Raw genomic sequence first — 243,793 nt, 5'->3', positions numbered from 1 at the left:
GCGACGATCCGGAAGAAGATGAAGGCTGGAGGGAAAAAATCTGTTTGGCATACAAGAAAGAAACTATCTTGTATCCTGATAAAACCAGTTCACAGACCCACTGGTTGGAAAGTAGGGAGGTCCACCGGGTTGCAAACTCCCGAAGGCAATCCCCCTACCCGAGAGTCGAGCGGGGGCAAAACTTCATGCGGTAACAGATGTGCTTCTGAACAGAAAAGGAGGGCCCTTGCCAACAGCAACTGTGGGAGCAACGTACTCTTACCCCCAGTAACATTCTTAATAATGTCATCCAGCAAGGCTCCAAATAGCCTCTCTCCCTGGAAGGGCAAGTCCGCCAGTGCTTTCTTAGATGCCTGGTCCGCAGACCTGCATTTTAGCCAAATCAGGCGACGTAGCACTACTGCTGATACAGAGGCTCTAGAGAGCAAGGGGGCCGTATCTAAGGCCGCATCACAGAGATACTTAAGGCCCTGCACCAACTGGTCCACCAGCTCCACTCAGACCGGGAAGCCTGTGGCTTCTCCAACTCACAGTGCAACAATTTTGCCCATTCAGTAAGGGTCTGTGACACCAGGGCCATGGCTAACACTGACAGCAATGCTAACCCCACCACTGTAAACATAGAACTGGCAACCACCTCTGCCCTTCTGTCGGCAGGGTCCTTGAAAGCAGGAGTCCCTTCCACCAGAATCGTGGTTAACTTATTTAACCTGGATACCGGGGAGGGTCAACAATTGGAGGAGATGTCCATTTCATCAGGAAACTCTACTAAAGGGGTAACACACCGCCATGCGCTTCAGGACTGAAAAGGCCCGCTGCGGTTTTCCCCACTCCTTGTAAATAAACTTATCAAAATAAGTTGGGTAAGGAAACACCTTAGCTGTACGGGCCGGCTTGTGGGACCCGAAAGGGACCGACACCTCTGTAGATGCCCCCGCCGCAGCCTCCATCTTTAGGGTATCCCACACCGCTGTAATAAGTGCTCCTACCAGCACCTTTTTCCTGCGCTGACCCAGACACAGAGTCATCCTCACTGTCTGAACGGTCCTGGTCCGCATCCTCCAATACATCAGAACAGGGGCCGCCTGTCACAGCAGGGCCCGAGTCTGAATCAGAGCTTTCCCCAGAAGACAGTGGGGGGAGGGGGCATTTTTTTACCTCCAGAAATGTATAATTTAAATAGAAAAAAGCACTGCGCTATCTAAACCAAACCAGCCGCAAACGCACTAAAAGTGGAAGTTTCTAGTATTATCAATATATTAAAGAAAAGTGTTGCGCTAATAAGTGAAAAATAAATGAATAAATGTGAGGAAAAAGAACTCTTTTCTAAGTGTATACACTTATGCTTATTTACCCTATTATACAAATGATAATTACATTAATTGTGCATATATATGCAAAATATACATAAAAATTGTGCCAAAACAGATTTACAGTCCTCAAGTGAATATCAATGTAATATCTGCATAGGGGGCCATCAAATAGTCTCCGTTGTTGTGAAGAATAGTGACAATATATCTTCAAAAAGTATCCAACCATGTGCAAAATACACCTTTGTGTGAGCACCACCACCCAGTATAGATTTAGGCTTACCGAACGCCTATGACCCAAACGAACATATGTCCGGAGGGTCTATAGAGCTTTGATTTGCAACGGCTATGGGGCCCTCAAGGAAACCATGAAGCGTGGAACTGGTTGGTGTGAAAAGTCATCCAAGGTCAAATCATCTGAAACTGGTATCTTCCAATCAAAGAACGGATGACGCTCCACGAGAAGAGCATACAGGACAAAGGAATGGAACCGAAAATAGCATAATTCCGTAACAAACTATAAACTTATTAAAAAGTATCAAACTTACATTTGATCTTTAGATAAAGTGCTTTCTCATAAAAATGGCAGCAGTGAGGTACTCCCGACGCGTTTCGTCTCCAAGGACATTGGGGTGTTTTTATGCATTTTTTTACCTCCCCCTGTGCCCGCATGCTGCTTCCACTCTGGCAACAAAGGCCTCCAGGACCGCCGACAGAGCGTCCATAGGCACCACAGGTGCAGGGGAACCAGTTGCAATACAGGGATGTCTGGGGAAGAAGCACCAGCTTCCTATGTCATGCTGACAAACACTCGCTTGTCGCCACTTAGGGACCTAAGGCAAGTCACACAAAATGTCCACCCTCCTAGCTGCCACAGACTGAGGGGCCCCCCCCGCAGGACTCACCTCCCTGACTCAGGTACCATGCTGTGCTGCTGCTGCCTGCTCTCCCTGTGTCATCCACAAGGTGTCTGTGTGAAAAGCGCACCATTCTAGAAGGTAACAAGCAGCCAGCACTAGAGGAAAAACTACCTGAGGTTACTAGAAAATGGCCGCCTCATCAAAAGAATCTGAGGGTGCAGAGAAAATGGCCACCGAACTTTTAGAAATTGGCTGAAAGGCAAAAAACTGGCTGTGGCTACAAAAAAATGGCCGCGGCCCCAGGAAAATGGCCGTGGAGCATGCGGCGACCTCCCCACATGTCAAACGCAGCACAAACACCCCACCATGGCCCAGAAACAGGGGAGAGGATGAGCAGACCCTCAACATCCAGCGCAGCCCCCTGCCAGGACCCAGAACCCCCTCAGAGGACCTCCGGCCAGGTACGTGCACCACACCCCCATGTGCCCAGTCTCACAGCGGCCCATAGCATGGGGAGGAGGGAATGGACAGGGAGAGAAGAAAGGGAGAGTGAGAGACCCCTTAGTCGACCTCCCAGGAAATGCCCAGCTGTTCCATCCTGCCGAGACAGGTGGAATCATAGTTCCCCTTCCTGCAGGGACTGCTGGATGCATTCCAAGCACAGACCCATCACCCGAGCAGTACAGGCTGGCTATCGGCCATGGCACACTGTGACACAGACAGCAGTAGCCCGGTCATATGTGTGCCCCAGCGCATATAGCTCATCGTCCGCCCCTGGATTAGATCTGGCATGTCGTGGCTGACCCAGCGCGTAGCTAGGGCCTGCTCACGCTCAATGGCCAAGCTGGGGAGACTACCAGATCTATCTTATCCAGCCTGTCACCCAACCCGGCTGTTGATTGTAGATCACCGGACTCAAAAATGCAGAAAAAAATAATAAAATTCCCGAGAACCAGGTCCATTTCCTACACTAGGCAGAAAAAAAACTAAGCTTCTGGATGCAGTGTGAGGGGTTATAGGCAGTAGGACCACCCCCTGGACTGTACTGTGCAAGTGTTGCTGTTTTTAACACTTTCTGCCTAGTCCTCTCCTAAAGGGGCGATATAACCCTAAGGTCAAGAAGAGCTGCTGTGTGCGTTGAATGAAAGAGAAATAAAGGTGGCCACACAAAATATGGACACTTTGGGCCCAATTTTGAAATTTTTCACTTAGGGTTTTAATCACTTTTCTTGCCAGTGGTTTAGACATTAATGGGTGTGTGTTGGACTTGCCCAGGCAGATGTGGCATATTGACTTTGTAAGACTCCTGGTGGACACTGTGTGGGATCTACTAGATTATCAGGGTCTTTTTTTGTTTGAGTAGAATTCCAGGCAAAACCCAACTACTCCTAAAAACATTGCCCCCCGAACACCTATTCTAACTAACCTGTGTAAGAAAGATCTGTAAACTTAACTGTTTTCAGTCCTGTCCGGTCACATCTTTGAAGGGATCGCCGACAATGGATGAGCAAGAGGAGCTTTTGGGTGACATTAAAGCTTTCGGGCATTACCAACTATTATTGAGCACTCTCTCCTTTCCTCTGCAGGTGCTGACTGACTTGGAAGAGATCAATCAGCCCAAATATAGGTAAGTATACAGACCTTTCTTACACAGGTTAGTCAGAATAGGTGTTAAGGGGTGGCTGCTCTAGTTTTCTTTTTTATGCTCCCCCCCTCTCTGTTTTCATCTAAGGATCAGAACAGTAAAATACTTCAACATTGTTAATCTGGGGGAGGGTAGTATTAGATGCATTAGCAGATTTAAGATACACTAACAAATTGAAGCCAAGCTGCAGATCACACTTTTTAAGTAGTTACAGCAACAGGTTTTTTTTTTCCTCTTTTGGATTTAAGGTTTTACATCAATGAAACAAAGCTGAGCATTGTAAGCACCCCTTTCAGCAGTAAATGGTTTGTCTTACTGGCTGGATTACTAGGTGAAAATAAAGGAAGGAAAGCCTAAAATAGAAAACAAATGCAGCCCCGCATCTAAGAATTGGTAATTCGCACCTTAACCCTAACCTTATAAAACAACCCATTCAGTTTAAAATAGAAATGCAAGGCAAAACGTACGTGAGTGTGTGGCACTAACTACACAATATGTACAGGCCCTAACTACCAGGCTGAGCAAGCCTACAGCTTGTCAGCTTCCACAGACACAGCTTTTTACCAACCTTTTGCTCTCACAGACCAGTGTTGTCACAGGTGATTTTAAATTGACCTGGGGAGAAGACCAAGATCCAAACTGGATCCTGGATCAGAGATCCTGGAACGTGTATGAGAAGAGCCTGGGAGACGTATAAACCCCCGAACAGGACTTCTTCTGGCTCTCTCTGGGATGCTCTGCTACTATATTATATACCGTATTTATCGGCGTATAACACGCACACTTTTTTCCCCTTAAAATCGGGGAAATCACGGGTGCGTGTTATACGCCGATCCCCTGCCTTTGTGAGACTCTGGGCGGCTTTCAGCCCCCTTCGGCCATTCTCAGCAGCTTTCGGCCACCTTCGGCCATTCTCGCCAGCTTGCAGCTTCCGGCCGATCTCGGCACCTTGTGAGCCTCTGGGTGGCTTTCTGCCGCCTTTGGCCCTTCTCGGCGGCTTTCGGCCACCTTCGGCTATTCTCACCAGCTTTCGGCCATTCTCACCAGCTTTTGGCCATTCTCACCAGCTTTCGGGCGCCTTCGGCTGATCTTGGCAGCTTTCGGCGGCATTCAGCAATCCATACAATAGACAAACAAGATATTTGGGGGCACACCCTAAAAAAATGCATAAAGATGGTGCTGCCATAAGACTATACAACAGAACAAAAATATTACAGCGCACACATGCAAAACTAACATTTATCTCCAGCAAGGCTATTTTTGTTCTACATCTATCTGTCCTGGCACCAGGGCCGCTGATAGGGGGGGACCACCAGCCCTCCTGTACTGGGCCCTGCCCTGTAGGGGGGCCCAGAGGCAGAGGGGGGGACTCCCACATTATAGGGACTATACTAATCCTGAGCTAGGGTCCCATGTAGTGTGCGTGGGAGGAAGCAGAAAGCTAATTATTTAAACACTTTTGGGAGTAATCTGCAGCCGTATGTCCAGACTATTACATACAGTACATTACACAAGTCCCAGTCTCTTCTATATCAATACGCTGGCCGGGACTTGTGTAATGTAATTGTCTGGACATACGGCTGCAGATTACTCCCGAAAGTGTTTAAATACTTTGCTTTCTGCTTCCGGCTGTCCAACTTCGTGCCCAGGTGGAAGGAGCAGAGGTTTTAGAGGAGCTCAGCTTCTGGCCGGTCCCCACGCTCCCAGATCCAGAGGATCCAATCCCCCCACCCCAAGAGAAGCACTGCATGAGGACCCCAGATAAAAGAAGCCAGCAGGACCAGGTACTTGTGAAGTCGGGGGATGTTAGGTGGAGGTAGAGACTGGGCCCGGGCTCTGAGCATAAAGTTGGCCATACTGCATACTGCTCTCCCACATATCTAAAATATTGTGGGTATTCACCGTGCCCAGAGTGAAAGTCTTTTCCCTGCTGTGTGGGGGGCCCCGCCAGGTAGACTGTACGGGGCCCCATGATTTTTAACAGCGGCCCTGCCTGGCACACTCATCCTGCAGATCCAACTCTCGCATCCATTTCATGTGCTTGTATGTGATGTCACATACAAACATCTGGAATGGATGCGCAATGATGAGCTCAAGTCAGGAGCATTTTCTGAAAGCAGGGGGCCTGTGTGAAGGATCATAAGATGAGGCCGAGGGCCCCCCCCCCCCCCCCACAGCTGAGAAAAAGTTGGGTGTGGTTTTCATTGTGCTGAATACTGGCCCTGGCTTAAAAGGGACACAGAGAGCACGGGCTTCAGTAGTAAGTGATGCAAAGGTTCAGGAATAATTTCAACAAAGTTCCCAGAAGCTCAACAGTAATTCCACAAACTGTCACCTGATTGTGGTTCTCTCAATCACTGTGAAATCCCTTCTTTCTGAGACTGGTAGTGGCAACCAAGCGAATAGTCTTCCTCCAGATAGTGGACGGGGCTGGCAGGATTGTGATTTGTGATTGGCTTTAGCAGTTTCCAGTGACAATCCTCCTCCTGAAAAAAGGGACCCCCCCCCCACCAAAACTGCGCCCAATCTCTTCCCCATTATAAAAGCTGGCAATTGCAGGTACAGTAAAGTTAGAGAACCAAACAATGTTTTAAAATATTTTACAATTTGTGGGGGCACAGTGTCTCCCCCTCAGTGCAGGTGCGGTGTGGGGAATTCTGAAATTGGAATGCATTAGTGTCTCACTGACACTTCCCTGCACTGCTCTGCTGATGGGGAGGGAGCCGAGTGCCGGCAAAAGAGGCTTTGAGTGCCGCTTGTGCCACTGGTGTTGGGGGTTGCCTACCCCTATAATAGACCAACACAAAGTGGCACATAATTGTGAAGTGGAAGGAAAATGATAAATAGTTTCCACTATTTTTTACAAATAAATATGTGAAAAGTGTGGTATGCATTTGTATTCAGCCCCCTTTACTCTATTATGCCTAACTAAAATATAGTGGAACCAATTGCCTTTAGAAGTCACCTAATTCATAAATAGAGCCCACCTGTGTGTAATTTAATCTCAGTATAAATACAGCTGTTCTGCGAAGCCCTGAGAGGTTTGTTAGAGAACCTTAGCAAACAAACAGCATCATGAAGGCCAGGGAACACACCAGACAGGTCAGGGATAAGGTTGTGGAGAAGTTTAAAACAGGGTTAGGTTATAAAAAAAATATCCCAAGCTTTAAACATCTCACGGAGCACTGTTCAATCCATTATCTGAAAATGGAAAGAGTATGGTACAACTGCAAACTTCAAGGAGATTATTAATTAGAGGCCCATGGTTACTCTGGAGGAGCTGGAGAGATCCACAGCTCAGGTGGGAGAATCTCTCCACAGGACAACTATTAGTGGTGAGATCCACAAATCTGACCTTTATAGAAGAGTGGCAAGAAGAAAGCTATTGTGTAAAGAAAGCCATAAGAAGTCCTGTTTTCAGTATGTGAGAAGCCATTTGGGGAACACAGCAAACATGTGGAAGAAGGTACTCTTGTTAAATGAGACCAAAATGTTACTTTTTGTCCTAAAAGAAAACGCTATGTGCGGTGGAAAACGAACACTGCATATCACCCATAACACAACATCCCCACCTAGAAACATAGTGGTATCAGCATCATGTTGTGGGGATGGTTATCTTCAGCAGGGACAGGGAAGCTGGTCAGAGTTGATAGGAAGATGGATTGAGCCAAATACAGGGCAATCTTATGCCACGTACACACGACCAGACTTTCCAGCAGACTAGGTCTGAAGGGATTAGTCTGTCGGAGAATCGGATTGTGTGTGGGCTAAACTGATCATTTTTCGGGAAAAAAATCCAAACAACCCAGAAATAGAACATGTTTCAAATCTATCCGACGGACTCAAATCGGGAAAACCGTTTGTCTGTGTGCTGGTCCGATGGACTAAATACAAAGCAAGGGAAGCTATTGGTTACTGGCTATTAAACATCCTTGTTTAGTCCCATTTATGTCATCACGTTCAAAAACAAACAAACTTAGGAACGGACTTAGTCCGTTTGTGTGTGGGCAACTCCGTTCGTTTGGAAAATCTGATGGACCTAGTCTGCCGGAAAGTCCGGTCGTGTGTACGTGGCATTAGAAGAAAACCTGTTAGAGTCTGCAAAAGACTTGAGACTGGGGTGGAGGTTCACCTTCCAGCAGGACAACAACTCTAAACCTACAGCCAGAGCTACAATGGAATGGTTTAGATCAAAGTGTGTCATTGTGTTATAATGGCCCAATCCAGACCTAAATCCAATTAAGAATATGTGGTGTGACGCTATGATACACGTTAATAGGTACATTTCACCTCGCATTCGTTCCATTGTAAGGGACTAAACCGGAATCCGGCCTGGTTTTTCCAGCCTCTGTGGCAGGCTGGGTTCCGGTCCGGATGTTCGGGTCCACTGGAGTCCACAGTTAGCTGGACCTATAGTTTTGAGACTCAGGAAGGAACGTGAGTGAAAGGAGCTCTGGCTGTTGGACTAAAAAAAGGTTTGTGTATGTTTTGTAGGTGACAGGGACCAGCCCCGCACTGTATAGAGAGGAGACTATTTGTTTAGTTAGCGCCGGACGGCAAGGATTTCATTTACTGTTTGTTTCTCGTTACTTTGCAAACCTCCTGCAAATAAACCTGGCATCTGCCAGATTTTTAAGAAAGTGCCTGTTTGCTTACTGTCATTCAGAAAAGGAGATTCCCATGAGCTAATCTCCCCACAGTGGCAAGACTTGAAAATTGCTGTTCACAGATGCTCTCCATCCAATTTGACAGAGCTTGAGCTATTTTGCAAAGAATGGGCAAAAATGTCACTCTCTAGATGTGCAAAGCTGGTAGAGACATCCCCAAAAATAGCTGTAATTGCAGCGAAAGTTGGTTCTACAAAGTATTGACTTAGGGGGACTGAATACAAATGCATGCCACACTTTTCACGTATTTATTTGTAAAATATTTTGAAAGCCATTTATCATTTTGCCTCCACTTCACAATTATGTGCCACTTTGTGTTGGTCTATCACATAAAATCCCAATAAAATACATTTACATTTTTGGTTGTAACATGATAAAATGTGGAACATTTTAAGGGTTATGAATACTTTTTCAAGGCACTGTATAACACAGGACCAGTGGGTCGGACCTAAAGATAACCCGCCGAAACCAAAGAATCTGGAAATGCATTAACCTAGAAACCCTAAAAATAGGGTTTATGTACCCAACCATAAAAACATTTTTTTTCTTGAAGTCCTTTGAGAAAAACAGGTCTCAAACCTCTACGTTTATGATTATGTCTTGGTACTGATTTGCTACAAAACTGAAGCATGCTGGTAGCTGGATCGGTTACCCTGGGCTTGTCTAAAGTTTTTTTGTTTGCCTGTTACCTCAGTGGACCTGAAGAAAATAATTTTTTGGTGAGTACAAAATTCCTATTATGCAATATTTCCTTTTTTACCAGACTAAAATGAAATACTATATATATATATATATATATATATATATATATATATATATATATATATATACACATACACAGTGCCTTGTGAACTTTTCAACCTTTTGACACATTTCAGGCTTCAAACACAAAGATATACATTTTTTATTTTTTGTGAAGAATCCCCAACAAGTGGGACACAATTGTGAAGTGGAACGAAATCTATTGGATATTTTAAACTTTTTAGCAAATAAAAAACTGAAAAGTGGCGCGTGTAAAATTATTCGGCCCCTTTACTTTCAGTGCAGCAAACTCACTCCAGAAGTTCAGTGAGGATCTCTGAATGATCCAATGTTGTCCTAAATGACTGATGGTGATAAATAGAATCCACCAGTGTGTAATCAAGTCTCTGTATAAATGCACCTGCTCTGTGATAGTCTCAGGGTTCTGTTGAAAGCACAGAGAGCATCATGAAGACCAAGGAACACACCAGGCAGGTCCGTAAATACTGTTGTGGAGAATTTTAAAGCCGGATTTGGATACAAAAAGATTTCCCAAGCTTTAAACATCCCAAGGAGCCCTGTGCAAGCGATCATTTTGAAATGGAAGGAGTATCAGACCACTGCAAATCTACCAAGACCTGGCTGTCCCTCTAAACTTTCAGCTCAGACAAGGAGAAGACTGATCAGAGATGCAGCCAAGAGGCCCATGATCACTCTGGATGAACTGCAGAGAACTACAGCTGAGGTGGGAGAGCCTGTCCATAGGACAACAATCAGTCGTACACTGCACAAATCTGGCCTTTATGGAAGAGTGGCAAGAAGAAAGCCATTTCTCAAAGATATCCATAAAAAGTCTCGTCTAAAGTTTGCCACAAGCCACCTGGGAGACACACCAAAACATGTGGAAGAAGGTGCTCTGGTCAGATGAAACCAAAATCTAACTTTTTGCCCACAATGCAAAACGATATGTTTGGCATAAAAGCAACACAGCTCATCACCCTCAACACACCATCCCCACTGTCAAACATGGTGGTGGCAGCATCATGGTTTGGGCCTGCTTTTCTTCAGCAGGGACAGGGAAGATGGTTAAAATTGAGGGGAAGATGGCTGCAGCCAAATACAGGACCATTCTGGGTGAAAACCTGTTGGAGTCTGCAAAAGACCTGAGACCTGGGACGGAGATTTATCTTCCAACAAGACAATGATCCCAAACATGCAGCAAAATCTACAAAGGAATGGTTCACAAATAAACGTATCCAGGTGTTAGAATGGCCAAGTCAAAGTCCAGACCTGAATCCAATCGAGAATCTGTGGAAAGAGCTGAAAACTGCTGTTCACAAACGCTCTCCATCCAACCTCACTGAGCTCGAGCTGTTTTGCAAGGAAGAATGGGCAAGAATTTCAGTCTCTCGACGTGCAAAACTGATAGAGACATACCCCAAGCGACTTGCAGCTGTAATCGCAGCAAAAGGTGGCTCTACAAAGTATTAACGCAACGGGGCCGAATAATTTTGCACGCCCCACTTTTCATTTTTTTAGTAGTTAAACAAGTTTCAAAAATCCAATAGATTTCGTTCCACTTCACAATTGTGTCCCACTTGTTGGTGATTCTTCACAAAAAATAAAAATGTTATATTTTTATGTTTGAAGCCTGAAATGTGGCAAAAGGTTGATATACACATATACTGTAGACTTTCCTTATTACTGAACATAAAGAACATTTACTGAATATAAAATATATTAAACGTCTCTCATTGCACAAAAGTCCAACTCCACTTTCAGTTTTAGATAGGATGTACAGTGGAGCCTTGGTTAACGAGTAATGCGGTTAACGAGCGTTTTTGAAAGACGAGCAATTTTTTTAATTCCGACTCAGTTTGCGAAGGTTGTTTCGCAAAATGGACATAATTCAAACGAATGGGGTGTGCAGTACCGCATTTGGCCAGAGGTGTGAGGTGTGGGGGCACCAGTGACACTCGGAACGGTTTGGGGCCGTTCGGAAATACTCTGAATCACTCGGAAATACCCTGCTCCCAAGTGTTTTCGAGGCTTTCCAAGTTCAGCCGAGCTGTCCCCAAGTATTTACGAGGCTCTCCAGCACCCCCCACCTGCGGCCACATGTGGCATTGCATGCAATAGAAGTCAATGCGGAACAAATTATCTTTGTTTCCATTGACTTCTATGGGGAAACTCGCTTTGATATGCTTTAGATTACAAAAATGCTCCTGGGACGGATTATGCTCGTAAACCAAGGTTTCTCTGTAGTCAGGTTTGAACTGAAGTTTTATTGCTGTCTGTTTTCTTCTGGGGAGATTTCCCCTCAATTCATGTCATTATGCCACAGGCATGGGAAACAAAGGGAATATTCTTTATGAAATTATAAAACAACAAAAAAGTAAAGACAAGTTTAGAAAAGAGTTTGTTTTCTTGAGATGAAGGCACTAACATTTAGTGTACAGAAGAACATTTTCGTAGTTCAGCTGGTTAACAAAGAAACTTGGACAAAACCTCCTGTGGGTCAGAACCACTGGGCATCTATTGAAAGGTTGTACCAATATGAAGTCTGGAGCCACGTTAGTCATTACTTATTTGCACATAAATACTATTACAAGTAGTGGTAAAATAATTAGATGTTTATCAAAGAGATAGAAACATATAACATCTCCAAAAACAGCACAGAGCAGCAACCAAAAGCCATAAAGCAACTCTTTTCTATATGCATTGCTCTTCTATCAAACACACAAATTGGATACTATTTCAAGGCACAGCAGTAATCTAAATCTTACAGCCTTGTTAAAACTCCAGACACACACATCTGACAGGTACAACAGAGATTAATGAGCCATGACCAGAAGTTTGATTTTTCTGTCAAGTGCTCCCATCCGTTTTTAATAAACAGAAGGACAACATAAACGCTGAATGCTAGGTGCTCTTTGCCTTTCCAACTAAGCTAGCTGCTTTTTGGTGATATATGTCTTTTTGCTGAGTTATTACGAGGAACCACTGACAAATACTTTACTAGACCCTTCAGCTAGACCTCCAGTAAAAGCCTCTTTAATGTGACTTGCACAGGAATCACCAATGAGCTAGGGTTAACAGCATCGCTGCCAGACCAGAATAACAGCAGATAAAAAACTGGTGTTATAATCTGACCATCATATAAACGCAAGTGGAGTAGTGACTGGGCTTTTAGCTTATTATTTAAAAGTAGTCCTACTGTTACATGGCCGATCAATGGCCATATAAATTGGCCCTCCTGGGCAACTCTTCTAGTTTTATTTATATATATATATATATATATATATATATATATATATATATATATATATATTAAAATAAGTATTGAACATGTCACAATTTTTCTAGGTAAATATATTTTGAAAGGTGCTATTGACATGACATGTCGGAGGCAACCCATGCAATCCATACATTCAAATAAACCAAAACAAATACGTTCAGAAATTAAGTTGTGTAATAAAATGGAATGACACAGGAAAAAAAATTATGAAAAAGTACTGAAATGTATTTAATAATTCGTACAAAATCCTTTGTTGGTAATGACAGCTTCAAGACGCCTCCTGTATGGAGAAACTAGTGGCATGCATTGCTCAGGTGTGATTTTGGTCCATTCTTCCACACAGTCTTCAAATCATGAAGGTTCCGTGGGCCTCTTCTATCAACTCTGATCTTTAGTTCTTTCCATAGATTTTCTGTTGGAATAATGTCAGGTGATTGGCTGGTCCATTTTAGCAGCTTTATTTTCTTTCTTTGAACCCAATTGAGAGTTTTCTTGGCTTTGTGTTTGGGGTCATTGTCTTGCTGAAATGTCCACCCTCATTTCATGTACATCATCCTGGTAGATGGTAGCAGATTTTTATGAAGAATGTCTTGGTACATTTTTCCATTCACCTTTCCTTCAACGATATGAAATTTGGCAGTACCATATGCCGAAAAATAGCCCCACACCATGATGTTCCTACCTCCAAACTTCACTGTTGGTATGGTGTTCTTGGGTTAATGTGCAGAATCATTTGACCTCTAAACGTGGTGGCATCCACAGAGTTCAATTTTGGTCTCATCTGACCAGACTGTATTCTCCCAGTATTTCACAAGCTTGTCTAAATGTTGTGCAGCAAACTTTGAGCTAGCTTCAACATGCTTTTTTCTTCAGTAATGGAGTCTTGCGTGGTGAACTTGCATACAGGCCATGGTGGTTGAGATTACTTATTGTTTTCTTTGAAACAATTGTACCTGCTAATTCCAGGTATTTGTGAAGCTCTCCACGTGGTCCTTGGCTCTTGGCCAACGCTTCAGATTATTTTTTTCACTGCTCTGTCAGAAATCTGGTAATGGCTAGTTTATGGTGAAATTATGTTCATTTCATTTTTGGATTATGGCCCCAACAGTGCTCACTGGAACATTCAGAAGTTTAGAAATCCTTCTGTAACCAATGCCCTCAGTTTGTTTTGCAACAATAAGGTCACGAAAGGTCTTGAGAGAGCTCTTTGCTTTTACCCATCATGAGATGTTTTTTGTGTGACACCTTGGTAATGAGACCCCTTTTTGTAGGCCCTTAGTTGCGACTTAACCAGCTGATATTAATTTTCACTGACAAGCGGCAAGATTGCTTTCTAATTACTGATAGACTTCAGCTGCTGTCTTGGCTTTCAATGCCTTTTTGCACCTCCCTTTCCTCATGTGTTCAAGTTCTTTGTTTTGGTTTCTTTGTATGTATGGATTGCATGGGCTGTTACCGACATGTGGTGGAAATTTCATGTCAGTAGCACCTTTAGGCCCATTTCACACTGGGGCGGTGTGGGCGCTATTTTTAGCGGCGCTTTACCGCCATTTTAGCGGCGGTCTGCAGATGCTAGCAAGGCGGTTTTAACTCCTGATAGTGGCCGAAAAAGGGTTAAAACTGCCCACAAAGCACCGCTGCAGCGGCACTGCCAGCGGTATAGCCGCGCTGCCCCATTGATTTCAATTGGTAGGAGCGGTGAATACACCGCTCCTTTCACCTCTCCAAAGATGGGGCTAGCAGGACTTTTTTCACCATCCTGCTAGCGCACTGCTCCAGTGTCAAAGCCCTCCGGCTTTGACACTGGAGTGAAAGGGGCTGTTTTTTTCAGGCGTTACAAAGGCGCTATTTTTATCGCTGTAGCGCCTGAAAACCCCCCCAGTGTGAAAGGGGCCTTAGAAATATATTTACCTAGAAAAATGGTAACTTGATCAATATAAGCCCCAGGCTGCACCCTGTGTATATAAATCAAAAGTACAGACTTCAACTGCAGTCCTCACCCATTCCACCCCGACACATTTAACCCAGATTGGGCGTAAGTGTAGAGGTGAAATGCATTAGAACGGAGTTACCAATGGGCAGGGACTGTAGCTGAAGCCTGTTCTTTCACTTTGCTTTGAGACATGGTAGATATATAGAAGCCTGGGGCTTTGTATTACTAGGGATGAGCTTAGGACCTTAGCCATTTGTTTACAAACAGAACAAAGCTGCTGGGATTTGTCATTTTGCCAGCAATTTAAAGCACACGTGTTGCTGTAGTAGGTTGTAGATATTGCACAGTCAGGGTCATTATTTTTTCAATCTTTCACTTTAAGCAGGACTACAATCTCTGCTCCAGGCAATCTTTTATTTATTTTTTGCTTTATTTCATGTCCCCCCAGGGCAGTGTCCAGTCCCCATCCCATTTATTTGATAATCTCTTGCCTATTAGCCTAGAAAATGGTCATTACTGTTTTTTTTTTAAACAATAAACTGTTATTAAACCCTGCATTCACTATATTTGCTCTCCCACAGAACATGAAAATTCAGTTATAGGGAAATTTTATGGGATTTTTAAAGGTGCAAAATAAAGTACAGTGATCTCAAAAGATGATGTAAAAAGTTGTATTTAAAGACAAATAAAAAATAGTTTAAAATGTTTTAAACTATTTTTTATTTGTCTTTAAATACAACGTTTTACATTATCTTTTGAGATCACTTTACCTTCTTTTGCACCTTAAAAATACCATAAAATTTCCCTATACCTATTCAATTAAGGGATGTGGTCCTAATAATAGTGGTTTGCCCGTGGTTATAAAATCCATTTTGTATGGAAATGCAGTTACTTCAGTAAATATAAGCCTTTCTCATCAGCAGTATATAACAGTCTTGTGACTTCTATCAGTGTCCAGCCAAGCACTGGTTAAAGCTTGTAGGAGGAGTTTTCTTTCTCCTCTGACTGTCCTATGAAGCTGCATGACCCCTGACCCTTTGCCTGGACAGTGCCGATTGGCCCTGTGCTGATCACATGCACCCTCCCCCCCAAAAATATACATCTTTAGCAATATACACCAAACAGAGCAGGTGCAGAGTACCCCCAAGTCTCTGTACTATCAGCAGATGGATTGGGTACAGTGGAACAAGGGGAGGATCAGAGAAGACTGTATCAAACAGCCTTTTTACACAATGCATATAAGGAAATGTCCCAGCTGAGATGTATGTTGAGCATAAGAACAGTTCACTGACATGGAGATCAAACGGTGACCAAATTTGTTGCCACGGGCAACAATAACACGGTCCTCACTGACAACAGTAGGTTCCCAGATGCAATTGGGGCAACAGGTTGTAGCAACGGTAATACACTGGGTTTGCATGGAGCTCTGCTTTAGTAATTATTGGCAGCTTCCTTAAGAGCCGGTTCACACAGGGGCGACTCAGATCTGACTTCGGGTCACCCCTAGTCACGCTACATGTAAAAATCAATGTAAGTGAATGAGAGACGTCTTAATGCACACTACTGAAGTCGCTACGACTTCAGAAAAGGTTCCTGTACTACTTCTATCTGACTTCTAGGCGACTGGTACCCATTGATTTCAATGGAGGTCGCCTCCAAGTCAGATCTCCGTCTATACGGAGGCGACTCTCACAGAATTATTAGCTCTCAAGGGGGAACTCCACGCCAAATTTATTTTAAAAATTTGGCGTGGGTTCCCCCTCCGAGAGCATAACAGGCCCTTAGGTCTGGTATGGATTTTAAGGGGAACCCCCTACGCCAAAAAAAACGGCGTGGGGGCCCCCCCCAGATCCATACCAAACCCTTATCCGAGCACGCTACCCGGTCGGCCAGGAAAGGGGGTGGGGATGAGCGAGCGCCCCCCCCCCCCTGAGCCGTACCAGGCCGCGTGCCCTCAACATGGGGGGGTGCTTTGGGGAAGGGTTGTCGGGAAGAGGCCCTTGTCCTCATCAACATGGGGACACGGTGCTTTGGGGTGGGGGGGCCGTGCGGCCCCCCTTCCCCAAGGCACCCCCCCATTTTGAGGGCACGCGGCCTGGTACGGCTCAGAGGGGGGGGGGCGCTTGATCGTCCCCACCCCCTTTCCTGGCCGGCTGGGTAGCGCGCTCGGATAAGGGTCCGGTATGGATCTGGGGGGACCCCCACGCCGTTTTTTCGACGTAGGGGGTTCCCCTTAAAATCTATACCAGACCTAAGGGCCTGTTATGCTCTCCGAGGGGGAGCCCACGCCAATTTTATTTTATAAATTTGGCGTGGAGACAGCACGGCAGGACAGGAAACAGCGGGACAGGAAACAGCATAGACTCCCGTGAGAGTCTATGCCCAGAAGTGGGTGAAAATACCTGTCTTGGACAGGTATCTGCACCCCCCTGAAAGGTGCCAACTGTGACACCGGAGGGGGGGAGGGTTCTGATGAGCGGAAGTTCCACTTTAGGGTGGAAACCCGCTTTAAATGAACCTGTGTACACGTACACATAAGCCAAAACTGGATGAGTTGAGGGGCAGCTGAAAAAAGAATTCAGCTGCAATAGCAGGAGATTGTGACCGGCTCTCTATGGAGCTGGTTCGCATATCTCTGCAGTGGCACAGTGTGTCTTTTGGTCCATTTCAGGTCTGAATTTGGGCTGAAAAGACCTGAAACGGTGAACGAGGACACATCGGACTCCCGCTGTGTGTATGCTCATATGTGAATCCAGCCTAAGGCTCTGTTTCCACTACAGTTAGTAGTTATGCGACTTGACACATGTGAAGTTACATGACAAGTCAAAACCCATGTATTTCAATGGTCCTCGTTCTTATTGGTGCGACTCAAGTTGCAGCGACGCAAAAAATGTTTTTTGCACTACTTTGTTCTAACTTCGGTGTGACGTGTTCTCACTGGTCAAATGACATTGCATCAAAAATCGCATTGCAAAGATGCACTGTAAATCGCGTGACTTTGGGGTTGCAATAGTGGACATGGAGCCTAAAGGTCTGTTCACACTGGTGCGTTGCTTTTGTTTTTCAAGCATTGCGTTACACACCACAGTGCACAGATTGTGCACATCTATGTGCTGTGGTGTGTTACAATTGAAGTGCCCTAAAAAACTGTGCATTGGGATATTATTCAAAGTGAATGGCAAAGCAACACACTGCACTACAGCAAATATGTTGCCTTGCGATTTCAGTAAAGCACTGAGTGCAATAAGGCAAAGTACAGGTGTGAAATGTCTCTAAAACAAGCCCTCATTCATCTCTCTATCTATAAGCATTTTGGAGAAAATTCCTTTTCAATGCTACAACACATGCAATAAAATCTTAGAGCCCTTTCACACTGTGCCTCCTAGGGCGTAACCGTTGTTTTAGCGGCGCTACTCGGCTGTTAGCGGGGCAGTTTTACCCCCCCGCTGGTCGCCGAAAAGGGGTTAAATCTGCCCGCAAAACGCCGCCGGTATAGCAGCGCTGCCCCATTGATTTCAATGGAGAGGAGCGGTGGAGGAGCTGTGAGTTGACCGCCCCTTCACCGCTCCAAAGAAGCTGCTGGCAGGCCTTTTTCTGACATCCTGCCAGCGCACAGCTCCAGTGTGAAAGCCCCCGGGCTTTCACACTGGAGTGAATGGAGCAGCGGTTTGCAGGCGCTATTGTTAACGCTATAGCGCCTGCAAAATGCCTCCGGTGTGAAAGGGGTCTTAAAGAAAACAACACAAACAGGTGTTTCTAATGGTGGCCACACATGCTTCAATTTTTTGTTTTGTTTTATTATCCGCTGTGAGATTTGATCAAAACTATCAAATCTGCAGACAATAGCCATAGCTCAGTTCCATCAAACTGCGTTGATCAGTCAGGGCAGAAAATGATTGATTGTTTCGATAGGCATCACTAATATAATTTGTTCATGAATATGATCATATTTCGATCAGATTATGAGATTACATGGTGTAAACAGAGATGCAATTAATATATTACGATCGTAAGATAAGTTGTATAATTGTATTTTAATTATTGTTGAAAATTCACTTCCCTCCTGTGTGGCATATCAATGTAATGGGTTGTCGACTATAAATCGATTATTTCTATAGGGACAGATTTCTCAATTATCAAAGCGTGTATGGCCATCATAAGCTTTTAGGCCCCTTTCACACAAGACAGATCACCTACTGAATCAGAGCAGAACAGATCAGATGTCTCTGTTCAGTTTTTTGCTGCAAGAGCTTCCAGGCCCTTAGCCCCTGTACACACGGTCGGACATTCCGACGGAAAATGTCCATTCGGACCGTGTTGTCGGATAATCCGACCATGTGTGGGCTCCATCTGACTTTTTCTGTCGGTATGTCCGACCAACAACGTTTGAGAGCTGGATATAAAATTTTCCGACAACATGATCTGATCGGACTTACAAGACCAAAGCTATTGGCTACTAGCTTGAACGTAGTCCTGTCGTAACGAACGAACGTCATCGTGTTCCGAACTATCGGATTTTCCATCAACTTTGTCCGACCATGTGTATGCAACACCAGTTTCGGACAAAATGCATCGGAAAAAATCAGACGGATTTTGCGGTCGGAATGTCCGACTGTGTGTACAAGGGCTAAGAGGCCTTTCACACTGTGCCGCCCCGTGCGTCATTGTTAAGTGTTTTTCGGTGTGTTAATGCACACATGTTAATGCACGATATGGCACAAGTTAAAGCGGTGCTCCGCCCTAAAGTGGAACTTCCACTCATCTGAACCCTCCCCCCTCCGGTGCCATAATTGGCACCTTTCAGGGGGGAGGGGGGTGCAGATACCTGTATACCTGTATAATGCAGGTATTTGCACCCACTTCCAGGCATAGATAGCCGCAGAATCTGAATTTTATGCCACTTCCTGTCTCTTCCCCAGGGACCGTCCGTATTGCGCAGTGCAACTTGCGCATGCGCAGTAGGGAACCTGTAAGTGAAGCTGCAAGGCTTCACTTCCTGGTTCCCATAGCGAAGATGGGGGTGGCAGCACCCGAGAGCCGAGCAACAGATTGGCTTTTGGGTGCCGACATCGTGTGTGCGCTGGGCAGGTGAGTGTCTATATTTTGAAAGTCAGCAGCTGCAGTATTTGTAGCTGCTGACTTTAAAAAAACAACAACAAAAAAAAACCGCTGAAACTCCCGCTTTAATGTATGCTACATTAAAGCAGCCCATTATGGGCTGCCAATGCACCACAATGGATGAAAAAAGTGCACATTCATATATGAATTTTTGTTTACTGCGATGCATTGGGCTCTACTGTACATCTACAATGAATGGCACCGCAACTCACAGGTGTGCTGCCATGTGTTGTAGTAATGCACATTAATGCATGCTTTGCCACAAAGCACAAGTATGAATGGGCCCTAAGGGACCAACAAATTGCAAGTTTTATAAGGAAATTCTACAGGATAATGCCAGGGGTTCTAAATATTAATTAAACTGTTAACTATTTGGAAATTATATGTAACATAATAACAAAGCAAAACACAGTAGTAAATCAACATTAATTCAGAAAAAAAAGCAAAACTGTTTTATTTATGCAATGGTGCTAAAACACCTGCTGGTCTGATTAGCAGCTACAGAAAGTATTTAATTGAGGTTATTGTCAATAAAGGAGGTCCCACTCCTTACTAAATATAGGCCTTTACATACTTTTTTCCATCAGTTACCTTTTCTGTTTACTACCTTCTGCTCCCACCAGCTTAACCCTATAAAAATCGAAGATTTCTCAGATCTCAGACAGCAACAGTCCATTCACTTCAGTTCAGTAAACAATCTAGGGATATCTTTTTAGTATTTATTGCAGACAGAAACTTGAAACAGGAAAGGACAGTGGGATACTCCAAAATGCTAAAATTGTTGTAAACTGCTGCAGAATAAAAAAAAACAACCTGTAAGACAATGGCATAATGTGCTAGTATGCATTGCATACTAGCACATTATGAAACACTTACCTTTAGAATGAAGCCCTTCCAGCGGCACACAGTCACTTCTGAGAGGGCTGACATCATCCCCCGGCCTTTCTTCTGGGTTCGGGGGCCCCATCGCTGGGAGTGGCTGGATCAGCGCTGACGTCACTCTCACCCAAGAAGCTCTGGAGGGCCCACCTTCAAAGTGCTGACGCCAGTGGCATCAGCGGCTGCATGCAGGGAATATCTCCTAAACGTTTCATGTTAAGGAGATAATTATTTAACCTACAGGTATGCAGGTTGGCGGCACAGTGGTGTAGTGGTTAGCACTCTCACCTCACAGTAAAAAGGGTCACTGGTTCGTATCCCGACACTACCTGCCTGGAGTTTGCATGTTCTCCCTGTGCCTGCATGGGTTTCCTTCAGGTACTCTGGTTTCCTCCCACACTCCAAAGACATGCTGGTAGGTCAAATGGCTTCTGTCCAAAATTGTCCCTAGTATATGAATGGGGACCTTGGATTGTGGGCTCCTTGAGGGTAGGGACCAATGTGAGTGTACAATGTACAGGGATAAGGACAGGTTGAACTGGATGGATTGGTGTCTATATGTAACTATGTATGCCTTATTATAGGCGTATCTGTAGGTAAAAATAACAAAGCAGGCTTTACTACTGCTTTAATTACAGTTAGCAGAGGACACTTCCCACTCAGCAACAGCAGCCTAGATCTCACAGCTGGGGGCCATGAGATTTTTAACCCAAGCAGCAGCAGACTGGTACAGTCTGAATCCATACTGCTGGAGGCCACAAGGTATCACAGGTAATGCCTGACTGGAACAGTATGTATATTCATGGCTGGATGAATTAAATTGCAGCATAGAATAGAGGCTGTACTTGCAAAATTCTGGAACAGGATTAGGTGTAGCCCCTTGGAGAGTAGTCCAGCATCCAGTCCACAAGTGTTCCAAGGGCAGGCAGGCCCTTGATGCTCACCCATCCATTCCCTCACAGGGGAAGACAATCGCTTCAGCCTATTTATCAGCTCCCCAGCCACCATCTGGGCACACCTCCCCAGGGATTGGCTAAACCCTGATCAATATTCAGGCTGGTCATCTCCCTCCCTAAGGTAGAAACTTTTTCTAGAGGCAGGGGGAGAAATCTAACTCCCATTCTGTGAAACCCTGAACAGACCAAAACAAACAATCTCTTTTCCACTGATTACAGAAGGAGCCAAAAAAAATAATAATTACCTAGCAGCCTAATTGAGAGGGTGCTATATGTACATTGTTTTTGTGACAACTTAGGCCCCTTTCACACATGCGGACCATTCAGGCCTGCCTGTCAGTTTTTCAGGCAGACCTGAACGGATGCTCCATGCAGTTCTATGGAGTGACGGATGTCAACGGTGACATGTCTGCTGACATGCGCTCAGCTAAATTCAGACTGATGGAAGCCCTATTTTCCATTCATAAAACAGAAAACCGATGCTTGAGTGATAAATAAAACAAAATAAAAAGCAAAATATCCACACAACAGAAATAAAGTGAAATAAAAATAATTTGCAGCTGCTGTAAAAAAAAGTGCTAAAACTTCAGAAAATGCTATACCAATGAGAACAGCTAGCAATAGTGACAAAATAAATATGCTCAAAAGTGAAAAGAATGAATATCCATCATAATTGTGCCTAAAGTATCATCATATATACAAATAATGATGATATAGTGTCCATCAAAATTGAATAAATAAAGTGTCCAGCATACTAAACGTGCAACACAATATGTCCCTTTTTTGAGCTGAACTCACCAAACAGGCAACCGGAGCTGATTAGGCAAATGCATAGAAAATAAGATCACTCTATATCCTGCATCATCATGATGCAGTATATAGATTGATCTTATTTACTCTGATCATGATTGGCGTTTTGCCTCACCTTTTTAGGAGGAGTCTCTCATTGTAACTTGTATAAATGTCACTCTCTATTGACAGTAAGTGAGGTCTGTGATGACGCCATGGAGAAGGGGCGAAACGCGTCAACGTAAATTACGGTCTACAGTCTAATCACTGATGCCATTTCCTGCCTCCGTGAAATGCACACCAGCTGAGTGGCGATCGCGGGAAGTTTTTTCTGAATATTCGTTTTTCCATTGTATCCTGTAAGTAGCGCTTAATGCGCAGCTCTTTGAATGAAGTCTCACAATATTTCACCATATTTAGTTTCTTTTCTTATCGGTGGAACATTTATATGAGAATCCCCCTGTAATCCAGTGTGTACCTGTTGCTTTTTGGAATCCCTCTATACCATCAGTCTATGCATTTGCCTAATCAGCTCCGGTTGCCAACAATGTGTGAAAGGGGCTTTATAGTAGTTTTGTCCTCCAAGAATAATTAAATTCTTTATTTATTTGAAATACAAACAGAAGCAAATAAAAATTTTGAAAAATGCTACTGCCAGTCTGTGATTGTTTTAAGGCTGCATTCATACCTGATCATTTTGTTTTCAGGCAGAAAGTTGCACGTTTTTACAGCGACCTTTACCATGTTTTTTTCTGCGATTTTGCACAGGTCAAAAGGTCACCAATGTAAAAAGCAGAAAACCGCCTGTAATCTACCCAAAAAAGAAGCTCATGTACTTTTTTGAGCTTCGGACATTTTGCTTTAGGCTACAAAAAGCCCAGATTCGAACATTGGCCATTTACTGTAAATTAATGGGATTTTGCTTGTGTAGCCAAGTCCCTTTGGTTTAATGAGAACCTCCAGAGATAGGGATAGCTGACATCCTTCTATGTAGAGTGGGTTACAAGGCATGCTGGGTGTTGTGTAAGGTAGATTCATGGGTGCCAGTTACTTCTTGAATGCAAAGAGATTCATTTTCTCTTGAACAGAACTGTGTGAGAGGGGGTTTAGAGCTAGGACACCATTTAGTAGTTGCAATGTTAATTAGCAGACTCCAAGACTTCTATAGGTAGATAGAGATGGCCGTACAGTTTGCCCAGCAGTTGGTTCGCGGCAAATTTTGCTCGTTAGCGATTCGTCAAACTGACGGACTTCTTCCGTTGTTCGCGCGGCGGACATATGCGTTTACATTGTGAAGAACTTGGACCCATGACACATCCATCATGGGGTACAGGACAACCAATTGAGACATTTCAGCACATGGACAATTGGACATACCCCCTACCTTATAAATAGACCTGATCTGGTGGCCATTTTACATTCTGTCTTTTGTCAGTGTAGGGAAAGGACGCTGTGTGGAGCAGGGACAGTCAGTTTAATCACTAGCTAATAACTATTACTATTAGGTCCACAAAAGTCCTTTTAAGGACTGGTATAGGTGTACAGTATATAGGGTTGTAATACACCTATAATATACTTTCTTTCAAATATAGAAAGTATATTATGGTGCACAGCTGACTGCTGTGCTGCTGAGTGCTCACCTCAATTCTGCAGCTGTCTTTTATCAGTGTAGGGACTGAGGGACAGTTTGGTGTTTGGAGCAGGGACAGTCTGCAAATCACTAGCTACTAGGTCCACAAAGGTCCTTTTAAGGACTGGTATATGTGTACAGTATATAGGGTTGTAATACACGTATAATATACTTTGTTTCAAATATAGAAATCATATTATAGTGCACTGCACTGCTGTGCTGCTGACTGATTCTGCAGCTGTCGTTTCTCAGCGTAGGGAGGGACAGTTTGGTGTTTGGAGCAGGAACAGTATGCAATTCACTAGCTACTAGGTAGCTACTATTAGGTCCACAAAGGTCCTTTTAAGGACTGGTATAGGTGTACTATTTGGTGTGCAGTATATAGGGGAGTAATACACGTATAAAATACTTGAGAATATAGAAAGCATAGTGCATTTCCACTGTACAGCATTGTGACTGCTGAGCGGCTCTGCAGCAATACTACAAAGAGTTACAAATGCAATTAAAAAAAAAAGTATTATAACTCGTGTGATAGACCAGTGGCCTCCAAAAATGTTATATACCTTCTTCCACATACATACTGCACAGTGCTGGTGTCAGTGCTCTCTATCTCAGTGCTCGTGTGGTCTCAGTGCTCTCTATCACGGTGCTGGTGTCAGTGCTCTCTATCACGGTGCTGGTGTCAGTGCTCTCACGGTGCTGGTGTCAGTGCTCTTTATCACGGTGCTTGTGTCAGTGCTCTCTATCTCGGTGCTGGTGTCGGTGCTCTCTATCTCAGTGCTGGTGTCAGTGCTCTCTATCACGGTGCTGGTGTCAGTGCTCTCACGGTGCTGGTGTCAGTGCTCTCACGGTGCTGGTGTCAGTGCTCTCTATCACGGTGTTGGTGTCAGTGCTCTCTATCTCGGTGCTGGTGTCAGTGCTCTCTAGCTCGGTGCTGGTGTCAGTGCTCTCTAGCTCGGTGCTGGTGTCAGTGCTCTCTATCTCGTGTTGGTGTCAGTGCTCAGTCTCTATCGTGGTGCTGGTTTCAGACAGTGAGGGAGATAGCAGCAGAGAAGCCAATCAGCAGGCAGTGCCAGCACCATGGCTGAGGATCAGCACTGGACTGGCACCTCCGGATCACCGCAGTGGAGCCCTGCATAGGTGGGAGTAAGGGCCGGGCAGAGGGAGGGGGCTCAAGCACAGGTTGGCACACTGGGACACTGGCACAGGACTGCACTGCCCTGACTGTGGCACTGATCACCTCCTGCACCCCCTTCATAGCCTGGCCTGACCTTGCCTCTCCTCCATGGCCTTCATGCGCTCTTGAATTGTCAAAATTTCACAGATAAAAAAAGAATGTTTGTCGTTGTCGATTCCAGATTCACTTAATACTTTTGTTATGTTAGTGTCCATGTTGTGGGACTATGTGTGCACAGCTAGTAAGTATTTTGTGGCTGAAAATATGACCTGGAGGTTTTTAAGGTTCGCCTGCCATTAAAGTCAATGGGGTCTGCCGCAAACCTTGCGGTTCGCGAACTTTTGGCCGCGTTCGTGGTTCGCGTTCGTAAAACGTCCCGTCGGAAGTTCGTCCATCACTATAGGTAGACAGCCATGCAGGGAAAACCACCCAGCCAAGCGCCACATCTGCATATGTCGACACGTTATCTCCTTTGGCAACAATCTTGAACAGTTTCTAACAAAGGTTGAAATTTACTCTTTCACTTCCTCCACAATCTCCTCTATAGATCTTCACTCAATTGAGCTTCCGGTCTATCACATTCCCCCTGCTGAGTATCTTCCTCAAGGTCACTCCTATGTCCCAGTTGGGTCCCTAGCTTGGCACTCACAGATACTCCTCAAGCGTCACTCTACTGGCCTGCTCGGTCCCGGGCTTGGCACACAAGGCTATTCTGAAAGCGTCACCTCCGGTGGCTGGGTCCTTGGCTTGATACCTGCTGATGTTTCCCAATTCTTCAATGTCCCCGGTTGGTGAGAATAAAACTCTGGTACTTGGTTCAGCTACTACCTGTGGTCCCTGGTAATAAGGTGAATGGCCCCTTAATTAGCGACAGCTTCCCTTCTACCTCCGACCACGACAGGTTCTCCGGCTGGCAGAACCGTCACTTCTGGTTGGACTGCAAGCTGCAGTCCCAGCCCTACGTTGCTCTCTTGCTTCTGGATAGGCCCAAAGACAATCTAGCAGCCAGATGTCCCCAGGATAGGCCTCAGACTTTGGCCTAGCAGCTCAGGGCAGCACAACACACGTCCACTCAGGCAGCCATCCAGGTGGTACCTAGCCCCGATCACTTGACCTCACCCAAATAAATGGTCTCTCCCAGCAGGCCAAGGGACCCAAGAAGATCTCTGCCCATTTGCTGAGATACCCTATCGATTCCTTATCTGTCCTTGCAATGCCCTTATCTAATGCCACCAGATACCCGGCCATCTGGTGACAGAAAAGAGAAGTGCAGCAATTCCAGAATTAGGGTGGAATAAATTGATCTTCTATCAATTAGCCAAAGTAATTATGCCTGGTGGGTAAATTTACTAGCAACCCTGCCTAAACATCAGGTTGCTACACTTTTTTTTCTGCCGTTTTACGAGCTGAAAATGCTCAGGTGTGATTAAACAGCTACTTCGCTGTAGATAAGTGTGTTGTATGGTGACGTTATGAAAAAATATATATATATTTTTGTGACTTTTAAAGCTAACATTCCAAGAAAAGCTAATAAAAAACAAAAAGCAAATGTTTTACTTGCAAAAGTAAAAAAAAAAAAGAAAAAAAAAAGAAAGTTTATTAGGGCTAGTTATGGTTAACAAGGGGTTAATCCGGGGCAGAAGGGGGAGGGGGGGAGTAAAATACAATGTAAAAATTATTACCCTGTAATAATTAACTGCTTTTGACAGTTGCAGGTACCTAAGATGTAACACAACTTTTTTTCCTGTATAATTATAATTACTGTAGTAATTATTCTAACATACTGTTGAAGTATATAATAACCCAAAATCTTTTTCAGTGTGTTTGGCATTATGCTTCACTGTAAAAAGTCTTCTTCAGCTAATCATGTTTTGTAAATCTATTGCAGCTTCATAACTATAGATTCTGCCGGTAACAGCACTTCCTGTTGTAGGCTGACAACTAGGGATGAGCTTCGTGTTCGAGTCGAACGTACGTTCGACTCGAACATTGGTCGTTCGGGCGTTCGGCGAATTCCGAACGTTTGGGCCGTTCGCGGCAAAATTCGTGTGGCCCACAATGCACTGCGATGGCGCAGTGCATTGCTGGCTCATGATTGGCCAAGCATGCACTGTGACCCCGCATGCTTGGCCAATCGCAGCACCAGCAGCGAGGAGAGCCATGATTGGCCACGGGCGTCCTGCCTGTGGCCAATCATAGCTCAGGCTGTGTAGTGCACGCCCCACACTATATAAGGCCGCCTTTGAGGCGGCCTCGTGTAGTGTGTTGGCATCTGAAGCAGTGGGTGTTCTGTGTACCTTCAACACAGTTACACACCAATCGTTTTTGGCTGATTTCCTATCTTGCTCTTGTGTAGTGGTTATTGTCTGTGCCCTGACCGCAGTATACACCACTATATTCACCTCACCTATATAGCTAGTGATCTAGCTTTAATAATAGAGCTTGCAGTCAGTAGTGTTAGAGAGTGCGTGCTGTCTGCGTGCTCTGTACCCAGTACATACCGCTATAATCCACCTACATAGCTGTTCTCTATTTGGGCCCAATTGTCATCTGCAGGAGTTATTGGAAGTTGTGTGTGCTTCCAGCACAGCACAGTATACATCTGTATATACCCCTTTAACTCTGCTGTTTTCTGGTTATTGTCTGCGTGCCCTGAACGCAGTATACACCATGATATTCACCTCACCTATATAGCTAGTGGTCCATCTTTAATAATAGAGCTTGCAGTCAGTAGTGTCAGGAGATAGTGCGTGCTGTCTGCGTGCTCTGTACCCAGTACATACCGCTATAATCCACCTACATAGCTGTTCTCTATTTGGGCCCAATTGTCATCTGCAGGAGTTATTGGAAGTTGTGTGTGCTTCCAGCACAGCACAGTATACATCTGTATATACCCCTTTAACTCTGCTGTTTTCTGGTTATTGTCTGCGTGCCCTGAACGCAGTATACACCGTGATATTCACCTCACCTATATAGCTAGTGGTCCATCTTTAATAATAGAGCTTGCAGTCAGTAGTGTCAGGAGATAGTGCGTGCTGTCTGCGTGCTCTGTACCCAGTACATACCGCTATAATCCACCTACATAGCTGTTCTCTATTTGGGCCCAATTGTCATCTGCAGGAGTTATTGGAAGTTGTGTGTGCTTCCAGCACAGCACAGTATACATCTGTATATACCCCTTTATCTCTGCTGTTTTCTGCTTATTGTCTGCGTGCCCTGAACGCAGTATACACCGTGATATTCACCTCACCTATATAGCTAGTGGTCCATCTTTAATAATAGAGCTTGCAGTCAGTAGTGTCAGGAGATAGTGCGTGCTGTCTGCGTGCTCTGTACCCAGTACATACCGCTATAATCCACCTACATAGCTGTTCTCTATTTGGGCCCAATTGTCATCTGCAGGAGTTATTGGAAGTTGTGTGTGCTTCCAGCACAGCACAGTATACATCTGTATATACCCCTTTATCTCTGCTGTTATATAAAAAAGGCATCTGCAGGAGTTAGTGGGTGTTGTGTGCCTCCAGCACAATATAAACTACCCAACTACTGTTTTACCCAACTCCCTTCAGGCCATTACCATGTCTGGAAGGCCAGCAAGGAGAGGCAGACAGGCGCGAGCCGATAAAAGAGGGCAAGCAGGCTCTGTGTCTAGAGACAACAGTGCTGGTCGTGGACGCGGTGCATTGTCATCAGCACGTGGCCATGGGACATGCTTGTCCTTTTTTTCTGCAGCTGGACATGTTGAGCCGCAACATGCCAACGACTTGGTAGAGTGGATGACCAAGCCCTCTTCATCCTCCTCATCCTCTCTCACCCAGTCTCAGGGTAGTAGCAAAGCAGCTGCCAACACATCGTCTTCCCTCCTCTCAATGTCATCATCAGTGACTCCTTCCCTAGACCCACCACGTCCTCCTGAGGAGTCTCCTGAACTCTTTGAGCACAGTGTTGGGTACATGCTCCAGGAGGATGCCCAGTGTTTGGTGGGCTCTGATGATGACACTCAGCTAGAGGAAGGCAGTAGCATGAGCGCAGAGAGAGGGGATGCTCAAGAAGGACAGCAATCTGGCAGTCATGTTCCACAAGCTGCAGCATACTGCCAGGTTTGCTACAGCGATGAAGAGGGAGGGGATGATGAGGGCACTGACTCCACGTGGGTGCCTGGAAGGAGGGAGGAGGAGGAGGAGGAGGAGGCACATGTGCAACGAGGCAGGATGCCCTCCGGGGGTCAGCTTAGGGGCAGCACACCAACTGAATCACACCGCAGAGCTCCGCCTGCGCAGAGCGCTTCCTCTGCGCGTTATTATAAAAGTTCTTTGGTGTGGGCCTTTTTTGAGACGAGTGCATCAGATCGCACCGCTGCTATTTGCAACATATGTCTCAAGCGTATCTCACGTGGCCAAAACATCAGCCGCTTGGGCACCACATGCTTGACCAGACATATGTTGACCTGCCATGCAGCTCGTTGGCAAGCGTACCTCAAAGACCCACACCAAAGAACAAAGCGGACCTCTCCTTGCTCCTCATCAGCTGGCATCTCCAACCCCACTAGACCTTCAGTCCTCTCTGAAACCTGCTCTGAGAGGAATGAAGGTGTAGAATTAGGTGTGTCACAGCCAAGTGCTTCCGGGAACTCTGCTAGTGGTACATCCACATCCGATTATAACAGGCAAATGTACCTGCCCCAGCTGCTGGACCGGCGGAAGAAGTTTACTCCCAGCCAGCCACATGCCCAGCGGTTGAATGCTAGCTTGGCTAAATTGCTAGCACTTCAACTGCTGCCTTTTCAGTTGGTAGACTCGGCCCCCTTCCGTGAGTTTGTACAATGTGCGGTTCCTCAGTGGCAGGTCCCCAAACGCCACTTTTTCTCACGGAAGGCGATTCCGGCTCTCTACCGGCATGTGGAAGGCAATGTCCTTGCCTCGCTGGACAGGGCGGTCAGCGGTAAGGTGCATATTACCGCTGACTCATGGTCCAGCAGGCATGGACAGGGACGTTACCTGTCTTTCACGGCCCATTGGGTCACTCTTCTGGCTGCTGGGAAGGATGCAGGACAAGGTGCAGTAGTGTTGGAGGTTGTTCCGCCACCACGCCTCCAAAATGCTACTATTGGTTGTGACACACCTCTCTCCTCCACCCCCTCCTCTTCTTCTTCCTCCATGGCCTCTTCCAGTGCTCTGTCCTCAGAACCAGCGGTGCTCCGTAGGCGTTCCAGGGGCTACGCAAGTACGCAGGCAAAACGATGCCATGCCGTGCTTGCGCTGGTTTGTTTGGGGGACAGGAGCCACACTGGGGCGGATGTTTTGTCAGCTCTGCAGGGGCAGGCCCGAGAGGTGGTTGACGCCACGCCAGCTTAAGCCAGGAATGGTGGTTTGCGACAATGGCACCAACCTCCTCTCCGCCCTCCGACAGGGACAACTGACCCATGTGCCCTGTGTAGCTCACGTCCTTAACCTGGTGGTGCAGTGGTTCTTGGGCAGGTACCCCGGCTTACATGATGTCCTGAAGCAGGCCAGGAAAGTCTGTGTGCATTTCCGCCGATCATTTAATGCCTGTGCTTGGCTGGCTGAGCTCCAAAGGAGTTGAATCTGCCCAAGAACCGCCTTATATGTGACATGCCCACCAGATGGAACTCAACATTGGCCATGCTGCAGCGGCTGCACACGCAGCAGAGGGCCATCAATGAGTACCTGTGTGACTACGGCACCAGGACAGGGTCAGGGGAGCTTGGTTTTTTCTCACCACGCCAGTGGGGCATGATCAGGGATGCATGCACTGTCCTGTCACCGTTTGAGGAGGCCACAAGGATGGTGAGCAGTGACAGTGCATGCATCAGTGACACTGTACCTCTTGTCCACCTCTTGGAGCATACGTTGCGTGGAATAATGGACAGGGCACTTGAGGCAGAACAGAGGCAGGAAGAGGAGGACTTCCTTGCCTCTCAAGGCCCCCTTTATCCAGACAGTGTTCCTGCTGTGCCACCCATCACACAGGAAGAGGAGGAGGAGGAGGATGATTGTGTCAGCATGGAGGTGGAGGCTGGCACTCAGCATCAGCATCAGCAGCAGCAGTCTTATAGGGATGATTTACAGTCCCAAGAAACACGTGGACTTGTACGTGGCTGGGAGGAGGTAGCTGCGGATCATGTTGTCCTTAGTGACCCAGAGGACTCCGGACCGAATGCCTCAGCTAACCTACGCTGCATGGCCTCCCTGATCCTGCAAAGCCTGCGGAAGGATCCTCGTATTCTTCGGATCAAGGAGAGGGACCATTACTGGCTGGCCACTCTCCTTGATCCACGGTACAAGGGTAAGGTTGCCGACCTTATCTGGCCATCGCAGAGGGAGCAGAGGATGAGACATCTCCGGGAGGCCTTGCAGAAAGCTCTGTGCAAAGCGTTCCCAGAGACTGGGAGGTCACAAACTCCTGGTCCTGGACAACGTGTTGCTGAGGCATCAGTCAGAAGGAGCGGTGGAGAAGGTGGCCGTCTGACTGATGCTTTCAGACAATTTTTTAGTCCGCAGCCCCAAGGTATGATTGGTTCCAGCACCCATCGCCAGCGTCTAATTTACATGGTGCAGGAATACCTAGGGGCAAGGTCAGACTTGGACACCTTTCCCACTGAAAATCCTCTGGCTTACTGGGTCTTGAGGATGGATCACTGGCCAGAGCTTGCACAGTATGCAATTGAGCTACTGGCCTGTCCTGCATCCAGCGTTCTTTCGGAACGCACCTTCAGTGCTGCTGGTGGCTTCGTTACCGATCACAGGGTGCGCCTGTCCACCGAATCAGTTGATCGACTGACCTTCATCAAGATGAATCAGTCTTGGATCACCCACAGCTACCAAGCACCTGAAGCTGATGTAACCGAATAATTTTTTTTGAAATACCACATCCCTTCAAGACTGCCTATGCTGATGCTGAGTGACTGTCCTGTTATGTTGATTGTCTATCCTCTTCCTCCTCCGCTGATATGTTGGAAGAACATTTTTGGTTCTGGGTGATGCCAGCAGCCCAATTTTTCTGCCCCTGATTAACAGGGGCGTTTAAGTACAATTTTTGATGCAATGCTTTGCAGCAGGGCTAATTCCTGCTATAAAACTAGAGTATATGGCAGAGGTTGCAGTGTGATGGCACCAGCACCAGTGCCTAAGGCCCAATTTTTCTGCCCCTGTTTAACAGGGGCGTTTAAGTACAATTTTTGATGCAATGCTTTGCAGCAGGGCTAATTCCTGCAATAAAACTAGAATATATGGCAGAGGTTGCAGTGTGATGGCACCAGTGCCTAAGGCCCAATTTTTCTGCCCCTGTTTAACAGGGACATGTAATTACAATTCTTGATATAATATTTCACAGGAGGGCCCCTTCCTGTGCCCACCCAGAGTAACGGTGAGGACTTATAGTGTTGTGGCACCAGCACCACAACCACCAAAGGTCAATTTTTCTACCACTGTTCAACAATGGCATGTAATTACAATTCTTGATATAATCGTTCACAGCAGGGCGCTCCAGCGCCCACCAAGAGTCACTTTCAGGGCTTACAATGTTGTGGCAAAACCAACACCTTGTTCCGCCATTTCTGCAGAGCATATAGGGCAGGCCCCTACTTACTAACATCCAACTTACAAACATCAGACAGCAGCAAGTGAGATGAAAAAAGATGGACGACAAAACAAATTATACAGGGGTGATAACCCTTCCCTATGTTTTCCAAAAAGCTTAAAAATAGTTTTTTTTGACTGGAGCTACACTTTAAAAATGTACCAGTTGAAAATTACAAACAGATTCAACTTAACACAACAAACCTACACAGTCCCTGTCTTGTTTGCACCGCCTGTATACTGCTGTTCTGAGTATATAGGGCCTGGGGGCCACACGCATTTCCTTTTTTTAATATGGGTACGGGGTTCCCCTTAATATGCGTACAAGACCCAAATAGGCTGGTAATGGGCAGGGAGGGCTACCCATGCCATTTTTCTGAATGATTTTCAACCATATTGCAGGAACCAGATATAACATTAAAACCGCAAGCAGTTTTAAATGGTGTTATTTCCGTTTAATGTCATTTTGTGCAGGGACTGTTCTAAACACGGGAAACACGTGGCACTTCACAGGCATACTACAGACACCCCCCAGGCACCATATTTAAAGGAATATTTCACTTTTTTTTTTCACTTTAATCGTCATTAAAATCAGTGCTCCTGCCAAAACGGCCGTTTTTAAAACCTTTTTTTGCATTGACCCATGTCCCCTGAGGCAGGAGTCAGGTCCCCAAACCCTTTTTAGGATAGTATCTTGCATATTAGCCGTTAAAATTAGCACTTTCCATTTCGAACGTTCGAGTCCCATAGACTTCAATGGGGTTCTAACGTTCGTTTCGAACGCGGGGTCCGTTCGAAAGTTCTGGTGCGAACCGAACCGGGGGGTGTTCGGCTCATCCCTACTGACAACACTTATGCCACGTACACACGATCAGACTTTCCGACGGGAAATGTTTAATGTGAGTTTGTTGTCGGAAAGTCCAACCGTTTGTGCTCCATCGAACGTTTGCTGTTGGAATTTCCACAAATGTTTGCAAGCAGGTTCTCAAATTTTCTGGCAACAAAACTTGTTGTTGGAAAGTCCAATCGTGTGTACACAAGTACATCACACAAAAGTTCACGCATGCTCTGAATCAAGCAGAAGTAGCTGCACTGGCTATTGAACTTCCTTTTTTTTCGGGTTGTCGTACGTGTTGTACATCACCGCGTTCTCAGGTTCGGAACATTTGTGTGACCGTGTGTATGCAAGACAAGTTTGAGCCTACATCCTTCGGAAAAAAATCCATGGTTTTGTTGTCGGAAAATCTGATCGTGTGTATGGGGCATAAGCCGCCGCCTGACAGTTAACAGCAGCAATTTCAGTCTGTTGTACAGGCTCTGCAAGCTCCTTCAGTTGGTCACTGCGCTGTCTATCTGATAGACCTGATAGGTAGCCCAAAGGCAAACTGAAAGAGCTTGCACAGCAGGCTGTTAACCCTACTGTGAATTGGGAGGCCGTGACTTAGCAGCACAGGAAATGCAGTTACTGGCAGGATCTATAGGTAAAAAGCTTTGCAACAAATTTACAAAAAACGATTTGCTTAACCGGTTCCTGCACGTCCTATTGTACAATGACGGCTGGGTGGGACATATGACGTCTTATGACATCATCCCATTCTTGGGCGTGCAGCATGGCGATTGATGGTGAGCTGTGTCCCTTGGACACAGTACATCATCGATCAGGGTAAAGATGGAATTGGCTCTTAAATATGTGATCAGCTGTGTCCAATCACAGCTGATTGCGTGTAAACAAATGTCGGTTATCAGCATATCCTTACCTCAGCGCTGTCACTGTCTGCTTGGCCTGGGCAAACCCTCTATGGGAGAAAGAGAAAAACCTGTTGTCTTGGAACAATCAGGCCCTCGTGGCTGCTTTTTATCATGGTCACTCGGTTACCATCAAGGATGTGATAGCAGCCCAAGATATACCCACTGAGCTGGAGAGGTTGATCATGTTTGCCGTCCTCATTGACTCCAGACTCCTGTACATTTTGCAGTCCCACCCTTGCCTCCCTCACCTCCCATGCCTCCTGGTACCGAGTCAGTCTGTGAAGATGAACCCATGCACTTGGGCTTCACGTGTCTCTCTGTGGATGAGAGATCCTTTAGGAGGAGGGACAGATTGTGCCTTTATTTACCGGGAGGTCACTTTTTGAAGTCTTGTCCTACCCTTCCAGGCAATGCCCGAACCCTGAGGTCCTGTCACGGACAGACCGTAGGCGGCGTTGTTTCATCCCCCATTATCCAGAAGGATATGCCTCCGGTTTAAGTTACCTTTTCTTGGGCTGAGTCGTCCATCGAGATACAGGCTCTAATCGACTCTGGGGCTGCAAGCCTGTTCATTGCTGCCTTTGTATAGAAGCACTCGATTCCACTGCAGCTACGCGACACTCCACTTGCCATTAAGGCTCTTGACGGAAGATCTCTACAGCCTACCCATGTGACTCATGAGATTGTTCCATTGTCCATGGCCGTAGGGGCTCTTTAACATGAGATAATCCAATTCCAAGTTATTTCCTCACCTAGGTTTCCACTGGTTATTGGTTATCCTTAGTTACAGAGGCACAACCCCTCTTTTGATTGGCTCCATGCTGACATTCTCTCCTGGTCACCACAATGCAGTAAGACATGCTTCCAGAAGGTAGCCAAGGTCCTGTGCACCTCTTCAATCTCCTCCCTGCCTGAGGAATACAGCGATTTTAGCGATGTTTTTGACAATGGTCAAGCCGGTAGTTTGCCTCCACACCGGTCGTATGATTGCGTAATTGACCTTCAAGCTGGTGCCATATCCCTTCATGGTTGGGTTTACCCTTTGTCAGTCTTGAAGGATAAGGCCATGAAGGAGTATGTTGCGGGTACACTTTCTTGAGGTTTCATCCACAAATCCTTGTCTCCTGCTGGTGCTGGTTTATTCTTTGTGAAGAAGAGGAGTGGTGAACTGAGACCTTGTATTAATTATAGGGGTCTCAATTGCTTCACGATTAAGAATGCCTATCCGATTCCACTGATTATGTAGTTATTTGACCGCCACAAGGGAGCAATGGTTTTCACAAAGCTTGATTTGAGAGAGTCATACAATCTCGTGAGAGTTAAGGAGGGTGAGGAGTGGAAACTGTGTTTAATGCCAGAACAGGCCACCATGAGTACCTCGTAAGGCCTTTTTAACGTCCCGGCAGTTTTCCAGCAATTTATTAATGTCCTCTGAGATTTGTTGCAGTTATATGTGGTGGTGTCAGGGAAATAGGCGTAACCTTGCGAGGTACGATCGTGTTAACGCGCGTCAGCGCTCACGGAGGCGCAATGTGGTTCCCAGACGAACGCCTGATGTTGCGTCCGATCGAGTGCGAGTACGCGGGGCAGGACGAACGCATAACGTTACACGTCGTAGGCGTACGAACGCGATGGCGCGCTCACGACGTAACCCAAGCACCGTGCCTATTTAAACGTTCACCTGACAGTGCCGCATCGCTGGATTATCGTCAGCTTCTCCTGTGTACCTGTGCCTGTTATCCCTGCTGTTTGATCTCCTGTTTACCGACCCGGCTTGTTTGACCTGCTTCTGCTACTCTCCTGGCTCCGACCTCTGGCTTGTACCCGACATTCCTTGTCTGCTCCCGGCACCCGACCTCGGCTTGGCTTGGCTTCTGCTTTTGGACTTCCTTGCACAGTTGCCTCCAGAGACTGGTCTTCTCAGCTTTTCCATCTACTGCTGCTACCCGGCAACCTGTGCTACTGTGGGAACTGCATCCCTGTGTCATCTTCAGGGTTGTACTGCACTCGGCCGCAAGGGGAGCCCTCTCAGCATCTCGGCCTCCTTACCCCGTTATTGACAGGTGGTTTATCTCGACAATATCCTCATATTTTCCAAGTCCCTGGAGAGCCACCACACAGATGTCTGTCGTGTGCTTCAGAAACTAAGAGAGAACAATCTCTATTGTAAATCGTAGAAGTACGAATTCCCTCATGAACAGATTAAATTCCTGGGTTATGTCATTTCCACTGCTGGTTTTTCGAAGGACCCAGAGAAACTTTCAGCAGTCCTACAGTGGCCTCGACCCATGCAGCACTTTCTTAGCTTTGCCAACTATTATCGGAAGTTTATTTGTAAGTTCTTGTCTCTGGTCAAGCCCCTGACTGATATGACCAGAAAGGGCGGTAACCCATAGAGTTGGTCTCCAGAGTCCATTAAGGCCTTCGAGAGTCTCAAGGCTGCCTTATTTTCTGCTCCTTCGTTGGCACATCCTGATCCTACGTTACCTTTTATTCTTGAGGTTGATGCATCTGAGACTGGAGTTGGTGTCCTTTCTGTCTCAACATCCTACCTCTGAGAGCGCTTTGCATCTTTGTGGCTACTTTTCCAAGAAATTTTCCAAGAGATTGGTGAAAGACAGCTGTTAGCGATCATTTTAGCCCTGAAAGAATGGAGACATTTTTTTGAAGGTACCACTGTGTCGGTTCTCATTCTTACTGACCATAAGAATCTCACATTATTGTCCGAGGCTAAAGCCTCTCTCCCAGAAGGGCGCGATGGGCTCTTTTCTTGTCTAGTGTCAATTACATTGTCTCATTCTTATCCAGTACTAAGAATGAATGCTTTGTTGTGACAATTTTCCTCCACTTCTAAGATGGAGTCGGTTCCGGTTTCTGTGATTCCACCTGATCATATTCTGGCTACAGTTCGCACCAGTCTCACTTCTCCTTTGGGTGACAAAATTCTTGCTGCTCAGGTCTATGCTCCTCCTGAGAAACATTGTGACTGCTGCTTTGTCCCAGAGAGTCTCTGTACTGCCGTGACTTACCATTCTCCCAAGGCTGCTGGCCACCCTGGGAAGAATCAACTATTTTGGGCCCTTTCCCAACAATTCTGGCGACCTAGTCTACATGCTGATGTAATTGCCTTTGTAGCTGCCTGTTCCGTGTGTGCTCAGAGTAAGACTCCACAACGCCTTCCAGTGGGCCTCCTACAACCCATACACAATGGAGAGAGGCCCTGGACCCACCTGTCTATTGATTTCATTGTGGAGTTACCCAACTCCCAGGGCAAAACAGTTATCCTTATGATGGTTGATCGGTTATCGAAAATGTTCCACTTAAGAAGTTGCCCACTTCTAAGGAACTGGCTTCCATTTTTGCTCAGGAGATCTTTTGCTTACATGGGCTACCCAAGGTGATTGTCTCAGACAGGGGTAGTCAGTTTGTGTCCCGGTTCTGGCAAACCTTTGTGCACAGTTGAAAATTCAGCTTGTTTTCTCCTCTGCGTATCATTCGCAGTCTAATGGTGCAGCAGAACAAGCAAATCAGTCCTTGGAGCAATTCCTACGTTTCTATATTTCTGACCATCATAACAACTGGTCAGATCTCTTACCATGGGCAGAGTTTGCTCTCAATAGTGCCATGAATTATGCTTCCCTATTGTCCCCGTTTATGGCGAACTATGGTTTCCAACCATCCATGTTGCCTGACTCAGTATTCTTGCATTAGAGGAGCATCTCTGTGGTCTTCGTTCCACTTGGGCACAAGTCGAGGAGGCTTTGCAACACACTAATGAAAGGTACAGACTCCATGCTTTTTGCAGACGCCTGCCTGCGCCTTCCTACCAGGTTGGGGACAGGGTCTGGCTGTCATCTCGCATCCTCCGACTTTGTGTTCCCTCTCTGAAGTTTGCATCTCGGTTTATTGGGCCTTTCCTTATTCTTCGCAGGATTAACCCAGTGCCTTACACATTAGACCTTCCTTCTAATATGCATATTTCAAATGCATATCATATCTCCTCATTAAAACCTTTAGTCTGCAACCACTTTACCACCTCAGTGCCTCATCCTCACCCTGTACAGGTTGAGAACCATGAGAAGTATGAAGGGCAGTCCATTGTTGACTCCCATAGGATCCATGGGAGCATACAGTACCCCTGTGCATTGGAAAGGGTATGGTCTGGAGGAACGCTCTTGGGTCTCATCCTTGGACGTACATGCCCCTGTCCTCCTCCGTGATTTCCATAGATGATTTCCCCTCAAGTCTAGTGGTCCTCCGAGGGGGAGGGGTCATTGAGGAGGGGGTACTGTCGGGGCTGGGCTCAGCCCTTCCTTCTCAAAGCTAGCCACTTAGCTTTCGGCTTATTGCCAGCTCCTGTCTCTCCACAGTGACTCACCTGTTGATGATATCCTGCTCATCAGTCCTTTGCCTTGGTCACATCTCTAGAGAGGATCTCCTGTGTTCCTGTTAAAGACTTGCTTGGCTGACATTTCTTCTGGCTCCAGATCCTGCTTGCTGTTCTACTACATTCATCTCTGGCTCCCTGACATTTTGGCTTGTCTGACTATCCGTTCCGGTTCCTGAACTCTGGCTATGTTTTGACTACGTTTTACTCTGTTTACCTTTTTTTATTCTTATTAAAGAAGTTTGAATTAACTGTACTCCTGTCTCAGTCTGATTCATGGTTTCTGTCAAGCATTTTTTGTATCATGATCTTATACATGTAGCCAACAAAGAATTTTCTTTGCAAGCTCACTCCGAGTCACTGGCTTTAATCTTATTTTTAACTACTACCTTGGAAGTTTAACGTGTTAGCAGGGTATTGATATAATGTGCTGGAAGCTTCTTGTACACAGCAATATGCTTTACTTTCATGGAGGAATATCAGAACATGTCTTACAGCATCAAGACAGGATCAACAGACAAGTGAATTGAATATAGATAGACAAAACATCCTGTTATATCATAGAATACATACTATAACACTGTAATACTACAGTGCCACCTGCTGCATAGATAAGTATAATGCATACAGTATATAGTTCACAGTACTTACATTACATGCTACTGTCCTTCCAACACCCCTTCTCAACAGCATGTGCTTTGTCAAATTATTTTCAGCTTCTTCTGGAAATAACTATGACGTTCTTCAACAATGGTTTGGTGAGTGCATCGGCAGTCTCCTCTGATGGGCAATATGGAATTTCAATAACACCTTGCTCTTGATTGTCCCCCAGTAGGTGATACTTGACATCAATGTATTTGGTCCTAGGATTGACCTTTCTGATTGCGGAAGCTTTACACATCCCTGGTTGTCTTCAAAAATGGTAATTGGTGTTGACATGTCTATCCCAATGTCCACAAAATGTTGACAAATCCATATCGCTTCTTGACAAGCGTGTGCTGCTGCAATGTACTCTGCTTCAGTTGAAGAGAGAGCGACAGTTGCTTGCTTTCGACTAGACCGACTTATGGTTCCTTCACCATACTGTAAGATGAATACACTTGTTTGTACAGTCCCCGGCCCAATCGGCATTCACATATCCAATCAGTTTTGGATTGGATGTTGTTGGTAATCGTAACTTAATCTGAATTGTTCCTTTGAGGTATTGCATCAATCTTTTTTTTTGCTTTCCAGTCACGCTGACAGAGAGAGATCTGTGTATGATGTCATAAGCCTAGGCTTTTTACCAGACAAGAAACAGGAAGTGGGCTGTATAAGGTATTTACTGGCATAAAAATGTTTTAGTATCCAAAGTTGAAACAACAAGGGCAGAAGATTTAATAGAAGGAAAGTTGAAAAAATTACTGAAGTTCCGTTTTAAAATTACATGCTGTTGTCCTTTCAACAGAACACCCTAGCCAGCACCAGAATGCAGCTCCTGGATATAAAATATAGCAGTTGAGCTTGGGTAAAACTTTTATATTTTTACTTTTCACCTTTATCTAAAAATGCTAGTTGCCTGGCAACCTTTGCTTTTAATAAGTTACTGACCTGGAACAAGTATGTTGCAAGTTTTGGATCAGTGACTCAGAAAGTGTTGAAGTCATTGGATCGGTGTGCCAATCATCCAACTAGCATTTTTATAAGGATATGGCACATTCCCTCCGTTCAGGTATCCTTTCAGATTACAATCTTCAAGACTAAGCCCAAAGGTACTGGTAATTGTGCTGCAGAGATTTGGGGCTTATAGAAAAAAGCATAATAAAACTGGGTTACCCCTGGAGTATTCATTCCAGGCTACATTAACCACTTCAGCTCCGGACCAATAAACACCTTAAGGACCAGAGGTCTTTTTGCAATTTCGCACTGCGCTGCTTTAACTGGTAATTGCGCGGTCATGCAATATTGCACCCAAACGAAATTTGCGTCCTTTTCTTCCCACAAATAGAGCTTTCTTTTGATGGTATTTGATTGCCTCTGCGATTTTTTTTTTTTGCGATATAAATGGAAAAAGAGCGAAAATTTTGAAAAAAAAAGATATTTTCTTCTTTTTGTTATAAGAAAAATCGAATAAACTAAATTTTAGTCATACATTGAGGGCAAAATTTATTCAGCCACATGTCTTTAGTAAAAAAAATGTCAATAAGCGTATATTTTTTGGTTTGCGCAAAAGTTATAGCGTCTACAAACTAGAGTACATTTTCTGGAATTTACACAGCTTTTAATTTATGACTGCCGATCTCATTTCTTGAGGTGCTAAAATGGCAGGGCAGTACAAATCCCCCCCAAATGACCCCATTTTGGAAAGTAGACACCCCAAGGAAATTGCTGATGGGTATGTTGAGCCCATTGAATATTTATTTTTTTTGTCCTAAGGGATTGAATAATGACAAAAAAAAAATAAAAAATTTTTTTTTACAAAAAGTTGTCACTAAATGATATATTGCTCACACATGCCATGGTTATATGTGAAATGACACCCCAAAATACATTCTGCTGCTTCTCCCGAGTACGGGGATACCACATGTGTGGGACTTTTTGGGAGTCTAGTCGCGCACGGCACCCCGAAAACCAATCACCACCTTCAGGATTTCTAAGGGTGCAAATTTTTGATTTAACTCCTCACTACCTATCACAGTTTCGAAGGCCATAAAATGCCAAAATAGCACAAAACCCCCCCAAATGACCCCATTTTGGAAAGTAGACACCCCAAGCTATTTACTGAGAGGCATGTTGAGTCCATGGAATATTTTATATTTTGCCAAAAGTTGCGGGAATATTACAAACTTTTTTTTTTTTGCACAAAGTTGTCACTAAATGATATATTGCTCACACATGCTATGGGCAGAAGTCAAATTACACCCCAAAATAAATTCTGCTGCTTCTCCCGAGTACGGGGATACCACATGTGGGGGACTTTTTGGGAGCCTAGTTAACTAGCTACCTAGCGACACTAGCGACACTGATGCAGCGTTCAGAAAAATTATCGCTTAGTGACACTGGCAAAAGGGGGTGAAAGGGTTAACTAGCGGAAATCAGGGGGTTAAAACCATTATTGGGTAGTATATCGGGGTACCTAGCGCTATAAAAACCTGGCGGTGAACCTAAAAAAATAACTAGCTACCTAGCGACTGTAGCGACACTAATGCAGCGATCAGAAAAACGATCGCTTAGTGACACTGGCAAAAGGGGGTGAAAGGGTTAACTAGCGGCAATCAGGGGGTTAAAAACATTATTGGGTAGTATATCGGGGTACCTAGCGATATAAAAACCTGGCGGTGAACCTAAAAAAATAACTAGCTACCTAGCGACACATGCAGCGATCAGAAAAATGATCGCTTAGTGACACTGGCAAAAGGGGGTGAAAGGGTTAACTAGCGGCAATCAGGGGGTTAAAAACATTATTGGGTAGTATATCGGGGTACCTAGCGCTATAAAAACCTGGCGGTGAACCTAAAAAAATAACTAGCTACCTAGCGACACACTAATGCAGCGATCAGAAAAACGATCGCTTAGTGACACTGGCAAAAGGGGGTGAAAGGGTTAACTAGCGGCAATCAGGAGGTTAAAAACATTATTGGGTAGTATATCGGGGTACCTAGCGATATAAAAACCTGGCGGTGAACCTAAAAAAATAACTAGCTACCTAGCGACACTAGCGACACATGCAGCGATCAGAAAAATGATCGCTTAGTGACACTGGCAAAAGGGGGTGAAAGGGTTAACTCTAGGGGCAATCAGGGGGTTACATCTTTATTGGGGGGTGATAGGGGGCTACCCTGGACCTAACACTAACTGTCCTGACAGTTTTTACTGTCACAACTGACACTGAATGCATTGATCAGTAAAGAAATGATCAATGCAATCAGTGACACTGTGACTGGGGGGGGAGGGGGGGCGGGGGGGGGATCGGGGGGCGATCGGGGGGGGGATCGGGGGGGGTTTGTGTGCCTGTGTGTACCTACATGTCAGTGTAGTGTTCGTGCAGACTTACTTTTACTCTTCTCCTCGTAGTCCGGTCAAAAAGACCGCCCCGAGGAGAATGACATCACTTCCTCCTTCCTGTGTAAACAATACACAGGGGAGGAAGCTTCTCATTGGCCAGGAGCGATCCAGAGGGGGTGGCCGAAAACCAACGGCCATCCCCTCATCACGGAGCGCTCCTGGACCGAATCGGACCGCCGTAACCAGCGGGAGGGGGTCCGATCGGACCCCCCACCCGCTGGAAGGCAATCACGTAGATGTACGTGATTATGCCTGCCTGTGCCATTGTGCTGACGTACAATGGCAATACGGCGGTCCTCAAGTGGTTAATGAGGACTTAAACCTTTAGTTTTTTAAAAATATTTTGCAAAATATCTGGCTAAACTCATTACATGTTTAAAATGATTTGTTTTTCTATTTCTTGGCTTTGTAAATCAGATATTGGAATGCAGCACCCCTCAGTCAATACATTTAGTTTCTGTGCTCTCTTGGGTGTGCTGTATATTTTGTATATATTTTTTCCATCACAAATAACTTGTTTTTTTTGCAGATCTTTAAAAATGATATCATATACTTTTAATAAATTTTTGGAACATGTGTTTGATCATGCTGATTGATTTCATATTTTCTTTCCTGTATGCACAACATAAATAATTTAATGCCTTTCAGTTGGCATTTGAAAAATGACTAGGTCTTGTAACGTTGGATCTCGCTGTCTACGAACAAATTTTATATTGATTTGAAATTCAGTAACAATTAAATTTTCTTGAGGAATAATGCAGACTATTAAATAATGCATAACCTACTAATATTAGAAGAGTCAAATGTGAAGGAATTTGTGATTTTTCCTTGTAGGAATTCACCCCTCAGTTATGTGGGTTATGTGTAAAACTAATTAGCTGTCCATAGAGTATTCATTGTCGTGCTATGCGGCCATTGATTTTCATGTGCCAGAACTAATATGTGCTATTGTTTTCTTGTGGCTGGAGATCAGCCAAGCCCTTTATCAAGAATATGAAGCTACATAGCTTGCTTTGAGGCAGCCAACTTGCCAATAGGTATTACTTTGACTTCTGTTTGCCAAAAAGTTAAAACTCAAATGGGGCTAAATGTAGCTTTACACTGTCTGGGGAATGGGTTTGTCAGTTTGTACAGGGGTGATTGGAGGTGGTGTTGGCTTCTGAATTTCCCTGTGCTCTCAGACATAGGCATTTTCCTATATGATTTAATGAACCCTGCAGAAATGCTCCAGATAACTGTTTTCAACCAATATGGTTCACATATCAGTACACGATCTGTCCATTCTGGGGGAAGTGTAGGAACCTAAAATGTAGTTTACTGTTTTTTAAACTCATACCTTTTTTCATGCTAACATCGACAATTTGAAAATGCAGTTTGCTGCAAAAAAAGATACAAAAAAATGAAAAATGAAAACATTGCTAGTAAGAGCAGAGAAAGGGCAGGGGAGAATGCAGTAGGGGTAGGAAACTTGTAAGAAAAGTGTTGCAACTGTATTAGCATGAGCTGAAAGCATGAGTTTACAGGTAGCTGTGTATTGATTTAGATATGTTGAAGCACCCCAAGAGTCCTAGATCATGGGACATGCGGTTAATTGCAAAGGAAGTTATGAGCCTGGCTGTTAACTCCACTTCTCAGTATCGCTACTGGTCTTTGAGTGTGCTCATAGCACCAAGGGGCTAATGGTATGGTTTGGAAGGTGATATGCAGAAGTCAGTATTTGTGCAAAGCTTGACGCTTGGTTGACATACATCAGAAAACACATGTTTAATTGCCTAGGTGTCTCCTTCGCTTATGTGGGTATGTACATATTTTTTTCTGTTGGCAGGTTTACATAACATTTAGGTCTTACCCATATCTTCTATACCTGCTTGTTTAGATATGGCAGTCTAGAAACTGCCTACTAGGGATGAGCTTCGTGTTCGAGTCGAAACATACGTTCGTCTCGAACATCCGCTGTTCGCCCGTTCGGCGAATTCCGAACGTTATGGGCCGTTCGCACCAAATTCGTGTGGCTCTCACGGCCCACAATGCACTGCGATGGCGCAGTGCATTGCTGGCTCATGGTTGGCCAAGCATGCACTGTGACCCCTCATGCTTGGCCAATCACAGTGCCAGCAGCGAGGAGAGCCATGATTGGCCACACACAGGATGCCTGTGGCCAATCATAGCTCAGGCTGTGTAGTACACGCCCCACACTATATAAGGCCGCCAGCGCGGCGGCCTTGTGTAGTGTGTTGGCATCTGTAGCAGTTAATGGGTGTTCTGTGTACCTTCAACACAGTATACACCGATCGTTATCGGACGATTTTTCGTTCTTGCTCTTCTGTAGTGGTTGTTGTCTGCGTGCCCTGACTGCAGTATACACCGCTATATTCACCTATATATCTAGCGATATATCTATCTTTTATAATAGAGCTGTCAGTCAGTGTTAGGAGATTGTGCGTGCTGTCTGCGTGCTCTGAACGCAGTATACACCGCCATAGCCACCTATATAGCTAAATATCTTGCTCGTTTTAAATAGAGCTTTCAGTCAGTGTTAGGAGATTGTGCGTGCTGTCTGCGTGCTCTGAAAAAGACGGACGGCAAAACAAATTATACAGGGGTGATAACCCTTCCCTATGTTTTCCAAAAAGCTTAAAAATAGTTTTTTTGACTGGAGCTACACTTTAAAATTGTACCAGTTGAAAATTACAAACCGATTCAACTTAACACAACAAACCTACACAGTCCCTGTCTTGTTTGCACCGCCTCTATACTGCTGTTCTGAGTATATAGGGCCTGGGGGCCACACGCATTTCCTTTTTTTAATATGGGTACGGGGTTCCCCTTAATATGCGTACAAGACCCAAAGGGGCTGGTAATGGGCAGGGAGGGCTACCCATGCCATTTTTCTCAAGGATTTTCAACCATATTGCAGGAACCAGATATAACATTAAAACCGCAAGCAGCTTTAAATGACGTTATTTCCGTTAAATGTCATTTTGTGCAGGGACTGTTCTAAACACGGGAAACACGTGGCACTTCACAGGCATGCTACAGACACCCCCCCAGGCACTATATTTAAAGGAATATTTCACTTTTTTTTTCATTTTAATCGTCATTAAAATCAGTGCTCCCGCCAAAACGGCCGTTTTTAAAAGTTTTTTTTGCATTGACCCATGTCTCCTGGGGCAGGAGCCAGGTCCCCAAACCGTTTTTAGGACAGTATCTTGCATATTAGCCGTTAAAATTAACACTTTTAATTTCGAACGTTCGAGTCCCATAGACTTCAATAGGGTTCTAACGTTCGTTTCGAACGCGGGGTCCGTTCGAAAGTTCTGGTGCGAACCGAACCGGGGGGTGTTCGGCTCATCCCTACTGACAACACTTATGCCACGTACACACGATCAGACTTTCCGACGGGAAATGTTTAATGTGAGTTTGTTGTCGGAAAGTCCAACCGTGTGTGCTCCATCGAACATTTGCTGTTGGAATTTCCGAAAACGTTCGTACGAATTTGGGGTCCGTTCGAAAGTTCTGGTGCGAACCGAACAGGGGGGTGTTCGGCTCATCCCTACTGCCTACTAACGATGAGCTAACCGTGCACAGTTCAGAACTTTTTCAAAGCTAATTTGCAAGGGCATGGGTACCTGGGTATTGTCTTGGGAATTTGTTCCAAAGCTAAATAAAAATATTGTTCAGTAGGGAGTGTGCCTTTTAGGCCCCTTTCACATGAGCAGACCGTTCGGGACCACCTGTTCATTTTTCATGCGGACACCCATTGTTCTCTATGGGGAGGTGGATGTAAATGGACATGTGTCCATTTACATCTGCCTTGCATCCGATCCAATCTGCCAAAAACATCTGTCTTGCGGATCAGATCAAATGAAAATGGGAAGGAAACGTGCCCACTCTGCATCAGTGGAGCGGACATGGACCTGTCATCCGCCTGCTCAGCGGGGATCAGTGGGCAGATCTCCAGAGCTTAGTAAATTGAAGTGAAGTTTCAGTTTGCAAAGAATATCCAATGACAAAGAAGTAAAATTAAAAAAAATGCATTTTTGCTTGCACATGATTGTATGATGAAAATCAGCAGAGCTTTCCCTCATTTACTAAGCTTTGAAGCAATTGCTGTTGTACAGTGGAATTGCACTTGCAAAGAGCACAGTATACTTGCCTTTGAAGGAATGAGTGGGTGATATTTCTTACTGCCAACATCCCTAAAGCCACGTACACACGGGCGGACTGTCTGGCCAACTTAGTCCGTCAGACAATCCGACGGACAGTCCGTCATACTTTCGAATGAACGGACTTGACCACACACACCACTTTTTGAGCGGACTAATACGGCGTACTAAGTCCGCCATACTATCCGCCCTACTTTTGAAATGAACGGACTCGCCCACACACACGGAGGAAAGTCCGCTCATTTCGAGCGCGTCTCCAGGTAGGCGGGGCCCGCGAAGGAGACGTCGCTGACCCCGCCGCCTGGTATGGACTTAAAGGGGAACCCCAACGCCGAAAAAAATCGGCGTGGGGGTCCCCCCCAAGTCCACAACAGACCCTTGTCCGAGCACGCTACCCCCTCTCAGCCGTACCAGGCCGCGTGCCCTCAACATGGGGGGTGCCTTGGGGAAGGGGGGGCCGCGCGGCCCCCCCACCCCAAAACACCTTGTCCCCATGTTGATGAGGACAAGGGCCTCTTCCCGACAACCCTGGCCGTTGGTTGTCGGGGTCTGCGGGCGGGGGGCTTATCGGAATCAGGAGTCCCCTTTAATAAGGGGGCCCCCGGATACCGGCCCCCCACCCTATGTGAATGAGTATGGGGTACAATGTACCCCTACCCATTCACCTGTAAAATAAAAGTACCAAAAAAAACACAACACACGAGATAAAATACTTTATTGCACAGCTCCGGGGGTCTTCGGGGGTCTTCTCGCCGGACTTCTCCGCTATCTTCTTGTAGCTCTTTTGCTAGCGGAGGAGTCTGGCTTTCTTCCTCGCCGCCGGCCTCTTCTCCCGACTTCGGGGGTCTTGTCCCCCTCTTCGGTTCTTCTGCCGGGCCACCGCGCCTTCTTATAGCTCTTTTACAGGCGGTGGCCCGGTCTTCTGTCGCCGCCGCCGCCTTCCGTTCTTCTTCTTCTTCTCCAGGAGATGTTGCCTCGACGATCTCTCCGGCCGGAATGCCAGGGACGCACTGCACGGCCACTTATATAGGGACAAGGGGCGGCCCCCCCTTCCCCAAGGCACCCCCCATGTTGAGGGCACGCGGCCTGGTACGGCTAAGGAGGGGGGGGGCGCTCGCTCGCCCCCCTTTCCTGGCCGGCCAGGTAGCATGCTCGGACAAGGGTCTGTTGTGGACTTGGGGGGGACCCCCACGCCGATTTTTTTCGGCGTTGGGGTTCCCCTTTAAGTCCATACCAGGCGGCGGGGCCAGCGACGTCTCCTTCGCGGGCCCCGCCTACCTGGATACCCGCTCGAAATGAGCAGACTTTTCTCCGGGCGGGAAAAGTCCGCTCATTTCAAAAGTACGGCGGACTGGCATACACACGGGCGGATTGTCCGCCGAAATGCGAGTCCGACGGACAGTATTACGGAAATTCCGAAATACTTAGTCCGCCAGACTGCACGCTGAAAAAGTCCGCTGAAGCCCACACACGAGCGGACTGTCCGCTGAAATGTGTTTCGGCGGACTAAGTTGGCCAGACAGTCCGCCCGTGTGTACGCGGCTTTACTTAACTTAACTGAAACAATCATATAGAACCCTCTATATGGGATTAAGGCAGATAGACAATTGTGTGCATTTCATTAAAAGGCTAGTATGCACCCCATACTCAAAATCCTGGGGGGACCTAGATACCTAGGGTCCAAAAGAACAATTTGTACCAGATACTTATCCGGGTATGCAGCCTGGGTGACCATGAAATGACCCTTCCTCAAATCATGATTGCCAAACGTACTGCATATAGGGTCACTGCCTTCCACATGGGGTACCTTAACTTGAGCCATGCTCACGACCCTGTACATGACAAACATGAAGGAACTCTCTTGATTTAGTATGCATCACCCCGGTCACTTGTACATTTCAGAGGGACATGCAAAGCCAATGTGTTCAGCGTATCACTGCAACCTGACTCCCAGTAACAGTATGGGGTCCCGCTGTGCACCTAATGCTTACTCCATGCGTGCACTTGACTTAACTCTCTTACTTCCGTACCAGTGCAGATATGATTTTGTTGCTATGGGAGATTGATCATGGCCAAAGGAGTACTGGCAACATCTCCCTCACTGCAAGAAGCTATCTCAGCTGCCACATGTACATGATTAAAAACAGGCTGATAGATAAACCTTTGTTACCCTTGCTAACCACTGTATCGCCACTCTGTATGAGATTGATGTACTGAGGTTTTCATATCCCAATGTGTTTAGTGACCCGAGCTATAGACTATATAAAGGAAAAGTTTCAAAAAGCTTTACTGAAGAAAAAAATTAACGTGATGACAATTACAGGCAACAGTTTGGAATAAAGTGCACACATTCCCATAGCATTCCTACTGTAACTTCAGGCTTGTAACTGCCCCAGCATACCTGCTTAAGTCCATATATGGATGAGCCCCCAGTGGGTTAAACTCTGATTCCACCAATTCTCTGGTCCTCCAGACTCTGATGACAGCGTGGTACCACTCCATTTCCCACATCTCCAGGCCCCATATAACTCTAGCTGTCCCTTATTCTTTTTTAGGCTCAGACATTACCCCTCAGGTGTGGACCCCCTGTTCCTTTTATATCACATAGAACCATTGGCCAGACCCAGCAAAGCCTGCCAAACAGAAAACCCAGGAACAAGTTTAACTCTTAACTTTCCTACTGGGCAGTGTAAACAGGCAACTGAAAATTCTATCTGGAAGAAAAAAAATGTAAAAACTTAAAGATCTGGCGCATAGAGTTTTGTGTCCAGTTATAAAAATAGTCTCTGGGGAATATGATATAATTAGGAAGGAAACTTAGTCCAATGAGTCCATAAAAAAGGAGTCACATTAAAAATTCATGTCTGAAAAGACATGAAAAAAGGAAGGGGTGATGGTACAGCCACGACTGCCGATCCTCCAGTGATGTCACTTCTGCCTGAGCGTTCCATGCTGTTCAGTGTGAGTTTCCTGAAGCTGGAGAAAGCTGCGGTCTCCTACCATCCACTGCTAGTGTCCAGGACCCAGCTGGAGGAGCCTGCAGGATGGCATTACATCATGGGCAGACCACCTTACCATGAGCACCTTTTTCAACCGTTCATCCTGTAAGTGTTTCTTCACCTTGTGCTACTAAAATCTACTTTAATACTACACTCAGTTGGCACCTCCCCCCCTTCCTTTTTTCATGCAACTTCTATCTGCCTACGTAGGTAAAAATATTGGCGGCTGTAAAGAATGCTGCAAGGGGGCAACATTTGGATTTTGTTGGGCCACCACATTTATTGAGTGACTCATCCGATTCACACTCAGTCCTCACTGACATCTTCCTTTGAGTCTTTCTCAAGGAACAAGAGAAGAAGAGAAGCAGCAGCAGAAGTTAAGCATACTATTCTAAGGCCATTTAGTGCCCATCCTTCACCAAATTGGATAAAAATAGCAAGCAAGCAAGCCTAAAGGAGATGTAGAGGTGCTGCCACATTGAGATAGTAGGTGGCAAGCCTTGCTTATGTGACCTCTTCCGTATCCTTTATGCAAATTCACCAGCACACCAAGGATCCTCAAATGTCATCCAAAAGTTTTTATTGCAGAAAGATCACATCACAAGAACAAGTGCAACGTGCACATCAGAGAGGACATTTATTTGTGGTGCACCTAAGTGAGGGTGTAATAAAAACAGCCAGCTCTAGAACGGACTGTCAGCAAAAACTGCCTGAGTGAGCAGTCTTTAGCCCTTGGTCATAAGCTGGCTAGCATTGGGGCCCAGTCTTTATGATGGTGCACATGAGTACAGTCCAATTAAGTCTGCATGCAGTAAATAATGCAGCTAGATAGATGGCCAGTAGACATTTATGGTTCATTTCAATTAAAATTCAGACAAATTTTCGTTATTCTGAAATTTGTATGTATCTGAATTTCCAAATTAGGATAGTACCGAATTGAAACGAATCTGAAATGACGAATGAACAAATTTATGTAAATAACAAATCAAAACGAAACAAAACACCTGCAAGCCAAGCCTTCTCGTCCAACATCAGTGCCTGACCTCACCAATGCGTTTCTGTAAGAATGGTCATACGTTCCAATAGACACACTCCTAAACCTTGTGGACAGCCTTCTCAGAGGAGTTGAAGCTGTTATAGCTGAAAAGGGTGGGCCAATTCAACATTGAACCCTATGGGCTAAGATTGGGATGCCATTAAAATTCATGTGTGTGTAAAGGCATGCACCCCAATACTTTTGACAATATAGTGTATGTTCCAAGTCCATGACACAAAAAGTATTGACACCATGGGATGTACATCATAAATGTTTCCAAGGCTTCCTTTAATGTAAAGGATACTGATACACAAGGCAATATTTACAGCTGTGACTGCATTCAACTTTTAGTGCCATTCTTGCTTTTTTTATAGGTCAAAGATTTGGATTTAAGAGTACATACTGTAGGATGTAGGTACCATATATAGGTCAGGTACCTTTTGTAGAGCCATATCTTTTTTTCGTTTTAGAGTGGGGAAATATTCAGACCCCCATCAGTTGGATTTTTTGCTGTCTATGTCCCATTGAGGAAATGAAAACAGTACAAAGTGAAAGTGTTTACTGCCCTTTCACCAGCACATGCCCTTTTTGGAAGATTTTCTCACACCTTCTGTCTCGATGACAATGATCAAGAGGACAAATAAAGTGAATTTCCCCCGAGGGCACACAGGCAGAACCTAAAACCTATTGGGTGTTCTAATCCTTCTCCACTCTATCCAAATGCACACACTATGCTATGCACGCACTTCTACGTTTCTAATTTGAGGCATATTCATCTCAATGGCTTATCAAGTATCTCTCCTAACATGGTAGGTACTGACCTAGTTCACTGCTAGTTATGTAGATGCTTCAGTGTCCCCTTAAAGCGGGAGTCCGCGTTTTTTTTTTTTTAAAAGCCAGCAGCTACAAATACTGCAGCTGCTGACTTTTAAAATAGTGACACTTACCTGTCCAGCACGCCCGCGATGTCGGCACCCGAAGCCGATCTCTCGATCGTCTCTCGGGTGCTGCCTTGGCCATCTTGGGTATGGGAATCAGGAAGTGGAGCCTTTCGGCTTCATTTCCCGGTATCCTACTGCACATGCGCGAGTCGCGCTGCGCAATAAGGATGGACCCGCTGCCTCTGGGATCTGTGTGTGTACGCCCCTTTCCGCAGAGAGCTATCCCGGAAGTGGGTGCAGATACCTGTACTGTACAGGTACCTGCACCCCCCTCCCCCCTGAAAGGTGCCAATTGTGGCACCGGAGGGGGGGAGGATTCCAATGAGTGGAAGGTCCACTTTAGGGTGTACCTCCGCTTTAAGGGAATCTTATTTTACATTGTTAATTTATGGAATCAAATGTTTATACTGATTTGATAGTCCCTTGAGAGCGTTTCTTAACATTATTTTGTGTAAAGATGTTAGTTTGGGGTACAGTGCAATTTGTTAACACGGTGATATTGGACAAGAGCAGAAACTATTTGCAGATCAGTTGTAAAGGATTATCAATTCAGCATGCAATGGCTATTTAACTTCAAGCTCATAACTTCCATATTTGCGGCTTTTTCCCTGGTCATTTTGGATATGTTTTTCATCAATAGCATATGATGCGTTACATGTCACTGATGTAATATGTATTTCAGAGACAATGTATTCCTTTCTCTATACAGCTTAACGCATGACATTTCAAATTATCATATCCTTTTTAAGTACATGTCCTCCTTAGTTAACCGATACGTATGACTTCTTACAGTAGGCATCTATTTGGCTGCAAGAGTTTCCTTGCTGCCAACATGTCTGCCTCATACTGCAGGTGTATATGTTGATGCCTTAGGCAACAATATCTATACCTTCCCCAAAGATCTTATAAGGTCCTTAACCGCATATGGTTTCAATTTGAGGCCAACACTCAGAAGTGAAGCTGTATTGAGTTTCTACCCTGAAACCAACACACCCCTCCTGAACATTGTACTTGAATTAAAAAAGATTTGTCCCCTTCTTCACAGGGCAGAGGAGGGGTACTTGAAGGCACCGAAGGAAGGAAATCATTATTGGACTTTACAGAAGTAGGTCATGTGCTACAGCTGCTGATAGTTTAAGAGGAAGAAACAAGGGACCTCAGACATGGAACCTGACTCCCAGAAAATGTTTGAGATCGACCCAAGAAAAACTTCCTCAGAGGCTTGTTTAATAAGCATTATCTGTAATAGCCTCAATGTGTGCTTACGTTTCCTGACGAGTTTGCACCTTCTTCCCACAGCTAACAAGGCCCCCGTAATGGAAGACAGAACAATTTAATGAAGGAGATTTAATAGTTTGTGTTTAAGCTAATGTGGTCCATTAAGATCTGTCATTTCAGTAAACAGTGAAGATATATCACATAATGCAGAAGCATCCAAGATTTTGTTATTTTCCGTAATATTATTTAGGATGTGCTTGAAAGCCATTGAAAGCTCTGGGAGTTAATTTAAGTTTTTACATTTGCAAACAGGCTGTTATGTTTTTAGACAGTAAATAATGTCAAAATTCAGAGAAATTAAGGTATGTGTATTAAAAAATAGGAAGCTGTCCCAAACCGTGAACCAAATGAGGACTGACTTTTTAAAAAAAAAAATGCAGATTTGTTTTTAGAAACCTCAGGCTTTTTGAGTCATTAGCTGCCGAGAAGGCCAGTATTTGATTGCATCACTGTGCATTACAGCAGAATAAAACATCAGAGAAAACAGAGTGACAGACAGGTGAGCTTAATACTGCGCTGCTTCTCCTTTCATTGTCCATTTACAGGCTGGGGTAGGTCCAGGACAAGCTGGCCATCAGACTGAGAAATTAAAAGTATTGTGGGGGAAATCTCTAGATTAAGGGTGAATATTGTAGCAAAGGCTGGTTTTCTTATGTTATCTTTTAATGCATTCTTATCTTGTCATCTTGTTATTTTTGCCTGGACTTCTGCTTTAATTAGATGGCTGGGTAGCAGTTCTAATAAACTTAAATGCACCAGCAATAAAGACAAAACTAAAATATACACTATATTGTCAAAAGTATTGGGACACCTGCCGTTAAACGCACATGAACTTCAATGGCATCCCAGTCTTAGTCCATAGGTTTCAATATTGAGTTAACCCACAAAGCAAGTTCCATAAAAAAAAAAAAACATGGATGAGCGAGTTTGGGGTGGAGGAACTTGACTGGCCTGCACAGAGTCCCGACCTCAACCTGACAGAACACCTTTGGGATGAATTAAAGTGGAGACTGTGAGCCAGACCTTTTTGTCCAACATCAGTGCCTGGCCTCACAAATGTGCTCCTGGAAGAATGGTCAAACATTACCATAGACACACTCCTAAACCTTGTGGACAGCCTTCCTAGAAGAGTTGAAGCTGTTATAGCTGCAAAGGGTGGCTAAATTCAATATTGAACCCCACGGACTAAGACTGGGATGCCTTTAAAGCTCATGTGCATGTAAAAAGAAATAAGCCAAAGCGCCAAATATAAAAAATAAAATATAAAAAATAATAAAACTTAACCTTAATATACAGCTACAGTGAAAGATTTGCTGTGCAAATGAACAATATGTAAATTACTACACCAAACTATATGCTAAATAAATAAATCAATATACAAATGATGTAGTAATAATGATTGACACTACATTTATATTAGTAACAGTCCCAATCTTGTGATATTCAGTGCTCATGCTCAAAAATAATAGATTCCGTGCTCCTTAGTAGTGATGGACGAACTAACGTCAGGACGTTTCGTGAACGTGGGCAAAAGTTTGCGAACCGCAAAGTTTGCGGCGGACCCCATTGACTTTAATGGCAGGCGAATCTTAAAAACCTCCAGGTCATATTTTCAGCCACAAAATACTTACTAGCTGTGCACACATAGTCCCACAACATGGACACTGACATAACAAAAATATTAAGTGAATCTGGGATCGACAATGACAAGCATTCTTTTATTATCTGTGAAATTTTGACAATTCAGGAGCGCATGAAGGTCATGGAGGAGAGGCAAGGTCAGGCCAGGCTATGAAGGGGGTGCAGGAGATGATCAGTGCTACAGTCAGGGCAGCGCAGTCCTGTGCCAGTGTCCCAGTGTGCCAGCCTGTGCTTGAGCCCCTCCCTCTGCCCGGCCCTTACCCCCACCTATGCAGGGCTCCACTGCAGTGGTCCGAAGGTGCCAGTCCAGTGCTGATCCTCAGCCATGGTGCTGGGACTGCCTGCTGATTGGCTTCTCCGCTGCTATCTCCCTCACTGCCTGAAACCAGCACCGCGATAAAGACTGAGCACTGACACCAGCACCGTGATAGAGAGCACTGACACCAGCACCATGATAGAGAGCGCTGACACCAGCACCGTGATAGAGAGCACTGACACCAGCACCGTGATAGAGAGCACTGACACCAGCACCGAGATAGAGAGCACTGACACCAGCACCGAGATAGAGAGCACTGACACCAGCACCGTGATAGAGAGCACTGACACCAGCACCGTGATAGAGAGCACTGACACCAGCACCGTGATAGAGAGCACTGACACCAGCACCGAGATAGAGAGCACTGACACCACATCAGCACCGAGATAGAGAGCACTGACACCAGCACCGTGATAGAGAGCACTGACACCAGCACCGTGATAGAGAGCACTGATACCAGCACCGTGATAGAGAGCACTGAGACCACACCAGCACCGAGATAGAGAGCACTACCACCACACCAGTACCGAGATAGAGGGCACTGAGACCACACCAGCACGGTGATAGAGAGCACTGACACCAGCACCGTAATAGAGAGAACTGACACCACACAAGCACCAAGATAGAGAGCACTGACACCACACCAGCACCGTGATAGAGAGCACTGACTGACACCAGCACTGTGATAGAGAGCACTGAGACCACACCAGCACCAAGATAGAGGGCACTGAGATCACACCAGCACTGAGATAGAGAGCACTGAGACCACACCAGCACAGAGATAGAGAGCACTGAGACCACACTAGCACTGAGATAGAGAGCACTGAGACCACACTAGCACTGAGATAGAGAGCACTGACACCACATCAGCACCGTGATAGAGAGCACTGAGACCACACCAGCACCAAGATAGAGGGCACTGAGATCACACCAGCACTGAGATAGAGAGCACTGAGACCACACCAGCACAGAGATAGAGAGCACTGAGACCACACTAGCACTGAGATAGAGAGCACTGAGACCACACTAGCACTGAGATAGAGAGCACTGACACCACATCAGCACCGTGATAGAGAGCACTGACACCAGCACCATGATAGAGAGCACTGAGACCACACTAGCACTGAGATAGAGAGCACTGACACCACATCAGCACCGTGATAGAGAGCACTGAGACCACACCAGCACCAAGATAGAGGGCACTGAGATCACACCAGCACTGAGATAGAGAGCACTGAGACCACACCAGCACAGAGATAGAGAGCACTGAGACCACACTAGCACTGAGATAGAGAGCACTGAGACCACACTAGCACTGAGATAGAGAGCACTGACACCACATCAGCACCGTGATAGAGAGCACTGACACCAGCACCATGATAGAGAGCACTGAGACCACACCAGTACTGCGATAGAGAGCACTGAGACCACACCAGCACCGAGATAGAGAGCACTGAGACCACACCAGCACCGAGATAGAGAGCACTGAGACCACACCAGCACCGTGATAGAGAGCACTGACCCCACACCAGCACTGTGATAGAGAGCACTGACACCAGCACCGAGAGAGAGAGAGCACTGACACCAGCACCAAGATAGAGAGCACTGACAGCAGTACTGATACCAGCAACTCACTGCGGGACCCAAAAATATGTCACCGCTCAACCTCTTCAAACAGGAGGGTACGGGCATATAGTACGGTGTGCTTTTTTGTACAAGGAAGTGAGCCAAAAGGTAGAAAAAAGGTCAGTGTGCTTGATTAAATAAATTGTTTAGAGAGTTATGCATATACATGGTCTACTGGTCACATGTGTTGAATTCTTACGAGATCCATGCCTCATTCATGTTTATAAATGTCAGGTAGTCAACACTGTCGTGAGCTAGGTGAGTGCATTTATCGGTCACGACCCCCCCTGCTCCACTGAACGTCCTTTCGGACAGGACACTGGACGAGGAGCAAGCCAACAGTTCCATTGCAAATTGGGCAAGCTCTGGCCAGAGGTCAAGCCTGCCCACCCAATAGTCCAGGGGTTCATCACTCCTCAGAGCGTCCACATTGGCTGTTAATCCAATGTAGTCGGACACCTGTCGGCCTAGGCGTTCCCTGATGCTGGATCCGGATGAGACCTGTCTGGGTCGGCTGAAAGAATGAGCTCATATCAGAAGTCACCAACACATCTTCAAACTGCCCTCTTCTTGCAGGCGCTGTTGGATTGGTACCCGCAACTCTTTCTCTGGGAGTGGGAATTCCTCCTCTGTCAGCGCATGCAAAAGCAGAATGCAGCATTTCTCCAAGCAAGGCCGGGAAGTGCTCCATTCTGACAGTCCTCTGTGACAGCGGTAACATTTCCTCCATTTTGTGTTTGTACTGGGGGATTAAGTACTTTGCCACCCAGTACTGGTCCTTGACCCTTATGCTTTTTATACGGGGGTCCCTGTTAAAACACTGGAGCATGAAGGCCCCCATTTGCACTAAACTGGAAGCAGTGTGGGGGCCTGGCTCCTGCTCATCATCCAGGATAATGTAGTCCTCCTCGTTCTCCTCTCCCCATCCACGCACAACAGGGATCCCAGAAAGGTTTAAAGCATGCTCTTCTTGCTCCTCATCCGCCCTGACACCCTCCTCCTCTGACTCCTCTTCAGACTCCTGTTGTTGACTTGTCTCAGATAGAGTAGCCCCCCCCGGGAATTCATCCAGCATTGCGACTTCCTCATCTTCCTGCTCCTCCATGGCTTGATCAATGACACGATGGAATGCACGCTCCATAAAGAAGGCATAAGGTACAATGTCACTGATGGCGCCATGGCTGCGACTGACCAGTTTGGTGATCTCATCAAATGGCCGCAGAAGTCTGCATGCGTCGCGCATGAGCAGCCACTGGCGCGGTGAAAAAAAAACCAAGCTCCCAGAACCTGTTCTGCTGCAGAGTTCGTACAGGTAGTCGTTAACGGCACGTTTCTAATGGAGCAAATAAGCAAATAAGACGTCTGACCGGCAGATTGTGTCCCCGCTGAATATCAGCAAGGCGAGCCATGGCCATGTAAGGTCTTCTGAAATGGGCCGAGATTTTGCTTGCCTGCCGCAAGATGTCCTGGACCCCAGGGTATTGGATCACTGCACGACCAAGTTTAAGACGTGTTCCATGCATGGCGCATGTTTAATTTTGCCCTGTCCATGGATGTGCACTCACCCCTCGGTATGGACCAACTATCTCTAGTTTCCGTGGTTCTAACACGAATTCCGTTTGAAAATGGTGGGCAGACACAATGTATTTGTGCATTATCGCTGATGCGTTTCAGCAAATCAATGAGCCATCATCAGGAAGCTTCCTGATGATGGCCCATTGATTGGCTGAAACACTTCGAGGCTTGATTGCATCATCGTGACCCACTTCCGCCCACCAGTTTCAAACGGAATTCGAGTTAGAGCTGTGGCAGTGGTCCACTATTGTCTATGGGTGGATTTCCCTTATAAATCACCTGCTATTCACACTGGGTGGTGGGCTACAGGCACCCTTACATGGGAGTTTGATTATTTTTTATAGTTTTAAAATAAACTTTTTAAATAGTATTGCGCAATGAAGCCCTTTTTCTCATATCTATCTGCATGAGGCAGTTCCATCCCATGAGCCATCAGCAAAAGAATCTTCAGGGGTCCCCCCACACGCTTATTTGACCAAACTAGAGATTGTTGGTCCATACCGAGTGGTGAGTGCACATCCATGTGGGGACACCTTGTCTGAGCACTAAGGAGCATGGAATCTATTATTTTTGAGCACGAGCACTAAATATCACAGGATTGGGACTGTTACTAATATGAATGTAGTGTCAATTATTATTGCTACATCATTTGAATATTGACTTAATTATTTAGCATATAGCGCGGTGTAGTAACTCACATGTGCGTGTAAAGGCAGGCGCTCCAATACTTTTTACAATATAGTGTATTTGATCAGCGCTAATGCACAAATACAGTTGTGTGAAAGAATATTTGCCCCCTTTCTGATTTTTTTTTTGCATATTTGTCACACTTAAATGACTCAGATCATCAAACTAATTTTATTATTAAACAAAGATAACCCGAGTAAATCCAAAATGCAGTTTTTAAATGATGGTTTCATTTATTACAGCAAAAAATCTGTCCAAACCTGCCTGGCTTTACGTGAAAAAGTAATTGCCCCTTGAACCTAATAACTGGTTGAGCCACTCTTGGTGGCAACAACTGCAATCAAGTGTTTGCAATAACTGGCAATGAGCCTTTCACATTGCTGTGGAGCAATTTTGGCCCATTCTTCTCTGCAGAATTGTTTTAATTCAGCCACATTGGAGGGTTTTCCAGCATTAACGGCCTGTGTAAGGTCATGATACAGCATCTCAATTGTATTTAAGTCCGGCCTTTGACTAGGCCACTCCAAAACTGAAATTTTGCTTTGTTTGAACCATTTGGAGGTGGACTTGCTATTGTGTTTTAGATCTTTATCCTGCTGTATAACCCAAGTGCACTTGAGCTTGAGGTCACGAACTGATGGCTGAACATTCTCTTTTAGGATTTTCTGGTAGAGCTCAGAATTCATGGTTCCATAAATTATGGTAAGTCATCCAGATCTTGAAGCTGAAAAGCAGCCCCAGACCATCATGCTACCAACACCATGTCGGACTGTCTGTGGGTATGATGTTCTTGTTATGAAATGTTGTATTAGTTTTATGCCAGATGTAATGGGACGCACACCTTCCAAAAAGTGAAATTTTTGTCTTATCAGACCCCAGAATATTACAGGATAAAAGTCTTGGGGATAATCAAGATGTTTTTTGGTAAATGTGAGATAAGCCTTTGTGTTCTTTATGGTCAGCAGTAGCTTTGGCCTTGGAACTCTCCCATGGATGCCATTTTCTTTATCTTACATCACAGGACACAGAGCCATAGTAATAACTATATGGGTATATAGGGCACCTTCAGGTAATGGACCCTATATAACCCCTTCCAATACTGGGAGTACCTCAGTTTTTTTGCCAGTGCCTAAGTTGTTGGTCACGTTGGAAGATGTGCTCTAAGGAGCTCTGTTGGAAAGATCCTTTCAGATTAAAAACAGCTTCTACTGCCCATATCCATCCAAAGTGCCACTGAGGCCAAAGTGGATGCTACCCAGACCTTGTATAAAGAAGAACAAGGTTTTGACTGTAAAGCCGCGTACACACGGGCGGACTGTAGGGCCTACTTAGTCCATCATACAATCCGACGGACAGTCCGTCATACTTTCGAATGAACGGACTTGACCACACACACCACTTTTTGAGCGGACTAATACGGCGTACTAAGTCCGCCATACTATCCGCCCTACTTTTGAAATGAACGGACTCGCCCACACACGCAGAGGAAAGTCCGCTCATTTCGAGCGCGTCTCCAGGTAGGCGGGGCCCGCGAAGGAGACGTCGCTGACCCCGCCGCCTGGTATGGACTTAAAGGGGAACCCCAACGCCGAAAAAAATCGGCGTGGGGGTCCCCCCCAAGTCCACAACAGACCCTTGTCCGAGCACGCTACCCGGCCGGCCAGGAAAGGGGGGCGAGCCTCCCCACCCCAAAGCACCTTGTCCCCATGTTGATGAGGACAAGGGCCTCTTCCCGACAACCCTGGCCGTTGGTTGTCGGGGTCTGTGGGCGGGGGGCTTATCGGAATCCGGGAGCCCCCTTTAATAAGGGGGCCCCCGGATACCGGCCCCCCACCCTATGTGAATGAGTATGGGGTACAATGTACCCCTACCCATTCACCTGTAAAATAAAAGTACAAAAAAAAACACAACACACAAGATAAAATACTTTATTGCACAGCTCCGGGGGTCTTCCGTCTTCGGGGGTCTTCTCGCCGGACTCCTCCGCTATCTTCTTGTAGCTCTTTTGCTAGCGGAGGAGTCCGGCTTTCTTCCTCGCCGCCGGCCTCTTCTCCCGAATGGGTAGGGGTACATTGTACCCCATACTCATTCACATAGGGTGGGGGGCCGGTATCCGGGGACCCCTTATTAAAGGGGGCTCCCGGATTCCGATAAGCCCCCCGCCCGCAGACCCCGACAACCAACGGCCAGGGTTGTCGGGAAGAGGCCCTTGTCCTCATCAACATGGGGACAAGGTGCTTTGGGGTGGGGGGGCGCGCGGCCCCCCCTTCCCCAAGGCACCCCCCCGTGTTGAGGGCACGCGGCCTGGTACGGTTTAGGAGGGGGGCGCTCGCTCGCCCCCCTTTCCTGGCCGGCCGGGTAGCGTGCTCGGACAAGGGTCTGTTGTGGACTTGGGGGGGACCCCCACGCCGATTTTTTTCAGCGTTGGGGTTCCCCTTTAAGTCCATACCAGGCGGCGGGGCCAGCGACGTCTCCTTCGCGGGCCCCGCCTACCTGGATACCCGCTCGAAATGAGCGGACTTTTCTCCGGGCGGGAAAAGTCCGCTCATTTCAAAAGTACGGCGGACTGGCATACACACGGGCGGATTGTCTGCCGAAATGCGAGTACGACGGACAGTATTTCGAAATATCCGAAATACTTAGTACGCCGGACTGCAGGCTGAAAAAGTCCGCTGAAGCCCACACACGAGCGGACTGTCCGCTGAAATGTGTTTCGGCGGACTAAGTAGGCCATACAGTCCGCCCGTGTGTACGTGGCATAACACCTCTCCTTGCAGGGCTAGACCTTGGGACCCAGTGGTTTGGTCATGCTCACATTGCCATAAAGTTTTCCTGGAGGGGTGCTATATAGGTCCAAGGGAGTGGAAACCCCAATACAAAAAGGGACCCAGGCCTTGAAGGTTTTTTTTAAACACAGCCCGCTGTGATGGGTGAAGGTTGGATCTGTCTGATATCAGCAGAATCCTGGGGCGGGGATAAAGTAAGTGAAGAAGCCTAGGAACTGTAAAAAGTCCACCTAGGATTTTCTTCTATGAGTGAGTGGAAAGTTGTCATGCCTAAAATCCCCACTAGAGGGTGTAAAAGCATACCTTATTATGTTGCTTCTCTAGCTCTGTGTCATCAGACAGTATGTTGGGTCCAGCCAATCAGGAACATATTCAAGGGGGGAGTCCTGAATTACGGGGGAAGTTAGCATGTGTGTAACCTAAATGCTGCAGCTTCTCCATCCAGAGAAAGAAGGGGATGGAGACTACAAACAGCCTGGCTTGCTCCCCCACCCCCCTTTTCGGGGGATGCCCGAGGCTTTCCATATGGTTGTTTTCTGAGGATCCCCCTTCTGTTTCTGTTGATCCGAACAGCCCCCATGTGCGCGGGAATCATTTGAATTTAAATTAATGAGAGGGGGCGGAGGGGGGCGTGGCTTGCACGGCACCGTGTACGGGACACTGCATCCTCATGGATTTCACGAAGCAGGTGCGGAACTCACAGAGCTCAGAAAAACGGATCCCTGTCAGTTCCAAGCTGAAAGCCGGGCACTATAGACACAGGAGCGGTGGGGGCACGTAAGAGGGAGGATGCAGGCATTCCCAAAGGGAGCACTTTTCACTCAGCATCACTGCTGAACTTTATTAGTGGCATTGTTATTTGCTAGACTATTGTTCAGCAAGTGGTGCATTTATTTAGTACCTCTGCTTTGTGCTTAGGACTATGCCTACCAAAAAGGCCAGTGCAAACACCTCAAAAATGGTACCTAAAGCATGACCCCCAGGCGCTGAGGAGTCTAGTCATGCCTCCACATTGTCATCTTCTCCTGAAATACCAGAAGTGGCTAGTCAGGGTGAGCCATTGGGACCAGTGGGTGTTGCAGCTGCTGCTGACATCTCAGCCCCTGTATACGTTACTGAAGATGCCTTTTCCTTCCTCCCTGCTGGGGCTAGAGGAAAGACTAGTGGCTTTAATTGCATCTTCCATCCAAAGGGATAAGAAGAGTGGTAGATCCCCCTCCCCCACCTCAGACCCTTTATCAAGGGAGCAGTGGGTGCACAATGATGTATTACCCTCAGAGGATCAGGAGGAAAGGCAATCCAATGACTCCTCTTCTGAGGGATCAACTGTGGATGAACCCTTTTCAGCCTCGATGCATAGTAGCCCATTATGCTTTGCCTTTGCAGGGAAACAAAGAGGAAGTAAATCCATCAGGGTTTATTTCCTCTTTAAAACCTCTGCAGAGTGTGCATGCGTTACTGGAACAGCTTATTTACGCTGAATGGGATCATCCGGATAAGTTTAACTTGTACTCAGAGTCACTCTGTGGATGGTGAGGAAAGGAACAAAGAGTAACAAGGAAACAAAGACCTGAAGTGTGCCAAAGGTCACGTGGTCAGTATGCCTAAAAGGGGGCATACCCAAGTATGAAATGTAAAGAATGAAATTAAAAGAAAAAGGGAATGGGTGGGTGGGACACGAGACCCGACGTCCAACGAGAAGGAGGCAGAGGAGGGCAGGCTTTATGCAGCCTGACTCCTCCTACAAATACAGGCTTACCCTGCGGTCAGCCTTTACACTTGTACTCAGAGTCACTCTGTGGATGGTGAGGAAAGGAACAAAGAGTAACAAGGAAACAAAGACCTGAAGTGTGCCAAAGGTCACGTGGTCAGTATGCCTAAAAGGGGGCAAAAAATAACACAGTAGGAAGAAAGCTCAACAACCTGATGACCCAGTGAATAACGTCTAACCTGAAGTGGCGGCAAATGAGTTATGCCTTTGCCGCAGAGAAGGAAACGCTAAGAAAGGCAGTAGCCCCTCCCCCGGCTTCAGGAACCACAAGGCCAGCTATAGCACCCCCTTGAGCCCAACCCAGCGACCAACGCAAGATAAACCTGAGAGTACGTGAACGTCATAAAATGAAACCCACAATGGAAAGTCAGCTAAGCACAGCAGGGAGTCCCCACCGCTGGAGACCTGGATGGCCTCAAACGGAAAAGCAGAAAATAAAACAACCTGACCGATCATTCAGCATGAAATGCTGGGACTTAACTGGATACGCCCAGAAAGCTGAAGGCTGATACAAGCTGGAGGAGGCAAAAAAGGAAAACTAAACAAAACAGAAAAGCAAAAGGAACTAGATGTTTCATCATCAGGACTGGAAACCTAACCTGGAAACATGCCAAGCAGTGTCATGGGCCTTCCTAGAATTTAAAACAAAACCCAATGATCAAGGCTGCAGTGCCAACCAAATGGAAAACCAATCTACCACAACTGGAACTGAAAAGAAAGTGCGTAACTGGAACCCGCTTCTGAGACCCGAGCCTACAGATACTGGCCCGGGCCCCGTGGTCCACGAAAGTCCCTGAGCCAGTAGAAACTGTGGATCAGTGAAAAACTGACTAACCAAACTTCCATGCCCCAGGGCAACTCCTGGCTGGAGGCAGCTAGGAAATTAAAATAAATAGGGAGGAATGGCACCCAACTGATCAGGAACACAACTAGCGAGAGAATCGTGATCAGACAAAAAATACCTGCGACAAGAACGAAACCAGCGATAAGGAAACGTGACTGAACGAAAACATGAGTAGCGTGATCTGATCACCGTGAGCGGCTTAAGAACCGTGGCTGCTGGAAAACACGACCTGCCTAGGAAATGCAGGTTGCACAAGAAACGCAAATCGATGGAAAACACAAGAGAAAACCCTGGGCGGTACCCAAGAGAAAACCCTGGGCGGTACCCAAGAGAAAACCCTGGGCGGTACCCAAGAGAAAACCCTGGGCGGTACCCAAGAGAAAACCCTGGGCGGTACCCAAGAGAAAACCCTGGGGGGTACCCAAGAGAAAAGAAAAGCATAAGACACGAAACGTGCGGCATATAGGAATATGTAAGAAACACGAGAAAAGGCAAGGAAAACACGAGAAACAAAAGAAACATGGGAAACGCGAGAAGATGCATGAGACACGTAAATAGCGTCAGACGCGTACAATACATCCGACACTAACAAGCATGAGGAACGTAAAAAAGCCTGAGAATCATGAAATAACATGGGAAATACGGAAGGAAAACATGTGAAAACGTCAAAACCATGGAAATACGTCAGAAAATGCTAGAAAAACATGGGGAAACGTCAGAAACAAGGGAAACACAAGAAGTTGCATTACGTAAATAACAGCCACGAACATTACATCCGACAACACGTAAGGAAACATGATAAATTCATGAGAACCATAAAAGCATAAGAACTGTAAGTCGTTTAAAAACCATCAACTGCCAGCAAAACACAGGAGAACGCAATTGTATGAGAAACCGTAAAATTGCATGGAAAACCATCAAATGTATGAGAAACACCAATTTCATATGTAAATCACATGAGAGACCTAAATTGCATGAAAAAACAAAATTGCGTAAGAACCGTAACTTCATGAAACACCAACTGCATGGAAACCGTGAATTGCATAAACTGAATTGCATGAGAAACGGCAATTGCATGTAAAACCGTAAAACGAGTGAGAACCGTGCGTGAAAACAAAGCATAAGAACGTCAAATCGAATGAGAACATAATCGCATGAGAACGTAAAACGAAACGAGAACATGAGTGCATGAGAACGTTGAAACGAAACGAGAACATGAGTGCATGAGAACGTTGAAACGAAAACGAGAACATGAGTGCATGAGAACGTTGAAACGAAAACGAGAACATGAGTGCATGAGAACGTAAACTGAAACGAGGACATGAGTGCATGAGAACGTAAACTGAAACGAGGACATGAGTGCATGAGAACGTAAACTGAAACGAGGACATGAGTGCATGAGAACGTAAACTGAAACGAGGACATGAGTGCATGAGAACGTAAACTGAAATGAGGAGAACGCAAAACATGAAATGTAAAACGCATGAAATGCAAAACGCTGGAACACGATAGAGAAACCTGGAAAGCGAGAGAAAACCTGAAAAGCGAGAGAAAACATAAAAAAGCATGAGAAACCGTGGTTATAAGGATTAACAAGTCTCCATTTTGTTATACTGTCATCCATTTTAAAACTTTGTAAAACTAAGACATAGATGCTTGCTATTTGGAGAATATGCCGTTTTCTTAGAATGCCCTTGGCCGCGAGAGTTTGTACAGAGAAAGCCAAGATATGCAACTATCATATTCTCTTAACTGCGTCTATGACCTAGAACGTCTGGACCACAGACTTTTAGCACAATATTGTTGAATATTGTTGAATATCGTAGTCTTATTCTTATCTCGTGTGAAGGTTAATGACGTGCGTTGCCGTGAAGACAATTTCTGCTTATTTTGCTTGTTCTGTCAATAAACCTGTTACTAGGAAAAGCTTGGTGTATAGCTACGAGCGGATCCCTGATTGGCTACTCCACAGGGCGCCACCCCAACTGTTTCAGCATATAACCTGTTGTATTCAAAACAATAAATCGTAATCATTATTCACGTACATCTCGTGTATGTGCCTTGATTATCTCACCGGTGAACGGGACTCCCAAGTTTATCCAGACCACGGCCTAGGCGAGATAGGAAGAGGGAAATCGAGCACCTAACAGAGCAAGGACCTACCTTTACAGCTGGTACCAGGAGTGGGGTCATCGATTCGGCAGGTGAGTGACTACTGATTTATTTACCTTATTGGTGAGGATCTTTTGGTGTCACTCATACTGCCGCGGTGACCGCCACGTGCGGGACCTGTATTGCTGCTGTGCCTCCGCGGTGGGCTAGGCTGGCCCATCGGGAGAAGTAGAGGGCTCGTACCTGAAAAGAGAGTCCGGCTAGGTTGGCCTGACTTAAAACTATTAAGTAAAATAGATTAAAAGAGAGTCCGGCTAGGTTGGCCTGACTTAAAACTATTAAGTAAAATAGATTAAAGAGAAACATTACAGGGAAGGGAAGCAATAGATTGCGCCCTCCCCAAATAAGGTCGGATGTTGAAGGGACGCCCGAAGGGTAATTTGATCAAATCAAACACAGTGCACATTTTATCTAGTCATGTAAAACGATTGTATGTGATTTAGTTGTTCATATTTTTCTTTCCATGTTACGTAAGTATTTCAAACTTGCCTTTTCAATAGTTTTTTTGTATTTTGCTGTTCTTTCAATGTCTTTACCTTGGGATCCAGATTGCTGTGAAATTGTTAACCCTTGCCCTCACTGTACTGTTGGTTTATTGTTTCTTAAACAAATTGATATCCTGATATTGATAGCCACTCGCCCAGGGGGATATTCCACTAGACTAGGAGAACGCCCTGTGTACCCCCAGGACGAAACATCTCCCGTTGTCACGCTAGTCAGAATAAACCTGCATAGCCCAGTCAGTGAAACCCACCTCCTTGCTGAATCTTCCCTGGAAGAAGTTCAACAACAGGTGATTCGTGCCACTGGCTGCTATCACCTCTGCCCCCTTACCAAGCATCTCCTAACACCCCCCCATAATGGGGAATACTGTAGGCAAAGACGGGACCCCTTATGAACAACCTACTCCCTATCAGTATGTGCAGACTATAGTGCCCGGTCCCTATGTAGAACCATTTTGGAGTCAGGTTAGGGAAAGGTGCCAGCAATTAGGGATCCATGATATAGGTCCCGCGGGCCCCTGCAACACAGAAGATTGGCATGTAGTAAAAAAGATTTGTCAGTTACATAAGCACTCATACCCCCCCGGGAAGTGGGATGTAGATTACATGAAAAAATCTTGCAAGATATGGGAAGCCCCTCTAAAAATTTATAAAAAAAAGCATGCCAAAAATCATGCCCTCACAGAAGGAAAACCAATACCCTCGGCACCTATAACTACACCCCTGAACGCCCCAGAAATAATCCCTTTTATAGTGGGTCCCTTTTTACCACTACTGTAATGGCCGGAGGGGAGCCAAAAGTAGTACAGCTGCTAAAATTAATTAACCCCAAATGGGCTACCCAACCCCCAGAGGATTTCATGTCAGACACCCGCTCCAGGGAAACTTCCGGGGTTTTTGAACAAAAAGGGGGGTTATTTTATAACACATTTGAACCCCCAACCCCTTTAATGGCACTCCAACCATATGCCCCCACTCGAAGACCAGAATATGCCCGCCAACCACCAGACCAGGGTTGTTTCAACTGTGGTCAAATGGGACATTGGAAGTCCAATTGTCCCTACCGTAGGGGCCAAACGGGACCTTGGGGGAAGGGAAATGGACGAAGGCGTTACCCTAACGCCTTTCCTTCAACTCCACAACATCAACGTCCCCCAACTTACCAAGGACCAGTGTCAGGCCCCAGATATCACCAGCCCTATCAAGGACCCCAAGGACCCCCTCCACCTAACAATGCCGCCCTTCGTGTTCCACCACCCCCACCAGCCCCTATTCCCATGCAATGGCCTGCCACCCAACCCTCAAGCAGGACATAGGGCTGCCTGGAGTATGTCCCTTCCCTCAGCCTGGTATGTTACAATGTGTCCTGGAGGAGCCTACCCCAGGGGATCCTGGGTGTAGATGGAAAACGCATTTGTTTTCTCATTGACACTGGTGCCACCTCTAGCTCCATCAATGATGTGACCTTTGACACGCCACAATGTTCTGAGGGAAGCTCCATAGGTATTAATGGGACTCCTGTTACCCACCCTATCACCCCACCCTTATCAGTAACCACCCCGGAGGGGGTGCTACTTTGCCAACAACGGTTTGCCATCCTGCCCCAATGCCCAGTCTCCCTGATGGGAAGGGACTTAATGTCCAAACTGGGAGTGGTGATCAAATTTGATCCACAGGGAGCAGTAACTGCCAGCTCCGCACTCTGTGACTTACAAGGCCCAAAGAGACAATCCAAAAAAGGGTATTTTGTACTCTTACCTGCCTCCCTGGAAATCCTTGCTATTTGGGCAGAGAATAACGCGAGTGTAGGTTTCATCCCATGTACCCCTTACACCCCCCAAATGCGCCCAGACTCAGTACCTTTTTTTCAAAAACAATATGCACTACATTCTGACAAAATTGAGGGGATTACACCCCTCATCAATAGGTATGTAGCCATGGGCATCCTGACACCCGTCATCAGCTCATGGAACACCCCCATATACCCAGTGAGAAAGGCAAGCGGGGAATGGCGCTTGGTACAGGACCTCAGGGCAGTCAACAAAATGGTGGTTCCCCTCCCCCCTCTGGTCTCAGACATTGCCTTTATTTTTTCTTGCATACCGGCAAACTCAGTGGCCTACACGGTAATTGACTTAGCTAACGCTTTTTTTAGCATCCCTGTGGATCCACTGGCCCAGCCCATGTTTGCTTTTTCTTGGAGGGGGGGGGGGGGCAACTGACCTGGACCCGCCTACCGCAGGGCTATGTGGACAACCCGGCAGCCTTCTCTATGGTATTGAACTCAGTGGCCTACACGGTAATTGACTTAGCTAACGCTTTTTTTAGCATCCCTGTGGATCCACTGGCCCAGCCCATGTTTGCTTTTTCTTGGGGGGGGGGAGGGGGCAACTGACCTGGACCCGCCTACCGCAGGGCTATGTGGACAACCCGGCAGCCTTCTCTATGGTATTGAATGAGACAGTCAAATCCTGGCAATCGAGCGCCGGGTCGGTACTCATCCAATATGTGGATGACCTCCTTCTCTGCAGCCCCACCCCAGAAGCTTGTGAAGAAGACTCAAAAAACTTGCTGGATCACCTAGCCAAGGCAGGTCACTTGGCCTCACGGAAAAAGATACAGTGGGTGACCCCTACTGTAGAGTACTTGGGGTGCATCCTCAACAAGGGAGAGAGAAGTGTTTCCCCCCACCGTGCCGCAGCCCTTAACGCTCTGCAGCCACCCAGGGACAAGGCCGCCCTCTTGTCTTTCCTGGGAGCAATCGTCTATTGCCGGCAATGGATCCCTGACTGCTCATTTCATGACTCCATTCTGAGGAGGGCCACGCTCTCCACTGCGCCAAAAGTGGTGGAATGGACGGAGGAAATGTTACACTCATTTAACACCCTCCTCTCCTCCCTTGCCTCCGCCCCGGCCTTAGGACTAGTGGACTACAGGAAAACTTTTTATCTATATTGTGTAGTTAATGGATCTGCCTTTGCAGCAGTTCTTGCCCAAGAGCACGGTAATTCTTACCGACCGGTGGCTTTCCTTTCAAAGAAACTCCCACTCCAGGTCCAGGGCATGCCTGCTTGCCTCCAGAACATGGCCGCATGTGCCATGGCCATCCAAGAGGCCAACAAGTTAGTTCTGGGACACCCCCTAACTGTATACACTACCCACTCAGTCACCCACCTTATCCAAAACCTCAATACACAACATAAGACCACCCAAAGAGCCAGCGGGTATGAAATCATTCTTCTAAACACCTCCAATCTGACCATCAAACACACCTCTGACACCTCCCCCATCCTCAGGCTATTACATTCTCTGCTCGAACTCATGAATTATGGTGAACCATCCAAAATGCATGACTGCACAAAAGTGTTGGACCAAGTCACCTCCCCACGTAAGGACTTAACAGACGTACCTCTGGCCGGTGCAGAGGAAGTTTTTGTGGACGGCAGTTGCTCACGCCCTTCGGATTCCACTTTTCTGACAGGATACGCGGTAGTACAACTCCCAGATCTGGTTCTGGAGGCTAAGCCACTTCCGCCTTCCTCGGCACAGGTCGCGGAACTGGTAGCCCTCACCAGAGCATGTATCCTGTTCACAAATAGGGATGTCAATATTTACACTGATAGTCGATACGCCTTCGGCGTGGTTCACGATTTCGGGGTGATCTGGGCTAACAGGGGGTTTAGAACAGCTGACAACAAAATTATAGCCAACAAGGAGCATATCCTGGCCCTTCTCCAGGCTATACTACTGCCCAAACATTTGGCGATTATTAAAGTCAAGGCTCAAACCACCACTGGTAGCTACATTGCCCGAGGCAACGCCCTTGCGGATAGATGCGCTCGAGCGGCGTCAAATTCCTCCACACATCCACCCGCCCCTACCACGATATTTTTCCAACAAGATTTTTCAGCGCCAGATTTCCCCTCAGTTGCAGCCCAAATCCAATCCATGGCCACAGACGCTGATGTCCTTTTCTGGGTCCAGCAAGGATTGTCCAAAGACCAAAGAGGCCTTTGGACAAATGGAGGGGTCATTGGGATCCCCGAAGCCAGCTCGGCCCTCATCCTTTCCTACCTGCATGGTCCCGGACATATAGGGTCCCAACCCCTGCAACAGCTGTATGAAAAAACTTTCTGCACAGTTAATCTAAAGAACCATGCAAAGACCCTAACAAAGTCATGCCTCACATGCGCTCAAAACAACACGCAGGGTAAGCGACATGGTATACACGGCCAGTTGCCCCCACCCCTAGGCCCACTACAGGACCTACAAATAGACTTCACCCACATGCCCAAACAAAAGGGAAGTATCAAATGCCTGTGCCAGGAATATTGTTCCAAATCAGAACCACCCCCCACTCTAGGACACGTTTTTCACCATTCGAAATCCTAATGGGTGTCCCAGCACAAACACAACTAAAAGCATTAGATGCACAGACTGACATTAGCCTATATTCTTTACAGGAAGACTACGTGAAACATCTGGTAAGTACAATAGAAGAACATAATGAACAAGTTGCTGTCACCTTTTCTCCTCTTCCAACAGAACCTACTCACCCCTTCATCCCGGGGGATAAAGTGTTGATCAAGCAGCTTGCCCAACGGAAGCACGTGGGTCCCTTTTTACCACTACTGTAATGGCCGGAGGGGAGCCAAAAGTAGTACAGCTGCTAAAATTAATTAACCCCAAATGGGCTACCCAACCCCCAGAGGATTTCATGTCAGACACCCGCTCCAGGGAAACTTCCGGGGTTTTTGAACAAAAAGGGGGGTTATTTTATAACACATTTGAACCCCCAACCCCTTTAATGGCACTCCAACCATATGCCCCCACTCGAAGACCAGAATATGCCCGCCAACCACCAGACCAGGGTTGTTTCAACTGTGGTCAAATGGGACATTGGAAGTCCAATTGTCCCTACCGTAGGGGCCAAACGGGACCTTGGGGGAAGGGAAATGGACGAAGGCGTTACCCTAACGCCTTTCCTTCAACTCCACAACATCAACGTCCCCCAACTTACCAAGGACCAGTGTCAGGCCCCAGATATCACCAGCCCTATCAAGGACCCCAAGGACCCCCTCCACCTAACAATGCCGCCCTTCGTGTTCCACCACCCCCACCAGCCCCTATTCCCATGCAATGGCCTGCCACCCAACCCTCAAGCAGGACATAGGGCTGCCTGGAGTATGTCCCTTCCCTCAGCCTGGTATGTTACAATGTGTCCTGGAGGAGCCTACCCCAGGTGATCCTGGGTGTAGATGGAAAACACATTTGTTTTCTCATTGACACTGGTGCCCCCTCTAGCTCCATCAATGATGTGACCTTTGACACGCCACAATGTTCTGAGGGAAGCTCCATAGGTATTAATGGGACTCCTGTTACCCACCCTATCACCCCACCCTTATCAGTAACCACCCCGGAGGGGGTGCTACTTTGCCAACAACGGTTTGCCATCCTGCCCCAATGCCCAGTCTCCCTGATGGGAAGGGACTTAATGTCCAAACTGGGAGTGGTGATCAAATTTGATCCACAGGGAGCAGTAACTGCCAGCTCCGCACTCTGCGACTTACAAGGCCCAAAGAGACAATCCAAAAAAGGGTATTTTGTACTCTTACCTGCCTCCATGGAAACCCTTGCTATTTGGGCAGAGAATAACGCGAGTGTAGGTTTCATCCCATGTACCCCTTACACCCCCCAAATGCGCCCAGACTCAGTACCTGTTTTTCAAAAACAATATGCACTACATTCTGACAAAATTGAGGGGATTACACCCCTCATCAATAGGTATGTAGCCATGGGCATCCTGACACCCGTCATCAGCTCATGGAACACCCCCATATACCCAGTGAGAAAGGCAAGCGGGGAATGGCGCTTGGTACAGGACCTCAGGGCAGTCAACAAAATGGTGGTTCCCCTCCCCCCTCTGGTCTCAGACATTGCCTTTATTTTTTCTTGCATACCGGCAAACTCAGTGGCCTACACGGTAATTGACTTAGCTAACGCTTTTTTTAGCATCCCTGTGGATCCACTGGCCCAGCCCATGTTTGCTTTTTCTTGGGGGGGGGGGAGGGGGCAACTGACCTGGACCCGCCTACCGCAGGGCTATGTGGACAACCCGGCAGCCTTCTCTATGGTATTGAATGAGACAGTCAAATCCTGGCAATCGAGCGCCGGGTCGGTACTCATCCAATATGTGGATGACCTCCTTCTCTGCAGCCCCACCCCAGAAGCTTGTGAAGAAGACTCAAAAAACTTGCTGGATCACCTAGCCAAGGCAGGTCACTTGGCCTCACGGAAAAAGATACAGTGGGTGACCCCTACTGTAGAGTACTTGGGGTGCATCCTCAACAAGGGAGAGAGAAGTGTTTCCCCCCACCGTGCCGCAGCCCTTAACGCTCTGCAGCCACCCAGGGACAAGGCCGCCCTCTTGTCTTTCCTGGGAGCAATCGTCTATTGCCGGAAATGGATCCCTGACTGCTCATTTCATGACTCCATTCTGAGGAGGGCCACGCTCTCCACTGCGCCAAAAGTGGTGGAATGGACGGAGGAAATGTTACACTCATTTAACACCCTCCTCTCCTCCCTTGCCTCCGCCCCGGCCTTAGGACTAGTGGACTACAGGAAAACTTTTTATCTATATTGTGTAGTTAATGGATCTGCCTTTGCAGCAGTTCTTGCCCAAGAGCACGGTAATTCTTACCGACCGGTGGCTTTCCTTTCAAAGAAACTCCCACTCCAGGTCCAGGGCATGCCTGCTTGCCTCCAGAACATGGCCGCATGTGCCATGGCCATCCAAGAGGCCAACAAGTTAGTTCTGGGACACCCCCTAACTGTATACACTACCCACTCAGTCACCCACCTTATCCAAAACCTCAATACACAACATAAGACCACCCAAAGAGCCAGCGGGTATGAAATCATTCTTCTAAACACCTCCAATCTGACCATCAAACACACCTCTGACACCTCCCCCATCCTCAGGCTATTACATTCTCTGCTCGAACTCATGAATTATGGTGAACCATCCAAAATGCATGACTGCACAAAAGTGTTGGACCAAGTCACCTCCCCACGTAAGGACTTAACAGATGTACCTCTGGCCGGTGCAGAGGAAGTTTTTGTGAACGGCAGTTGCTCACGCCCTTTGGATTCCACTTTTCTGACAGGATACGCGGTAGTACAACTCCCAGATCTGGTTCTGGAGGCTAAGCCACTTCCGCCTTCCTCGGCACAGGTCGCGGAACTGGTAGCCCTCACCAGAGCATGTATCCTGTTCACAAATAGGGATGTCAATATTTACACTGATAGTCGATACGCCTTCGGCGTGGTTCACGATTTCGGGGTGATCTGGGCTAACAGGGGGTTTAGAACGGCTGACAACAAAATTATAGCCAACAAGGAGCATATCCTGGCCCTTCTCCAGGCTATACTACTGCCCAAACATTTGGCGATTATTAAAGTCAAGGCTCAAACCACCACTGGTAGCTACATTGCCCGAGGCAACGCCCTTGCGGATAGATGCGCTCGAGCGGCGGCAAATTCCTCCACACATCCACCCGCCCCTACCACGATATTTTTCCAACAAGATTTTTCAGCGCCAGATTTCCCCTCAGTTGCAGCCCAAATCCAATCCATGGCCACAGACGCTGATGTCCTTTTCTGGGTCCAGCAAGGATTGTCCAAAGACCAAAGAGGCCTTTGGACAAATGGAGGGGTCATTGGGATCCCCGAAGCCAGCTCGGCCCTCATCCTTTCCTACCTGCATGGTCCCGGACATATAGGGTCCCAACCCCTGCAACAGCTGTATGAAAAAACTTTCTGCACAGTTAATCTAAAGAACCATGCAAAGACCCTAACAAAGTCATGCCTCACATGCGCTCAAAACAACACGCAGGGTAAGCGACATGGTATACACGGCCAGTTGCCCCCACCCCTAGGCCCACTACAGGACCTACAAATAGACTTCACCCACATGCCCAAACAAAAGGGAAGTATCAAATGCCTGTGCCAGGAATATTGTTCCAAATCAGAACCACCCCCCACTCTAGGACACGTTTGTCACCATTCGAAATCCTAATGGGTGTCCCAGCACAAACACAACTAAAAGCATTAGATGCACAGACTGACATTAGCCTATATTCTTTACAGGAAGACTACGTGAAACATCTGGTAAGTACAATAGAAGAACATAATGAACAAGTTGCTGTCACCTTTTCTCCTCTTCCAACAGAACCTACTCACCCCTTCATCCCGGGGGATAAAGTGTTGATCAAGCAGCTTGCCCAACGGAAGCACGTGGGGCCCATCTACTCCGGTCCATGGAACGTGGAGAAGGTCTCCAGGACTGCTGTCCTCACAGACTACACCCCTCAGTGGATCCATGCCAGCAGACAAAAAAAAAATGCCCCGAACCTCCACCGACTCCAGAACACCCCCAGAGGACACTTGCCCAAGACCAACAGGAGGACGCCACCACCAAAGGGACCCCAGAGACGAACCTACAGACCCTCCAGGAACAGTTCGGCAGAATCTCCCTGGACTTTCCTCCTCCTCCCACCAGCTCGGACTGAAGTCTTTGAAAAAAGAAAGAGACAGGGGCTTAGAAGATCAGTATGTACTACACACCATTTTGCTCTGGTCGATAATATTGACTTTTGTGGTTTTTTCTATAGTCATGATGACATGTACCATGACAGGGTCGTGTGGGTTTACAAGAAGCTCAAAAGGTACTGAGAACCGATCACTAGACAGAAGAGCATTAGTTCCAAGGCCCAGTAATCATAATAATAATAATAACAAAGGTTTAGGAGTAATGGTAGCACGGAACGAACTACCCCCCCAGGACAGTAAAACGTTTTCTTTAGCCCCAACAATACTGGGATTTTTCAAGAAAATATTTCTCGTATTAGTGATGATAGTGTTGTTGATAGTAATGTTCTATGTGATCGCCAAGTGCTGCTGCATAGCAGCCTCCAAGGTTTCCCATCCAACAATAGCAACCAAGCCCAATGACGAAGAGAAAGCACTTATGGCTTTTTCCAAGAATGTCTGTTATAGAGGATGATCGATAACTTCGTGCCAAAGTTATGATCACAGGAGGGATTATAAGGATTAACAAGTCTCCATTTTGTTATACTGTCATCCATTTTAAAACTTTGTAAAACTAAGACATAATTAAAAAAGAGTCCTGCGCAAATAATACCACAAAAAATGAATAATGTATAAAAATGTGAAAAAAACAAGAGTCAATGTAAATATTTCAAAATAAACACACCAATAGTGTAAGTGTGTAGTGAAAAAGCACTGGAGAAAGAACAGGACCAAGTGTTCCAAAAGATCAGGCTCCCAGAACTCTCACCTCAGAGATGGAATAATAAGGCAAAAAAAAAGTAATTCCAATGGACTTCTCCTTCACTTCTCTGTGCACAATCATCAAATGGTATAAACTTCTACCACTAGAGGGCCGATTCAATCTCTTATGAGTAATGCTGCAGCATATGTGTCCTCGTGGTATGAAACTTAAAGAAAACACAGAGGGGAAGGGGGAAGGGAGAGAGAAAGGGGACTCCAATAGTGTAGTGGTTTCCAAAACTGAATAAATTTATTTAAGAGAAAGCAAATGGACTCTCACATTTAAAAAGAAAATATCAAACAGAAAGAGATCTGGCGTGTACAGCCAGTCTTACGCTTGTTCCGGTATTCCTACGGCCACTCCCTCACTAGGGAGTGGCTGTAGGAATACCGGAACAAGCGTAAGACTGGCTGTACACGCCAGATCTCTTTCTGTTTGATATTTTCTTTTTAAATGTGAGAGTCCATTTGCTTTCTCTTAAATAAATTTATTCAGTTTTGGAAACCACTACACTATTGGAGTCCCCTTTCTCTCTCCCTTCCCCCTTCCCCTCTGTGTTTTCTTTAAGTTTCATACCACGAGGACACATATGCTGCAGCATTACTCATAAGAGATTGAATCGGCCCTCTAGTGGTAGAAGTTTATACCATTTGATGATTGTGCACAGAGAAGTGAAGGAGAAGTCCATTGGAATTACTTTTTTTTTGCCTTATTATTCCATCTCTGAGGTGAGAGTTCTGGGAGCCTGATCTTTTGGAACACTTGGTCCTGTTCTTTCTCCAGTGCTTTTTCACTACACACTTACACTATTGGTGTGTTTATTTTGAAATATTTACATTGACTCTTGTTTTTTTCACATTTTTATACATTATTCATTTTTTGTGGTATTATTTGCGCAGGACTCTTTTTTAATTATTTAAGTGATAGTTTGTGTTTACTATTTTGTCCCGCTGCATTTTTTGTTTCATTTAGTAGCACTTGCACTTTTGTTATTCCACAGATTGTTACATTATACTTTGTTTTGCACGTAGATTTATTTCACGTCTAGCACATAGTGGCGCGAGGGTCCATTTTACACAAAACTAAGACATAGATGCTTGCTATTTGGAGAATATGCCGTTTTCTTAGAATGCCCTTGGCCGCGAGAGTTTGTACAGAGAAAGCCAAGATATGCAACTATCATATTCTCTTAACTGCGTCTATGACCTAGAACGTCTGGACCACAGACTATTAGCACAATATTGTTGAATATTGTTGAATATCGTAGTCTTATTCTTATCTCGTGTGAAGGTTAATGACGTGCGTTGCCGTGAAGACAATTTCTGCTTATTTTGCTTGTTCTGTCAATAAACCTGTTACTAGGAAAAGCTTGGTGTATAGCTACGAGCGGATCCCTGATTGGCTACTCCACAGGGCGCCACCCCAACTGTTTCAGCATATAACCTGTTGTATTCAAAACATTAAATCGTAATCATTATTCACGTACATCTCGTGTATGTGCCTTGATTATCTCACCGGTGAACGGGACTCCCAAGTTTATCCAGACCACGGCCTAGGCGAGATAGGAAGAGGGAAATCGAGCACCTAACAGAGCAAGGACCTACCTTTACAGTGGTTGCATGAACCGTCAACTGTACCACGGGAATACGTCAGAAAACGCCATGAAAACATGGGGAAACGTCAGAAACATAGGAAACGCAAGAAGTTGCGTGAGTCACGTAAATTACATATGATACGTAAATTGCATGAAAAATTTAACATGCCTGAGAACCATAAATTCATGAGAACCATAAATGCGAAAGAACTGTACATCGTTTAAATACGCCAACTGCCTGCGAAACGCCCGAGAAACGCAATTGCATGAGAAACCGTAAAATTGCATGGAAAATCATCAATGTATGAGAAACAACAACTTCATAAGAAAAGTAAATCACGTGAGAGACCCAAATCGCATGAAAACAAAATTGCGTGAGAACCGTAAGCAACGTGCTTGAAACCAACAAGCATGAGAATGTCAAATTGAATGAGAACGAAAAACGAAATGAGAACATACCTGCATGAGAATGTAAATGAACGAGAACATAACTGCATGAAAACGCAAATGCAAGAAACGCAACTGCCTGAGAAACGCAACTGCCTGAGAAATGCAACTGCTCGAGAAAACGCAACTGCAAGATGCAAATGCATGAAAAACGCAACTGCAAGAAGATGCAAATGCATGAAACGCAAATGCATGACAACGAAACTGCTTTGAGAACGTGACCGCTATGAGAACGTGAATGGCCTGAGACCGGAAAGGCATGGGACCGAATCGCATGGAAAAACCATGAAATGCACCAGAACGTAAAACTGCATGAGAAAACCGTGAATAGCCCGAGAACATGAATGGCACGAGAATATTGAATAGCACCAGAACGCAAATAAATTGCCCAAGAATGTAAATAGCACAAGAACGCAAATAGCACATGGTACGTGGAGCTCAGGCAGATGGGGTGGGGGCGCCACGTGGAGCTCAGGCGGGGGGGAGGCACGCCACGTGGAGCTCAGGCGGGGGGGAGGCATGCCACGTGGAGCTCAGGCGGGGGGAGGCACGCCACGTGGAGCTCAGGCGGGGGGGGGGAGGCACGCCACGTGGAGCTCAGGCGGGGGTTGGGCACGCCACGTGGAGCTCAGGCGGGGGTTGGGCACGCCACGTGGAGCTCAGGCGGGGGTTGGGCACGCCACGTGGAGCTCAGGCGGGGGTTGGGCACGCCACGTGGAGCTCAGGCGGGAATAGAAGCCAGAATACCATTTTGAATTTAACTAATTTATCCAAATGTGGCAGCACTATGCAATAGTGTCAATTTGCGTATATTAAATTTGCCATGCTGTACCTCTAAAAATAATTACAAACATGCATATAACAAGTAATAAAAGAAATTTAAAATAAAGGCATTTTTTTTTTCCAGGACAACAAAACATGAAGTAAAGTTCTGTGGTGACAGGTTCCCTTTAATCCATGTGGATAATATTTGCATAACGATATGAGCTTCATTAAAATTGATTTCCTCAGTTAAGGTGGCTTCAAATCCATGTCCAGGATTTTCCTCCCCTGCACCCCCCCACCTCCCAGAAGAACCATACCATGCATTAAAAATGTATTTACTTTTTTTTTTTTTTCATACTTCCAGAACTCCCCCTTTTAAGCACAGCGGCCGATCCCTCCCCCCCACCAGGAGAACCGGCCGTTACACTGCCCATGTGAGGGGGGGGGGGGGAAAGGGAGCCGGCGACGGCCGCCCACCTTCCCCCCACCAGGAGAACCGGCCGGCACTCCGCACATGTGGGGGGGGGGGGAGCCGGCGACGGCCGAATACCTCCCCCTCCCCCAGGAGAAACGGCGGGTGCACTGCATATGCGGGGGGGGGGGGGAAGGGGAGCCGGCGACGGCCGAATACCTCCCCCTCCCCCCACCAGGAGAATCGGCGGTTGCAAGCCCCCCCCAGTGGATAAGCGCTACTGCAGAATCACACGGGGGAAGCCTGGGACAAAAAACCTCCCTCCCCTCCAGCCGAGGCGGGCGGGAGAAAGCCTCCCCCGTGCAGACAGCCGTCGGCGGGTGAAGCGCCCCCCCCCCCCGCAGCACCACACGGGGGAAACCTGTGGCTGGCACAGCGGGAGAAGGAGGCGGGTGGGTGGCAGCCGGAGAAAGAGGCGGGCAGAAATAAGGCTCCCCCGTGCAGACAGAAGCTGCCGGCGGGAGAACCCCCCCCCACCCACAGATGCCCATAAACGGAGCCGGCGGGGGCCACAAGCACCCCCGTCCATGAACGACAGAGCAGCATCATCTCCTCCTCCTCCTCCGACCCGCCGGAAGTGACGTCAGCCACACGAGACCCGACGTCCAACGAGAAGGAGGCAGAGGAGGGCAGGCTTTATGCAGCCTGACTCCTCCTACAAATACAGGCTTACCCTGCGGTCAGCCTTTACACTTGTCCAGTAGACAATGCTCAAATGCTTAGAGATTCAACATATGAAAGATTGGAATTTTTATTAAAATCCTCTTTTTCCTTGGCAGGTGCAATTACTCAGCCTGCAGTCGCTGCAATAGGCACCTGTCAATCCCTGAAGGACCAGTTTAAACAGGCCCTTAAGTAGATTCCTGTGCAACAGGCCCAGGACTTGGCCGAACTGCCAAGGGCATTGTGTTTTGCCATTGATGCCATTAAGGATTCTATTCACCAGGCGTCGCGCCTTGCGCTTGTTCTAGTGCACATGCGTGGGATCCTGTGGTTGAAAAATTGGTCAGCTGAAGCGCCATGCAAAAGGCTCCTGACTGGTTTGCCTTTTCATGGGCATCAGCTATTTGGGGATGATTTGGACAAATACATCCAAAAAATTTCAAGTGGGAAAAGTACCCCTTTGCCAGTAAAAAGAGAGTAAACGTCCTTCTTTTAAACAAGCCTCTTCTCCAGGCCCCTTTAGGCAGTTGCGATGGCCTCCGCCGTCAGGGTCTACAGGAAAGCCTCAGGGTCAGCCCCAGGGACAAAAGAAGTCCTGGGGACAGAAACCTTCACAACAGAATTCTAAACACTCATTATGAAGGGGAGCCCCGCACGTCAGGGTGGGGGGAAGACTTCTGCAGTTTTCAGAGGTCTGGCAGGAGGAAATTCAGGACAGATGGGTCATCTCCACTATAGCTCTAGGTTACAAAGTGGAGTTTCGAGAGTTTCCACTGCCTCGTTTTCTGAGGTCAAATGTTCCCAAAGATCTAGGGAAAAGGCAATCCCTGTTTCAGGCATTAGACCGGTTTCTGGCTTACGGGGTGATTGTGGAAATACCCACAGAAGAGCAAGGTTTGGGGTTCTATTCAAACCTCTTCATGGTACCAAAACCAAAAGGAGATGTCGGACCCATTCTAGATCTCAAAAATCTGAATCAATTCCTGAAGGTCTGCTCTTTTTGCATGGCGTCGATCAGGTCAGTGGTTTCAATCCTACAAGGAGGGGAACTTCTAGCATCTATCAACATCAGGGATGCATATCTGCATGTTCCTATATTTCCTGCGCACCAAAGATTTCTGTGGTTCAGGTTCAAGGTAGAAAAGTACCATTTTCAGTTTGTAGCCTTGCCCTTCGGACTGGTTGCAGCACCCCGGGTATTCACAAAGGTTCTGGCTCCACCTCTAGCCAGGCTAAGGGCGCAGGGCATAACGTTCTTGGCATACATGAACAATCTATTGATAATAGACCGGTCAGTTGCCCATTTGGATCAAAGCATGCGCAGTACAACTTCCTTAAAATCACTAAAAAGGCTGGAGTACTTAGTTCTGATCATAGACACAGTCCAGAAAAAAGTGTTTTTGCCTCTGGCAAAGATCAGCGCCTTAAGAGAGCTGGTGTAGATGGTCAGGTCAAAGAAAGATCCCTCCATTCGCCTTTGCATGAGGTTGTTAGGAAAGATGGTGGCTTCATTCAAAGCAGTTTCCTATGCCCAGTTCCATTCGAGACTGTTACTAAACAGTTTCCTGCCTGCTTGGAACAAAAGAGTCCAAGCTCTAGATTTGCCAATGCGGCTGTCCCCAAAGGTATCCCAGAGCCTCAGTTGGGGGTTGATGACCCAGAATCTGCTGAAGGGAAAATCCTTCATATCACTTATCTGGAAAGTGGTAACGACAGACGCCAGCCTATCCGGCTGGGGCGCGGTGCTAGAAAAGACAACTGTCCAGGGACAGTGGTCAAGAACCTGAAATAACCTTGCCCATCAATATCCTAGAGATTAGGGCAGTGTGTATTGCTCTGAAGGCCTGGACATTCAGGTTACGTGGTTGTCCTGTCAGGATTCAGTCTGACAATGCCACAGCTGTGGCCTATATCAATCACAAAGAGGGTACCAAGAGTCTCACAGCTCAGAAGGAAGTGAACCATATTCTAACTTGGGCAGAAAGGAATGTTCCTTGCCTATCGGCAGTCTTCATTCTGGGAATAGAGAATTGGCAGGCAGACTACTTGAGTAACCAGCAATTGTTCCCAGGGAAATGGTCCCTTCACTCCGACATTTTTCTGGCTATTTACCAAAGATGGGGGAACCCGGGATGTAGATCTTTTGGCGTCCAGGTTCAACATGAAGTTGGTCGACTTTGTGTCTAGGACAAGGGATCCACTCACATGCGGAACCGATGCGTTTGTGACCCCGTGGGATCAGTTCTCACTGATTTATGCATTTCCCCCTATTCAGCTGCTGCCATGACTTCTTTGCAGAATCAAGCTGGAAAGAAAGCCAGTGATTCTTGTAGCCCCAGCATGGCCCAGAAGGTCCTGGTATGCAGAAATTGTAAAGATGGCAGTGGGGGACCCATAGTCCCTTCCACTGCGTCCAGACCTACTCGTGCAGGGGGCAATATTCCATCCTATCTTACAAACTCTAAATTTAATGGTTTGGCTATTGAGACCTACATTCTGAAGAAACGTGGGCTATCTGGGTCGGTTGTCTCTATCTTGATTAGTGCAAGTAAGCCAGCTTCCAGAATCATATATTATGGAGTCTAGAGGGCTTATGTTTCCTGGTGTGAGTCCAAGGGTTGGCACCCTCAGAAGTATAGCATAGGCAGAATTCTTTCCTTTCTACAATTAGGGGTAGAGATGAAGCTGGCCTTGAGTACTATTAAGGGCCAAATCTCGGCTTTATCTGTCTTATTTCAAAGACCGCTTGCTTCGCAGTCTTTGATTCGGGTTTTTATGCAAGGGGTGATGCGGATTAATCTGCCAGTTAGATCACCTTTGAACCCTTGGGACTTGAACTTAGTTTTGTCAGCATTGCAAAAACATCCCTTTGAACCGATACAGCATACTCCTTTAGTTCTTCTGACAAAGAAATTAGTGTTCTTGGTTGCTATATCCTCAGGAAGGAGGGTTTTGCAATTGGCTGCTCTTTCCTGTAAAGAGCCATTTTTAATTATTCATGAGGACAGGGCTGTGTTGCGTCTATGTTTTCTACCTAAGGTGGTCTCAGGCTTTCACCTGAACCAAGATATTGTCCTACCATTGTTTTTTCCAAAACCATGTTCTAAGGAAGAGAAGTCACTACATTGTCTTGATGTGGTGTGAGCGGTCAAGGTCTATTTAGAGGCTTATTTGTGCTGCCAGAAGGTCCTAGGAAAGGACAGGCAAGTCAAAGCACACTCTACCAGAGTGGTTAGTGCTTCTTGGGCAGTGCATCACCAGGCCTCCATGGCTCAGTTCATAGATTCACCAGATTTTATCAGGTGGAGGTAAAAAGGCATGAGGATATCGCCTTTGGGCACAGTGTGCTGCAGGCAGCGGTATAGGTCCTCAAATCTGTTGGCACCCTGCTGGTTGTGTCTCCCTCCCCTCAAATAGCATTGCTATGGGACATCCCATATAGTTATTACTATGGCTTTGTGTACCATGATGTATGATAACTAAAATAGGATTTTCATAACAGCTTACCTGTAAAAATCTTTTCTTGGAGTACATCACGGGACACAGAGGTCACTCCTCTCTTTCTGGGGTTTAGGTGTATTGCTTTGCTACAAAACTGAGGTACTCCTAGTAATGGGTGGGGTTATATAGGGAGTAAACTTCCTGTCTTGAGTGTGCCAGTGTCCATCACCTGAAGGTGCCCTATATACCCATATAGTTATTACTATGGCTCTGTGTCCCATGATGTACTCCAAGAAAAGGATTTTACAGGTAAGCTGTTATAAAAATCCTATTTTTGCTCAGTCTCTTACTTGAGGCAAGTGAGGCCTGCAGTTCTTTAAATGTTGTTCTGGGTTCTTTTTTGACCTCCTGGATGAGTCGTCGTCATGCTCTTGGAGTAATTTTTGTAGGCCGGCCACTCCTGGGATGGTTCACACTGTTTCAAGTTATCTCAGTTTGTGGATAATGATTCTCCCCGTGGTTCACTGGAGTTCCAAAGCCTTGGAAATGGCTTTGAAACCTTTCCTAGACCGATACATGCACAATACTTTGTTTCTAATCTGTTCTTGATTTATTTTTATTTTTTTAGATTGTGGTATGATTATTGGCTTTTTGTGATCTGTTAGCATGCTTCACTTTTGTCATAGAGCTTCTATTTATGTGATTTTCTGATTCAACAGGTCTGGCAGTAATCAGGCCTGGCTGTGGTAAGTGAAATTTAACTCAGCTTTCCAAAAAATTGTGGTTAATCACAGTTCATTCAGGATTCAGCATGGGAGGGGACAACTACTTTTTCACATAGGGCCAGGCAGGTTTGAACAGTTTTTTCACCTTAATAAATTAAATAATAATTTAAAAACTGCTTCTTGGATTTACTCGGGTTATCATTGTGTAATATTAAAATTTGTTTGATGATCTGAATCATTTAAGTGTGAGAAATATGCAAAAAAATAAAAAATCAGGAAAGGGGCAAATACTTTTTCACACAACTGTATGATTTATGTTGTTTGTTTTATAGGCTTTTTTTATCTTGCTATTCTAAGCTGGGGTCCTGCTTTATACCCCACTCCAGCCAAAGCTTTTTTTTTATTTTTGGACAGAGCAGGAAAGGGTTATAACAGTGAGAAATGAGACAACGTACTTTAGTTTGAGTTCGCCGAACACTGCTGAAGTTCTGAACATTAACCTGAATGTTTTTGTTTTTTTTTCTAAAATGTCACATCCTACAGCAAGAAGGCCAAATACTGTGGGGTTCCCCCTCCCAAAATGCATGCTAGAACCCTTATCATTGATGAGGGTCTATTGGATGTGGATTTCCCCCAAAATCCATACCCAACCCTCATCTGAGCATGCAGCCTGGCTGGACAGGAAAGGTGGGGGACAAGCGTGTGCTGAACCATACAAGTCCACATGCCCTCAACATGGGGAGGGTACCTTGCAAGGGAGGACTTCTCTGTCAAAGTACCTCGTCCTTTGTTGATAAGGGTAAAGGTCCCTTATTCCCTCAACCCTGGACCAGTGGTCCTGAGGGCATGAAAAAGTTGCTTATCAAAATTTGAAAGCCCATTAAAAATAAATGGGGCCCTATATACTGGCCTCCTTCCCATGTGAATGACTAAGGGTTGCATAGTAAAAAAGTGTAAACAGTAAATAAAAAAATCACACACTTTAACCACTTAAGGACCGCCTCACACCGATGTACGTCGGCAGAATGGCATGGCTGGGCACAAGCACGTACCTGTACATTGGTTTTTAAGTGCCCAGTGCCCAGCGTGGGTTGGGAGCGCTCCGCAGGCGGCGCGCTCCCGACCCGGTCCTGTGCTCCGTGACCGTGGCCGCAGGACCAGCAGACCCAATCGAGTCACAGAGCTGAAGAACGAGGAGAGGTCTGTGTAAACAAACCTCTCCCCGTGCTTTCCTGTGTGGCTGTCACCGATCGTTTCTTCCCTTTTTATAGGGAAGGATGATCAGTCACGTCACATACCAGGCCATGCCCCCTACAATAAAAAAACACATAATGTCATACATAACACCTACACTGCCCCCTAGTGGCTAACTCCTTCACTGCACAGTGTCATTTACACAGGAATCGGTGCATTTAAATAGCACTGATTGCTGTATAAATTACAATGGTTCCAAAAATGTGTCAAAAATGGCCGATGTGTCCGCCATAATGTCGCAGTCACAATAAAAATCACTGATTGCCGCCATTACTAGTAAAAAAAATAATATTAATAAAATTGCTATAAAACTATCCCCTATTTTGTAAATGCTATAACTTTTGCGCAAACCAATCAATAATCGCTAATTGCGTTTTTTTTACCAAAAATATGTAGAAGAATATGTATCGGCCTAAACTGAGGAAAAAAATATGTTTTTTTTATATATTTTTGGGATAGTTATAGCAAAAAGTAAAAAATATTGCATTTTTTTCAAAATTGTCGCTCTATTTTTGTTTATAGCGCAAAAAATAAAAACCGCAGAGGTGATCAAATACCACCAAAAGAAAACTATGTTTGTGGGGAAAAAAAAAGATGCCAATTTTGTTTGGGAGCCACGTTGAACGACGGTGCAATTGTCAGTTAAAGCGACGCAGTGCTGAATCGCAAAAAGGGGCCTGGTCCTTTGGCTTCAAATTTCCTTTATGGAAAAAACAAAAAAAAAAAAATGTCCCACAATTTAAATCCATCATCAATTACAATGATCAGAGATGCAGATCCTTGACAATGATGATGAACAGCAGACATGTAAAAGGTGATGGTCAGAGACTGCGAATATGCTATGGAAGCTGTTGGAAACCAGGGACAAATTACATGAGAGAGACTACTAGAGATCACTGTTACTAAAGCCCTTTTACAAATCAATACTTCCATATTTTTTCTCTTTCTGCAGCCTAAGGTCTTTTTTCAACCTAGTGGTCAGCACAGAAAGCGTAAGATATTGTGACAAAATAAACCAAACCATTTAAGTATTAGAAGCCAGTCTGAGGCCTATTTTTCCATGAATGGTCTGAGTAAATTCCTAGGTAAGAAAAACACTGACCGCATGTTGCCCCTGGTCGCAGGTTGTGCGATAGGAGGTGTCACCTCTGTCAGGATTTAATTGCCGTTTTTGTGTCTTTGTGAAGAAAATTTTTCTGTCAAATGTTAAATGCTATATGTGTCCTCATTAGTGTAATTTTATTTCTGTTTCTGTTCTCACACCTGTAATTTGGAGAGAAAGTGAGAGGAATTCTCCATCACGAGTACACAAACAGTAATAAAATCCTGACAGATCAGATAAATCTATCATTTATAGTTCTCTCTGACATGTGTCAAAAAGACGGGACATGGGGAGATTTTTCTGCACTTGATATTTGACATGAGTCAATTAGACAGAAGATGGGAAGATTTTCCCTCATTTATTGTTTTGTCTGAAATGTGTCAAATAGACAGAATGTGGGGAGTTTTTCCTTTGTAGAGGATGGTCAGTTTACATAGCATGCTCAGATTAGGGTTTCACCAGGATTCACCTGGACAGTACAGGTTTTGAATCTTGTGTTTTAGACTGTCTGAAACATTATTCAGACCGCACTGTGGCTCCCAAGAAAATGGGAGACCGCAGAGTGAAAATTTGAACCCAGCAACTAGCAGATACATCATGGATGAAAGGCACCGATGTCTGAGCCTCCATCCTCTGGTGAGTAAGCTCACTGTCCACTGTCCCCCTTCTTCTCTCTCCTGCCTCTGAGCGAGTGAATACACTAAGGTAAGGGAGACTCAGATGTAAGGGGTGCTCTGCGGACTTAGATAAAAGGGGGGCTTTGGGAACTCTGATTTATAGGAGAATGCTGGGAACTCTGATGTAAGAGGGGCTTTACATCAGAGCCCAGAGTGTTCCCTTTAAAAAAAAGTATGCCGCTAAAGTGTTCCTGTTTAGCTTAACCACTCAAGGACTGCCCACCGCATATATGCCGTGGCAGGACAGCTCTATTGCACGAAACAATGTACCTGCATGGAGGAGGAGCCAATGCATGTGCCAATGCGTGTGTCCGGCCAACCCAATGTCTGCCGGCCACCCGCGATCACTTCACAGAGAGGCAGAACTGAGATCTGCTGTTCATATCTGCTGTTCATCATCATATGTAAACAAGGCAGATCCCCGTTCTGACAGGGAGAACATGAAGAGGTCTGTTCCTAGTAATCAGGAACAGAAATCTTTGTGTTCTTCCTGTCAGTACTTCCCCCACACAGTTAGAAACACATTGAAGGAAAACATTTAACCCTTTTATCGCCCCTGTAGTTAACTCCTTCCTTGCCAGAGTCATTTATACAGTGATTAGTGCATTTTCTTTACTACTGATTACTGTGTATTGGTGTCACAGGTCCCCAAAAAGTGTCTCTTAGGCCGCGTACACACGCGGGGACTGTTCGCCCAACTTTGTCCGCTGAACAGTGTTTCGGCGGACAGTCCGCTCGTGTGTGGGCTTTCAGCGGACAGTTTCAGCGAACAGTCCGCTGAACAAGGTTTTTCGGAAATTCCGTAAAACTGTCCGCTGAAACTTTGTTTCAGCGAACAGTCCCCTCGTGTGTAGGCTTGTTCGTCAAACTAAGTTCCGCGCATGCTCAGAAAGGATTTACACGCCGAAAGTTATAATGCAGTGTATAGGACGTTGTATTTTCCGTCCCGTCGTACGTGCCATTCACGTCATCGCGCACGGTTTCAGCAAACTGTTCGTTCGTCATGTGTGGGCAAGTCCGTCCATGCTAATTTTGAGCGGACTGTTTGCTGAAACTGTTTGACGGACAAAGTTGGGCGAACAGTCCCCGCGTTTGTACGCGGCCTTAGGGTCAGATTTGTCATCTGCAATGTCGCAGTCCTGCTAAAAATCGCTGATCGCTGCCATTACCGGTAAAAACAATAAGAGTCCATAAATCTATCCCGTAGTTTGTATACCTTTTGCACAAACCAATCAATATATGCTTATTGCTAAAAAAATTTCCCAAAAATATGTAGCAGAATACATAGTGGCTTAAATTGATGAAGGATTTTTTTTTTTTGGATATGTATTATAGCAAAAAGTAAAAAATATATATATTTTTTAAAATGACGGTCTTCTTTTGTTTATAGCGTAAAAAAAAAAAAGTGATCAAATACCACCAAAAGAAAGCTCTATTTGTGGGAAAAAGTACATCAGTTTTATTTGGGTACAGTGTTACACAAATTGTCAGTTAAAATAACGCAATCCTGTATCACAAAAAATGGCTTGATCATGCTGGGAACTCTGAGGTAAGTGGGGGCTTTGGTGAGCAGAAACCATCTTACATCCACAGTTCAGAGTCCACAGTGTTCCCTTTAACTACTTAACCACTTGCCGACCGCCGCACGACGATATACGTCGGCAGAATGGCACGGGCAGGCATATGGGCGTATATATAAGTCCCTGCCTGCCCGCGGGTGGGGGGCCCGATCGGGCCCCCCCCCGGTGCCTGCGGCGGTCGGCATTCCTTCGAGAGCGATCCGGGATGAGGGGGCGGCCATTCATTCATGGCCACCCCCTCGCGATCGCTCTCGACGAATGGAAATCCCCGGTGACATCACTTCCTCTCCTGTAATGTAAACACAGGAGAGGAAGTGATGTATTCTCTCCTCCGTGTCGGTATTTTTCGTTCCGACACGGAGGAGAGCGGATCGGTGAGTTGCACCAACACTCTACACACACAGTAGAACATGCCAGGCACACTCACACCCCCCCTTTACCCCCCGATCACCCCCCCAATTACCCCTGCCCCCCAGTCACAGTGACACCAATGTCATTTTTTTTTTTTTTTTTTTTTTTTTTTGCATTGGTGTCATTTGTGACTGTAATAACTGTTAGGGCAGTTAGAGTTAGCCCCCTTTAGTTCTAATGTGCCCCCCTAACCCCCCCCAATAAAGGTTTAACCCCGTGATCACCCCCCGTCGCCAGTGTCACTAAGGCTGGGTTCACATTGCAGCGGTTTATGAGAACGAATGTGATTCGCACCGCACTGCAGTGCAAATCACATCCGATCTCTGTGCGATTCGAGTTCAGCCATTCGCCGCACCCGCCACACCCGCCGCACCCGCCACAAATTTGCACGGGACCCTTTTTTTGGCCCGCAGCAGAATCGGATCGCATGGGTGTTCACACCATGCGATCCGAGTTTGCAGATCGCACTGTGATATGCGAACTGATCTGGGGGTGTCAGTAACATTTCACTGACACTCCCAGCAGTTCGCATAGGGCAGTGTGAACTGCCGCCGGGAGGCATGCGATGCGGGAACCCGCCGCGGATTCGCGGCGTTTCCGCATCGCTCCAGTGTGAACCCAGCCTAATAAGCGATCATTTTTCTGATCGCCGTATTAGTGTCACAGGTGACGCTAGTTAGGCAGGTAGGTATTTAGGTTCGCCGCAGCTTTTTATAGCGCCAGGGACCCCCATATACTACCGCATAAAGCCCCCTGATTGCCCCCTAGTTAACCCTTTCACCTGTGATCACCATATAACTGTTACAGGTGACGCTGGTTGGTTAGTTATTTTTTTATAGTTTCAGGGCACCCGCCATTTATTACCTAATAAAGGTTTAACCCCCTGATCACCCGGCAGGTGTCATTTGTGACTAATAACTGTTAGGGCAGTTAGGGTTAGCCCCCTTTAGTTCTAAGGTACCCCCCTAACCCCCCCAATAAAGGTTTAACCCCGTGATCACCCCCCGTCGCCAGTGTCACTAAGGCTGGGTTCACATTGCAGCGGTTTGAGAACGGATGTGATTCGCACCGCACTGCAGTGCAAATCACATCCGATCTCTGTGCGATTCGAGTTCAGCCATTCGCCGCACCCGCCACACCCGCCGCACCCGCCGCAAATTCGCACGGGACCCTTTTTTTGGCCCGCAGCAGAATCGGATCGCATGGGTGTTCACACCATGCGATCCGAGTTTGCAGATCGCACTGCGATATGCGAACTGATCTGGGGGTGTCAGTAACATTTCACTGACACTCCCAGCAGTTCGCATAGGGCAGTGTGAACTGCCGCCGGGAGGCATGCGATGCGGGAACCCGCCGCGCATTCGTGGCGTTCCCGCATCGCTCCAGTGTGAACCCAGCCTAATAAGCGATCGTTTTTCTGATCGCTGTATTAGTGTCACAGGTGACGCTAGTTAGGCAGGTAGGTATTTAGGTTCGCCGCAGCTTTTTATAGCGCCAGGGACCCCCATATACTACCGCATAAAGCCCCCTGATTGCCCCCTAGTTAACCCTTTCACCAGTGATCACCATATAACTGTTACAGGTGACGCTGGTTGGTTAGTTATTTTTTTATAGTTTCAGGGCACCCGCCATTTATTACCTAGTCTCACTAGTGTACCCCTAAATTTAGGGGTGTCTACTTTCCAAAATGGGGTCATTTGGGGGGGGTTTGTGCCATCTTGGCATTTTATGGCCTTCAAAACTGTAACGCCCTTAGAAAGCCTGAAGGCGGTGCTTGGTTTTCGGGGCCCCGTACGCGGCTAGGCTCCCAAAAAGTCCCACATATGTGGTATCCCCGTACTCAGGAGAAGCAGCAGAATTTATTTTGGGGTGTCATTTCACATATGCCCATGGCATGCGTGAGCAATATATCATTTAGTGACAACTTTGTGAAAAAAAAAAAAAAAAAAAAAAGTTTGTAATTTTCCCGCAACTTGTGGCAAAATATAAAATATTCCATGGACTCAACATGCCTCTCAGCAAATAGCTTGGGGTGTCTACTTTCTAAAATGGGGTCATTTGTGGGGGTTTTGTGCCATCTTGGCATTTTATGGCCTTCAAAACTGTAATAGGTAGTGAGAAGTGAACTCAAAAATTTACGCCCTTAGAAAGCCTGAAGGCGGTGCTTGGTTTTCGGGGCCCCGTACGCGGCTAGGCTCCCAAAAAGTCCCACATATGTGGTATCCCCGTACTCAGGAGAAGCAGCAGAATTTATTTTGGGGTGTCATTTCACATATGCCCATGGCATGTGTGAGCAATATATCATTTAGTGACAACTTTGTGAAAAAAAAAAAAAAAGTTTGTAATTTTCCCGCAACTTGTGGCAAAATATAAAATATTCCATGAACTCAACATGCCTCTCAGCAAATAGCTTGGGGTGTCTACTTTCTAAAATGGGGTCATTTGTGGGGGTTTTGTGCCATCTTGGCATTTTATGGCCTTCAAAACTGTAATAGGTAGTGAGAAGTGAACTCAAAAATTTACGCCCTTAGAAAGCCTGAAGGCGGTGCTTGGTTTTCGGGGCCCCGTACGCGGCTAGGCTCCCAAAAAGTCCCACATATGTGGTATCCCCGTACTCAGGAGAAGCAGCAGAATTTATTTTGGGGTGTCATTTCACATACGCCCATAGCATGTGTGAGCAATATATCATTTAGTGACAACTTTGTGTAAAAAAAAAAAAAAATTTTTTTTTTGTCATTATTCAATCGCTTGAGGCAAAAAAATAAAATATTCAATGGGCTCAACATGCCTCTTATCAATTTCCTTAGGGGGTCTACTTTCCAAAATGGGGTCATTTGGGGGGGTTTTGTACTGCCCTGCCATTTTAGCACCTCAAGAAATGAGATAGGCAGTCGTAAACTAAAAGCTGCGTAAATTCCAGAAAACGTACCTTAGTTTGTAGATGTGACAACTTTTGCGCAAACCAATAAATATACAATTATTGACTTTTTTTTTACCAAAGACATGTGGCTGAATACATTTTGGCCTAAATGTATGACTAAAATTGAGTTTATTGGATTTTTCTAATAACAAAAAGTAGAAAATATCATTTTTTTTCAAAATTTGCGGTCTTTTTACGTTTATATCGCAAAAAATAAAAATCGCAGAGGCAATCAAATACCATCAAAAGAAAGCTCTATTTGTGGGAAGAAAAGGACGCAAATTTTGTTTGGGTACAACATTGCATGACCGCGCAATTACCAGTTAAAGCAGCGCAGTGCCAAAGTGTAAAAAGACCTCTGGTCATTTACCAGCAAAATGGTCCGGTCTGAAAGTGGTTAAGGACCAGGCCTATTTTTCAAACTTGGTGTTTACAAGTTAAAATTATTTTTTTGCTAGAAAATTACTTAGAACCTCCAAAAATTATATATATATTTTTTCAGACACCCAAGAGAATAAAATGGCAGTCATTGCAATACTTTATGTCACACCATAATTGTGCAGCTGTCTTACAAGCGCAATTTTTTTTGGAAAAAATACACTTTTTAAATTAAAAAATAAGACCGTAAAGTTAACCCAATTTTTTTATATTGTGAAAGATAATGTTATGCAGACTAAATTGATACACAACATGTCATGTCTTGCGCCTGTTCGTGGAATGGCGACAAACTTTGACCATTAAAAATCTCCATAGCAATGTTTAAAAATTTGTACAGGTTACCAGTTTTGAGTTACAGAGTAGGTCTTTTGCTAGAAGTATTGCTCTCATAGTTACATAGTTACATAGTAGGTGAGGTTGAAAAAAGACACACGCCCATCAAGTCCAATCTATGTGTGTGATTATATGTCAGTATTACATTGTATATCCCTGTATGTTGCGGTTGTTCAGGTGCTTATCTAATAGTTTTTTTTAACTATCGATGCTGCCCACTGAGACCAACGCCTATGGAAGGGAATTCCACATCCTTGCGCTCTTACAGTAAAGAACCCTCTACGTAGTTTAAGGTTAAACCTCTTTTATTCTATTTTAATGAGAATAAAAAGCTTTATCCCTATTGTGGGGGTCACCAGTACAGTATTTATAAATTTAAATCATATCCCCTCTCAAGCGTCTCTTCTAAGTTCAGTACTCGCAAACTTTTTTCATAACTAATATTCTCCAGACCCTTTATTAGCTTAGTTGCTCTTCTTTGTACTCGTTCCATTTCCAGTACATCCTTCCTGAGGACTGGCACTCAGAAGTGGACAGCATACTCTAGGTGCGGCCAGACCAGAGTCTTGTAGAGCGGGAGAATTATCGTTTTATCTCTGGAGTTGATCCTCTTTTTAATGCATGCCAATATTCTGTTTGCTTTGTTAGCAGCAGCTTGGCATTGCGTGCCATTGCTGAGCCTGTCATCTACTAGGAACCCCAGGTCCTTTTCCATCCTAGATTCCCCCAGAAGTTCTCCCCCCAGTGTATAGATTGAATTCATATTTTGCCACCCAAATGCATTATTTTACATTTTTCTACATTAAACCTCAATTGCCATGTAGTTGTCCACCCCATTAATTTGTTCAGATCTTTTTCCAAGGTTTCCACATCTTACGGAGAAGTTATTGCCCTGCTTATCTTAGTTTCGTCCACAAATACAGAGATTGAACTGTTTACCCCATCCTCCAGGTCATTTATGAACAAAATAAATAGGATTGGTCCCAGCACAGAACCCTGGGGGACCTCACTACCCACCTCTGACCATTCCGAGTACTTCCCATTTATCACCACCCTCTGAACTCGCCCTTGTAGCCAGTTTTCAATCTATGTACTCACCCTATGGTCCATGCCAATGGACCTTATTTTGTACAGTAAAAGTTTATAGGGAACTGTGTCAAATGCTTTTGCAAAATCCAGGTACACCACATCTACGGGCCTTCCTTTATCTAGATGGCAGCTCACCTCCTCATAGAAGGTTAAAAGATTGGTTTGGCAAGAACGATTCTCCATGAATCCATGCTGGTGACTGCTAATGATACCGCTCTCATTACTAAAATCTTGTATATCGTCCCTTATCATCCCCTCCAAGAGCTTGCATACTATTGATGTTAGGCTAACTGGTCTGTAATTCCCAGGGACGTATTTTGGGCCCTTTTTAAATATTGGTGCTACATTGGCTTCTCTCCAACCACCTGGTACCATTCCAGTCAGTAGACTGTCAGTAAAAATTAGGAACAATGGTCTGGCAATTACTTGACTGAGTTCCCTAAGTACCCTCGGGTGCATGCCATCTCCCAGTGATTTATTAATGAAGTTTCCCAAGTCTAATATTAATTCTGCCTTCTGTTAACCATGGAGGTGCATCCTGTGATGTGTCATAAGGATAAACACTGCAGTTTTGGTTACCGAAGCCCCCCGATTTCCTTGTGAAGACTGAGGAGAATAATAAATTCAATACCTTTGCCACCTCCCCATCCTTTGTAACCAGATGTCCTTCCTCATTCTTTATGGGGCCAATATGATCTGTCCTCCTTTTTTACGGTTTACATACTTAAAGAATTTCTTTTGATATTTTTTGCTCTCCTCCGCTATGTGTCTTTTGTGTTCTATCTTAGCTGCCCTAATTGCACCCTTACATTTCTTGTTGCATTCTTTATAATGTCTGAATGCTGATGATGATCCCTCAACCTTGTATTTTTTAAAGGCCTTCTCCTTTGCTTTTATGTGCATTTTTATATTGGAGTTAAGCCATCCAGGACTTTTGTTCACTCTTTTAAATGTATTACCCAATGGGATACTTTGGCTAATGCCCTTATTTACAGTAATATGCTCTTAAAGAAAATCCATTTCTCCTCTGTGTTCTTTGTTCCTAAGATTTTATCCCAATTCATGCCGTCTAACAAGGTTCGTAGTTTAGGGAAGTTGGCTCTTTTGAAATTCAGTTTCTTTGTATTTCCCTTATGTTTTCTATTTGTGTGATTTATACTGAAGCCAATTGACCTGTGACTGCTGTTTCCTAAGTTGCCCTGTATTTCTGTATCAGGTCTGTATTGTCGGTAATCAGTAGATCTAGTAATGCTTTATTTCTAGTTGGTGCGTTTACCATTTGAACCATGAAATTGTCCTGCAAGACATCGATCGCGATGATACCTCACATGTGTGGTTTGAACACCATTTTCATATGCGGGTACGACTTACGTATGCGTTTGCTTCTGCTTGCAAGCTCGGCGGGATGGGGCACTTTCAATTATTATTTTTTTTATTATTTATTTTACTTTTTATTTTAATGTAAACATCCCTTGTAATAGAAAAAAAGCATGACGGGACCACTTCATTGTGAGATCTGGGGTCAAAAAGACCTCATATCTCACATTTACACTTAAATACAATAAAAATAAATAAATGTCTTTAAAAAAAAAAAACCCTTTAAGAACATTGGGCGGAAGTGACGTTTGATGTTGCTTCCGTCATCCAATGTTATGAAGCCCAATGTGGGCCATCTTTCCCTCACTCGGCTCCATGTCGCTAAAGTGTTCGTGTTTGGCTTAAAGAAAAGGTGTCAGCCCTAGCTCAGATGCAGGCGCAGGCCCTTTTATCTCCTTTTCTCAAAGCTCTCTGGGTTCCTGGAAGATAAGTCTCTCTGCATCCTACCTGCCATCCACCAGCAGCTCAAAGAGACCGCACCTGATAAGGCAGAGGGAGCTGGGTAAGTAATCTTCAGTCAGGTGGGAGGTCTTTCACTGTCAGAATCAGCATGCAGGCTGAAGCCTACTTACAGGCAGATTTTCCAAAAGTCCCAGCTACAGTGGTGAAATACTCCCTGATTGCTACCAGAGTACTCAAGTTGCAGTGGGGTGGCACTTTGTCCTCGGAGTTTGGATTCCTGTTCCTGTGTTACCAGAGCTACCTTGGACTTCTCTGTGAGAGCTGCACTCTATGATGACAATCACAAGTCGTTGTCTGTGTTCTGGATTGTTTTCCTGAACAAATACTGACTAATGACGAACTGACTAGAGTCTTGTAGAGTAGGGTTGCCACCTGTCCGGGATTCACCCGGACAGTACGGGTTTTGAATCATTTTGAACCATGTGTCCGGTTTTCAGTTTGCCTGGAACCCGGACAGATGATTCACTTAGATTGGACAGTGGCAGCGCTGGGGATCGGGGAAGGAGCAGAAGAACTAGTGCTAATCGGACAGCAGCTGGGGGCAGAGAAAGGAACATAACTAACTAATCCTTAACTGGCAGCAGTGCAGTAAAACTCCCGACAATTAAACCAAAGTCCCGGTCCCCTTATCTATATCAATCCGCCGGGGGATGTAATTGCAGTGAACCGCCAGGACTATTTCATCATTTTCGGGCTTGCTGTGGCTTCCAGGAATTCCTTGCCCCGCGGAATTGATAGAGAAGTGAAGGAGGTCTGGAGCGCGGTATAAGGATTACTGCTGCCAGATAAGGATTAACTCCTTCTGTTCCTCCCCTGATCAAAATGCTTGTGGCTGATGAAAGGTACCCTATTCACATGCTGCTCTTTTTAATCATTTTGGTAAGACAGAAAACTCTGAGTTGAGATGATCAGTTGATGGACTACTAGGGTAGGTAGTTCAGGTAGGGTAGGCAGACATTCATTGTTTTAGGACATGCAAAATATTTAGAAGCGTTCTTGCAATAATCAGGAGGTTTATGCACTGAAAAGCAATGAGCACAGGCAATTGAATTCAGCAAATACTGTTGTTTTGTTTCCAGAAATATTCAGGCATGCTGGCCAGTATATGAACAGTCCATTCAGAAACAGAACCATATGGCTCAGGACTGGAACTTACTGCTTTGTAATTGTGACTTCAGGGCTATCAAGGGCCAAGAGCAATGATAACTGTGTATTTGTATCCCAGCAGACATTTGTGTCAAGAGTCCATATTATACGGATACTGTATGTTCTTTATATTGTACATTCACAACAGTCCCTGTTCTCAAGGAACTTCTAAAGTTACAATCTAAAGCTGGCTGTACATGGATCGCTATTCAATCCATTTATGGGCAGGCTGATTGTACCAAAGTAGATTCATTGATAGACTTGGGTACAACCAGCCTGTCAGATTTTTTACATTAACCGCTAGCAGTAATCATTCTGCTGGCCAGTAAGGCCCCCCTGCCACCCCACTGACAGAACACAATAGTGCTGCGGGAGGCATTACCCCATCAACGCTGACTGTGATGATGGGGGATTCAAGTGATTTTCTTTCCTTCCGCCCAAGAAAATCGAAACCATTTGCTTAAACACCCTACCTCACATGTATTCACACACATACTACAGCCAATTTAAAGTGGAGCTCCACCCAAATTCTACTTTAAGGTCTCCTCCCCGACTCCTTTTTGTGAAATGGAGCTTTTGGGTAGGAGGGGGAAAGGGTACTCGATTTTGACAGGTACCCATCCCCACTTCTGTTCCAACCACCTAGGCGATCGGAAGTGGAAGTTCTCCTCCCCCCCCCCCCCCCCTCCTGAAAGCGGAGTTACACCCAAAAGTGGAACTTCCACTTTAAGCACTCCTTGCCCCCTTACATGCCACATTTTGGCATGTAATTTTTTGGATGGGAAGTGGGTACCTCATTTTGTCAGGTACTTCCTGTCCCACTGCCTTCCTCTGTCGCCAAGCGACTCCTCCTCTCCCCTCCCTCTCTGCAATCTTCTGGGACACATCACAGGTCCCAGAAGATTGCCTGGCCATTAAGAGCACAGCACAACTCACGCATGCGCAGCGTGTTGAAGCCACAAGCTGTCACAGCCGGGTGCCCACACTTACAATGCTGGCACCGCAGAGAGGAGGGGGAGAGAAGTGAGGGTTTGGGTGGCCGCATCGCTGGACTGTGGGACAAGTGAGTGTCTGTTTATTAAAAGTCAGCAACTGCTGACTTTTAATAAACTTACCAATGAGTGAAACTCCACTTGAAGTCTTCTGGGACACATGACAGGTTCCAGAAGACTGCGAGACCAGTCAGAATGTGCAGCACCGCTTACACATGCACAGTGGGCACCCAGCTGTGAAGCGGCAAGCTGTCAAGGCCAGGTGCCCATAGCAAAGGTGCTGACGAGAGGGGAAGCAGGGAGAAAACAGCTGGGGTGAGCACACCGCTAGATCGTGGGACAGGCGAGTGGCTCTTTATTAACAGTCAGCAGCTACAGTTTTTGCAGCTGCTGACTTTTACTTTTCACTTACGAGACTGGAGCTCCGGTGCAAAGTGCACAGTCTATTTGCCTTTAGTAATTCAACCCCTTAGGGTCATATTTACATGGTTGCATTGTAGTGTGCTGTGGTTCCCAATGTCCAACCTGGTGTTTGGAAAATGCAGCATGTCTGGTTTTTTTTCCTGCTCTTAGTGTGATAACAGTAGGGTTCCCACCTGTCCGGTATTTACCTGGACAGTCTGTGTTTTGAATTATATGTCCAGGTTTCAGACTGTCTGAAGCCCGGGAACATTATTCATATGGGACTGCAAACCCCCCCCCCCCATCCAATTTAGGTGTGTCTGGGCACATCCTATTCACCCAGTGTGGTGCAGAGTCCCCTTGTTGCCTGGGTTGCACACGCCTATACTCCCCATTAACCAAGTACCACAACCACCCAGTGTATAGGCCCCCTCCCTCCCTTCTCTGTTGTTCCCCTGAGCAAATGAGTACAGGTATACCCCACTTCCCACTTTTAAGTACACAATGGGGTTTATTTACTAAAGCTTGAAAGTGCAAAATCAGACTCACTTCTGCATAGAAACCAATGAGCTTCCAGGTTTTATTACCAAAGTGTAATTGAAGAAGCTGGGGTTAGAAGCTCATTGGTTTCTATGCAGAAGTGAGTCTGATTTTGCATTTTCAAGCTTTAGTAAATAAACCCCATTGTGTACTTAAAAGTGGGGTATGCCTGTACACTAAGGTAAGGGGGACTCAGATGTAAGGGGGAGCTTAGGGAAACCTGATTTAATGGGGAATGGGGAAATCTGGGAATTCTGATGTAAATGGTGGCTTTGGTAAGCAGAAACCCTTACATCAGAGTTTCATTTTATACCACAGTCCATAGTGTTCCCCCGTAAAAAAAAAAAAAAAAAAAAATTGCTGTGTGGCGCTAAAGTGTTCGGGTTTGGCTTGAAGAAAAGGTGGCAACCCTATTGTAGAGACTATGCTATATAGCTACAAATTAGCCTCATTGAGCTTCAGGGACATTGTTGTGAAGATTCCAAGTTTGAGCAATTTTCATAATCTATTTTGTATTATTCTGCAGTGTATGCATGCTCTTTTGCATCCTGAATCTGTTCTGCATTATTGCTTCTAAAGCCCCATACACACTATCAGATTTTCTGCTGATTTTTTTCATTGAGATTTACCAAAACCATATAATATGAGGTCAAATCTTAGTAGTTGCAATTTGTATGCAATCAGGCAAGCCCTTACAATACATGGTTTTGGTAAATCTTAAGGAAAAAATCAGCAGAAAATCTGATAGTGTGTATGGGGCTTAAGGCCACATGCACACTAAGGGTTGCCATACATGGACCATCTGAATTTCGATCCATGTACGTGCAAGTTGGTTGTTTATAGGGATGAGCCGAACACCCCCCGGTTCGGTTCGCACCAGAACTTTCGAACGGACCCCAAATTCGTACGAACATTAGAACCCCATTGAAGTCTATGGGACTCGAACGTTCGAAATTAAAAGTGCTAATTTTAACGGCTAATATGCAAGTTACTGTTCTAAAAAGGGTTTGGGGACCTGGCTCCTGCCCCAGGGGACATGGGTCAATGCCTAAAATGTTTTTAAAAATGGCCCTTTTGGCGGGAGAACTGATTTTAATGACGATTAAAGTGAAAAAAAAAGTGCAATATTCCTTTAAATATGGTACCTGGGGGGTGTCTGTAGGATGCCTGTGAAGTGCCACGTGTTTCCCATGTTTAGAACAGTCCCTGCACAAAATGACATTAAACGTAAATATCACCATTTAAAACTGCTTGCGGTTTTAATGTTATATCTGGTTCCTGCAATATGATTGAAAATCATTGAGAAAAATGGCATGGGTAGCCCTCCCTGCCCATTACCAGCCTATTTGGGTCTTGTACGCATATTAAGGGGAACCCTGTACCCATATTTAAAAAAAGGAAATGCGTGTGGCCCCCAGGCCCTATATACTCAGAACAGCAGTATACAGGCGGTGCAAACAAGACAGGGACTGTGTAGGTTTGTTGTGTTAAGTTGAATCTGTTTGTAATTTTCAACTGGTACATTTTTAAAGTGTAGCTCCAGTCAAAAAAACTATTTTTAAGCTTTTTGGAAAACATAGGGAAGGGTTATCACCCCTGTATAATTTGTTTTGTCGTCCATCTTTTTTCATCTCACTTGCTGTTGTCTCCTTCCGTTTGCAAGTAGGAGATGTTTGTAAGTTGGATGTTTGAAAGTAGGGGCCTGCCCTATATGCTCTGCAGAAATGGCGGAACAAGGTGTTGGTTTTGCCACAACATTGTAAGCCCTCAAAGTGACTCTTGGTGGGCGCTGGAGCGCCCTGCTGTGAACGATTATATCAAGAATTGTAATTACAAGCCATTGTTGAACAGTGGTAGAAAAATTGACCTTTGGTGGTTGTGGTGCTGGTGCCACAACACTATAAGTCCTCACCGTTACTCTGGGTGGGCACAGGAAGGGGCCCTCCTGTGAAATATGATATCAAGAATTGTAATTACATGTCCCTGTTAAACAGGGGCAGAAAAATTTGGCCTTAGGCACTGCTGCTGGTGCCACCACACTGCAACCTCTTCCATATACTCTAGTTTTATTGCAGGAATTAGCCCTGCTGCAAAGCATTGCATCAAAAATTGTACTTTAACGCCCCTGTTAAACAGGGGCAGAAAAATTGGGCCTTAGGCACTGGTGCTGGTGCCACGACACTGCAACTTCTCCCGTATACTCTTGTTTGATTGCAGGAATTAGCCTTGCTGCAAAGCATTGCATCAAAAATTGTAATTAAACACCCCTGTTAAACAGGGGCAGAAAAATTGGGCTTTAGGCACTGGTGCTGGTGCCACGACACTGCAACCTGCAACGTACAACACGTACAACGTGACTAGAAAAAGGAAGTTCAATAGCCAGTAGCCAACAGCTTCTGTCTCGTAGTTGAATCTGAGCAAGCGTGATTTTTGGCATGTCGGAATTGCATACACACGATCGGTATAACCGATAGAAAGTTATTACATTGGGAAAATTGAGAACCTGCTATCAATTTTTGGCTGGCGGAAATTCGGACAGCTAAATTTAGACGGAGCAATACACTAGCTATATAGGTGAGTTGAATATAGCGGTGTATACTGCGGTCAGGGCACGCAGACAACAACCACTACACAACAGCAAGATCGAAAATCGTCCGAAAACGATCAGTGTGTACTGTGTTGAAGGTACACAGAACACCCAGTAACTCCTGCAGATGCCTTTATTATAGAACACCAGAGATAAAGGGGCATATACAGATGTATACTGTGCTGTGCTGGAGGCATACACAACTTCCAATAACTCAGATGGCAAGTGGGTTCAAATAGAGAACAGCTATGTAGGTGGATATAGCGGTATGTACTGGGTACAGAGCACGCAGACAGCACGCACTAGCTCCTGATATATATAGGAAAAAACTAGTGCGCTCCACCTAAAATCTCATAAGGAAAGAAATAATGTATCAAGGAAGCAGCCAGCATAAAAAAGTGTGATCTCTACACCAAAAATGAATATAAATAAGTAAAAAATGCGGCGCTACCAAAAAAGTGCTAAAACCAATCCGTGAATAATACTCTTAAAAAAATATATATAAATCAACTAATTTCCACTGAGTGTAACATAAATACCATAAAATAAATCAATATCGATAATTCAAAAATTCTCGTGTATATAATACATGTGCAACAATTAGTGAGCAAAAATCCGTGAAGAAAAAATTTAAACACCTAAAATGATCCACATAAATAATCCAAAACATGTAAAATTACTAATTAAGTGTAAAAATGGTGAAGAGAAAATACGTGAAAAAATAAAAAATTGATCAAACAATCAATATATACACGTGATAGTCCATAATTAACGTGCACTAATAACTGATGCCATTGCAAAATATATAAATAAAGTTCATGCAAAAAGATGTGCAAAGATGATTCCCACGGGTGACAAATCACTGCAAACTTCAGTGCATTAAATGGGTGCACCACCTATTTCCCCCAGCCTCTCACCTCCAATAACTGGTAAACAGGCACTGTGTATAGGGATAACTGCAGGCTTCTACTTCGTTCACACTGCTCCACCGCTGATTGTTTTTCACTGTGATATTGAATATTACATGCCCTCCCAATAGCTCCAGGATATCCAGATCATACAAGGTGGAAAAACACAGAGGGCTCTCATGTGCAGTAAATTTAAAACTACAGCAGAGTGTGCAGCAGACGCGGACTTCCGGTTTCGGCCGTAAACCGGAAGTAATGGGTCCGACACCGAATTCCTTCCCTGTGCTGGAGGCACACACAACTTCCAATAACTCAGATGGCAAGTGGGCTCAAATAGAGAACAGCTATGTAGGTGGATATAGCGGTATGTACTGGGTACAGAGCACGCAGACAGCACGCACTAGCTCCTAACACTACTGACTGCAAGCTCTATTATAAAAGATAGATCACTAGCTATATAGGTGAGGTGAATATAGCGGTGTATACTGCGGTCAGGGCACGCAGACAACAACCACTACACAACAGCAAGATCGAAAATCGTCCGAAAACGATCAGTGTGTACTGTGTTGAAGGTACACAGAACACCCACTAACTCCTGCAGATGCCTTTATTATAGAACACCAGAGATAAAGGGGCATATACAGATGTATACTGTGCTGTGCTGGAGGCACACACAACTTCCAATAACTCAGATGGCAAGTGGGCTCAAATAGAGAACAGCTATGTAGGTGGATATAGCGGTATGTACTGGGTACAGAGCACGCAGACAGCACGCACTAGCTCCTAACACTACTGACTGCAAGCTCTATTATAAATGATAGATCACTAGCTATATAGGTGAGGTGAATATAGCGGTGTATACTGCGGTCAGGGCACGCAGACAACAACCACTACACAACAGCAAGATCGAAAATCGGCCGAAAACGATCGATGTGTACTGTGTTGAAGGTACACAGAACACCCACTGCTTCAGATGCCAACACACTACACAAGGCCGCCGCGCTGGCGGCCTTATATAGTGTGTGGCGTGCACTACACAGCCTGAGCTATGATTGGCCACAGGCATCCTGCCTGTGGCCAATCATGGCTCTCCTCGCTGCTGGCGCTGCGATTGGCCAAGCATGCGGGGTCACAGTGCATGCTTGGCCAATCATGAGCCAGCAATGCACTGCGCCATCGCAGTGCATTGTGGGCCGTGAGCGCCACACGAATTTGGTGCGAACGGAACAAAATGTTCAGACTTCGCCGAACGGACGAACAGCCGATGTTCGAGTCGAACGTATGTTCGACTCGAACACGAAGCTCATCCCTAGTTGTTTAGAAGTCTCCCCACTGTCCGAATACAATGGTACAACAGTAGTGAATCACCTCTAATGTATGGACAGGGCAATTGGGTAAGTTTTTATCGTCTGACCCGCTGGTTGAATGAAAAAAAAAAGGATGGCCAGCTTAATGCTTAGGCATGGGTGTATCATATTCTATTGTTTTTAGGCACCCAGGAGCACCGTCCAGCCCCGCTGTCAGTTACCTGTCAAAATCTATGACCCATTGAAATACACAGCAGCTGGATGCTGTACCACTTGGTACTCACTTTTAGGGCTGTATGTATTCAGTATGCCTTGAATGCAGTTATTCATTCTGGGGGTAACCTAACCGCACGTATTGTGGAGTACAAGGCGGTAGTAATAAGGACAGCAGGTAAATGTTTGGGGATGGGGGAGGGGGATAGCATAACCACCAGAATGTTTTTATCTTAATGCAGTGAATGCATTAAGGCAACCAATCTTAACCAGGGTTCCATGGAACCCTAATGTTCCTCCAGAGGTTGCTAGGGGTTCTTTGGCTAACTGACTTCCGATCTGATGATACCTGCATAGTTCCAGAGCTAGCAGCATGACTGCAAGGATGTAATTCTGGTCACCCATATAAGGGGGACATTCTTCCCACTTACCACCACCAATGTAAGGGGCATTTTTTTAATGACACCCAATGGACTAATCTTGTTAGGTCTTCCCTGAGACCTGTAAATTATGTCAAGTGTTCCTCTGGGTTAAGGTTAAAAAAAAAAAAACACTGAGCCTTTTGTACTATCTTAATGGGTGAATGATGTTAGATCTGCATGTATGTTAACATGGGGGCAGTGCTCATGATGGGGATGGAAGGAGTGCTTGCTTGTGCCCCTAGAAGCTAACAAAGACACATGCCTATATGCAGGTATGACATTAAGTCAGTGCTCTTTCCATAGAAGCGGCACTCTCTATACAGACATTGATTAATTCCTTGCAATCCTCGGCACAGTTCTGTTTTTTTTCACACACTATGGACTCAATCCTATTATACTTCCCTCTCTCTCTCTTCCTTGCAGCATTTCTGAGCCGGTGCGGTGGAGCATATCCTAGATTCCACCATACGTCAGCTCATCCCAATGACACTGATCTGCATGTTAACTTGAATCCTACAAAGCTTTACTCTGTACATAACCTGTGCTTATTCTCCTTGAGGCCTCACTCTATTTTCCATGACATATAGGCTGGGTCCCTAGGATGCCAGGTACTGTGAATCAGACCAAATACTGGGGTATCAATCACTAGGGCAGGAACCTAAGCATGCAAGCTCCTTCACTACTGGGACCTTCCATCACCTATACCAAGTCACATCTGCTTCCCAACCGACTGGCTACTTCATGCACTTAGACACCAGTAGTGTAGTCATTACCAACATCAATATAGCCTTTCCCATTTAGCTCCACTACATGTTAGACATATGTATGGTATCTTATCTATTTCTGTCTTGTCGCCAGGAGTGAACCATATTTTTGATACACCATGCATGCATGCACCCCTTTAACTAATATTGGTATGTGTCTTCAGACCAGGCAGAGATGTATACCAACAAAGGTTCTTTATTAAATCACAGCTTCTTCACATTCATTCCTAACACAAAGGTGTCCGTTTATGAAGCAGTGATCAGCAGAGATCCAGAGGATCGCTGCTGATCACGGCCCATAAACAGTTTATGAACCAGAGATAATTGGGGGAGAAGTGTTTGAACTTGTTCTCCCGCCGATTATCTCTGCACATGGAGAATTCTCATAGACTGACACAGTAACGGCCAGTTTATGAAGCTGCGATCTGAGTGCTTCACTGGCGATCTGTGTCAGAATTCACACTCCCCGATTCACCAGCTCAGAGTTGGAGAATTGGGGAGTGAAGAAAGAATCTGGGGGGATCTGAGGAGGAAAGAGGAAGATAATTAACTTCCTTATGCCTCGTTCAGACCCCCCAAGACAGTAACCATGTCCCCCTGTCATATGTATGTTTATACATATATATATATATATATATATATACATATCTATATATATATATATATATATATATATATATATTTATTTATTTATGGTCGGAGCCCTCCGCTGTAAGAGATATGAAAGAACACATAAACACGTCACAAGACTAACAACATAAAATAGACCTGAATTGTGCCCTTGGTCTGCTGTAAGGTAAGCCCTGGTGAGCTGGGCGGTGAGCCCTGGTCTGCTGGGCGATATGCCAAGAGAAGGCCGCAAAAGACTTGGTTTAGGGAGGTAATTATTAATTTATGTACAACAAGACACTACGGGGCAAATATGCTGAAGGCTCAGGACATTTCCACTTGTGGATTGGAGATGTATTGAGTAAAGCAGGTGGATTCCCGCCTGCCCATCTTTGATTGCGTGGACTGGGACCCTGTTTCGGGAGGCTGCTGATGCTGCTCCAATGCGAAAGAATGTCCAAGAAAATGACCAAGGTCCTGGCCTAATTTGCTCAAAAGGAACCTGACGTGACTAATGAACTGGTTGCTGCCTGGGGTACTAATCGGGAACGGTAGTAATGGGCTGTCCTGCGAGGGATCAAACATATTGTCCAAAAATTGATCTAGGATGGACACGGGGCACCAGACTTTGAGAGTTTGGAAAGGTTTGATGTCAACCCCTGGACCGGACTATTGTGTTTTGGACACCCTGAGGAGCAAGATGAAGTAAGTCTGATGGCGTGTGAGGTGGCGTCTACGTAACACTTTACAACTGGGATGGTGACAGTATTCACTGGGGCGTAAGAAGCTGTAGAAAGCCAGGTAGATGGCTGCTTGAATGACCAGGCTGAATTTAGCCAAAGGGGAATGTGACCGGATGAAAGACAGGTCTCGGAATATGGCGCTGGTGACGGGTAGCCGTTTGATACTGATTTGGGGTCATTGCCTGTGAATACCACACAACATGATCTTGACCGTATGGGCGGCAAACAAGACGGTTTGTTAGGATCTCATAAGGGGATGAAATACTGGATGTCAGCTGAGTGGGGTCTAAGGTATTGTGTGACAATGCCAACTGTGTGTGGTGGCATAATATGAAGACCAGGATGTGATGGAGAACTCTTGGTATTGCTCTGGGGTTTGAGGCTAGTAACCTGACATAGAACCTCTAGGCTGCACGGTAGGCCTTCAGGGTGTTGTGAGATAGTGAAAGATTAATAAGGCAGGTAGCGTCGTGAAAGTGTTGTTTGAATCCGAGGTTAGCTACGACCAGTGTGGGATAAGAGACATGGTCAGGTCGGTTCCAGGCTCCTGCAAAATAACGAAGCAAAGTTAACGGGTAGTGCGTCGGCCAGATTATTGCGTTTGTCTGGGATGTGGACACATAGGACGTTAGATTGGTGCTGTGGGGATAGTGGCACCAGCCTGCGCAGGAAGGCCACGATGGCAGGCTACTAGGACCTCCTTTATTCATAATACTGGCTGTGGCTTGGTTGTCTGTGGCGAACGTCACTGTTTGTCCTGCCCAGTTGTTGCACCAGACTTGAGCTGCTGCGACAATGGGGTAGAGGTCGAACAAAGAGGAGGACTAACTGAACCCAGGAATCAAGAGGATTTCTGACGGCCATGGCCCTATAAACCCAATTTGGCCAAAATTGAGGCGAGGACCTGTGGAGGCTGTGGTGACCATGACTACCTGAGATGAAGAGAGAGATGCTGAGGGAATACACATTGGCATGCCATTCCAATTTGTGAGAAATTCGACTCCCATGGACAGATCTGCTATAGCTGGCACATCTTAATTTAAGGATTTAGTCAGGGTCTTTACCTGGAAGAGAAACACTAAAAGATGGGAGGTAAAGGATCCCCTTGAGTTTGGCTGCTGCCTTGGCTGAAAATGAGCGGTGATAGTCAAAGGATAGGCACCCTGCGTACTTGTGACCTGCTGCATGCAGATACGGGTCCAATTCTACCCTCCTGTTGGGGTTGCTCTGCCTAGCATGTCTCTGACTGTCCCCAAGGCCAGCACAAACTCTGTGACAGTGAGCTTGCGATTAATTAAAGGGTCTCTGGCCTTCAGGATGACGGAGACATCTCCCCGCGAATATGATTTGTTCTAGGCCAAGTTGTGTACTGCTATGAGGAGGGATGCTAAGTTAACGTCGTTGTCATCCAAGATGTCCTCCTAGATGCCCTGCTAGGACAAGGTGTGCAGGGAAGACGATGGTGCAGAAGTTGGGTGTATCTGTAAGTGAAGGTACGGGAATGACGGTGGTGACTGGAGCTGGTAGGGGCAAGGCTGGGCGTACCTCCAGGGCTGTCACTCTGCTTGGACTTCGGCGACTGCTGTTGACAGTGTGGTTACCCAGGAGTGCAGCTGAGTAGTCGCAAAGAAGATAGACTGAAGTGGTGCCTGGAAGGGCTGCCACTGGCGGTGGAAACAGTAGCCTAAAGGCTTGGTTTCCTGGCTGCGGCAGGGTAGGATTTACTCCTGCGACACCGTTCTGCTATGAGTTGTGTTTTTTTTTTTTATTGGTCCAAGCTCTTCTGAGACTGTAAACCGCCGCTTGCTGAGCCCGTAAAGGGTGATGGCAGGGCGGAGGCAAAGTCCTCACTGTCTGCCTGCGACATGGCGTCAACTAAAAGCAAGGGGGGGGGGTGCGTATATTTGAGGTAAGTTGCAAAGGTAGGAGGGGATAGTTGCGTTGGGTAGATAAGATGAAAGGCGGAAGGAAACAAGAAGAATAGGAAAAGGAACGACAGCCATAGTGACAGTTGGTTTGCGCTCGAGCGCTGTTGAGTGTGACTTTAGAAAACTCAAAAGAATGCGTGACAACCGAGGTGAGCCAGGAGGTGACTGGCTAGGTAACCGATAGCTCGGGTGTCAGTCTGTGCTCGGCACAGACTAATGAACCAGAGCGCCCCAGGGCGGACTGGGGTGGGTAGCTGAAGTCTGGTATACTAAGTAGGAATTTTGCGATCTGTAGTTAATTGACGTGGGTTCGGTCTACTAATGCTTGTCTGCGTATTGAAGGCTTGTGCTTCGAAAACAGAGTGAAGTGCACAGAAGTATGTGACAGTTGCTAATGCCTCAGGAGCAGGTCAAATTCTGTATGTCAAGTAAAAATATGTAGTGAAAGAGTGTTTAAGAGAAAGGGGGAATCCCCTTGAACTAAACACCTGACTTTATGCACTAGTTGTGAAGTCGACTGGATGGGGTCGAGAACTGAGTTGACCGGGAGCCTGTAGTAAGGTGACATGAGAATTTCGTTTTGACAAGGGGGATTGCAAAGAGCTCTTTGGGGCAAAGCTGGCCCCCTGGTGAAGATGCAAGCCCTCGACAATGGGTTTTTTTTTTTTTTTTGGGAGATACTGTCCAAACCTGGTGCAGGGTGGACTAACTGGTGTTCTAACTAGCCTAAAAAGGGGAAGGCAACAGAGAAAATGATGAGCAGCCGTGTTGCTACTGGAGACGATGAGTGGCAGTTTGAGCCATTTGCTGAAATGCTTGCAGCGATTGCAAGGAAGCGGCCTTATTTGAATTATGAGGTGAGAATGAATGAATGGATGAATGAGGTGAGCAGCTGTGTTGCTACTGGAGATGAGTGGCTGTATTAAGCTATTGCAGAGATGATTGCAGCGATTGCAAGAAAGCAGCTTTTTTTGAATCTATAAATTAAATGATAAGTGTGTAGGAATGAGGAGAGCAGCCGTGTTGCTACTGGAGATGAGTGGCCGTATTGAGCCATTGCATTGATGCTTGCAGCGATTGCAAGGAGCTTTGTTGAAAGGCGAAAGAAAAGGTTATAGAGGAAATGTGATTATGTAGGAATGACCGTGCGCAACACTGAGCAAATTGGTGGAGAGAATTGTGTATGATCATGTATGGATAGACTGAGAAAGTCAAACGTAAGTACTGCTGAATTCGTACAGTCGATGTGACTAGTTTGAACTGGGTTATAGCTATGGAATAGAAAAAAAGGGGGAAACAAACTGCGCTAAGGTGAAAGATTGTGAAGTGTGTGAAATAATTGTGAATTTCTTAAATAATGAAAAGTATCAAAAGTGTTCAGCTGCGGCTTCACTGTATCACATACAAGCAAAATAGATAAACGAAAAAACATAAGCCGCGCTTAAACAAAGAAAAATGTGATCAGCTACTTGTACAGTAGTATTAAGATATACACTATATAGGGTACAACAACCCTTTAAAAATATGTGCGTAATATAGAACACATATGTATTAATGTTCTAGATTCAAAACCTCACTGCTGTGATTCGCTATATATAATAAGAATACATAACATAACTTATAAATACGAAAAATATATAAAACATCAACACCCAGTGTATAAACAATAAGTCCGTGTATAGAACGCCAAAATGATTGACGTAAGGCTGTAAATATAAGACCTCTAAAAATAAAACATAATGTTCATGTAATCCAAACTGAGAAAAGTCGTGTTCAATCCACCACCAACATGTGTTGAGATTTGCTGCTTACCAGACGAATATGACCCCCCACTACAGAGGGTCACACAGAGCTCTATGAAATTGTGCACCACTTCCAGCCACGGGGGAGGGGATTCCACGATGTCCTCCTGACCTTGCTGCTTCAGAAGCTCTTGGGAAGAAAAGCTCGCTCCCGTATACTTGGCTCAAGGTCCAAAAGAAGGACTCAAAGGCAGGGGCATCAAAATCATAAAGGGAGATAAAACTCAAAATAGTATAAAACCCTTTTATTTTGGGATAAAAAATATAAAAATACACTTACAGATGTGTAAAAGATAAGACGAGGTGATAAGTAGCGTACCGCTCAGCCCTACGCGTTTCGCAACAAAATTGCGTCATCCGTGCCCCTGGATGACGCAATTTTGTTGCGAAACGCGTAGGGCTGAGCGGTACGCTACTTATCACCTCGTGTTTGTGACGGGTTCCAGGAGAACGGGTCTGTCCGTGTGCGTCCGGCCGGCGCCACGGACTTAAGGCGTATTTTCTTTTACACATCTGTAAGTGTATTTTTATATTTTTTATCCCAAAATAAAAGGGTTTTATACTATTTTGAGTTTTATCTCCCTTTATGATTTTGATGCCCCTGCCTTTGAGTCCTTCTTTTGGACCTTGAGCCAAGTATACGGGAGCAAGCTTTTCTTCCCAAGAGCTTCTGAAGCAGCAAGGTCAGGAGGACATCGTGGAATCCCCTCCCCCGTGGCTGGAAGTGGTGCACAATTTCATAGAGCTCTGTGTGACCCTCTGTAGTGGGGGGTCATATTCGTCTGGTAAGCAGCAAATCTCAACACATGTTGGTGGTGGATTGAACACGACTTTTCTCAGTTTGGATTACATGAACATTATGTTTTATTTTTAGAGGTCTTATATTTACAGCCTTACGTCAATCATTTTGGCGTTCTATACACGGACTTATTGTTTATACACTGGGTGTTGATGTTTTATATATTTTTCGTATTTATAAGTTATGTTATGTATTCTTATTATATATAGCGAATCACAGCAGTGAGGTTTTGAATCTAGAACATTAATACATATGTGTTCTATATTACGCACATATTTTTAAAGGGTTGTTGTACCCTATATATAGTGTATATCCTAATATTACTGTACCCTATATAGTGTATATCTTAATACTACTGTACAAGTAGCTGATCACATTTTTCTTTGTTTAAGCGCGGCTTATGTTTTTTCGTATAGCTATGGAATAGTCTGCAAAAGATTTGACTCATTTGAGTCGGAGATGCAACAGGATTCAGCTTGGTTGTTAGAGTTGCGTTTGGCAAGGACTGGAATCATTGCGCTGATGCTGCGACTAGACTCGAATCCTCCGTAGATGCGACTGAGAGGCTCATATATGGGATCCGACCGTATCGCTGAGGATATGGCTGGGTTCAGATTGATTGAATTGTGATGGTGGTTGAAGGGGCTGGTGATTGCCAATGATCCGAAACATAGAAGCGAAGTTGCGACTAGATTCGAATCGGCCGTAGATGCGAGGTGACTACAGGGCTCGTATGACAGATCTGCCCGTATTGCCGATGATATGGCTGGGTTTGAATCGACTAAATGGTGATGGTGGTTTGAAGGGGCTTGTATTTGCCGAGGATCCGAAACATAGAAGCGAAGTTGCGACTAGATTCGAATCGGCCATAGATGTGAGGTGACTACGGGGCTCGTATGACAGATCTGACCGCATTGCCGATGATATGGCTGGGTTTGAATCAACTAAATGGTGATGGCGGTTGAAGGGGCTTTGTGATTGCCAAGGATCCGAAACATAGAAGCAAAGTTGCGACTAGATTCGAATCGGCCGTAGACGCGAGGTGAGTAAGGGGCTTGAATGTCGGATTTGACCGCATCGCCGTGAAGTGAACGGCTCGAGTAAACCCGCGTTGGGTAGAAAGCATGAAATACATGAAAGATGACATAGAAAGACTTACGGTGGCGTAAGTGCGACTTTTGCAAAACGAACATGATAGCGAACATGATAACGTAACTACTAGAGTTTAGAGGAGCGGTAACAACAAAGTCCTACCTACAACAGCGAGTGTGTAGCGGTCCGAGCGTGGGACAATCGATGAAGATATACGACCAATCTCAAAGGTACAACTGCGTGGACACGCAGTGAGTTGGCAGAGTCAGCCTGTGCAATGCATTTGACACGAATCAGCTTAAAAAATGTATGAGATGAATCTGATATAAATTGGCAGTAAGGAGTATCTGATACGAATTGGTTGTAGAGTGTATGCCATTCCTTACTGTGAAACCAAACACCTATCAACCACCCATCCCCCCAGGCTAGTCAAGTGCAGGAAAGACATCAAGGTGGGTTTAATTACACCCCAATTAGCCACAGAAACCCATACAAACAATACCTGTTTAGCTCAAAAAAGGATGAGAACAGTGAATCTTATAACTAGTGAAGCCTATGGCGAGTGATATTGGAGAACGACCGACAGCGACTCGGAAGCTTGGATCTATGAATGAATCGTATGTTTGGTAGAAGGAATTTACGAATGTACTATGCCTGTGCCGAAAGATGTCAGGACATGAGTGTCAACAACTCAGAGGTAGGTTTTGCGAAAGGGGTGCAGGATAGTAAGCATAATAAGCCGCAAGTTTGCACATGATATGAAAAGATTCGGATACTACTTATCTGCGACCATGAGCGGGAACCGCCGACGAAGACCACGAATGAAGAAGCCGAAGTGCACCTGCGATTGAACGCACAGATAGTCGACCGTGAGGGAGCTGAGAAGAGTCAACCCCTTGATGTGCAGTACCTTGCACTGGAACCGACACAGACCGTTGTGGGTGGTCTGATTATATACCCTCCGGGCTCCTCCCATAATTACGGGCCACCATACTGGCCCTCTTATATATATATATATATAATGTGTATAGGTATATATATATATAACGTGTATAGGTATATATATATATATAACGTGTATAGGTATATATATAATGTGTGTGTATATACATGTTTATATAATGTGTGTGTGTGTGTATATATTATGTAGGGGGACTCTTTATTTTACTAACACGCCGTCTGTCAGTGTACTGAGTGGTGATAATTTATCACTGCTTAATAAACTGACATCTCTGTGTATTGTTGAATTTCTAGTTCTGTAATCTCGTAAAGTCTCACGAGATTGCAGTATCAGGGGCCGTTCTTCAGTGTTAGAAGCGTTTGTAGATCGCTTCACTCCTCCAAGGGTGAAGCGATCTACTCCGCTTCATAAACTGGCACATAGAGGAGAAAGATCTCCTCTGTAAATGCCGGAGAATGAGGCAGTGAATAGATTTCACTGCTTCATAAAAGGACACCAAAGTACCTTCTGAGTGCACCTTCCCATTGAGGTAGTCATATCTTGTAAATCGTAGGAAGTCTTAGAGTCCTTTAAGCAAAGCTCCCAACAGTCCCTGATTTTGGAACAAAGTCCCTCTGTCCCTCTTTCCACCTCATTTGTCTCTTATTTTGATCTGATCTATATAGTTGTACAGTAAAACTGTTTGAGAGCAATTTGCAAGACAAGCTAAATTTTTAAATAGATTTTGACTTGATATACAAGCAATGTCTTATTATACAAGTAGAGTCATGCCACGGCTGACTATAAAAGAGAAGAGAGGTACCTCTAAGTGTAGCAATATGGTTACATTTAGTGAAGGTACAACGTTTAGCAACATATTGCTACACTTAGAGGAGCCTCTCTTCTCTTTTATACTCTGTAGCTCCTGCTGGATTTTGCTTCTAATCCCCTTGAGGAGACTTCTATTTGTGGATGGACATTTTATGGTTACACAACCTGGTCATATTTCTATTTTATATGGACTATAAACTGAAGGACTTATGAATAAATGGTTATGGAACGAATCATTTGAGTTTCCACTATTTCTTATGGGGAAATTTGCTTTGATGTTCTGTACAAGTGCTTTGGATTACAAGCATGTTTCTGGAACTAATTATGCTTTCAATCCAAGGTTCTATTGTATATATAATGCACGTTTTATCTTTCAAAAAGGGTTTCCTAGTGCTAATCATTTCATCCATTTTCTAAACTGTGGCATTTGTAAATTTCAAAGGCCAGTATAAAGGAATAGTAGTGGTAAAAAAAGCACTTGTGGTTTTAAATAAACATTTTCTTTTATAAATATTCTTTAGGGGGTGTGGCAGGGGGCGTATCCTTTGGCCCCATACTTTGCTCGTTCCCATCTCAAAAGGTTGGGAGGTATGCTTTAAGTCCTTAGATGAAGTCCATGTCAAGGGTGGTATCAAGCATAACATACTAGCACTACCAACAAACCAGTAGGATTTAGAAGGTGTAGTAATATCTTTGAAGGTATTTTCAGTTATATGATTAGAAATGTTCATATGGCTGTTTAGGTGGGAAATGGCAGTGCGCTTCATTGGGAAACATACTATAGTGACATTAGCTAGTGAGTCCCACTGGGGGTCTCTGACTGATGTTCATGGGTCTGTATACTCTAGAAAACACTGCATAATGTTTAGGTAGGGTATAGATGCATAGAAATAGGTAAATTTAGTAAATATATCTCACCACCTCTCAGTACAAATAAATGTGATCAAATGGAACAATTAATACCATCAAGATTTTAAGAAAACCGCAACCTAGTGAGTCCAAACACAAGGCTCAATAAAATAAAACGGATGAACTGGTGCACTCCTCTAATCATCCAAACCATGTGTGAATCAACCAAAATAACAAATGAATTCAAAGCAATATAGTAAATGTGATCCAAAAATAAAATAATTAATGCATAACTATAGTCCTTTAAATTGAAAAAAAAGTTGATTGTCGACACTTCTTGTGTAAACATCCAAACAGGAAGACTTAATCATATGAAAAATATCTAGTGCGTATCGGTGTCATAACAGGACATGACAGATGGTGCTCAGATGGATGCCTTCAACCACATATAATGCACGCCTCTTACCAGACATGTATGATCTCAACTTATAGAGATCACACTTGCTTGAGGTGTATCCAAAAGGATTCAGTAGCAGCATTAATGCATTCATTATTTTATTTTTGAAACACGTTTACTATATTGCTTTGAATTCATTTGTTATTTTGGTTGTTTCACATATGGTTTGGAGCATTCCGGTTTATCTGTGTTATACAAATAATGTAATAAACCTAATACAATAAAAGCAGATCTGTAGTTAAAAAAAAAAAGAAAGAAAAGAAAAATGAATGTACTGTCAGGTACCACTGTTATGTACCACAAAGACTTTAAACAACAGAAGAACAATATGTCAAATAAATAGTCCACTAACAATCGGTAAGATATTTAACATAGACTGTTAGTTATTCCATTTTGATTTCCAATAACTGCTTTGCACTGCAGGATCTTTGCTGTGTCGCTTTTCTGTTTGCAGTTCCCTACTATAAAAACATTGTTCTTTGGCATATTAGTGAAAAATGATCTTGGTTGCTCAGATACAGATTATTAAGTAATTTAATGATAAAACAATTACAAACATAATTAGGTCATCTTTAAGCCTTGCATGCCACTCTACTCACATTTTCTGTGTCCTTGTTTAATAATTGGAGCTGATACACTGCTGTAGCAAGCTGCATTAGCGCATATTGCATTAAAACAGAGCAATGTCAAGTGATATTATTATAAAAAACAATTCAACCTGATTCATTAAGAGGGAAATATTTCTGGCATTTACCACCTGAACTATTTTCTTTTTGTATTTACAACTGTAAAAAAAAATATATATATAACATTTTTAATGGATTTTAGATCAGTTTTATTTGCTTAAGTGTTAAGTTGTAAAACTTGTGTTTCTATCATTTTTTATTTTATACTGTATGTCAGGGATCCTCAAACTACGGCCCTCCAGCTGTTGCAGAACTACACATCCCATGAGGCATTGTAAAACTCTGACATTCACAGACATGGCTAGGCATGATGGGAATTGTAGTTTCCGAACAACTGGAGGGCCGTAGTTTGAAGACCCTTGCTGTATGTTATAAATAAATATTGAACACATAAAACATTTACAAAGTCCTTTGGGTTATCTAATGAGAATATACAGCACCAGCAGCCTACATTTTGGCTGCATACCTCCTAACTCTCCCTGATTTCGAGGGTCTGTCCCTGATTTGGAATGAGGTCCCTCGGTCCCTCTTTCCTCCTCATTTGTCCCTCATTTTGGTCTGATCTATAGAGTTGTATATAAAATACACTATTTACCTTTCAAAAATTGTTTCCCAGAGCTAAACCTTTCATCCAGATTCCAGTAAAAACATGCAGCTCAGCTGCATTTTTACCACCCCCGAACCACTCCTCTTTAAGAACCTTTTACCCAAGCTTTTCAATTAGGTCCTAATTGAAAGCTCCACGTAGGTCTAGAGAGTCTGGATGTAAATGGACTTGTCTCCGTTTAAACCTGACTATCCCTGTGTCTATTCAGGTCCACAAGGAAAATTTAAAAGGACTGCATCCTTTTCTATTTTTCCAGGCCTAAATGTGACAGATCAGAAGTAGCCTGATGTATATGTCCATTTACATCTGGCCACCCATAAAGCCACCACACACCAGACAGTCTGTGGTGTATGCAGACATAAACTGAATGGGCCTGGACATCAAAACACTGACACCTGTCCCATTCAACTCCAATTATGATTGGTGGGGTGCTGTGACAGCTTCCTGGAGGGATAGTTAAGGTCGGTTCAGTCTAAGGTCCGAATATGCCTGAGCTCATCCTTGCTTATTAGTTGTTGTGAAAAAAATTCTAAAATAAGACATCTCTGCTGCTTTACAATATGTGTAATAAGTTAAGAATATGAATGCTTATTAATGGTTGTACTGCGGCAACATGGCTCGGCTGTGCAGAGCGCTGTCATGCTACGCCACTTCTTCTTGTGGCCACTAGGGGCGCACATGCTGTGTACCCCCGGAGCCGATGCAAGTGCCCGGCGGTCTCAATAACCGTCGTGCTCCCACAATCACTCGTGACACAGCAAGAACTGTTATCTATGTGTGTAAACACAGAGTTCCCGGTTCTCTGAGGGGAGCAGAGACAGATCGTCTGTTCATACAAAGTATGGACACCAATCTATCTCTTCCTCTAGAAAGCCCCATCCCCCCTTCAGTCAGAACACATAGCAGGGAACACAGTTAACCCCTTGATCGCCCCCTAGTGTTACGCCCTTCACTGCCAGTGAAATTTTTACAGTAATCAATGCATTTTTATAGCACTGATCACTTTATAAATGCCAATGGTCCCAAAATTGTGTCAGAATTGTCTAATGTGTCTGCCATAATGTTGCAGTCATGATATAAATTGCAGATTGCCGCCTTTACTAGTTAAAAAAAAAAATAATAATAAAAATGCAATAATAAAAATATAACTTTTGCCCAAACCAATCAATATATGCTTATTGGGATTTTTATTGCCAAAAGTATGTAGAAGAATACATATCAGCCTAAACTGAGAAAAAAATTGCTTTAAAAAAAAAAAAATGGGGATATTTATTATAGCAAAATATTGTGTTTTTTTTTAAATTGTTGCTCTTTTTTTGTTTATAGCGCAAAAAATAAAAACCGCAGAGGTGATCAAATACCACCAAAAGAAAGCTCTCTTTGTGAGAAAAAAAGAATGTCAATTTTGTTTGGGTACAACATCGTACGACCACACAATTGTCAGTTAAAGCGACGCAGTGCCGAATAACAAAAAATGGCCCGGTCATTCAGCAGCCAAATCTTCCAGGGCTGAAGAGGTTAAAGTTCACCTTTTGGAACATGTTACATGATGTACCTGTTTTTAGGGGGCAACAGGTAACATGTTCCAGCTCCTGACACCTGTTTTCCCAGTCCCGCCCTCCCTGTCGCAGCATGGGGTCAGAGGTGAGGTCGAGTGCAGAATTGATGGGAGCCCTGCCAGGTAGGCTATACAGGACCCCATAATTTCTAACAGCTGCCCTGCTGTGATCTGTGGGTACAAAGAGAGGGGGGCAGGAACCCCAGCCCCAAACCTCCTCAGACCCCCTCCTAGCCTCCTCCCTCTCTTAAGTTCACATTTGGGCATTGCTGTAATGTCACAAAATTGCCTGTCTTCCTGCAATGCACAAAAACACACAGCCCTATGGCACCCTCATACACCAAGGTAACGCGTGTGCTTTCGCCCGAAGCAAAATGCATTGGTAGCAAGGTACTATGCCTTTTGGTGTGATATGATTTTTGAAAAGGGCAATGCACTTCTCTTGTGTGTTTCCCTTGCATTGGAAAGCCTGTGAAATAATTGAATGGGCTTCCCTAAATGTGTGAAGCAAAAATTAGCTCACTCCTTCACACCTGCATGCTGGCAGAGAGGAGGCGACATATTGACACCTGACCACCTATCAAATGCCCTGTGAAAAGTGATCGGCCACAAATCTTTGTTCAGAGGGGCAGCAATGATAACCAAACATCTGAATGAGCCTTTTCAACCCCACTTCCTATCTTAGAGCCCTTCTAGATCCATTTAGTTCCCCCTCGGGGCCCATCTTCCCTTCCCTCCTTCATCTCACTGGTAGTCTACCTCAGACTGACACTATTGAGGTCACTTTTTTTCCAATGACACTGATGCAGCTACACTGAAGCAGGGATTTTTTTTTCACCACTGTTAGCCCCATATTTGCGTACAAATTTTAACCTCTTTAGTTTTCTGCAGTAAACCACAACTATTTCCCTATCCCCTCCTCCACCTGGAAAGGGGGGCTCACTTTACCATCTTCACCCTGGTCATTTAATGACCTTGTCCCAGCACTACCATTATCCACGGGGATTCCAGACACAATGGATCTTTAGACAACATGAAATCAGGGTAGTGAACAGGCCATCAAATATCAGTGTTTATCCATTCCAGCCCTCTCTTACATTTTGTGAAATAATGTCCATTAGGAATAGCCTTCTGCTATTTTTTCATTGCATTCATCATGTTTCTAGTTCAAAATTCAGGACTATTGTACCATATTGAGCATGAAAGAAAATGTTTTTGTTGCCCTTATCTATATTTCTTTGTTATAAGCAGAAACACAAATAACAGCTGAAATTCAATTGCAATTGATCAGGTATATCTGAGTGCTAGTAAAATGCACTATTCAGGTTTACTAGTACTGCTATTCAACCATCTGATTAAAAACAAGAATTAGTTATGTGATGCTGCTTACCTGTCATTAGATGTAGTGACTGCATTTTGGTTTCATTTTGAGACTTTTTTCCTTTACTTTAACCTGGAAATCCTTCAGGAATATGAGGTTTTTTTTTTGCGTTCAGCCCGGTGTGAACGAAACTCATGGTATGTACAGTGTATACCCAGCTTAAATCTCAAGAATAATTACATTTCAAAGATACATCCAATAATGCTGTCAGAAAATTCTCATCTTCAAAATGTAGCCATATAAAAAGCCTCACAGATTATTAAATGGGTAAATTAAATTTATTACATTTTTTACAACATTTTCCTGTGGTTTTAATTCTGAAATAATTTCTAGTATATGCATGGCTTCATAAACATTTCAAGTCTATGCACTTTATATAAACAGAGTCGTGAAGCAAGTATCGAAATTGACACCAGGTTGGTGTTGAAGCCCTCAATTGACCTTGCTGTGTTCCCTATTGACCTTACTCAGGTCTATAAATTTCCTTTTTCATTTTCTAACATATTATTTCACAGATATTTATCCGAGACATGGAAACATGGAAATGCATTTATAAAAAATAATATACCACTCTCATTTTCTTTACCCTGGGGGTATTTTAACAATTGCGTGAGTTCATCAAAGATGCAATTAAATGTGCCAGAATCTGCCTCAGGGAATATGCCCCTTTCAGAATTACCAATAAGCATATGCGCACAGCACACCAAACAAACCCTGGTGTCTTTGATCCCAAGTAACTCAAGAACATGACTGCCCACTGCTAAGGGCATACTTCCTGGCTGGGTCTCTATGAATGGTGAAAAGTCATTTCATAAAGACTCTCCCATGTCTAAATATCAACCTTTTAACTACATAGGATATTTCAGTTTTAACTCCCTATAAAATCTAAAAACCTATTCTGCTAAAAAAAAAAAGATCCAATCAATTATTGCACAGGCACAGTCTACAATTTATTAAAACTGAACCCTAAGTAAAAATTAAAGGCACAAATTATTTCAGCTTTGCAATCCTTCATACATAATTAAATGCATATTTTACATGCTAGCAGTGTAAGTATCTATTACCCTTTTACAATGGCATCACATTGTGTAGGAAGAAGCAATACATACTTATAGAAGGAGAGAGCAGGGTGACAAATGTAGCGGTACCCCTGTAGGGGCTGCTAAGTGATGTGGCCCACCTGTCACCCTGCCCAGCCCGGCATTCACTTCCCAGTAACTTTTGAGACCATGAACAGTCCATATGATTGTTTTGTATTTTTATTGAGGGATTTGAACTTGGATAGGGATGGGAATATGTGGGATGCCCAGTAGAATAAGCAATTGGTTGATTGTATATCAATCATTTGGGACAACTATATACAATTGGCTTACTCCAGTCTCCTCCAGCACATCACTTGCTTGCAGACTGTTACTCTCACTCTTTCTCTCTCCAGCACTTCACTTAACTCCAGGCAAAGCTAGCACATGGTAAGGCCTAACTCTAACTAAGTCAGGCCTCAGCAACCACTTTTTGCAGGCAGGGATGGCTGGTCCCTTTAATGTAGAAAAAATACAAATAGGAAGTCTTTTAGTGCTAGCTGTCCTATGATGGTCTACTGCCCTCAGTAAGTCCTCTTCAGGCCCTACCAGCTCTCCTGGCTGTAGCTGCCCAACCTCACTGCCCTTGACATTGCAATCTCCACTGACTCCACACCCAGCTATGACTGTTTCCTCTCAGTCCTTTATGGCATGCCTCTCCAGTCCTCCCAACTGCCCATATCATTCACCAGCCCTCCTGGCTGCAAACCGGTGGTTCCCTTCTGAACACTTGCCCGACAGTACAAGCTCCCGCTGTCCTCTCTGACTCCTCGTGCCACCTGTTCAGATCCTCCATGCGTTCTTGAAGGGATCCATCCTGCACCAGAGTCCCAGGCCCAAGGTCAACCCCCCCAGACTGGGGAGCTCCCTCAAAGGCCCGACAGCCTAGTACTCCATCCTCAGTTCTTCTATGCGACATCTCTTCCCCAGCTGGACTGACCTTAGGTATTTCAAGGAGGCCTGCTCCCTGCATATACTAGTTGGGGATTTCATAGGGCTCCCTGAGACACTCCAGACGGCTCCTCCCCACTTCCCCTCCTCCTCTTCTAGAATCCTCTGGAAGCAAGAAGGAGGTAACTGGGGCTTGACGCTAGGCCACTCGCAGCCCACACAGATCAAAACAAACAGGCCTAGCTTCTAGCTAGGCCTGCTTAAATTTACCTGCTCTCACAAAAATCCTAAGTCTAGCACCTACCTATTACAACAGGGTGCTACACATTGAATTAAGCTTCCCACTGTGCTGCTTCTACTTTAAATGTCCAGTCACAGGCAGGAGTTGGTCTCATACAGCTTGGCCTCAGAGGATGGATTGAATGATGCTGAATGTCAGCTTGAGGATATTTAATGGTGGAAAACGACTGTGTACTGTGGAGAGAGCTCTAGATTGAAGGAAAATATTGCTGGAAAACCTTCTTTATTTTATATTTTACTTCTCTACTTACATAGTTACATAGTTAGTCAGGTTGAAAAAAAACACTAGTTCACCCAGTTCAACCATAAAAATAAATAAATAAAAAATAATATCAAACAATCCCATATACCCAATCCCATACCCACAGTTGATCCAGAGAAAGGCGAAAAACCCCAGCAAAGCATGATCCAATTTGCTACAGCAGGGGAAAAAAAATTCCTGACCCTCAAGAGGGAATCGGATTTTCCCTGGATCGACTTTACCTATAAGGCCGCGTACACACGGGCGGACTGTTCGCCCAACTTTGTCCGCTGAACAGTGTTTCAGCGGACAGTCCGCCCGTGTGTGGGCTTTCAGCGGACAGTTTCAGCGGACAGTTTGACGGACAAAGTCTTTCGGAAATTCCGAAAAACTGTCCGCTGAAACTTGGTTTGAGCGAACAGTCCGCCCGTGTGTAGGCTACTTTCGAAATGAGCGGACTGTTCCCGCTCGGAGGAAAGTCTGCTCATTTCGAGCGCGTGTGAAGGTAGGCGGGGCCCGCGACGGAGACTTCGCGGGCTCCGCCGCCTGGAATGGACTTAAAGGGGAACCCCAACGCCGAAAAAAATCGGCGTGGGGGTCCCCCCAAAGTCCACAACAGACCCTTGTCCGAGCACGCTACCCGGCCGGCCAGGAAAGGGGGGCGAGCGAGCGCGCCCCCCCTCCTGAGCCGTACCAGGCCGCGTGCCCTCAACATGGGGGGTGCCTTGGGGAAGGGGGGGCCGCGCGGCCCCCCCACCCCAAAGCACCTTGTCCCCATGTTGATGAGGACAAGGGCCTCTTCCCGACAACCCTGGCCGTTGGTTGTCGGGGTCTGCAGGCGGGGGGCTTATCGGAATCCGGGAGCCCCCTTTAAGAAGGGAGCCCCCGGATACCGGCCCCCCACCCTATGTGAATGAGTATGGGGTACAATGTACCCCTACCCATTCACCTGTAAAATAAAAGTACCCAAAAAAAAAACACAACACACGAGAAAAAATATTTTATTGCACAGCTCCGGGGGTCTTCCGTCTTCGGGGGTCTTCTCGCCGGACTCCTCCGCTATCTTCGTGTAGCTCTTTTGCTAGCGGAGGAGTCCGGCTTTCTTCCTCCCCGCTGCCGGCCTCTTCTCCCGACTTCGGGGGTCTTGTCCCCCTCTTCGGTTCTTCTGCCGGGCCACCGCGCCTTCTTGTAGCTCTTTTGCAGGCGGTGGCCCGGTCTTCTGTCGCCGCCGCCTTCCGTTCTTCTGCCGGGCCACCGCGCCTTCTTATAGCTCTTTTGCAGGCGGTGGCCCGGTCTTCTGTCGCCGCTGTCGCCGTCGCCGCCTTCCGTTCTTCTTCTTCTTCTTGTTCTTCTTCTTCTTCTCCAGGAGATGTTGACACGACGCTCTCTCCGGCCGGAATGCCAGAGCCGCCCTGCGCTGCCACTTATATAGTGACAATGGGGCGGTGTCACATGGTATATGTCACATGGGTTGGTCACATGGGTTGATGTCACATGGTGACCCCGCCCCTTACGATGTCTTAGTCCCCATGTGACATCAACCCATGTGACCAACCCATGTGACATATACCATGTGACACCGCCCCATTGTCACTATATAAGTGGCAGCGCAGGGCGGCTCTGGCATTCCGGCTGGAGAGAGCGTCGTGTCAACATCTCCTGGAGAAGAAGAAGAAGAACAAGAAGAAGAACAAGAACGGAAGGCGGCGACGGCGACAGCGGCGACAGAAGACCGGGCCACCGCCTGCAAAAGAGCTATAAGAAGGCGCGGTGGCCCGGCAGAAGAACGGAAGGCGGCGGCGACAGAAGACCGGGCCACCGCCTGCAAAAGAGCTACAAGAAGGCGCGGTGGCCCGGCAGAAGAACCGAAGAGGGGGACAAGACCCCCGAAGTCGGGAGAAGAGGCCGGCGGCGGGGAGGAAGAAAGCCGGACTCCTCCGCTAGCAAAAGAGCTACATGAAGATAGCGGAGGAGTCCGGCGAGAAGACCCCCGAAGACGGAAGACCCCCGGAGCTGTGCAATAAAATATTTTTTCTCGTGTGTTGTGTTTTTTTTTTGGGTACTTTTATTTTACAGGTGAATGGGTAGGGGTACATTGTACCCCATACTCATTCACATAGGGTGGGGGGCCGGTATCCGGGGGCCCCCTTCTTAAAGGGGGCTCCCGGATTCCGATAAGCCCCCCGCCCGCAGACCCCGACAACCAACGGCCAGGGTTGTCGGGAAGAGGCCCTTGTCCTCATCAACATGGGGACAAGGTGCTTTGGGGTGGGGGGGCCGCGCGGCCCCCCCCTTCCCCAAGGCACCCCCCATGTTGAGGGCACGCTCGCTCGCCCCCCCTTTCCTGGCCGGCCGGGTAGCGTGCTCGGACAAGGGTCTGTTGTGGACTTTGGGGGAACCCCCACGCCGATTTTTTTCGGCTTTGGGTGTCCCTTTAAGTCCATTCCAGGCGGCGGTGCCCGCGACGTCTCCTTCGCGGGCCCCGCCTACCTGTACACGTGCTCGAAATGGGCGGACTTGCCTCCGCCTTACGTGGGCGAGTCCGTTCATTTCAAAAGTTGAGCGAACTGTTTGCCAAACAGTTCGCTGAAACAGTCCGCTCGTGTGTGGGCAAGTCCGCTCATGCAAATTTTGAGCGGACTGTTGCGGCAACTGTTTGACGAACAAAGTTTCAGCGAACAGTCCCCCGCGTGTGTACGCGGCCTAAGTGTTAGTACCCAGTTATATTGTGTGCATTTAGGAAAGAATCCAGGCCTTTCTTGAAGCAATCTATTGAGCTGGCCAGAGCAACCTCTGGAGGGAGTCTATTCCACATTTTCAAATCTCTTACTGTTATCCTTAGTCCCTGTGCACACAATACTTTTTTTATTAGGCTCTATCCAAATATAAAAATATAGTACTTCCTTATTAGAGCAGTTATGTCACACAAGGCTTTTTGGTTTGGGGGAAAGAGACCCTTATACCAGTCTGCATTAGGAAAATGAACTGGAAAGAGGTTCTGTAGACCACTTAACCTGTTTAGTGTGGGAAGCATGGATCTGCAAGAATTGAATAAGTGCAATCTGCCACAAGATCTTGCTGGCTTCTCTCTAATCACAGATGTCGTTTTGTGAAAGTTGATTTCTCTAGAGCAGGGGTCTCCACACTTTCTAAACAAAGGACTACATTATTGTCCTTCAGACTTTATGGAGGCTGGACTATGGCCAGTGGGAGTGAACATTTTCCTGGCATCAGTGAGCGTAAACATCGCCACATTTGATATTGGGGGGAGGAATAGTGACCTCGTCATTGGTATTTTTGGGAGAAACAGTGTCCCATTATTGCTTTCAGTGGGAGAAATGGTGCCCCATCATTGGTGTCAGTTGACAGAATAGTATCAGTAAAAGGAATAGTTCCCTAAGGGCTGGATAAAGATAAGTGAAGGGCCACAGTTTGGAGACCACTGTTCTAGAGCTATGTGTAATGCATACTTTAAAAATATGAACTAAGTGATAGATAACAGCTTTAGATGCCACCATAGCTCAGAGTATACACTGGAGATGGAAGTCACTGGTGACATCATCATCTTTCCATCTCTTCTTCTGTCTGGAGAGGCTATATGACAGCATATCATCTCCCCATGCTATGGCTGTTGAGTGTTTTGCACCTCACGTGTCAAGTGTCTACCTCATATTACCATCTTGAGCCTGGGCAGCAATCCTTCTGAAGCTACACTTTTCAAACAGAAAACACACAGCCAGATAATAGAAACTGATTTACTAGACTATTTTAAGGAGCTTTCACAATTTATTTCAGTCAACTTTTTGAATGTATATGCCAAGGATATCTCTACTCTTATTATTTTACTGCTTTGACTTCTGCTTTCATTTTACAGTATACACGTAAAGAAAGCTGTTACACAACATTCTCCGTGCAGAAAAAAAGGGTCAGTTTCAAGACACACAGGTCATGTACACATGTCTAAAGGTCACATCAGCCTGAAAGGAGGTTGTTCTTTCTGACAGGGAAAGTGAGAGACTAAGAAAATAATAATTCCAGTGAGTTAGAAAGGGAAAATTTGCATCAAAGTCTAAACTAAAAAGATGTTTAGAAATAGATGTTATGGCAATTTTTTTTTTCAAACATTCATAACAGTTTCTTTGACAGAGGTAACTAAAGCCTAGATGCCCAGATGAAACTTAACAGCGTCATTATGTCTTGGTTAATTTGGCAATAATTCTAAGACGAATTTCCCTACCTAAATCATATTTACAATTTTTGGAAGGACATACGGTAATTGTTGATATACTGCACTCTCCAGTTTTAGTAAATCAATATTTATATGTCCTTTTATTTGGCACACTGTATTTAACAATGACAATTCAAATGGACAACATATAAACTTTTTACGTTTCTAAATGAATTTTTCTCTAAATGCTGTAATGTTATCTGTTTTTAATGAAAAAATAGTTCTCAAGACGCCAAGACTCTGGGGTTGATTTACTAAAGGAAAATTGACTGTGCACTCTGCAAATACAGTTGCTCCAGAGCTTAGTAAATTAAGTAAAGCTTCACTTTCCAAAGAATATCCAATCACATTCAAGGACAATTAAAAAACAGCATTTTTGCTTGCACATGATTGGATGATGGAAGTCAGCAGGGACAATGCTTGATATGGTGTTAGGATGATTGAGGTGCATTATTTCTATTATTACATTGTAATATAAATGAAATAGTTCAACTCACCATAATACAGAATCACTGGGAGCCCCGAGTGTGTCACTTGCCACCGTCTCCTGCCACCAGATGCAGTTTGTCACTTGCCACATCGCCTGCCTTCAGATGCAGCTTGTCACATGCCACATTATCCCATTGTTACATTGTAATATAAATGTAGCGCTGACCTCCTTGCAGATTGATGTGATTATGCATGCTTTAATGTAAGGTATATGGACATTACCGTGGTTTCATACCAGAGCCATCTAGTGACCAGATATGGGTAACGCACCTGTCTATTATTACCTCGGAACAATCTAAAGACTTGTACAGGAAGTGACTGTTTTGTTTGGATTCTGAAGGTTGACCTTGTTACCGAGGAGTCCGTGTGACCTACCCATGAACACTCTCTTACGCAGTGCATGCTGGGTAGGGAATAAAAGGGACCGAGTGGCCATTTTAGGTCTCTTGGGGCTATGCTGCCTGCCTGTGCGGATCTGTGGAGAGGTTTCCCGAGAGACAGTGGCCGAGAGCTATCGCAGAGCGTGAGCCTGTTTGTTTTTGTGAGGTGACCTGATGAAGCCTGAAAGACGGTAGCCAGATTGAGAAGGCCCAAAGACACTCAGTGGAGAATCGGAGAACCGGATCGATTCAGCGGAGCGATACAGAGCATCTAGCTCAGCTGATGGAAAGGCAAGCTACAGTCACCGGACCAAAGTGATCACGTGGAACTCTGATCCAGTTGGTGAGCGGGTTGCGGCCCACCGTTTGTTAACTTTTGCACGCAGTTAGACTCATCCTGGCGGTGCTCCCACTCTTGACTCCTCTCCAGACTCCCTCATAGACTGCAGATGATACAGGAGATGGTCAGAGACTGCAGACTTGATACAGAAGATGGTCAGAGACTGCAGATATGATACAAGAGCTCAATGCAGCCTCACCAGTGCCCATCAAATGCAGCCTCACTGTGCCCATCAAATGCAGCCTCACTGTGCCCATCAATGCAGCCTCACTGTGCCCATCCATGCAGCCTCACTGTGCTCATCAAATGCAGCTTTACTCTGCCCATGAATGCAGTCTCACTGTGCCCATAAATGCGGCCTCACTGTGCCCACCATTGCAGCCTCGCTGTGCCCACCATTGCAGCCTCACTGTGCCCACCATTGCAGCCTCACTGTGCCCACCATTGCAGCCTCACTGTGCCCATCATTGCAGCCTCACTGTGCCCATCAGTGCAGCCTCACTGTGCCCATCAATGCCGCCTCACTGTGCCCATCAAATGCAGCTTTACTGTGCCGTGAATGCAGTCTCACTGTGCCCATGAATACAGCCTCACTGTGCCCATGAATGCAGCCTCACTGTGCCCATCATTGCAGCCCCTCCTGTGCCCCATGTCCCAGTCTGCAGCCCCTCCTGTGCCCCATGTCCCAGTCTGCAGTCCCTATCTGTGGGAATGTGTGTTGTTGATGCTCGGTATGGTACCTTGCATGTCAGCAGGATATCCATGACGGCCAGCAGCAGGCAGGGTCTGTTCTCGTTTTGGATGGGGATGGTGCTCCTTCCAGTTGATCTGTTTGCTGTGAGATGAAGTGGTCCCTGGCCACCTGCATCTTCAGCCGTCCTCATTTTCTGTCCCCAGTCAGCCTGTCCTCTGGTACTGGGGAAGTGGAGAGCACTTGGTGGGAGCTGGAGAGAACGGAGATCAGAGAGTACTGGTGGGGTGGGAGAGCACATGGGTGGGGGCAAAGAGAAGGGGGAGTGGAGATCATAGGGGTGGGGAGTGGAGAGCGCTGGGGGGGAACTTGAAAGCAGTGGTGGGGGCCAAAAAGAACAGGGGTGGAGAGCACGGGAGGCTGAGAGCACTGGGGGGGCTTGAGAGTACTGGGGGGGCAGAAATACAGGGCTGGAGAGCACTGGGGGTACAAAAAGAAGGGGGAGTGGAGAGCAATGGGGGGTAGCTTGAGAGCGCTAGTGGGGGCCAGAAAGAACAGGGGTGGAAAGCACGGGGGACTGGAGAACACTATGGGGGGTGGAGAGCACCGGCGGGGTTGGACAACATATGGGTGGGGGCAAAATGCAGTGGAGAGTACAGGGGTGGGGAGTGGCGATTTCTGGGGGGGGAGCTTGAGAGAGCACTGGAGGGGGAGCCAAAAAGAACAGGGGTTGAGAGCATGGGGGGCAGAGAGCACTGGGGGGGCTGGAGAGCAATGGGTGGAGCTTGAGAGCACCGGGAGGCATAAAGAACAGGGGTGGAGAGCATGGGTGGCCTGGAGAGCACTGCGGGGGGGTGGAGAGCACTGGGGTGGGGGCTGGAGAGTGATGGGGAGAGCTGGCGAGCACTGGGGGGAGAAAGAATAGGGGTGGAGAGCACTGGAAGGAGTGGAAAGCACTGGGATGGTGGCTAGAGAAAGGATGGGGAGAGCTGGAGAGTGGGGGGGGGCAGAAAGAACAGGGGTTAAGATAACTGTGGAGGGGGTCTGGAGATTGTGGGGGGGAGGAGAGCACTGGGGGGGGGGGCAGGGAGCACAAGGAGAACTGGGGGGGAGTAAAAGAAGTTGGATTGGATAGGAGGAGGAAATTAGCTTTCTATATTCCTCCATGCAGCCGATGAATGCTTGATTCTCCTCCTCTCCCTCCTGCAAGCATTCAGTGGCTGCATGGAGGAATATAGAAAGCTAATTTCCTCTATATGCCGTCCCCTTATCTAGGCACACACGGCGGCATCTCCTCCTGTGGATCACGGAGCTGGGTCTGTGTTCGGAAGCAGCCCTGTAACATGGTCCCGCCCCCACTAGACCGGCTTGTGTGATGTGATAGGTGGAACACTGATTCTATCTACTATCACACGAGCCGGTCTAGGGGGGGCGGAACCTTGTTTCAGCACAGCAGCCGAACACAGATCCAGCTCCGTGACACAGAGGAGCAGGAGAGAGGGGAGCACTGCAGCTGCAAAGGGGCCCCAGGGCAGGAGGCCTACCGGGAAATCTCCTGGTATCCCGGTAGGCCAGTGCGGCCCTGCCCCTGATCTATGACATACTTCTCTCACAATCCCTTGTATATCGGGGATTGGGAGCGAGAATTCTTTCTTTTTTTTTAAATATATAAATCAAGCCTTTCAGTTTAGATAGAGGAGAGGAACTATAAAATCGTATTTAGGTGGTATTGATGCCCTGACACTACAAAATATGTTTTCTAACTACTCCTCTAGTTGCTGGTGCTGTGGCAAGGAACTTTGCACGATGTTGCATCTGTGGTGGTCGTATCCTTATTGGAGACCATGCTGGAAGGCTGTATTTCATCTTACAGCACATTTCTTGATCATACATCACGGGACACAGGAGCTTCATTACATTGTGGGTTATATAGGCACCTCTGGTGATTGGACACTGGTTAACCCCAATTAAGGAGAATTCCTCCCCTATATAACCCCTCCCATATGGGAGGCACCTCAGTTTTTTTCGCCAGTGTCTATGGTGGTTGGTCACGTAAAACTTTAGCTCTGTGCAGGTCCCTGCGGGGGCCTAAGGGCTACAACAAACCGGATCCATATCTCGGGCCGATATTTGACTCCCAAGATGGTATGGTACCTGGGCCTCGTCAGCCGAAGAAACGAGGTTTAGCCTGTAAGTCTTCTCCATTGGAAGACTGGGCTCTGGGAAAACCAGACTTGGTGTACTGTTTACACAGAGCGCACGAAAGTTTCTGGCAGAGTCTTTTACATGGTCCAGGTAGGAGGCTCTTCCGAGAAAGAGCCCCAGATAAACCTGAAGGTTGGCTAACACTGCCCACCGTGATGGGTGAAGGCTGGAATTTGTTTGTTTCAGCAATTCCTGTGGCGAGGACAGGTAAGGGAAGTTAATCCTATATATTTAATTATATGATGGATTTCTTCATTTTGAGTAGTTGTATGTCTTACCTGGTTTCCACCACTAGAGGGAGTAAGAGCAACATGATGCATACTTACATGCCTTTTCAGTACATATGCTCAGTGAAGCCTGGTTCTCCAGCTGTCTCACGTCTCCACTGCAATCCCCGCCACAATAGAGGTATACAGGGGTCCCACGTAGTCTGGGGGTCCCACGCAGCTCCGATGGAGTTTTTTCCTTCCCCCCTGGATTCTGCGGTCCTTGTGCACGCGCGCCAGGTGCCCTCCCGGCCCAGTGGAGGAGGGGGGAGTGTGCTTGTGAGCTGTGCACGTCAGTGTGCACAGCGCTGTACTGCGCAGACGCCAGGCCGCAGTTTTAAAAAGCTCAGAGCGTCAGGGGGCTGTAAGTGGAGACACAGGAGCTGTGGGCAGTAAGCATCCGAGGGGATTGGATCCAGGCAAACCTTAGACACCTACTCAACATCAGGTTGTGCAGTTTAAGCATATATATTTATTGTGAGACTAACAAGAGCACTGGTAAATCACCGCCTAGGTCCAGGGGTTCTAAAAGTGCCTGTAAGTTACCATCCCCCCCCTGCAAGACTGGAGCCAGCCTCTCAGGACGAGTCAGTGCCCCTGTCAGGTTTTGCAGCCTCTCCTAATGTGTCAGCCCCGGTATATGTCACTGAGGACTCCCTTAGGGCTACATTGGAGGGTTTTGAAGGGAGAATCATGAATTTTATTTCTGCTTCCCTGAAAGATAGCAGGAAAAGGGGTAGATCCCCTCCCTCTGGTGAAATTCCTCTCTCAGATAATTCTTCTGACAATGAGGAGAGATCCCTATCTTGGTACAGGGATCGTGAGCAGTCGGATGAATCAGAGGAAGAGGAGAGAGTCCCCTCCTCCCAGGCACTCAGAAAACAGGTGCAGTATTATACTGAATTGGTGCGTACCACATTCAGAATGTCTGCTGCTGAAGTCGCTATGACCTCTGTTTCTTCCCTGGGAGTCAGGAAAGCCCCACAGACTGCCTATTTCTTCCCAATTCATCCATTAATGGATGAATTGTTGTATGAGGATTGGGGACATCCTGATAAACTGTTTGCTCTTCCTAAAAGGTTTTCTATGCATTATCCTCTGGAGGAAAGTTTCACCAAGAAGTGGGGGGTCCCATCTGTTAATGCGGCTGTTTCTTGCGTGAATAAAAACCTGACTTGTCCCTTGGATAATGCGCAGGTATTTAAAGATCCAACTGATAAGAAGCTGGAAACCTTATTAAAAGCCTCCTTTTCCATGGCTGGCGCTGTGGTGCAACCTACAGTCGCAGCCGTGGGGTTGTGTCAGTTCCTCAAGGAACAGGTTAAGCAGATGCTTGGGCTCCTTCCCAGTGAGGAAGTAGAAAATTATACAGAAATACCTCATATCCTGTGTTTCATGATTGATGCGATTTTGGATTCTGTCCAACAAGCATCACGTTTGTCTCTCATGTTGGTACACATGCGAAGGGCCCTATGGCTAAAGAATTGGGCAGCTGAGCTGTCATGCAAGAAGCATTTGATTGGGTTCCCGTTCAAAGGGGAACGTTTGTTTGGAGAAGAATTAGACAAATTCGTCCAAAAAATTTCAGGAGGTAAATCTAATCTCCTTCCAGTCAAAAAGAGCAAACGTCCTTCATTTAGGCGTTCTCTCTCTCCCGGAGCATTAAGCTCTAAGCAGTGGCGACGGCCTTCTGAACCCTCCTCTACAGGAAAGGCTCAGGGCTGGGCCCAGGGGCAGAAAAAGACTTGGGGGCGAAAGCCTGCCAAGCAAAGCCCAAAAGCTTCCTTGTGAAGGGGCGCCCCCGCTCGGCCGAGTGGGGGGAAGGCTCCTGCAGTTTGCAGGAGCCTGGCGGGAAGAGATCCGGGACAAGTGGGTGATCTCTTCAGTATCTCTGGGCTACAGGCTAGAGTTTCAGGAGATTCCACCTTCTCGCTTTCTAAGGTCAAGGATCCCCAGGGATCCAGTAAAGCAAAAACCGCTATTTCGGGCCTTAGATCACTTACTATCCCAAGGGGTGATAGTAGAAGTGGACCCAAAAGAACAGGGTTCAGGGTTTTACTCGAATCTCTTCACCGTTCCGAAGCCAAATGGAAGTGTCAGACCTATCTTGGATCTGAAGGATCTGAACCGGTTTTTACACATCCGGTCCTTCTGAATGCAGTCAATTCGCACTGTGGTCTCCTCCCTGCAAGAGGGAGAGTTTATGGCATCAATAGACATCAAGGATGCATATCTCCATGTGCCAATTTTTCCCGCACACCAAAAATATCCAAGGTTCGCGGTAGAGAGACGCCATTTTCAATTTGTGGCCTTGCCGTTCGGGCTTGCTACGGCCCCTAGAGTCTTCACAAAGATTCTGGACCCTCTCTTGGCAAACCTAAGCGCTCAGGGTATAGCCCTCATGGCTTATCTAGATGACTTGCTTCTCATGGAGAAAACAGTAGCGTTCCTGAACCACAGCGTTACCAAAACGCTAGAACACCTGGAACGCCTAGGTTGGATTATAAACCTAGAAAAGTCGTCCCTACAGCCTGCCACCAGGTTGGAATACCTGGGTATGGTCATCGACACCGCTCAGGGCAAGGTGTTTCTTCCAAGGCCAAAAGCCTTGGCCATTGGGGATCTGGTGCACCTAATTCTGGGCAGGAGATCTTCCCCCATTCGATTGTGCATGAGACTGTTAGGGAAAATGGTCGCCTCCTTCGAGGCCGTCCCATTCGCCCAGTTCCACTCAAGGCCGCTGCAAAGATGCATCCTTGCGGCTTGGAACAGGAAGCCCCAATCCTTGGATCTTCCTATGCGTCTATCCCCAGGGACGCGCAAGAGTCTCGCCTGGTGGTTACGAACCAAGAATTTGCTGAAGGGCAAAACTTTTCTTCCTCTTCCATGGAAGATTATCACGACAGATGCCAGCCTGACAGGCTGGGGAGCAGTATTGGAGGAGACGTGCTCGCAGGGGAAATGGTCTGCGATCGAGAAGCTATTGCCCATAAATGTCTTGGAGATCAGGGCAGTTTATATGGCTCTCATAAGGTGGTCTTACAGATTACGGGGTCTCCCTGTTCGGGTTCAGTCCGACAATGCCACAGCAGTGGCCTATATCAATCACCAGGGTGGTACCAGGAGTCTGGTTGCGCAAAAAGAGGTGAATCGCATACTTGTCTGGGGAGAAAAGTATGTTCCGTGTCTTTCTGCAGTCTTCATTCCAGGAGTGGAAAATTGGCAGGCGGATTTTCTGAGCCGCCAGCAGTTGTGCCCAGGAGAATGGGCTCTGCACCCCGACGTGTTTTCAGAACATTTGTCGCAGGTGGGGTACTCCAGACGTAGATCTATTTGCATCCAGGTTCAACAGGAAACTGGACAATTTTGTGTCAAGGACAAGAGATGCACTTGCTCAGGGGTCAGATGCTCTGACAGTTCCCTGGGATCAGTACAATCTGATTTATGCCTTCCCCCCATGCCCGCTTCTGTCGTGGTTCCTGGGAAGAGTCAAGAGGGAGAAAAAAACGGTCCTTTTGGTAGCCCCGGCTTGGCCCAGGCGACCGTGGTACGCAGAGATCATGAAGTTGGCAGTAGGCAGGCCATGGATCCTCCCTCTCCGGCCAGATCTGCTCTCACAGGGTCCAATTTACCATCCTGCTTTACACAGTCTGAATTTGACGGTTTGGCTGCTGAGACCCACATTCTGAGAGACTGTGGCTTTTCGGGGCCAGTCCTTTCTACTCTGGTCAATGCCAGAAAGCCGGCCTCCAGGCTTATTTATTACAAAATCTGGAGGACATATGTTTCCTGGTGTGAACTCAGGGAATGGCATCCTAGAAAGTATGTCATTAGCAGGATCTTGGCCTTTCTCCAGTCAGGCCTAGAATTGAATTTGGCCGTAAGCACTATCAAGGTGCAGATTTCGGCCTTGTCAGTGTTTTTTTCAGAAGCCACTTGCATCGCATTCCCTGGTATGGGCTTTCATCCAGGGGGCCATGCGGATAAGACCGCCAGTCAAACCTCCGGTATGCCCATGGGATCTGAATTTGGTTCTCTCGGCTTTGCAGGGGCAACCATTTGAACCTTTGCATCTGGCTCCATTAGTTCTCCTGACTAAAAAATAGTTTTTCTTGGTAGCCATATCCACGGTTAGAAGAGTATCAGAGCTAGCAGCTCTTTCCACCAAGGAGCCGTATCTAATTATTCATAAGGACCGGGTAGTCATGCGTCCCAACAGGTCCTTTCTACCTAAGGTGGTTTCGGGATTCCATTTGAATCAAGACATAATCCTACCATCCTTTTTTCCGGACCCACAGTTCGCAGAAGAAGAATATTTGCACACTTTGGATGTGGTTAGAGCAATCAGTATATATCTTCAAGCAACTGCTCGGATAAGGAAAACTGATTGCTTGTTTATTTTGCCAGAAGGCTCTAGGAAGGGCCAGGCGGTGTCAAAATCCACTCTCTCAAGGTGGATTAGACAGGTTATTTCTCAAGCCTACAGTGTTAAAGGGAAAATCCCTCCTTTTCGAGTGAAAGAGCACTCTACTAGGGCTGTAAGTGCTTCTTGGGCAGTGCATCACCAGGCCTCCCTGGCTCAGATCTGTGAGGCTGCAACTTGGTCATCAGTCCACACATTCACCAGATTCTATCAGGTGGATGTCAAAGGGCAAGAGGATATCACCTTCGGGCGCAGTGTACTGCAGGCTGCAGTTTAGGTCCTCCGGTCCCGGGCGGTCTATAATTATGATCTGTGTCTCCCTCCCCTCAATCTGAGCATTGCTTTGGGACATCCCACTATGTAATGAAGCTCCTGTGTCCCGTGATGTATGATCAAGAAAATGGGATTTTTATATACAGCTTACCTGTAAAATCCTTTTCTTGAGAGTACATCACGGGACACAGGGCTCCCGCTCCTCTCGGGTTTTACGTGGTTTCTTATTGCTTTGCTACAAAACTGAGGTGCCTCCCATATGGGAGGGGTTATATAGGGGAGGAATTCTCCTTAATTGGGGTTAACCAGTGTCCAATCACCAGAGGTGCCTATATAACCCACTATGTAATGAAGCTCCTGTGTCCCGTGATGTACTCTCAAGAAAAGGATTTTACAGGTAAGCTGTATATAAAAATCCCATTATTACATGCAATAGGCTACCTGAACTACTAGAATTGGCCTTACTCTCCATCTTTTCAGGATCACCACAGATGGCTAAGAAGGGTCTAACATGTTTTATCTTTGCTTAAGCCAGGGCTATTATACCTTGACATTGGAATTCTAGTGTTATTCCCAGTATTAAAGAATGGGTGTCTGAACTAAATTATATTATGCGTATAGAGGAATTGACAGTGAGCCTATAGGAGAAATACTCAAAATTCATAGCTTGGAAAAACTTCAGCACCTCAGATATCTGGAGACTGTACCTGTAATCTAGTTTATCACCACATATAAATATAGGGAACCGTGAAGGAAGCCCCCCTTTTTTTTCTTTTTCTTTTTCTTCATCTTTCTTTTTTTTTCTTTTCTTTCTATTTTCTCTTTATTGATCTTTGCTATTTATTTTAATGGTTGATGGTATGAGGATGCAATGGTCTATGCACAGATATAAAATTGAATGACAAACAGGCTCAAATTGAGTTTTTGTGTTTGCTTATGAAACCGAATGAGAATTTGAGAAGTTAGAATTTTATATGTGACCAAGTGTATTGTAAAAAAAAGGCTCAATAAAGCTTTGAAAACCAAATAAAACAATGTATCTGACAATTGCTCTATTAAATAGAGACACAATATAATCTTCAGTCTGCAGTGCCATGTACAGACTAGAAAGGATTATTTGCATACTTTGTATGCTAACAATCCACTGTGCATGTAACTAATTACCATGCTTGCCTGTCATTGCCCATGATCAGTAACCAGGCTGATTGGTTCTCGTTTGCTTGAGGAAGATGTGGAGCTGTTAGAAGATCAGGAACATTGCATAGATGGAATATCATTTAACATATTGATAGCAGAGGGACATTCACAGCCACATTGCCCAGGAATGGTTGGGAGGAGGGGCTTGGGTTACTGCATCATGGCAGGCTAACTGCTATTTACTTCTGTACTTGTAACTGTAGCTTGTGGTCATATAGGCTGTAATATTATTGTACAATCTCCTTTACGGCTGGTTTCACACGGACGTTCTGTAAAAAAAACAGATAAAAAACAGATACGGATGTAAAATGCTACATCAGTTTTTTACAAAAAAAAAAAAGTGACTGAACTCAACTTCAAATGCTATATATCAGTGGTCATCAACCCTGTCCTCATGGCCCACTAACAGGCCAGGTTTTATGTATTACCTTGGGGAGATGCAGACTAGAATACTGCAATCACTGAGCAGCAAATGATATAACCTGTGATGTATTTCAGTTATCTTGCAAACCTGGCCTGTTAGTGGGCCCTGGGTTGATGGCTAGTGCTATATATAGCTGGTTACTAAGGAGGGGCCGGGAAGCCAGCTGCCATGTCCTTAACAGCCGATGAGTCATCAGCTGTCAGCTGATTATCTGAGCATGCAGCCCGGCAGGTCAGGAAAAAGAGAGGACGAGCGAGCGCCCCCTCCTCCTCAACCATACCCTGCCACATGCCGTCAACATGGGGGGTGGGTGCTTTGGGGCAGGGGGGCTCTGTGCTCATTTTGATGGGGACAAGGGCCTCTTCCTGAAAACCCTGGCCGGTGGTTGTCGGGGTCTGCGGGCAGGGGGCTTATTGGAATATGGGGGCCCCCCTTTAACAACCATTTTTTTAACGGGTAACCGGCAGCGAGGAAGAAGATGATGGAGGAAGAGAAGGCTTTTGTGAAGATGACGACGGGAGGAGAAGATGGTGGCAGAAGGAGAAGGCAGGAAATGAACTGCAGCGGGAGAGACGGTAGGAGAAGACAGTGTCCGGAAGAGATGGCGGCAGGAAGAGATGGAGGTGGAGGGGACGGCACCTGGAGAAGACAGAGCTATTAATAAAGGAATTATCAAAAACTGGCTCTTGTTTTTTTTTTTTACATTTCACTGCCTTTTTGATGAATGGGTAGGGGTACAATGTATCCGACACCCATTCACATAGGATGGGGCAAGATCATGGGGGCTGTCCCCTTCCCATCAACATGGGGGCAAGGTGCTTTTGGGTCGGGGGCAGAGCCCGCCTGACCCCAAAACACCCACCCCCTCCTGTTTTGACTGGCATGCAGGCTGGTATGGTTTAGAAGGGGGGTGCTCACTTTCTTGCTGTCCCCTTCCTTTCCTGACCTGCCAGGCTGCATGCTCTGATAAGGGTCTGGTATGGATAAACTCCATTTAAAAAAAAAAATATGGTGTGTGGGGTCCCCTCCGAATCCATACTAGACCTGAAGGGCCTGGTATGGACCTGGGGGGAACGCCATGCCATTTTTTTTGCAATTCTTTTTTTTGCCGCCAACTGTTTTTTTTTTTACATTCAGCTGTCAGTGGGGAAACCTGCTGACAGCTGAAGACTCATCAATTGTTAAGGACGCAGTGGCCGGCTTCCCGGCCCCCTCCTTAGCAACCAGCTATATACAGTGTGTTTAACCACTTCAGCCGTGGAAGGATTTGCCCCCTTAATGACCAGGCCATTTATTGCAATATGCCCCTGCGTTGCTTTAACTGCCAATTGTGTGGTTGTGTGACACTGTACCCAAACAAGATTGACGTCCTTTTTTCCCACAAATACAGCTTTCTTTTGGTGGTGTTTGATCACCTCTGGGGTTTTTTTTTTGCACTACAAACAAACAGCGATAATTTAAAAAAATGCTATAATACACATACAAAAAAAATTGTATTCATCAGTTTAGGTTGATATATATTATTCTATAAAATTTTGCAATAGGCGTATATTGATTGGTTTGCGCAAAAGTTATAGTGTCTACAAAATAAGCGGAAAAATTATGGCATTTTTATTTTTTCAATTTTTTTACTAGTAATGGTGCCGATCTGCGATTTTTAGCAGGACTGCGACATTGCGGCAGAGAAATTTGACACCTTTGACACTTTTTTGGGACCATTGACATTTATACAGCGATCAGTGCTATAAATAGCCACTGATTACTGTATAAATGTCACTGGCAAGGAAGTGGGTTAACACTAGGGGGCGATCAAGAGGTTAAATGTGTTTCCTCAGAGTGTTCTAACTGTAGGGGGGATGGGCTCGCAGGTAGACAAGTTCATGACAAGAAAAATTTGTTTTGTTTCATTTTGATTCATTAATCTAGTTATTTTGTATAGTTCAATTTGGTTGATTTGTTCATTTTGTATTCAAATTTTCTTTGAATTTACCAATTATATAAATTTTTAATTGGTCAAAACAAAATAGTTGTATTCTTTTTGATTTGAATGCAACAAAGCAAACAAACAAAAGAAAAATCTTCATCAAACGATTACAATGACTCTTTAAATCACCTTTGGCTTAACAAAAACAGCATTCTTTCGAAATGGTACTCTGTTAACACAATGTGGTTTCAGCAACATGTGTAGTTAGAATTTGACTGTTTCAATGTAAAATTCGATTTGAATTTCAGTCCGAATTTCGTTACATTATTCGTAGCATGGAAATTTTGTTTATATTGTAATTTGGGTATTCGGATATATCCGAATCTCTGAATAACGAAATATGTGTTCAAATATTAATTCAGAATGCAACGAACTGCACATGTTTACTGGCAGGGACATGACAGGGATCACTTTTCCCGATTACTGGGAACAGTAGATCTCTGTCATGACTCCTGACTCCTGTCAGAATGGGGATCTGCCTTGTTTTCAAAGGCAGATCCCCATTCTGCCTCTGTATACCACCATCGCAAGTCACCAGGGGACATTGAGTCCTCCCTACCTGCGGGCACACTCCACCCACTATCGTGCCTGCGTGAGCTGCCATACAGCTACAGGGGGCAAGGCTTACCTTATAAATAGTCATGAACCATGCCAACAGGGCAGTCAAATGGCAGATGGAGATATAGTGCTGTGGAGGCTGTCAGTGGCCCTCAATAGTGCCCCCTAGTCTGGGGAAGGTGATCTTGGGCTGGGGCTCAGGTGCTGGAAGGATCCTGCTACATCATACAGAGGAGTCCCTTCCTGGAGGCACAAGAGCAAGGAGCAAGTGTGAGGACAGTGTGAGTACACCAGCACTACTTGGAGATCTCCTGCAGAGTCAGCCGGGTGGGGTGGAGAGAGAGTCTGGATGACAGCTATTTGGAGTTAGCCTGGAGGACTGGTGAAAGGGACAGCTGCAGCTGGGTGGGTTGGCAGTGCCTGAAGAGATGGTGCTGGGACCAGTAGCCCCAGGAGGGAGATTACAAGCTGATCACTGTGTTCTGCTACACAACAAGGGGCTTCAAATGGGGGTTATTGCTAAATCTGACTGTGCCTGTCAGATCCATTTCATTGATTTATCTGGAGTCTGCAAGCAAGTAAAGTGCAGGAGGAGTGTCGAGGAGGCTATATATACTGTAGGCTGTATATAGACCACGCATAGGAAGATGTCCTTGAAGATGTTGCTAAAATGTTGTTACTGAAGTCAAGTGGTCATCCCGTAATTTCCCATCCCCATCCAAGTTATCAACCACAAAAACAAAGTCGCAAACTGTTCTGTCTCTGGAGTGCCTGTGAAAATTCAGTGTGCCGGGCTGTGCAGGGTGGGGTATCCCAGAATAACTGCGGCTCCTTAGGGGGTGCGCTACACTTAGAACATTGTTTTCTGTACTGTTTTTCTTACGAAATGTAGCCTTTTCACAAATTTTCTGTCATATTGGGACACCAGCTCATCTTTTTTTAATTGAAGCTCCAGGCTTGCTTATCTTGGAATGGATTTAAAAGGTGTACTGTGTGAGAACTGTGATGTAATAGCAAACAGCAAACATTGAGGAAGGTGGCAACGTAGAGAATCAGGGTGAGAATAACTAGTTGTTGATACATTTTCAACAGAACATATTCAGAGCGTTTTATCTAAGTACATAACCTTTCAACCAAGTACAAACAGCCGTGTGCTTATATAACCTTACAGGTAAGCTATTAGGTAACTGCCAGTGACATGGAGGTTTTACAGCATCAGAAGCTTGAAGGTATGTGTTCATTTTTAGGTATTTCAATAAATGATTTCATGGCAAAAAGGTGGTATTTATTAAATAAGGGAAAAAGGATCAGAAGGGTTAGAATGTATAACTGTTTTAGCTCCACTAGTTGCATATAAAAGAGATTCTGTCACTTTGCCCATTCAGGACAAAGTGACATTGACTACCCACCAGAATTATGTACTCACCGATCCACTCTTAACATCAGCAAGAGCCCGCCCTGGGTTATCTATGTTATAGGACGGGGACAGGGTTCACTCAGGATGATGACATCACTGCTTCTCCCCACATCATAGTTTTAGTGCTTCTCGATTGGTCGCTCAGGTCTAAGCCCTACCCATATCTGGAAGTTCTGCTCCAACAGAGAAATGGAGTGAAGGCCCTAATAAAGTGGGGAGGCATTGAGAGAGTATGAAGTGGTAAATAAAACTTGCTGGTGGCCTAGTAGTCTATTAGCAGGCACTGTCACTTTCCCCTGTATTGGCAACATGACTGTCTGTTTAAGCTAGGGTTAAAAGGTTAATTTTATTCTCCTGCTTTTGAGATATTTAACCAGCTGCTAATGATCATCTTATTAGCAGCACATTATTTCATAATGCACATTGTGCTGCAAATTAAGTGACTACTTTGAAGTGTTTAAATTTCTCAGTAACAGAGATTAAAATTGACTGTATGTTTGACCTCCATCTATTGTGTCTTATAGTGTTGATTCTTCTACTTCTGCTTCATGTGTTATTTTAACACTCTACAGTAAGTGTACATACAGTCATAATTATATTACTTGTGTTTCTTCCAGTTCTGTCAGCTGTATTATTTGCTTGGTGTACTGCCAGGTGTCAGAATATCCCCTCACACTTAAACAGGAACTGTGGTCATTAGAAAAAATAAAATAAAAATCAGCAGGTACAAATATTGTAGCTGCTGGCTGTAAATAAATAGACACCAGCCCAGGAGTCCAGCGCTGTCTTCACCCAGGCTGGTTTATCACCAGGTCCTCAGATCCCTGGCACTGCCATCTTGGCTGCGAGAAGCTGGCTTTGACTTCCTGCTGTGCTGTTCCCCAAGGCGCATGTGCGGGTTATGACTAAGGCCTTATAAGCTGAAACACGTCAATTGTTTTTATCTATGTTTGGGCACTATGGCTTTTCAATAAAATTAAGATTTTTAAGAGCAACAACCAGAGTGCGGATCATCTTTCCTGCATGCATGAGACACACTATACTTTAAAACTGGTCCCACAGCCTCCTGGGACATGTGACGTGTCCCAGGAGTTTGCGGGTGGGAAAAGGGGGGCGATTCAACACCCACAATTTTAAGCACAAAACCATATACAGGTACTTCTCACTTAATGACCAGGTTCCATTCCAAGGACCAAGTCTTAAACAAATTGGTCGTTAAATAAGGAGCCACAAGTAATCAACATTTTAAGCATTCTGAACTACTGTACTGTATTGTGAAAAAAAAAAGGTTTAACCACAAAACTGCAGCTCAATAACGTTGTTTTCAATTTGCATAAGTACAGAACACAAACAAAAATTTTGTACTGTACAACACAATGTTGTATAGTGCGTCGTCCAGCTGGGAAGAGCTGGTCGTAAGCCCGAGTGGTAGTTAAACAGGTAAGTCATTAACCAGTAGAGATCGGCACTATAGCCAAATGACGGCTACAGCGCGGACCTCCTTTGCCGGGACTACGTCTATTGACGTCGTCCCGTGCACGAGCGGCCTGCGTGCCCCCTGAGGGGCGCGCGCGGCGCGCTCTGTGATTGGCGAGTCTATGAGACTCGCCTGATCACAGATCCGAGCAAGGGGTCGATCCCGACCCCTTACCACGTGATCAGCTGTCAGCCAATGACAGCTGATCATGGGATACAACGGAGCCGGTAATCGGCTATTATTCCTCCTCGCGTTGACAGCGCGAGGAGAAAAAAAAAGAGCCAATCACCGGCGGCCGTGATCGGGACATCAGTCCCGATCACGGCCAGCCCTGCCAGTGCCCACTTGCCCCCTGCCAGTGCCACCTCATTAATAAATAAGTGCCCCCCGTCAGTGCCACCCAGCAGTGCCCATAGTTCCACCCAGCAGTGCCCACAGTGCCACCCAGCAGTGCCCACAGTGCCACCCATCAGTACCCACAATATGCCTCAACAACGGTGCTGCACCCCAGTGCCACATATCCATGCCCATCAGTGTCATCTACCAGTGCCCATCAGTGGCGCCCAGCAGTGCCACCTATCAGAGCCACATATCAGTGCCACCTATCAGTGCCCATCAGTCCCATCTATCAGTGGTACCCATCAGTGCCCCTTAGTGCCACTCATCCATGCCACCCATCCGTGCCATCTTATCTGTGCCCATCTTTGCCCATCAGTGCCATCTTATCTGTGCCCATCAGTACCGCCTTATCTGTGCCTATCGGTGCCACCTTATCTGTGCCTACTAGTGCCGCCTTAACTATGCCTATCAGTGCCCACCAGTGCAGCCTATCAGTGCCCACCAATGCAGCCTATCAGTGCCCACCAGTGCAGCCTATCAGTACCGCCTCATCAGCGCACTTCAATGAAGGAGAAAAATGACCTGTTTGCAAAATTTTATAACAAACTATTAAACATGATTTTTTATTTATTTTGCATCTTTTTTTGTTTGTTTAGCAAAAAATAAAACTCCCAGCTGTAATTAAATACCACCAAAAGAAAGCTCTATTTGTGGGAAAAAAAATGATAAAAATTTCATTTGGGTACAGTGTTGTATGCCCGTGCAATTGTCATTCAAAGTGCATCAGCGCTGAAAGCTGAAAATTAGTCTGGGCAGGAGGGGGGTTTAAGTGCCCAGTAAGCAAGTGGTTAAAGGAGGAGTATCTGTAATTTGACATTGCTTGCATCAGTTGCCCTATTATTTTTGAATAGTAATCAATGCACAAATGGCTTAATTTAAAAAGAATATATATAAATATAAACCCTAATATTCCCTAGATACATTAGTCAGACGGCCATGATCATAGCAATTACACCTGAACACTATAAAAAGAATACCCCCCTGAAGACACAACAGGATCTCATGCTTTCCATATTCTTATATTATGAGTATGTGATGTTTGGGAAATTGAAGTTATGCTTCGTTTATTGTATTCCTTATGAATGAGAGTACAGGAGTGATTACTGCTTAATGTTCTATCTGCCTTAGCAATCAAGACAATGTTTCCAGATTATCATTCTAAACTCCATGTGTGTGCCAGAATGATTTTATATCTCCATCATCAGGGCAATTTACAAGGCTGTAGTGTAAATATAAAATAGCAGAAACATTTTAAAGTGTCACATAAACAGTGTTGCATAAGTGTGAGATTCATTGTGGTGTGTGATTATTATTCATCCTAGGTATGAGAGTTTACTAACACGCACTATCTCACCCTGCAAAACATACAGAGCTGTGAAACATAAGGATGAGAAGAAAAAAAAAGAAACTAAAAAAGATAAATATAATCTATGCATTTTCCCTTTGCATATTGTTATGCAGTCAGAAATAAATGACTGACATAATTGTGTGGGTCTGTGTTCTTGACTATATACAGACAGATGTCTCCAATAGATAAACGATCCTTACAAAACAACATCTACTCAAAAACAGGTTTTATAATATAATAATTGAAATTCTTTTTTATACCAATATACCCACAAATTTAAACAAATTCTCTTGTCAAAAAACCCAAAAACAAACTCTGTACAGTTGTGAATAGTACATAGTAAATAAAGTGAGACCTGAAACAAGTGTAAAGGGAAAGTATAGATAGCCAGACGCTATACACCCTGAGGGATCTGAGGAAAAAGTGAAAGCTTTGAAACGCGTCATCTAACTCGCCCCAACGTCACTTCCGCTTCCAGACTGCATCAAGTGCGTTCCAGGCTGACACGCATGCTGCTGCCGTGTTACACACAGACTTGCAGGGTCCATCGCAGACCGCAATACTCGCTTGTCCTCGCTCAGAATAATCCAGCTTGATGGGCAACACTCTCTGGATCCCCTCATTCCACCAAGGATCATCTCAGCGCACTGAGACCACACTCAGGATGCACCCCCGGATAACAGAGTGACTGCACAGCCCATACTGAAGTAAACCAATCGCAAGAGAAGATAAAAAACGCGCTACAGTAATATAATAAGGCTAAAAGAAAAATCAATTTACATGAAGGCTGCAGTTCTATTATATACCAAAGATATAATCAAATAGAATAAATTAAAACAAAAGAACCGCGCTCTTCTCAAAAGACCCAATGTAAATGGTCATAAACCTTCCCCTTGAGACTACAATCCCAACCAAGAAGCTATATCAAATGAAAAAGATGTGAAATCTAGCCCATTCAACATTTGTGATAAATGCAAATTTCAATAACCTCCTATACTAAACATATTCTGTCGTGAATTAAAGTTATAAATAATTTACATAAAAAGTGAAGAAAACCTGTGAAAAAAACACATAAAAACAAATATTCAAATAATTCATATGTAACAGTCCTCAAAAAGAGTCCATCTGTGAAAGAGAATTCAAAGATGCGTGACAATTAAGGTGTTCAAAGGAAATAATTCTTTACTTCATATCCCAGTTCGTGAGGCGTGCCAAATTTCACCACCACCACAAGCCAAAGTGGCTCCTTACCGCATATTATGAATTGATTCGCATATCAAAAATCAAGGAAGGCTGTATACACTCCTCAATCATCCAATAGCAACAGATCTTTCAAATCACGGTTCAATATCATAGACCCCGATTCATATTTAGTCAATGATCCACCATAAAAGAGGAAAAAACGCTCGAATAGTGTAAAATCACTTATTTAATAATTTTTTTTTTAGATCACACTTACAAACATGCAGCAAGGTATGGCTTTTCAAGTGGGAAGCATCGGCCGTACGCACATCTCCACATGCCTATCCTTCTCCAAATAGTACAGATGACAATTAACCAGGCAATATCAGCGTGTCACACCTCCCTACGCGTTTCGTGATATTTCACGTCGTCTCGGGGCACGTGAATAGGCTAGGCGTGTGGAGATGTGCGTACGGCCAACGATTCCCACTTGAAAAGCCATACCTTGCTGCATGTTTGTAAGTGTGATCTTAAAAACTATTTTTATTAAATAAGTGATTTTACACTATTGGAACGTTTTTTCCTCTTTTATGGAAAATCTTTTATAGAAAATCTTGAAAAAAAAACATGTTTTTTTTTGTTTCAGTTACAAAACTTAGTAAATAAGTAAGTTTTCTCCTTCACTGATGGGCACTGACGGGGCTGCAGTGACGGGCACTGATAAGGTGGCACTGATGGGCACCGATGAGGTGGCACCAATGAAGTGGCACTGATAGGCGGCACTGATAGGTGGCACTGATATGCGACACAGACACTGATAGGTGGCACAAATAGGCACTGATAGGTGGCACGGATTGTCATGGATAGGCGGCATGGATAGGTGGCATGGATGGGCATGGATAGATGGCACGGATGGGCATGGATAGGCAGCATGGATGGGCATGGATGGGCACTGATAGGCGGCTAGGATGGGCACTGATAGGCGGCATGGGTGGGCACTGATAGGCGGCATTGTAATTTAAAGTTTTGTAGGGATGGATGCCAATCAGTGCCAAACAATAATGCATGCCAATCAGTGATGCCCATTGTGGGCACTGATTGGCATCCATTATGGGCACTGATTGGCGTTCATTATGGGCACTGGCTGGCATCCCTGGTGGTCTAGGGGGCATACCTGGTGCTGGGCATCTCCTGGTGGTCTGGTGGCGTCTCTGGTGGTCCAGTGTGGGCATCCTCTGGGGGGGGGGGCTGCGCTGATAATCGATCAGCACAGACCCTCCCTGTCAGAGGAGCAGTCGATTGGCTCTCCTCTACTCACGTCTGACAGAGGCAAGTGAGGAAAAGCCGATCACCGGCTCTTCCTATTTACACTGTGATCAGCCGTGATTGGACACGGCTGATCACGTGGTAAAGAGTCTCTGTTGGAGACTCTTTACCGAGATCGTAGTTGCAGGGTGTCAGACTGACACCCCGCAACAACGATGGCCGCAATGCGCACCCCAGTGGGCGCACAGTGGCTTAATATCCTGATCACGTCATATGACGTCCGGTCAGGATATTAAAACCACTTTGCCATCGTCATTTTGCTATATGGTGGGTGGCAAGTGGTTAAAGTGGATGTAAACCCCAAAAAAACATTTTTTTCAATCATCATGTAGAGTAAAAGATTTCCTATCATTTGAGTCCAGTCTTGCCACAAAGAGTTAATACAGCTCTGAGCAATCCTCTTTTATTGCTCAGTGAGATAAATCTTGACAGAGAAGAATTTTGTCAAATCCTCCCCCGTGCTGTGAGTTACAGGTGATTTACATATCTCGTGCACTAGCCTAAGAGACATGCATTATTTTTTAATTCCCTCCCACTCCTTTCTTCTGCTGCTCTGCAAGGATTGGCTATTCCACAACTCAGCATGATTTGGCATGCTGAAGTCATGTGGGGACTTTTTGGGGTTTTGACTGGATGTTAGTGATCATAGCAGAAGCTCAGTGTAAGAAATACACAGGAGAAAATGCATGTTGATAAGGGGAGTGTAGAGGTGGGTGGGGAGTCTACTGACATCACGACTCCACCCACTGAGCCCTGGAAAACAGACCCACCCACAAAATCTGCAGTTTTTTGGGTCTCATAGCAGATAGAGGGGAGACATTTGACAGATAAGTATACATGCACGAGGCATGTATATCCTTGTAGATAACAAATATTGCAGTAGTTTAGAAAGGATGAGAGTGGGTTTACATCCACTTTAAGGCTCGATAGCCACACTAGGCTAGAGCCAGGTTAGGTATCCGACCATCACTGACAATTAAAGGTCCATTTGCATGATAGAGTAAACGCTACTAGGGACTAGAGTTGGGCGAACAATTCAAGCCGAGCAAAAGTTTAGCCAAAACACCACCTGTTTGATGAACACCCGATTTAGTGGGGTTGCTCAGCAGGATGTTCACCCGCGGCGCAATGCACTACACGATAAACAGTGCATTGCAAAGCTTTTCCCAATCAGGGCACAGTGAACATCTGGGTGTAAAGGAGCTAGACGGGAAGCTGGCCGCGGCATCCATAACAATGGATGAGTCATCCGCTGTCAACAGGCTTCCCCGCTGACAGCTGTCAAATTCTCCAACCCATCAAAAACTACAACCATTTAATTTCCTGAAGGAGCTTTTGACGAGATTGCTGTATTACTCATGCGTGCGCATGTGCACCAGAAAACCCTATCACATGTTCATGCCTGCGCAGCACAGACTAAAAAGAAAGCAATCAAATATTCCAACTACAATTGCAGCAGCAAGCCTGTGCGGCCGATTGCCGCAGCTCGCCTGCGCAGCACAGACTAAAAAAGAAAGCCATCAAATACTCCAACTGCAATCGCCACAGCGCGCCTGCACGAGAAAAGACTGACAGAAACCCCCCGTCAGACCTTCCGATCACCGCAGCATCTCTTTCACCCATAAAACAAAGCAGATACTTGGAGAGTGGGCAAAAGATACTGTGTGGATCTGTATGCGAGCCATCTGTACACAATTACAGATGGCTGTGCCTGGGTGAATGTATTATAATAGGACCAGCAGATCACATTACCAATCTTGTAGTTTACACTGAGAGTAAGGCTAGGAGTCAATCACTGTTATACAAAAACCTATACAGGATCTAGCATCTCAAATATACAGTGTCCATCAGAACCTAAAATTACCACATCCAGGGGACCCATACCTCCAACATTGTGACCTAGCATTCCCAAATATACAGTACCCATTAGGTCTGTCAAATTAGCCAATTCATCATAAACTCCAACCAAGTTATTTCCAGAGGGAGATTTTGATGAGTTGTGTGTACTGCCCATGCACACGCACATACACCCAGCAGAAACATAAACCCCATCTGATCTTCGTGCCTGCACAGGACAGAATGACTCAAACCCGTCAGATATTCCAATTGCCGCACTGCTCCGAATTTCTGATTCTGCACCCATCTAAGACTGCAAGCACCCAGTCCTCTCAGACGTGCCGCCCCAGTCCTCCTGACTGTGCCTCACTCACCGGCCCTCCTGGCTGCGACCAGTTGTCTTCTCTGGAGTCTCTTAGCAGTGCTCTCTCCTGCTGTCCTCTCTTTGCTCTCTCTTGTGCCTCCGATCCAGGGCCTCTTTATGCATTCCTAAAGGTGGTCTCGACTGCACAAGAGCCCTGGCACAAGGTCACCACCCCCCAGACTGGGGAGCTCCCTCAAAGGCCCCAACAGCCTCCACACTCTCTCACTCCTGCTCTTCCACCCACCAACTCCTCTCCAGCTGGGCTGAGCCTGGGTAGTTAAGGAGGTCTTCCCCCTGCCAATCAAGGTTGGGGATTGGTCAGGGCTCCCTAAAACACCCCAGGTAGCTCCACCTCTCCTCCCTCCGCTCTTTCCTGAACTTTCCAGCAAATGCTAGAAAGAAGAGTTAGGTCTCAGTAATGCTGCCTGTGAGTCACCATCTGCTACCCTGAGCCACTCCCAGCCCAGACCAGATTAAAACAAACAGCCTAAATGTACCTATCCTATACAAAAAATCCTACCTCTAGCACCTACTTAGAGGGTGCTACCCTTTTATGTATGAATGTGAGTTAGGGACCTTAGATTGTAATCTCCTTGAGGGCAGGGACTCATGTGACTGAACAATATATATGCAAAGCACTGCGTAAATTAACAGCACTATATAAGTACTTTAAATAAATAATGTGTAACAGATATGTGTTAGGCACAGTGTAGCAGTGCATGTAACAGAGGAACCCAGAAGAAGATTGGCAAAGCACAAGTTTACTGAGACCGAGTTCCATTACTTCAATGAAATCTATAATTTTTAAAATGTTTGTGTAAACCTTTTGTTGAAGCCTGTAATGCAGGTAGTATATAAAGCTCATATAAGTATGGTTCTCCCAAACAAATCATGAAAGCATACATTGTAATACTTCACCGTAAATGTGCAGTAATTTTCTCCATAAGGAAATCTGAAGGAAAATTGTTTCTAGATAGGAAAGTCCCCTGTTAAGTGCTCGGTGCCTGCTATGTGAAGAAAGCTATAGTAAATCAACATTTACATGCACAATACTTTGGTGTATAATTAGCACAGCATGCAGTGATTATATGGCTATGGAGATGTTGTGGATGTATAAATTATCTATATTTCTTAATAATCTGTATTTGTAACATGTTGTGTATGTATGATATACATCCCTCTGTTTGGCATATGCAAGTACTTTACTGCAGCGACCAGATTTAGTAAGAAAAGGGAACGAGTAGCTCTTTTATCCCTACTACTGTATACTGTTTTTCAGTTGTAATTATGTTATTTTATAGTCCCATTTTTACACAACCCTTTCAGAAAAATAATACACATTTTTACTAGCCTGTTTCAATTAGCATTTGTTTTATTTGATGTGGAAGGATGACAGTTTGTGTAATAGAACCTGTAAACATCATTTTTGCGGAGATGTAACAGACACACCAGTTACAGAGCTCTCTGCTAATCTGAATGAGGTTTTGCACTGAATAAGCTGCTTGTACCAGGGAAGTTAAAACAAAGGAGACTTTTTCAGGAAATACGTTTGGCTTAGAACATGGTGACGTTCCCTACTAGCAGCTCTAAAATAAAGAGGCAGTGTTGCTGGATATTTGTATGGACATGGGTTGATTGTCACATGGTGACTTTTTATAGATGAAGTGTGAATCGCAGCTAGATAAGATTGTTTAGTGTCTTTTAAAGGCTAAGTTCACCTAAGAAAATGAATAAAATAATAATAATAATAATAATAAATGCACATGATTTCGCAGGTGGCTGCAAAGTAACATGTTATATCTTACGTTACATACATATGGGTGTAATATAAAGCTTGTTACAAAAGATTAATTTTTCCTTTAATATTGTGGATTTAAAAATAATTGGCCTATTTATAAAGCGGTGAAATCTCATCACCATTTATTTTGATTTCACAATTTTTTCCCTATTTATAAAACTTCCCCAGAATTAAATGGCAAAGTCTAAAAGGTTTAGCCATTTCATAAGGAGATGAACTTCAGTTTAGTCCAGTGGCGGCCCATTCCATAAAGGGCGCAGGGGCGTCGCCCCCCTAATCCAAGTCACCGGCCCCTAATCTACATGCAGGGTGCTAGACGCATGGATTTCAATTTTTTTTTTAAGGGCATGATTACAGCCTGAGGCTCTGACCAGCTTAAAAAAAGGGTGGGCTCACAGCGCAGAGCACTGCACCCTGAGCCCATCCAGTTGTATGAAATTAGGGAATTAATATTCGCTAATCTTCCCGTTTTTTCCTCCCAGACAATCAGGAAGTGAGACTTAAGACCCCATTGGCCGAGAGCCGATTGAACAGCGACCGCCGGGACACAGAGGAGACAGAGGCAGAAGCCACAGCCGCAGCCATGACCTAGATAGGGTAAGTGCTGATTGATTGATGGCCGATTGAGCTGACAACCAGGGGGGAGGTTGGTGTGGAGTGGTGGGCTGGAGCGACCGGGGGGGTGAGATGTCTCACCCACCCCCGCCCCCCCGACCGATGGCGCACCAGCCACCACTGGTTTAGTCCTGTATAGATTATCCATGTGATATTATTTAGGAAAGAAATCTAAAAAAATAAGTTTAATCAGGGTCAGACATCATTATTTATGGAATGATTGTATGTCATGAAACAAGCACTTCTATCTTACATTGACAGGGTTAGTAGTGTCAGTCAAGGATATGGCCTTTGATTTTAGGCAATAAAATTTAATGCATGCATGAAGCGACATAACTGAAATCTGAAATCCCCTGCCTCTTTGCCCCCATCACTGACCAAGCTAAAGCAGGTCAACACTAACAGGAGATTAGATATAGCGAATTCAGATGTCTTTAATTTTTTTTAGTGAATATTCTTCAAGAAATGTGACTGAAACCCAAACCCCAATATTCTGCACCTGCAGCCTTCAAAAGAGAAGACTGTACAAACTTCAGAGTGGGAGAAAGGACTGGAAAGAGCTCCTGCTGCCTCATCAAAACTTTCTTTAATTGGGGGTTGGCTTTTAAAAGCATTACATAGGTCATTGATGGGGGTACACAGGGGATTCAAAAAAATATTTCTCCCCGTAGTTTGTAAAGGGGAGGACAGTCGGTAAGTGCACCATACTGGGGATGCTAGGCACATTTTCACAGGAACTCAGGCACAGGTAAGCCTTCTTTGAGAAAACAGTCATGCATGCTGATATGGTTATTAATTACAGCTGTATGCAAAAGTTTATGAACCCCTGACAATTTCCATGATTGTCATTTATAAATATTTGGATGTTTGGATCAGCAATTTAATTTTGATCTATCAAATAACTGAATGACACAGTAATATTTCAGTAGTGAAATGAGGTTTATTGGATTAACAGAAAATGCGCAATATGCGTCAAAACAAAATTAGACAGGTGCCTAAATTTGGGCATCCTTGTCATTTTGTTGATTTGAATACCTGTAACTACTTAGCACTGATTAATTGGAACACATAATTGGTTTGGTGAGCTCATTAAGTCAAATAATAAAAACATATGTCCCACTAAAATCACATGTCCCAATGATTATCTGCACACATATGTCCGTGATCACCTGCACACATCTGTACATGATCATTTGCCTACATATGTCCGTGATCACACAAACCAATTATTATACACTTAATAGAATTTTTTTTTACCAAAAACATGTAGCAGAATACATTTTGGCTTAAATTTATGACCAAATTTGATTTATTGGATTTCTTTTAAAACAGAAAGAAGAAAATATAGTTTTTTTCTCCAAATTTCTGCTCTTTTTTCGTTTATATCGCAAAAAATAAAAAACTGATTCATGAATAAATACCACCAAAATAAAGCTCTATTTGTGCAAACAAAATGCTAAAAATTTAATTTGGGTACAGCGTAGCATGACCGCGCAATTGTCATTGAAAATGCGAGAGCGCTGAAAGCTGAAAAATGGTCTGGGAAGGAAGGGGGCAAAAGTGCCCAGTATTGATGTGGTTAAAAAAAAAATCACAACCTTTACAATAACTTTAAGTTTAAAGCATATCAAAATCCAAGACCAACAATGTAATATATTGCAGCTCACCGATTGTTAAATATGGTGGTTGCTTTATTTTATTTTTTATTTTTTTTTAGGGCTGTTACTGATTAAAATTTTTGTGTTTGATTAATTGATTTTTTTTTAAATTTATTAATCGACTAATTTCAATTAATTATAATGCACATACAGATCCAACTACTTTTAGCTGATCTCCTTGCATTGCAACTCTGCATTAGCCAGTGGTAAATATGGTATACACTATATACAATCAGCCGACACTAGTTAGTTTCCACAATCCATGACTTAACTTCACAGTTCACACAAATATGTTTTAAATTCAAACTGTAGCACTGACGTAAGTCATTTTTTTTCCACAGTAGCGTGACAATCCCTCCACCCTCGGTCTAACTAATCACTCTCACCTTATGGCATGGACCCCTGTGCAAACAGGTGGTCATGCAAGCGGATATCAAAAGGGTTAACATGGACCATAAACTTCTCTCATGTCTCCTTAGATCTCAGAAAGGACGCCAGGTCATGGGTAGAAAGAAAAGATCTAAGTGCTCACCGCTTAACCACCTGCCTACTGGGCACTTAAACACCCCTCCTGTTCAGACCAATTTTCAGCTTTCGGTGCTCTCATACTTTGAATGACAATTACTCAGTCATGCAACACTGTACCCAAATTAATTTTTTGTACTTTTTTCCCCACAAATAGAGCTTTCTTTTGGTGGTATTTGATCACCTCTGGGTTGTTGTTTTTTGCGCTATAAATGAAAAAATAACGAAAATTTTGAGAAAAAATGCATTTTTCTTTGTTTCTGTGATAAAAGTTTGCAAATTATTAATTTTTCTTCATAAATGTTGGCCACAATTTATACTGCTACATATCTTTGGTAAAAATAACCCAAATTAGTGAATATTATTTGGTCTTTGTGAAAGTTAAGCCGCGTACACACGGGCGGACTGTCTGGCCAACTAAGTCCGTCAGACAATCCGACAGACAGTCCGTCCTACTTTTGAATGAACGGACTTGACCACACACGATGAACAGACAGTCCGTTGAAAGCTTGCGCGATGACGTGTACAGCACGTACGACGGGACTAGAAATACGACGTCCAATACACTGCAATGCAACCTTCGGCCGTGTAAATCCTTTCTGAGCATGCGCCATACTTAGTCCGTCCAACTTGCCTACTCACGAGCGGACTGTCCGCTGAAACTAAAGTTAGACGGACAATATTACGGAAATTCCGAAAGACTTAGTCCGCCAGACTGTCCGCTGAAAAAGTCCACTGAAGCCCACACACGAGCGGACTGTCCGCTGAAACACGTTTCAGTGGACTAAGTTGGACAGACAGTCCGCCCGTGTGTACGCGGCCTTAGAGAGTCTACAAGCTGTGGTGCGAATCACACAAAATTTATCACATCTGGTGAACTGGTGGCCTATCTCATTTCTTGTGACCCGAACAAGCGAGGAAAGTACAAATACCCCCCAAATGACCCCTTTTTTGAAAGTAGACATTTCAAGGTTTTTAGTAAGAGGAATGGTGAGCTTTTTGATGTTGTAGTTTTTTACCACAATTCTTTGAAAATTAAGATTTATTTATTTTATTTTAATTTTTTCCACAAAATTGTCATTGTAATAGGTTATTTCTCTCACGTGGCATGTGTATACCACAAATAATGCCCCAAAATAAATTCTGCTACTCCTCCGGAGTATTGCAATACCACATGTGTGGGACTTTTTCCCAGCCTGGCCACATAGAGAGGCCCAACATGCAGGGAGTGCCATCACGTGTTCTAGGAGCATAAATTACACATCTAACTTGTTGACTACCTATTACACTTTTGAAGGCCCTGGAGCACCAGGACAATGACACGTGACACCGACGTGGCACTGATGACAGATGGCACTGATAGGTGGCACTGATGACAGCTGTCACTAATACGTGGCACTGATGACACGTGACACTGACAGATGGCACTAATATGTGGCACTGATGACAGATGGAACTTATACGTGGCACTGATGACACGTGGCACTGATGACACATGGCACTAATACGTGCCACTGATGACAGATGGAACTAATACGTGGCACTGATGAAACGTGACACTGATGACAGATGGCACTGATACCTGGCATTGATGACACGTGACACTGATAACAAATGGCACGTGACACTGACAGGTGGCACTGATGACAGATGGCACTGATATGTGGCACTGATTACTGATGGCACTAATATGTTGCACTGATGACACGTGACACTGATATGGCACTGATGACAGATGGCACTATGTGGCACCGATGACACGTGGCACTGATGTGGCACTGATGACAGATGGCACTATGTGGCACCGATGACACGTGGCACTGATGTGGCACTGATGACAGGTGGCACTGATGACAGATGGCACTGGGGACAGGTGGCACTGATGACAGATGGCACTGATGACAGGTGGCACTATGGACAGGTGGCACTGATGACAGGTGGCACTGGGGACAGATGCACTGATGACAGGTGGCACTGGGGGCAGATGGCAGTGGGGGCAGTGGGGACAGGTGGCAGTGGGGGCAGATGGGCACTGTATTTATTTTTTATTTTTTATTTTTTACACTGACCGCTGCAGAGATGCAGCGGTTCATCTCTCCCTCCTCACACACTGTCTGTGTGAGGAGGGAAAGCTGGTGATGAGAGATGATCTCATATGATCATCTCTCATTGGGCAGGCCAATCACGCTGTAAACAACCGCTGTGATTGGCCGTTTACAGCGATCTGTGACTGACTGTGTCCAGGGGACACGGCCAGCACAGAACTAAAGTGAGGACTTCCAGGGACGGCCTCCCGGAAGATAGCGTCTGCGCTGCAGCCGTCTTTTGGCTATAGCGTGGGTGCAAAGTGGTTAAGTATAAGATTTAATTTTTAAATACAGCATGTAAAGCCGACAATCGTGTTAGTTCCATAGGGCAGCAGTGGGTGACTTCATTCGTAGCTCCTCCCCCTTATGCATTACGTTCAATCAGAACTTCAATGTCACTGGACTCCTCCCCTCTTCCCTTTGTTAGAAGACGGAGGCACTTGGGGAAGGGGTCCGGTGACGTCGATGTCCACAACGTCATTAGATCTCCGACGGAACTCTCTGAAGACCCGGAAGCCGGCAGAGAGCTATTTTGATTGCTCCAAAAAATTTTGATCAATCAAAAAAATTAATTAATTGAGGAATTAATCTTTAATTTCCACAGCCCTAATTTTTTCCCTTTATTTTCACCTGTTGATCCTGTTAGCATCTAAATGTACTACTAAATGCTACTACTTTGCTTCAATTTCTTTACTACTCCAGACCCTCTTCATTTTAGGTATCAAAAGTCTTGAATTCCCTTGGTTCCCCTCTTATCTTTATGGATGGCTTTTCGGTATGTCTCATTTCCACACTTCTCTGCATTTATTCTAGATGTGCTACAAGATATTGTTCTTTTTGTTAATTTTTTCATGCCCATGATCTTGGGTAGCTAAAAAGGAGATTACTTTTGTGTTGAGAGGCCAGGGCATGTTCGAGCTAAACATAACTTCTCTGGGGTATCAAAAATTATTTTTCAAATTTGAAGTAGATTTGGAAGATATACTTAAAGGGATTGTAAGCCCCCGTGTTTTTTCACCTTAATGCATCCTATGCATTAAGATGAAAAAACACCTGGCAGTCACCTTCCCCCCCTGCCCTCCCCCCCCTGTTTTACTTACCTGAGCCCTGGAATTTCACCTGGTGGAGACCCTCTTCCTTTGCCTGGGATTCTCGACTCTTGATTGGATAGATTGATAGCAGCGTAGCCATTGGCTTCAGCTGCTGTCAATCAAATCCATTGACGGGGGCGCCAGGGGGCGGGGCTGAGTCTGGCATTGGTGTCTATGGACGCAAATGCTGGACTCGGGAGCACACATGTAAGGTAACCCCCCGGGAGAGCACTTCTCCTAGGGGGTTATCTGACAAGAAGAGGAGCCGCGAGAGCTGCCGAGGGACCCCAGAAGTCAGTGTTCGAGGCCACTCTGTGCAAAATGAACTGCACAGTTGAGGTAAGTCTGACTTGTTTGTTATTTAAAAAAAAAAAAAGTAAACCTTTACAATCACTTTGATGTCTGTTTTCAGCCACCCAAATCTCTCCAGTTTCTGAACATTAAAGTTTTAGCTGGACCATAGTGCGGCATATCTATTATAGGCATTGTACTGTAGGATTGATTTTATTGTGCTTCATAAACTCTGTTGAAAGGAAAGTGTAATAGGCGAAAGTATAAAAAGCATCCATCTCCAAGGTTAGTCAAAGGAACCAACTAAAGGTAGCTATCATGCCAGGCCACATGTCTTCAATACTGAGAGGGTACTTTGCATGGGGGTTACCACACCTTGTTACCAGAGAGGACAAGAGCCTCATCCCCACATTCTGTCCCTCAAAAGGGGGACTGCAAGGTCTGTGGGAGGGACTTATCAGAATCTGGAACCTCCCTTTAGAATAAGGGGGCCCCCAGATATCTGACTTCCCCCTGTCTGAATGAGTAGGGGTACATGATATTCAAGGTCAATCATGTCATCTAGCAATGTATATTAATGTCAATCATGATGAGTGCTGTACGATGATGCTGCTCCACCACCACAATGCCCTACTGAAGAACGAACATGCTCTCTCACTACTCCTATCACAACAGAAAGATCTCCACTTGCTTCTATATGTAAACAAGTTGGCTGGGATCCTTGGCAATGTCATTGACTAGGTATCATCATGATCATAATTGGGTAATGACGCCATCCAGGATCCCGACTGACTTGTTACAAACAGTAGCTGCCAGAGATTTGTTATGTAATTTAGCACTGGTAGTGCTACCGCTAACTAAATGACAGGCTTCTGACTGATGTTTGTTTACAGGTTAAGAGGACGAACTGATCCATTAAGACCAGTTTTTGCACTCATTCATCTAACTGTGAACAGGCTGCATCTGGGTCAAATACATGTTAGACCCAAATGTGAAGCTCATTCATACTCTTCAGCATTCTTGTGCTCTTCAGTGCTGATTCACATTAGAATGTAGTGCGGGAAATGCTACTCCTTTCTTTCCATTCTTTACTACTCCAGTCCCTCTGCATTTTAGGTACTAAAAGTCTTGAATTCACTTGGTTCCCCTTTTGGATAGCTTGCATGTAAACAAATTGGTTGGGATCCTTGGCAACATCATTAACTAGATATCTTCATGATCATATTTGGGTAATGGTACCACCCAGGATCCCCAGGAGGCTGGGTTAGGGTCGAATACATGTAAGCCCTTGTACATACGGTCGGAGATTCCGACGGAATGTGTCCTATCGGACCGTTTTGTCGGATATTCCGACTGTGTGTGGTCTCCATCGGACTGTTTCCATCGGAATATCCAACGGACCAACTTTTCCAACTTGCTGGTAAAATTTTCCGACAAAATGCTCCGATCGGACATACTCCGATCATGTGTAGCCTACTCCGACGGACAAAGTGCCACGCATGCTCAGATCAAATTCCTAGACCAAAGCTATTGGCTACTAGCCTGAACGTAGTTCCATCGTAATGAAATAACGTCATCACGTTATGTACAATCGGATTTTCCGACAACTTTGTCCGACCGTGTGTATGCAACAGTTTCGGACAAAATCCAACGGATTTGGTTGTCAGAATGTCTGACCGTGTGTACAAGGGCTTAGACCTAAATCTGAAGCTCATTCATACTTTTCTGTATTCTTCTGCTCTTCAGAGCCAGCTCAGATCAGAATGTGGTGCTGGAAAGGTGCATTCCGTGTGCATTTTCCGCACCGTGTTCAAAGCGCACAGCTTTTGCAATCTCTTGCAGGTGCCAATACATTGTTAACGGCGGCACCCCAAACTAAGTTTGTGGGCACCAGATCGCATAGTACTGCAGTACCATGAAATTTGGTGTGGTGCATTTTTTCAAATGCAGTGCATGCACTTCTTTTTTGTGCATTCCAATGCAATTTGCAGCCCGTTCAGGTGAATAGGCTGTAAAAATGCACTACAGGGGAACGGGCAGAAATCACACAGGAACGCGGACTATGTTCCTGTGCGATTCTTGTGTGAACCTGCCCTCATTGTTTAGTGAAGAGCTGGAGACAGAGAGGTTGCCAAGCTATATTGCTCAACTGCAGTGGAGAAAAGTCAGGTCACCAGCTGTCTGTGCTGTCTGCCAGGGCTGTGTAAATATCAGGATTGGCTGGACAAAATGACAACTCCTTTGGCAAGTAAAATGGCTCACATATACAGTATGTATTTTAATAGTGTATTTAGATGTTTAAATAAATACAGACAACACATAGCTCCCGACTGTGCCTGATTTCGAGGTACTGTCCCTGATTTGGAGCAATGTCCCTCTTTCCTCCTCATTTATCCCTAATTTTGGTTTGATGGTTTGAAAAGCACTTTTTATCTTTCAAAAAGTGTTTCCCAGTGCTAAACCTTTCATTCAAATTCTAAATTGCTGCATTTGTAAATTTTAAAAGCCAATATAAAGGAATAGTAGTGGTAAAAAAAAGCCCTTGTGTATTTATTTAATGAACATTTTTTTGGTTATATCTCCTTTTAAGGGGGTGGGACGGGTCGTGTCCTGTGCCTACATACATTTGCTAGTAGGTGTCCCTCATTCCCATCTAGAAATGTTGGGAGATATGGACAACACAGTTTACAAATGAATGAATTTTTAATAAGCATATTGTATATAGACTAAATGTTTACATGAAGTCTAGCTTTAAGTATGTGTGTTTCATTTATTAAAACAAATTAAAGACAAACAGCAAGCATGTTTTAAGCAGTAGCAGCACTTTTGTATTCAAACAACTGTTATTCTGCTGCACAAATTCTTACATCCCACCTCATCTGTCTTAATTCATACTCAGATACTGTATATATGCCAGTAATGACATCTTGGCTTAACAGATAATTGATCCTCCGCTATATGAGTCAGCAATCAGAGGAACACAAACACACATTTAGAAATGCCACTTTCCTGCTTAGGAGGACTTCAGGAAAACAAAAACAAAATAACTGCGTCTGGAGCGTGTTTTTATGCCAGATATTGACAAAGCCACATGCCTCTGCAATGTACGTTGTCTGAAATTAGCCCTAAGGTTTAATAAGAAACCCGAAATCTATTTATGAGTAATGTATTTGGCTGCCAGATAAATGATTTTTAATGCCGGAAGCCAGCTCTGTTTCCTTTTTCGCAAGTGTCTAGTTAATGCAACACCAAAAAAAGACCATTTCGTTTTTCCCATGGCTTGAAAAACAGGCTCCTTGTTACTGCCTACTCATGCTTTCTGTCTGACCACTGCTTAGCCTCCTCATGTATGCAGCTGCACACATCCTTCAAAACAATTAAATCACCCCAATGTGCTCTGGGACGCCACACCAGCCAGCATTATGTGAGCAGTTTGCCTCTCCTGCTAAATGTTATTGACAAATCCATCAAAGGCAGTGATGCATTGGCTTCCACCTTCCCTAGAAGGACACTAGGGCAACAGTGACATGCTGTCACCGTGGTAACTGCAGCCAAAGTGAGCAGCCTGCTGGGATAGGTGACCTCTCTTGGCAGGATGCCTAGTGAAGGTAGCCGCGTTGTGGCAGCCACAGAGCAGAGACCCAGAGGAATAGCCTCGTGCCCTCCCATTGATTCATTAGGCTTTAAAACTATTGATTGCTCCAATTTGCAAGGAATTTATATATTGATTCCAGACTGATTAACATTTCGTAACGGACCGGCTCGATACATGCTTGTAACAGCCTTTAATGATTAATTGACTTTTATTATTTCATCCCTCTGTTGTCAGAATTCTTCTGAACTGTGGACAGGCTCATTCCCAAGATACCTCTCAAGTGGCCCAGGCCAGTGATTGAACACCTAGGAAATTAGTGCCCTCGCTGTTCTGGTTTATGAGAGATAAATGCTATGACATTTAATTTAGGCCAGATTCTAGAAGATCATTTTGCAATTTAATCATAAACTGGTAAATATTCCTGGGTGTTATGCACGTTTGAAAGTGCTGGGCAGCTTTTTCGAAAATAGATGAACATCTGAAAAGGAAGGGAATTAATATTGCTTCTAAAATAATCTTATTAAACTGCTTTGCTGTATTTTATTATAATCCATGCATTATTGAACTCTGCAGGCACAAATAATCACATCTATTTATATTAGTGTGGTTTACTTAGAAAAGAATATCTACCTGCCACATCATGATGTGGTTTGCGGCAATGTGCACCTTCCATATGAATGATTGGGAAAGCATATAAGACACATATGATATGCAAAACACTGCAGCTGAAACGCAAGAAAAGGCAGAGCTGTGAGTATAATGTTATCCTATGGGCCATATTGATCAAAGTAAGAATTACTATTCTTCTGGTATTCCACAACTTTGTCCTGGGATTCTGCTTGTTTCTTAGCACATACGATCTCTAAATATTATTGGTACTGGTACAATTCACAAAAGTGAAATCAATATCGCAATCTTTTTTAAATATTAAAATTACGTTCCAGCCATTTTTGTTACTGTATACAGTGATACCTCAGTTTACGAACTTAAAGAGGGAGTCCACCCGAAAAAAAAAATATTAAAAGCCAGCAGCTACAAATACTGCAGCTGCTGACTTTTAATAAATTAACACTTACCTTTCCTGGAGTCCAGTGATGTCGGCAGCCGAGGTCAAGCAATTGCTTGGCTCTCGGCTGCTGCCGGCACCATTCTCGGTGTGGGAATCAGGAAGTGAAGCGATGCGGCTTCACTTCCCGATTCCCTACTGGGCATCGCAGCCCAATGGGAATGGTCTGCACTGTCTCTGGGACCCGTGTGTGTCCCAGCAGACAGTGTGCCGGGACAGGAAGAGGCATAGACTCATGTGGGAGTCTATGCCCGGAAGTGGGTGCAAATAGCTGTCTTAGACAGGTATCTGCACCCCCCTGAAAGATGCCAACTGTTGCACCGGAGGGGGGGAGGGTTCCGATGAGCGGAAGTTCCGCTTTAGGGTGGAACTTCGCTTTAATAAAATGATTCTGGTCGTGAACCAAATTGATTGCGAACTGATGCAAATTTTCCCATAGGGTTCAATGTAAATCAGGTTAATCCGTTATGAACTTTTTTTGTTTATATATAAAATTATGCAATGTACAGTATGTACAAAAAAAAAGATTTTAAACACACAGTATATTACATACTTTTTTTTTACATTAAGCTGACCTCTTTCATGTGTACATCTAAAAAATTTAAATAAAATAAAAATTACAGCTCCTCTTTAATCCCTGTTTGAAACAATCCCAAACCCCAATTTAAATGACTAATGTAGGGGCGAGAAAACAGCACTGGGTATCCAGGAATAGATCATCTGAGGGCATGATAAAGTTGCAGAATTTATATGAACTGACTTTCCATAGTCAGGGGGCAGAAACCCCTATCTGAGTCGATTGGTTCACCTAAGACTCATCTTGCACTGCTCTTCTCAATATGAACATGTTGCCGCAGGGAAGATGGCCGCGGCTTGTGTTCGTGAACTGAAGCAGAGTTCGCGTACCGAAGCAAATTTTTGCAAACTCTTCTGTTAGCGAACCGAGTTGTTCTTGAACCGAAGCGTTTGTGAACCGAGATATTACTGTGTTAAACACAAATACTTTGGTGCAATGCACATATCCTGAAGACAGGTACAATTTTTGAGATGTAAAGTCAATGCTTATATGTTTTATATATCATGAGTTTCTCCTCCGAATGTTTGTAATTTTGCGCAATAAAAGCGATTTTTTTCTGATAAAAAACAAAACAAAAACTCCTATACAATTTCTGCACGGAAAACTTGCATCCATGGCAATTGTTCCAATTGTTGAGGTAGGTTGTACTTGCACACTTGACCTGCCTCTAAAGTATAGCCAGCCTTAGATAAGCAAAGCAATAACTGTTGTTCAAGAGAGCTGCCTAAACAATCCATTGCATTAATAATATTCGATCAAGCAGACCATGTCACTACATCATTATTGGTAAATTTTGCTTATGCTTATCTAAAAGGCCCAGTGTGAGAAACATCACACTGATGTGTGGACAGGTTTAGAGTTATAAGATATTAATGCTAGGGATGAGGTTAGGATTTGGCACCAAAATGGATTAGCAGTGAATCCTGTGAGTTATTAGATATATGCAAATCCACGTGACCAAATTGTTTTTAACGAAAATGAACTACAAGGCCGTTACACTATATACAGCATATTTAGAAGTGCCAGTAAGATGGTTTTTGTATGACCAATCCACCTCACTTACACCACAATAAAAGGATGCTCAGAGCAAACATTATGTCAGTATATTATAAAGCTTTTGTAGGGAAAGGATAGGGAAATCTGATTACATAAACTACATAGGAAGATTAGGGTAACTGATTCTGAACGTTAGCTCTTTGGGCAACCACCCCCTTTGTTGCCTTCTTTTTTTATTTATTTTGTTCTTATTATTGAGTTTTTTTTTGTTTTTAGTTTGTGGTGCTAATTTTAGCTGCTAATAGTCTTATTCATAGGAAACTGTTTTTTTTTTTTTTTGCTGGAAGGCTTCTTTTTAAGGGAAAGCAACTGGGTTTTTGCTTCCATTTGGTGGAATTTTTTTTCCATTGTATAAGGAATTCGACTTTATACAAGGCTTGAGATTTTCTAAGTGCAGCATTCTCTTGCTGTTGACCATCTGTACTTGGAGTTGACTTTTGTTTGCAGCACACAACTTCACTATTTAAAAAAAAGAAACGTGCTAGTACAGTGTGCACCAAAACAACCTTGCATAACAGTACAGTATTCCCATTTACTGCACCCCTCCCCCAATCCTCATTGTAAAGTTAAAAGTTAGGCCTATTCTCGTTAATTAAAGCCATCCTGCAAATCGCCAAGTTTACACTGTTTTTTCATCTGCAATTTCCTAATTCTTTAATCAAAACACCTGCCTGTGCCCTGTGTCTCCAGCACATTTTGGCCTAGTCTTGCTCAATAATACTCTCCTGCTACTGGCAAATTTTACTTTGCTTTATCATCAGCTGTGTAAGGGAAGGCTTGCCAATAGATGAGATGACTCCACTGGACAGACTTCTGTGCACAGGCTAATACAGGTTCCCTTTTGGGGTCACAGGAATGGGTGCACCTGTGATAGATGTTGGCGCCAAACAGGCTATTTAAACTTGGCCAGTGCTGACCTCTGCTTCTGTCTGCTTCATTGGCTCCTGCTTTACTGATCAGTTCCAGACCTGGCTTGTTTGCTGACCACATTTCTGTCTGTGCTCTGTATCTGATCTATTGTGTCTGTGTTTGAACTGGCCTCCCCGACTCTGCTACTCTGCCTGCTGTTGCCAGTATCAGCTGCCCACTGGAGCCATCTGACAATTTCTCCTGCCCAGCGTGGACATTTGTCATGCTGCTAACAAGACTTACAGACACTCGTGCCACTCTGTACTCCTGCACCTCCTGTCTACACTAACATGGGCCCTGAGCTAGAGGTGTAAGAGAGGCCTACCTCATTATATCAGGCTCACTACAAGGTACGTGATATGTCGTCTCTTAGTTCTTGTAGTAAAACATCTGTCTTTGCCTTGTGTGCTTAGTAAATTGTTAATTAGCATTGCTCATCAATGCTAGCCTTATGCTGGCTAATTTTTCACTCTTGCGTAGCAGCATTGCAGTTGGAGGAAGTCAAGAGGAACATGCTTCTTCTATGGATTCTTGGGTCACTTGGGAAGCTATCTAATTGGATGCTGCTGCCCCATGGGACTCTAACAGCCATCTTGGGTCAGCCAGAGCCTATTTAAAGCCCTGGCTCCCAGTCTTGGCATGCATTTTGCGAATGGTTAGGGTAGGGACAGGTACCCCACCTGGTAAGGACAGAACTTGCAGAAGAGAAAGGTTCCTGACAAGTTGGGAAAGCATAGGTTTTGTGTATTTAAAATGAATTTGAAGCATAGACATGGACAGGCATTCACAAGACTTTTTTACCTAATCACACACAGGAATACAGGAACCATAGATGCTAAAGAAATACATACAAGTGAACATCTTTTCAGTGCTTCCCCCTACTGGATGAAGAGCAGTATAACACACTAATACATAACACTCCTTCCCCCTAGACCTCAAATCTTTGAGATAACTAGGAGGGTGAATATTTATCCTTGCATGCCTAAGGACCACTGTTTGTGATAGTTCCCTAGGACCCTCAGGTGCAATTCTTCTTCTTGTGCTGTCAGAGGGACTGAGACAAACTGGCTCTGCAATAACATTTCCTGGAGAAATAGAACCTGTATCAACCAATGGTTCACCATGATCTGGCATCACTGGAATCATCCCAGTACCACTAGAACCAGCAGCAGGTTGTCAGAAACCACGAATCAGACTGATAAAGAAGTACAGTTAAATCACACTTGTTTAATAATAATAAAAAAGGTAAACAGAGTCAACGTAGTCAAAACATAGCCAGAGTTCAGGAACCAGAATGGATAGTCAGACAAGCCAAAACATCAGGGAGCCAGAGATGAGTGCAGTAGAACAGCAAGCAGCATCAAGAGCCAGAAGGAATGTCAGCCAAGCAAGTCTTTAACAGGAACACAGGAGAGCGTCTCCAGAGATGTGACGAAGGCGAAGACAGAGATCATCTGGACTGGACGGATTAAGTAGGCAGGACTGACGAGCAGGATGTGTGGTTGCTCTCCAGAGACTTGGAAAATATGAGGATATCGTTGAAATAAACCACCACACATAACTGCAACAAATCTCAGAGGACATTGTTAATAAATTCCTGGAAAACTGCCGGCACGTTACAAAGGCCAAAATAATGGTCTGTTCTGGTATTAAACTCAGTTTTCCACTCGTCGCCCTCCTTAATCCTCATGAGATTGTATGCCCCACTCAAATCAAGCTTTGTGAAAAGCGTTGCTCCATGGAGGCGCTCAAATAACTCCTTAATCAACGGAATTGGATAGGCATTCTTAATCGTAAAATGATTGAGACCCCTATATTCAATACAAGGTCTCAGTTAACCACTCTTCTTCACAAAGATGAAACCAGCACCAGCAGGAGACGAGGATTTGCTGAGGAAACCTCGAGAACGTGCATCTGCAACATACTTCTCCATGGCCTTATCCTCCAAGACCGACAAAGGGTAAACACGGCCACGAGAGGGTATGGCACCAGGTTAAAGGTCAATTGCACAATCATACGACCGGTGTGGAGGCAAACTACTGGCTTGGCCTTTGTCAAAGACATCACTAAAATCGCAGTACTCCTCCGGCAGAGAGGAGAGTGAAGTGGTACACAGGACCTTGGCTACTTTTTGGAAGCATGTCTTACTGCATTGTGGCGACCAGAAGAGAACCTCAGCATGGAGCCAATCAAAAGAGGGGTTGTGCCTCTGTAACCAAGGATAACCAATAATCAGTGGAAACTTAGGTCAGGAAATAACTTGGAATTCAATTATCTCATTGTGAAGAGCCCCTACGGCCATGGACAATGGAACAGTCTCATGAGTCACATGGGCAGGCTGTAGAGGTCTTCCGTCAAGAGTCTCAATGGCAAGTGGAGTGTCATACAGCTGCAGCAGAATCGAGTGCTTTGATACAAAGGCAGCATCAATGAACAGACCAGCAGCCCCAGAGTCGATTAGGGTTCTCTCATCCACAGAGAGATGTGTGAAGCCCAAGTGCATGGGTTAATTTTCACAGACTGAATCAGTACCAAGGGGCATGGGAGGTGAGGAAGGCAAGGGTGGGACTGCAAAGTTCGGAGACAAATGTACAGAAGGCTTCCACAAGTGCTCCTTAAAAGGGAGTCGTTCTCTGAGTCTGGAGTCAATGAGGATGGCAAACGTGATCAATCTCTCCAGCTCAGTGGGTATATCTCAGGCTGCTATCTCATCCTTGATAGTATCCGAGAGACGATGAGAAAAAGCAACCATGAGGGCCTCATTGTTCCAAGCAACCTCTGTTTGCCAGAGTACGGAATTCAATGGCATAATCAGCAACACTTCTCGTACTCTGTTTGATGGACATGAGGCGCTTGACAGCAGAAGCCGAGCGTGCGGGATCGTCAAATACCCTTTTAAAAGAAGTCACAAACTCAGGGTAACTCAAGAAAACAGGTTTTTGCGTCTCCCATAGAGGGTTTGCCCAGGCCAAGGCTCTCTCAGATATCACGAAACCTACTTTGCTTCTGTCCGTGGGTAATGCCTGGGGCAGCAGCTCAAAGTATATCTCAACCTGGTTGAGAAACCTTCAGCATTGTACTGGATCACCCTCAAAATAGAAAAAAAAAGTGGAGGGGAACCAGACATACCTCTTCTAGAGGTAATACTCGAGGCGGGTGCCTGCACAGAGACTGGAGCAGCAGCAGGGACAGCCTGCAACACAGGTTGTACCAGAGCAGCCACAGTGGGAGATCCCAAGTGAGCCGTGCAACTCAGGATGCTATGAATGCCATGACAAACTGATCCATGCAGTGATCCTGCTCATCCAATCTGAAAAAAATATTACCAACAAGTGGATTGACTGCATCTTCTGAATTCATGGCTTTCGCCTACTGTCAGAAACCATGAACCAGACTGAGACAGAAGTGCAGTTAAATTACACTTGTATAATAATAATAATAATAATAAAAAAAAAAAGCTAAACAGAGTAAGCTTAGTCAAAACATAGCCAGGGTTAAGGAACCGTAATGGATAGTCAGACAAGGCAAAACATCAGGGAGCCAGAGATGAGCGTAGTAGAACAGCAAGCAGATTCAAGAGCCAAAAGGAATGTCAGCCAAGCAAGTCAGGAACACAGGAGAGCATCTCTAGAGATGTGACCAAGGTGAAGGCAGAGATTATCTGGACTGAACGGTTTAACTAGGTAGGACTGACGAGCAGGATATTATCAACAGGTGAGTCACTGTGGAGAGATAGGAGCTGGCAATTAGCTGACAGCTGAGTGGCCAGTTTTGAGAAGGAAGAGCTGAGCCCAGCCCTAACACAGGTACGATTTCACCACTTCTTTCTCGGATCTGATCAACATGCCTTCATAATATTCTACCAGCAGCAATTTGTACTTTGTATCACAAAGGTCCTGTAGCTTCCATTTTTTTTGTCCCCTTTTCTCCTCCTTCCCTGCATTGCATTATATATTCCTTTTATGTGTATATTTCCCACAACCTCTTAGTTCATGTTTTTAGTTTTCTTTTTGTTTCCCCCTTGACCTCGGGTCTTGATGTGGGATCACCCGGCACACTAAGCCACCAGGCTCTGATTACCTATGGCGGCTTATGTGGAGATGCAACCGGCGCATTCTACGCCGACCTCTCTCCATCTTGCAACTCCAGCGGACATGCGCTGTCTGCTCCAGAAGCTTGGTGTGTCGGTGGGTGGAGTGGGTGGGGCCCCGCTTCGGCGCTGGTGTTTTGGGCATGCGCGCTGGGACGGGACACCACTCTCACCGCTCCGGGGGTGTGCCGGCAGCTGACCCTCTGTTTCCTCACCCCTCCATCAGCTGCTGCAATTAGCTTTGTGCCAGCTGATTGGAGGGGCGTGCCTTTTTAAACTTTCGGCTGGCACTCTACAGCTGATTACTGTGGGACGCCAAGCGGACAGTCCTGTGGTCTCTGACTCCCTATCTCTCCAGGTAACTGCCCTCAGTATTCCTTTCCTTCACTACTCCCTGTCAGCTGTCTGTGCCCATTGGTGTGTATCAAATCCCATTATTTGGACGCACAGGATCTTCTTTTTTTCTCTCTTTCTTTGTCACTGCCTTTCTCTATCTCTCTTTTCCCTCAGGGTCTTTTGCCACTTACGCCTCAGTGGTCCCCTCGATTTATACCCTGCTGCCATTCCCATTCCATCAGACAGGGGATTGGGGATCTTTTGGTCCCCCTTATTATTTTGGAGCATTTCTACATCATTGTATATCCACCTGGGTAGGCGAGCCCTGGATACTGGAAGACCACATATGAGATTCGCTTGACCTGTGTTGTTCTTAACCACCAACATACTATTTCTGTAACCTGATATGTAAGTACAACAATGCTTCAATGTACTCCCATTTCCTATTGGCTGTCTTTATATCTTAACGTTTTGTTATTTGTGCTCTCTATTAGAAATACGTCTTTTGTCCCATACTCACCCCTGATGAAGGAGACCAGAATATCTCCGAAACGCGTAGGTATTGAGTACCTCAGTCCACCTTACTCTATATGGGTGACATGTTCCATTCATTATCTATATCACACTACGGACATCGCTGCATGTATTTTAATTGTTCTGTGATATTTACTTTTTTTGTTGTTATATATTTTTTATAATTTGTTATAATAAAATATAATATAATTTCTTACTTTATTTGATTACTGTACGTGCCTTTAAAGTCCAAACAATAGGGGGTTCTCTCCCTTTTTTCCAATGGTCAAGCTGAATGTATGGTTCAGACCACCAAAGGCTCATTGAAGAGAGTTGTTCAAGGAGAATGGAGTCAGAGACTTGCAAATTTCCTTCTCCAACAACATGTGACACCATGCTCAAGCACCAGTTGTAGCTTAGGAGAGCTTCTAATGAACTGTCATCTAAAAACACGTTAGGATCGTTTACACCCTGATCTGACATTGAAGTTACAAGAAAAGCAAGAACTGCATTTTAAAAAAGGATGCTAATGTTTCTGTGAGAGCGTTTGAGCCTGACAGTGCTGTCTATGTCAGAAACTATGCTGTTGGGTCTCGTTGGATACTGGAAAAGGTGCCTATAATAAAAATGTCTTACTTTATTTTATTACTGTATGTGCCTTTAAAGTCCAAACAATAGGGGGTTCTCTCCTTTTTTTCTGCTGATATAGGATGTGGCACAACATTTTTGCACAGCAATGCAGAGCTAGACCCTTGTTCTTCAGCTTGACCATTTAATGACGGGTGGCATGGTGCAATCGTAAAATGTTGAATAAGATTGCTTGCCATAAAGGTTTTGAATTCTGAGGAGGTAAATTATGTTCCATTATCAAACACGATTGTATCTGGTAACCGATGTGTAGCAAACAACCTCCTTAAAATTCACATGACAGTGACTGGGGGATGTAACTGATACAACTTCCAGCCATTTTAAGAAGGAATCAACAACAAAAAAAAAATCTGTCCTTGAAAAGGTCCCGCAAAATCTATATGCAACCATGACCAAGGTGACATCAAGGTGACCTAGTCACTTACCAGGGATGTACTGAGGCTTTAGGTGGAGTATGATGGCTAGATTGACATGGTACACAGTTCTGTACCCAATTCTCAATGACTTCATCCATTTTAGGCCACCAAACATAACTTCTGGCTAACGCTTTCATGCGGGCTATTCCAGGATGTCCTTTGTGGAGAGCATGTAGTACTTGAGCTTGTTCTTACTGCTCTGTTTCCCCATAATATTCAACCTTTATAGGCAGACTTTTCTTTCTTAAGTTTGAGACCAGCATTAAGAAAACGTATCAAAACAAGTTGTAGTTTCGAAACCAAAGACTGAATGCAATCCGCTCCAATGAGAACATCATCAAAATAATGTTCTATACCTGGAAGTCCAGATAAGAGGTCCTCTATTAATTTCTGAAATATGCCGGGAGCAGTGGAAACTTCAAACTGCAAATGTTTTGCTTGGAAAGCTCCTTTGTGTGTTATTATTGTTTGTGCATCTGCAACGTCGTCATCCACAAGTAATTGTTGTTAAGCTTGTGCCATATCCATTTTGGCAAATACCTTCCCTTTTGCTAATGTAGTCAGAATTTCATGTACAGCTGGAATTTGATAGGGATGTTCCTCCAGTGCTTTGTTGATTGTACCAAATTCTAACGTCACTATTTGGCTTCAATACTGGAACTATTGGGGTACACCACTTAGGGTGTGTTGCACGTTCAAGTATACCTTGCTCCACAAAACATGTAATCTCAGCATACATATTTGGTCTGAGAGCTAATGCAACTTTGCACGGTTTCATACGAATTGAGGTTACTGTAGGGTCTAACTTGAAAGTAACAGGAGGGCCTTTATACATGCTAAGGCCGTCTTCAAAAACTACACTAAAGCCCTCTAACACATTCTGTAGAGTAACTTGAGATACATTATGAACTCCCGATAATGAAATTCCAAGGGCTTCAAACCACTCTCTACCCAGCAAACTTGCTCTTTGTCCCTTAGTAATTATTAGGCACAAGCATCCTCTGAAATTTCCATATTTCACTGGTACAAAGCAAGCACCCTTAACTTCCACAACTTGTTTGTTGTAGTCTACCAACAGATTGCTATTGAAGGAGCATTGTGAAGCCATAATGTGGTAAACGTTTCTTCTGAAATCAAGCAATATGCACACCTTGCATCTACTTCCATTTTGCATGAAACATCTTATAACACAATCTCGGTGTAAATCTTCAGTCCTGATGAAGAGTTTTCCACTTTATACACATAGTCATTTGTATAAACACCTGTAGGGGTTTCATAATTCATAACAACAATTGGCACATTAATGGAGTGTGCTGCCGTTGGTATTGTATTCACATTTGTAGACTGATCTTTAGTCTGATAGACTGTATGTGACCTCTATGTTTGCACTTGTGAAAAAAAACTGCATTTCTAAAACAACATGTATTACGCCTGTGTTTCCCGGCCACAGCTGTAACACTTCCCTGTAAATGGAACTGCGACATCAGTGTGTGGTGCAAAGTCCTTTGATTAACATTTACCTTTTACCTTTGCCACTTGATTTATATCCGATGAATTAACTTTGCTGGGGTAAGATTTGAATGAAGTTATGCAGCCTCATATGCAAGCAGTCTTGTGCAGTAATAAAAATTAAGTTCTGTTTGACAAGAAGTCTCCTCTGCAGTGCTTCATCTTGTACTCCACACACTAGCCTCTCCCTTAGCAAGGATTCTAAACTGGCACCAAGATTGCAATTTTCGGATAGCTTGCGCAGTTCTGCAATATATACTGCAATGCTCTCACCCGTTTGCTGGTTTCGTCTGTTGAAATGGAAATGCCTCACTGTTTCAGATGCAGTGGGTGAAAAAAATTTTTTTTAACAGTGCCAGTATTTCCTCATATGAGCAGTCTTTTGGTTTAGCAGGAGATATCAGTGAGTGGACAATATCAAAAGTCTTAGATCACATAACACTCAGTAACACAGCTCTTTTCTTCAACACATTGGCCACCTTATTAGCTTCCAGGAAAAACTCTAACCTGTCAGCACAAGAGTCCCATAAGGATTAGCCACATCAAACTCCTCCATGTGTCCCAGAGAAGCCAACCTGGAGATATTTATAGATGTGTCTCTAAAACACAAATACTGGATTGAGAGCAGTATAACAGACTAATACATAACAATAGGACTTGCACCTGTTCTGGACATTTTCCCACTTGGGCGCAAGATGGCAAGGCCTCATTCTACCCCTCCTAACAGGCGCTGTCAGTTTGCCTGCTCTCTACACTCTGTTGGACCTGTGAGTTCTTGGTTGGGCTGTCTTCCCACAGGGTTTATTATGAACCGTCTTTGCATTATTTCAGTACAAGTTCTTCCATTGCGCCTGGACAGCGTGTGTTATTGCCGCCACACTGCACCTACAATTATTTTTTTTTACGTTTGGCTTGGGTGCATGGCTTAGCCATGATTTTTATCGACTAATATGCTTATTAAGCCTAACCATAACCAATAATTACCAATAAAATTCACTCCCCCATAGATTTCAGTGGGATTCACTGCTAAGCTTGTATTTGGTGAATTTCAAACAGGATTCACCTAGCCCTTTACAAATCAAAACCAAATATTTTTTTTTAATCTATATACAACTCATTACTTTTTGCTATGTGATCTTTTTTTATTAAGCTTTGCCCCACTTTTTTTATTATAACAGAGCAAATAATACAGAATGTAACAGATCAATGTTGTGAAAAAAATGCCTACACTTGGATCTATATCCAGTGATAAAACGTCTTTCCTTAGATACTGATGCATTAATCATAGCTGTCTAATGCATGTCTTTCCTTATGATATCTGTTTCTTGATTACCCCATAATAATTTCCCACTAACCCTACTTACATAGTGTCAATGGTTTTTCTTGTATCTTTCCTGATAAAATCTGATGTGTTTATATTCATTAGTGATGTGTTTGTACTGTAAAGTATATAATGTTGTAGGAAATTTAAGATAGAATATGGGAAAAATCAAATATTACAATACAGTTGGTTCAATCCAGTGGCGGCCCGTCCATAAGGGGCACCCCCCAATCGTTTCCCACGGCACCTAGTCTACATGCAGGTGTCCAGTCCTGGTGGAGCAGATGGTGAATGACACGCTGGTGTTGACCCTGAGCTGAGGGCAAAAGTCGTACAGCGGGATCCTCCTGGACTACCGGAAGAAGTGAATACATACACCATACAATCTCATTGATCACCAAATTCCCATCTGTCTCCTATGGGTGGAGGGGGGTGGCGATTTGTCGTTAGTTTGCACCCCTCAAAATATTGAGCACCGGCCACCCCTGGTTCAATTAACACTAACACTTCATTAACACAGCAGTTTTAGCTTTATTTCCTCTGTAGCATAGCTTTATTACCTGTCGGTCCAGCCCATAAATTAGTTTTCACTGTCTGTAACAGGGTAACTGCGCTATTAGTTCTGCAGAAATTATGCAGCAGCGTTGCCATGTGCCTTTCTCTTGGAAGAAAAGGTTTATACTGTAATAAATAAACCATAAATAAAATCTGATCATTGTGTTGGTTTTTAGTTTATCTCCAGTGTTACCTTTTTGTAGCCATCTTGGCCTGCATGTAAAGACTGATAAAAATATAACTAAAGGCATGTGAAAAAATAAAATCATTTCATTACTTATCATTAAAGATATCCACGGGCACATTAAACTTGACCAGGTCCATTCTAATGCTGATATTTTAGTTATTTTAAAAGCATGAGTGATTTTGTGGAAGTGATGCACATTTTAAGGATATGGGCATCATACTTCAGGGGGTATTTTGTAAGTAGGGAACATACTATACTAAGGTTGAGATACACTTCTCTAACACTGCTCCAAACACCAGGTTTGGCAGTTTACTCTTTGTTTTATTACTTAACCTTTTTCATGCAAACCTGAAACAAAAAATGATTTATTTTATATGAGGTAGACAAATCTGTGGTCACAGGGGAGAAAACAATGAAAGTGCCATGGAATTACAATTAAACCTTGGCCATTTTTTCCATGAAGAGAGAATATTGCCTCAGGTGGCACCTTCCAAAGGTTGGCCGACACAAGGTTCTCCCTTAACGCACAGCCGGGTGCCCAATTAATAGCAGCTGAAAAATCTGCCCTTTGTTCTTCAGCCATATATTTCAATCCATCATTTTTAATCACTACTTAAAATGAATGATTAACTAAAATGACAAGGACCTGTATTGCTTCTACTTTGCAGAATAGTAATGAACTACACATAGACAGACAACCTTCATCTTTACAATGACTATGGAAACTAAAAAATGTTAAGATTTCAAATGTAAACACAAACTGTGCTGCTGCATCTCAAACCGTAGTCTTTATTTTTGTAGGATACATGTTTAAACATGTGCAAAATGTGCAATGCTATGAACTCCCCAGAGGACAAATCATGTCCACTAAACATTTGCATCATTGTAATTGTAATATTTTATGACAGAATATTTGCCTTGCTCAGTGTTATAACTTGAAACAAATATTTAATCTTCTTGAACTCCAGGGACAACTTTCCCTACTGGAGATAAACTTGTCTACCTCCTGTGTTATTCTATGACGTCTCCCTTTCATACTGATTCAATTTGAGTACTTTATGGTCTCCCGATAAGAGTCTGATACTAGCTGTGCACATTTTAGCAGTTTTATTGTTTTATGGAATTTAAAAGAACAGATTAAATAATATTACTGTTTTTAAGGTGCAAATCCTGAAACGTTTTCCTCTGTACCAAGTCTTCCGCCTAATCTAAGGGCATTTGCTTTTACAAAATTGCTCTGTGGTCAGTATTCTTTATGTATCAAATGCTAAATCTTGATCCTTAAAGCGGTAGTAAAGCCCTCTTGGTGATTTGTACCTACAGGTAAGCGTATAATAAGGCTTATCTGTAGGTAAAATAAATATCTCCTAAACTTTAGGAGATATTCACTTTGAATGCAGCCAGTTACATCACCAGTGCATGCGCTCTGAAGGCCTGGCATACCTTGCCAGACCTTCAGAGCTACGTGCCAGAACCAATGGCTCCTGCACGCATGTGTGGTAATGATGTCAGCGAATCACATAGCCAGAGCGCTGAAACCCATAAGTAGGACCAGGGAAGATTTCAACCCTCTCAGCGATGACACCGGCTGTTTACTACTACTTTAACATGGTCTATATGCTGTAGTGTTGACACCACAACAAAACCATGGCTTAGATTGTGATATAGAGTTAGAATCCTTAAGTAGAAGAGATCAACCTCCTTGTGTGATTCCCAGTCGATGTTTTGTGACTATGTAATCATACCAACTAATGCAGCAATCCCTTCTCCAGGTGGCATCTTTTGAAACAGCACAGAACAATTGATTTTAGGAGACACATTTTTGGTATTTTCACAGTCTCTTTTTAGGTACATGTGCTTTTAAGCCTTTTGCTGACAGAGCCATTTTTGCGTTTTTTGCATATATGTATAAAAAATCATTTTAAGATTACATAAATACCGCACACAAGAAATACACTAAAGGAAATTTTAGGGAAAACAAGTGCAATATTTTCCAATATTTTGGTAAAATATAAAAGATGAGGTTGTGCAGAGTAAACAGATACCCAACATGTTAAATATTGAAATGGCAACAAACTTTGGTGCCCTATATTTTCCATAAGCAACACTTTAATTGTGATTCCTGTACTGACTCTGCCTCCTAAAACTCTTTGTCTCAGCACCTTTGTAGTGCAAAAGGCAGTCTCTGTGAAATGTGTGACACAGCTGTGCCTACTCACTGGGCATAGTGTATCACAGAATCCAGGGAAGTAAATGTGTGGGAATCTTCACAAAGTAAGTTTACAAACTTGAAGACATTTAGATTAATAGGAGTAGGCTAGAAATAGGTGAAATACAATGTGGAAATAGATATACGATTTTCTTTTTTGGCCATAGATACAATTTAACTGGTTAAAGTAAGAAAAACATAACATGGCATTCACTAAGGGCTAGGCGACCTGTCACTCATTGCTCAGTTACTTACCTCTTGGAAAAAATTGGAGGTTGCAAACATTTCTTGATGCCAGCTATTTCTCTTCTTGCTTCAATACCATCTGTTTTTCCTGTTCGGCAGGCAATTTCCACCCAGCACAGCTGATTTAATGAGCCACCAATAGTTTCCAAATTGTCTGAATCAGCAGGATTTGGTCAAATTTTTAGCTGTCTATGACTATCTTTGGTGTGTTACTGCAGTTACACCATCTGAACTGTTTTGAGGTCAGTGTTGGCGAACCTTGGCACCCCAGATGTTTTGGAACTACATTTCCCATGATGCTCATGCACACTGCAGTGTAGTGGAGCATCATGGGTAATGTAGTTCCAAAACATCTGGGGTGCCAAGGTTTGCCATCACTGTCCTAGATCAAGCTGTATTGCTTCATCTTCTATAGAGAAAAGTTGTTTCAGAACTGGGCAGCTTTATAATCTTTAGATTACAAAACTTGTAAGACAGTATTACACAATTTAGACACGTGAGTTCACAGCATGTTTAACCACTTGCCGACCAGCGCACGACGATGTACGTCGACAGAATGGCACGGGCAGGCAAATGGGCGTACATGTACGTCCCTTTAAATTTGCCGCCCTGCCATCGGGAGCGCGCTGGTCGGGACCCCCGTGAGTCCGGTCGCGGGACCCGTGGACTCGATCGCCGCGGGCATCCCCGCGATCGTGTCACGGAGCGGCCGAATGGAGAAGTGCCGTTGTAAACAACATTTCTCCATTCTGCCTAGCAACTAGTGACGCTGATCTCTGCTCCATGTGATTGGAGCAGAGATCAGTGTTCACTAATGGAAAGCCCAACCCCCCACAGTTAGTAACACGCCCCTAGGAACACTTAACCCCTACACTGCCACCCACTGGTTAACCCCTTCACTGCCAGTGTCACGATCGTCCTGGCGTCTCGTTTGCGCACGAGAGACTTACCCATAGAAGTTTGTTGTCAAGGACCCGTCGTGCTCCGTTAACGCGCGCTAGAGCGATCGGACGCACTCGCGTCGCCTTGAACGAACGCACGCGTGCACGTGGGGGCATGAACGGGCGCACGTCCACTCGCGCACGCTGACTCGTCGTGCGACCGTTTGGCGCCCTACAGTCTTCTTAAGGCACTTGCTCCCTTCCACTCGTGCTGACCAGTCTACAGCGCGTTCGGAGATCCTACTACCCTATACCTGTATCTGCTACCTTAGTTCCTGTTACCCGGCTTGACCTTGACCCTGATCCGTTGCTGCCTGCCTACGACCTCCTGCTTGTCTGACTACGCCTCTGCCTCATCCCTCTTGTACCACGTTGACCGCTACCTGCTGACCCGGCCTGAACCCGACTCTGCTGTTCCTACCTACCTGGTTGGATATCCTGTGACTGCTGTACCCGCTGACGTCCGTCTGCCAGCCAGTCTACCACTTGTGCCTGCCTACACCAGTCTCTTGTCTTCAGCTTCATCTGCTCGCTGTTGGTGTCCTGCTGCCCATCCGGACCAGCATCTACCCGCCAGGCACTTGTGCCCCCTGAACTGTTGAGCTTCTGTTACCATCTCCAGGGGTTCTTTAGCCAGGGGCTACGAGGGGCCGCTTCCTGCATTCCGGGCTCGCCTACTAGGTACGTGACAGTACTGGTCAGCCATGTCCGAGCCTGCGCAGGGAGCCTCCCCCATGGACGAACTGTGCCGCCATTTGGCCGGCCTTACCCAGGCAGTAAAGAGCCTACAGGAAGGCTACGGCAGACTGGAAGAGCAAGTCCAAGCACTATCTGCTTCTCCGCCCGTTGTTCCAGGGGGCCACACCCCGCCTTCAGTGGTGATGATGCCATCTGAGCCCAGAGTACCAACCCCCGAGCGGTTCACTGGCGACCGGAACAAGTTTAGAGCCTTCCGTAACTCTTGTGAGCTCTACTTCGCCCTGCAACCGAGGACCTTCTCCCTCGAGGCGACCAAGGTGGGGTTCGTTATCTCCCTCCTAACGAGCGAACCCCAAGCCTGGGCACATCGCCTACTGGAACGCAAGGATCCATCCTTAGACACCTTAGACACCTTCTTTATGGCCATGTCAAGACTCTATGAGGATCCCCAACTTGCAGCAACTGCAGAGGCAGCCCTACACGTTCTGCAGCAAGGTCGCAGGCCTGTGGAGGACTACGTGTCGGAGTTCCGTCGATGGAGCGCTGACACGGACTGGAATAACGCCGCCCTGCGATATCAGTTCCGCATGGGCCTGTCCGAGCCTTTGAAGGATGAGTTGGCACGTGTTGGCATCCCCGAAACCCTGGAGGGCCTGATAGACATTTCCGTTCAAATTGATAGGCGCTTGAGGGAACGCCGCCAAGAACGTTCCTCTTCAGCCGCACGCCCTGTCTGGATGTTGCCACGGGTACCTAGTTCCGCTCACCCAGCTCCTTCAGTTCCTGCCACAGCCACGCTGGATCCCCCAGAACCGATGCAGCTAGGGCTACTCCGTCCATCACTGACCCCAGAGGAACGCCAACGACGCCGGGTCAACAACCTCTGTATGTACTGTGGAGAATCAGGACACTTTGTTCGCTCCTGCCCAGCCAAGATACGTAAGTGCCTACCTGTTCCACCTGTTCCTTCGTCAGTGCTGTCTGAAAACTCCTCTCACCTGGCTGTTCCTGTTCTTTTGCAGCTTCCAGGAAGGACTATTTCAACCCACGCAGTTATTGATTCGGGGGCATGCAGTGGGTTTATGGACATATCCTTTGCCCTGAAGAACAAGATTCCCCTTAGACCGAGAGAGAAGGGACTCTCGGTATACCTGGCCGATGGGTCCGCTCTAGAATCAGGACCGGTGACTCAGGAGACTAGTCCCCTCTCTGCTGTCATCGCCGGGACTCACCAAGAATTTCTGTGCCTAGACGTCATCAAATCTCCCCTGTTCCCCATCATTCTAGGCATGCCTTGGTTGAAGGCACATAATCCACGTATCAACTGGGCCACCGGAAAGATTGAATTCCCTTCGGACTACTGCCTCCAGCATTGCTACCCAGCAATTAACGGGGACTCTCCGGCCCTCCTCTGTTTGGAAGCAGATGATGACACCCGGCAAGCCGTGCCTAGAGAATATCACGACTTCCTAGACGTGTTCAGTAAAAAAGGGGCTGAAACCCTACCACCTCATAGGACCTATGACTGCCCTATCGAACTACTCCCGGGGGCCGAGATTCCCTTTGGAAGAATTTTCCCTCTGTCTGAATCGGAACTTAGCACTCTGAAAACCTACCTGGATGAAAATCTTGAAAAGGGATTTATCCGGCCCTCTACTTCCCCAGCTGGAGCGGGGATTTTCTTTGTGGAAAAAAAAGACCACTCTCTACGCCCATGTGTGGACTATCGGGCGTTGAACAAAATCACGATCAAGAATCGCTACCCTTTGCCATTGGTTCCCGAACTGTTTCAGAGACTAGGTTCCGCTAAAATATTCTCTAAGCTGGATCTTCGGGGGGCTTACAACCTCGTCCGCATTAGGAAAGGGGACGAGTGGAAGACTGCCTTTCGTACCCGTTTCGGGCACTTTGAATACCGAGTGATGCCGTTCGGGCTGTGTAACGCTCCTGCCACGTTCCAGCACTTTGTCAATGACATTTTTAGAGATTACCTTGACCTGTTTGTAATTGTCTACCTTGATGACATTCTGATTTTCTCCCCCTCTCTAACAGATCACCGGGTACACGTTAAAAAGGTCCTGACCCGTCTCCGTCTTCACGGTCTATACGCTAAGCCCGAGAAATGTGTTTTCGAACAATCGAGCATCCAGTTCCTCGGCCTGATTATCTCGGTGAAGGAAATTGAGATGGATCCCCAGAAAATCTCCGCAATTCAGGACTGGCCTGCCCCCTCCGATAAGAAAGGAGTTCAGCGATTTGTGGGGTTTGCGAACTTCTACCGCAAGTTCATTAAGGGCTTCTCTGCAATTATCGCCCCCATCACCGGACTAACGAAGCAGTCTCGGAAGTTCCATTGGACTCCCGAAGCACAAGAGGCCTTTAAAACCTTAAAAGATTTGTTCATATCCGCTTCTGTCCTGAAACATCCCAATCCTGCTCTTCCATACATCCTCGAGGTCGACGCTTCAGAGATTGCAGTAGGAGCGATACTTTCCCAGAGGCAGGGGGCCAAGTCCTTACTCCACCCAGTTGCCTTTTTTTCCCGTAAGTTGTCGGAGGCGGAGAGATACTACGACGTCGGGGATCGTGAGTTACTGGCGATAAAATCCGCACTCGAAGAGTGGCGCTACCTGCTGGAGGGAGCCACCCACCCGATCCTGGTCTATACGGACCACAAAAATTTGGAGTACCTGAAAACCGCAAAGAGATTGAGGCCCCGTCAAGCCAGGTGGGCACTCTTCTTCTCCAGATTTTCATTTCACATTACCTACCGTCCCGGATCCAAGAATACCAAACCAGATGCTCTCTCCCGCATGTACAACCAATCGGAGAGCTCGCCATCCACAGATACTATCCTCTTTACGGGGAACTTCCTTCTGCTCCAGGGGGATGTGCTTTCCCAAATTAAGCAGGCTTCCGTAGGCCTAACACCTCCACCCGTTGTCCTCCAGCGATGACCTTTTGTGGCATGGGAATCAGATCTTTGTTCCTCAAGAAGTTCGGACCCCAGTCCTGGCCGCCTGTCACGATCACCCACTGGCCGGCCACTTTGGGGTATTCAAGACTCTGGAACTACTCCAACGCACATTCTGGTGGCCTCGCATGAAGGACGACTGTAAGAGGTACGTGGAAACCTGTGTCATCTGCACCCGAAGCAAAGGCAGCAAGTCAAGAGCCTGGGGCCTGCTAAGACCGCTGCCTGTTCCTGATAGACCATGGAGGATGATCTCCATGGATTTCATCGTTGAACTCCCCCCGTCAGAGAACTATTCTACGATTTTCGTTATAGTCGATAGACTTACCAAAATGGCTCACTTCCTGCCCATGAAGGGCACTCCCTCAGCTACAGAGACAGCCAACACCTTTATCAAAGAAATCGTAAGACTCCACGGCATTCCCGTTAACATCACATCAGACAGGGGGGTGCAATTCACCTCGAGATTTTGGAGAGCACTCTGCGGAGCCTTAAAGATCGATCTTTGTCTGTCCTCAGCCTACCATCCACAGACCAACGGCCAGACTGAGAGGACGAACCAGACCCTGGAGCAGTACCTCCGTTGTTTCTCCTCCTTCTCCCAGGACGACTGGGCCTCTCTCCTGCCTATGGCCGAATTCGCCTACAACAACACGGTCCACTCTGCCACCAAACAGTCCCCCTTCTACGCGAACTTCGGCTTCCACCCAGTATTCTTGCCTGGCACCTTCCCTGAATGTTCGGTACCAGCAGTACAGGATCGTCTTAACTTCCTTGAATCAAACAACAAGCTTCTACAAGAGACCCTGACCAAGTCCCAAGAGCACAACAAGGAAGTTTTTGACAGGAAAAGGAGGGGGGAGCTGGATCTCAAGATTGGGGACCAGGTCTGGTTGTCTACCTTGAACCTCAGATTGTCCTGCCCCTCTAAGAAGTTGGGTCCGAAATTTGTGGGCCCCTTTCCGATCAAAAGGAAACTGAATAACGTGGCTTTCGAACTTAAGCTTCCCGAGTCCTTCCGGATCCATCCAGTTTTTCACGTGTCACTACTCAAACCCGCAGTCCCGGACCCCTTCGTTGACAGGATGACCGGCCCTCCAGAACCCGTGATGATCAATGGAGAAATTGAATTTGAGATCGAATCCATACTGGATTGCAGGAAAAGGCGAAACCAGACCCAATTTCTGGTCAAGTGGAAAGGGTACGGCCCGGAGGAGAATTCTTGGGAGCCAGAATCTAATATTCATGCTAAAAGACTCATCCGTGCTTTTAAGAACTCCCATCCGAGTAAGATGGCTCGGTTGGGCATCCGGAGGCTGCCCTTTGGGGGGGGGGGCAGTGTCACGATCGTCCTGGCGTCTCGTTTGCGCACGAGAGACTTACCCATAGAAGTTTGTTGTCAAGGACCCGTCGTGCTCCGTTAACGCGCGCTAGAGCGATCGGACGCACTCGCGTCGCCTTGAACGAACGCACGCGTGCACGTGGGGGCATGAACGGGCGCACGTCCACTCGCGCACGCTGACTCGTCGTGCGACCGTTTGGCGCCCTACAGTCTTCTTAAGGCACTTGCTCCCTTCCACTCGTGCTGACCAGTCTACAGCGCGTTCGGAGATCCTACTACCCTATACCTGTATCTGCTACCTTAGTTCCTGTTACCCGGCTTGACCTTGACCCTGATCCGTTGCTGCCTGCCTACGACCTCCTGCTTGTCTGACTACGCCTCTGCCTCATCCCTCTTGTACCACGTTGACCGCTACCTGCTGACCCGGCCTGAACCCGACTCTGCTGTTCCTACCTACCTGGTTGGATATCCTGTGACTGCTGTACCCGCTGACGTCCGTCTGCCAGCCAGTCTACCACTTGTGCCTGCCTACACCAGTCTCTTGTCTTCAGCTTCATCTGCTCGCTGTTGGTGTCCTGCTGCCCATCCGGACCAGCATCTACCCGCCAGGCACTTGTGCCCCCTGAACTGTTGAGCTTCTGTTACCATCTCCAGGGGTTCTTTAGCCAGGGGCTACGAGGGGCCGCTTCCTGCATTCCGGGCTCGCCTACTAGGTACGTGACAGCCAGTGTCATTTACACAGGAATCACTGCATTTATATAGCAGTGATTACTGTATAAATGACAATGGTCCCAAAAATGTGTCAAAAATGTCCGGTGGGTCCCCCACAATGTCACAGTCACAATAAAAATCGCTGATCGCCGCCATTACTAGTAAAAAAAAAAATAATAAAAAATTATTAATAAAAATGCTATAAAACTATCCCTATTTTGTAAACGCTATAACTTTTGTGCAAACCAATCAATAATCGCTTATTGCGATTTTTTTTTACCAAAAATATGTAGAAGAATACGTATCGGCCTAAACTGAGGGAAAAAATGTTTTTTTAAATATTTTTGGGGGATATATATTATAACAAAAAGTAAAAAATAATGCGTTTTTTTCAAAATTGTCGCTCTATTTTTGTTTATAGCAAAAAATAAAAACCGCAGGGGTGATCAAATACCACCAAAAGAAAGCTCTATTTGTGGGAAAAAAAGGACGTCAATTTTGTTTGGGAGCCACGTCGCACGACCGCGCAAATGTCAGTTAAAGTGACGCAGTGCCGATTCGCAAAAAGTGGTCTGGTCTTTGACCAGCAAATTGGTCCGGTCTGAAAGTGGTTAAAATGTCATACTGTTTGCCAACATTTGGACTTTAAATTAGTTAAATAGGTATGTGTGGGATTGTTGTCTTGAAAACAATTGAAAAGATGAGTTTGTATGTTTTATACTGAATAATGTACAGTGCCTTGCAAAATTATTCATCCCATTGGCTTTTTACCTATTTTGTTACATTAGAATAATAGTTAAAATTCGAAAAATATATACATAAAACTATTTTTCAGAAATAAAAACCAGACAATTGGCATGTTCGTATGTATTCACCCCCTTTGTTATGAAGCCCATAAAAAGCTCTTTCGCAACCAATTACCTTCAGAAGTCACATAATTAGTGAAATGATGTCCACCTGTGTGCAATCTAAGTGTCTTGAACCGACATTACATATATACATCTTTTTGAAAGGCACCAGAGGCTGCAACACCTGAGCAACAGGCACCACTAACCAAACACTGCCATGAAGACCAATGAACTCTCCAAACAAGTAAGGGACAATGTTATTGAGAAGTACAAGTCAGGGTTAGGTTATAAAAAAATATCCAAATCTTTGATGATACCTAGGAGCACTATCAAATCTATCATAAAAAAATGGAAAGAAGGGGGGCGTGGCATGGCGATGCACTAGAGCGGACGTGTGCTCTGTGAGCTCCGGGGCCGACACCGCTAAAATCATCTAAAATCATCCAATATTACCTTCTCTCCCCTACCTGACGATGGGCCGGCGGACGGGCAAGTCTCTCCCCAAGAAAGGTGCCTCGACGGGGTCGTTTAAGCGGTTCCTCTCCGTGGAACCGGACGATGCTGTGGAGCAGGATGACCTAGGCTGCAAGCCGCGTGGTGGAGTAGATCTCGCCTCCCGCGAGGGGCCGGACCGGAGATCGCTCTCGCCTGAGTCTTCGGCGGGCTCGGGCGATGAAGTGGACCTGCATCCCTCCGCCGGAGCGGCGTCGAAGGTGAGCGGCCTGCCTACTACCTCTGACCTGGCCTTTATGTTGCTGAACCTCGAGCGGGTCATTAAGAAGGAGGTCTCCGCAGTTCGATCGGATCTCTCTCAAGTGTTGTTACGAGTCGAAGAATCGGAACAACGCCTAGATCGACATGCAAATGCTATTCGGTCGTTGCAGGCGACTACACGTCAACTTGCCATTGCTCATCGTACGACCGTTTACAAGCTCGAAGACCAAGAGAATCGTAACAGACGTAATAACGTTCGGATCCGGGGTCTACCCGAAGCGACTGGGGACGACGACCTTTTACCGTCCGTCAGAGGCATTTTCAACAGCCTTCTGGGCCGAGCAGCTGATGCCCCCTTAAAGATTGATCGGGTGCATAGGGCGCTTCGTCCTCGCAACATTACTACGGACCTCCCACGGGACGTCATCTGCCGGGTCCATCATTACCCCGACAAGGAGCTGATTATGCAGAAGGCTAGGGGCGCTACACCTTTTGACTTTGATGGGGCGATGTTATCCTTCTTTCCGGATCTGGCGAAGGAAACCTTGGATCGACGCAGGGCTCTGCGCCCCCTCACGGAACTACTTCGGGCGGCGTCCATTAAATATAAATGGGGCTTCCCGGCAGCCCTGATTGCTTCTAGGGATGGCAAGACCGCGATACTCCGCTTCCCGGAACTGCCTGGCTGGCAGGATGGCATCCCGCCCATGCCCACTGGGGCCGACCAGGGTTGGCAGAAGGTGGGCTGTGCCCGCCGCACTTCAGCACCGGATTACCGCCCTTGACCCAGCACACTGCCCTACCGCTTACTTCCCTGTTCTGGATGATGAGCTGTTCTCGCGGGGAATACCGCCTACGCAAGGTTGTGAGGTTTTCCCTACCTTGGTTGTACATGGCCGCGAACTGTTTCTGGTGGCTTCTGATCCTTACGGGGCCATGGGTGGGACGTTCTTAGCTGTTTGGCCCACACCTTGGTGCCTCAATGGGGGCTCCTACCCGACAGTGGACATTACTAGTTGTTCTTTAGTTCTGGGTCAACTGTTTGTGTTGTCTGTGTTTTACATATGTTTTATTTAATGGCGATTTATTTTTCCCTCTCCCTTCCCTTGCTTTTTGCATCTGAATGGATTGCGGTATCCCCCCTATACGCTTTACCGCCCTAGTTGGGTATTCTTTTATATAGATGTTTTACTGTACTGCGTACTGGATGATGTGATTTCTCTGTTTTTATGTTTTTGGTATCGGCACCGGGCTGCTGGGTGCTGCTTCGGACCTTTAAGGTGTGGTTTGCGCCCAGTTGCCCGAGTCCCGTCTCCCCCTTTTTGAGCGGGGGCTGCCCGGCGCGGGGCCCCGGTGTCCGTGCCCCGGTTGGGGTGGGGGGCGCGGGGGCCCTGTGGCGGACATGCGGCCCGCTCGCGCACGGCATGGCAATGCGTGCACTACTAGCTGTTGTCAGACAGCATTTTTCCTGGTTTATTTTGTTTTCCCCACTACGGTGGGGCCTTTTCTTCTCTTGCTTCTCTATCCTTTCCTTTTCTTCTCCCTTTCCCCCCTCTGGTCTACTTCCTTCTCCTTCTCCGTCCCCCTCCCCCCCCTTTGGCGGCGGTCTGCCTCTGTGTGGCAATTATAGTGTTTTGGTGTTCGCGGTTCCTCCTCCTGGGACCTAATGGCCACTGTAAATCTTGTATCTTTTAATGTGCGGGGCCTTCACGCCCCGGGGAAGAGACACAATTTATATAGAGAGCTGGGTCGCTTGCGGGGGGATGTGGTCTTCCTTCAGGAGACCCACCTCACACATACGACCCTAGTTAGGCTACACTCACCGAAGTACCCCACATGGTACTACAGCCTCTCCGACATTCCTAAAGCAAAGGGTGTGGCCATTGGGATTCGTGGGGGAACCGCGTTCACACTTGATGATATGCTAAGCGACCCTGCGGGACGTTTTCTGTTTCTCCGGGGCACCCTGGGCAGCATGCCGTGTACTCTAGCCACCTTGTATTCCCCTAATAAGAATCAGGCGAGTTTTCTTGCCTCCACACTCAGCTCCTTGCGGAGTTTTGCACGTGGATGCATCTTACTGGCGGGCGAATTTAACCTACTCTGGACACCTCAAGGGGTGGCTCCTCTTTATCCAGCAGAGGATTGAGGTTTATTCGCTCACGTCTCCATGACATGCAGTTGATGGATGTCTGGAGAATCGCTCACCCGCGGGAAAGGGACTTTACCTACTATTCTTCCGTACACCAAACGTATTCCAGAATTAATCTGTGCTTCATTGATCATCAACACCTACCGATTATCGTGAAGTCGAGCATTGACTCCTCTCCCCTGTCAGATCACGCACCAATCTCGTTAACCATTAAAGTAGAGTCCATACCCCTGAAGTCCACTAACTGGAAATTGAATGAGGATCTGATAGCCGAGGAGGCGGATAAAAAGGTGATGGGTGACCATTTAGAGTTTTATTTTAAGACTAATGTGAGCCCTGACGTCTCTCCGGGAGTGTTGTGGGAGGCCCACAAGGTGTACATTGGGGTAAGCTGATGGAATTGGGATCTAGGAAAAAGAGGGAGCGCATGCTACACCAATCCACCTTGCTGCGTGACATAGCAAGCTTGGAGCGCCAACATAAACTGAACCAGACCCCGGCCCTTTTCCATGCCCTGACGGAGAAGCGGGAGACCCTAAAGTCCCTTCTTCACCTGGACCAAAAGCGACATTCTCGGTTGGTGGCTCACCGATTTTATGAGTGGGGGGATAAACCCAGTAGGTTACTGGCCAACTCGGTGCGACAGCGTAAGAACGCGGCGTTCATTGCTAAAGTTAAGACCCCCTCGGGAGCCCTGGTGTTCGACACCCCCTGCATAGCCCGTACGTTTCGGGACTTTTATCAACGGCTGTATCAGGTGCACCAGGACGTCCGCGATGGGGATACACGGGGACGCCTTATCCGGGACTATCTGGCCCGTGCCGCCCTCCCCATGCTCTCCGCGGAGGTCTTGGCTTCCTTGGAGAGTGAGTTTACGGCAACGGAGCTTCTGGGCGCCATGAAGAGTATGGCCTGTGGTAAAGCCCCGGGTCCTGACGGCCTCACGGTGTCCTATTATCGAGCGTACACGGACATATTACTTCCTTACTTAACCGATTACGCTAACGTGACCTCGACTGGCGGAGGCCTTCGTTCGGAAACCACTCATGCCCACATCACGGTTCTACCCAAGGCGGGCAAAGACCCCAGTGATTGCGCGAGCTACCTTCCTATCTCGCTCTTGAACATCAACGCAAAGATTTATGCTAAAGCCATAGCGAACCGGCTGCTCCCCTTGATACCTCATTGGATCTCGCGGGACCAGACGGGGTTCATCCCTGGGAGGGAAGCGCGGGATAACTCTCTTCGCACACTTTCACTGATGGCGTATGTGCGGCGGATTTCCCAGCCCACCCTGTTACTCTCCACGGATGCTGAGAAAGCGTTTGACAGGGTGGACTGGGACTATCTTATGGCTACGCTGGCGCACCTAGGTATTGGCCCCTCTCTACGCTCTAAAATATCGGCGTTGTACCAACACCCCACTGCTCAAATACGGATTAATGGCACCCTTAGTGACCCCTTTACCTTATACAATGGCACCCTCCAGGGATGCCCACTCTCGCCAATTCTGTTTGCGATTTCCCTGGAACCCTTCCTCTCTCTCATCAGACACAACCCGAATATACATGGCATAGCGGTAGGCAAGACGGAGCACAAATACGCAGCATACGCTGATGATATATTGTTTTATGTACAGCAACCATTGATCATCCTCCCCAACCTCATGTCTGAGGTCTCGGCATATGGCCTGGTCTCGAATTTTAAAATCAATATGTCCAAATCGGAACTGTTAAACATCTCTGTCCCCTCCAGACAGGTGTCCCACCTGAAACGGAACTTTCCCTTTACTTGGCAGATGAGCTCCATGAAATATTTAGGTATTCAACTCACGCCCTCCCTGTCGTCCCTTTTCCGTGCTAACTTTATACCCCTGCTTAACACACTTAGGTAAGATATCCAGAAGTGGTCCCAGCTACGGCATTCTTGGTTGGGCAGAATTGGGCTGGTTAAGATGAATTTGCTGCCCAGGGTGCTCTTCATGCTTCAGATGGTCCCGTTTGGGATACCGGTGGGTTTCTTTACTATTTTGACATCTTTGGTATATCGATATATATGGCATAGGAAACGTCCCCGACTGCCTAGATCTCTCCTCTCTCACCCTAAATGCAAGGGGGGCTTAGCAGTGCCAGATTTTAAGCTGTATTATAGATCCATTGTGCTGACTAGGCTCTCTGATTTGAAATATTGCAAGGATACGAAACTTTGGGTTACTCTAGAATCGGACCTGTGCGGTGCTGAACTTTCCACGATGATGTGGATCCCGAGGAAATTCCGGACTCTCTTGCCTACGTCTACGTCTCCGCTAACGCATTTATCCTTGATGGTCTGGGACTCTCTCTGTAGGACTCATGGCTGGTCGTATAACTCCCCCCTGATGCCTTTGGTGGGACACAATTTCTTCCCGCCTGGTAATATGGACCCCCAAACTCATCCCTGGCGGCTGGGCAATAACATCTACCTGCATCAAGTCGCCGGCCCCTCCGGCGTTGTGTCACTTTCTTCCATCATGGGTGACTCCCCCATATCATATATGGACCGTTGGAAACACCATCAACTGCTGGACTTTGTTCGCTTGCTTCCTAAACCCTTATGCTCCTTGGCGGAGCTTACACCTGTGGAAACCGCATTTGCTGACACCAGCCCAATTGAGAGGCCGGTCTCGTTCTTTTATCAAGCTCTGCTGTCCCTCACTTCTACTGGCACTCCCGCATTTCTACGATACTGGGAAAGGGAACTGCATACGGATCTTACACCGACTCGGACGTCGCAAATTCTAACCCTGGCACATACATCCTCCGGATCCTCTAAAGCGGCAGAAATGGCATATAAACTTTTAACCAGATGGCACTACACGCCTGTGGTGTTACACAGGTTTTTTCCTCAGTCCTCACCACTGTGCTGACGGGAGTGCGGAGAGGAAGCTACTCATGCTCATATTTGGTGGTACTGCCCTAGGATCCGTCCATTCTGGCTGGCGATTATATACTGGATTAAAGAGATCCAGGACTGGGAGGTCCCTAACGACCCGTGGTATGTTCTGTTTCACTGCACAGGGAAGCCAACAGGCCCTTATAAGAGGTCAATTACACCCCACCTTCTTAATGCCGCGAAAACCCTCATCCCACAGTTTTGGAAACTGAGGAAGATCCCCACGCTCCGACGTTGGTTATTCAATGTGGATACCACCTATTACATGGAGGACATGACTCTCTCCCTCCGTGGTAAATCTGAACTGGCAACGAAGATCTGGGCCTGTTGGGTTGCCTTTAAATACTCCTCTAATTATGTAGACATAATGTCTCAACCATTGTGATGTGATTGTAACTTTTGCAGTTTCTAGTGTTATTCTGTGGCTGATATCAGAGGTGGACCTGCCTCCCTACCCCCCCCCCCTCCCCCCCCACTTCCTCATCCCCCTCACTTCTCTATGTCTTTTGCTTCCTTGCTTCTCTTTCTCTTTGCAGTCTCTATCTCTGTCCCTGGTATTCTCTCTTTAATAACAGAAGAGTGGTATGTATTTTTTATTGCCGCAGAGTTTGACTGGTCCCAGCGGCGGTGGTACCGTTTACCTGATCCTGCGTCTTTGCAGGCCTGACGGTGGTTCCGGTTTATAAACTGCCTATAGTAGCTAAGCCCTCGAGGGCAGTATGTGGCTCTGAGCCTTGGTAACTAATGATGTAATACCACTGCCCCCTATGTATGTATGTTGGTTTATGTATTGCTTACTATACTACTGTACGTGCCTCTTTTCTTTAATAAACATTAATTATAAAAAAAAAAAAAAAATGGAAAGAACATGGCACAATAGCAAACCTGGCAAGAGACAGTCGCACACCAAAACTCACGGACCGGGTAAGGAGGGCATTAATAAGAGAGGCAGCACAGAGACCTAACATAACCCTGGAGGAGCTGCAGAGTTCCCCAGCAGAGACTGGAGTATCCGTAAATAGGACTACAATAAGCCGTACGCTCCATAGAGTTGGGCTTTATGGCAGAGTGGCCAGAAGAAAGCCATTACTTTCAGTAAAAAAAAAAAAAAATGGCACGTTTTGAGTTTGCGAAAAGGCATGTGGGAGACTCCCAAAATGTATGGAGGAAGGTGCTCTGGTCTGATGAGACTAAAATTGAACTTTTTGGCCATCAAAGAAAACGCTATGTCTGACGCAAACCCAACACATCACATCACCCAAAGAACACCATGTGAAGCATGGTGGTGGCAGCATCATGCTGTGGGGATCTTTTTCAGCAGTCTGGACTGGGAAACTGATTAGAGTTGAAGGAAAGATGGATGGTGCTAAATACAGGGATATTCTTGAGAAAAAACTGTACCATTATGTGTGTGATTTGAGGCTAGGACGGAGGTTCACCTTCCAGCAAGACAATGACCTCAAACACACTGCTAAAGCAACACTTGAGTGGTTTAAGGGGAAACATGTAAATGTGTTGGAATTGCCTAGTCAAAGCCCAGAGCTCAATCCAATAGAAAATCTGTGGTCAGACTTAAAGATTGCTGTTCACAAGCGCAAACCATCCAAATTGAAGGAGCTGGAGCAGATTTGCAAGGAGGAATAGGCAAAAATCTCAGTGGTAAGATGTGGCAAGCTCATAGAGACTTATCCAAAGGGACTTGGAGCTGTGATAGACGCAAAAGGTGGCTCTATAAAGTATTGCATTTTTCTATTACTTTGTCCTATTTGGTGTTTGCTTCACGATAAAAAAAAACATCTTCCAAGTTGTGGGCATGTTCTGTAAATTGAATGATGCAAATCCTCAAACAATCCATGTTAATTCCAGGTTGTGAGGCAACAAAACACGAAAAATGCCAAGGGGAATAAATACTTTCGCAAGGCACTGTATGTCCATGATGGAGGAAAAAATCCTTTGAGGGTCTGATCACTCAACAATATGAAGCCATCATGCACAAATAGCTTAATTCTGGACCTCCAGGAAAGAAAGAGAGAAAGCAGTAGCTGAAAAATGATGTGCAAACTTAAAAAAAGACTTTGATTACCATTAAAACAAACCACTTATAATCATGGTTCCAATTACCTTGCATGTTTATAGGCTTTGAAATTGTTATTTTCACCTTGATGTTCCGAAGGTTTAGGATTTTATGATTATTATTCTTTCATCATATGGAAGTAACATTGCATTTCATCTTCTTATGGCTTCTTCAATTGTTTATATTTCACCTGCATGGTTATGATTCCCTTTAACTCTTCAGTTTTCCCAAATTATGTGCTTGCTTTGGAAATGGTTCGCCTTTGGCTATATTTACTTTTATGATACCTTCTGTTCAGTTAACTGAATGCAGATAGGACACCAGCACTGGAAACCTCAAAGCTCTTTGCTAATGCTTTCAAATTGAGAACGCAGAGACATAATTGCTTTTGTTGGATCACAATCTCGAGTAGCAAAAAGCATTTTAAACATCTGCCCAGCTTTTGATTGGCTTTTTGTCATCTTCCCTTTTGGCCATAGTTTGATGATCTGAAAAACCTCTTTCACCAAATCAGCAAAAGTCATAGTAAATAGACTTTATGTGGAGCTACGGGAAAAGGAATTTATGTTCAGACCAATTCATCATCTAAAAGTAAATTGTCTGAGCTGCTGTGTTCAACATTTCTATGGAGACTTCCTCTTTAAAAAAAATAGCAATCAGTGTTTATGTTTCATACAAATGAGTAACATTTAGGTTAGCCACAGACAAGCAAATTGTGTAGATAGTAACTTGATTGCTTGTACACAAAAGGATTTCAGCTCTTTAATATTACAAAGGCCTTGCTCTTGAACTTTGGTCTTGCATGACCAGTCAGATTTTGCCGTTCATCTATATCAAGGATCTGCAATTAGCGGACCTCCAGCTGTTGCAAAACTACAAGTCCCATCATGCCTCTGCCTCTGGGTGTCATGCTTGTGGCTGTCAGTGTCTTGCAATGCCTCATGGGAGTTGTAGTTCTGCAACAGCTGGAGGTCCGCTAATTGCATATCCCTGATCCATATGATATGGTCTGAACAATCTATCCAAGCTTCCAAATGGCTCTAAGTCTAAACACATACGAAGTCAGAGAGCACATACAAAGATGGATTTATTTATTATACGTTATGTTGATTTCCTCTAAAGTCTTTGTTAAATTATTTTTTGCCACCAAAATACTGAATGGTAGAAGAAACAGATTTCACTGTATAGTCATAAAAGTGCATTCGCCTACATAAGGCAGCTTCCTTTCATCTAAGTATTTTAAACATATTAATTTGTGCACCTGAAGATAGACTTAAAGCCGAATGGGAATACCAGTAACAAGGAATTGTACTTACCCTGTTCCTTGCTCCCCTAGAATCTGGTGCTCTCATATTCTCTCTGATTTCCTGGCTTTGAACAGACACTAGGTATCCTTATGTACAAAGCAGGCCAATTGGTCCTACACTATACTCAAACTTTCTCAACATTTTCAACACAGAGGAACCCTTGAAATTACTTTTTGGTCTCAGGGAATCCCTGCTAAAAATGACTATACCTACAACTCATGGCAAATTTGTGTGATGGTCAGTGGGAAAAATGCTCCTTAAACTTGTGGTGATTGGGGAAAAATAACCCACTTACACAGAACTATAAATATCAATGGTGTCCGTGGAAACTTATCTGAGAGGCAGAAATTGCTCATTGCTCAAGGAACCCCTAGCAACCTCTGGAGGGACCCTGGTTGAGAAACCCTGCTATGCACGATGATGTCAGAGTGCTTGTGACTGATGGAGAAAAGGCTGTGGGAGAGAGTTGTATATAATGGAAGGAACCTGTGGGAATTAAGTAAATAAAGGTCCTTTACTTTGGGTATAAAAGAGCATTTAACCATGGCAGAATCACTGCAAGGGAGGCAGTGGCGGAACTACCACCATAGTGACCCACACAGGCACTATGGGGCCCGCAGCTGACAGGGGCCCAGTGAGGATGAGAAATGCAGACATCTCACCAGCGAGTGCAGGGCAATCTTCCACTAGTAGGCCACCTACGGGCGAACTGCTGCCTAGCCTAGCTGGAAGGATGCAGGCCGACCCAGATGGATCATTATGTGAGTGTGGCATGTCAGCTTGCGGGGCCTGGCGGCAGCCAAGGCTCTGCCGGCATAGTGATACCTCTGTGTGTTCTGATTCTGCATTGCTGCTGACCATGCAGTGTGCAGACTTCACGGTCCGTCCGACCAGCTCTGTCTGCGTCTGCCAATTGAATTGGAGGTGACCTGCCAATGCCCATCACGATTATAATTAGGCTGCTTCCTGTGTGCTCAGTAAAAGGTGCCGTGACACTCAAAGAGGCGCTGAGCGCAGGCGCGGTACGCCACCCACCTTATCGTGACAATGTTCCCTCCTCCAGTCTCACCCAGTCCCACCCACAATGGAGCAGAGACGCCCGCGCAGTGCTTTGGCTGGCTGTCCCACACGATCGGCAGTGTGGAATGGAGGGTCAGGCTAGAGCTGAGAAGAAGGTACAGACAGTGTGATGTGTAACAGTGTCAGTGTGGCCCGTAGTTGGTATAATCTTATGTATGTAACACAGTGTTCAGAGTTCAGATAGTCTATCCTGCAATAATTGCAGCCTGGCTCAAGCTGTAGACAGTTTTATACACAGTCTGTAGCTGCAGCAATCATACTCAGACTTCACATTGTATAGTATAATGGCATCATATACGTATTTATTATAATATGGACAAATATTGGATACTGTATTGTGGGAAACATTGGCAAAACCCAAGGCTTACAGGTACACATTGATAACATCCACCCTCCAGCCCTCCAAAATGAGTTTGCTGTATACACTCTACACACTAAGCTGTTACCTGTGCCACATGAGTGTGGTAATCTGTTGTTCAGTGGCATTAGTTCATTTTTTTGTGGGGGGGGCTGTTTGCGGGGGGGGGGGCCATACAACCTTTTGCTTTGGGGCCCTGTGATTCCTAGTTACACCCCTGAAGGGAGGATTTTTTTGGATTTCAAACTTAAAAAAGTAAAAATAAAAGTATCTGCTGTATTTGTAGCATTGTTAGATGTTTGACTCAATCCTTTCATTTGAAATTGAAAAATGATGACACTTTTCTGGTTACAGATTTCGTTTTTATAATTCAGCACCATGGATTAATCTACAGAGAATACATTCTTTTTGAAAAGCCCATTTGATTCCTTTATTTGTAGGCAAACAAAAATTCAAAACATTTCAAGCCTACTTCAAATGTATACAGTATGTAAATGTACAACTATACTTGGTAGAAATATTGAACACTGCATAGCAGATTGGATCTGTGTTTCTTATCTTTAAAAGTGCTTACCATTCTTACTAAGCCAATCTTTACCAGGTATGCTACTGGTTTTCATTTGCTGTATTTCAAGCACCCTTTTACTTGCAGTCGTCATTACCAGTACCCAATAATTGTGTAAAAATGTTTTTAAAATCATATCCTGTACTTTCAGAAAACTATAAAATACTTATTAAGTTCCACTTTATAAATGGTTAACCATCTGCTAAATTCTATACTGATATGATGAACTTGGTTTATGCAGCAGAAGTACCCCTGCACCTGTCACGAGCACTCCCTAGAGTACACATATCACTTGAACCTGAGGGATTAGGTAATGGCAGGAGCTGAAGTACCGGTGGAGGACTTTTGTACGTGAAAGGTGTTACCATGAGAAAGCTGCATTGTGTGACTGAAATATCAAAGTAATCTTTTTCTTTCAACTTTTCTGTACTCAATTTTGTTCTGCAATATTTCAGTAAAAAAATAGCATATGCAAAGATTTGATATTGCAGCAAAAGATAATGCCAGCCCCGTGAATCTGTGTATTATGTACACCAACTATCCCTTATAAAGCATTTAACTTCATCCTGCAGTGAACCCCATCATTACCTGCACACTTTTCAATATCACCTCCTGAACTTCTGCAAGCCGCTGCTCTACCGGCTCCTGAAAAGCGATCCATTGTGCATGGCTTTAGACCAGTGTTTCTCAACCTTTAAAGCGGAGTTTCCCTCAAAAGTGGATCTTCCACTCATTTGTCTCCTCTCCCCCTCCAGTGCCAAAATTAGCACCTTTCGGGGGGGGGGGGGGGGGGGCAGGATACTTTGACAGGTATCCTGTTCCCACTTCCAGGAGTCCGGGCCGCAGTCCTTGACATCACCGTGGGGCTCCCTCTCCCTGTCGTGCAGTAGTAGAGCGGAGCGGGGCCTTACACATGCACAGTAGGGTTCCTGGTGTGAAGCCATAAGGATACACTGGTGGGTTCCCTTACATGCAATGGCGGAGGCAACACTCGACAGCTGATAGAAACATCAGCTGCGGCGCCGACATCATTGGACTCCAGGACAGGTAATGGTCCTATTGTTAAAAGCAGTATGTGTAGCTGCTGGCTTTTAATTTTTTTTTAATATAGACGGAACACCGCTTTAAGTCAAGGCATCTTTTAAAATTCTGCACAATCTTAAGGCACCCCAAATAGTTTTACATATTGAAGCAGCATCTACACACATGGGACATAGGTGATTTATTCTTCCAGAGAAAATACATGTTTGCACACTGGTACTGACTAGTATTCCGGTGTTTCTCTTCTCTCTCAGTTTCTCTCTCTCACTCAGCTAATATGACTTCAGTGCTGATGGTGAGAAGCAGAGGAAGCACAAACAAGAATGCTGTACAGGCGCCCGACGTCCTCCTTATCAACCAATGATGCCATTGGTTGTTAGAACGCCAGAGGCTGGAAGGTTGTAATGGTGCACAATGAAGCCTGTGGGTTTGTATAACTAAAAGATAGACCTGATCCACCCACTGGCCTGTTGACAATGTTTGGGCAAATTGGGGAAATTTCTAAGCATTTTGCCAAGGCACCCCTGAAGAAAGCTGAAGGCACCCTGGTTGAAACAGGCTGCTTTAGATCGCCATGCATGTAAATGTCATTCAGTTCATTAAAAATACTTTAAACATGGATTCTGCTGCAGTTTTCATACAAGGAATAAACAAACCAAGTGCACATAACTTGATGTCATATGGGTTTGCAGAGCCTTTTTATCCAGATTTAATACAACGTTTTTACTGGATCAAAGTATGCCTTCAGAAATAGTAGCTAGTACAGCAAGAGTTACCTCCAATTAAGTTGCCAGCAACTGAGTTAAAAGTTGCAAAAGTTGCAAACTGTGTTGTATGCATGAAAGAAAATAACAAATGAATACAAAAGTGACACTTTTTCGAGTGTACGCCTTTCTGTTTTAATAATAATGCTGCACTGTAGTTATAAACAGTTGAACATTACATTTTGTCAAATCGCTGTTATACATTCCTAGCATTTCTATTGCCTTGAAATGACACATGGAAGCAGCATGGGCTCACGCAGATGTAATTAGCACCCCTAGGTTCACTGCTGTGGGCTCACCCCTGGTGATGGTAACCCTTCACACGTTCAGCAGTGTCTTTCATGTATCGCCCTATGGTGCTGGATCCCAGCCATCCAATTTAGCAGTTCCTGTGATGTCATGCTGAGTATAACCTTGTGCAACCTTTGCAACTACACAGAAATGAAAACCTCTAGTGGTTTGCAAAGCCTCACCAGGGCATTTTTCTGGTATCACTTTAGGTATCACCCTAACAGAAATCTTTATGCAAACTCATTAACTGGTGGAAAACCCCTATGTGCTACTCCAAAATGTAGCAAACTGATCAAACAGAAGAAGGAAATTTAGAGGCAGGGATTTGGATGCACAAATTTTTGTATTCTAATGCAATCTTGGTTTTAATGGTATAAATGACCTAACGACATACAAAAATACTGTATGGTTGTCAAAAGACTGGGTATTCTACCTCCCCGAAATTTTAAATCCACTGTTGTACAAATATCTTAAAATTAAACAGTGGCACTAGACATCAGTTAAAATGAATTAGAGGTCATGCCCCTATTGGCTTTGTGTGTTGCCCAGTGCAGTCCCATCAAATAAATGTAATTTGTTTCCTGGCCTATTAGTTCACACTATTTTTGAATGCCGATAATGGGTCTGGCTGTACACTGCACGGCATATGCATTCTAAGAGAAAAATTGGACATTCTAAGAGAATAATGGATGGAAAGTTTTTCTAACTCCTAGCAAAAAGTTTAACTAAAGTTCTGCTTTATATTAGGCTCAGACAAACTGTAAGCTCTATATATTTTGTGCAGAAAAAAATCATATATTGAAAGAGTTTCATGTTTAAAAAACATGAATCTTGTGTGTTTATGTACAGTATATCTGTGACAGTGTCACTTGAAGAACAGTAATTAAGGTGAATTTTGTTAGTGCAAGGGTTGTGGCATATGTCTGCAGTCATAGGCCGCGTACACACGGGCGGATTGTCTGCCCAACTTAGTCAGTGGACAGTCTGACGGACTAAGTCTTTCGGAATTTCCGTAATTTTGTCCGTCCAAACTTGGTTTCAGCGGACAGTCCACTCGTGTGTAGGCAAGTTGGACGGACTAAGTATGGCACATGCTCAGAAAGGATTTACACGCTGAAGGTTGCATTGCAGTGTATTGGACGTCGAATTTCTAGTCCCGTCGTACGTGCTGTACACGTCATCGCGCAAGCTTTCAGCGGACTGTCTGTTCATCGTGTGTGGTCAAGTCCGTTCATTTAAAAGTTGGACGGACTGTCTGTCGGATTGTCTGACGAACTTAGTTGGGCAGACAATCCGCCCGTGTGTACGCGGCCATAGGTTTGTGCAGCCTATTGCATTAGAGTGTGCATCCCAAACCTCAAACGCACATGCTTTTCTCTGCAGCCTCAGTTGAATGGGAAGTGCTCTGTGCTGAGTGGCTTCCTGTTCATTCACAAACTGAAGCATAGTAAACACAGTTTACTATGCTTCTACTATGAATGAACACAGTGAGTATGTTAGCTGTGTCCATTTAGAAAAGGAAACCACCAGTAAATTACATATTTACTAGCCCCTTCCCCTGCTCTTCATCCTGAAATATCCATCCTGAGAATAGTGGAGGGAAGCCAGCAGCACTGCGAGACAGGGGAATGGGGGTGGCAACACAAGAGGAAGCCCGGGCAGTAGGGGAAACCGGCACCGCACATAGTAATTAGGGTGTGTCCAGGCATACCTGGCACATCGCTTCACATGCCTATGTCTGCAGTGTATACTGCTAGTAGGCTCAATTTTGTTTTACCTATGCCTCTTTAAGCCACTACCAATAACACGTGCTATGTAGATATAATTGGTTTTGCCGTGCCATGCCTCATCTGCATGTAAGGTGTTCCTTTTTCTTAAAGTGGTTGTAAACCCTCACATACAGTATTTCACAAAAGTGAGCACACCCTTACATTTTTGTAAATATTTTTTTATATCTTTTCATGGATCAAGACTGAAGAAATTACACTTTGGTACAATGTAAAGTAGTGCATGTATAGCTTGTAAACAGTGTAACTTTGCTGTCCCCTCAAAATAAGTCAACGCAAAGCCATTAATGTCTAAACCACTGGCAACAAAAGTCAGTACACCCTTAAGTAAAAATGTCCAAATTTGGCCCAATTAGCCATTTTTCCTCCTTAGTGTCATGTGACTCACATACAGTATCTCAAAAAAGTGAGAACACCCCTCACATTTGTGTAAATATTTTATTATATCTTTTCATGTAATAACATGGCACCTCATAGCAAAGAACTCTCTGAGGATCTGAAAGAAAGAATTGTTGCTCTACACAAAGATGGCCCAGGCTATAAGAAGATTGCCAAGACCCTGAAACTGAGCTGCAGCACGGTGGCCAAGACCATACAGGTTCCATTCAGGACAGGCCTCGCCATGATCGACCAAAGAAGTTTAGTGCACGTGCTCAGAGTCATATCCAGAGGTTGTCTTTGGGAAATAGCGAAATAAATGCTGTCAACATTTCTGCAGAGGTTGAAGGGGTGGGGGGTCAGCCTGTCAGTGCTCAGACCATACACCACACACTGCATCAAATTGGTCTGAGTGGCTGTTGTCCAAGAAGGAAGCCTCTTCTAAAGATGATGCACAAGAAACCCTGCAAACAGTTTGTTGAAGACAAGCAGACTAAGGGCATGGATTACTGGAACCATGTACGGTGGTCTGATAAGACCAAGAGAAACCTATTTGGTTCAGATGGCGTCACGCGTGTGTGTCGGAAATAAGGTGAGGAGTACAATGACAAGTGTGTCTTGCCTACAGTCAAGCATGGTGGTGGGAGTGTCATGGTCTGGGGCTGCATGAGTGCTGCCGACACTGAGGAGCTACAGTTCATTGAGGGAACTTTGAATGGCAACATGTACTGTGACATACCTCAGCAGAGCATGATCCCCTCCCTTCAGAGACTTAGACGTAGGGCAGTATTCCAACATGGTAACGACCCCAAACACCTCCAAGACAACCACTGCCTTGCTAAAGAAGTTGAGGGTAAAGGGGATGGACTTTCCAAGCATGTCTCCAGACCTAACCCCTATTGAGCATCTGTGGGGCATCCTCAAACAGAAGGTGGAGGAACGCAAGGTCTCTAACATCCACCAGCTCCGTGATGTTGTCACTGAGAAGTGGAAGAGGACTCAAGCTGCAATCTGTGAAACTCTGGTGAACTGACCAAGAGGGTTAGGGCAGTGCTGGAAAAAAATGGTGGCCACACAAATTACTGACACTTTGGGCCCAATTTGGACATTTTCACTTAGGGGTGTACTCATGTTTGTTGCCAGACATTAATGGCCGTGTGTTAAGTTGAGTTTTGAGGGGACAGCAAATTTACACTGTCATATAAGCTGCACACTCACTACTTTACATTGTAGCAAAGTGTAATTTCTTCAGTGTTGTCACATGAAAGATATAATAAAATATTTACAAAAATGTGAGGGGTGTATTCACTTTTGTAAGATACTGTATACCCAGTGAAGTGAACAGCCTTAGATGATACACAGAGATTAAACAAATCTTCCTACATAGGTTTTATGTGTTTTCTTGTAGTCTCCTCTTCTCTACACCCTTTCAAAAGTGCAGATCATGGAAAAAATCTTTCTTCATCTGTCAGTAGCACAGAGGAGGGAGTGGAGAGACTGCAGTTACAGTATGTGAGAACTGATTGTAGGAAAACCACACAGCAGAAGAACTGGGAATAGACAAGCTTTGTTCTGAACCCCCTTCCCCTGACACAAATGTATCTCATGAAGTGACTCATGCTGATAACAGAGGAAAGAAGAACCAGAGAGAAACGACACTTAGAGCTTGGAGAGAGATAAGAAAACACTACAGATATATTTGCTTTGCTCAAATTCCATGACTTAGGTTTACAGCCACTTTAAGTAGGGAGACGTGTTTTTGGTAACAAACTGAACAGTGTGTGTATGTTATGTACAGTGGCGGCTGGTGCTCCTATTTTTGGAGTGGGCGGCAGACAAACCACTCCACACCTATAATTGTAACATAATAAAAATGGAACGTGTAAATCAAAGCCCAAGGATTAGGGGGGCGGTGCCCCTAATTGAGTGGCTGCCACTGGTTATGTATGATAGCCGTAGAGAAACCCAAGATACCAAAGAAAGGTAAAACGTAAATGGGCTGAGTTTCCAACTTTGAGTATGACGACAGGCTAGTTTTTTTATATATTAAAATTGCAAATACATGCAAAGCTGTAATATATTCATATTCCTATCAATGACACATTGTGCTGTTGTCTTTTTTTGCTTTGTAATACTCCATCCATTCACAGATACAGATTTAAATAACACATAATTGCTTAAGTCTAAACTAGATATTACTTTGCCTGACAGTAACCTCCACTATTCTGTTGGCAATATGTCTAATATATGTAAAGTTGCCAAATCTTTCTATGATTTTCAAAATGAAATCTCCAAAGCATATTTTTGGTTCATTTATCATTGAATTAATCTGTACAGTTTTTAGTGTTATGGGTCTTTGGTAGGACTATGGATTGCAGAGGAACAATTGCAGGACGGCTTGGCAAGTAATATAGCATAGTCTCTCCAGATCTGTGCAGTCATTGCCAAAGCAAATGAGATTTAGTCGTGGCCTGGTGGGTGAATGTACCATCAAAAATTGTAGCTCTAAAACAAGGGCGCATGCAGCATTGTGTTACGGTGAAAAGTTTTTGCTGCTTTAGAAAGGGAACAATATTCTAATATAATTCTATGCTAAGCTGAAATCATTGCACAATTTCTAATTCATTCTAATAATAAACATATCTTGTCTTTAGGCTTTAAAAATAATTATAAAACAAGCAAATGTCATTGGTCAAGAACTTTGCCACAACACAAAAAAAATACCGTCTGTTTAACTATTTAAGTCCCTCTTTCTTCGATTGGGTCCCAAGGCATTTTCCTCATTTAGGAGACATGCTGGAAATACGCATTTTTACAAAACAAAACAGTCTTTTTTTTTTCTGTAATTTACACAGCTCATTATACTTATATACTTCAAAATGTAATCAACATAGTCCTCTGGCTAAAAGAATATTGCATGCATGCTATTTTTATATGACAAAAGTAAAGCTCATTGGTAAAGTAAAAAAAAAAAAAAAGCTTTTTACATATAACATTACCTTGTAGTGCACAAAATGAATATGTTTGTGCAATTTGATAGTTTAACATTTAGATAAGATCTAAATAAAGTCTGATTTGCGCTAACAGGAACTAGCACACAACTTTCACAGTTTGTGATCAGTGTATACATTTGCAGAACATGCAAAATATTTGTTGTGACTTGAGGATAAATGGGGGAAGAAGGTATTTTCATATTGTTTTTAATTAAATTATTTACAAATTCGTTTTTATTCTTTTTTTTTTGGTTTGACACTTTTTCTTCCTCCTTAAGGTTGCATTCACACTACAGCGCTTTGAATTGCGGGCAGATTTGCTCCATTTGCTCCAGATTTGATCAGGATCTCAGTCATTGCACAAACATGCAATTCAGATTTGGAAGAAAATTATACTGACTTAACCTCCGTAAATATTAATTAAATTCCCCTGCTCTAGCCCATCCTCTTCCTGATCACATATCACAATCACCTATTTAGGGAATAGTTGGCAAATTCTGACAGACAATGTGATGTGTACAATCCAGATGTTAAAAGTCCTAAAGGTTCAGAAGTCAGTGATGGAACCAGCACAACAAAGCCCAGGCTGAAGAGTTTTTCTACCCCAAGAAATGCTTCTGACTCTTTGACCCTAGAGTTCAGAGCTGTCAAACGTTGCAAGACTGCATTATAGTTCTGGACCTGATGGTAGCTACCATTGAGGCAGTTCCATATGCTTAATTTTACTCCAGACCCCTACAGCACACCATTGTGTCACTGTGGGAGAAATCAGTTCAGACAAACTGACTCACCTGACACCTGACAGCCACAGTGACCTACCCAAAACAGGGCCAGGGTGCCAGCCAGCCACCCATGGTGACCAACTAACAGCAGGGAGCCAGCCACAGCAAGGTGCCAGCCAGCCACCCACAGGAGCCAGCAAGCCCCGGTGACCCACCCACAGCAGGACCAGGGTGTCAGCCACCCACAGGAGCCAGCCTGACACAGTGACCTACCGCCAACAGGTCCATGATGCCAGCCATCCACCCAGCCACCCACAGGAGCCACTCAAAAGAGCTAGCCACCATGGTGACCCACCCACACTAGGGAGCCATCCACAGCAGGGATCCAGGCAGCCACCCACAGAAGCCAGCCAGCCACAGTGACCCACCCACAGCAGGGCAAGAGTGCCAGCCAGCCACCAACAGGAGCTAGCCACCCACAGTGATACACCCACAGCAGAGCCAGGGTGTCAGCAAGCCACCTACACCAGGGAGCCAGCCACAGCAAGGTGCCAGCCAGCCAGCCATGCACAATCCAGAAGATGCAGGTTTAATAACATTTTATTTCATGTCACAACAATAAAATGAGACCACCACACTTTTGGGGGAACAGAGAGTCTCCCTTCATCAGGGCTGCTGTTGAAATCTATTAGGGAAATAGTAATGTTACGGACTGCCTTTGGCACAAGGATTGGACTGATAGATGTCCAAATGATGGCTATGGGTTCAGAAGACTTTGTTGTAGACTCTAATGGGGCCTGGAGGGGATGCTTTCTAACAGACTGTCTAATGGACACTGTTAGAGACAGACACCCCTCCAGGTCCCATTAAAAAAAAGGCACAGGTTGTACTTTGTGCAAAATGTAGGGGCAGGATCAGGGACGGGCCATGGCCTCCACCCCTCTGTCTTGAGAGAATCTCACAATGAATGCCAACCTGAAGGGCTGAGAAGGAGCCCTAGACACCTTGTCAGTGTAGGGAAATTGGTTGACAATAAATACATAATATTTCCACTGCACACATTCCTAGAAATGGCAGGGAATCAAGCAGGTGCTGTAGCAGCTACCAGCTGGAGACCGGTAACATCATACGTAAGAGTATAAATTGCCAGCACACTATGGATTTTAAATAAGTTGTTCAACCTTTTTTTTAAGTAATCACATCACTGTGGTAAAGTGCAACATTTTGGAGCCATGCAGAACCCTTTGTCAGGCATGTAATTACTTGAATAAATGTTTGGACAACATTTTCAAGATCCATGATGCACTGGCGATATACGGGTACTATTGATTGTCAATGGAATCTCATCTCCTGATCAATATTCTGGAGCTTTGAGTGATTTGTTTATCCCTGCAACACTGGACACCCTGACTCCAGGTTCTAGATCCTTTCTGCCGATGATCGTGTTAATGATGATCGTGTTAATGATGATCGTGTCTTGTGTATACAATTTAAGGAGTTAACTTTAAAATATTATGTACAAGTAACTAATGCTTGATTTGGATGGTTAAGCTAAAATCATAGGCTTAGTGCATATTTACTATATTTCCAGATATACATAGTGAATATAGAGCACACTACTATTTTTTGGGTACTACCAATGAAATTTGAATTGAAGTTGAACATGACTTTGACCCACATTTTTAAATGATAAATTCCTATGAAATTGAGTGTAGTCGAATTCGGTGCCCATCCATTTGGCACCCTAAAACTAGTTTAGCCTCCCTGGCGGTATGATTATGTCAGATTTTTTCATTTCAAAGCTGTACATTGTTTTAGAAATTTGGCGTTTCATATTGTAGGCCTGTAATTCTTATTACTAACTCATTTAAATCTGTCCAAAAAAGCATCTAGTAGACATCCTGGGTATGATAAAGTTTGAATCACAACATCATAAATTATAATATAATAAATAACTACAAATAATTATAAAAAATAATAATATAATAATATTAAAATGAATTTGCTCACAATTCACTATCGCTCAATTATGCATGTATGTTCTAATTTAATAGCTGGTCTAAAACCGCTTTTGATGTAAAGGGACACTTTACATCAAATTGATATTCTCAAGTTTCCAGGCAGAAAGAACAGTATATATATATATATATATATATATATATATATATATATATATATATATAATATAAAACTTCATGCAGGGCACTGGACAAAGCACTAGAGAAAAAAGGGATGTGAAATGATTTGATACAGTAATGTAATCTGTAAGATTACAGCGTAATGTATATGTTATGTGTTTTTCACTTTTAGAATTTGCTCCCGAGCTCGTCCCCCATGCGTCGCGATGCTCGCAGGCAACGGGGCCCGGCACACAGAGGCATCGGGTGAAGGACACAGCCCACAGACACAGCAGCGGGGCATCGCAGGATCCTGGTGACAAGGTAAGTAACCTGGACTAGGATCGTGTGATGCAATCCTGATTGTGGCTTGGGGTTACCGCTGATGGTACTAAAATGTAACCCCGAGCCACACTCGGGATTACCACCAGGGAGGTTAAAAAAACGCTTTCAAAACTGGCATATACAGTACACACACATAATATATATTGTGTAAGCGGAATCACTAAAAGAATAACATTATTAGGGAGATATGCCTCTTTTCATTCGCCAATCCTCACACCATCTTAAAATATAAAAAAGGGGGTGTGTTGCACTTCCTATATTAACGACCAATATTGGACGTTCTCAAATAACAATTTCAGTGCTAACAGTAAAAGGTGCAATCGTGCTAAAGCAAACAAGAACTAATGAATAAAAGTGCATCTGTGCATAATAAAAATGTGTACAACATTAAATCTATAAAAATGTATCATATACGTGACACCGACAGTAGTGCTGTGATACAAGGTGCATATATCCAAAAATCAATGTGGGTAAAATACACGCAATATACCAATAAACAAATATATAGATATAAAAATGAAAATAAAAACAGCAACAACGAAAAAAAAATATATATAGAGAAAATAGCAGCAAAAACAATTAAATCTAATCAAAGTGACCCATACATATTCCAATTGTGAAACATGTGGTGAAGTAACACAACCAAATAGTGAAGTGCAGGATGTGCCAAGCCAACTCTCTTCCGTACAGGTGATTTTCTGTGTGAATAATGCTAGTCACACTAGGTAATTACCTTACTGCTGTAAGGTATACAGCGAAGAAATAACCTTTTACAAGGGACACCAAGGGATGGATGGAGAGGGAACTTCAAATTTCTCTATCATCACCACCAATCATCTGATTCCTCCGTGATTACTAGTTCATATATGCTCAAGACAAAGGGGAATCCACCATAGTGTAGTATGTTTTAAAGTACTTTCTTTATTAAACAAACGTAAACTACTCACAAGGTGGATGAAATAGCAGAGCGCACAGCAAACAACAGATCAGCGAACGATTCATTCGCGTGTAGACATCACTTCCGGTCTCCTACGCGTTACGTCATGAATTGACTTCAACTCATCCCAGTTGAAGTCAATTCATGACGTAACGCGTAGGAGACCGGAAGTGACGTCTACACGCAAACGAATCGTTCGCTGATCTGTTGTTTGCTGTGCGCTCTGCTATTTCATCAACCTTGTGAGTAGTTTACGTTTGTTTAATAAAGAAAGTACTTTTAAACATACTACACTATGGTGGATTCCCCTTTGTCTTGAGCATATATGAACTAGTAATCACGGAGGAATCAGATGATTGGTGGTGATGATAGAGAAATTTGAAGTTCCCTCTCCATCCATCCCTTGGTGTCCCTTGTAAAAGGTTATTTCTTCGCTGTATACCTTACAGCAGTAAGGTAATTACCTAGTGTGACTAGCATTATTCACACAGAAAATCACCTGTACGGAAGAGAGTTGGCTTGGCACATCCTGCACTTCACTATTTGGTTGTGTTACTTCACCACATGTTTCACAATTGGAATATGTATGGGTCACTTTGATTAGATTTAATTGTTTTTGCTGCTATTTTTTCTATATATATTTTTTTTTCGTTGTTGCTGTTTTTATTTTCATTTTTATATCTATATATTTGTTTATTGGTATATTGCGTGTATTTTACCCACATTGATTTTTGGATATATGCACCTTGTATCACAGCACTACTGTCGGTGTCACGTATATGATACATTTTTATAGATTTAATGTTGTACACATTTTTATTATGCACAGATGCACTTTTATTCATTAGTTCTTGTTTGCTTTAGCACGATTGCACCTTTTACTGTTAGCACTGAAATTGTTATTTGAGAACGTCCAATATTGGTCGTTAATATAGGAAGTGCAACACACCCCCTTTTTTGTTTCATACACTAATGAGAGTTAACTCATAAAGTGTTTGCTGCACCTACTAGAACAGATTTGTCATACCCCCCTCTTTTTCATACAGCGCAGGAGCCCTTTTATACACATCTTAAAATATATACATATTAAAATTACATAATTCAATTTTAAAAAAATGTCCTCCCCTGAATAATCCCCAGGTACTGAAAATTACATTAAATGACCTAGAGGACATCCAGGTCAAGTGCTCACATAAGCGTACACAAGGTCATGTGAAATTTTAAGGACTGCAAGTCTGTGAAAATGTCGTTGTGCTAATTTGTGTTTATACCAACCTGACTTCTCAGTGTTATGCTAACAACATACACAAATAGATTTTATTTTTGCTGTGTGAGTTGCAATGTGAAGTTATTTAGTATGGGAAGTGGAAGACAGCGTTCCTAAAGTGAAATGCAAACGTTCACTTCCAGCTTTATCATTCCGCTATGTTACATAAAAAAAAAATCACACTTATGTGATATCCTGCTCATCAGAAGACTTTGGCAGTTATATCTTTGGGTTATTATTTGTGCGTGTGCAAATTAAGTTAAAGTTGCATTGGGAATAATTAAAGTAAAACACATTCCAATTTTTTTTTTTCTAAAAAAAAACTTGAAAATTAAAATCTGCAGTCAAATTAAAGCCCTTTCTGTTACAAAAAGAAAAAAAAAATATGTATAATACACTAGGGTAGACTACAAACACTAAAAGGTATACAGGGCAGAATGGAGATATCTCAAAAAGCTTTGGGACTTAAGGGAATATTGGAAAGAACAAGGTTTAGAGACTCATGTGGTTAACACTGAGATGTTTACCTTTTCACACATTAAAGTGATATTAAAGCCTTTTTTTTAAGCAATTTCTACTGCTGAGATAGAGACTACATGCTGCTTCTCCAGATATTCATCTTGTCCTTTCCTCTTGATTTGACTGGTCCCCTCAGCATCTAGCCCAGCTTCTGGTTTCAGGGTGGCTCCTTTATATTATATGGCCCAATGGAGCCACTTGTGTGTGGGTACTTCTGGCTGAATCTCCCTGCGTCCACAAGAACACATAGCCCCGGTGGCAAGCCAGTCCCCTTTCCATGTTCCTCCCTGTGAGTGACTGAAATTGACTGGATTTCACTGTCCTTACTTTAGTGCTCATGTGAAGCAGTCAGGGAGAATGCTTCACTCATTCAGAAGTTTGGGGAAGTGGGAGTATAGACCTGGAGACGATTACGATGAGTGTTTGGGAGGACTGGGGCATGTAAGTACTGGGGCATGTTTTGCGCACAAAATGTAAATTGAGCCTCTGAATTGCCTTATGATTTCTCTGCTCACCCGAAGATGACACACCTCGCTCATCCAGCAATTACTGACACACATTGATATATTTCAAAGAATTTTTAAGACCCCTTTCAAACTGAGGTTCTTTTCAGGCGCTTTTGCGCTTAAAATAGCACCTGAAAAGCTCCTTAAAATGGCTTCCCATTCATTTCAATGGATGTTTTCACACTCAGGGCATTGTGCTGACGGAGCCGTGAAAAAATGTTCTTGAAAGCAGCATCTTTGGAGCATGTTTGGAGCGCTTAAAAAAAGCATCTCAAAAACACCCCTCTCCATTGAAATGAATGGGAAGAGCCTGAAAAGTGCGCAGAAAGCACTTCAAAGGCTCTGAAAAAGTTTTTTTTTAGACACGTGGCCTTAAAAAAAAAGTGCACCGCTAATGTCACAAAAGCAATGCAAAAATGCCCAACCTTTAATGGGCAGTTTTTGAGCTCCTCGAGCGTGAAAGGGGTCTTAGAGCAAGCACAGCCAAAATGAATAGAGGATTAGCAAATGTACTTATACAAACAATCAAAAAGACAACAGGCTTACTGTAATGCCCCGTACACACGATCAAAAATTCTGATGAGAGCTTTTGGTTGGAAAATGTGATCTTGTGTATGTCCCATCGGACTTTTACTGGCAGAATTACGGGCAGCAAAGGATTGAGAGCATGTTCTCCATTTTTCGGTCAGAAAAAGGTTCCGAACGGAAATTCCGATTGTCTGTAGCATTTCCGACGAGCAAAATTACTACGCATGCTCGGAAACAATTTGACGCATGCTCGGAAGCATTGAACTTAATTTTCTCGGCTCACCGTAGTGTTGTACGTCACTGCGCTCTTGACGGTCAAAAGTTCAGAGAACGTTTGTGTGACTGTGTGTATGCAAGCCAAGCTGGAGCGGAATTCCGTCGGAAAAAACATCCAAAATTTGTCCGACGGAAATTTTGCTCTTGTTTACGGGGAGATATAGATAAACACCTGCAGTATTTTGACTATCAATAATTAACAAACCTGAATTGCTTTTACCTAGCAACAGTATTTATAGACAGTCGTATCTTGCTTTGACAGTCCCTGTTTTATCCCACTGGCCAGAGAATGATGAAAAAGGGAAAAAAACATTGATTTTCGGCCCTTGAAGAAAGCACAACAAATCCCAGCAGACAATAGATTACCTTGTGCAATATTAGTCTTTTCCCAGACCCAGGGCACCCTTTTCTGGGTTTCTGGACATGTGCTCTGGTTCAGTTCAAGAATAGGAGTTGCTGTGATGTCTTTCTTTTAATCTTGCTTAGATAGTCCCTCTTTTACTACTTTACGGTAGTAAAGGGGGGGGGGGGGTACTTTCTAATACAGTCTGATATCACCAGACATCCAGATAACACCTGAAACTTTCTGTGCGATGAGAAGTCTCTCTGGGGTCCGTTCAGCCAGCAGTCCATCCTCTCTGTTCAACAGACAGTCCAGTCTCTTTTTCTCACCCCATCTGCTTTAAGACTGTCCGTCTTTCTCCCTCTCAGGGGGCTGCAGACCCTGCTCTCCTTGCTTTGTTGAAGCAGCCAACCACAGTCCTTCTAGGATAAACACAAATCCATCCAGGAGGCTGGCTGCCCCCTGGACTGGAGACACTCTATAGATGAGCATTGCAAAGTGGCCTCCTTAAAGATGACTGCAACACTTCTGCATTAATGACTATTCAGTTTAATCCTATCCACACTGCAGAAGGATATTACAACAGTAACAGAGTAAGAAGTTCTGCAACAGTTATTAGCTACACTCCATGCTACAGCTAAAAAGCATAGAAAACTATTTGTTTGATGGTAAGTAATTTTCCAAGTTTTTCTGTACCCCATGATTTTAGAGGTAAAATAAATTTTTTGGTAGCCAATAGTAGTGATGGCCGAACGGTTCGCCCGGCGGTCGTTTCGCGGCGAATTTCCGACTTTCGCCGTCCGCGGGTTCGAACGCCTTTTTCCGTCGTTCGCCCCGGCGGACTTACGTGTTTAATGTATACAAGAACTTTAACCTTTCGTGACACGTTTATCATGTGTTACAGGACAACCAATTGAGACATGACAGCTCATGGACACTTGGACATTCCCCCTAACCTATAAATACACCCGATCCGGTGGCCATTTTACATTCTTTCTTCTGTCACTGTAGGGAAAGGATCCTGTGTGGAGTAGGGACAGAGAAAACGCTAGCTATTTGGTACACAAAAGTTCTTTTCAGGACTGGTATAGGTGTTAGGTCAGCAGCCTGAGTTTCTTTTGTCAGTTTAGATAAAGGGACAGAGCGCTGTATGCTGCTATTTTAGGGACAGCTCAGCCAGATTAGTCTTTCTTCATCATCATCATCATCATCATCATTAGCTGTTACTATCAGGTCCACAAAAGAGCTGTTCCAGCTAATCGTTCCAGCCTACTCTTTTTTGCCAATTTGTATAGGGACAGGCAGGAAGCAGTGTGTCAGGCAGTGAGGATAATTTTAAAGACTTGCTGTTACTATTAGTTCCACAAAGGTTCTTTTCAGGACTGGTATCAGTGGTACGGTAATAGGCTTGTACACGTATAATATTCTTTCTTCCAAATATAGAAAGAATATTATACTTGACTGCTGCCCTTCTGCTGCAGTCTGCTAATCATTCACAACTCACTTGTTCCACAAAAGTTCTTATAAGGACTGGTAACTTGGTCTGTCTAGGGTGCTACGGTACATAGGCTTGGGTGCGGTACAGTCTGCTGTTCTGTAAGGACCGCTATCGGTCCACAATAGATAGGGTTGCCGTGCACTACTGCTGACCGCTGCCCTATACTGCAGCAGTCCTTCAGCGGTATAGGGACTGACGCACAGTCTGCTAAACACTAATACACAACCTGCTTGGTCCACAAAAGTTCTTATAAGGACTGGTAACTTGGTATAGGGTGCTACGGTACATAGGCCTGAGTGCGTTACAGTCTGCTGTTCTGTAAGGACCGCTATCGGTCCACAATACATAGGGTTGACGTGCACTACTGCTGACCGCTGCCCTATACTGCAGCAGTCCTTCAGCGGTATAGGGACTGACGCACAGTCTGCTAAACACTAACACACAACCTGCTTGGTCCACAAAAGTTCTTATAAGGACTGGTAACTTGGTATAGGGTGCTACGGTACATAGGCCTGAGTGCAGTACAGTCTGCTGTTCTGTAAGGACTGCTATCGGTCCACAATACATAGGGTTGCCGTGCACTACTGCTGACCGCTGCCCTATACTGCAGCAGTCCTTCAGCGGTATAGGGACTGACGCACAGTCTGCTAAACACTAATACACAACCTGCTTGGTCCACAAAAGTTCTTATAAGGACTGGTAACTTGGTATAGGGTGCTACGGTACATAGGCCTGAGTGCGTTACAGTCTGCTGTTCTGTAAGGACCGCTATCGGTCCACAATACATAGGGTTGCCGTGCACTACTGCTGACCGCTGCCCTATACTGCAGCAGTCCTTCATTGGTATAGGGACTGACGTACAGTCTGCTAATCACTAACACACAACCTGCTTGGTCCACAAAAGTTCTTATAAGGACTGGTAACTTGGTATAGGGTGCTACGGTACATAGGCCTGAGTGCGTTACAGTCTGCTGTTCTGTAAGGACCGCTATCGGTCCACAATACATAGGGTTGCCGTGCACTACTGCTGACCGCTGCCCTATACTGCAGCAGTCCTTCATTGGTATAGGGACTGACGTACAGTCTGCTAATCACTAACACACAACCTGCTTGGTCCACAAAAGTTCTTATAAGGACTGGTAACTTGGTATAGGGTGCTACGGTACATAGGCCTGAGTGCGTTACAGTCTGCTGTTCTGTAAGGACCGCTATCGGTCCACAATACATAGGGTTGCCGTGCACTACTGCTGACCGCTGCCCTATACTGCAGCAGTCCTTCATTGGTATAGGGACTGACGTACAGTCTGCTAATCACTAACACACAACCTGCTTGGTCCACAAAAGTTCTTATAAGGACTGGTAACTTGGTATAGGGTGCTACGGTACATAGGCCTGAGTGCAGTACAGTCTGCTGTTCTGTAAGGACCGCTATCGGTCCACAATACATAGGGTTGCCGTGCACTACTGCTGACCGCTGCCCTATACTGCAGCAGTCCTTCATTGGTATAGGGACTGACGTACAGTCTGCTAATCACTAACACACAACCTGCTTGGTCCACAAAAGTTCTTATAAGGACTGGTAACTTGGTATAGGGTGCTACGGTACATAGGCCTGAGTGCGTTACAGTCTGCTGTTCTGTAAGGACCGCTATCGGTCCACAATACATAGGGTTGCCGTGCACTACTGCTGACCGCTGCCCTATACTGCAGCAGTCCTTCATTGGTATAGGGACTGACGTACAGTCTGCTAATCACTAACACACAACCTGCTTGGTCCACAAAAGTTCTTATAAGGACTGGTAACTTGGTATAGGGTGCTACGGTACATAGGCCTGAGTGCGTTACAGTCTGCTGTTCTGTAAGGACCGCTATCGGTCCACAATACATAGGGTTGCCGTGCACTACTGCTGACCGCTGCCCTATACTGCAGCAGTCCTTCATTGGTATAGGGACTGACGTACAGTCTGCTAATCACTAACACACAACCTGCTTGGTCCACAAAAGTTCTTATAAGGACTGGTAACTTGGTATAGGGTGCTACGGTACATAGGCCTGAGTGCGTTACAGTCTGCTGTTCTGTAAGGACCGCTATCGGTCCACAATACATAGGGTTGCCGTGCACTACTGCTGACCGCTGCCCTATACTGCAGCAGTCCTTCATTGGTATAGGGACTGACGTACAGTCTGCTAATCACTAACACACAACCTGCTTGGTCCACAAAAGTTCTTATAAGGACTGGTAACTTGGTATAGGGTGCTACGGTACATAGGCCTGAGTGCAGTACAGTCTGCTGTTCTGTAAGGACCGCTATCGGTCCACAATACATAGGGTTGCCGTGCACTACTGCTGACCGCTGCCCTATACTGCAGCAGTCCTTCATTGGTATAGGGACTGACGTACAGTCTGCTAATCACTAACACACAACCTGCTTGGTCCACAAAAGTTCTTATAAGGACTGGTAACTTGGTATAGGGTGCTACGGTACATAGGCCTGAGTGCGTTACAGTCTGCTGTTCTGTAAGGACCGCTATCGGTCCACAATACATAGGGTTGCCGTGCACTACTGCTGACCGCTGCCCTATACTGCAGCAGTCCTTCATTGGTATAGGGACTGACGTACAGTCTGCTAATCACTAACACACAACCTGCTTGGTCCACAAAAGTTCTTATAAGGACTGGTAACTTGGTATAGGGTGCTACGGTACATAGGCCTGAGTGCGTTACAGTCTGCTGTTCTGTAAGGACCGCTATCGGTCCACAATACATAGGGTTGCCGTGCACTACTGCTGACCGCTGCCCTATACTGCAGCAGTCCTTCATTGGTATAGGGACTGACGTACAGTCTGCTAATCACTAACACACAACCTGCTTGGTCCACAAAAGTTCTTATAAGGACTGGTAACTTGGTATAGGGTGCTACGGTACATAGGCCTGAGTGCGTTACAGTCTGCTGTTCTGTAAGGACCGCTATCGGTCCACAATACATAGGGTTGCCGTGCACTACTGCTGACCGCTGCCCTATACTGCAGCAGTCCTTCATTGGTATAGGGACTGACGTACAGTCTGCTAATCACTAACACACAACCTGCTTGGTCCACAAAAGTTCTTATAAGGACTGGTAACTTGGTATAGGGTGCTACGGTACATAGGCCTGAGTGCAGTACAGTCTGCTGTTCTGTAAGGACCGCTATCGGTCCACAATACATAGGGTTGCCGTGCACTACTGCTGACCGCTGCCCTATACTGCAGCAGTCCTTCATTGGTATAGGGACTGACGTACAGTCTGCTAATCACTAACACACAACCTGCTTGGTCCACAAAAGTTCTTATAAGGACTGGTAACTTGGTATAGGGTGCTACGGTACATAGGCCTGAGTGCGTTACAGTCTGCTGTTCTGTAAGGACCGCTATCGGTCCACAATACATAGGGTTGCCGTGCACTACTGCTGACCGCTGCCCTATACTGCAGCAGTCCTTCATTGGTATAGGGACTGACGTACAGTCTGCTAATCACTAACACACAACCTGCTTGGTCCACAAAAGTTCTTATAAGGACTGGTAACTTGGTATAGGGTGCTACGGTACATAGGCCTGAGTGCAGTACAGTCTGCTGTTCTGTAAGGACCGCTATCGGTCCACAATACATAGGGTTGCCGTGCACTACTGCTGACCGCTGCCCTATACTGCAGCAGTCCTTCATTGGTATAGGGACTGACGTACAGTCTGCTAATCACTAACACACAACCTGCTTGGTCCACAAAAGTTCTTATAAGGACTGGTAACTTGGTATAGGGTGCTACGGTACATAGGCCTGAGTGCGTTACAGTCTGCTGTTCTGTAAGGACCGCTATCGGTCCACAATACATAGGGTTGCCGTGCACTACTGCTGACCGCTGCCCTATACTGCAGCAGTCCTTCATTGGTATAGGGACTGACGTACAGTCTGCTAATCACTAACACACAACCTGCTTGGTCCACAAAAGTTCTTATAAGGACTGGTAACTTGGTATAGGGTGCTACGGTACATAGGCCTGAGTGCGTTACAGTCTGCTGTTCTGTAAGGACCGCTATCGGTCCACAATACATAGGGTTGCCGTGCACTACTGCTGACCGCTGCCCTATACTGCAGCAGTCCTTCATTGGTATAGGGACTGACGTACAGTCTGCTAATCACTAACACACAACCTGCTTGGTCCACAAAAGTTCTTATAAGGACTGGTAACTTGGTATAGGGTGCTACGGTACATAGGCCTGAGTGCGTTACAGTCTGCTGTTCTGTAAGGACCGCTATCGGTCCACAATACATAGGGTTGCCGTGCACTACTGCTGACCGCTGCCCTATACTGCAGCAGTCCTTCATTGGTATAGGGACTGACGTACAGTCTGCTAATCACTAACACACAACCTGCTTGGTCCACAAAAGTTCTTATAAGGACTGGTAACTTGGTATAGGGTGCTACGGTACATAGGCCTGAGTGCAGTACAGTCTGCTGTTCTGTAAGGACCGCTATCGGTCCACAATACATAGGGTTGCCGTGCACTACTGCTGACCGCTGCCCTATACTGCAGCAGTCCTTCATTGGTATAGGGACTGACGTACAGTCTGCTAATCACTAACACACAACCTGCTTGGTCCACAAAAGTTCTTATAAGGACTGGTAACTTGGTATAGGGTGCTACGGTACATAGGCCTGAGTGCGTTACAGTCTGCTGTTCTGTAAGGACCGCTATCGGTCCACAATACATAGGGTTGCCGTGCACTACTGCTGACCGCTGCCCTATACTGCAGCAGTCCTTCAGCGGTATAGGGACTGACGTACAGTCTGCTAATCACTAACACACAACCTGCTTGGTCCACAAAAGTTCTTATAAGGACTGGTAACTTGGTATAGGGTGCTACGGTACATAGGCCTGAGTGCGTTACAGTCTGCTGTTCTGTAAGGACCGCTATCGGTCCACAATACATAGGGTTGCCGTGCACTACTGCTGACCGCTGCCCTATACTGCAGCAGTCCTTCATTGGTATAGGGACTGACGTACAGTCTGCTAATCACTAACACACAACCTGCTTGGTCCACAAAAGTTCTTATAAGGACTGGTAACTTGGTATAGGGTGCTACGGTACATAGGCCTGAGTGCGTTACAGTCTGCTGTTCTGTAAGGACCGCTATCGGTCCACAATACATAGGGTTGCCGTGCACTACTGCTGACCGCTGCCCTATACTGCAGCAGTCCTTCAGCGGTATAGGGACTGACGCACAGTCTGCTAAACACTAACACACAACCTGCTTGGTCCACAAAAGTTCTTATAAGGACTGGTAACTTGGTATAGGGTGCTACGGTACATAGGCCTGAGTGCAGTACAGTCTGCTGTTCTGTAAGGACCGCTATCGGTCCACAATACATAGGGTTGCCGTGCACTACTGCTGACCGCTGCCCTATACTGCAGCAGTCCTTCATTGGTATAGGGACTGACGTACAGTCTGCTAATCACTAACACACAACCTGCTTGGTCCACAAAAGTTCTTATAAGGACTGGTAACTTGGTATAGGGTGCTACGGTACATAGGCCTGAGTGCGTTACAGTCTGCTGTTCTGTAAGGACCGCTATCGGTCCACAATACATAGGGTTGCCGTGCACTACTGCTGACCGCTGCCCTATACTGCAGCAGTCCTTCAGCGGTATAGGGACTGACGTACAGTCTGCTAATCACTAACACACAACCTGCTTGGTCCACAAAAGTTCTTATAAGGACTGGTAACTTGGTATAGGGTGCTACGGTACATAGGCCTGAGTGCGTTACAGTCTGCTGTTCTGTAAGGACCGCTATCGGTCCACAATACATAGGGTTGCCGTGCACTACTGCTGACCGCTGCCCTATACTGCAGCAGTCCTTCAGCGGTATAGGGACTGACGTACAGTCTGCTAATCACTAACACACAACCTGCTTGGTCCACAAAAGTTCTTATAAGGACTGGTAACTTGGTATAGGGTGCTACGGTACATAGGCCTGAGTGCGTTACAGTCTGCTGTTCTGTAAGGACCGCTATCGGTCCACAATACATAGGGTTGCCGTGCACTACTGCTGACCGCTGCCCTATACTGCAGCAGTCCTTCATTGGTATAGGGACTGACGTACAGTCTGCTAATCACTAACACACAACCTGCTTGGTCCACAAAAGTTCTTATAAGGACTGGTAACTTGGTATAGGGTGCTACGGTACATAGGCCTGAGTGCGTTACAGTCTGCTGTTCTGTAAGGACCGCTATCGGTCCACAATACATAGGGTTGCCGTGCACTACTGCTGACCGCTGCCCTATACTGCAGCAGTCCTTCAGCGGTATAGGGACTGACGCACAGTCTGCTAAACACTAACACACAACCTGCTTGGTCCACAAAAGTTCTTATAAGGACTGGTAACTTGGTATAGGGTGCTACGGTACATAGGCCTGAGTGCAGTACAGTCTGCTGTTCTGTAAGGACCGCTATCGGTCCACAATACATAGGGTTGCCGTGCACTACTGCTGACCGCTGCCCTATACTGCAGCAGTCCTTCATTGGTATAGGGACTGACGTACAGTCTGCTAATCACTAACACACAACCTGCTTGGTCCACAAAAGTTCTTATAAGGACTGGTAACTTGGTATAGGGTGCTACGGTACATAGGCCTGAGTGCGTTACAGTCTGCTGTTCTGTAAGGACCGCTATCGGTCCACAATACATAGGGTTGCCGTGCACTACTGCTGACCGCTGCCCTATACTGCAGCAGTCCTTCAGCGGTATAGGGACTGACGTACAGTCTGCTAATCACTAACACACAACCTGCTTGGTCCACAAAAGTTCTTATAAGGACTGGTAACTTGGTATAGGGTGCTACGGTACATAGGCCTGAGTGCGTTACAGTCTGCTGTTCTGTAAGGACCGCTATCGGTCCACAATACATAGGGTTGCCGTGCACTACTGCTGACCGCTGCCCTATACTGCAGCAGTCCTTCATTGGTATAGGGACTGACGTACAGTCTGCTAATCACTAACACACAACCTGCTTGGTCCACAAAAGTTCTTATAAGGACTGGTAACTTGGTATAGGGTGCTACGGTACATAGGCCTGAGTGCAGTACAGTCTGCTGTTCTGTAAGGACCGCTATCGGTCCACAATACATAGGGTTGACGTGCACTACTGCTGACCGCTGCCCTATACTGCAGCAGTCCTTCAGCGGTATAGGGACTAAGAGTTTTGTCACAGGGTGATTTAAAAAATGACAGGCAGAGGAAGAGGCAGGCCCTTCCGCAGGGGTGGTAGGGGTAGGGCAGGAGCAACAGCCTTGAGCCAAAGTGGGAAGTTGCAGAAGGTGCGTTCAATTACTTTAAAGGACGCACCAGACTTGGTTGAGTGGCTCACTCAGCCTTATTCTTCTGCACCCTCCTCATCCTCTCGATCTGCACCCTCTTCTTCACTCTCTGCTATGTGCACCCCCAAAGACACTACCACCAACAACACCACCACCACCACATACCTTCCGCTTGAGTGCAAATGGGGGCCTTCATGCTCCAGTGTTTTAATAGGGACCCCCGTATAAAAAGCATGAGGGTCAAGGACCAGTACTGGGTGGCAACGTACTTAGATCCCCGGTACAAACACAAAATGGCGGAAATGTTACCGCCGTCGCAGAGGGCTGTCAGAATGCAGCACTTCCAGGCCTTGCTTCGAGAAATGCTGCATTCTGCTTTTGCGTGCGCTGGCAGAGGAGCAATTCCCACTCCCAGAGAAGGATTTGCGGGTACCAATCCAACAGCGCCTGCAAGAAGAGGCCGGTTTGAAGATGTGTTGGTGACTTCGGATATGAGGTCATTCTTTCAGCCGACCCATCGACAGGTGTCATCCGGATCCAGCATCAGGGAACGCCTAGACCGTCAGGTGTCCGACTACATTGGGTTAACGGCCGATGTGGACGCTCTGAGGAGTGATGAACCCCTAGACTACTGGGTGGGCAGGCTTGACCTCTGGCCAGAGCTTGCCCAATTTGCAATCGAACTGTTGGCTTGCCCCTCATCCAGTGTCCTGTCCGAAAGGACGTTCAGCGCAGCAGGGGGGATTGTGACCGATAAGCGTACTCGCCTAGCTCACGACAGTGTTAACTACCTCACATTTCTAAAAATGAATGAGGCATGGATCTCGGAGGAATTCAACACATGTGATCAGTAGACCATGTATATGTCTATAAACAATTTTTGGAATCAAGCACACAGACCTTCTTAATTCATTTGGCTCACTTCCCTGACCCAAAAAAGCACACCGTACTATATGCCCCTACCCTCCTCTTTGAAGAGGTTGAGCGGTGTCATATTTCTACTGGGGCTGCTTATTATGAGGGGTTCCCACCATCCCTGTGCTGTGCTGACTTCCTCCTGGGTGTTCTTATTATGAGGGGCTCCCACCATCCCTGTGCTGTGCTGACTTCCTCCTGGGGGTTCTTATTATGAGGGGCTCCCACCATCCCTGTGCTGTGCTGACTTCCTCCTGGGGGTTCTTATTATGAGGGGATCACACCATCCCTGTGCTGTGCTGACTTCCTCCTGGGGCTGCTTACGGTGCTGCTGTCAGCGCTGTATGTCACGGAGCTGCTGTCAGCGCTGTATGTCACGGAGCTGCTGTCAGCGCTGTATGTCACGGAGCTGCTGTCAGCGCTGTATGTCACGGTGCTGCTGTCAGCGCTGTATGTCACGGAGCTGCTGTCAGCGCTGTATGTCACGGAGCTGCTGTCAGTGCTGTATGTCACGGAGCTGCTGTCAGCGCTGTATGTCACGGAGCTGCTGTCAGCGCTGTATGTCACGGAGCTGCTGTCAGCGCTGTATGTCACGGTGCTGCTGTCAGCGCTGTATGTCACGGAGCTGCTGTCAGCGCTGTATGTCACGGAGCTGCTGTCAGTGCTGTATGTCACGGAGCTGCTGTCAGCGCTGTATGTCACGGAGCTGCTGTCAGCGCTGTATGTCACGGAGCTGCTGTCAGCGCTGTATGTCACGGTGCTGCTGTCAGCGCTGTATGTCACGGAGCTGCTGTCAGCGCTGTATGTCACGGAGCTGCTGTCAGCGCTGTATGTCACGGAGCTGCTGTCAGCGCTGTATGTCACGGAGCTGCTGTCAGCGCTGTATGTCACGGAGCTGCTGTCAGCGCTGTATGTCACGGTGCTGATGTCAGTGCTCTGTATTACGGTGCTGCTGTCAGTGCTCTGTATCTCCTGCACCCTCTTGTTTGCCTACCCTGGTCCCTGACCTTCCCTCTCCTCCATTGCCTTCATTAGCTCCATAGTCCTGAATTGTCAGAACAATTTCCCAAATAAAAAAAAAATGCTTGTAGTTATCGATCCCAAATTCACCTCATACATGTATTATGCTATTGTCCAGGTGGTGGGACTACGTGCTACCCCCTAATAATTACCCCGTGGCCGCAAATTCGACCTAAAGGTTTGCGAAATTCGCCTCCCATTGAAGTCAATGGAGCCCGCGGCGAACGGTCGTTTTCGCGAACGTTTGTGCCCGTTCGCGTTTCGCGTTCGCGAAACGTCCCGTCGGAAGTTCGTCCATCACTAGCCAATAGCACATAAAGCCCATCTCTGAAAAAAACGCCTCCAAACCTACCCCCTACTACTCATCCATAATTTAAAAAAAGGTAATGTCTAAGACACGCTTTTCCTTGCCAGAGCATGCCATCATGTGAGCTTCTGCAACCCTTCTTAGCCCTTGTACACACGGTCAGACATTCCGACAAAAAAAATCCGTCGGATTTTGTTCAATGAGTTTTGTCAGAAGCTGGTGTTGCATACACACGGTCGGACAAAGTTGTCGGAAAATCTGATAGTTCAGAACGTGATGTCGTTCTTTCATTATGACGGGACTACGTTCAGGCTAGTAGCCAATAGCTTTTGTCTAGGAACTTGATCTGAGCATGTGTGGCACTTTGTCTGATCAGAATTCTCTACAAACGATCTTACAAAGTCCGATCGGATCATGTTGTCAGAAAATTTTTATATCCAGCTCTCAAACTTTGTTGGTCGGACATTCTGACGGAAAAAGTCAGATGAAGCCCACACACGGTCGGATTATCCGACAACACGGTCCGATTTAACATTTTCCGTCGGAATGTCCGACCGTCTTTACAAGGGCTTAAAGTGGTGGAGACTGGTGATCGATCGCTTTATCTGGGCACATATATCGGTCTTGCTGACACCCCTCAAGTTATGACATTATGACACCATTGTTTTAAAGTTTTCTGGACCCTATGAGAACATCTGTCATGAACTCGCCATTGGTAAGAGTCATTGGATGTGTATGCATTATTTTTTTGAAAAAAAGTCTATCATCTAGTTTTACTTTAATTATTTAGATTATATATATCTCTTGACCCTGAATCTTATTGTATATGTATATGTATATATATATATATATATATATATATATATGTATATATATATATATTGAACATCCTGGGTGGTCCCTTGGTAATGTGAGGGGTCATGTCTGAGTTGAACTGTAATTTTTCAAATTTTTTGACATATTCAAAACAGCGTCTAGTCTAGACAAATATATGTCTTTTATCAAAATATACTACTTTTTAATTTTCAATGTTTAATTTGTATATTCATGCAGCTTATTTGAAAGTAAAGTTTTAATTCAATGGCATGAACTCTAATTTATTCTTGACATTGTTAAAGTATAACAAAGAACAAAATCTTCTTTGTTTTACTTTCGGATAAGAGGGGAAAAAACACCTAGCAGGTATTTATTGCTGTCTGTGGCCCTGTTTATCCTCTCTATTTGTCTCATTTACTTTTATCACCAATGGTGAAAGTAAAAAAAATAAAAAAAAAAATCCAACCTTTTGGGTTGTTATCAGAACATGCATAGCGAGGAAATCTCCCAATAGGGACACTAGTTCTGGAGACCTTGGTGACAACCAGGGATTCCCGCATTCAAATGGATTTCTTTTGACTTCCTGTTTTGGATATGGGACAGGAAGTGAAATCTACCCAGTGGAATGCATGTAGATGGGGTGCAGCGTGGTACGGCAGCAATAACACACTCAGTCCCAGTGCGATGAAAGAACTTGTACTGAAAGAATGCAGAGACAGTTCACAAATAAACCACTGGGAAGGCAGCCCAGCCTCACATTTCAAACACTCACAGTTCCAACAACATGTAGAGAGCAGGAGTCTGTCAAACTCACAGTGCCTGTTGAGAGGGGTAGAATGTGGCCTGGCTATCTTGTGCCCAAGCGGGAAGATGTCCAGAGAAATTGCAAGCCCTATGCTTTTCCTCCTCATCAGGAACCATTTCCTGCTGCTAATTCTGTCCCTATCAGGCAGGGTCCCTGTCCCTACTCTACCAACACAAAAAATGTGCACCAAACCTGAGAGCCAGGGCCTTAAAAAGGCTCCACCTGACCAAAGATGGCAGCTAGAGTCACATTGGGTGGCAGCATCCAATGGGATAGCTTCCCTAGTGTCCATAGAGGAACCATGTTGCTCTTGACTTCCTCTACAAGTGCAGAGGCGCTGTGGAAGACCGCCGCCTGCAGTGGAAAAAGGAGATTGCACCTGCCTACACAGGGATGGCAAAAAAACAGACAGGGGTTATAACTCTCCCTTACTCCCTCCAAAATGAAGAAAAAAAGTTTTGCCTTTAGTTATAATTTAAGCCTGTAATGTCTAATTACCATCATCATTATATTTGGCTATGAGCACCTTGGCAGGTCATATGTGCATAAGGTTTTGGCAGCTTTGGTTTATAAAAGGTTACTATTCTGTGTTGCTATTGCTGCTGTTACAAACTGTTGTAATATGCCCCCTTTGTCTTGAATTCATGAATCACTGTTTTTTTTTTGTTTGTTTTTTATATTTCTGCTATAGTCCTGACCAACCTAAAGGAATCTGTTGTAGAACATTGTTCGCTGTCCCACAAAACATTACATGGTGTCATCACCTAACATTTCATGGTCTGAGAATATGGTGTGAGTTGAGTATTTTAGAATTTTACTAAAGGTACATGCTGTGAGTTAATTGCACACAGTGTGAGTACTTTGCAAGCTTGTGTCCTAAAACCAGATATTCTTTAAGTATCGCATTCAATAATGACCTCTATTTCCTCTGTATATACGTTATAGAATTTTCAGTAAGTACTGGCTCAGACTCCATTTAATTCTCTGGGACATCAATGAAGCAGTAACTTTGATTGAGAGAACAAAGCTACTGTTACAGTCAACTATCACAAAGCAACAGAGGTTATTGCATTTCTAATATCCCTTTCAACTAGGCCTTCACATCTGTTCCACAGTCTAATTACAAATACAAAAAGGCCATAATTCACAATTGCATCATAACAAAGAAAGATTGAAGTGATTTAAATTCATGTGCATAGTCTTCGTTCATTGCGGCATACATCTGTTATGTTATTTCCATGTCGGAAACACAGATAGAGAGGAAAATTGGTGTTATCTCAATAAAAAAAAAAATCCCTTAGCTAGGCACTATTTTCAAGATAAACCTTGGTTTTCATTCAACGGTATCATTAATGTCATGCAGGACACAAGCTAACCATCCTGTTAAAAACATGAATGGGTTTGTTTATGATATAGTAGGACGTATTTAATAGGATGCAAACTGCAAGGCAATGGCTGCAACAAATTGCATTTCATTTTTATCCATTAAGAGTAGTGGATACAATAAAAAAATATATTTTTATTGGTAGTAGAGGATAGTGCAGTTTGCACAATGATTGTTATTTGCAAAACTATGTGTGTTTATATATTTTTTGCAAAAATTCATGCAGCATTATTATATTACGGACAGTTAATATGTTAGGCCCACTTTAATAGATTGTGCAAGAGTAAAAGGATTGCTGCAAGCAATCTTTTGTCCAACTTATCTATTTTTAGGTTATGTGTTTCCTTGGGGGGAAGGTGGCCTGGTTGTAGAATGGCATTTGTTCTTATGGTGCTGGCAGCCGCCCATAAAAACGCACAATGCTGTGCAGCCATACCACACATGCTATGGATACGTGTAATGCTGTACAGCCCATTCACCTGCACCCACCAATCAATGACGCTGGATAACCAGGTGAAAGATCCGGCTGAGCCCTTCAGTAGACAAAGAGTAGATAGAACAGAGGTACTGGGTGAGTTTAGGAGCACAGACACAGCTCTTCTGTGAGTGCACCTGTCTTTGTTGGAATTTTTATTACTCTGGAAGTATGGTTGATACCCCCTTCCGACTACATACATAGTAATAGTGCTTGTTCTTGGCTAAGCCTAATGTCAAGACAAGCACTATCAATCATAACTCATTAGGTATTCATCACCTTGCGAGTAACTTGGTTAAACGGTGGAGGGATAGGTGTGCTATTGATGACACTATCTCAGCAGCCAGAGATAAAAATGGAACAGAGTGCTACATGCACTTTGCACAGTGGAGGCAAGAGTAAATAAAGAAACCTTTGATTGGACTTTGTTTAAACCCTTGGGCAGAAGTTTTTTTGCCTTGGGTTTACTTATACTTTAGGACTTTCCTGGGAAATCCATTAGTCTTCATATAAATAGCCAGTGAATTATATCCACCAACATTCAATCACATCTGATATATTATTTCTGTATGTAAAGCCTTTACAAATTTTGCACTGTATCCAAGTATCTATACTATATCCCTGTAAAAAAAAGACCCACTGACAGAACTACCAGCATAGCAATCTAAAAAGTTGCTATGGAGCCAGGCCGGGTGGCAAGGGGGGCATAGATGGGGCCCTTGAAATGAGGAGTGGTGGGCTAAAGGAAGCATTCATTAGTAGGGCAGAGAGTTTTCTGTGTCCAGTACCCAATGCTGGACTGTTGAGCAGTCCAGCATTGGGTGCTGTTCCATCAGGCATCACAGGGAAGCATTATATATCATTGGGTAAGTTACACTTTCACTTTACATGGGTTGCCCTGATAGCATGTTGAACAGTAAAGTGAGGGAAGCAACCTCTGTTACACACAATGCATTCTTCACATGCACTCCCCCCCCCCCCCAGCCCCCTATAATGAAGTGCTCTCTGCATTTTCTTCTACACTCCCCAACAGGACAGTGTCTGCCGCCCTTAACAATGCTCCTCCGTCCCTCTCCAGAGCCCTTTCTCCCCATCATTCCTTGAGACAGGACCCAGCCCACCACTGTGCCCCCTTGTTGACCCCCCTAGCTTTCTACAGTGCATTGCTAGTTTGCTAAAGAATACCTACAGTAGCCCCTATCCTGCTGCAAACCTCCCATCCACCTACAAAGGCCCCCCCCCCCCCACAGTGCTTCCTAGTCTGCTGCTGAGCTCCTTCCATCTACCAAGCATTCCCAGTGCCCTAAAACCCACTGCAAAGCCCCTCCCCCTTCAAAGCAACCTTGCCTGCTACAGATCCCTCATTGCTCTCTTGCCCACTACAGAGTCCTCAGCCCCAGCCACTTGTAGAGTCCAAGATTTCCTGCAGATGCCCCACAGCGTACCCACAGCCCCCCATAACCCTTAAAGTTTTATTAAACCCACATCAGAAAAAAACAATAAATGCTGTATGAGATGCTGTTCATACTCACTCAGTCACTATGACATTCGTTTTCTGTTCTGCAAAAAACCTGGTTGATCCGGCTGCTCTCTAGCCCTACCTTCTGTTCGTGCCCCCAATTCAGCTAGGGATTTTGCAGCTGTGGTGGCAACTCTGCGCGTGCTAAGTTTTCAGTCAGTTTCTATGCTGTGCATTTCCTCCCTATCACATCTAAGCAGCCCGCGTGACTATAAAGTCACACATGTGGGCGTATACACCATGGTAAATGACAGTCCATTCCCTCCCTTCTCCACTATAGCCACTAACCAGCTAAACACAATGGGGGGGGGGGGGATATTACATGTATATTAATGGTGGCTTCACCTCCCTCTTATTCTAAGACACAGACTGGAGGGATGAGACACAGCATGTGACTGGCAGAAATCTGCACACATCATGTTATTGACAAAAAATAATAAATATTTAATTTCAAATATATATTTGTATGACAATTTAAAATAGTTTACTGATATAAGTTATTTATTTTTACCCTGTATCCCCAAAGGCTGCTTTTTTAATTTTGAAAATGTGACCAGCAGCAGAGGACTAAAAGCTCCTCCTGCTTATGTTTCTCTGCAGACAGGCTGGAAAATATCTGGGTCATGTGACAGCTATATATCGATTAGGAAAAAGGTATTTAGATTTTTTTTAATTAAAATAATTACAGTGCCATCATCCACATACAGAGAGAGAAGAGACAATGTAAATTAAACAGTGTGCGTTTAGTATCACTTTAATATTTTTATTCCTCCACCATATTGGAGCATTTCTTCCTCCTACTGTCACTTGGGCATCCTTTCTAACACTAAGCACAGACACCGAGATGTTCATGACATTATTTCCTATTACTACCACCAATACTGGTGCATTTTATGCTCCCATGAACAATGAGGGCCGGTTCACACCTGAATCACACATGACTATTATTCAGTGCAATTTTGGGCCCATTCACACCACTGTTCTGGTTTGAATGAGCCCTGACCACTGACGCAGGGGTATATTTTCTGACCACTTACACCAAGGCTTTTTTTTCTTCCCACTGATCACTGGCATGTCAATTTAATTCTCACTGATGACATTTCCCCTCCTATTGACCACTGACACTGGGGCATCTTTTCATCCTACTGACAACTAAAACCAGCACATCTTGTCTCCTGACCAACAGCACTGGGTATATTTTTCCTTCTATTGACCACTGATACCAGGGCATTTTTTTCTCCTACTGACCACTGACCGTAGGGTATTTTTCTTTCTACTTACCACCAATGTTGGCACATGTTTTTTCTCTTTCTGTCCACTAATGCCAGTGCATTGTTTCCTCCCTCTGATACCACAGAATTTTTTTCTCCTAAACATCATCGATGCAGGCACATTTTATCCTCTTTTTGACCACTAAAGCCAAGACAATTGATTTACTAAAACTGGAGAGCACAAAATCTGGTGCAGCTCTGCGTAGAAACCAATCAGCTTCCAGGTTTTATTGCCAAAGGTTAGTTGAACAAGCTGAAGTTAGAAGCTGATTGGCTACCATGCAGGGCTGCACCAGATTTTGCATGCACCAGTTTTAGTAAATCAACCCCAATGCATCCTCCCACTGATGCTGAGGCATGTTTTCCTTCCAACGACGCCAGGTATTTTTTTTCCTTACTGACCACTTATAGGGTATGTTTTTTCCTTCTACTGATCACTGACACCGGTGCAAAAAGAAAATGTTTTTATCCATTTTCTATCTCCTTTTCACCAAAAATGCATTTATTTGATCCCTACTGACACCAATGTGTGGGCAGTTCTTTCTTCCTACCGAAGTCAGGGCTTTTTTCTCTGAATACTAGCATGAAGCATTTTTCCCACCTACTGATTGACTTTTTGCCTTTACTCTTGGTTTAAGAGTATGAATTATTACCACTGGGTTTTGCATCATAAACATATGCTATTGGGGGCTCCTTAAATTTTTTTGCTATGGGGCCCTGTGATTTGTAGTTATGCCCCTTCAACAACCTCTGGAAGTTTTTCTAGTTTTCATCTAAAACACAAATTTTTTTTTTTTAATGTAATGCATTTTGAAATGCTTTTGTGTAAATAAAGCTATTTAACCACTTGCCGCCCGCCCTATTACAAATTGACGGCGGCAAAGTGGTTTCATTATCCTAACCTGACGTCATATGACGTGATTAGGATAATGAGCCGCTGCGCGCCCCCGGGGGCGCGCATCGCGGCGATCGTTGTTGCGGGGTGTCAGTCTGACACCCGGCAACTACGATCTCGGTAAAGAGTCTCCGACGGAGACTCTTTACCATGTGATCAGCCGTGTCCAATCATGGCTGATCACAGTGTAAATGGGAAGAGCCGGTGATCGGCTTTCCCTCACTCGCGTCTGTCAGACGCGAGTAGAGGAGAGCCGATCGGCTGCTCCTCTGACAGGGGGGGGTCTGTGCTGATCGATTATCAGCACAGCCCCCCCGAGGATGCCCACACTGGACCACCAGGGACACCACTAGACCACCAGGGAAAAGGTAATAAAAATCCATAATCCTCCCTAGACCACCAGGGTGCCAGTCAGCACAATGGGTGCCAATCAGTGCCCATAATGGATGCCAATCAGTGGCCACAATGGGCATCACTGATTGGCATGCATTATTGTTTGGCACTGATTGGCATCCATTACTATAACACCGATGCCGCCTATGAGTGCCCACCTGTGCCGCCTATGAGTGCCCACCTGTGCCGCCTGAGTGCCCACCTGTGCCGCCTATGAGTGCCCACCTGTGCCGCCTATGAGTGCCCACCTGTGCCGCCTATGAGTGCCCACCTGTGCCGCCTATCCATGCCCACCTGTGCCGCCTATCTATGCCCACCTGTGCCGCCTATCCATGCCCACCTGTGCCGCCTATCCCTGCCCACCTGTGCCGCCTATCCATGCCCATCCGTGCCGCCCATCCGTGCCAGCTATCAGTGCCAATTTGTGCCACCTATCAGTGTCCGTCCGTGTCGCCCATCCGTGTCGCCCATCCGTGTCGCTCATCCGTGTCGCTCATCAGTGCCGCCTATCAGTGCCACTTCATTGGTGCCACATTGGTGCCCATCAGTGCCACCTTATCAGTGCCCATCAGTGTAGCCCCATCAGTGCCCATCAGTGAAGGAGAAAACGTACTTATTTACAAAGTTTTGAAACTGAAACAAAAAAAAACATATTTTTTTTCAAAATTTTCGGTATTTTTTTATTTGTAGCGCAAAAAATAAAAACCGTAGAGGTGATCAAATACCACCAAAAGAAAGCTCTATTTGTGGGAAAAAAATGATAAAAATGTCATTTGGGTACAGTGTAGCATGACCGCGCAATTGTCATTCAAAGTGCGACAGCGCTGAAGGCTCAAAATTGGTCTGGGCAGGAAGGTGTTTAAGTGCCCTGTATTGAAGTGGTTAATGCGCTTTCAAATGCTATAATCTAGCCACTATAGCCTTACGCATTTATCCTAGCTGTATTTAGCAACTGATATTACTCTGCTATCATCAATACCAACTGCAGAGCAAATCTCTTGCCATATTGATAAATCTGCATTTTTTCTAGACATTAGCAATGAAAGGTCCAACTTGAAAAGGTCATCACACATTGACGATCTCTACAAAACAGTTGGACTAACACAAATTTAACAGTGGCTATAAAACAATGTAATCGTGATAACAGAGATACACAGCAAGAATATAGCTAGTTTACTTATTATGCATAACCAGATGCCAACTTGATTTTACTTGTCACTCAAGCCACATTTGGCGCCGGATGCTGTTTTTGTTTCACAAGATAACATTGTAACTGAATAATTCTACCTTCAAATTTTCATCTGCTAGGTCCTTCCTGAAACTTTCTTTGTAGATTAAAAAAACAAATGATTTCTTTTAGAAACTTCAGCCTCTCAATTCAAAGTGGGATATGATGGATCACTGTGAATAACACTTTCACCTTCACCAAAGTCAACATTTCACGGCTACTGTGTGACAAGAAGATTTTATTGAACAGCGTGCAAACAGCTCAGGCTGTTAACACGCCACATCACATTTTATCTATCTTTCTGCAGAATAAAAAACAATTATCTATACCTTAACCATCTTTCCTTACATACACCATTTTTCATCATAAACTTGCATTGCCATGTCACAACCTAAAGGGACACCATTGTCTAAAAAATTGTGTAAAAAAATGAAAAAAAAAAAAAAAAAAAAAAAAAAAAATATATATATATATATATATATATATATATATGTGTGTGTGGTGTATATACTGTACATACTGTATATGCACTCACTTTTAGGTACACCAGTTAAATTGTTTGGATAACAAATTGCTAATCAGCCAATCACATGGCAGAAACTTAACGCAATTAGGCATCTAGATATGGTGAAGATGACTTTCTGAAGTTCAAACCAAGCATCAAAATGGGGAATAAAGGGGATTTAAGTGATTTTGAATGTGGCATGGTTGTTGGCTGGGCTGGCTATTTCAAAAACTGCTGATTTACTGTGATTTTCATGCACTACCATCTCTAGGGTTTACAGAGAATGGTCCGAAAAAGAGAAAATATTCAATGAGCGGCAGTTATGTGGACGAAAATGCCTTGTTGATGTCAGGAGGTCAAGGGAGAATGGACAAATTGGTTCAAGATGATAGAAAAGCATCAGTAACTCAAATAGCCACCAATTAAGGTATTCAGAATGCCATCTCTGAATACACAATGCATGGAACCTTGAAGCAGATGGGCTACAGCAGCAGACGACAAAATCACACCACAGACGATGTCTAGTGAGATGAAACGCATCAGGAGGACTCCACTGCCGCCATTTTATATTTACAAAGCGCTTGAAACTGCTTTTAAAATGTAAGTTTGACACTACTGTATTGGTTATACGAAATTACCAATGGTCCTATCTCTTTATCCTATATACCTATCGGTTGGAGCTTGGTATTATCCACATTTATCTGGAGAGAGCTTGGCATTATTTAAATTTATCTGGTGAGAGACCTTTCAAGTTTGGGAATGCAATGCCAGAAACTTCACTTATCTGTTGACATTATAAAGCATGTGTGACCCATTGAATGCATGTTCCTTTGGGTCTGAACCATCTGGTAAGCCCACATCTGTAGAGGTGGTGGTATCATCACGTGGGTGGCTGCACGTTGCATCCTTAGAATTGGTGGTCTATTTATCATCCAGCATCTGATTTAACACTTGGGACTTTTTCTTTGCACTGAAAGGACTTTAATACAGTTTTATATTTATTTTTTATTATTATTTCATTTTATTTTTTGTGTGTGGTGCTAACTTGTTTGGGCACATACAAATGTACTGTATACAGGTTTAATGTTTCATTATATTGGCCACGTTATCACTAATTAAGCACAATATATATTTGATATTATATTAATTATTATATATTTATTTGTATAATTTCTTACACATATATGTGTTTTTTGGCACTGATTTAGTTAGGCCACCGATTTTTATTTTTAGTGCTACACTTTATGTAATCTTCTTACAGCAGCAGAAGACAACACCTGGTGCCACTTCTGCCAGCAAAAAAACAGGGAACTGAGGCTACAATTCGCACAGGCTCACCAAAATGGACAATAGAAGGGTGGATACATGTTGCCTGGTCTAATGGGTCTTGGGTTCACCTGTGACCTTCAGGTGGTTGGGTCAGAATTTTCACATAAACGACATGAAAGCATGGATCCATCCTTCCTTGTATTAACGGTTCAGGCTGGTGGTGTTGGTGGAGTAATGGTGTGGTTCTTGTCACACTTTGGGCCCCTTAGTACCAATTAAGCATTGTTTAACCACTACAATACAGGGCACTTTCACCCCCTTCCTTCCCAGCCCAATTTTCAGCTTTCAGCGCCCTAGCGCTTTCAGTGACAATTGCGCGGTCATGCTACACTGTACCCAAATGAAATTGTTATCATTTTGTTCGCACAAATAGAGCTTTATTTTGGTGTTATTTATTCACGACTCCGTTTTTTTTTTTTGCGATATAAGCGCAAAAATAGCGGAAATTTGGAAAAAAAACAATATTTTCTTTTTTCTATTTGAAAAGAAATCCAATAAAATCAAATTTTGTCATAAATTTAAGCCAAAATGTATTCTGCTACATGTTTTTGGTAAAAAAAATTCCGTTAAGTGTATAATAATTGGTTTGTGTGATCACGGACATATGTACGCAAATGATCATGTACATATGTGTGCAGGTGATCATGTACATATGTGTGCAGATAATCATTGGGACATGTGATTTTAGTGGGACATATGTGGGGGACATGTTTTTATTATTAGGGACATGTGTTTTTATTATTTGGGGACATGTATGTTTTGGGGACATGTGTGTTTTGGGGACATATGTGGGGACTGTGTTGTGTGTTGTGTGTTTACACTACACTGATGATCAGTGAGTAAAAAGCTGTAAAAAGCAGCCCATACTCACTGATCATCAGCTGGCTGCAGCGTTCTGCTCTCCTCTCCTCAGCGGTGACTTCCGTGTGAGGAGAGGAGAGCCGATTGCCTAGCAACCGGCTGTTTGTTTACATCACATGACGGCCGTGATTGGACACGGCCGTCATGTGATCAGGAGGGCCAATCACAGAGCCCTCCTGCCGATCTGAGATGTGCCGTGTCCGGGTGACACGAGCACATCGGGATCGCGCCGCTGCGCGGGCGCGCGCGCGCGCGATCCCGCTACTCCTGAATGACGTTCCTGAACGTCCTATCAGGAGTAGACGGCTCCCACCCGGCCATATATATGCATTGGCCGGGTGGGAAGTGGTTAAACACCAAGGCCTCCTTGAGTATTGTTCCTGACCATGTCTATCCCTTTATGACTACAGCGTACCCCTCTTCTGATGGCTACATCCAGCAGGACAGTGAATATATATATATATATATATATATATATATATATATTACAAGGTTGATGTTTAATTTGATAAAGCGTTGTGCTCACTGACATTAATTTACCATTTAGAACAGCAGTCCTCAACCTTCCCAGCACCAGGAGGGACTGGTCAGACAGAACTCAGGCCCTCTACAGAACAGGGTGGGCGGATGGGTGCAGCTTGTCACCTCAGGGAGGGGGGGGTGCAGCCTGGGTGTCACCAGTGCTCCATAAGATCCTTTCTCTGGCCTGAACCCCCCCTTTCTTCTTCTTTGTGATTAGTTTGTGGTGCTAGGAGAAGGGGAACAGGCACCCTCTGGTGGTCGGAGGGTGGCAGTGCTGGCTCGCTCTGCCCACCACATGGCCTGGCTCTCAGCAGGCCATGGACCAGCCCAGTGGTTTTGGAACATTTAGAACCAGAATTTTAAGCCTTTGATTCTCCTGGAATACATTTTTTAATGGTTCCCACAGACCAGGGATCTCTAAACTATGGCCTTTGAACCACATCTGACCCTATACAAGAATGTATCTGACTCACAGCTGATCAGTTGGTCTTTGCTGATAGGAACCCTGATGTAAGGGTCCCTGTAAAGGACTCTGATGGAACTCGGATTTAAGGAGTGGCACTGATAGAGACTCTGATGTAAGTGGGACTCTGATGGTGATGCTGATGTAAGGGGGTGCTCTGATAGGGAACCAGATGTAAAGTGAGATCTTGATGAGAACACTGATGTAAGGGGGGACTCTAAAGGGGACTGTGATGTAAGGGGAAACTCTGCTGTTGATTTCGCTTTAAGTCCTAAGGTGGACTCTGATGTAAGGGGGGTTCTTATGGTAACCCTGATGTAAAGGGGGACCTTGCTTTATTTTACTTCAGTTCCTTATCTTTTGTTGTGAATCATATCATGCTGATTAAAATAAAAGCAAAAAGTAAAACATGTTAATTTTTTAATTATTATTTGATTTAAAAAGCCATTTTTCAGCCCCCAAACATATGTAAAATGTAGGATTTGGTTCTCGCACTGAAAAGTTTGGAGACCTATACCATAGACCGATATAAGCAGCTTCTGATGTGGCTGGACTGAGTCACCTCCCCATATGTGATATCTTCAGGCAGACTAAACCAATTTTTCTGTAGGGTATATGGTCAATCCCACAGAATAGAAAAGTCGTTACTGCTTTCTAAGAGATAAAATGGCAACAAAACTGTTACTTCATGGTTTTCATCTTGTTTTGTCCCTCATCCAGGCTGATGAAATGAAAGCTTGGCCATGTTCAATTTGTAGTGCAGCAGTATTTTATCTAATTTGCCTTAAGCAGGTAAAATTGCACCTGTATATCTAACTGAGCTCTAACACAGGGGTCCCCAAACTATGGCCCGTGGGCCAAATCCAGCTTGCCGCACCATTATATCCTGCCCTCTGATGTAAGGACTCTGATGGGGACTCTCATGTAAGGAGAGACTCTGATAGGTACTTTGATGTAAGGGGGGCTTTTTATGGGGACTCTGATGTAAGCGGGATCTGATGAGGATTTAATGTAAAGAAGAAATTGGATATAAAAGGACAACTCTAATGTAAGGGGAAAATTTGATATAAAGGGACAACTCTAATGTAAGGGGGAAGCTAATGGGGGCCCTGATGCGAAGGGGGACTTTGAAGGGCTAACGTTTATTTGGAACTTCTTTGCATTGTTTTACTTACGTTTTTTTCTCTGTTTCTCTAAATAATACTATGCTAATTAAAATAAGGAAACTCTAATTCAAATGTAGTAATCATTCATTTAAATTTGATTTGATTTTTTTGTTTTGTTTTTTTAAAGTCTGCAGACCCCAGCTTTAAAGCCTACTTGAATTTGACAGCTCTCAAGTGTCCTTCCACAGTGTTTCAAAGTGGAAGTAAACCCTCCTATCGTTTTCAGCCAAGGAAGCTGACATCTTGGCCTCACTTTAATCTTTAACTGCCATGAAGCTGCACATGTGATCAGTTAGGACACCAGCCATTTGATGGTTTGGCAGTTTGGTTGAGAGCACAACCAATGTGTCAGTTAACATTTCTGGCATGCTGGGAATGTAACTGTTTTTTCAAACTGTTAGATCAATGGGTTTACTTCCGCTTTAAAGCTTTTATCCAAAATCTTGCTCGTCACTGACTGTACTGACTGTGGGTCTTCGTAGATTTTTCAGACCATCCTCTGAGGCTAAAAACACTCCAGAGAAGTTGAAATTTCCTTTATGTAAATTCAATCACAAAAATCTCATATAAGCAGTATTTTTACATCTTCAACGTTCACTAAAATAATGCCTGACAATTCTGCCATGCTTTCTAAGTGTAGTGTAGCGAACATTCAACCAGCAATGATGTAGCACTTACTCGATGGTCCTTTTTCTTTTTTTTAACATTACATTTTTATTGAGAACAGTTTCCAGTACAAACATGCATGTGTGATGATTATCTCATATGTTAATGGTACATAGCAGTGTTATAACATGGGTTTACGTTATATCGTTGACATTATTGCTGGAATACAAATTTATACACCAAAACATTAAGTCCTTAACAAGACTTATATAGAGCTTATTCCAACTCCGGATGCCCCAAGGGGAACACGCTGCATCTCAAAGGTTGGAATTGTTTGCATTGTATATATTATATTATATTGTGTATATTGGTGATCTAAAATAATAAGAAAGAGAACAAGTAGTAAAACCAACATAAATCAAAGGAAGGATCATTTAAAGCACACATGTTAGTATACACCATTGTGTTTATCACATACTAGTAGCAAGTATTTAGTAAATTATGTAGGAGAAAGTCTTAGATGCTATGGATTTATGACCATTTGTATGTAGCCGTCCATGTGCTCCAGATTTTGTCAAATTCCACAAATTTTAAGGAGTTGATCGCTCACTTTCTTTCAAAGGAGTAGTGTCGTTGGACCTCAATGGTCCTTTTTCTGATAGATCACAAGCAACCATTAATGTATAGAAGTAGGGGACAACAGATGAACACACCACAACAATACTACACCAATATAGGGTACAATAGCAAGTGGTGATTCTTTGCATAACTTTATTATTTATATTATTTTAAATACATTTCACACACTCTTTACTCATTCTACTGGCATCCTCTATTTCTTAACTTTTTAAATATACGCCTTTAAAACAGGGACCTGTACGAAAATGCAGGAAACAAATTCTAAAATCATTTCCCAATGGTATATAACCCCAGATATACTCCAAAGATGTTTTCCGAATATATCAGATGGCTGCTGGCACTGCCAGTTGGAACAGGGGACTTTGTTACATATTTTTTGGTTCTGCCCTAGAATCAAGATATTCTGGAGAGAGGCCTGGGAGACCATTCAAAAATGTAGTGATGTTGAAATATATGGAAAGACCCAGCTTTCTTTCTATTGCATTTATCAGAAATCCCAGTTAAAACCTATAGGAATTCTATTCTGTGGCACTTACTGAATGCAGCTAAAGCATGTATTCTGCTTATGTGGAAACAGACACAACCCCCTACAGTGGGTATGTGGCTTAAGAAAGTAGAGGAAGTAAATCGGATGGAAGATCTAGTTTGGACATCTCGAAAAAAAGAGGAGTATATATGAGGACAAGGTCCTCATGGAATCTTTTTGTCTCTCCAGAGGAAGGAAGGAAACATATTGATGCAATTTCAAGGGGATGATGCTCCTGTTGGATTAAGGGGGGGGGGGGGGGCAGAGAGAGGGAGAGGAAAATATAATTATATATATATATTTTTTCATTCTTTGTTTTCTTCCCCCCCTTTGTTTTGTATTTTTTTTTGGGGGGGGGGGGAAATTGGAGGGGGTTGTAAAGAAAAGAAGTGAAATGGATGCCATAGCTGGAATATTAGGAGGGGTAGTAGTTGCACCCGAGCCAGAATCAGGAGTAGCGTCACCCCCTGATCGGGCTCAGGGTAGTAACTTTGAAAGTGAAATTTAGATGGAGATCTTTTTTTTCACTTGACAATAGAAATTGGCAAGATTAAATGTTAATGAATGTAATGATATGTCTTTGGTTGTATATACATATAAGTGGAATGTTAATTATGAAGAGACTTCATTTTCCTTGTTAAAATAAAATAAAGAAATTATTTAAAAAAAATATACACCTTGAAGTCACCATAGACATCATTTTATAAACTCTATAATTTGAGTTCCTTTTGATAAAAGCATGTTTTTTCTGTTTTCAGTACACATAATTTTATTCAGATATTTTACAGGATCTGTGTCATTATAATAAAGTAAAAATAGGTAAAAAGTGTTGTCAGGCAGGTGTTTGAACCAGGGAGTAGCCTTTTCACAGACATATATATATATATATATATATATATATATATTTGATAGTGAGATCATAAAAGCAACAGCATGACTTGACACAGATACACAGATCCCGGCATACGGCAATAAAATATTACTGACCATTATTTGGCTGCTCTCCCACCACAACAATACAATGAAGATCTAGTGGAAAACACTACATCACATGTACTTTAACTACACCCTTCACAAAGAAATGTTCCCTTACTGCAGATAAAATCGATCTCTCATTTTTTATATCAATAAAAATGTCTTAACTTTTGAAATAAAATTATGACCAAGGGCATACGATATATTCTCAGCCAGAAATGACAAAATAAGACATTAATTTTGTCAACTGCTGGAATGTTTTGAAGATATAGTGTAAAGTGTAGTGCCCTAAACCATTAGACTTGTATCTTATTTTTTAGACCAAACTGGGATAGGTTCTGAAATCTCACTTTTAAGACATAAATTGCATTTGTGTTAGAAAGTCACAGTGCTTTATTTAATTCGACAGGAGATAAACAACAAAACATGGGAGCCAAAATAATTATATTACAACTATATACAGATTATGAAAAAAAAAACTCTAATATCCTTTGTTAAAAATTACCTACTTAAACCACTTTACATGATTAAAGAGACCCTGTCCTTTTTAAAGAAAATTGTACCTGAAATTTCAAATTGTACCTGAAATTTCCTGCAAGAGAAAAGCTATTATACCTTACCTCTCTGGTGGGCCATGTCTCCTATGTGCGTCAATTCCAACCCTGCAGCCTTCATCTTTTTGGCATTCGCCACTTCTGGGATTGTCCAATGACTATATCCCTTGCCATGCACTGTGGCTCCTCCCTTAGACTCCTCTATCTTAGACCCCTATATCTCCTATATTGGTGTAGGGGTCACAGGAAGAAGCCACAGCTTGCAGCACGGGACACAGGCATTGAGCACAATAAAATACAAACCCCCCCCCCCCGTAAACTATTTGTCAACATTATTACCCCAACACTTGAAGTGTACAGCTTTTATTGCTGCTGGCTCCTGCTCTCTCAGTCCTGCCTCCCTGAACTTCCAGTCTTCATGAGAAAGAGATAACAGTGCAGTGTCCAGCCAGTCTGTTAGCTTAGAGCAGTGTTTCTCAACTCCAGTCCTCAATGTGCCCCAACAGGTCATGTTTTCAGGATATCTCTAGCCGATGAAATCGCTGTGGTAAATACTAAGGCAGTGATCAAATCACCTGTGCAAAATAATGGAAAGCCTGAAAACATGACCTGTTGGGATGCCTTGAGGACTGGAGTTGAGAAATACTGGCTTAGAGAAATGGGGGAGATGCAGGGGAATGCCTTGCTATCCTAGATTATGGGACTGTGAATTTCTATTGATGCACACAGTTTAAGGAGACAGAACGGCATGCAAGGTAACGCCATAGCATACATGTGTATTGTGCACTCTTGCGCTACCGCTGTGTATGAATTGTGCAAATTATATGAAAAAGCTGTTTATACTCTATAGCAGGCATGTCCAAAGTCCGGCCCGAGGGCCAATCGCGGCCCGCGGTCCGGTTTTGAACGCCCCATCTGGTAATCTAAACATATATATCTTTTGTGGCCACCGACGATCTCCCAGCGCCGGGGCCACAAAAGATATATAGTCTGGCTGCATTGGAGATAGGAGGCTGTACGAGCGCTGTGCACACAGGAGTATTTCCTGTTTACACTGCAGCCTCTGTAATAGGAAGTCCCATCTCCGCCATTGGACGACTGTTCTGTCCATCAAAGGAGGCGGGACTTTCTCTTAAAGAGGCCGCTGTGAAAACAGGAGATTCTCCCCTCCAAGGCTGCACTGATGGCAATGGTAAGTACATTCCTGGCTAATAGTGAGTGAAATCCTGGCAATGGTGGCTGCATTCCTGGCAATAGTATGTGAAATCCTGGCAATGGTGGCTGCATTCCTGGCAATAGTATGTGAAATCCTGGCAATGGTGGGTGCATTTCTGGCAATAGTATGTGAAATCCTGGCTAATGGTGGCTGCATTCCTGGCAATAGTATGTGAAATCCTGGCAATGGTGGCTGCATTCCTGGCTAATAGTGAGTGAAATCCTGGCAATGGTGGCTGCATTCCTGGCAATAGTATGTGAAATCCTGGCAATGGTGGCTGCATTTCTGGCAATAGTATGTGAAATCCTGGCTAATGGTGGCTGCATTCCTGGCAATAGTATGTGAAATTCTGGCAATGGTGGCTGCATTTCTGGCAATAGTATGTGAAATCCTGGCTAATGGTGGCTGCATTCCTGGCAATAGTGAGTGAAATCCTGGCAATGGGGGCTGCATTCCTGGCAATAGTATGTGAAATCCTGGCAATGGTGGCTGCATTCCTGGCAATAGTGAGTGAAATCCTGGTAATGGTGGCTGCATTCCTGGCAATAGTGAGTGAAATCCTGGCAATGGTGGGTGCCTTCCTGGCAATAGTAAGTGAAATCCTGGCAATGGTGGCTGCATTCTTGGCAATAGTATGTGAAATCCTGGCAATGGTGGCTGCATTTCTGGCAATAGTGAGTGAAATCCTGGCAATGGTGGGTGCATTCCTGGCAATAGTGAGTGAAATCCTGGCAATGGTGGCTGCATTCCTGGCAATAGTATGTAGACATGTGCAGAGTAAAATATTTCGTTTCGGAATTTCGTTTTCGTCCGAAAACTTAATTTATTTAGTTACTCCCGAAATTCGTTTTTATTTATTTCGTTTTTCGTTCAAAAATTGCATTCGTCCGAAAATCCACATGAATTACGGTCGAATCTGTCTTGAAAGGCTTATGGTGTCTGTCAATGTATAAAGAAGATTTGACGGAGCTAACTATATAGCATACTTTAGAACCCTATTAAAGTCTATGGGACTCCAACGTTCAAAATCTAAAGTGCTAATTTTAAAGGCTAATTTGCAAGTTACTGTCCTAAAAAGTGTTTGGGGACCCGGGTCCTGCCCCAGGGGACATGTATCAATGCAAAAAAAAGTTTTAAAAACGGCCATTTTTTCGGGAGCAGTGATTTTAATAATGATTAAAGTGAAACAATAAAAGTGTAATATTCCTTTAAATTTCGTGGGGGGGGGGGGGGGGTTGTCTATAGTGTGCCTGTGAAGGGGCGCATGTTTCCCGTGCTTAGAATTGTCCCTGCACAAAGTGTCATTTATGCAGGAAAAAAAGTCCTTTAAAATCACTCGCAGCTATAATGAATTGTCGGCTCCGTAATACAGAGAACACTCATTGAAAGTCATTGATAAAAAAATAAATAAATAAATAAAAAAAAAAGCGTGGGGGTCCCCCAAATTCAATTACCAGGCCCTTCAGGTTTGGTATGGATATTAAGGGGAACCCTGCCTCAAATTTAAGAAAAAATTTGACGTGGGGTTCCCCCTAAATATCCATAACCAGACCCTTCAGGTCTGGTATGGATATTAAGGGGAACCCCGCGTCAAATTTAAAAAAAAATTGACGTGGGGTTCCCCCTAAAAATCCATACCAGACCCTTTATCCGAGCACGCAACCTGGCAGGCCGCAGGAAAAGAGGGGGGGGACGAGAGAGCGGCCCCCCTCCCTCCTGAACCGTACCAGGCCACATGCCCTCAACATTGGGAGGATGCTTTGGGGGTCTGTGACCCCTCAAAGCACCTTGTCCCCATGTTGATGAGGACAAGGGCCTCATCCCCACAACCCTGGCCGGTGGTTGTGGAGGTCTGCGGGCGGGGGGCTTATCAGAATCTGGAAGCCCCCTTTAACAAGGGGACCCCCAGATCCCGGCCCCCCCCGTTTGAAATGGTAAGGGGGTACAAAAGTACCCCTACCATTTCACAAAGAAAATGTAAAAAATGGTTAAATAAAACAAACACACTTTTGAAAAATTCCTTTATTAAAAATAAAAAAATAAAAAAAAGATTCCAGCGGCGGTAATCCACTCTTGCTATCCAGCGACAGACGGTCATCTCTCCAGCGATGTCTCATCTCATCCAGCGCAGCGATCCATCCTTCTTCTGTCTCCTCCACGGAGACACTACAGGCATTCCGGCGGCTGACGTTTCTTATATACGGAGGGCGGGGCCACCCGTCACCTGACCCCGCCCCCCTCTGACGCAAGGGGAAACCCGGGGTTCCCCGTGACGTATGGGTGACCCCACCCCCCCTCTGATGTAACGGAAACCTGCCTGTGTTACATCAGAGGGGTGCGGGTCACCCCTACGTCACAGGGAACCCCGGGTTTCCCCTTGCGTCAGAGGGGGGCGGGGTCAGGTGACGGGTGGTCCCGCCCTCCGTATATAAGAAACCTCAGCCGCCGGAATGCCTGCAGTGTCTCCGTGGAGGAGACAGAAGAAGGATGTATTCGCTGCGCTGGATGAGATGAGACATCGCTGGAGAGATGACCGTCCGTCACTGGATAGCAAGAGTGGATTACCGCCGCTGGAATCTTTTTTTTATTTTTTTATTTTTAATAAAGGAATTTTTCAAAAGTGTGTTTGTTTTATTTAACCATTTTTTACACTTTCTTTGTGAAATGGTAGGGGTACTTTTGTACCCCCTTACCATTTCAAACAGGGGGGGGCGGGATCTGGGGGTCCCCTTGTTAAAAGGGGCTTCCAGATTCTGATAAGCCCCCCGCCCGCAGACCTCCACAACCACCGGCCAGGGTTGTGGGGATGAGGCCCTTGTCCTCATCAACATGGGGACAAGGTGCTTTGAGGGGTCACAGACCCCCAAAGCATCCTCCCAATGTTGAGGGCATGTGGCCTGGTACGGTTCAGGAGGGAGGGGGGGCCGCTCTCTCGTCCCCCCCCCTCTTTTCCTGCGGCCTGCCAGGTTGCGTGCTCGGATAAAGGGTCTGGTATGGATTTTTAGGGGGAACCCCACGTCAATTTTTTTTTAAATTTGATGCGGGGTTCCCCTTAATATCCATACCAGACCTGAAGGGTCTGGTTATGGATATTTAGGGGGAACCCCACGTCAAATTTTTTCTTAAATTTGAGGCAGGGTTCCCCTTAATATCCATACCAGACCTGAAGGGCCTGGTAATTGAATTTGGGGGACCCCCACGCTTTTTTTTAAATTTATTTATTTATTTATTTATCAATGACTTTCAATGAGTGTTCTCTGTATTACGGAGCCGACAATTCATTATAGCTGCGAGTGATTTTAAAGGACTTTTTTTCCTGCATAAATGACACTTTGTGCAGGGACAATTCTAAGCACGGGAAACATGCGCCCCTTCACAGGCATACTATAGACAACCCCCCCCCTATGAAATTTAAAGGAATATTACACTTTTATTGTTTCACTTTAATCATTATTAAAATCACTGCTCCCGAAAAAACGGCCGTTTTTAAAACTTTTTTTTGCATTGATACATGTCCCCTGGGGCAGGACCCAATCTCCTATTCTATATCGAACTGTTGTAACAATGAAAACGAAAATAAAGCATTTATTTATGTCGGATCTTTCGTTTTTCGGATTTTGTGCTTTCGTTATCGTTTGTCAAAACGAAAACGAAAATAGCTGAAATTCGGACGAAAATGCATTCGGACGAAAACGAATGCACATGTCTAATAGTATGTGAAATCCTGGCAATGGTGGGTGCATTCCTGGCAATAGTATGTGAAATCCTGGCAATGGTGGCTGCATTTCTGGCAATAGTGAGTGAAATCCTGGCAATGGTGGCTGCATTCCTGGCAATAGTGAGTGAAATCCTGGATGGTGGCTGCATTTCTGGCAATAGTGAGTGAAATCCTGGCAATGGTGGCTGCATTCCTGGCAATAGTAAGTGAAATCCTGGCAATGGTGGCTGCATTTCTGGCAATAGTATGTGAAATCCTGGCAATGGTGGCTGCATTTCTGGCAATAGTGAGTGAAATCCTGGCAATGGTGGCTGCATTCCTGCAATAGTGAGTGAAATCCTGGCAATGGTGGCTGCATTCCTGGCAATAGTGAGTGAAATCCTGGCAATGGTGGCTGCATTCCTGGCAATAGTGAGTGAAATCCTGGCTAATGGTGGCTGCATTTCTGGCAATAGTATGTGAAATCCTGGCAATGGTGGCTGCATTTCTGGCAATAGTATGTGAAATCCTGGCAATGGTGGCTGCATTCCTGGCAATAGTATGTGAAATCCTGGCAATGGTGGCTGCATTCCTGGCAATAGTGAGTGAAATCCTGGCAATGGTGGCTGCATTCCTGGCAATAGTATGTGAAATCCTGGCAATGGTGGGTGCATTCCTGGCAATAGTAAGTGAAATCCTGGCAATGGTGGCTGCATTCCTGGCTAATAGTGAGTGAAATCCTGGCAATGGTGGCTGCATTCCTGGCAATAGTGAGTGAAATCCTGGCAATGGTGGCTGCATTCCTGGCTAATAGTGAGTGAAATCCTGGCAATGGTGGCTGCATTCCTGGCAATAGTATGTGAAATCCTGGCAATGGTGGCTGCATTCCTGGCTAATAGTGAGTGAAATCCTGGCAATGGTGGCTGCATTCCTGGCAAT

The 243,793-nt window shown here is 44.9% G+C and overlaps 1 long non-coding RNA gene across 1 annotated transcript; it reads left to right on the top strand.

Annotated features, from left to right (window-relative positions):
• The first annotated feature begins 8,229 nt into the window (after nt 1-8,229).
• On the top strand, nt 8,230-140,985 carry LOC143984417 (uncharacterized). Its single transcript, XR_013274844.1, has 3 exons — nt 8,230-8,290; nt 84,576-84,602; nt 140,928-140,985. It is a non-coding gene; the product is annotated as an uncharacterized LOC143984417 (long non-coding RNA).
• Nucleotides 140,986-243,793: the final 102,808 nt, after the last annotated feature.

Source organism: Lithobates pipiens, unplaced genomic scaffold (genome assembly GCF_037356315.1).
Source record: "Lithobates pipiens isolate NorthernLeopardFrog02 unplaced genomic scaffold, aLitPip1_a1.2 Scaffold_16, whole genome shotgun sequence".
NCBI classification, from domain to species: Eukaryota; Metazoa; Chordata; class Amphibia; order Anura; family Ranidae; genus Lithobates; species Lithobates pipiens.
This window is presented reverse-complemented; position numbering and strand designations above follow the sequence as displayed.